At 54.0% G+C, this 279,383-nt stretch overlaps 6 protein-coding genes and 5 long non-coding RNA genes across 20 annotated transcripts; 5 read left to right on the top strand and 6 right to left on the bottom strand.

Moving 5' to 3' along the window:
* Positions 1-3,967: 3,967 nt before the first annotated feature.
* Positions 3,968-7,936, top strand: FEM1A (fem-1 homolog A). Its single transcript, XM_006206376.4, has one exon. The coding sequence runs from the start codon at positions 4,324-4,326 to the stop codon at positions 6,316-6,318; it is 1,995 nt and encodes a 664-aa protein (XP_006206438.1). The 5' UTR covers positions 3,968-4,323; the 3' UTR covers positions 6,319-7,936.
* Positions 7,937-19,011: 11,075 nt separating this feature from the next.
* On the bottom strand, positions 19,012-30,885 carry TICAM1 (TIR domain containing adaptor molecule 1). 2 transcript variants are annotated; one of them, XM_031689675.2, is made up of 2 exons: positions 30,741-30,885; positions 19,012-21,602 (listed from the first exon to the last, which is right to left on the bottom strand). In XM_031689675.2, the coding sequence occupies exon 2, from the start codon at positions 21,461-21,463 to the stop codon at positions 19,292-19,294; it is 2,172 nt and encodes a 723-aa protein (XP_031545535.2). In that variant the 5' UTR covers positions 21,464-21,602; positions 30,741-30,885; the 3' UTR covers positions 19,012-19,291. The 2 variants fall into 2 exon arrangements, with proteins under 2 accessions (XP_031545535.2, XP_072803129.1); XM_072947028.1 differs by having other exon boundaries at positions 30,745-30,885.
* Positions 30,886-39,552: 8,667 nt separating this feature from the next.
* PLIN3 (perilipin 3) lies at positions 39,553-61,361 on the bottom strand. Of its 2 annotated transcripts, none has more exons than XM_031689677.2 (8): positions 61,216-61,361; positions 58,762-58,843; positions 54,963-55,161; positions 54,682-54,764; positions 50,432-50,729; positions 45,031-45,230; positions 43,300-43,425; positions 39,553-40,413 (listed from the first exon to the last, which is right to left on the bottom strand). In XM_031689677.2, exons 2-8 carry the CDS (start codon positions 58,825-58,827, stop codon positions 39,970-39,972), a joined length of 1,416 nt encoding a protein of 471 aa, XP_031545537.2. In that variant the 5' UTR covers positions 58,828-58,843; positions 61,216-61,361; the 3' UTR covers positions 39,553-39,969. The 2 variants fall into 2 exon arrangements, with proteins under 2 accessions (XP_031545537.2, XP_006206436.2); XM_006206374.4 differs by having other exon boundaries at positions 61,242-61,314.
* A 14,402-nt stretch (positions 61,362-75,763) lies between these two features.
* On the bottom strand, positions 75,764-85,562 carry ARRDC5 (arrestin domain containing 5). The gene is made up of 3 exons (XM_006206373.3): positions 85,258-85,562; positions 83,850-84,055; positions 75,764-76,320 (listed from the first exon to the last, which is right to left on the bottom strand). Exons 1-3 carry the CDS (start codon positions 85,508-85,510, stop codon positions 75,793-75,795), a joined length of 987 nt encoding a protein of 328 aa, XP_006206435.2. The 5' UTR covers positions 85,511-85,562; the 3' UTR covers positions 75,764-75,792.
* Positions 85,563-85,655: 93 nt separating this feature from the next.
* Positions 85,656-86,096, top strand: LOC140688372 (uncharacterized). The gene is made up of 2 exons (XR_012063013.1): positions 85,656-85,753; positions 85,846-86,096. It is a non-coding gene; the product is annotated as an uncharacterized lncRNA (long non-coding RNA).
* A 2,492-nt stretch (positions 86,097-88,588) lies between these two features.
* UHRF1 (ubiquitin like with PHD and ring finger domains 1) lies at positions 88,589-118,918 on the top strand. Of its 3 annotated transcripts, XM_072947911.1 has the most exons (18): positions 89,319-89,371; positions 89,611-89,698; positions 90,031-90,197; positions 98,419-98,694; positions 99,246-99,406; positions 101,404-101,619; positions 106,015-106,115; positions 106,192-106,378; positions 107,008-107,131; positions 107,230-107,337; positions 107,625-107,729; positions 108,528-108,634; positions 110,608-110,770; positions 110,857-110,994; positions 112,310-112,463; positions 112,541-112,698; positions 114,429-114,527; positions 117,484-118,918. In XM_072947911.1, the coding sequence occupies exons 2-18, from the start codon at positions 89,641-89,643 to the stop codon at positions 117,628-117,630; spliced, it is 2,469 nt and encodes an 822-aa protein (XP_072804012.1). In that variant the 5' UTR covers positions 89,319-89,371; positions 89,611-89,640; the 3' UTR covers positions 117,631-118,918. The 3 variants fall into 3 exon arrangements, with proteins under 3 accessions (XP_072804013.1, XP_072804014.1, XP_072804012.1); XM_072947912.1 differs by lacking the exons at positions 89,319-89,371; positions 89,611-89,698 and adding an exon at positions 88,589-88,721; XM_072947913.1 differs by lacking the exon at positions 89,611-89,698 and having other exon boundaries at positions 89,263-89,371.
* On the bottom strand, positions 99,753-101,500 carry LOC140688486 (uncharacterized). The gene is made up of 2 exons (XR_012063216.1): positions 101,268-101,500; positions 99,753-99,894 (listed from the first exon to the last, which is right to left on the bottom strand). It is a non-coding gene; the product is annotated as an uncharacterized lncRNA (long non-coding RNA).
* A 221-nt stretch (positions 118,919-119,139) lies between the features above and the next one.
* On the top strand, positions 119,140-119,597 carry LOC140688376 (uncharacterized). Its single transcript, XR_012063019.1, has 2 exons — positions 119,140-119,211; positions 119,419-119,597. It is a non-coding gene; the product is annotated as an uncharacterized lncRNA (long non-coding RNA).
* A 4,807-nt stretch (positions 119,598-124,404) lies between these two features.
* On the top strand, positions 124,405-245,992 carry KDM4B (lysine demethylase 4B). 6 transcript variants are annotated; one of them, XM_072947904.1, is made up of 25 exons: positions 124,405-124,528; positions 152,941-153,039; positions 157,940-158,322; positions 160,087-160,253; positions 164,780-164,955; positions 165,819-165,933; positions 170,670-170,863; positions 192,404-192,453; positions 196,290-196,393; positions 200,676-200,813; positions 218,475-218,671; positions 225,766-225,867; positions 226,232-226,431; positions 230,703-231,157; positions 231,454-231,574; positions 233,545-233,723; positions 235,978-236,200; positions 237,749-237,825; positions 238,110-238,165; positions 238,289-238,397; positions 242,025-242,210; positions 242,291-242,455; positions 242,976-243,095; positions 243,598-243,690; positions 244,663-245,992. In XM_072947904.1, the coding sequence occupies exons 3-25, from the start codon at positions 158,295-158,297 to the stop codon at positions 244,837-244,839; spliced, it is 3,432 nt and encodes a 1,143-aa protein (XP_072804005.1). In that variant the 5' UTR covers positions 124,405-124,528; positions 152,941-153,039; positions 157,940-158,294; the 3' UTR covers positions 244,840-245,992. The 6 variants fall into 6 exon arrangements, with proteins under 6 accessions (XP_072804005.1, XP_072804007.1, XP_072804011.1 ...); XM_072947905.1 differs by lacking the exon at positions 124,405-124,528 and adding an exon at positions 151,703-151,882; XM_072947906.1 differs by lacking the exon at positions 157,940-158,322.
* On the bottom strand, positions 170,111-171,442 carry LOC140688485 (uncharacterized). Its single transcript, XR_012063215.1, has 2 exons — positions 171,374-171,442; positions 170,111-170,377 (listed from the first exon to the last, which is right to left on the bottom strand). It is a non-coding gene; the product is annotated as an uncharacterized lncRNA (long non-coding RNA).
* Positions 227,956-234,886, bottom strand: LOC140688484 (uncharacterized). The gene is made up of 3 exons (XR_012063214.1): positions 234,709-234,886; positions 229,504-229,605; positions 227,956-228,110 (listed from the first exon to the last, which is right to left on the bottom strand). It is a non-coding gene; the product is annotated as an uncharacterized lncRNA (long non-coding RNA).
* Positions 245,993-279,383: the final 33,391 nt, after the last annotated feature.

Here is a 279,383-nt window from a genome sequence, read left to right as displayed (position 1 = left end):
CTGCGGTTAAAATGCGCATCCGGGAATGACCACTTTACTTACAACACTCATTTATTGAGAACCCACTGTGTGCTGGGCGCTGCTGGAAACTGGCACACAGCAGTGAACCTGGTGGACCGAAATCCCTGCCTTTTCCGAGCTGACACGGTAGGCAGGCAGACTGAGAATAAACGTCATAGATACGTAACATGAAGGAAGTAAGGGTGCAAACTGGTATGTGCTGCGGGGGAGACAGCAAGGTCAGGGGGCCCCCGGGAGCAGGCTTGCTGAGGATGGAGATACTTCCATCAGGGACGGTTTCCAGCTACCCCGTGGAGTCATAGGGCCAGAAACTGGGAGACAGGGGGTCCAAACCATCCCATGGTATTTCCACCGCGTAGATTCACAGGCATAAGTCACCTCCCAAGCACAGAGAACAGTAACACTTAGTGAGTAATTAGGAGGTGATGAGTTTTTCAGTATGTATCACCTGTAATTTTTTTTTAATTTGTTTTGTGGGGGGGACATAATTAGGTTTATTCACTTGTTTATTTTTATTTTTTGATGGAGGTACTGGAGATTGAACCCAGGACCTGTGCTTGCTAAGCACTTGCTCTACCCCTGAGCTAGACCCTCCTCCCATCACCTTTGTTTTTATATGATTTGTTCAGTGTTAACAAATTTGCTAATCTCTGTAATTTAATGTTCACTGCTAGCTGGGTTTAATATCTGGCTGTCCAAAAATCCTGAAAATTTAGCAGTGAGCTCTTGTAAACCAGCGCACACCAGCTCCAGCAAGCCTGGGAGGGAGAAATGTGAGCGGGACAGAAGTCCTGATGTGAAGTTGGGAGCAGCGACCAGTCAAATTAGAACTTGCTGTGCACGTGTGTCCTTACTCTGTCTGCAGCTTACTCTGAGCACAGCTGGGGACGCTCTATGATGTGGGGGTCCCCAAATCTCCCCATTTCCCTCCCCACAGCCTGTTCTCAGTCTTTCCTCTGGAAGGTAGATGAATCCAAGGCGTGCCCTTCCACTTTCTGGATTCCCTTCCCAAATTCCCCTGCTATCCTGCCCTATCAATTATCTGCCCCCCAACCTCATTCTGACTCCACCTTTCCCCTCCCCAGCTCTCCTCTCCTCTCGCTTGCTTGTCTGCATTTCCTGATTTTTTTTCCCTATAGAGAGTATACAACATTCTAAGGACAGTCAACGACATAAAAGATACCATGGTTTGTCAGGACCTGCAGTGCTGTGGCACCGTGATCTGGAACTTCTAGCCTCCAGAACTCTAAGAAATAAAGGTTTGTTGTGTAAGCTACTGTGATAGTTAATGTCATGTGTCAACTCAGCGGAGCTAAGAGATGCCCAGGTAGCAGGTGAAACATTATTTCTGGGTGTTTCTGGGAGAGAATCAGTAGACTAAGTAAAGAGAATCACCCTCAGCAACGTGGGCGTCATCCAGTCCACCGAGGGCCCCAATAGAACAAAAAGATGGAGGACGGGTGACTTCTCTCTCTTCTTGAGCTGGGACATCCATATTTCCTACCCTTGGACATTGGGGCCCCTGGTTCTTGGGGCTTCAGACTTGGATTAAATTACACCACGAGCTGTGCCTGTTCTCCAGCTTGCAGATGGCAGATCACAGGGCTTCTCAGCTTCCATAACCACATGGGCTAATTCCTACTACATATGTATCTCCTACTGGGTTCTGTTTCTCTGGAGGGTCCTAACTAATATAGCCACGCAGTCTGTGGTAGTTGTTACAGCAACCTGAATTGACTAATACAGATAATTTCCTTAAGATTCAGGAAGAAGAAAGCATGGTGCCAGGGAGGGCAGCCACTAAGCAATCGGTCAAGGAATCATACATGAAGACCTGCGTCTCAGCTGAGACCTGAAGAAGGCCCAAGAGGTAGCCAGGTGAAGAAGGTATGGAACAGTGTTCCAAGCAGAGGGAATAGCACACTCAAAAGCTGGGAGGTGTAGAGAACACTACGCATTTCTTGAACATTCCTGAACTTGGCAACCTCCTTCATCTTTCCCATAATCCTCAATAACCTTGGGGCAGGTAGCAGCAAAGGAAAGGAGAGAGTGTTGGGGTAGGGGTCTGACTTTGGGGATGGGGTTCATGCTTCGCAAGGGTGGCCATAGGTGCAGTCACCCAGGACCCCACGCTCAGAAGGGCCCAACACTTGGGTTTAATGTTCTGCTGTCCTTGTTGGGAAATTCTTAATCACTTTTGGACAAGGACTACATTTTCTGTTTGCACTGGGCCCTGCAAATCACATAGCCACCTCTGCCTGGGTTCAAATCCCAACCCTGCCATTTACTTGTCCTGTGCCCTTGGGCAAGTAACTGAAATTCTCAAAGCCCCCTACCCCACAGGTTTACTCAAGGTGGTATTGGGGAAGTCCCCAAGCCAGATGACTAAGGGCTGAGGCAAATTAACTTAGATTTTGTATTGAGGTTGCTGAATACTGAAGGAAGGAAAATTAAATTTTTAACAGGGTATTAATGAGTGAGTAAATAAGTATGAGTTTGTGAATAATAAATGAATGTACAAGAAGTGAATGGGAAACCATAAAATGAAAAGACAGCCTACAGACTGGGAGAAAATATTTGCCAATAACAAGACTGAAAAGGGCTTAACTTCCAAAATATACAAACAGCTAATACAGCTTAATAACAAAAAAAACCCCAAACAACTCAATCAAAATATGGGCAGAAGACCTAAACCTTCTATAGAGAAGACATACAGATGGCCAACACGCACATCAAAAGATGCTCAATATCACTAATTATCAGAGAAACACAAATCAAAACCCAATGAGATATCATCTCACACCTGTCAAAGAATGTCCATCATTAAAAAGTCCACAAATGATAAATGCTGGAGAGGGTGTGGAGAAAAGGGAACCCTCCTACACTGCTGGTGAGAATGTAATTTGGTGCAGCCACTACGGAAACCAGTATGAAGATTCCTTTAAAAAGTGAAAACAGAGTTACCATATGATCCAGCAATCCCACTCCTGGGCATATATCCGGAAAAAAAACAACAACTCTAATTCGAAAAGATACATGCACTCCAATGCTCAAAGCAGCACTATTTACAATAGCCAGGACATGGTAGCAACCTAAATGTCCATCAGCAGATGACTGGATAAAGAAGTTGTGGTATAAGTATACAATCGAATATTAACCAGCCATGAAAAAGAATTAAATAATGCCATTTGCAGCAACACGGATGGATGTAGAGATGATCATACTAAGTGAAGTAAGTCAGAGACAGACAAATATCATATGATATCACTTATATGTGGAATCTTAAAAAATGACACAAAAGAACTTATTTACAAAACACAGGCAGACTCACAGACGTAGAAAACAAACTTATGCCTACCAAAGGGAAAGGGGGGTGGGAGGGGGAACTTACAGGCTTAGGATTTTCAGATACAAACAACTATATATAAAATAGACAAGCAAGGTCCTGTTGCATAGCACAGGGAACTACAATCAATACCTTGTAATAACCTATAATGAAAAAGAATATATACATACATATGTAACTGAATCACTATAGTGTACACCAGAAACTAGCATAACATTGTAAATCAACTATACTTCAATTAAAAAAAAAAAAAAGAGGAAGAAGAGGGAGAGGGAGAAGAGAACGAGTGCGGGCCTTTAACCCTTAGGGCCACCTGTACTCTCCGCTCCCCCAATGTCCCTGCCCCGCCCCACTTTCCTGCGTCTCTCGAGCGCCCCCTTGCCAGTGTACGACTCGGCCTCGCCAAGCCCGAATCAGACACTCGCCTGACTTCGCCTTCCTTCTGGCCCCTGACTGGCTCCAAGTCGCTTGTCATGCCCTTTGGAGAATGCAGTCCTTTGGCCCGCGCCTGAGTTTCCCGTCGGCTCAGCCACTGTGACAATACAGGAAGTACGTAACCGGGTCCCAAAAGCCATCGCGATAGCAGTGCATGACGGGAGTCGTAGTCCTTACGTGGCCAGTTTTTGCCGCAATCTACTTTAGTTGGAACTACAATTCCCACAATGCACCGTGCTCACTTTTCTCCACTACTGGCCCGCGCCCTTCTGGGAGTTGTAGTCTTAATGTCACACCGTTCCTTTTCTGCCCATGGAGTGGGCCGATTTAGAGGACTACATTTCCCTGAATGCTTCCATTCGCCAACGGCACCAGGCCGCGGCAGCCATTTTGTTCCGCCGAGAAGCCCCTAAGATGGCGGCGGGGGAGACGGTGAAGGTTGCAGCCTGCGCCTCCGGGCTCTAGTCCGCCGTCTCCCCGTCCCCCAGCGGCCGGCCCATGGCCTGGTGGAGGCCCAGACCATGGACCTCCACACCGCCGTGTACAACGCCGCCCGCGACGGCAAGCTGCAGCTGCTTCAGAAGCTGCTCAGCGGCCGGAGCCGGGAGGAGCTGGACGAGCTGACCGGCGAGGTAGCCAGCGGGGGGACGCCGCTGCTCATCGCCGCCCGTTACGGCCACTTGGACGTGGTTGAGTACCTGGTGGATCGGTGCGGCGCGAGCGTGGAGGCGGGCGGCTCGGTGCACTTCGATGGCGAGACCATCGAGGGCGCGCCGCCGCTATGGGCCGCCTCAGCCGCCGGCCACCTGGACGTGGTGCGGAGCCTGCTGCGCCGCGGGGCCTCGGTGAACCGCACCACGCGTACCAACTCGACGCCCCTGCGCGCCGCCTGCTTCGACGGGCACCTGGAGGTGGTGCGCTACTTGGTGGGCGAGCACCAGGCGGACCTGGAGGTGGCCAACCGGCACGGGCACACGTGCCTGATGATCTCCTGTTACAAGGGCCACCGCGAGATCGCCCGCTACCTGCTGGAGCAGGGCGCCCAGGTGAACCGGCGCAGCGCCAAGGGCAACACAGCCCTGCACGACTGCGCGGAGTCTGGCAGCCTGGAGATCCTGCAGCTACTGCTCGGGTGCAACGCCCGCATGGAACGTGACGGCTACGGCATGACCCCACTGCTGGCGGCCAGCGTGACGGGCCACACCAACATCGTGGAGTACCTCATCCAGGAGCAGCCTGCCGGGGAGGAGACGCGGCCAGAGCTGTCGGGAGAAGGCCCCTCCACCAGCCCAACGTGCGTGCAGCCCCAGGGGGCCCGCTGCTCCAGCTCCTCCCCGGAGGAACCACCGAGCGGTGAATCGTACGAGAGCTGCTGCCCCACCAGCCGGGAAGCTGCCGTGGAAGCCTTGGAATTGCTGGGAGCCACCTACGTAGATAAGAAGCGGGATCTGCTTGGGGCCCTGAAACACTGGAGACGGGCCATGGAGCTGCGTCACCAGGGGGGCGAGTATCTGCCTAAACCCGAGCCCCCGCAGCTGGTTCTGGCCTATGACTATTCCAGGGAGGTGAACACCGCCGAGGAATTGGAGGCGCTCATCACCGACCCGGATGAGATGCGCATGCAGGCCCTGTTGATCCGAGAACGTATCCTGGGTCCCTCTCACCCAGACACTTCCTACTATATCCGTTATCGCGGCGCTGTGTACGCCGACTCCGGCAATTTCGAGCGCTGCATCCGCTTGTGGAAGTACGCCCTGGACATGCAGCAGAACAACCTGGAGCCTCTGAGCCCCATGACTGCCAGCAGCTTCCTCTCCTTTGCCGAACTCTTCTCCTACGTGCTCCAGGACCGCTCTGCCAAGGGTAGCCTGGGCACGCAGATCGGCTTCACAGACCTCATGGGGGTGCTGTGCAAGGGGGTCCGGGAGGTGGAACGGGCCCTGCAGCTGCCCAAGGAGCCCGGGGACTCGGCCCAGTTCACCAAGGCCCTAGCCATCATCCTCCACCTCCTCTACCTGCTGGAGAAAGTCGAGTGCACACCCGACCAGGAGCATCTGAAGCACCAGACGGTCTACCGGCTGCTCAAGTGCGCCCCCCGGGGCAAGAACGGCTTCACTCCTCTACATATGGCCGTGGACGCGGAGACCACGAACGTGGGCCGCTACCCGGTGGGCCGATTCCCCTCCCTGCAGGTGGTCAAGGTGCTGCTCGACTGCGGGGCGGACCCTGACAGCCGGGACTTTGACAACAACACCCCGCTGCACATCGCGGCGCAGAACAACTGCCCAGCGATCATGAACGCCCTGATAGAAGCAGGGGCCCACATGGACGCCACCAACGCCTTCAAGAAGACGGCCTACGAGCTGCTGGACGAGAAGCTGCTGGCCAGGAGCACCCTGCAGCCCTTCAACTACGTCACCCTGCAGTGCCTTGCAGCCCGCGCCCTGGACAAGAACAAGATCCCCTACAAGGGCTTCATCCCCGAGGAGCTGGAGGCTTTCATCGAGCTGCACTGACCAGTTCCGAGAGGAGAAGCCGGGACGGGCGGGGCTCACCGCGTCCTCGACTGAGCACTTCCGGTGCGCGAAACGGGAGAAGGGCTCTCCCGCCTCCGCGGCCCTTCACTTCTGCAGGGACGGGAGAGGAGTTAGCGAGCTGTTGGTGCTAGAAGCTTCCAGGATCACGCGCTCGGAGAGCTTTCTCCAAGAGCCCTCGCGCCCATCCTTAACTGGGAGACGATGCTCAGCCTCCCACACGTCCCGTCTGCCTGGGTTTCGGAGGATTCTGCCTTCCGACCCGGAGGCAGAGGGCTTGAAGCCATCGCCTGCCTTCCTTCCCTACCAGAAACACAAGAAGGAGCCGAGAGTCGGGCCGGTCCTCAGCCCCTTCAGCGGCCGGATCGACGCAGCCTCCGGATGCAGTGTTAGGAATGGGGGCTCCGGGGCAGAAAATGGGAGACCAGCTCTGGCTTCTTCCTGCGCCCCCCACCACCTTGCCTGTGGGCAGGACCCTCTGCCCGGGGCGGCCTGCCCTTTGCGTAGCGTTTGTGGTTTGCTGTTCTGTTTCTTTACCAAGTGGGCAGGTTACAGGTGCGATGCAGGAGTCCTGGGGTTTGCTGCCATTTACCTTTTCTTTCTTTCTTTCTTTCTTTCTTTCTTTCTTTCTTTCTTTCTTTCTTTCTTTCTTTCTTTCTTTCTTTCTTTCTTTCCTTTCTTTCTTTCTTTCTTTCCTTTCTTTCTTTCTTTCTTTCTTTCTTTCTTTCTTTCTTTCTTTCTTTCTTTTTCTTTTCTTTTTAAGATTTTGGTTTGTCAAACACGATAAGTTGATTGCACCCAGCGAGGGTTTTGTCGTGCCTGAGCTGGCCACGGCGGGCAGGAGTGAGCCTCACCGTGAGAAGACTTTGACGCGGGAGGTGCCGTCCCAGATATCGGTCCCCAGTCCGAGGGTGCCTGGACCTTTCTGAAAACGTCACTCCTTTGCCTTTTCCGTGGGCCGCCCGACTTCCAGTTCTTCCTAGAAAAGAAGTGTTTTTCCTAACGAGGAGCAGACAGACCCCGGAGGAGCCGGGCCTCCCACCCAGCAGGAGCTCGCGGGTCGGCGTAGGGTTTGGTTTTCCCGGTTTCCGAGTTAAAGGCAACCGCAGGCCGCTTCCGCCTCCCAGACCGTGTCCAAGGGCCCGGGATAGGCAGCTGGCATCCCGAATGTCTGTAGCCACTTTGTCACTGCTTGAAGGCCTGGATCTAGGGGTCCCTGAGCAAATGCCAAGTGCACGGTCACCCCAGCGTGTCAGCCAGATGAGACAGTGGGTGTGGAGAACCGGTTGCGGCCGAGGTGGGACAACCTCAGGAGCCACTCTCCCTCCACCCAGCCCGGCTGGAGCAGCAGAGAGTTCTAGTCCTCTGCGGAGAGCTGCCCCCACGGCTCGGGGGAGGGGTCGCCCTCCCCGGGGCGTCACCATGGAAACCTTCAGAAGCCACAGCGGTCCCGCCCCCCTAAGGGAGCTAGGTCTCGTTTGGATTTGCAGTGTTAGTTAGGACGTTCTTTATTTACCAGACCAGGTTTTGCTTTCCGGCAAGGCGGGAAACGCCATCCCTGTCCCCTCAAAAGCCCGGAATAAAGAAATGAGGCTGTTGATTTGAGTCTCCATGCTGATGTTAAACATCGTCGTTAAAAAGACAACATGGGTGGTAGGTGTGCGAGGTCCTGGGTTCAATCCCCAGCGCCTCCATTAAAAAAAAAAAGACATTGGGAGAGAGCCGCCTGGCAGTCCTGTGTCGGGTGGGTGGGGGAGAGGGTCCCTCTGAGTGTGAAAGGTCCGCACAGGTGACCCCAGCCCCCCGCGGAGTTTCTGTTTACATCCCAGGGCTTTGTGTTACATTTCCTTAGGAAAAGATTGCTGGGGGGAAAAAATTAAAACCACTGTCAGTCAAAACCCCTGCTTTGCAGGAGGGTCACCATAGAGATGAGGACGGCTGGACCTTCAGGACAGGCTTGGAAGGATGAAAAACAGGAAGGCCCCTAACTCAGCCCTGCTTCCCCAACCCCCTGCTGGAGCCCAAGCACCCTCTGGCCCAAGAAGTCTCTGCGTGCATTTGGTGTGTCTTCTGAGGCCACTTCAGGCTTGGGAGGAAAGCCCGCCCCACCCTGCCCCGCCCCTCCCCGTTGTCCTGCCGTCTTGCTGTTGAAATTCAGGTTTTCTCCACAGTTGCATGGCCCCAGTAGCTGGTCACTGAGTATCTGCCACGGGCCCACTGTCCACCAGGCAGGGTTCAGGCCCCCTCAGGTGAGCCAGGTACACCTGAGGTCGGTCACCTGCATCCTTACCCTCCATGGCAGTGGGGAGGGCTGGGCCGTGGGGACCTTTCGCTTCAGTAGTGAATTGGGTGGCGGGTTCTCTGACTCCTGGTTTCACTGGGGGCCCAACAGCGCTTCAGAGCTAACACGCACTCAGCTACAGTGTGAGTACAGGGTCATCGCCCTGAAGGAGTGGAATCTGGATCAGCAGGCGCTCTTGGCAGCCTCTCGGGAGACGCATCCATGGTCAGCATTTACCGAGCCCGACGGTGTGGCGGGCAGCGTTCCGTGGGCCTCAGCGGGCCGCCCCGCTGCTGCTCACAGCTGCCTGCGTGCTAAATGTCACCGCTCCCCTCTTGCAGATGGAAATGAGGCTCTTGAGATTCTAGTCTCTGAGACTCGCCCGAAGAGGGAGACCGATCTGGGCCAAATGCTTTCTTCACAAGCTCACCCCTGAGAATCGTGGTTTTAGCCTGAGACCCTTGCAGGAGAGCCATCTCAAAACAAAGCTCAGCTTTCCAGAGGGGGCTGACCCAGCAGCTCAAAAAGATGTAATGAATGACCTGGTTCCTCCAGGGTCCCAATGTGCCGCCAGCTCAGTGCCTTGTGCCAGCCACAGTCCAGGTGTCCCCCAGACTGGACCAGTCACAGGAGCCCAGGAGTGGGTTGTGCTGATTGGGCTCAACCTGGGTCAGTGATGACCTGCAAGTTACCAGTGACCAGACAAGCTCAGACAGGTCAAGTGGCCTGCCCAAGGCCACACAGCCAGTATGATGGCCCACCTTGCCGACAGAGGAGCAGACGGAGATTCAGGGAGGGGTTTGCCCAAGCCTGCCCGGCTGGGAAGCACTGGGGTCAAGGCTGAGAGTCAAGGTCAAGGGTGTCACAGTGTAGCCTGCCCCACCGGTGGAAGCCACCACCCAACTCACTGTCACTTCCCGCCCCACTTCCTGCCTCCACAGAACTGACATCAGGGCGTAAAGTTCTGCTCATTGGCTTGTCTACTTGGTTAATGCCTCTCTGAGGCCTTCGGGAGCCTGGGGAGGGTCTGTGTTGGTCCCCACTGAGTGACCCATATACTGAGTGAGTCAGTGAATCCTTCTTGCCTCCAGGAATTCCAGTCCCCATCTAACAACCTGGGGCAGTAACCGGGGACACAGGGAGCAGCCCCTGATGGCTTTGCCACACGTAGAGCCCACCGCCCCCAAGGGATTCCAGGGCTGTCACCTGAGCAGTGTTTACAGGGAGCAGAGCGTCCCGGCCCGAGGTTAAAGATAGCACCGCTCGGGGAGTCACATCACAGGCCAGAAAGGCGAGATGACCAGCCCCTCAGATGGTGCCGCTTGGCTGGCGCTGCAGGGCACTGACTCTGTCCCTGAAGAAAGATTGGATGGGGGTGTGGATACTTCAGGAGATTCAGTCGGGACTGGACAAAGGGTGATTCCACCCAGTGGTTGCCACAACATGTGTTAGGCAAGACCCAGCCCACATGCCAGCAGCACCGCTCCTCCTGCAAGTGGAGAAGTGTGCCCTCCCCTGCCCCCAGCACCTGTGTTTCTTGTAGGTTGCAGAAGAGACAGTGACCCTCGGCATTGAACGGGACATTTGAGATCCCCCAGTGCAACCCTCTCCCCCTGCCCTGAGCCCTGATGTCTATTAAAAGCCCATTAAGCAATGGACTAGAGCTGGTGTCACCTCCTCCATGAAGCCCTCCCAGATCATCATCAAAAATGCAGCCCCAGACAGCCTCCACCACATCCCCCTGTGTACTTCCTTCTTAGTCCTCATAATCTTAACCCCTGTCGTTATCTTTTTTTTTTGCTTGCTGGTTTATTGTGTCCGTTCTGTAGAGTGTTAAACACACAAGCTCACTTCTTGCTGTGTCCCCAGCCCCTGGAAGAGGTCCTGACTTACAGTCATTCATTAAGACACCTGAGGCCTGTGTGACTGGATCAGAGCGAGGGAAGTGCAGGAGAAGCTGGGGGACACAGGGAGATGGTGCAGGGTCTTTAGACCCTGGAGAGCCATTTGGGTTTTATCCTTAGGGTGACAGATGGCCATGACAGAGTTTCTTGCCCAGGAGGGACATGACCTGCTTTAAGCCTTGAGATCACTCTGGCTACAACTAGAAGAACAGATTGGAGTGAGGTCGTGGGACAGAGAGAAGTGGACAGGTTTCATGTCTACTTTAGAATAGGGCTGGCAAGACTTGATCAATTGGTTTGGGGAAGGAGAGGAGCCTAAGATGGACTCTTTGGTTTTGGGCCAGAGCCAGTAAGGGATGGATGATGGGGCTGTTTAATGGGCTGGAGGAAAATGTAGCAGAATTTGTGACTCTAGGGCCTAATGGGACCCTGGTACCCAGGAAAATGCCTGGCATGTAGTAGGAGCTCAATCAGGATGTGTTGACTAAAGGAAGACTCAGTCCCTGGGTGGGTAGGCCTTTAGTTGCTGAAGTGGCTTAACACTGAAATCTAAAGGGCCTTAAACTCAGAAAGAACTCAGGGCTGGCAGGTTACAGAGGTGAGTGACCCAGCTTCAGTCAAAGAAGTCACAAAGGAAACTAGAAAATACTTGGAACTAAGCATACAATATGATATATGAAAGTATATGCAGCGCAGCTAAAGCAGGGCTTAGAGGGCAATGCATAGCTTTAAATGCTTGCACTAGCTGACAGGAGAAAAAGGATCTGCAAACTATGGCCCACAGGCCAAATCCAGCCTCATTTTTTAAACAAAGTGTTACTGACAAAGCCACACTCCTGTGCTTACATCATCCATGTGGCAGCTTTCATGCTGCAGGGGCAGAATGAAGCAGATAGAACAGAGACCATCTGGCCCCCAAAGCCTGAAATATTTACTGTTAACTCTTTACAGAAAATGTATGCCAATGCCTGATCTAAATTTTCACCTTAGGAAGCTAGAAAACTCAGCACAAATTAAACCCAAAGAATAAAGAGTGGAAATCAATCAAATAGACACAGATAAATGATAAAAAAAAAAAAACCACCAATGAAACCAAAAGCTGGTTCTTTAAAAAGTTGAATAAAATTGGGTGAAATGCATGTGCTGGTGGGCGTAAGGGTGGGGTTCTGGATTTGCCCCTGGGGCCACCACCTTGCATGCAATCAATCCTAATTTATTCCAGTTTCCTCACTCAGAGAAGGTGCATAATCACGGGGGGGGGGGGCGGGTGGAGTGGTGGTTTAGGACACAGGCCATGTGACCTTGGGAACATCACTTCCCCTCCCTAAGCCTCAGTTTCCTCATATGTGAAATGGGGTCAATGGTAACAGCTGCCTACCAGCACCGCATGGAGGATCGAATTAGTTTACCCACGGATTTATTGGAATGTGTCTCAGGGAACAAAGCACGCTAGGCTCCCTGCTCCCAACATCTGAGTTCACAGGTGTTAATACTGAAAATGACCCAAGTTTAAAAGTAAAGGCAAGTTTGTGTTTTTTTCCCAGTCTTTCACTGAGATAAATTTTACCAGTTCAGTGGCTTTTAATATCATCTCAAGGTTGTGCAACCATCACCGCTATCTAATTCCAGGAGAAAGGAAAAAGGAGTTGTTTTTAAAACCTGTTTGCGGGGGAGGGTGTAGCTCAGTGGAAGAGTGCATGCTCGCATGCATGAGGTCATGGGTTCTATTCCCAGTACCTCTGTTAAGTAAAAAAATAATCATAAGTAAACCTACCCTCCCTGCCCCAAAAATAAATAAAATAAAACCTGTTTAGTACTTTTCTTTCAAGGACTCAAGGAATAGAAAAGAAACTAAGTAAATGAGAGGGCAGATGTCCAGCAAAGATGCTGAGCACAGCAGACAGGTAAGAAAGCTTAGGAAGCAGCAGGGGGCCCCCAGAGAGCATGATGGCCTCGAAGGACGGAGGGGAACCCAGCAAGGGGTGGGGATGGACACAGCACCCATGAGGGGTCTGAGGGACCCCAGGGAGTCTCAGGGAAGACAGAGATTGTGCCAGACGCCCCAAGAGGTCAGGCAGTTCCTTTCCTTGGGAAGAGAACAATTTTTTCAAAACTTCCCTTGGAAATTGGAAACCCTGGGCGCCTCCCAGGGCTATAAAAAGGTGGTGTCCACTGACCAGGTTAAAAATAAAAGATCCCCACCCAGGGGCATTTCAGGTTGGGAGGAAACACTGTGTAAGCCAGGCAGGGGTAGGACTTGCTGTGTGACCAAAGGCAGGTGTCCGCCCTCTCTGGGCTCTTGTCCCCAACAGCATTAGACAGAACAATTTCCAAATACCCAGTTAATGGGGATGTTTATACCGCTGTTGATATTATTTACAGAGTTTGTAAGCAGCAGGAAGGGTTGCCTTTGGCAAGGCCTGGAACTTGGCACTCTCTGGGGGTCCTGCCCCTCTGGGCTCTCTTAATAAGGAGACCCTCCTTAGCCCTGTCAAGGGGAGAGGCTAGAACCGTTGTCCGACAGCGCCCCCTGGTGGCAGGGAATGCTCATCACAGCATCTTCTGGATCCTCCCAAATCAAGCAAGCATTCTTTCTCTCCAGGACCCGTAAACACAGGTCCTGTACGAGGTGGACCACACTGGCTACTCCTCACCCTTCCAAGGCGCCATGCTCCCTCCCACCACGCAGTCTTTTGCTGGGCTGTGCCCCCCACCTGGAGTACTCTTCCTCCCTGGAGTGATCCCTTCTAGGAAGCCACCCACAGCCAAGCTCCCCTCCTTCAGTACCGTCCCCCATCACACCCAGGACGACCTCGGCAGTAGCCACTTAGTGTCATGTCTCTCTCCCCAACTGATCTGTGAGCCCTATGGGGGCAGAAACACGGTCTGCTTTAATCTGCAATGTGTCCCCTAGGGGGCAGCATTGTAGCTCAAGTGGTAGAGTGCATGTTTAGCATGCACAAGGTCCTGGGTTCAATCCAGCGTCCTCTAAAAACAAATAAACAAAATTAACCCCCCCCCAAAAAAAACTAATGAAAAAAAGCACACACACGCACACAAAAACGTGTTCCCTGAAATTAAAGATGATTTAAAAAAATGGAAAGATACCCCCTTTTTTTGTTTCCCAGTGTAGATAAGTTACGTTTACACTAAACCATAGTCTATTCAGTGTGCAATAGCATTAAGTCTTTTGAAAACGTCCATACCTTCATATAAAGATACTTTCTTGCTGAAAGATGCTAATCTTCATCTGAGCCTTCAGTGAGCCCTAATCCTTCTGCTGGTGGAGGCTCCTACCTCGATGCTGGTGGCCGCTGACCCATCAGGATGCTGCTGTCACCGAATGCAAGTGTGTGTGCCTGATGCACAGTGAAGCCAAAAAACGCTGAAATGTTGGAGTTTGACGTGGAGATTGGTTCATTGCTGAGCCAAGCAAAGAGAACATTAGCTTGTGCCCAAGAAACCACGAACTCCCTGAAGAGTTTCAGCTGAGCATTTTTAAAGGCTAGCAGAGGGAGTGGTGTCCCAGGGTTGGCGATCTGTGCACAGTTCTGATTGGTTGATGGTGATCAATCCTTAGGCACCAGGAAGGTCTTGGGGCTCATAATTATTAACTAGTTCATTTCTCCCATTTGGTGTTGGGGTTTAGCACCTGAAAAACTCAAGTAATCTGCATGAGATACTGTTCTCCGGGTGCTTCAGGGCGGAGCTTCAGCAGAGGATAGGGGGGTGGGCTCTGGCCCAGGGGCTCCTGCTTGGTTACAGTGGTCGCTGAAGGTCTGGGCAGCTGCGGCAATTTCTTAAACTTAGACAGCAGAGGAATTTGCCACATCCGTTGACTCTTCCTTTCAGGAATGATTTCTGCGTAGTGGGCAATGATGTTTGATAGCATTTCACCCACAGGAGAACTTCTTTTGAAATTGAAGTCCGTCCCCTCAAACCCTGCCGCTGCTTTATCCACTAAGTTTATGTCACATCCTAAATCCTTGGTTGTCGTTTCAACCATCTCGACAGCACCTTCACCAGGAATGGATTCTATGTGTCCAGGAAACACACCCCCTCCCTGAGAGCTTCACCCTGAGATTACAGCACTTCAGTCGCATCTTCAGGCTCCATTTTGAATTCTAGGTCTTTTGCTGTTTCTACCGCATCTGCAGTGCAAGACTGAAGTCCTGAGCCCCTCAAGGCATCTGGGGGTTTGAAGTCAACTTCTTCCCAAGTCCTGCTCCTGTTGACATTCTGACCTGTTCCCAGGAATCACGGGGGGGCTTAATGGCATCGAGCTTCTAATTTAAAATGAGAGACGCGTGACTCCTCCCTTCACTCGAACACTTAGAGGCCATTGTAAGGCTACTAATTGGCCTAATTACAATATTGTTGTGTCTCAGGGAGTAGGGAGGCCAGAGAGGAACGGCCAGTTGTTGGGGCAGTCAGAACACACACACATTTATTAGTTAAGTTCACTGTCTTATAGGGTGCCCCAAACAAGTACAATAGTAACACCAAAGCTCACTGATCACAGATGATCACAACAAATAGAAGCATAATGAAAACGTCTGAAATATTGTGAGAATTACCAAAAGGTGGCACAGAAACACGAAGCGAGCAAATGTTGTTGGAAAAACGACGCTGATAGACTTGCTCGACACAGAGTTGCAACAATCTTCAATTTGTAAAATTGTGCAGCACCTCCGAAGCACAATAAAGTGAAGCAGAATATCAAGGTATGCTTGTTCACTTACTGAGCGCCTACTGTGTGCCAGGCATAGGATCCAGCCATGAAGTCAGACGGAACTTGCATCCTCAAAAAGAGGGCCAATAACAATGAGTGCAATGAATAAGTGATTTCTATTCATCCCAAAGTGCTAAGTGTTATGGAAAAATAGGGCAGAATCAGGGAGCTTGTTGCAATTGTAAATGAATTTTAAATGCGGTGCTCAGAGAGCCTCCATTGAGAGACTGACATTTGAGCAAAGATCCAGAGGAGGGGAGGAAGGGAGCTATGGAGGAATCTATGGAGGAATCTGGAGGAAAGACACACCAGGCAGCGTGCACAGCACATGCAAAGGCCCCAGGGCAGGACTGTGCCTGGTACGTTGGAAGGACAGCAAGGCGGCCTGTAAGGAAGCAGAGTGAGCGAGGGAGAGGGAAGGAGGAAGGGAGGGAGGAAGGGAGGGCAAGGAGGGGATGGGGCAGGGCCTTGTGGGCAGTGGGGAGAACTTAGGCTTTTACCCTAATGGGAAGTGGGAGCCCTGGAGGGCTGTGGACAGAAGAGGGGCGGGGCCTGACTCAGGTGCGGGGAGGACAGTCTGTGGTTGGGGGCAAGAGTGGGAGTCTGAGTCAGGGAGCAAGTGACCTCGCTGGTCCAGGTGGGGGCAGAAGAGGGGAGAGAAGTAGGTGGATTCTGGACGGATTTTTGAAAGCAGAAGCAGGAGGAGTGGCTGACAGATCAGTGGAGGGTGACTCCCAGATTCTAGCTGAGCAACTGCAAGGACGGAGCTTCCAGCAGCCAGGATGAGACGTGGGAGGAGCAGGTTTGGGGAGATGGTCAGACACAGCGTGGTGGTGTGGAGTGTGAGACCCCCGTAAGCCCCTGCTCCACGCAGAGACATCAAGGGGCAGCTGGACACCGCGCCTGGAGCTCAGGAGAGGCCTGGGCTGGAGACAGGACTGTGGGTATCATCAGGGCATAGACCAGGTTGGAGCCCTGAGAGTGGACGAGGCCGCAGGGAAGGAGCGGGGTTGGAGGAGGAGAGAGGCGCAAGGGGTCCAGGAGAGGCAGGAGGGAGGGTGGGGGCGTATGGGGCCTGGGGAACTTGTGAGGACAGTGTTTTTAGGAGGAGGGGGAGGAGGACAAAAAAGTGACCACTGGACTTAACAAGTCAAATGTACCAATGACCTTGACCAGGGTAGTTTCTGCGGGCTCGGGGGAAGGAGGTCTGATGAGATAATTAGACGGGGTTGAAAGGGTGCGTTTTCCGGAGGACTTTGTAAACCCTGGAGCAAGCCCTGCAGGAAAACCCCACCCTGGCCCCTCTCCGAGCTGACCCCCTCTTCCAGAAGGCCCTTTATTTGCATAGGCAGAAGAGTCAGGAGGTGCCGCTGGGCAGCCTGCAGAAACTTCCTCCTTCTGTGTCCACTGGACTTCCAGGTTTCTGAGAAGGCCCCGCCTGGCCAGGGTCTGGGTCATGGTAACCCTGGACTCCTACCCAGCCCAAGCTGCAGCCGCGCATGTGCTGTGTGATGCTGGGCAAAGCACTTCCCTCTCTGGGCCTTGAGAGCCAGAGAACATTTGTAAAAGATCTAAACATGTCAGAAAGACATCATTCTAAGCAAGGATAGAGCTACTGACCTCTGTAAAGAAATCATTTGTTATTTATTCAAGTTTCAGATTTTTAATTTTTCAAAAAATTTCCCCCTATTTTTCTTTACAGCTGTTTGGCCCAGAGGGGACATGGGACTTCCCCAGGAAACACCCTAGGCCCACAGGGCCACGTGAGCCAGGCTGGCCTCCCACCTGGTGGCAGCCACCAGGGGGCGCTGGGGCAGCTGAAATTGTGTCTGAGCCCCAACTCCAGAGAACGGTGGCCTGTCTGAAGGTGCCCTGCCCTACGTGGTCTCCATTCCAGGCCTTTGCCCATGCTGTGCCCATCCCCAGGGACACTTTCCCCTGCTGATGGCTCATTCCGACTTAGGCCTCAGGTGTCAGCTTACTTCCTCTTTCCAGAAGACTCTCTTAATCCCCCCAGGCTGGTCAAGGTTCCCCTTTGGGCCTCCTCAGCCCCTGTACACTTCATTACAGGCCTGATGGCCTCATAACTGTCTCTGGCATTGGACCATGAGCCCTGAGAAGCCAGAATGGGGGTGTCTCGGGTCACCTGAAGAGGCGAGCACTCGGTCATCACTGTCTCCCCAGGGCCTGCACACAGTAGGAGCTCAATAAATGTTGGTTGGCTAAATGGCTGGAGGAATCCACATCCTCTCCACTCACTGCCCAGTGAGCTCCATGAGGACAGGGACTAGGTCTGTGGGCCCAGCGCACAGCATGTAGGCGCATACAGTAGGTGCTCACTACTTGTTTGTCAAAAGGATTCACTTATCATGCTTCTTCATTTGATGACTTGTTCGCGGTTCCTTTCCCTCTGCCTCTGCCTCTGATTGGAAAGAGAGCAGGGGAACAGGTCATCTGTCTTAGAACCCCTACTGCGCCCACATCTGGGACAATCCTGGCACACAGTAGGAGCTCAATAAATGTTGGTCAGCTGAACAAATGGCCTGTTCCCCGCCACTGTCCGGTGAGTGGCAGCTGACTCAAGCCTCAGTGATCTGAAATCATGCTTCCACAACCCCACCCCTCCCCACTCCACTGCACCCCAACAGGGAATCCTACCTCCCCAGGTTTCACTTCACGGCGGGGAGGCCCAGAGCGGAGCCCTGACAAAACCTGAGTCAGCAACTGAAACAGCAAGTGATGCCCGTCGGCCTGGGTGACTCACACTCGGCCGCCCCTGCACGTCGGCCTGGGTGACTCACACTCGGCCCGCCCTTTGGGGTGGCTAATGGTGGAGGGAAGGCCATGGCAAGTCAATGTTCAAATCACATAGTTGGGTGGGAGGAGGCCTGCAGCTTCCTGGCTCCCTTGGTCCAAATATGGCCTTCCTGGGCCTGCCTTCACCCTCTCCCTTGGAAATCGGGCTACTTAATTGCAATCTTATTTCCGATCTGGGTGAGTTTGGGAACCAGAATTCACCTCTTCTGGCCTCCATTTTTCCCATCTGTAAAATGAGACCAACAATAGAAGCTTCTACTTAGGGGGTCATTTTTGAAGATTAAAATACATTTAGATATTTAAAATCTCCAGAATCGATAAATGGTGAGTGCTCAACAAATATTAATTTTATTCTTATTCTCAAAAGGCCTGTGACCCAGAGAAAGATGAATCCCCTTCGTGCTGGGCACGCACTTAATGAGCGCTTACACTGTGCCTGGTATTTCAGTGCTATCACACATGATCTGCCAGCCACCTTGAAACAATGACATCATAAACCCATTTCTCAGATGAGAAAGCAGAGTCTCAGAGAAGTGAAGGCACTTGCTCAAGGTCATGCAGAGCAATCTGAGCCCAGCCTTGGTAGGAGCATCAAGGCAGATACCCACCCCCCCAAAAAAAGGACTGCAGAAGAATCAGCTAAAATGTACCCCCAGTGTCTTTTCTCTCCACCTTCTCTGGCATTAGAACCAACACTTTTGGCAAAGCACATGGCCCATCAGAAGACTACACTTCCCAGCTTCCCTTGCAGCCAGAGATGGACCATGTGACTACATCCTGACCAATGAAACAAGAGCAAATGTGCACAACTCTGGCTTATGCTGTTCAACAGGCAGACTGGCTTCTCCCTTCCTGTTCCCTTTTTTGGGCAATAATAGCCACGTTTTTTATCTTGACAAATGGCAGGGCAGAGGCCTCCCAGAGGACAACGGCGCTGTTGAGATATTCAATAAATATTTATTAGTTAAAACACAGAACCAATACCCTTCAGCCCATTCCCCATCACCACCATCCAGAGAGAGAGACAACTTGTAAACCCACATCCAATTCTGGCCATCTCAAGGGCCAGAAAGTCAAGGGGCCCGTTTTGCACTATTTCCTGAGATCAGAAGGTCTCCCCAGCAGTAACCTTAAAGTAGATGACCCCGTGTTCCAGTGCCCTCCCCTGGAGAGGGGGGTGGGGAGGGAACATGGCCGAGGGCATCAGGCCCAGTCACTTGGTCACTCCGTTTCCGGTGTCGTGTCCTCGGGTGCCTGGGTCCCTCTCTGGTTCCACATGTGGTTGTTGAGCCCTAGTTGTACCATTTGTGCATGGTGGATGATGAGAGGTTGCAGCCCAGGGCTCTGAGGGTGCACAGGGGAGGCCTGTGGGAAGTCCGGGGGTGGCGGGAAGGCTGGGGGCTGGGGGCAACCTGAGGACTGTGAGAAGGCCGGGGGCTCGGGGAAAGCTGGGGGCTGTGAGAAGGCAGGGGGTTGCGGGAAGGCTGGTGGAGGAGTGCCTGACAGCCACGGAGGCAGGGGCGGCGGCTGATGGCCAGGCCAGGTGGGAAAGGGTGGTGGGACTCCCAGGGGTCCCTGTCCGCCAAAGGGCACCTGAGTGCCAGAGGGCAGCTGAGTCCCAAACGGCATGTAGTTCCTGAAAGCTACCTGGAGCTTCTCCATCTGCGTCTGGTAGGACAGGTAGCTATGGGCATAGGATGAGTACGCAGCACTCCACACTGAGGCCTGCTGCCGCTCACCCTCCAGGTGCTGGCTCTGCTCCCTCAGGGCCCGGATGTCCTGTTCCTTCTTCCACTTGGCCTTGCGGGCCCGCAGCTTCTGGGGCTTGAAGGTGTTGGCCACCTTCCTGGAGAAGATCTGGGAGTGCTCATCCAGCCACACCAGGCCGGTGAGCAGGCTGGATGTGCTGGGGCTGAGCTGGGCCTGGGAACTCTCCAGGGGCAGGAAGGGGATCACGCAGTCCTGCCACCCGTGCCGCGTGAGGCTGCTCATCAGAGACTGGTTCGCCTGGTGCTGGCTCAGGCGGCAGTCGAAGTTAGGGGTGAGCAGCAGGATGGTAAAGGCTGAGTGGTCTAAGGCATCCTGCAGGCAGCGTAGCTCTCCACGCCCAGGCACCTGGAAGTCCTCGCAGAAGGTGGCCCCGTCCTGCACGCCCAGGGCCTCCAGCCTCTCGCGCACGCGGAGCGCGATGTGCTCGTCCGCGCCTGCGTGCAGCACCACGAAGTTATAGAACTTCTGCTCCGACGACTCCAGCTCGGGAGGAGGGGGACCCGGGCTTGAGAAGGTCTCGTGAGCCGAAGGAGGGGTCGATGAGGAAGGAAAGGGAGGGGAGGCTTTGGGGGCTGGTGGAGTTGGTGGGCGTGGCTGGGCCGTGGGGTAAGTGGTGTCTTCTGGAAGCTGGAGTGGCGTCTGGTCTGTGATAGGGTCGCTTCTGGAGGGCGAGGGGAGAGATGTGGGGGCTTGGGCTTCGAGCTCTTCCGTGCACTCCACTGGGTAGTGGGTGCTGGTTTCCGGAGCTTCAGGGGAGTCATGCAGGATGGCGGGGCATGCGTCTTCAGCCACCTCGGGAAGCCTGGGGGCCGGGCTGCTTGGCCGCACCGGGGAGCTGGCAGCCTCCACTGACGGAGGCCAGCTCATCTCCTCGGGTTCCTGGCAGCCCACAGGGGCAGGCTTGGGCACCAGGCTGGGCTGGGGCTCATCACACAGCTTGCTGGGCCCACGTGGGCCGTGGTGCAAACTGAGGAGGGCCATGGTGGGCGACTGGCTAATTTCCAAGTTGCTGGCCAGGGAGGCTGGGCTGCCGGTGGATCTCAGGGAATGCCCTCGGCTCCAGCCTGAAAGATCCTCAATGGGCTGTGGATTGCTGCGGGTCCCGGAGGACGACGCTGAGGACCGCAGGAGGCAGCCCACATCAGCGTGGAGAGCCTGGACGCTCCCCAGGTCCCTAAGGACGTCCCACCCGCACCGGTCCCGGGCTTCTTCCTGGAGCTCCCCCAGGCGGTGGTCGTCCCTGGCGCTGAAAGCTCGGAGGGCTGCCAGGTAGGCCTCCTCCCGCACAGGGGCTGGACACAGCTGCTCCTCGGCGAGGTGGTGGTACATCCGGGCAACAGCCCAGGACGTGTCTGGGGGCTCTTCTGGGGCTTCGGTGATGTCCACACCAGCCCACTGGCGGGCTACCAGCTGGGCCACTGCGTCGGCCTTCAGGGCCTCCAGGGAGATCCTGGCCTCAGTCTCCTGGCCTAGCTTCAGAAGCACCATGGCGTGCAGGAGGTCTGCCCCGCGGCAGCCTGGCCGCAGAGTTTTCAGCTTGTGCTTAAGATATAGGAGCTTGTCCTGGCCTGCTGCGCCTAGAATGTCGAAGGCGCCAGAGAGCGAAGGACCCGTGCTGGCCATGGGCACAGGTGGGTGTGGCCTCCGGCAGGAGAAACAGTGGGTGATGGAGGCATGTTCTGCGCCGACACCTCCCTGCACTGCACGCCTGGCGTCCCTACGTGCTCACGGTACCAGGTCCCTTGGGGGCTGCAGAGCAGACCTGTGAAGCAGGAAGGACAAAGTTATCAGCAGAAAGGGGGCTCTGGGAGGCAGCCCAGACCTCTCCCCCACAACATGCCTTTAAAACCCACCAGACCTATCAAGGTGACCTTGGGCAAGACATTTCACCTCCCCCAACCTCCGTTTCCTCCCCTGCAAGAGGACAGCAGCTGACCCCTGTCTGGTTTCACCCAGCAGGTAGCCACTACTACTTCCCCCATTCACAGAAGAAGAAGGCGAGTCAGAGAGGTGAAGTCACTTGCCCACAGTCACACAGCCAGTGAGTGACAGAGCTGGCATCTGAACCCAAGCAGTCCAGCTCCAGAGGATATGTTACACGACTTCACTGCCTATTAGGATGATAAGCAGCCCATTTATGGGATTGTTTCAGGGAACTGAGTTGCGCTAATGTATGGAAGTTCTGAGCCTGATGTCAGAAAGCCAAGCAGGCACTCAATGCATGTTCTCTCAGGAACAGTCAGCCTCCTAGAAGGCCCCAGTGACCCTGGCATTCACAGCCATGGGCAGTCCTTCACCGCTGCCTGAGTTGATCTTTGGGATTGACAGTATATGGCAGGAGTGGTGGGGTGTCACTTGGGACATAAGTTTATAAAATAAAGACACCGGCTTCCTTCTTGGCCACTCTGTCACTCTGGGGGGGAGTACACCATGTTGTGAGAGGCCCTCTGGAGAGATCCAGTGGGGGAGGAATTGAGGCTTCCCACCACTGGCCACATGGGGGTGCCATCTGGGACTCCAGCCCCAGTTGAGCCTTCTTATGAGACAACCTGACTGCGATCTCATGAGAGACCCTAAGCCAAGACCACTCAGCTCATCTGCCCCCAGATTCCTGGTGTTCAGAAACTGTAAGATAATAAATGTCTGTTGCTTAGAAGCCACAAAGTTCTGGAGTAATTTGTCATGCAGCAATAGCTGACTGATACAGGTAGCATTACTAATGTGATGAGCTAACCATGACTGAGGGCTGGCTCTATGCTTAACCCTGCTGCCAAGTTTTGCAGGCTACTTCCTCTTCTCTCCATTTCTCGGAAAATGCCAAGCTGATTCCCACCTGGGTTCTTTGCAGGTGCTGTTCCCTCTGCATGGAGCACCTTATCCCCAGACCTTTGCCTGGATGACCTTAAGCTCCTCCTCAGCCCCCAGGTACGATGGCACCACCTTAGGGAGCCCTCCATGACCACCCGGTTCTCCATCCCAGTTTGTCTCTCCCACATCACCCTGTTCTCCCCACAACAGACTGGCCACTGGGTGAATTTTCCTGTGTGTTAAACGTTTTGCAGTTTCTGTCTGCCTCCGACCACCATGGGCATCAGAGGGTGCAGGCTGCCTCTCTCCCATGCACCATGGGTTCACAGAACCAGAGCAGGTACTTGACAAATCCTTGTTGAAAGAATGAATCAAAGAATGAATGAGGTCAACACTCATATCCTTCCAATATTGTTGAAAAGAAAACAGACAGATGGAGGGGGTGGGGTACAGCTCAGTGGTAGAGCACATGCTTAGCATCCACAAGGTCCTGGGTTCAATCCCCAGTATTGCCATTTAAAAAAAAAAAAAACAGGCACAGAAAGGTCTTTCCCAAGGGCACAGAACAAAGACAACAGGGAGAGTGTCCCAAATCCCAAATTTAAGTCCCCAGGTGCTCAAGGTACATAATGTTCAGACCTGGAGAAAGCATCGCCTTACTTCCATTCCAGGGGGCAGAGAACATTTTCTCTGTCCCTCAGCTAAACAGGGCTGAGTCCCACCACCTGTTCCACACTGGTGCCCACAGTGACACCCCACAGCCTAGAACAAGGCTTCTCAGCTGGGGACAACTCTATCCCCCCAGGGAACACTTGGCAACGTCTGGGGACATTTCTGGTTGTCATGAATGCAGGGAAAGATGCTCCTGGAATCCAAGGGGTGGGGACCAGGATGCTTCTGGACACCCCACAGTGCCCAGGACGGCCCCTCCCAAGAGAATGATCCGGCCCTAAATGTTGCTAAATGCTGACGTTGGGGGACCCTGGTCTAAATCAAGAGCTGACTCATCGATCAACCCCCTCTGCTGCTAAATCACAGCCATTGTTTGTCAATGACTCAGCATTTTTAAAAAAATGCATTTTGAGCAGATGTCATGTGGCTTAGGGCCAAGGTCACTGAATCCAGGAAGGTGAGATATAGAACAGGGTGAGTCTGGGGGAGTCGACGTCAGAGGGTGGAGGTGTGAGGGGGACGTGACTGAGCAGAGCAGGGCAGAGCTGAAGTGGCCCAGAAGTGGCGGAGAGAGGCGCTGCTGGCAGAGGAAGGATGAAAGAAGGCAGTCGGCTGTCTGGCTGTTTCGAAAATGGAAGCAGCCTGACATGTTGAAATCCTGATCGAGAGGAGGAACGAGCAGAGACCCCAAATGGAGCTGACTCCCTACTGTGGGAGACAATCAACGAATACAGGGGTGAAATTCACAGCACGTCACAGTAGGGATATCCAGGTACAAATGCCCCAGGGAAAACAAGGAAGGAAGGAGGGTCATGTACACCAATAACTGGGCGTGTGTGTTTGCAGTTTTAAACAGTGTGGTTTAGGAAGGCCTCGATGAGAAGAGATTTCAGCAGGACATAAACGTGGGGAGAGAGTGACCCCTGAGAACATTAGAGGGAAGAGAGATCCAGGCAGCGGGAACAGCCTGTGCAAAGGCTCTGGGGCAGGACCATGCATGGCATGTTGCAGGCACATCAGGGAGGTCCGTCTGGAGTAGACTGAGGGGGAGAGAGAGAGGAGGGGAGGACAGGGAAGGGACAAGGGCAGGTCATGCAGGGCCTTGTGGGCCAGGGATGGGGACTTGAGCTTTACCTGAAAACCTAGAGCCACCCTGACCTGTCCAAATACAGTGGCCTTGACTCATGCATGTTTCCAAGAAGAAGAGCAGGCTCAGTGGGACCACATCTGCTAATTTTTCAAGTGAAGCCAGAAATGCAAATTTTCAGGAATCTGCTCAGTTGTGCCAAGTTAGCAATCGATTCAAATTTTAAAGAGACCTTGTGAGCTTAACACAAAACAAAACAAAAAAAGCGAGCCAATGTACCATCCACAGAGGAAAAACTCTAAACATATTCGTTGCAAATAATAAAGAAGTATGTGAGGAGGAGGAAGGGATACACACATTTCATTCATTCATTCATTCATTCAAGAAGTAATTTTCCAGCACCTGCCATGTCTTGGGTACCACTGAACATACGACAGAGAGAAGACTAGATCAGAATGCTCTTCCCTCTTGGAGATGACAGTCTAGTGGGTATACAAAGTGTATATTATATATCTCTTAACTGCCACACTGGCCTTCTCACTATTCTTCAAACTTGCCAGGCACAGTCCTGCCTCAGGGCCTTTGCACTGGCTACTCCTGCTGCCTGGAACACTGTTTCCCTCAAGTAACTCTATGGCTCACTCCCTACCCTCCTTCAGATTTCCAGTTAAGTCTGCCCCATGACACTCTGCACAACTGGTAGGACAGGGGTCACGAGGACAGCCCACGGGCAGCCTTAGCAAATAAAGTTTTCCGGGAACACAGGCGCGCTCGCTCACGTGCAGTGGTCCATGGCAGCTTTCAGGCTGCAACGGCAGAGCTGAGTGGCTGCCACAGAGCCTGTGCAGCCCATAAAACTGAAAATGTTCACTCTCTGGTCCTTCCCAGAAAAAAGTTGCCAACACTTAGGCTACGAAACAGGCATATGATTTTTTTCCCCCGTTCCCTAGTGGGGCAAGCTTGACTTAGATTGCACAGCTAGCGATGGGCAGGACAGCCCTATGGCACCAATGTTTGTAACCCTAGGACCAAATGCCTGTCTCTCTAGCCCATATAGTTATTACAGGGCATAACTGGCTGTTACTGGTTGAACTGGGTCCCCTCCTACATTCAGATGTTGAAGCCCTAACCTCCAGGACCTCAGGATGTGGCTGTATTTGGGGACGGGGTCTTTACAGAGGTCATTAAAATGCGGTCATGAGTGTGACCCTGATCCAACATGACTGGTGTCCTTGTAAGAAGAGGAGATCAGGACACAGACACACACAGAGGGGACCATGTGAGGACACGGGGAGAAGATGGCTGTCCACAAGCCAAGGAGAGAGGCCCCAGAGGGCACCAGCTCCGCCGTGGACTTGACCATGGACTTCCAGCCTCCAGCGCTGGGAGACAATACACTTTTGAAGTTTGAGCCCGCAGCCTGCGGGACTTTGCCCTGGCCACCCCAGCTCCGCGCAGCCACTAAGCACTGGAAATGTGGCTACAGCTACTGAGGAGAAAGTAAACTGTAAATTTTATTCATTTTTAATTAATTAAAATGGAAAAGCTGGAGCAATGTAAAGTATTCACCACCACCCAGCCCCAGTTAAACCCAACTTTGTTTTGGTAGGATCAGATTCCATTTAAACCATTAAAAGTGTGATGTCTGAATTGAGATCTGAAAAAAAATACATACCAGATCTCGAAGAATTAGTATGAAAAAAAGGATGTAAGGGGCACAGCTGGACTGGAACTCAGGCAGCCTGGCTCTAGGTCCTCCAGGCCCCAGCGAGCCTGCGGTCTCCAAAGTGCATCGCCAGGGACTCCAGCTTCCGTGGACCTGGTTCTGTGGCCGGAGAAACAGCCTAATCTAGTTGTCACTGAGCTAACCCTCAGCAAGTGAGCTCACGGCCCGAGTACTCCTGGAAGACGCTGCCATCATGCAGGCAGGAGGGAGCAGTAAGAGAAAGGCAAAGCGTATAGTTTCTCCTGTCTCTGACATGAGCTCGCTGGAGGCTACAACATGGGGTAAAAATGACGACGATTTTCTATTCAGGTGGGACCACAAGTCAGCCAAACGTTTTGAAATTAGCAAGATAACCACTTGAAACAGTAGCCATCCCCCTCCAGAGGGACCGTTCTTCCCACCTGCAGATGGCTCCTGGGGACAGCTGGCCGTGCAGCAACTTAAAAAGAAAACAATCAAACACAGGTTGATACGTACCCTCCAATTTTTAACTGACAAAGTCTGAAGGAAGGGGCATGAGTTGGGCTAAACATCACGTTCTGTTTCACAAAGTGTTGACTCTGAAAATTCAAGCTCGTACGTAGGATCTGTGTCCCTCTTGGAATTCAGGTTATAAAATAAAATTCAGGTCAACAAAATGTTAAAAGGAAAAGAAGTTCACAAACTCCTGACTATGCCACTGGCAGCAATGGGGGAAGCAACTGAATTAGCTGCCAACGTTGAACAGAGGAGACTGTGTGAAACTCTGGGATTCCAAATGAAGACAGTCAGCTAGAACAGAGTAGCAATGGCCCTTGCCTGAGGGCCAGAGGCTGCCCCCTTGACAGGGTGTCCACTTGAGATGAGTCACCTCCAAGGCAGGAGAGAGCAGTCGGTGGGAGCATATGCCCTTGGGGTTCAAATCTCAGCTGTACCGCTTCCAGGCTGTGACCTGGGACAGGCCACATGCACGTTGGTGCCTCAGTCTCCTCCTCTGTGGGATGGGTACAAGATAAGCCCTCCGTGTGAGGGCTGCCGGAGCTGCAGTGAGCTCCAGGAATCCACGGTGAAATGTTACAGAGCAGTGCCTGGCCATCGCCTGCCCCCAGCAGACACCTGAGATGGAGGCCCCTGCGGCAGAGCTCAGGGCTGGGCTTGTGGAGAGCAAACAGAACCAGCCAGACTCAGGATCAGTGAGGCAAGACCGCCCCTGCCTGCACTCCTGGCAAGTTATCTGCAGTCACAGGTATAGCTCAGTGGTAGAGTGCCTGCTGAGCATGCACGTGGTCCTGGGTTCAACCCCCAGCACCTTCACTAAGAAAGAAATAAACCAAATTACCTAGATCCCCCCAAAAATAAAAATAAATCATAAAGTCACACAGTGTTTCTTGTCCACAACCTGCTAGAGGCCTGAGCCCTGACTTAGTGACCACACCAGCTCTGCCCCCCTTCCCTGGCGCTTCCCCTGTCCACTCAATCTGCCCTGCCCGGCAGCCACCCTAACCTTCTGGAAATCCTGCCCCACCTTCTAAGGCCGCCAGGACAAAGTCCACTCCGAACCTGACCCTGGGCGCCAGGGATGGGGCGGGGAGCACCCACAGCGGTGGGGGACCCGCTCCGCCACCTGCCAGCTTGTGGGGTCTGTTTCTCAGCCTCAGTCTCCTCGCGTGTAAAACCAGCAGGAAAGTGGTGGTCGCCATGAGCGAGAACTCAGTGTAACAGTGTAATAAAGCATAAGGATCATCAATAAATACCAGCTGACTTTTTTTTCTCTTCCTCTTTTTCGCCTGGAACATGCCCACCCCTCCTCTCCTGTTCTCGCACGGCCCTGCCCACACTCTAGGGTAGTCTCTTCCTGCACGGAGTGAATGTTTCTTGAGCACCTACTATGTGCCAAGAGCTGTCCTAGGTGCTGCTGCAGACCCCTGCCCTCTCGGAGCTCACAGTCTGGTTGGGGGAGATCAGGGATAAATAACAAAAGAATTCCTTGCAGAGAATGGAAAAAGCCAGCAAGGAAATGAGCCATGGTGGGGGAGGGAGGCGAGGACTGGGGGAAAGACTACTGAGGACTGGAGATAAAGGGAGGCCTCTGGGAGGAAATGACACTGAAGCCGAGACCTGAAGGAAGTGAGGAAGCAGATCAGGTGCAGATCTGGGGGAAGGGAGTTTCAGGTGGAGGGCACAGCACATGCAAAGGCCCTGGGGCAGGACCATGTCTGGTGTGTTTGAGGAACAACCAGGAGGCCTGTGTGTCTGAAGCAGAGTGAGTGAGGGGGAGAGGGAGGAGGGGAGGGCAGGGACGGGTCACGGAGGGCCTTGTGGGTGGCAGGGAGGAGGGAGCCCTGGAAGCTGAGGGCAGAGCTGGGAGGGGACATGACTCAGGTGCTCACAAAAGCCCTCCGGCTGCTACAGGGAGGGCACACTGTATGGGGAATGGTGAGGGTAGTGGAGGGGGTGAGGGGAGCCAAGTGGAGGTGACCAGGACCACGGCCAGACCAGGTAGTGGCCTCCAGGAGGGAGACCCAGTGGCTGGATGTGTGGATAGTTTGGAGACATCGGAGGGGAACAGGAGGCAAGGATTCCTGGGCATTTGGCCTGAATGCAAGAGATGCGGAGGATGTAAGAGGATCCGGTTTGGGGTCAGGGGGAGAAATCAAGAATTGTTTTAGGATGAGTCTTCTAATCAAGTCCTCCCTGAAGCACCCCCATCCCCTCCCTGCCCTCATCTACTCCCACTCTCTCCCTCTCCCTCCCTCTGATCCAGCCACACTGTTCCTTAAACACACCATGCTTGAGCTGGCCTCAGGGCCTTTGCACTGGCTGTTCCCTCAGTCTAGAATACTCTTCCCCAGAGACCCACACTGCTGCTCCCTTGCCTCCTTCAGATGTCTGCTCGAATGTCACCTCCTCACCAAGGTCAACCTTGGCCACCCTGCTGAAAACTGAAGCCCATCCCCCCATCACCCTGCTTTACTTTTCTCCTTTCAACTTCCCACCACCTGACATGATCGATTTTACCTATCTACTTTGTTGACTCCGCATTGCTTCCTACCAGAGGCAGCACCACTAAAACAGGGATGTTCGTCTGCCTTGTTCACAGCTGTATCACTGGGGGCCGGCACACAGTAGGTGTACTTACATAAGTAAATAAGTATACCTTATCGATAAATACTGACTGGTTGAATAAATCATTGAGTGCACAGAATAGCGCCTGGCACACAGTAGGTGTCCAATAAATGTTTCTTGCTTGAATCTTCCCTCCCCAACAAGACAGTGTCATCTGCTCCCACCAGGACTGGCACATAATAGGGGCACAATCCACTCCTTTTGGTGAATTAAGAAATGTAACAATGAGACACAGAACCCAAAGTGTATAGCAAAGCTTGTCTCTGAAAAACGTGGAGGAGACTTCAGGGGCATTTATTCAATAAGCGTTTACTGAGCCCCTGCTGTGTACCCAGCACTGTACAAAGAACAATACTACGAGTTAAGGCTATTTTGACTGACTGTCTGTTTATCACTGGGAAAGGGAGACACAGAGAGGTAGAGTGACTTGCCTGGGATCACACAGGTAGAAAGTTAAGGGGCAGGAATTTAAACCAGGCAGCCCGGCTGCAGGGCCTCATGCCTTTACTCACTGAGCACCTACTATGTGCAGCCCCCTTCCCACATCTGGGTCTGAGGAAACCTGAAGCCTGGCCAATGGGGAAAGTATCGGATCTCTGCCCTCTGCATTCGGCACACACTGCTGTGACCAGTCACACTTTTTGCTCATGGTGGCTCCATGAGGACACTATTTGGCCCTACTGTGTGCCCAGCATACTGAACAGTGTCTCCTGGCACACAGCAGGTGCTCCATAAATGTCTATTGAAGAATGAATAAATGGCCCTTATTGGGAGGAGGACGCAGAGGCCCAAGCAGGTTCTGAAGGCTGTCGTACCCAGCCACCCTCTCCCAAACTCTGGAACCCAGACTTCAGGTTGGGTCACGCTGTGGTGCCCCCTCCCCCAAACCCCTGCCTCAGCGGCAGAGAGAGGTCATTAAAGAAGGCCTGGGGCCACCTGGGCTGTGAGTGACACCAAGGGCCAGTACCGGGCGGACCTGGATGGGCTCCTGGGCGGGTACCAACCAACCGGTCCCCCCAGGGGAAGGGATGGGGAGTTGGGGGCGCCGAAGATTCCCGGAGACCCATTTCAGCTGAAGGATGGGGGAGGGAAGCGTGCTCCCACAGTGGGAGGCGGGTCCCGGAAGCCCCTGGAAAAAGTCAGATTCGGGACCCTGGAGGGTTTGTGGGGTGGAGTAATGGGGCGGTGATCAACCGCGGGGCAGGAGGATCAGGGGCTGGGGCAGAGAGAACGCCCAGTTTGGGGAAATCAGAAACTTGGAAGAGGAAAAGTGTGTTGCGGAGTAATCCGAGGTGTTGGGGAGGCGGGTAATCCGGCGTGTTGGGGAAGAGGGGTGGGGTGCAAGGACTTGGGCCAGGAAGGGGGACTGGAGCGTTGAGGGGGACACTGAACACGCGGCGCGAGGGGCCAGAAGCTCCAAGTGGGGACGGCTGGCGCCGGGTCCCCTGCAGGCGCGCGGGGCTCTCCCGCCCCTCCCGAGCCGGCCCTCGCCCCTTCCTCACCTACCAGGGATCCCAGGAGCGGCCGGCCGCGCCGCTCGAGTCCGCGGGGCTGGGGCTGGCGGCCACACGGCCCGGCGGCGGTGCCCGCGGATGCCGAGCGCCGAGGGCGCGCCGCTCGGTCCAGGCGCGCGCTCTCCGCCCGCCCCTTCCGCGTCCGGCGGGGCGGGAGGAAGGAGGTGAGATCACGCTTTCCCAGCGGGGCGGGAAAGTCCCCGGGGCGCCCCGAGGCGCCGTCCCTCCCTCCGCCCGCTGCCACATCGGGCGCGTCTGGTCACCTCCGGTGCGCCCGGGCGCTGGGGACCACGACGGGGCTGAAGAGGGACGAAGCCCTGCCCTCAGGGGCCCACAGGCTAGTGAGAAAGAACCACTATTTTCAAATTAGTTCATCTCGATTAGTAATTAACTAATTTTTCCAGGAAATCGAACAGAGGGGATGGGCTAATTGCGGGGGGAGTGGCGGGGTGGAACAGGGGCCGGAATCAGGGAGGGATCTGGGGACGCCCATAAGGTTGGACGAGGGCAAGATGGCATATCTTAAAGTTGCAAACACGACGTTTTAAAATTAAAAGGGATCAAAAAAATATATATATATATAAAATTCACAGGGGTCCTAACCTTTTAGGGATCCTGGACCATTGGGCATAGTTAAGCCGCGGTACTCCGAGGCCATCATGCTTTTAGGAGTCCAGGAAATTTTTTCATTTCTTTCAAAATCAGAAAGAAAAAAATACTATATATTAAATAAATAAAAATAAAAATAAATATAATCCAGGGGTTGTAAAGTATAATCTAGGGGAGTTTTTGGAGGGGGTGGATTAGGTTTATTTATTTATTTTTAGAGGAGGTACCGAGGATTGAACCCAGGACCTCCTGCAAGCTAAGCAGGACCTCCTACATGTGCGCTCTACTGTTTAAGCTATATCCTCCCCCGGCCCCTTTTTTTTAAATGGAGGAAGGGGCCCACAAAAATTATAATGCCTTTAGTGGGAGGGTATAGCTCAGTAGTAGAATGCGTGCCCCGTATGCATGAGATCCTGGGTTTAGTCCCTAGAACCACCGTTTTAAAAAAAGAAAAAAGTCATACTGCCTTTGACCAGGTCCCTTCCTCAGTCTGGAGAAGGCCCCAAACCTCTTGCCTAAGTACCATCTGTTTGATGCATAAAACCCAATACAGGAGGTTGTAAGGAAGTCCCTTATGTTGAAATACATTTATTAAAATGTTTTTTGATAACAACTTAGTGATCCATCCTTGGATGAATGGGTAAATAAAATGTGGTCCACCCACACGGTGGAATATTACTCAGCCTTTAAAAGGAAGGAAATTCTGGCATGCAACAACGTGAATGAACCTTGAAAACATTAAGCTCAGTGAGAAAAGCCAGACATGGAAGATCAAATACTATATAATTCCACTCGCAGGAGGTCCCTAGAGGAGTCAAATTCATAGAGAAAGAAAGTAGGATGGTGGGGGCCAGGGACTCGGGGACGGGTGGGCAGTCAGTGTTTAATGGGGACAGAGTTTCAGTTTGGGATGATGAGAAAGTCCTGGAGATGGATGGTGGGAATGGTTGCACAAAAACTTGAATGTACTAAATGCCACTGAACTGTACATGTAAGAACGATTTAAAAAGGTAAGTGTTATGTTAAGTACATTTCACTACAATAAAAAAATCTTTTTCAAAGACGTGCCAGACAATCAGTTCAAAACGACTTTTGAAATGGAGCTACACTGAAACAAACAGAGCTTAGGGTTCTCCGTCTGTGTGTAGCACCACGTTAACTAACAAGATCTAATAACCAGAGTGACTTTGCAATAATAAAGAGTGTACTGGCCGTATTTTGAGCCACCTGCAGCAGTGTGATCTGATATGGAAATGTCTGTGGTTTTCTACTGGCGACAAAGCCACAGGTCCATTCATAATTGAGGAAATGGTAAATATCAGAGTCAGTGAAAATAAGATGTGGGGGGTTTTCCCCATTGGTTCACGGACACCCTGAATTCCATCATTAGGTTTCCCAAGAGGTGCGTGGATCCTAAGTCAAAGTGAAAGGTTCTTAGGAGGGAAATGCAAATAAAAGTTATATGGATGCTAAGTTTCCCCCAACTCCCCCTACACATCACTTAGTTACTATCTCCTGTGAGGGAGAAATTTTACTGAATGCCTGTGTGTGCCAGGCATGGCAAGGCTCTGGAGATACATCAGTGAGGAAGAAAGAAGTGGTCCCTGCCTTTGGGGCCTCCTGAGCTGCAGGGGGAGAGGGCATTAAACCCATCTTCCCATGCCTCTTCCCCCAATACCCATCAACAATTTTTGAAGCATTCATTAGGTGCCTGACTCCACACCAAACACACATCTTGCTGGTCTTCTAATCCATGTCTTAAAACAACCCTTCCAGGTAGGTTTGCACGTGCCCATTTTATAGATGAGAAAACTGAGGCTCAGAGAAGGTAACACAGCTGGAGCATCCCAGCTTCCAGGGGAAACCACGGGCTGCAGGTGGATAAATCTGACCACCTGCAGACAGGTATGGTTGTACCCCCACCCTTCTTCAAGGAAAGAAAGAAAATGTTCCAGTTGAGGTCCTTGTTCGTATTCAGTTTCTCACCCTCCTGCTCTGGGGGTGGGGGCTGGACCTCCACTTGGGAGCTCATTCATTCTGCTTTCTACTTTCACACACATATACACATGTCCGTGAATATGGTATTTAGTATTCTTGGTGTGGTTTTGCTTTTTCATTCAAATTGGCCAGAAGTCAGCAAACTGTTTTTCTGTAAAGGACCAGATAGTAAATATTATCCATCTTATGGACCATAGTGTCTTTTTATTTTTTTGGCTGTACAATAACCGTGTGTTTTATTTCCTCTGCTCTGTGGTTTTCAATTTCAATAGTAGCCTCTATATGATGTAAAAATTACTCAAATACCTCAACTTTGATTTAGATGAAGATATCAAACAATTTCGGGCCATAGTGTCTTTATTACAACTACCTGATGCTCCTGTTGTAGCCCGAAAGCAGTTGCAGGTGATACGTCAACAAATGGGTGTGGCTGTGTGTCAATAAAGCTTTATTTACAAAACCAGGTGGCAGGCCAGGCAGTGGCCATAGTTTGCTGACTCCAGACCAAGTATTGATATTTAGCTTTATTCTGTGGACGATGTCTCCAATATGTTTCCAAGCCAATAGATATAGCCCAATCTTGTTCTTTTTAAATGTGTTAGGGGCTCATTACGCATGTCTGTATCACAGTTTGTTGAGTCCCCTGTCACTGGACATGCTGGTTGCTTCCACTATCCCCCCAAACAGGCATCGACACTTGATAAGTTGGTGGTTATGAACACAGTGTGAGGGGAGGTCTGAGGGCCGGGTTCAAATTCTTGCTCTGACACTGACTAGCTGTGAGGTGGGGCCATTGAGTCCTGCCTCAGTTTCCCTCCCTTGTGGGGTTGATCAAAGGATTAGGTGACAGTTGACAGCATTTCTCTAGGGTGGCCGCAGAGGAAGGAAACTTCTGGAATTTCTCAGACGTGGAGAAAATACATTCCCACTCTTACTAAACACTGCCGGCTTGTTGTCCAAAATAGTGTCTCTGTTTGCACTCTTACAGGAACTGAACAAAAAGGCTCACTTCCCCACCACCACAGCCTGTTACTTTCTCTTTCTTAATTTGTGTTGAAGTGTAATTCGTAGGCACCAAAGCAGATCAAGCTTCAGCCGACAATTCAGTGGGGTTTGCTCATGTACACGCTCCCAGTAGCCAGCGGAGGCATTTCCAGCCCCTAGAAACCCCTGTGGACCCCTTCTCTATCCCTACCCACCAGGCAACCACTCTTTTGGTTTCTCTCGTCACACTTTTGATTTTGAAACTTCATCAAAACAGAATTCTATTTTGTGTGGCTGCTTTTGCGTCTGTCTTCTTTCACTCAACATCATGTCTGTAAGTTTCAGCCACATTTTTGTGACTATCAGGAATTTATCCTTGTTCGGTGCTGCATAGTATTCCACGGTGTGAATCTACTCCCAGCTTATTTACCTGTTCTTTTCTTGATGCACACTTGGGTTGTTTCCAGTTTCGGGCTGTTAATAAACACTTGGGGGCAAGTCTTCTCACAGTCAGCTGGGGTATAAACCCAGGAGTCAGACTATCCTGGCAGCAGGTGTCCTGTGTTGCTTTTTTTTGTTTGTTTGCTTTTTTTTTTGAGGGGTGGGGAGGTATTTAGATTTGTTTGTTTATTTATTTATTTATTTATTTAATGGAGGTACCAGGGATTGAACCCAGGACCTTGTGCGTGCTAGGCACATACTCTACCACTGAGTTATACCCTCCTTCCAAAATTTCCTTGTTTTAAAAAAAACTTTACACTTTTAAATGATAATTTTTCATTACTATTTTATTATTTATTTGCTCTGTAGAGATATATAGATATAGGTATAGATTTTTTTTTTGCAGGGAGGAGGTAATTAGGTTTATTTATTTAGTTAGTTTTTTGATGGAGGTACTGAGGATTGAACCCAGGACCTCATGCATGCTAAGCATGCACTCTACCACTTGAGCTACATCCTCCCCACGATATATTTTATTTTTATTTCATTATTATTATTTTCTGATGGAGGTACTGGGAATAGAACCCAGGACCTCATGCATGCTGAGCGTGTGCTCTACCACTGAGCTGTGCCCACCTCCCTGTGTTGCCTTTTTAAATAAGACTTTGTAAATCCTTGCCCATCAGACCCAGAGTCCCCAGAAGAAGCTGACATTGCCATGCCCTTGCTAATGAGAAAGCATGAAGGGTCATTTAGCTCTCTAGTCAGGGGTTCAGGGAGACCCCAAATTCTCACTCACACCTGCACCTCTTTGGGGACAGACACCGCGCAAGTCCATCCCATACTCCAGCACCAAACGTTTGCTTCCCTGCCCCCAAACAGCAATTGTTATCCTCTGCTGGACACGTGGCTTAATAATCTCGTTTGCGGTTCTGGAAGCAAAACACATTGCATCCTCTACATACTGGGCAAAAAAATTAAGTCTAAGCAGAGAAATGTAACAGGAGGAAGTCCAGTGCAGTGGGTTCAAGCTTTTCCTGTAAATAGTAAATGTTCTCAACTTTCTGGGATACAGGAGGGTTCTGCTGTGTATCTTTGTTTGCTTTAAAACCCTTTAAAAATGTAAGCTATTCTTAGCTCACGAGCCATGCCAACAAACAAACAACTCTTTGGGTGCTCTCTGGCCCTCAGGCCACAGTTTGCAGACTTTTAGTCTAAATTATTTTAGCACAGTGCATGACACACAGCCAAGTATTCATTATTAAGTGTCGAGAAACGGGTTTTCTGTGGCATCTAATTTTGAATTTGTAGGGGAGGGTACAGCTCAGTGGAAGAGTGCATGCTTAGCATGCATGAAGTCCTAGGTTCAATCCCTGTTACCTCGACTAAAAATAATAAATAAATAAACCTAATTACCGCCCCTCCCCAAAATAAAAGTAAAATAAAATAAAATAATTTTGAATTTGTAATTGCTTGTTCTTTTTCTATTTCCCCTAAATGTTTAATCTTTTTTAACATAATTGACATATACCATAGTTTTAGGTGTACAACATAACAGTTTGATGTATGTATATATTGTGAAATGATCGTCACAATAAGTCCAGTTAATACCCATCACCTCACATAGCTAACAAATGTTTCTTTTCTTACGGTGAGAAGTTTTGAGACCTACTCTCTTAGCAACTTCCAAATACACAGCACAGTATTGTTGACTATGGTCACTATGTTGTACATTACAACCCCAGACTCGTTCATCTTATAACTGGAAATTTGTAGCTTTCCACCACCATCACCCATTTTACCCATTCCCACCCCAAATGTTTAATCTTCAAATCCAACAAAAATGGACACGCCCAATTATTTTAACCATCCACTCGATGTATGTCCAACATGTGCTATGCAACAAGTGAAAACGGGAGTCCTGAGAGCAAAAGGCAACTTGCCAGCCTTTCTATCCACCAGGCAAAGGATATACTATTTGTGCCCATTTTATAGATATGGAAACTGAGGCTCAGAGAGCCATGTCCCATGGAAAGGGGCAGAGCTGGAATTTCAGCCCGGACTGATTTCAGTTCCACACCTGCTGCCTTGTCAATCTCCCCATGCCAGGCTGGGCTCCTCCCATCTGTGATTTCTGAACAAATTTCTGGAGTGAGCTGAGCCAGTGAAAGGAGCATGCAAGGGCAATCCCAGACGGTCCAGCCCCTGACAGGGGGAGACCAGCATGAGCTTAAAGCCACTCAGAGACCTCTTGACCCCCAGGAAAAGGTCAAGGTCAAGGTATTGGCGAAACCAGTCTTGCCATCCCCTGTATCTGCCCTTCCTCCCTCCAAACCAGCAAGCTGGTTCCCCCTACCTGTGCCCCCACCACAATTAGACAAATCAAAGGTTCAGACTTTGCAAAAGAGAAGACCCTGCCTCTTCCCACCCCACTCTTTAAGACAGAGTGGATTTCCCCAGAGCTACTGATGTTATTTATTTTATTAAGTAAAGAAAAGCCTACTGTACAGCACAGGGAGCATTCATAGCTTGTAATAACCTATAATGGAAAAGAATATGAAAAAGAATGTATATATGCATAACTGAATCACTTTGCTGTACACCAGAAACTAACACAACATTGTAACTCCACTGTGTTTCAATAATTTTTTTTAATTATAAAAAAGAAAAGCCTGCACTCTCTCATCTGTCTTTAAAGGAACAGGCACAAGAGTAGACTGGGTACTACCCGTGAAGAATAAACAAATCTCTAATTACATCACAGTTGACTTTAGGAGGTAATGTCAGAAAATATGTTTACAAGCCACCAGGTTAGGGCTCACTTGTTACACAGCAATAGCTGACTAATGCACTATATTTTGCAGCTGGGAGCAATGCAGGTCCAGAGCAGGGAACCTTGGCAGCCCAGCTCCTCCAGCAAGTTGGGGTGTGTGCAGAATGCAGGGACCCTCTAGGGCTCTGGGGCCGGCCTGCCTGGGTTGAGGCCCAGGTCCACCACTTACTGGCTGGGATACTTTGAGCAAGTTATTTGACTTCTACCTGACTCAGTGCCCCCCATCTATAAAATGGGAAGATTAGTTTTATCTACCCCAGAGGGTTGAGATGAGGGGGGAGCTAACATCCACCACCTGGGTCGGGATGGTACCCAATGCAAGCTCAGCATCATTAGGGACAAAACCAGATTTGCTCCCAGACATGTTAACAGCAACCTAACACCTACTTTGGGGAACCTCTGACTTATTTAAGCACACGAGTTTGGGATGAAACCAGCTAACTCGGTGGTTCCCATCCAGGGGTGATCCTGCTCCCAGGGGACACTGGGTGATGACTGCGGGGTCCTCCTGGCATTGAGTGGGTGGAGCCAGGGATGCTGTTCCACACCTCCAGTGCCCAGGATGGACCCACCCGCAGAGAAAGGCCCAGCCTCAAATGTCCACAGCACCATGGGGAAAGACCTGGGATTCTGCATTACAACTGCACTGAGCCAGATCTCATGATAACACTGAGGGCTAGAGAGACAATGGCTCCCCCTAGGGCCACACAGGAGGGACTAGGAGATGACCAGCGGACCCACGTCCCATCACCAAGCAGGAGTTGGGCGTTGCTGGGCCAGCACAGGACGTCCGGCCCTCCGGAATGTGTAGTAAACAGGAAAAAGCGTAAAGCGGGGATTCCCAGTCTGCAGGGTTGAGATGATCAAAAGGTTTGTGTGTGAAGCGAGCGGAGCCGACCAGAGCCATGTGAATACCGTGAGAGGCTCCGGGCCGAGTGTTTCCTCTGAGTAAACACGAGCGCAGCAGTGGGAACACGGCCAGGGACAGACATGGACAGAAAGTTAGGAAACCCCGAGCTGGGTTCTGTTCAGGCAAACTTGAACTCCTTGCGCCCAGAACGAATTCCCTGCCGCTGCTGTAACAAGTGACCACCAACACAGAGGCTGCAAACACCGCACACGCATCGTCCGATCGTTCTGGAGGTCAGGAGTCTCAAGTGAGTCTTACAGGGCTAAAATCCAGGTGTGGGCAAGGGCAGGGCTGGTCTTTCCAGAGCCTTTGATGTGGGTGGGGAGTGGGCTCTGTTCCCTGCCTTTTCCAGTTTCTAAAGGCTGCTGCGTTCCCGGGCTGGCGGCCCCTTCCTCCATCCTCACAGCCAGCAGTGCAGCCTTTTCCTGTCCCAGATTCTGACTCTGCTCCCTTTCCAACCCTCCCGCTTCCCTCCCACGAGAACCCTAGTGATGAGGGTCACCCAGACAGCCCAGGACCACCTCCTCACCTCTAGATCCTTAATCAAATCCCATCTGCAAAGTCCCCTTTGCCACATGAGGGAACACAGTCACAGGGCCCAGGGACAGGTCCTGGAAGTGTCCGAGGCTCAGCCTGCCACACGGTTCCCCAGCATGTCTGGAAAGGCCCAGAACAGGAAAAGCAGCAGGCTCCTCCCCTCCGCTGGATGCCCAGGATGGGACACAGCGGGTGAGACTCCAGCACATGGGGCGGGGGGAGATGAGAGACCCCCACAGCCTGCTCCTCTCCAGGCCAAGCAAGTGTGCTGAGTGCATCGCCGACAACCCAGACGGACTTGTGCGAGGCACTGGGCGCTGACCTTCAGGCTCAGTGGCAGGTCCAGCCCTGATCCATTCACTCCCTTGGGAACCAACCAAAGAAGGGGCCAAGAAGGCCACACAGAGACCCCACAGTTGCTCAGCTGCTGGGAAAAACACAAAAATGAACGTCCCCCTCCAACACACACACACACGTGCACACATATATACATGGCCTACACTTAGCTGCAGGTAAAATTTATTAAGGCAACACTGGAGCTCTGGGCACCTACGGCTCGCAGGCCTCAGCCTCGCTCTACTCGAGAATGAACGTCAGCCCCCCACCCCAGCCCGAGGAGGCCCACCTCGAAGCCCGGAGTCCAAGCCCCTTAGCTAAACGCTGATATGCAGGGGCCTGGGTGTAGAAAAGGGAGTGAGATGTAAGAACTATATTTCTGGTTTTTAAGGAGGAAAACACATTTTTTGGAATTTTCTAGAATTTTTTTTTTTCCCTGGAAACTTCTCCCCACCAACTGATGTGAGGTTCAGAACTCACTTCCTCCAAGCTCAGAGAGGGTGAGGGACTGGTTGGTTCTGAGGACCTCACCCTCCCGAGGTGGCAGCTGAGATGAATGGCAGGAACCTTTAGGAATCTGGTTCCAAGCAAGGCTCGGGGGTAGGGAGCTCAGTGCTGCCTGCTGGCCTTTCCGGGAGGATGGAGCCCCCCGAGCTCTTCTCCTGTCTCTCCTCCTTCTCTTCTGGGCCCTTCTCCACAACTCCGGGGGCGAAGGGCCCCACGAGCCACATGATGGGTGTGTTCTGGGCCACATACTCCACCATGTGGTCCAGGGCCTCTCGGGCCCTGGCCACCTGCTCGCGGCTCTGCGTCAGGACGCTGCTGGACAGGTCCTGGAAGGAGTGGACGCCGGAGAAGGTGGCTTGGAGCTCCTCCACTTGGCGGCGAGCCTGCAGTGCCTGGTCCTTCACATGGGTGGGCAGCCCCTGGAGGCTAGAGCCCAGCGAGGCACAGGTGGTCTGCAGCTGCTGGGCGACGTCACGGAACATGGTGAGCGTCTGGGACTCGACTTGCTAAGAAGGGAATGGGGTGGGAGATGATCAGGACCCTTCGCCTTGGGGTAAGTGGACCCAAAGCTTGGGAGAAGCTGTCAGGCACAGCAGTTCAGAATACCGACTCCTTCAAATCATGTTGAGATAATCACCACTCAAACTAAAAAACAGCAGGGAGGGTGTAACTCAGTGGGAAAGCATGTGCTTAACATGCATGAGGTCCTGGGTTCAATCCCCAGTACCTCCAGTAGAAAATAAATAAATAAATACACCTAATTAATTTCCCCTCCACCCCCCCAAAAAAAATCCCACTGGGGAGGTGGGAATACCTCAGTGGTAGAGCACATGCTTAGCACGCATGAGGTCCTGGGTTCAATCCCAGTACATCCATTAAAAAAAACAAGCAAAAAATAAAATTGAAAAACAAGCACACACATTTTCCCCAGGAAGACAGCCAATAAGCATGTGAAAAGGTCTTCAGCTCCTTCACTCATTAGGGAAGTGCAGCTCAAACCCACAGGGAGACACACCTCACCCCCACTGGGGCAGCTGAAGTCAAAAGGACAGATACTGGCAGGTGTTGGCAAGGACAGGGGGAAACTGGAACCCTTGTATGTTGCCGGTGGTGCAGTCACTTTGGAAGACAGGCTGGCGGTCCCTCGAAGTGTTAAACTGTAGCTACACTATGACCGAGCAAGTCCGCTTCCAGGGGCTGGCCCAAGAGAAATGAAAGCACACGCCACGCAGAGACTGGTACATAAATGCTCAAAGGGACGTTACTCACAGGAGCCCAAAGTGGAAACAGCCTGCATGCCCGTCAGCTGGCCAATGGATGCACACAATGCGGCCCAGCCACACATCAGAATATTCCTCAGCCATAAAATGGAGAAGCCCTGACGCTCGCCAGCACATGGAAGGACCCTGAGAACACGGTGCTCAGTGAGAGAAGCAGACACAGAAGGACACACAGCGTGTGACTCCATGGATGTGAGACGTCCAGAACAGGCCAGTCCTCAGGGACAGAGAGTGGATCTGCGGTTGCCAGGGAGCGGAGGAGGGTGGGAATGGGGCGTGGCTGCTAATGGGGACACCATCTCCTTCTGGGGTGACAGAATTTTCTAAATGAATTGTGGCAATGGTTGCACAACCCATGAATATACTAAAAAACACTCAATTGTACACTTTTTTATATATTTATTTTTCTTGGGGGGGAGGTAATTAGGTTTATTTATTTAATGGAGGTACTGAGAATTGAACCCTAGTCAACTTTAGTCAATTGTGAATATGTGAATTACATCTCAATAAAAAATTTAAAAAAATTTTTAACGGAGGTACTGGGAATTGAGCCCAGGACCTCGTGCATGAGGTCTACCACTGAGTGATACACCCACCCCTGTCAAAAATTTTAAAAGTACAAAATACTGAATTATATTTCAATAAGACTGTTTCAAAAAGTTTTTTTAAAAATGAGAAGATCTGGAAGAACTTTCTAGGCAGAAGTTGTAAACAGTAGGGGAGACTGCAATTTAGATCAAAGATCAGGTCCTTGAAAATCTCCCCAGCCAGGGAGGAGACTGGAGCGGCCTGGGACGTGAGACTCTGCCCCGAGCTCCGGCAGCTGAGGGCTCTGGACTTGAACCTGGCAGGGAAGGGCCAGTGAGAGTCTCGCTCTTCCGGCTGCTGTGGTTCAGCAGCGGGCGGTGGCAGGCGGAGGGGATGGTTTTACGCAGTTTGGGTCTGAATGTTGAACAGTTTTGCATTTCTAGAGATTTTCATGGTATCTTTATGAATATCATTTTTGTAGCACTTACGACATGCCTTATATATCAGCTCATGTGTGTGTTTAAAATAACTCACATACCAGGAAACTCACCCCTTTAACTGTACAGTTCAGCGATTTAGTATATTCACAAGGTTGGGCAAACACCGTCTCTAATTCTAGAACATCCCACCACCCCAGAAGAAACCCTTCCCAGGAGCAGCCCCTCCCACCCCCCTCCCAGCTCCCCACAACCGCTGCCCACTGTCTGTGTCTGCGCTGGCCTGTTCTGGACGCCTCACATCTGCGGACTCACACGCTGCGTGTCCTTCAGTGTCTGCTTCTCCCTGAGCACCGTGCCCTCAGGGTCTGGCCCCGTTGTCCTGAGAGTCAGTTTCTCTCTCTCTCTCACGGCTGAGTCATGTTCCCTTGTGTGGAGGGACACATTTGTTTATCCATCATCTACGGATGGACATTTGGGCCATTTCCACTTTGTGGCTGTTGTGAAGCATGCTACTGTGAACGTGTATGTAAATTTAGTTCTTTTCACCTTAAAAACCCTGCAGAAGGTCCTGCAGTGCACTCACAGATGGGGAAACTGAGGCCCAGAGAGGTTAAGCTGAAAAGCTGCAGTGCTGGGACAGTCCCAAGACCGAGGGACTGCCATTTAGAATGAGGTGTCAGAATTGTTTACGGCACTCATTCAGTGAAAGCTGAGATGAGAGACAGCACAGGTGGCAAAAGTCAGGGCATGTACAGGAGGCCAACGCTTGGAAAAGCCTGGAGGGACCAGGGAACGTTAGTGAGAAGCTGTCACTAGAAGCCAGGTGGGGGAATGTGAAGGATGTGATGGGTGCTGAGATGGGGGAGAGAAGGAGTCAAGACTCAAGTAAATGGGGCACAGCTTAGAATTTAGCAGGTCAAGACATATCCCTATCAAGCGCCTCCTGGCTCAGAAGCAACACCCAGACTCAAAAGTGGAACTCCAGGAGGGCTTCCTGGAGGAGGTGTCATCGGGTCCTGAAGGCAGTTAATGGGAGGTGAGGCTAGGGAAAGTGTTCAAGGCAGGTAGGTCCATGGAGCAGAGGTGCAGAGAGGGGAGTCAGGGCCCCAAGCACCCTATGCTGCCCTCTTCTCCCTGCAGGTACCTCTGGCTTGGCCGGGTTTTCCTCTGTGCCCTGGAGTCGCTTCTGGTTCCAGCTGAGCCACATCTGGTGTAGTTTCTCTTGACCCTCCACCAGCTTCTGATCAACTCCCTGCTTGACAGTTTCCATCTGCAGCAGAGAGAGCAGTGAGAGAGGGTGAGTGCCTCGCAGCTTGACCAAAGTCAGCAGAGCCCCTGGGAATCCACAGGGATCCTGGGAGAGGCAGGATTCCAGAGGGAGCCTGGGGGCCTCCGTTCATCTGAGATGGGGAGGGGAGGGGGGGCTGTTGCTCTCACACAGGGTTACCGTGGGCTGTGGGCGTCTGGGTCACCCGCATGCTCATGCCCCATGGTGCTGGCAAAGAAGGACTCACCCAGATTCTCTGCAGCTCCTCCCATCTTGTCTGCTTCTCACCCCCTGCAGTGGGCCTGGCCACCTGGCTGCCTTTGCAATGGAATGCGAGCAGGTGGAGCGCCAGCAGAGGCTGAGAAAGCACTTGCAATGGAATACTCCTCAGCCTTCAGAAGGAAAGAAGTTCTGACACTCGCTACAGCATGGATGGACCCTGAAGGCAGGATGCTCAGTGAGAGAGCCAGACACCCAAGGACAAATACTGAGTCCACTCACAGGAGGTCCCAGAGGAGTCAAACCCACAGAGACGGCAAGTAGACAGTGGGGGAGGGGCTGGGGAGTCCGTGTTCAATGTGGACAGAGTTTCAGGTTGGGAAGATAAGAAAGTTCTGGAGATGATGGAGGGGATGGCTGCACAACAGTGTGAATGTGCTTAATGCCACTGAGCTGTGTAGCTAAATTTGGTTAAAACGGTCAATTTTGTTACGTGTATTTTGCCACAATTAAAAAATATTAAAAAAAAAACAGAGGAGATAGTACTTAGTAGAAGTTAAGCAAAGAGGAAATAAATTAGGCATTTAGCTCTTTAGAGAACTGAAAAATTAAAAACCTCAGCGGGCAGGATTTGACTGCTAAGAGGCAGGAGGGCATCCTGGGAGAGGATGGAAACGCTCCACATCTTGACTGCAGCAGGGGTCAATATGTGTAAAACTCCTCAACCGTACACTTTTTAAGGGGATGATTTTTACTATATGTAAATTATACCTCAGTAACAGTGACTTCAAATGAATACAGAAAGAGTGCTGATGCATTCTCGCTGTACCTGGGTCCCTTGGACCACAGCCCCGGTGGGGCTGGGGGGAGCCTGAGCTAGCCTGACTGAGGAGGAGCCACATCACGGGGCTCAGCCTCCAGCCGACCTGTCACGGGCTGAACTGCATCCCCTCCAATCTCACATGTTGGAGTCCTAACCCCCAGGACCTCAGGATGTGACTGCATTTGGAGGTGTTGTCTTTACAGAGGTCATTAAGTTAAAATGAGGTCACGAGGGTGGGCCCTAATCCTGCATGACTGGTGTCCTTATAAAAAGGGGAGATTAGGCCACACACACGGAGGGACGACCACTTGAGGACGTGGGGAGAAGACAGCCATCTGCACTCCAGGGAGAGAGGCCTCCAAATGAACCAGCCCTGTGACACCCCAATCTCGGACTCCCAGCCTCCAGAACCGCGAAGCAAGAAACGTGTGTTGTCTGAGCTGCGGTCCGTGGGAGCCCGCCCAGGCAGACGTGCGGAGTGCTGAGGGCTGAGGCGCCAGTCTTGGGAGGGGTTGGCGAGCGTGCCTGCTGCCGGCCGGGGCCCCCGGGTCCCCCGCAGGCCTCACCAGGCTGAGTGCCTGTGACAGATGTAGCAGGGCCTCCTGGGCCCTCTGCCTGGTGTGCTGAAGTTTGCCCAGAGAGTGAGCGTAGGCCCGCTGGCGCAGCCTCTCCGACAGGGAGCCCAGACGCACGAAGTAGCTCTGCTCCTGCCGCTGCTGGGACACTGAGGCGATGTCGAAACCCTCCAGGGACGTGGCGAGGCGGGCTGCGGTGGGGCGAAAAGGCAGACGCACCATGAGGGCCGAGGTTATGATCAGGTCTGCCACTCGCAAGTGGGAGAGGATTCCCTTTCTTGGTTTTCCCCATCTGCGAAATGGGTATGATGGGAAATGAATGTCCCAGGATCAAGAGACTGTAGACTTAGAGGGTCAGCAAACTCCAGCCCTCAGGCCACATCTGCCCACCTCCGGTTTTGTACGACCATGAATACAACCACACATATTCATTATAAGCTGTCTATGGCTGCTTTCAAACTACAACAGTGCAGTAAGTGGCCTCTTGGCCTGCAGAGATAAAAGTATACATTATCTGGTCCTTTACAGAAAAAAACCTGACTGATCCTGTATTAGAGCCCAGCAGATATTAACAGCAGTCACTCTTTCACGACGTCCTAGGTCTTTCACATGCATTCTTGTGAAATATTAACAACTCTATTCGAGAGGCACTGTTTTTACAGATGGGGCAACTGGGGCTCAGAGAGGTCAAGCGACTTGCCGAAAGTCACACAGCTGGGAAGCCACAAGTCAGGATCTGAAGCCTGGCCCCACGTTCTTAATCATGATACTTGATGGGAGAAGCCTGAGCCACAGAAGAACCATCTTCACAGCATTTAGGAAAAGTCAGGACTATCTAGTCCAGAAATGCTCGTGAAGTTACAAGACAACAGGACAGAAATCCACCTGTCTCGATAATTCGACCTTATCTTACCCTGCTCTCTTTAGACTTTAATATAGCAGTGATTTAAGTCTGAGCTTTCTAAGTAACCTGATCTGGGTTTGAATCCAGTCCCACTAGTTTGCCAACTTTCTAATGCCCTATGGCAGGGGCTGCAAATTATAGCCTCTGGGCCAAATGTCACCAGCCTTTATAAATAAAGTTTTATTGACACACAGTCACACCCATGGGTTCACCTATTGCCTAGGCTTTTGTGTTACAATGGGAGAGTTGCGTAGCTGTGAGAGTCTGTATGGCCCCAAAAGCCAAAATTATTTATGGCCTGGCCTGTGTCGGAAAATGTTTGCAACCCCCTGGTCCATGCATAAATGACTTTGCCAGTAAGCCTCAGTTTCCCCTTATGTCCAACCACCGGAGTCAGAACTGCCTGAAAGGTGAAATTTGGATTACCCTATGCTCAAAAAGGCACACAAATGAACGAACATTGAGCTACTTTTAGTATCCACTTATGGTTTGTTTCTGGTAAGTGACAATGTTTCCTGCTAAAAGAATCTGGGGACGGGGATTAAAAGAAGAATATCAAATAAGCAGAACAGGGCGTAGCAACACATGACCAAGATAACGCGAGGAAAGCGCTCTGGTCAGGCGGGAACAGCGGGCTGTGCTGGTGACTGAGCGAGCTCGCCACTTCGGCCACATAAATAAGCCTCTCCTTTGGACTGGGCACTGCTCCAGAAATGAAAGACGGTAGAAAATCAAGCAACAAAATCCCACAGCCTGCCGTTAACCCCTTGCTCAGTCAAGGTAAATCTTCCATCAGAGGAATTCTGTTGTTTCTATAACCAGTATGAAATTCTGGAAGAATATACACTAATCCAGGGATTAATAAACTTTTTTTTTTGTATGGGGCCAGCTCAGTCAACATTTTCAGCTTTGCAGGCTGGACTGTGCTTCAGTTAGTCAACTCTGCCCATGTGGTGCAGAAGCAGCCTTAGAATAAATGCAAATGAATGGGCATGGCTGTGTGCCAATAAAACTTTATTTACAAAAGCAGTCGGTGGGCTGGATGTGGCCCGGAAGTCATCTCACACAGTCACCTGGGGAAGAGGAGGTTACAGAAGAATTTCATGATGGCATTTAAAAAGACTGAACAAACTATATTCAACACCTTGTAATAGCCTATAACGAAACGGAACATGAGAAGAAATATATGTGTGTATACCCGAATTGCTACGCTGTGCTCCAGAAACTAACACCACATTGTAAACCAACTATACTTCAATCAAAGAAGCCTTAATCCAAAAAAATAATTAAACTGAAAATTAAAAACATAAAAAACTGAACAAAATACCAAACACTGGGGACATTTAGAGGCAGTAAAATTAAAATCGGCATTTTGAGGGAGGAGGGTATAGCTCAGCAATAGAGTGCATGCTTAGCACTGGGTTCCACCCCCAGCACCTCCATTTAAAAAAAAAAGAGTATGCTTCTGAAAAAAAAAAAAAAGCGACATTTTGAGAAAAACAGACTCTTCCCCAGTCTCCCACTAAAGGCAGGTTTGCAGAGACTAATTCAAAATCTGGCAACATTTTGAACTGACCCTGAGGTCCAGAACTTCTCCACGGCTTCCGGGAGCCCCGGCGCTCTGCCCTTGGAAGTGAAAACAGCTTTGTTATTTAGGCCAAGGAGGTCTGGCAGAGCCCAGGCATATCTGAGCAAGCCGGCAGGGCCCCTGGAGGGGGCGGCGCCCTTGGCACAGGAGAGGACCCGGAGAGGGGGTGGGGAGCAGGGCTGTTCTGGCCTGAGCCCACGAGCAGCATCCTAGCTCTAACTCGGCACTACAAGAGCTCATGTCTTTGCCCACAGGCCACCCCAGTACCCCGAGCACCAGTGTGCAGTGACTTCACCCTTAGTGGATGGATACAAAGGAAAAGCGCAGAAAATCAAAGCTGGTCGGACAGATCTGTCCTCCGCAGTGTCTCCCAGCAAACCCTGCCTCTTCTACTTCCAGGTGCCAAGACCCACAGCTGAGTCTTACTCGGTCTGAGCACTACGAGGAGTCAATAGGCCCTGAACTTGGGGTCCAGGATGGAAGACATCAGCCAGGGCCCTTCGCTCAAGAAGTGCAGGGTCAAGTTTTGAAAACTCAAACAAGTGACATGCTACACTCAAGACACATGCCAAGGGACTTAAGATCACCCGCCTGGAACATCACCCTGCCTGGAACAGCTAGTTTCTCCAGAAAGCAAGGGAACACTGCTTTCTGCCGAGGATTCCCAGGGAGAATCATGAGGGCTCAGGGCCAACTCAAAGAGGGTTCCAAGCAATCGAAAATGATGGGACAAATGAAGTGTCAATAAAACAAGTACCTCGGAGAGTAAGATACTGTGTTAATACATGGGTTCAAACCTATAGCATAAAAACTTGCTGTCCACCGGTGGAGGGTACTGTTGACCATGTGATGCCAAATAAAGGGGGGAAGTTGGCCACTTGTCCTGCTTTTCCTCTGTAAACTGGACCTTGGGGGAATCAAAATTGCAACACAGAACTTTGTCCAAGGAAGTTTCCAGCTGACAGAGAGAGAAGTGCTGCAACCGAGGACAGCGACACGTTGCAGTCCCAGTGGGTAGAGATTGGAGATAATGATTCTAGGAGCCGCCCACCCATTAGGGAACCACGTGATTCCATGTCTATGAAGTTCTGGAACAGGCAAAGCAGTGGTTCTCACCTGAGGGCGATCCTGCCCCAAGGGGACACTGGCTTATGTCTGGGGATGTCTGTGATTGTCACGTTGGGAGGGTTCCTGGCATCCAGTGGGTGGGGGCCAGGGAGGCTGCTCCACACCCCACAGTACTCAGGACGGCCCCCCCACAGAGGACAACCCGATCCCGATGACCACAATGGCGCATTTGGGAAACCCTGATCTACTCTGTCTTCAACTCTTTCCAGTTGTTGCAAATGTTTGGCAACTCATTCAAACAAAGCTCTGGCCACCGCTGGAGCCGAGAGACTGCTCCCTCTGAATGGAGGTGGGGTCCAGTTACACGTGGCCTTACCGGCCCTCGCTCCCTTGCTGCTGTGGGCGCTGGAGTCTGCAACGCTGGCACAGCTGGAAGTTCCCGGCACGCCCAGCTCTAGGTGGGGCCAAGACCGACCGCAAGAGCCAGGGGCATGAGACCATGACTAGGACTGGCTGCTTGATCTCAGCAGTTTCATCCCCAGTTTATCTGCTTCCCGTCATTCCTGCCACCACCGGGTCCTGCCCCATTACCACTCACCTGGACTAGAACAGTCATCTGAACCCTGACTCTGGCTCCCACCCCTGCACTCCAGCCTGTCCTCCCTGCAGCAGCCACCAGGGGGCGCCTGTGAGCATCCAAGCCAGGCCCCGCCCTCCTCTGCCCACAGCCCTCCAGGGCTCCCACCCATTTGGGGGTAAAAGCCCTCATCTCCCGAGGCCCCCAAGGCCCTGCATGACCTGACCTGTCCCCTCCCTACCCTCTCTTTCTCCCTCTCTCACTGCTCCAGGCACAAGGGCCTCCTCACTGTTCCTCCCACACACCAGGCATGGTCCTGCCCTCCTGCCCCCGGGTCTGTTTTCCACACATCTCTGCCCTGACATCTGCACAGATGGTCCCCTTCCTCTGTACACGTCTGGCAAACGTCACCTCCTCAGAAACATCTCTCCTTTAACCTGATTTCTGTATACTTTAGACTGCAGGTTCCATGAGGGCAGAACTTTGTTCACTGATGTATCTCTAGGATCTAGAAGTGGGCTTGGCATACAGTTGGTGCTCAAGAAACACCTGAACAAACAGATGCCGGTGGGGGAGGGGAGAATCAACAGAGAAGTGGTTGAGTGATTTTATTTGGGGATTTGAGCACCTGCTGAGTGCCAGGCCCCATTCCAGACATGGGACACAGCTTCTGCTTTGTGGAATTAATGACCAGTGCCAGAGAGAAAAGACAGAGCCGAGCCAGCAGGTGGGGGGCTCATGACACAATATGAACGAGGGACCGTGCAATTTTAGAGGCCTTATAGGGAAATGGCATTGGAGCACAGAGCTGGAGGTGGAAGGGAACAAGCCATCTGCGTGTTAAGGGAATAGAGTTCCTGGTAGAGAGAACAGCCAGTGCAAAGGCCCTGGGGTGGAAACACTGTCCAGGATCAGCAAAGAGGCCGAGTGTGCCTGGAGCAGAATGAATGAGGAGAGGTGGGTAAGTATAAGAGGGCCTCATGGAGGAATTGGGCATTTACCAGAGGGAGGTGGGGAGGTGGGGGCTCTGGAGGGCTGTGGGTAGAGGCAGGGCCTGACCTGAGTGCTCACAGGTTCCCTCTGGTGGCTGCTGTAGGGAGAACAGACACTGGGAACCAGGGCAGAGGAAGTGAGCCCTGGGTGGCTCAGACAGGGAGGGTGACGTTGGATGGGGAGAGGTGGCAGGGAGGAGACCATGTGATGAGAGGGACCCTTTGTCGAGAGGTCTGGGGAGGGGCCCCAGGCCCAACCTTACCGAGCTCAGCATCCGTCATGGGCAGGTGGTTGTCCACCCACTCCTCCGACTTGCCCAGCACCGTGTCCACCCCACTGAGCACCATCTGGCCCACGCGGGACCCCATGACTGAGTGGACGCCGCTGGTCACCATGGACTTGGTCATGTCCACACCACTCTGCACAGCACCCCGGGTCACATCCACTGCCTCTGTCACTCGGGAAGCCACTGTGTCCTTGGCACTGGACACCGTGTTGGACACAGCCTCTCGGGCCCCTGACACCTTAGATGACATGAGCTCCTTGGTGTCCGCCAGGACCTACAAGAAAGGCCAGCATCAGCATCTCTGTCCTCCCTTCGTACCTGGGCACCCACTCTGTACCCTAACCCCTGCTGGGCCAAAGGGGGCAGTTCCAGCTCCTGGCTGACCCTGAAGGGTGGATGCAGTTAAGATCCCATGATCTGGAGCTGGATGGCCTGGTAAGAGTCCTTGGCTTGATATGACCCAGCTGTGTGGTCTCAGGCAAGTCCCTCTACCTCTCTGTCTCCATTTCTTCCTCCCGTGGTGTTATGGGCTGAACTGTGTTGAAGCCCTAACCTCCAGGACCTCAGAATGTGACTGTACTCGGCGATGAGATCTTTACAGCAGTAGTTAAGGTAAAAGGAGGCCATTAGAGTGGGTCCTAATCCAATCTGACTGGTGTCTTTATAAGAAGAGGAGATCAAGACACAGACACGCACAGAGGGGAGACCACGTGAGGACGGAGGGAGAAGATGGCCGTCTGCAAGCCAAGGAGAGAGGCCTTGGGAGAAACTAAGCCCTGCCAACACCTTGATCTTGAACTTCCAGCCTCTACGATTGGAAGAAAATTAATGTCTGTTGTTTAAACCCCCAGCCCTCCCCCAGCTGTGGCACTTCGTTACGCAGCCCTAAGCGGCTAAGACACAACGGTGGGAACAGAGCCCGGCTCAGCCACGGGATCAGCACAACAGCGGAAATGACAGACATCCGTGGACAGGACCACTCCAGTCCCGCGCTGGGGGGGTGATCCTGTTTGGATCACTGTGCTAAGTCCCTCAAGACACTGCTTCTCATCTGGGGATTCTGCCCCCACCCAGGGGATGCTGGGCAGCATCTGGGGACATCTGTGGTCCCCACAGCTGGGAGGCTCCTGGCATCACCTGGGCAGGGAGCCAGGGAGGCTGCTCCACACCCCACAGCACCCCGGACGGCCCTGCAGAGGATGACCTGATGCCAGCGTCAGTGCTGCCGAGTGGGAGGGACCCAGCTTTAGAATGGGACGCTCAGCTACACTAAAGGAGAGACTTTAGGCACGTGCCCAAATAACCAAACATTTTATTAACTGCCAATTTAACACAGTAAACCTTAAACTCCCCGCAGCAAACGGGTGACATGCCCAAAACATCAGTGCATTCTGTGGATTCCTGAAGCTCCTATTAAAACATTAAGAGCCAACGCTCAAAAAAAAAAAAAAAAAAAAGAGCCAACACTCAGTATGAAGCAGTCAGCGTTCTGAGCCCTCAGGTGATGCCCCTTCAGCAAACCTCCAAGACGCGTACTCATTCCACAGAAGAGACATCGAGGCTGAGCAGCTTGCCTGAGGGCTGTCCAGGTGCTAAGGGGCAGAACCTGGACTTTAACCTGATATTTTGATTCTAGAGCTTTTCACTTTAACTAGTCAATAAGACAGTCAGGAAATCAGTTACTTTTTCCAGGAAGAGCAAATATTTTCAGCTTTGCAGGCCAGAGGGTCTCTGTCCCAACTACCGAACCCCGGCAGTGTAGAGCAAAAGCAGTCGTGGCCAATGTGTTAACCACTGGGTGCGGCTGGGTGCCAATAAAACTTTATTTACAAAAACAGGGGCGGGGCCAGACTTGCCCACCTCTGGAATCGCTTTTCATTGTATCCTTGGAGAGGCAGCTCCAGCACACAGCGGGTACTCATTGATCAACGCCTAGGGTTCTAAGTTTTTCAATAGATCTCTACGCCTAGAGTATGCTGGAAAGTTAAAAATCACGCTGGTTTCTGGTCCTACTCTTCTAAGCTGGCACCTGTCTCAACACCTTGACCCTCCTACTCACAGGAATTAGTTTCTTTTGGGGGAAAAAGGCGTGACTGTCAGGTGTGAACACCAGCACAAAGCTCACTGAGCACACTGTGTCCTCACACTGGCCCGGGTTCAGGTCTCAGCTCTGACAACACCAGTTTCACAGAACCAGGGAAAGCTACCTCTTCCTGGAGGGGGACCTCCTAGGGCCCACATCAAGACAGCCTCCCACACAGCCAAGAGCTCAGAGCGGCTGCCCTGTTGGACACCCTTGTAGAACACCACCCTGAGCTCAGCCCTTCTATAAATGGAAGGAATGCTGGCCAGCTGAGGCCCCAGCAGGACAGGAGGAGAGCGCGAGCATCCAGCCCTGAGGAGGTGGCTCCTGGGCCATGTTTCTCCATCCTTCTGTGGACGTGGCAGTTTTCACCTCCCATCATGCTCAGCTTATTAACAGCCTCTGGGCTAAGACGGGTTCAAGTCCTGTTCCAAAGCTCCCTAGCTCTGTCCTTTTCTGTATAAACAGGACGGGTGTGCCCCCAGGGGGACATGATGAATAGCAGTCCTTGGCCAACAGGAGGTGCTCAATAGCTAGCAGGTGAATAAGTGGCTTGACAAAGCAGGTGGTCTCAGCAAAGAGCCGCAGGGACCTGGATGAGTGGCTGGCCGGACCCAGTCTCCCCACCAGGAAACAACTATTTCTGGTGGGAGAATTCCCACGATGAACAGGTATGCCTGAGTATGGCACTTCTGTCCCACCAGGCAAAAATGGAGAGAGCACGTGAGCATTTAATAAGCACGTACTATGTGCCAGGCTGGATGAGGGGCTCTGGACAGAGCAGCAAAGCAGATGGCCTGTGCCCTCGCCCCAGCTGGGGAGGAAAATAGGCAATTAGATTCCACACTGTCTGAAGCGTTTTTTAAAAGCTAAAGCAACTCATGAATAATGCTGCAATGAGCATGCAGGTACAGCAGCCAAAAGGTGGAAATGACCCACGGGTCCATTGATGGGAGTGTGGATAAACAAATCACGTTTCCCCCAGAAATTCTGACACCTGCTACAAGATGGATGAACACTGAGGACATGATGCTCAGAGAAATAAGCCAGACACAGGACAGATACTGTCTGATTCAACTCAGGAGGTCCGGAGAGGAGTCAAATCCACAGAGACAGAAAGTAAGATGGTAGGGGCTAGTGGTTGGTGGGAAGGAGGGAAAGGGTGTGGGGTTTCTCTCTGGGGTGATGAAAATGTTCTAAAATGGATGGTGATGGCTACACCATCTGAATGTACCAAAACCACTGGATTGTACACTTTAAATGGGCAAATTGTACAGGACATGAGTCATAGCTCAGTGAAGCTGTTAAACCAAAAGGCTGCAGCAGCACCCCAGGACCATGCTGACTAAGACGGGAGCCACAAGCTGCATGTAGCTATTTCAACTTAAAACAATTAAAATTGGCTATTTAAAATTTAAAATGATGAAAATGAGTCACTGAGTTCCTCAGTCATACTAGCCACATTCTGAGGGCCCAGCAACCACATATAGCTGTTGGTTTCTGTACTGGACGAGGCAGAGAAAGAACATGTACAAAGTTCTGCTGGACAGAGATGAGCTTGAAGGACTTTCTTTAAGAGGGAAGAGAGGGCCTCTGAAGAAGTGAGATCAGAGCTGAGACCCAAATGCCTGGTCCACAAAGCGGGAACAGCACGTGCAAAGACCCTGGGGCAGCACTGAGATGGGTGTGGTCACTGTATTTGTCTCCCCGGCTTGCCGCCCCGGAATGAAAGTTCCAGGAGGGCAAGGACTCAGTTTCCACCACTGTGTCTGGTACATGTGGGCACTGATGTTACTGAACAAGAGGATGGAGGCCCTGGCGGCTGGAATGGAGCAAGTGAGGTGGGCAGGAAGGGCAGGGAGGTAGTGGGGCCAGACCAGGTAGGGCTACGTCGGCCATGAGAAGGGCTTTGGCTTTTGTTCCGTGCAAGGTGGAAGACACCAGGGGGTTTGGGGTACACCCTATTAGTATTTAGAATGTTTCTCCAGCTGCCTGTTGGGGGTGAGGGAGACAGACAGAGGAGGGGTCAGCGAGGAAGTTGCCACACTTGTCTGCTCTGGTTAAGGTGAGACTCCATACCCAGGTAGGCCCCGTCTCAGCTGAGCAACGCCCCCTCCCCACCCGCATGACAGGGGTCAGTCACCTTCTCCGGCGGCTGCTGCAGGATGGGCAGATTCTCCTCCAGCTTGTCCAGCCCCCTGTGGGCGTACTCGCTGGCAGATGTGACTGCAGGAGTAGGTGGGTAGGGGTGCGGGCAAAACAGACAGTTGATGGTTACCGCGCATGCGCATCCCCGGGGGCAGCGTTCTGCCGGCTTGGGGGAGGGGCCAGAGGTGGGCAGGCCCCGCCCCGCCCCGCCCCCCGCCCCGCCCCGCCCCTGAACAGCCAGGAGGGGAAGGTCCGCGCTCTGTCGGCTTCACTCACGCTGGGGCTCCAGCTTAGACAGGATGGGCTGGGCCCCGCTGACCGCCGCCGCCGTGAGGGTCTTCACGCCCTTCTCCGCCGCATCACAGACGGTCTTGACGTGCGGGTAGCTCTCCTTGGTGGACGCGTAAGCGGCGGACACCACGTGGCAGGTGGAGCTGATGAGGGGCATGCTGGCCACGCGGTCCACCACGCTGGGCTACGGGGAGGCGCGGCTCAGGCCGGGGAAACGGCTCGGTTCTCCACCTCGCTCTGCACCCACGCGGTGGAACCAGCCAGGAACTCGGGGTTCCGCCATGCACTTCCTTTCTCTCCGCCCTGCAGCTCATTTGTCTGAACGCGCACTTGGAGCCCACCGTCTGCCAGGTGGCGACAGGACACAAGAGCCCCACTGTCCTGGAGCTCAGGGTCTAAAACTCAGATCAGCAAACTATGGCCCTGAGGCCAAGTCCCGCCCACCACCTGTTTTTTGTTGTTGTTGTTTTTTAATTCTTGTCTGGTTTCTTCCTAACGACATTGTTGCAATCTAGTTCGCACATCATAAAATTTCACCATTTTAAAATGCACGATCCAGAGGTTTTGAGTGTATTCACAAGGTTGTGCAACCCTCATCACTGACTAATTCCGGAACTTTGTCATCACTCCAAACTCCGACCCTATTAACAGCCACTCCTTATTCTCCACTCCTTCCTGCCTCTGGCAACCACTCATCTCTGTTTCTGTGGATCTGCCTGTTCTGGAAGTTTCACATAAATGGACTCACACACCAAGGGGCTTTTTGTGTCTGGCCTCTTTCACTGAGTAATGTTTTCAAGGTTCATTCATGTAGTAGCATGGGTCAGTGCTACATTTTTTTTTTAATTGTGGAAAAAAACACATAAAATGTACCATTTAAACCAATTTTAAGTGCACAGCTCAGTGGCATTAAGTACCATTCACCCTGTTGTGTAACCATCCCACCATCCATCTCCAGGCCTTTCTCTTCTCTCCAAACCGAAACTCTGTCCCCATGAAACACTGACTCCCCATCCCCCCCCAGCCCCTGGCCCCCACCTTCTACTTTCTACCTCTTGGATTTGACTCCTCTAGGGACCTTCTATAGGTGGGATTACACAGTATTTGCCTGGCTTCTCACTGAACAAATCTGCAAGGTTCATCAATGTTGCATCGCATGTCACTACTGCATTCTTCTACGTGGCTGAATGATATCCCATTGCTGTCTGGTTTTGTAAATAAAGTTTTGTTGGCACTCGGCCACAGCCATTCCTTTACATATTGAATATGGCAGCTCTTACCCTACAAGAGCAGAACTGAGTAGTCGTGATAGCTCTTCTGAGCCTCAGTTTCCCCATCCATAAAATGGGAATTCATTCCTGTCTTGAAGGAATTGCCAAGATGACCCATGTGAAAATGAAATCAGAAGACAACTCTCACAGTATTACTTCAATTTTACAGAAGGGTAAACTGAGGCATGGAAAGGCTAAGTAAGTCACCCAAGGTCACAAAAACAGCCACTGGCGAAGCTGGACTTTGGATTCAGGCAGTCCTCCTCCAGGGTTTATCCAGGAGGTCTCTTCAGAAGCTAATCCCGAATTTACCACCCAATTCAGCAATTCTGTTCCTAGGGAATCTACCCTAGACACAGGAAAACACAGGTCCACATAAAACTGCTACATAAATGTTCATAGCAGCCTTATTCATAATGGCCAAGAAGTGGAAACCACAACCCAAATGTCCATCAATTGCTGAGTGGATAAAGAAAATGTGGAATAAGGCATGTTTTTAAAAATATATCACCTCAAAAAAAAAAATCACCTCCAAATGGCTGATAGGTACAAGAAAAGATTCTCAACATCATAATCGTTAGAGAAATGCAAGTCAAAATTACAATGAGATACAACCTCACACCCTACAATGGCTGGAATGGCTACTATCAGATAAACAGAAATTAGCAAGTGATGGTGAGGATGTGGAGAAATTGGAACCCTTGCTCACTGTTGCTGAGAATGCAAAATGGTGTGGCTACTGTGGAAAACATTGTGGTTGATTCCTTAGAAAACTAAAAACAGAATGACCATTTGATCCAGCAATTTCACTGCTGGGTATATAGACAAAAGAACTGAAAGCAGAATCTCAAAGAGATGGTTGTATTCCCAAGTTCAAAGCAGCATTATTCACAATAGCTAAAATGTGGAAGCAACGCCAAGTGTCCATCGACTGATAAATGAATAAACAAAATGTGGTTCATCCACACAATGGAATATGATTGAACCTTAAAAAGGAAGGAAATTCTGACACTCACTGCAACATGGATGAACCTTGAGGACGTGACGCTGAGTATAATAAACCAGACACAAGAGGACAAAGACTGTGTGATTCCACTTATGAGGTACGTAACACAGAAGGTTCTACATTCATAGACTGATTCTTATTCTACTTATATGAGATGTCCAGAATAGGTAAATCCACTGGCAGGAAGCAGATCAGTGGTTGTCAGGGACTGGGGGAAGAGGAGAACAAAGTGACTATTAACGGTTATGAAGTTTCCACTTGGGATGATGGAAAAGTTCTGGAATTAGGTAGTGATGATGGTAGTATACTGGGAATATACTTAATGCCACTGACCTGCACACTGCAAAATAGGTAAAATAGTGTATTTTTATGTGTATTTGACCCCAATTTTATAAAAGGAACGAAGCACTAACAAGCTACAACATGGATGAATCTCAAAAACATACAATCTTATGGTTACCAGGGAAAAGGGGTGGGAAGGGATAAATGTGGGAGTTCAAGATTTTGAAATATTAAATACTATATACAAAAAGAGATGAAAAACAAATTTCTTCTGTAGAGCACAGGGAACTATGTTCAATATCTTGTAATAACCCTTAATGAAAAAGAGTATGTGTGTGCGTGTGTGTGTGTATATATACATACATATATGACTGGGACATTGTGCTGTACACCAAAAACTGACACATTGTAACTGACTATACTTCAGTTAAAAAACCAAAACAAAAAACATTATGCTCAGGGAGAGAAGCCAGACATAAAAGGGTTTCATATCATATGTTTCCATTTATATGAAATGTCCAAAATAGGCAAATCCTGAGAGACAGAACCTAGATGAGTGGTGGCCCAGGAGGAGGGGGAACAGGGAGTTGACTGTTAATGGGTCTGGGGTCTCTTTTGGGGCAGATGAAAAATGTCTTAACTGTGTGGTGGTGATAGCTATCTAACTTGGTAGTTAACTAAAATCATTGAGTAGTACCCTTCCTGGTATGTGAATCATACCTTATTTTTAAAAAGTTGTTTATTTTTATTTGTTTCTCAGGGGGGAGGTAATTAAGTTTATTCATTTAATTATATTTTTAATGGAGTTGCTGGGGATTGAATCCAGGACCTTGTGCATGCTAAGCACATGTTCTACCACTGAGCTATACCCTCCCCCCCACAAAAAAGATATTTATTAAAGGGACCTTCATTTAAATTGGGGAGAGGAGGTGGAAAAGAGACTGACTTCCTAGGAGGAGGACCTTAAGAGAACCTGCAGAGACAGGGAAGATGTGTCTGGGGGAGTTAGGCAGCTTCAGCGTGGCACTCCTGTTCTCCCAAGAGACCTTGGCATCCCCAGTTCTCCTACCTCCATCTGCTAGTGGGGAGCCAGTTAGGGCTTGTACGATGGCTCTCTCCAGCCCACTCAGAGAGTATTGCTCGAGCTTCCTGCGCTGCCAGCAGCTCGCTGCCGCGGCACCGCCGCATGGGAAGATGCGTCCCACAGACCACAGACCTTCCTCACCTGCTGTATTGGTTCTCCTGCTGTCACCTGGGTGCTGGCGGCGGCTTCTGTCTCGTCAGCAGACATTTCTCAGACACAGGAACTGTGAACAGAAGGACTAGTCGGGGCACAGCCTGCTCCCTCCAGGGGGAAGTCCGGATTTACACTGCCCTCTGACCACCTCGTCACCACCATCTCCTAAAGCCCTGCTCACAACCCTTAACACGCCTGTTCAGAGCGGGTGCTGGCTCAGCAGGGTAGAAGTCTGCTGGTTTGACAAGCTCCCAGGTGCGGCTGCTGCAGCCGGCCACCAGGCCACACCCAGACGGGCAAGGTCTGCACACAGCCCTCCAAGGTACTCTGGGGGACACTTACGATGTGAACCCTCTGTGGACGGCAATTTGTCAATTACCACCAGGTTTCAAGAGGCATATTCCCTTTGACCCAGAAACCTCATTGCGGGGACAGCCCCACACCTGTACTGCCACGTGGACAGAGATGTATGGACCTGTGTTAGCCACAAGAAGACACTGGAAACAACCTGGTTGCCCAGCAAAAAGGGACTAAAGAAAGTAAGAGTGGCAGCCCAGGGCGGTGGCAAAACAAAGAGTAGAAACTTACATGTAATTGACAAAGTTAAGATACTGTGAGGAGACAAAAGATGTGAGTGGGGTTAAAGTTTTTGCTTGTATTTGCACAGAATCTTTAAAGAGTTAACAGTGGCCACCTTTCAGGGAGGAAGAATGGGTAGCTGGGGCCGGCCTCAGACTTTTGAGCCAGGTAGATAACATTACCTGTTCCAAAAAAACAGTTAGGCTTAAAAAAAAAAGTTAGACCATGCCTGACTACTTTGAAGACCAGTCGGGTCAGACTCAGGGATGTGGGGAGGGCGAAGGAGGCTCCCCAGTTGAATCTAATGGACACGTTTGCAGGCACCATGGCAGCCACAGGTGTGCTCCACTTTCCTGGCCAGGTGAGATGAGAGCATTTTCAGATTAGATTTCAGGAGTCCCAGCTCTAGCCATGCTGTGCTATGTTGGGCAACAAGCAACCCCTCAGCTGGCCTCACTCCTCTCATCTCTGTAAAATGGGGCTAAAGGTAGTGCCTGCCTTAAGGCTGGTTCCCTACGCAATTCTGGGGTGAGCCTGTGGAGAACCCCTGACCTTGAGTCTGAGCATTTCCTTCCAGACACCAAGTTTTGCCATCCCCGCAAGTGGGATCTGGCAAACTGATGTTTTGAGGGCACCAGTTCTGGAGTTCAAACAGGGTTCTAATCTGGGCTTTGCAATTCCTTAGCTGTGGGGGCTTGGAAAGACAGCACCTCCTCTGGGAGTGTCACTTGCCACATCTATGGGGTGGGGATAATCATTCCCAGCTCAGAGTCCCTATGGATTGGACGAGAGGCTGCACATATGTCACTTAGCTTGGTGCCTGAAACATAGTAGGTGCTCAATAAACAGATCCATTTCACACCACTCTGCCTGCCACACAGAAACAGGGGAGCCAGCCAGGAATGAGCCTCTGCTTGGTACAAAAGTCCCCCAACTGGGAAGTGGGGCCAGGAGGCACACCTACCCCTGGTGATCATCACCTTACTCCTTTCTTTCTCTCACCTTCCCTGGGCAGCTTAGAGGTCCTCCCTCCCATCTCCTTTGGCCATCAATCCCTCTGGAACCAGCTTAACCAAGGGCGGGCACTGCAGATGTCAAACACCCCCAATACAGTCCTTGGGGTCAGCAACCTGCCTGCCTCTGGCCCCAGCTGTGAGAGCAAGAGCTGGTGGGAACTGGCTGGAGTCACGTAGCCGTGCAGCTGTAGGCAGGGCTGCTAAGATCCAACTTCCAAAATTCTCCAGGCCCAGGCAGTCATTTTTCAAAGGTCCCAAGGACTCCTACAAGGGGTAGGCCTTCTCATCCGCCACTTTGTGCAATCCATTGACCACAAACCCCCAGTTAAAGGGGGCGGGGTTTGCCCAAGACCTCATCAGGGTCAGCTGCTGGGCCAAAAGGAGAGCAAGGGAGAGGCCAAGCCCCAGGCGGTCAAACCATTTGAAGGGGAGGGGGCTTTGCTAGGCAGAGGGATTGCCGCCGGATGGGGTGGGGTGGGGGTGCCGCTCTGAAGACCCGGGAGGGCAGAGTTTCTGTGCGGAAAGGAATGGGCTACGGCTTCCCTCCAAAGTGTGTTTGTAAAGCAAGAGAATGTGGTTTGGGACTGGAGACTTTGCCCCGCCTTGATAATGCCACATCGAAGAAGCCCTTTCGTGCGCCCCCCACCGAAAGTCCCAGATATTGAGAGGAAAGAGTTTGAAAGTCTGAGCCTTTTTCAGAAGTTGGAATTTTGGTGGGGGGAGGGGCGCTCAGCCCAGGTTGGAGACCCCCTCCCCTGGCCACGGAGACAATCAGAGCCCGAGGAAAGGTCCTCCCCGCCCCTTCCTCCCTTGGGGCGCACCAGGACTCAGCGGCCCCTGCCCCTACCTCAATCCGGGGACCCCGCCTCTCACCGCGGTCAGCGAGACGTCCAGGGCGTGGCAGCCACTACTTGAAGGCCAGCTCCAAAACTGTCCTAAGCCAGCGCAAAGTGGGCCTTTTATGTTTGGGGGCGGGCACCTGAGAGTGACGGAGCGAAGGGCCAATCCGGTTGGGAGTCGCGCCAGGCCACGCCTCCTCTCCGGGCCCGGGAAGTTGGAGCCACAGGCGAAGTCCGCGGATGGCCGGTCTTGGCCGGCCGCTCGCGCCCCCCCAGCCATACCCTCGGTGGGCGACCCCTGTACGACGCCGGATCCAACCAAGGGACGTCCCCTTCCCATCAGGGACCCTATGAATTCGGCCCTGGGATGTGAGTGCAATCCTGGGGTCCCCCGCCCCCTCTTTCTCCAGTGGCCAAACCGAGGCTGTGAGAACTGAGATTCTTGCGTAATGCTCCCAGCTTGTCAGGGGCCACGCACCCACCTACCCTGGGCACGAGAGTAATGGAGCCAAGCCCAACCCAGCATTATGAACAGCTTGCCCTGACCTGCATGGGGCCGCTTAATTCTCCCCATACTATGTGTCCCTTATCACCCCCATTTTACAGATTAGAAAAACTGAGGCCCAGGGACAGTGCAGGGGCTAACTCTTGGATCTCTGACCCCTGGATCAACTGCTTGTAGAAGGTGTGTCACTTGGATTTCCCTCCACCCACAATCATTTATTCTTTTGGTCTATAGACGAGGGTCTCAAACTTAGATGGCCTCAGGGGCCAGGCAGGAGGTAAATGCCTCTGCTAAAAAAGTGGCAGAATGCCCTGCCTAGAGGGAGCAGAGCCTTACCCTGGGGAGACCCCCCAGAGACTCACAGATTCATGGGGATTCCAGACTGTGAACAAAGTGTCCTGCCTCTTAGAAAACTTCTGGACCAAGTAAAACACAATGGGGCCAGATCCAGTCCATCAGCTACTAGTTTGCCACCTCTGCTAAATTATGTAGGTTTGGGTGGGACTTCTGGATAGACTGTGTGATAGACCTTTCTGAGATTTGGGGAATGTTCTAGAATTCTGCAGCATCCAATATAGTGGCCACCAGCACCATTTGTCTGTTGCACACCAAGAAACCGAATACATATATTTAAGTAGCCACATGCAGCTTGTCAGATTCCTTAGTGAGTCTGAGGCCCCAAAATTATTAAGGCAGATATATCAAATTATAACAGATAAAAAGTTTACATTTGCTGCAGGCCTTTTTTCCTACTCACTTGTTCTTTTTTCCTACTCATTCTTCATTCAACCGTTCTTACTGATCTGCTGTGCTGGGTGAGAGAAGCACAGGAGTGAGTAAAATAGATCTCAGCCTTGTGATGCTCACCACCCCGTGAGGGAATAGACAGTAAATGAGACAAGTGAAATGCAAACTGGATCAGGTAGTGGTCAGTGCTACTAAGAAAAACAAAGGGCTGGGACTGAGAATGTGGGGCCTGCCCTTTTTAATAGGGTGGTCAGGGGAGGCCTTTCAGAGTGCCATTTGATCACAGAAATTAGGGAGGAGAGATGGGAAGAGCATTCCTGATGATGGCAATAGCATGTGCAAAGGCCCTGAGGCTGGACCACACCTGGTGATTTGGAGATGCAGCCAAACCCATGTGTGACTGAAGCAGAGTGAGGAGAGGGAGAGAGCTAGAGAAGAACAGGTCTGGGATGTGTAGAGCTCAGAGAAGTTAAAGGACTTGTCAAAGGTCACAGAGCTGGGAAGTCACCCAGAGATATGCCTGGTAGCCTTCAGCCTCCGAGTGGCCATCAGTGCTGGGATATGACCAAAATATTCCTAGTCAAGGAGATGTAACTCAATTCTGAGTTGGAAAATAAAGTTCCGGTTATTTTGTCCCACATCTTCTGAACCAAAGGAGAGCAGCCATCCTCACCTTCTTCCGTGGTGTGGGGATCAACCCCACCTCCAGTCCCTTGTGAGCACAGTCAAGGGCACATGTGTGGGTGGGGAGGGGAAGGAAACATGGCCACACCATCGACCCTTAGCACTCCTTTCCAGCACCACTGCCCCTTCCTCCTGGAAGCCTTCCTGCCTGCCTCCCCAGGCTCCCCCAGGCTTAGGTTGCCAGTTAAAATACAGGATGTCCAATTATATTTGCATTTCAAATCAACAACACATACACTGGGGAGGTATAAATATATTCTGGGCAATATTTGGGATGTATTTACACTAAACATTATTCATTGCTGATATGGAATTCAAATTGAGCTGAGCATCCTGTTTATTTTTGCTGTTTTTGCTAAACCTGACAACCCTACCCCCAAACGTTTGTCCCTTTCTTTGCCCCAGGGATGTCTTCATGAAAATTCTGTCACTTCCCAGCCTTGGCAGGGGGCGGGGGTGGAGTAGGGGATCCTTGAGGGTAGCAACTATCCAGGAGGCCTGGGGTGAGAGGTAAGAAATAGTTGCTGAATACATTATTCAGAGGCCTGATTTTGATTCCCCCCGTTTTCTCGTTGAGGAAGCAAAGGATTCAAGAGGAGATGTAATTTGCGTCAGACACACAGCCAGAAATGAATGGTTGCGGGTTTTGGACTCAAGGTCTGAGTTTCTGAGATCACTGGCTGCTCCCTCCTCCTCCTCCTCCTCCCCCCCTTCCCCTTCCTCCTCTTTCTTCCCCTTCCCCTCCCTCTTCCCCTCCCCCTCTCAATCCCCTTCTAGTGGAAGGACTGAAAACTCAGATGGTTTCCACTGAAGCGTAGGAGAGGGAGAGGCAGGCAAGCATTGTGCCACAAGGTGGCGCTGCTGCTCCCAGATTATCCCGGTCAGTCGTCCGTCTGTCCGTTAATCAAGCATCCCCTGTTATATGTGAGCCAGGCCAGACCTGGCCATGAGGACCCAGCGATTCACTGGATATTCAGTCATTCGACAAACAATTATTAAGCACCTGCTGCGTTCTAGACTGCTGCTGGGCAGCCATGGGGACCCAGTCTCCACCTCTGCCTTTGTGGCTTTCATAGTGCACTGGGGAGACCCGCATGGGACCAGCAGGACCTCACGAAGACCTTCACAGGCCTGGGAAACCCGTGCCATTGCAGGCGCCTCCTTCCTTGAAAAAATATTACAGGTGATCTTTTACGACTGTGTTGGTATTATTTTATTCATTTTTTTCTTCTGCTTTAAAGATAAATTCAAATGAACCCATTTGGTGTGTTCCTAAAAGTGTTGTGGGCCCTGGGTCTCCTGTGTCTGATGACAGGGTGGCTCTGAGGACCTGGTGGATGAAATGGAGGTGGTCAGGGCTGTGAGGGGGGTGCACTGGCATGGTGGAGCCCAGAGGAGTCGCTGAACTTAGATTTGGGGGCTGGTCCTGGAAGGCTTCTAGGAGGAGGTGAAGTCTAATCTGAGGCCTGGGAGATGAGTAGGGTTCAGGCCGGTAAAGGTACTTGAGAGCTGTTCCAGGCAAAGGGAACAGAGAGGGTGAAGGTGCAGAGTGAGGCTGGAGGGTGGGGAGTGTCAGGGAGGAGAGATGGAGCTAGGCAGATTGGCAAGGGCCTGGCTGACTAGTCCTGGGGGCACTGGGGAGCCACAGAAAGTTCTGGAGTGGGGTCAGCTGGGGTCTGTTAGAACATTCCAAAGATCTCTTGGGCCACTCTTTGGATAAAGAAAACCTGGGAGAGGAAAACGAGCCCACCTGCTTCAGTCTTGGAAGGTGGAAGGGGATGGTGCAGGAGGACATTGCAGGCACAGTGATGTTTATTCATTCAGGAATTATTTATTAAGTGCCTCTTGTGTGCCCTGATCAGGATAGAGCAGTGAGCCAGACAGAAAATCCCTGCCCCTGTGGAGCTGACATCCTAGTGGGAGAGACAGACCACACACCGCACTCACCACATAGTGTATTAGAAGGTGTTGTGAGTTGTAGAGAAAAAGACAGCAGGAAAGTAGGTTGGGGAGTTGGAGTGGTTTGTATTTTGTTTTAACAATATAACATTTTTTATTGATTTATAATCATTTTACAATGTTGTGTCAACTTCCAGTGTACAGCACAATTTTTCAGTTATACAAGAACATATATATATTCATTGTCACATTTTTTTCTCTGTGTGCTACCATAAGATCTTATGTATATTTCCCTGTGCTATACAGTATAATCTTGTTTATCTATTCTATGGTTTGTAATTTTAAATAAGGTAGACCAGGGAGACCTCCCTGAGGAGGTGACAGTTGAGCTGAGACCTGGAGGAGGGGAGGCTGTTGGACTGTGTGGCTATTGGGAGGAGGTGTGCTCCAGGCAGCAGCAACAGCACATGCAAAGGCCCTGGGGCAGACCCTGTCTGGCCTGTTGGAGGAATAGTAAGGAGCCTGTGTGTCTGGAATAGACTGAGCAAAGGAGAGGAAGGGAGGAGGTGAGGGCAGGGAGGGACGGGGCAGGTTGTGCAGGACCTTGTGGGCCTCAGGGAGGATTTGGGCTTTTACCCAGAGGGAAGTGGGAGCCCTGGAGGGCTGTGGGCAGAGGAGGGTCTGGACTGACTCAGGTTGTAGTGATGAGCTGTACCTGAGAACCTGAGAGAGCAGGAAGCGTTTGGGAAACCCCAGCTCATTGGAGAAGGAGGCAGGCAGGAGCTTGTGGTTGGGATTGGTTGGAGTCCTGCTGGGGAATGGGCTTCTAACATCAAGCAGAGATTTCTGGGCCTTTATTGTGAGAGCGGTGGGGAGCAGTGGGGATTCAGAGCAGGGGATGGGCCTTGTTCAGGTCTCTGGGGACCAGGGTGTGGAGCCTTGGAGATTCAGGGAAGGGTGGAGGGATGTGGGGGGCAGGCAGGAGCTCATGGCCCCTGTCTGCTGGGAGCCGTGGGCAGATGGGAGGGAGAGTGGACTGGCTGAGGTGGAAGGTGAGGCTGACATGGGTCTCTGGCTGAGAGTCCAATCGGGGGTGGACAGTGGGGCCATCCCTAAGGCTGGGACCAGCAGAAGAGCAAATCTGGGGAGTGGGGGACGTTGGAAAGCAGTTTTGCTTCTCCCAAAGCCCCTGGCCTAGGTTTGCAGATATAGCAACTAAAAATATAGGCCATCCAGTTAAATGTGAATTTCAGATACACCGTGAATATTTTTTGGCATAAGTATGTCCCAAATATTGCAAGGGACATACTTACGCTGAGAAATTACTCATTTCCCTACTCGTCCTGCATATTTTCTGGCAACCCTGCCCCAGCCAGGACATGCCTGCCCACGTCTTCCCCGCCATCTCAGCTCCAGCCAATGCGTGGACAGCCTGACCAACTGCGGAATGATGGCCAGAAGGCAGGGTTTTGTCTCCTTGGCGTGCTCGCTGCGGGAAGCGGGGGTCTTTTAACATACAGGCCCTGGCCCATCCCCGCCCCCCCAGCCCTGGTGGCGCCAGCTGCCCGCTGCCCCCTGCGCGGCTTGGGGGAGGGGAGCTGCTCCCAGCCCCACTGGCCCCTTGTGCCGGCCCTCCTGGGCCAGGCGGGTCCCACTGGGCACCCCCAGTCCCGGAAAGCAGAGCCAGGGGTCCAGGCAGTGGGACGGCCTCCACATGGCCTTTGTCCCCGTCCATCCTGGTGGCCCATCCTGCTGTGAGTCGGACATCAGAGGCCCCTCGGTCTTTCTGTGAAGTTTTGCAGGCAGAGCGGACAGACTTCCTTGTCAGAATGTACCGGAAGGACAGAGGCCTGGGGGCAGCTGACCAGGAACCAGATCCCTCGGGGCCGCGGCCAACACCCACCCCCGCCACCCCCACACTGAGTGGCCGTGTGTGGGGTGGCCAGGCCCGGAGACTCTGGCCCAGCCCTCAGAGTGCCAGCTGCCAGGCTGTGCCAGTCACGCTGGCGGGGAAGGAACACACAGTCCTTGGCTCTCCCAGCTACCCCTTTGTTCCCAGGCGGAGGTGGGGGGCTGTTGTCCTGGTAACCAGCCCCCCCTTCCCCCTCAAACGATCCCTTGAGGTGACGAGTGGAGGCACCTGGGGTCTGGGGATTCTGGCCAGAGTGGGTCCCCTGTCACCCAGGGTGGCAGAGAAGTCCCCTCCCCCCGGGCCAGCCCTGCCTGCTCAGAGCGACTGTGTCTGACCTTGGGAGAGGCCAGGTCACCCTCTTGGGATTGGAATGCCGGAGGTGGCAGCAGCAGGGGGGGACGTTCCCTGCGGGGCAGGCGCCTCCGTGGTGGCAGCTGCTGGCCCCCTCCTGTCCCCCAGGTTGGAGGCTGCAGCTGGCGCTGGTGGCTCTGGTTCCGGGCGCATGTTATTTTGGGGGTGGGGGCAAAGGAGCATGAGAGGCGCCTCCACCCAAGGCAGGAAGTGGGGCGGCCCCAGCTGCGTTCTCCCGTTGGCCCACCTGGCCCAGCGGGCACCGGAGGCCACCACACAGGAAGTGTTCCCAACGCCCGCCTGTGTGGTCCCCGAATCTGAGGCCTGGAGGGGAGGTGGTCAGCAGGGAGGATGCAGGGGCCCTTTGTTGCGGGCCAGAATCTTCTAGAAGATGCCAGCTGGGGTAACAACGGTGCCTCTGCCATGAGCGCTTACTTTGGTGGATGTTTATAGACATTGGTTCCTTGAAACCAGTCTTCTGGAGGGAGGGGCTCTGGATGAATCCGAGTTCTACAGATGAGGAAACTGAGGCTCAGAAACGGAAATGACCCCCCCCCCACAGCTCATAAACTGCACAGCTGGGAATTATTAGCATTTACCATCAGATATACTAACGCAACGTAGGCCTCCAACCCTATAATGTGGACAGCAAGGGGGGTCCCACTCAGGGAGACCCTGGGGGTGTCTGGAGACATCTTTGGTTGTCTCATTGGGGAGCTTCTGGCGTCCAGTGGGTGGGGGCCAGGGATGCTCCTCCACGCCCCACAGGGCCCAGGATGGCCCCCTGCTGAGAACAGCCCAGTCCCAAAGGTAGAGCCTTGTGGAGGTGAAAAATAGTAATAATTATTATTAAATATAATGTCCTTTTTAAAGATGAGGAAGCTAAGGCCCAGCGAGCCTGTGCTTTGGACTCCTGGGCCTTACCAGGTACCCATTCCCCTTGGCTGCTTCCTGAGCATCCTGTCACGTTTTGCAGTAAGGGAAACTGAGGCCCAGAAAGGCAGTATAAATGAAGACTCAAACCCACAACCCCAGCCTGGGCCCCTCTGCTCCTTTTCTCAGATCAAGCCTGCAGTGGCTATGTGGGCTCAGACCTCCAGGGTCCCCATCCCAGCTCGGCCACTCACTGACCCCAAGGGACCCTGGCTGATGCTGTCAGCCCCTCAGCTCTGTGTCTCTGAGATGGGTTCCTTCCTTCTTGGATGAAGCAGTAATAGCAACCTCTGTGGTTTGTGGAGAGGCAGTATGCACAGGGGCTAGGGGGTCCAATTCTGGCTGTGAGAACTCGGCAAATCACTGCTCTTCTCTGAGCCTTAGTTATCTCATCTACAAAATGGGGTGATGATCAGTGTCTCTAACTCACAGATGATGGAGAGGATTAAGTGATGTAATACACAGCACAGTATGGGGCATGGTAGGGGTTGGATGTTTTAAAATTTTGTAATTGTGGTAAAATACACATAACAGAAAATTTACCATTTAAAGCATTCTTAAGTGCACAGCTCAGTGGCATTAAGCACATTCACACTGTCGTGCAACCATCCCCACTATCCATCTCCAGAACTCTCTCATCTTCCCAAACTGAAACTCTGTCCCCATGAAATACTAACTCACTCCCCTCCCCCAGCTTCTGGCCCCCACCGTCTATTTTCTGTCTCTATAGATTTGACCCCTCTAGGGACCTCCTGTGAATAGAATCACACAATATTTGTCTTTTTCTGTCTGGCTTATTTCACTGAGCATCATGTCCTCAAGGTTCATCCACGTTGGAATGAGTGTCAGAATGTTTCCTTTTTAAGGGTGAATAATATTCCGTTGTGTGGATGGACCACATTTGTGTATTCAGCATCTGTTTATGGACACTCAGGTTGCTGAACCAAGCTAGTGGTAAGGGAAAGGGTAACAGTCTAGAAGGATTTTGAAGGTGGATCCAATAGAATTTGCCAAGGGATTGGTTGGGGAATGTGATTTTTAAAAAAATACATTCACAATTTTGACACTTGTTTAGGAAAAAAAGGTGGAGACGACTTCTCTTCCCTGTGAGTATGGGCTGAATTTAGTGACTTGTTTCTCACAAACAAAATATGGCAGAAGTGATTATGTCAAATGCCTATGACACTTCTGAGACTAGGTCATAAAAGGCACCATAGTTTCCTTGCTCATTCTCGTGTCACTTGCCCCAGGGGTAGCCAGGTTGTGAGGACACCCAAGAAGCCCACGTAGCAAGGAACTGAGGCCTCCTGCCAATAGCCACGTGAGGGAGTCTTAGAAGCAGCTTCTCCAGCCCTAGCTGAACCTGTGATTACAACTGCATTTTGAGCTCTCTCTCTGGCTGCTATGTGGAGAATGGACTGTAGGGGGCAGGGGTAAGAGTGAAACCAGAGCCACCTGGGAGGTGGCTACCTCAATAGTCCAGGCAAGCATTGATGGTGGCAGAGAACATGGGGAGAGGTGGGTAGACGGGTTTAATAAGTAGAAAGTAAGACAAATAGAACTTGGGAGAATAAAAGGTCAGTGGTGAAAGATATGTATATGTGTATACACACACACACACACACACACACACATATATTAACCACAGAATTAGCAAATTTGAAAAAAAAGAAGTCAGTGATGACCCTCAAGTGGGGTCTTCACTGAAACAGGGAGCTGAGGGAGGAGCAGGCAGATGCAGGGATAGGGGAAGATGAGATGGCAGGTGTAGCTGGGGCCACATCAGGTCCATATCCTCAGTGTCCAAGGGCCTCCAAAAATGTGGCTACTTGTATGATTAGAGTACCCTAGAGGCTCTCAACTGGGGGTGACTCTGCCCACTCAGAGGACACTTGACAATGTCTGGAGAAATTTTTTGTTGTCACCACTAGGGGAGGAGGTGCCAGTGGCATCTAGTGGGTAAAAGATGGAGAAGCTGCTCAAGATCCTACAATGCACAGGACCGTCTGCCATAAAAAGAATTATCTGACCCCAGGCGTCAATGGTACGGAGGTGGAGAAATCCTAGGGTTAACCAATGGCTGGAATAAGAAATTCCCAACTTTAGTGGAGGTCGTTCATTCAGTAAAGTTATCTTTCTTGGGTATGCAATAATCAAGTACAGATCAAGTTTCCTGAGCAGCTCTCCTCCAAACAGTCCTCCCCAAGGAGCTGGAAAAGGGGGAAAGAATGAAGAATGGTCTCAAGGGAAATTTTTAAAGGATCAGACAGGAAGTGACTTATATCACTTCCTCTTGCACCCCATTGGCCAGATCAGTCACATGACCTCACCTAAGTGCAAGGGGTGCTGGGAAATGTAGTCCAGCCATGTGCCCAGGAGGAAGGAATGTTGGATGGAAAAGGAGCAACCTGTGCCATGGTATTATTACGATTGTCCTCATTATTTCTGTTGTTATTCAGACCTAGCAGCTTCCTGAACATATCTCTACTCTTGTGTTCTCTCTTAACTCTATTCCATCCACAGGGTCAGTAGAGTGATTTTTTCAAATCTGTTTTCTCCAATCCTAACTCTCTGGCCCATCTCCAAAGAAAAGCACTCCAGACATTCCCACCTAAGCCATAGGATCAAGCCCAATGCCATTGGACTAGCGTTTCCCAGTTCAAAATGTTGAGCAAGGAGTGAAATCTATAGAAATGAACTTTGAAGGTCATCCACGTTTCAGGACCTGGTAGAGGAGGGTGAGAAGAAAAGGCATGGGTCCTGTGGCTTTGAAGAAAGCAGAAACCCTAAATACAAAGTCCGAGAAGGTGGGAGAAGAACAAAAAGGGCGTGGCATCAGGGAAATCAAGGGAAGAGGATGTTTGAGTAAAGAGGAAATGATCAGCTATAAGGAATGCTGGAGAGAGATTAGACAGACAGGACAGGTGAGAGTGGAGCACAGAAAGGCCCTCTTTGCAGAACTGTGCAGGTGGCAAATATAGGAGTCTATAGGATTAGAAAAATCACAGTTTTGCAACCACCCACTAGTGTAGTAACTGATTCAAGCAAGGGGGGTACGGAAACCACTGCGTGAAAGGTTCTGAGATAAGTTGGTCACATAATCTTGGAATATCTTTCCCACAGATTGCTTGTCAATTACAACAGGAAAAATTCCCTTGTAATGGGGAAAGCTGGTCAATATGACTGGAACCGAGTGGTCCAAGGTTCACATCATCACCAGTATGGTGACAGATCGACATCATGACAGATGACATGGTGCCTCCTGGTACCACGCAGGGAGGGGGACTCAGTATCACGTGAAATCTCACTGCCCAAAAGGCACAACTTGAATCTCATTGTGAGGAAACATCAGATTGTGGGAGATTCTGCAAAACAACTGGCCCCTGAGAAGTGACTCTTGCAAAACACACAAAAAAAAAAACCGAGGGAACTTCTTGACGAAAAAGAAGTCCTGAGATGTGACAAGAAAATTGCATGTGTGTTTCCCGTTGAATGCCACATCTGTCAGCCACCTCCCTGCCCCCGAACCTCCCAACTATAAAATATATAATGGATGAGAGTATAAAATGATGCAGCCACTGTAGATAACAGTATAGCAAGTTCTCATAAATTAGACATAGAATTGCCATATGATCCAGCAAACCCATTTCCACATGTATACACAGAAGAATTGAAAGCAGGGTCTCAAAGAGATATGTATGTGTGCACCGTGTCCACAGCAGCATTTTTCACCATAGCCGAAAGATGGAAATGGGTGTCCACCGATGAATAAATGGATAAACAAAATGTGATATAAACATACAATGGAATATTATGCAGCCTTTAAAAAAATCTGACATGTGCTACAATGTGGATAAACTTTGACGACATAAGTCGTCATGAACAGACAAATACTATCTGATTCCACTAATTTGAGGTCCCTAGTGTGGTCAGTTCAGAGAGACAGAAAGTGGGTGCCAGGAGCCAGGGGTGAGGGGAACAGGAGTTTACTGTTTAACGGGGACAGAGTTTCAGTTTGTGAAGCTGGGAAATTCTGAATGACGGGGATGGCTGGACAACAATGAACATACTTAATGCCGTGGAACTGTACACTTAAAGTGATAATGGTGGTAAAGTTTATGTTGTGTGTGTTTTACAATAAAAAAGATATATTGGGACAGTGGGGAAATAAGAATATGGAGTGTATATAAGTGAGATGATGGAATTGCATCTATGTTAGAGCCCTGAGAGAGACGGTGTTACTATGGTTACTATGGTTATCAGATGCTTCTGATTCTCAGGGTACAGGGTAAAGTGCAAAGTGTAGGGACCAAGCATGATGATGCTACAATTTGGGAGAAAGAAATAGAAGAAAAGAGCAAATATGGCCACAATCAACAGTTGGAGGCTGGAGGTGGATGATCATCTGTTGTATCGTTCCTTCAACTCTTTTCTATAGGAACTGGAATTTTTTCCATGTGAAAATTCTGAGACAGTCAAAGGAAGATAACCACTGGTGACCACTGGTGACGTGGAGGTGACGGGGACCTTGTTGGTGAGCTGTTGGCATTTGAGAAGCCCACAGAAGGGAAACAAATACTAAAACTTATCATTGGCATCTGGCCCCTGCTTGCTGTGTGCCAGATGTTCTCCTGAAAGTGGTGCATGTTCTAGTCCTTTTAATCTTTTACAAACTCGAGGTGAACACCACTGTTATCTCCATTTTACAGATGGGAAAACTGAGGCCTAGAGAGGAGAAAACCCTTGTCTCAAACCAGAAGGAAGTGGGCTGAGTTGGGAGCAAATCCAAGGCCTCGCTCTGGTTCAAAGGTGCCCCCTCCTCCAGCCTCATGACACCTCAGCTATGGGGTCAGTCACCAGCTGGCTTTTGGTGCACTTATCACACTTTTTTTTTCAGTACTGCAGTAACACATTTTTTAATGGAGGTACTGGGGAGGTACCCCCTGTTTTAAAATTTATTTATTTATTTTTTAACTTCTGACATTCTTGAAATGCTTTATCCCACCATCCAAGAGCAGTTGCATCCTGAACAGTGCTGTCATATATTATATAACAATCACTTGTTATATGTTAAACAACCACTTGGGGACTGGAGGGGTGCTGGGGTCCTGAGGAGGACTCCATTGTGGTACCCCCAACCTAATTTTCCCCCAGCACATGGAACAGAGCTGGACAAAGGCCTGTTGCAGTGCAAGTGGTCAGAACCAGGTGGAGGAAGGGACTAGGGCTGGGGAGGACGAGAGGTATGCCTGGAAGGCTTCCTGGGGGAGGTGGCATTTGCTCTGCAGCTTTGAAGATCATAGCCCTTCTGGACCTAGTTCTGGGGATGTGGGGATGGCCCAGACCTGGCCTCCAGAGCCTCAAGGATGCTCAGGCTAAGGCTAAGGACAGAGTTGTCCGGAAGAGGGGCAGCTGAAGGACACCGCCCCAAGGTTGGATCCTTTTGTCCACTGCAAAGGGAAGACCACATAGTCAAACCAGCAGGGGTATATCCCCACCCTGGCCTAGCAACCACCCCCTCCAGGGAGCCAGGACCTCCACCCAAGCTATTTTGGAGACGTCCTAAAAACGTGGCTGAAGGTGAGAGATTGCTCCCATAAAAAATTTTTTTTCAAGAGAGAATCAGAAAATAAGTAAATCTGTGCATTTTACCTGCACTCCTTCCCCTCCAAAAGGTTTGCTCTTAAAACAGCATCTCCGAATGTTCCGGGAAGCCTCGGGTCTGCCATTTAAGTGTATATGCCTCCTGCCTGTATGGCTGACGGAGGGCCCGCGGCAGGGGTGAGGCAGGTGTGGGTATTTTGTGGCCTGCGGTGCCTGGAGAAATATTTCAGAGTCATTAGCCCGGAAGCAGCATTTCTGGCCCATTCCTTCATTCCTGTCTACATAGGACCTAGTGGGCCACAGCGAGTGCAGGGGGCACCTGATAGAGGTTTTAAAAGTTTAAGTCACCGGGTGTGGTGGCCTGATTTGTGTGGAGAGTCTTTTAGTTGCTTGGGGAATTGGATTGCCAGTTAAAAAATACAGGATGCTCAGTGAAGTTGGAACATCAGATAACCAACGAATGATTTTTTTAAAAAGCAGAAGTATATCCCAAATATGGTGGGGGAACTCATCAACAGGTGACTAGATAAAGAAGCTATGGTATATATATGCATCATACACACACACACACACACACACACACACACACACACACACACACACGAATACTACTCAGCCCTAAAAAAGAGTAAAATAATGCCATTTGCAGCAACATGGATGGACCTGGAGATTATCACTCTAAGTGAAGCCAGAAAGAGAGAACAATACCATAGGATATCACTCATATGTAGAATCTTTAAAAAAAGACATGAACTTATTTCCAAATCAGAAACAGACTCACTAACATAGAAAACAAACTTATGGTTACCAGGGAGGGAAGGAGGTAGGAATGGATAAATTGGAAGTTCGAGATTTGCAGATACTACTACATATAAAACAGATAGACAAGTTTCTACTATATAGCACAGGGAACTATATTCAATACCTTGCAGTAATCTATAATGAAAAAGAATATGAAAAGGAATATACGTATGTATATGGATGACTGAAACATGATGCTGTGCACCAGAAATTGACACAATGTTGTAAATGGCACATTGTAACTGACTGCACTTCAATTTAAAAAAGTGTATGGTGGGGGACTTATGCTAAAAAATAATCGTTCTTCTGAAATTCGAGTTTAACTGGGTGTCCTGGATTTTTATTTGCGGAAAGGACAGGATGGGGAGGTAAGGTCAGGAACCCAGAGGCCCAGATGCAGGCGACTGCACTGGTCCAGGTGATTGTTGAGGAAGCTGGGAACAGGTAGAGGCAGAGGAGGGGAGAGAAATGGGAGGGTTCCGGGGAGATTTTGGAGAAAGAGCCCCTGTGACTTGCTGATGGGTCGGACATGTGCAGATGAGCCAGGAGGGAGGACCTGGGCTTTACCCTGTGTGAAGCAGGAGAGCTCAGAGGGGCTGTGAGTGAAGGAGGCCTGTGACTTGACTTGACAGACCCAGTCCGGGGACTCAACAACCACCCGTCCCCATAAATGGCCCCAGCCCGGGTCTCTCCCGCTCAGCACTGCTGACATTTGGAGCCAGGTCGTTCTCCATGGGGGTTGTCCTGGGCACTGTGGGGTGGAGTAGCAACCCTGGATGCCAGAAGCACCCCTGCTCCCCTTAGTCGGGCCAACCAATCCAACCAGACTTTGCTAGCATCCTCTGGAGGGCAGATCACTCCCAGCTGGGGATCCCTGGTTGAGGCACTGAGAGAGCTCACAAGGAGATGGGTCTGGGGTGCCAACTGGGGCAGGGTCCTGGAAGGCCTTGTCAGTTCCCTTTGTCCTCTCCTGGCATCTAGTGCTCTTTCTTGGGATAGGACAAGTGGATGCCTGCAGGGCTGGAGCGTGGTGAGGTTCAGGCCACATGCCACCCATGCCCCGACTCATCTGAAAACCATCAGCGTCAGACCAAGGAAGGACCTGCGTTAGAGTCTGATAAAGCTTCTGCTATTTAGACGTTTGGGCATTTAATTCCGACAATCTGAGCTCATGGGCAGCACTGCTCCCTCCATCAGCCTGCGGCTGTCTGAGTCCACGGGGCCGCTGGTGATGACAATGGGCACCTTGGCCTTCACACTGGTCATGGACCAGGGCAGGTGCACAGTGCTGACCAGCTCGTAGTGGGTGTTCATGATTTCACTGTCCTGCAAGCCGCCGCTCACGGACAGCACCGGCGGGAGGTGGAAGGCGCTGACGATCTTGGTGGTGTTGAAGGGTGTGATCTGGGTGTTGGCCTCCTGCCGGAGCAGCTCACTGCTGTCCATCCGAGAGCGTCGCTCCGCCTTGGGTGTGAAGCCCTCGTACTGCACGTGGGCGTAGAGGGCGAAGATGACCGTCTTGATGCACTTGCTGGTCTGGTTGTTGATCTCCGTGGTGAAAATGACCCTTTCCCCCGGCCTGAAGGTGTTTTTTTCCATCTGGATTTGCAGGCAGATGGTGCCCTGGCTGCAGCAGTTGTAGGAGACCTTCTTCTCAGCCTCCACAAGCAGAGGATTCTATAAGTCGAGGGAGGAATAGACACTTGTGAGGTCGCCTCCACCAGATCCGCTTGCCTGCCTGACAGTCCACCACTATCGCTTCTCCAAGCCTTGAGGCTTTTCAGTCTCTCCTAGTAAAAGGCGTGGAGATAGAATCCGGAGTCTTGGGGATTTTGCAGCCAAAAGTCATCTCCCAGCTTTGCCATTTAATCAGAGGGCTTTAATCTAAGCCCTTTGCCGTTCCGAGTATCAATTTCTTTCTCTGCAAAATAAGCTTAGAAATCCACAAGACCCTGGCTTTATCTCCAGCTCCATTATTCACTTGCCGTGTGACCTTGAACCAGTGGCTTGACTTCTCTGAGCTTTAGTTTTCTGGAAGACAGGGACTTGTCTCACAGCCTAAGCCCAAGACGTAGGGCTTACCCAAGTAGTTCAGATTTAAGAAGAAAATATTACGGGCTCTGAATCATGAAAAGACAATGGTAGAGTTGAAATTAGGTAACGTATTTAAATAAAAGCCTCAAAATGCAGCCTTAAACACGTTTCTCCTGTATAGCACAAGGGACTACATTCAATATCTTGTAGTAACCTATAATGAAAAACAATATGAAAAGGAATATATATATATGTATAGGTATGACTGAAACATTATGCCATACACCAGAAATTGACACAACATTATAAACTAACTGTATTTCAATTAAAAAGAACCCCTCAAATTCCAAAAAAAAAAAATTTGATTTGATGTGATGTGGGTGGGCTTACAATGACTGGCTCTACGCTTTTACTTCCTGGGCCTTCTTCCAGAGGAACTTGATACTTTTACAGGTATGTGTGTGTGTGTGTGTGTGTGTGTGTGTGTGTGTGTGTCTGTGTGCACACTCATGTGGGTGTGTATTCCTTTTAAGTGTACAAAAAGAGAATAGTGTAATAAATACTTCCAAACGCCCTTCCCACTCCACATTAGAGACGTCCAGGTGGTATCTTGAAATTGGCCATAATGAGGGTATTTACACCATGAAAATTGGCAGAGAGTACAAATCAGGGCTGCCCTGCACCAGAGCTGGTTGTTAACCCTTTACTAGCACACCATAGCCGTGTTCCTACTACCTGTTTGATCAGCATGTAGGACTTCTTCTAATTTGCTTAGATCTTGACTCACTTAAGAAGTAGAACATCAGAGATCTAGCTGAAGCCCCCAGGGACCCCTCCCCACTGTCATTCCCTGCTCTTCCTTCTAGGAAGTAACCATTATCCTGAATTTGGGGGCTTATCCTATCTATGCATGAAAAAAACCTCTTAAATGCTATTAGGAAATACAGCACAGATACCAAAAACCCCATGGAGCAAATGTGTAACTTTGTGAATTACTGTAATAACCATCCATGTCAAGAAGTAAACACCTGCCGGTTTCCCCCCAGAGTCTCTCAGTTGTGCTAAGCCTCCCACTCTGCCCTCAAACTGCAACTATCCTGAATTTTATAGTAATCACTTTCTCGGACCTCCACATTTGTTCTTTCACTACACACACGGAGGGACCGCAACAAGATACACTGTTTTAGTAAAAAGTGTGTAAAACGTAATATAACAAGCTCACATGTGACTTCCAGCCACCGCGAGAAATCAAACATTATTAGCAGTTCATCTGAAATCTGCAGGGTTCTGTGTGCTTCGCCTCTTTGCTCCCTGCCCCCTTCTCTGCACAGGTAACCATCATCAGAATTTGACATTTGTCATTCTCAAGCAAATGTTCATATTGTTTAGGAGTATATCTACATTCGATTGAAATGCACAGTGTTGTTTTACATATTTGAATGCTTTAAATAAATCAAGCCTTATATGTTTTCCAGCAACTTGCTTTTCTAGCTCAACATTCTGTGTTCACACTGGTGCCTGCAATCCTGATTCATTTGTTTTTACAATGGCACTGGTGTGTGTAGGAAAATTATTTATTTACCTGTCCCCCATCCATGTTGGACATGTATATTGTTTCCATGTCTTTGATGTCATAAAAGAGCTAGAAGGAGCATCCGAGAGATGCTTTTTCTTGGGCTTCCATGCAAGGAAGAGTTGTTCTACCAAAGACGACGTTACAGATGGCCAATAGGCACATGAAAAAAGGCTCACCATTGCTAATCATCAGAGAAATGCAAATCAAAATCACAGTGAGACAGCACCTCACACCTGTCAGAATGGCCATCATCAAAACGCCTACAAATAACAAATGTCGGCGAGGACATGGAGAAAAGGGAACCCCTGTACACTGGTGGTGAATGTAAACTGGTGCAGCCACTGTGGAAAACAGTATGAAGGGTCCTCAAAAAACTAAAGGTAGAACTACCATATGATCCAGCAATTTGACTGCTAGGTATATATATCCAAGGAAAACAAAAACACTAATTTGAAGATACATGCACTCCAATGTTCATAGCGGTATTATTTACAATAACCAAGATATGGAAGCAACCTAAGTGTCCATCAGCAGATGAATGGATAAAGAGTATGTGGTTTGTATGCACAGTGGAATATTACTCAGTCATAAAAAGAGTGACATTCTGCCATTTGCAGCAATGTGGATGGACCTAGAGGGTATTATGCTCAGTAAAATAAATCAGGCAGAGGAAGACAAGTACTCCATACAAACACTTAAGCGTGGAATCTAAAAAATAAAACAAATGAATGTATATAACAAAACAAACAGACTCAGATACAGAGAACAAACTAGTGGTTATGAGTGGGGAGAAGGAAGAGGGAAGAGGCAAGATAGGGGTAGGGATTGAGAGACACAAACTACTATGAATAAAGTAAATGAGTAACAAGGATAAATTATACAGTACAGGAAAATATAGCCATTATTTTGTAATAACTTTAAGTGGAGTATAATCTATAAAAATATAAAGTCACTGTGTTATACACCTGAGGCTAATGTAATATTATTAATCAACTATACTACAATGATGGGGAGGAAAATTTGCTCTAGGACACGGGGTTGACAAATTTTTTTCTGTAAAGAGCCTGATAATAAATGTCTTACACTTTACAGGCCACATACAGTATTTGTCATATATTATTCTTTTTTAACCACAACTCAGAGTTAAAACATAGAGATTTTAACATCGTGGCAAAACCCAGAGATCTGTATGCCCCCTACACATAGATCTATGAAAGAGAAAGAAGTTCCATGAAATAATGCTCATCCTTGCTACGTGTCTGCTGATAATTTCCATCTTACTCTATTCTACTCAGTTTATTTGTTTAAAAAATGTTGGTTGGACCCTCTGGACTTATTTTCCTGTTATTTCTAGCCTACTTCCTCTATTCTATTCTATTATTTTGTTTTATATAAAACAAAAATGTTGTAACTCACCAAACTAATTTTTCCTGGTAATTTCTATTTTATTTTACTCATTCAATACTGTTCTATTCAGCCCTACACATCGGTTTTATAAAAACAAACTTTGTTGCAACCCACTAGATGTATATTTTCTAGCACATTCTATTCTGTTCTTTCATTTAAAACATTAACCACCAAATGGACTTTTTCTAATGGTTTCTATTTAACTTATTTTATTCTCTGTTCAATTTTCATATTTTATATTAAAAACAACATTTGCAACCCATAAAAATTGATTTTTTTCTGACTTTTTAAATTTTGGTCTTGCCTCTTCTTCCATTTTGGAAAAATATGCTTTGCAACCTACTAAATGGATTTTGAACCCCACTAATGGGTCATGACCCAAGGTTTGAAAAACATTGTTCCCGATCCAGTGCCTTTCCTCTGCAGACCTGGAGCCGACCCCTGACCCCTTTGACCTCACCTCCTGCCCTCTGCCTCTGGCCCTTGCCTATCTTCAGCATCCCTACACTTCCCTTCCTCTGTGGAAGGCTAATTGCAGGCCACTTCATTCTAAACTCCTCCAGTCTTATTCGAAAATTCGCCGCATGCGTTAGGACCCTGCAGCCTCTAAGGGACTCGCTGCCCTAACTCAAGACCGAGCCGGTAGTTCCGTCCTGGTCCTGAAGGAGGTGCCAAGAGACATTCGTGGTGGTCCAGCAGAGACCCCACGCAGGCAGGGTGGCCAAAGGGCCCTGATCTCCAGGGATGTTGGGGTACAAACTTAACATCGATTTTCTGGATCTAGGAGTTTCTTGGGACCCCCTATATTCCCTTGGCATATCCGAAACTTTGAGGGGATTCATTCAGTCAAGCAGTATTGACTTGCATCAACGTGGTGCCAAGTTCAAGGCAAAATCCATGGCAGGGGAGACCAACACAGCTCCTGCTCTGGTCAGGGAGATGGATACATTTGTAAATAGCACATTTCTGATAGAGACAGTGGTGAGGCTGTGGCGAGGGAGTAACGGGAGTAACGGGAGTCGGGGTGGGGGACTCCCTGAGACTTGATAGTTAGAAAACGTCTTTGGGACAAGTCCTCTACCCAGTGGTACTGCCTGTTAGAAGAGGCAATGGGTCATATCTTTCAAAATTATAAATGTGCAGAGGGAGAAGGGGGTGTGGAGAAGCTGGAACCCTCGTGCACGGCTGGTTGGAATGTAAAATGCGGCAGCCATGGTGGAGAGGAGTCTAGCTCTTCAACGAAATGTGAAGCCTAGAGTTACCATCTGTCCCAGCAGTTCCACTCACAGGCATCTACCCCAGAGAAATGAACAGCTATGCCTACACAGAAACCTGGACGACGTATGTTTGTAGCACCACGATTCATAATAACCAAGACGTGGAAACTAACATCCATCAAGAGATGAATAGATACACAAAGCATGCTCCATCCCTGTACTGGAATACGACTCATGCTTCAAAAGGAACGAAGCCCTGACACTACAATGTGGATGAACCTTGAAAACATGATATTCGGTGGAATAAGCCAGACCCAAACGGCCACATGGTGTATGATTCCATTTATATGAAATGTCCAGCCCAGACAAATCCACGGAGACAAAGAGTGGATGGATGAGGTGTAGCCAGGGACTAGGGGAGGGGACAGGGAGGTTTGCGGGTGACAGCTAAGGGCTTCAAGATTTCTTTGGTGAGGTATAAAAATGTTCTAAAACTGACTGTAGTGATGGCTGCACAGCTCTGTGAACACACTAAAAGCCACTGATCATTTTAAACGGGTGAATTACAAGCTATGGGAAGTGCATCTCAGTAAAGATGTTAAAAAAAAAGTAGAAAGGGAAAAGTTTTGCTCCTCCCCCGCTCTCCTCCCAAGGGGCAGTGTCTTTGTCAGTTTCTCTGGTCCCTGGAAAGAGACGTTTGTCTGCTACACCTGCAAGGAAGTGCCTGCTTTTCTTGTTTTTACCACCAACGGCGCAGGCCAGACATACTGCTCTGAACTTGGCTTTACTCATTCAACCCGGTCACTTGGAGATGCGGAGCTGCCTCAGTCTGTCTCTGTCTCTGTCTGTCTCTGCTGTGTCTATAGAGTTTACCTCTGACTGTGTACTGCTACCTTAATTCCCTTAGCAACAGAAGTTTAAGCTGTTTCCAATTTCTTGCCACTACAGACAGTGCAGTGAGATGTCATTGCACACACATGTGAAAGGATAGAAGTAGGAGAATTTTCTAGAAGGGAAGTGGCTGGGGCATAGTGGATATTCATTTTAGTTTAGCTAGATATGGCTAAACTGCCCTCCATGGGGGTTGTGGCAGGACATCAGGCCATGAGCAATGCAGGTGACTGAAGATGTGGCTCTCGAACAAAGATCTGAAGGAAGAAGGGAAAGGCTAGGAAAGTCATACACAATGTTCTGGGCAGTAGGCACAACCTGTGCAAAGGCCCTGGGGCAGGTCCATGCCTGATGTGAGCAACAGTGAGGAGGCCTGTTTGGCTGGAACAGAGTGAGCAAGGGGGACAGAAGGGGGAGGTGAAGGCAGGGAGGGGACAGGGACATGTCGTGCAGGGCCCTGTGGGCCACGAGGAGAACTTGGGCTTTTACCCCAAGGGAGGTGGGAACCCTGGAAGGCAGAGGAGGGTCATCGCCTGATTCCCTTTGGCTGCTTTGAGAAAGACAGGCTTTGGAGGTCAAGACTCTACCTCTACTTGGACCAGAGAATTACCTCTGCCCTAGTCCACCAGCTCCTGTCCTCACCCTACCCCTAATAATCTGATTAAAACAAGACTGGGTAGTTGAAAAAATACTGTATTCTGATACTCTTAAAATGTATCTGTAATAACTCCCTTTGCTGCTGTCATAGTGATTTGAGTTCTTCCCACTTATCAGGCATCTCCTGTGTGAAGACATTGTGCTGAGTGCTGTGCACTCTTCACAAGCACCCATGGAAGAAAGTGTTATTATTATTCCCATTGTACAGATGGAGACAGCTGAGGCTCTGGGAGGTGCTGTTAATTGCCCAAGGCCGTTGGCTAATGAAGTGTCTGGCCACAGAGATCTCAAGCCAGGTCTGGTCCCAACTCCTGCCCTGTGCCCCCTGTATTCTAGATTAGCTTTCAGGGGAGGGCTGGAGAAGGGAGCTTGCCTGTTCAAGGTCACACAGGAAGCAGGTGGCCAAGCAGGCTTTGGGCTCAGGTCTGTTCACTTCAGGGCTGATTCACCCCTCTAAACATCTCATCCCCTGGAACCTTGTTCCCCTGAGCTCAGCTGGGTTAGAGATGATCCTTGTTACACAGGTAAGACTACTGGAGGCGGCAGCAGCAGTGACAAGATTGGTGGAGCATAAATATTGTGGGGCCACCCCACCGCTTGTGCCAGGCACTGGGCAAGGCCCTGGAACTGTGTCAAGTCTACTCACTGCTCTTTCTGAGACCTAGGCGGCAGGTACCACCTCTATGCCCATTTGACAGGTGAGGAAATAGAGGCACAGAGAGGCAACATCGCTAGCAGAAGGTCACACAGCAGGTGGATGGGGACGCTGGGATTTTAACGTGGACCTGGAAAACTAAAATGCCAGCCCTCTCTGCCACCACACTCTGGGTCCCTGGGGAGGTGAAGTGACTTTGGCCAACAGAACTCCACCCTCCCGGACTTCCACCTCTGCAAAGCCGTCTAAAATTCTCTGCTCAGGTGACCCATGCCACTGTCCCTTCCTTCCCCTGGGACAGAGGCCACCTCTTTTCCTTTCTTTGTGGTAGGGTTCACCATTTCCATTATCAAAGTTCCCGGAGAGTCACCCAATGCCGAGGACTCTCAGCTCAGGAGGTCACAGTGGGGCCTCTGCTTGCTCTTGATTTACCATGGGGTCTAGGACATTTGAGGCCCTGGGCAGCATCCCTGGACCCTGCCCCTTCAATGCCACTGCTCTCCCTTCCCAGTTGTGACACTCACAAATGTCTCCAGACATCACCCAGTGTCCCCTGTGGGAATCACAGAATCACCCCAGTTGAGAGCCACTGGCTTTGCTCCTGCCCTAGTTTCTGATTCACCTTTCGTGAACTCTCTGGGCAGGAGGAGCAGCTCACACCTTCCCTTCTTCTGGGTCGGGGCTTTCTCTGTCCCCTGCCCACCCGCCTCCCTCTGCCTCCAGGGAGCTTTGAGGACAAGCCCTCCCCCCACTCCTCCTGCATCACTACCTGCAGTAGGTTTTCTGCGTGGAAATCTGAAGTCCCTTGAACCAACAAGTACATTCGCTTCTTGGCTAGAATGTGCTCCCGGCCCATGCAGAAGGCCTGCACGAAGTAAAAGACATGGCCGATTTTGCTGGCGAAGGTAGAAGGGAGCCTGGGAGGTAAGTTGAAATGGAAGTCAAAGGTGTGGCTGCCTGCACTTAACCAATTATCTGAAAGCAAAACACACCAATGCCATCAGAAGGTTCTAGAATCTTTTTTTTCCCTCTCTCTTTGTCTATTGTCTTGATGAGGGTTGTTCTGTATCTGGCCTGTCTGTCCTGGAGCTAGGCTGAGCTATGTGATCTTAGGGACCGATAAAGCCTAGGCCCATAAACATTAGGCCTCAGCTGGGCTGTAGAGGGCAGCCCTGGGTGGGTGATGTGTCTGGGATGGTCACCCCGGACCACCAACCTGGACTTGCTCATCCCTGCTTGGGGCCAGGGAAACTGGAGGTCCTGCCTGCATGGTTTGTTCACACATTCATTCAACAGACACATCTTGGGGCTGGATTGTGTGCCAGAGGCTGTTTTAGGCAGTGTTTACAGCAGTGAGCAAGGCAGGCAAATCTCCCTGCGCTCTCAGAGGCTTGGCCTTCGGTGCACGGCATACAGTAGGTGCTTAGTATTTGTTTGAGGCTGATGCTTCTGAGGGGCAGTGATGCTTCTCTCGGAAATGGGGAAGGGTGGTATCTGATGCTGTAGGTAGTGTTGGGCGGGGGAGTGTTTTGGTTGAAAGAACTAACACTTATCATGCACTTACTATATACCCCCTCCTATTCTAAGCGCTCTACATGCCATTAGGTTGTTATGTCTTCAAGACAATCTTAGGAGGCAGGCCTTTTTCCTATTCCCATTCTCCAGATGGGTTAACTGGGACACAGAGAGGTGGCTGAATTGCTGAGTATGAGGGCCCAGCTTAGGTATCTGCAAGGCTGGTATCTCTTGTATCACTCATATGTGAGCTCATAAGTCATCTCTTTGAAGAGACCTTCCCTGACTACCCTCTCAAAATTGAAAAAGTCTAAAATTAAACTTTGTTTAGCCAACCATTGGCCAAGTGTTCTGCTTGACTGTAGACTACCTGGAGACACCCCCAAAAACACATTTTGGAAAGGACATCTCAGGCTCCCTGATGTCTGTCCAGCCCTGAGATCTGAATGTGGCAGAGTTGGGGTCTAGTTATTCTTTCCCTTGAAGATCTCTCCTGGTCGTCCGCCTCCTATCTCTTTCCTTGTGACCACAGGAACCAAGCCTCTGCCTGTTTCTGGTATCCCTAGAGGTTTGTTGGTTTGTTGATTGACTAACAGATGTGTTTACCTTCCCAGATCCAGGTTCTTATTATGGCTAGGGTTGGCTGCCAGCCTCGTCCTTACCCTCCACTGGGAACGTCTTTGTCTTGTGCACATAGTCGGCCTTGTTGTTGCAAATAACATCCCGGCTATAATCACGGGAGGCCCCAATTTCTTCATTCCACTCCACATAACCTCTTCCCACCAGTTCCACCTTCACTATGGGATGCACCAGGGTACTGTTCAGAGTTAGAACCACCTGCCCTTTTATGCTGGAGCCAGCCAGGTAGACTGCATCCTTGGGCAGCATTAATTCGATCGACTTCACCACAGACATGGGGGGTTGGGGTGGCAGAGAACCATCCTCCCCCCTCCCCCATGTCACTGAGATCCCCGGTTCCTTGGCCGCAGTGACATCACCTGTCTGTGACATCATCCAGCCAGGGTTCTGGGAAGGGGTTCCCAATGGCCATGATGGGTGGCAAGGTTGTTGTTTGGGGGTGGGCAATAGTTTGGGCATTTTAAAATCCTCAAGGAGCCCAGAGGGGTTTTCTGCCCCATCAGTTGGCCCCCAGTCACGGTGTGTACACCCCTCAGGGCTCATATATTAATACCTGGTCTGTGATTGTGAAGACAGTCATTTTCACTTTAATGGTTCTCTATTGATACCAGGCTGTGTTAGAAGGAAAATGGTAGCTACAGCCAGGATGTGAAATCTGCTGTGTCCTCAAGCTGTTCAGAGCACTGTGTGTCCCACCGAAACACAGACAGCATTGTGAAGCCCTATCTCCATGTCCCACTGACACGTGTCTTTATGCTTGTGTCTCCTCCATCTGATGGGAAATCCCTCTAGGGCGGGACTTTGTCTGCCAGATCTGGGGCCTGGTTCAGGCAAGGGAGGCCTATAAATGTTTGTTGAATGACTTCATGACCTTCCAGTGTGAATCATTTTGCAAAAGGGAAATGGTTATTCCTGGTCCCCAGTTTGCAAGTGGGCGAGTGCCTAAGTGTGAGGGACACTGAAACAGAAGAGGCTCTACAAGTGTCTGTTCTCTAGACGCTGGTGGGCTTCACTGTCTTTGTTGTTTCTTGATTTATTTGCTGTGATGTCTTTTGTAGACACCGACATCTTGTCTTCCCAACTGGTTGGTAAGTTTCTTTTGGAGATGCTTGGTCTAGTCTCTTGTTCATGTTTGTTAATGAACCCAACCAACCCTCTGACTCTCTCAGAATGACTAGAGCAGTGGGGCCCTGCATCACCACTGCTCCAGTTCTTTCCTGCAGGGGAAACCAGATACCTCTTTCTGTGTCACTTAACCTCAGAGATCCAAGGAGCCTGGGCTGTGCCCTGCACAAAATGTCCATGAAGAAAACATGGTGTATTTCCTCTTTGGGCCAGGTTGGGTTTTTGCAACCACAGGGATAAACATAATATGCTTTCAACAGAAATAAGTCCAGTTCCTGGGGTAGGTGTCGTCAGTTCGGAAGATCTCATCTGCCTCTCAAGCTTGAGTAGGCCTGCTTGATACCTGCTGACACCTGCGGTGTAGTCTCATCATGGCTGATGGTTGAGCATCTAGAAATGCATTCAGTCGTGTTGACGGAGTCTGGCAGGTGGAGAAATTTAACAGTAGCCTCTGGACTTCACAGATTGGAGTGTGTTAGTTTCCTATGGCTGCTATAACAAATTACCACAAATTCCGTGCCTTAAAACAACACAAATTAACTTTCTTACAGTTCTGGAGGTCAGAAGTCTGAAAGGGGTTTTTAGGGGCTAAAATCAAGGTTCTGGCAGGACTGAGCTCTAGGGGTCTAGGAGAGACTCCCTTGTCTTTCCCAGCCTCTAGAGGCTTCCCCGCATTCCTTGCCTCTTGGACTCATCACTGTAACCTTCCACTGTCACTTTTCCCCTCACTGGACCCTCCCACCTCTCTCTTTCACTTATTAGGACCCTTGTGATGACATCAGGCCAGCCCAGATAATCTAGGTTAATCTCCCCATTTTACGATCTTGAGTTTAATCCCATCTGCAAAGTCCCTTTTGCCATGGAAGGTACTATATTCACAGGCTCCAGGGATGATGGTGTGGACGTCTTTAGGGGACCATTCATCTGTCTACCAACCAGGGGAAATCAAAGCAGAAGCAGTGCCAAGATAGAAGAAACTCTACATGTTGTCAGAGAACCCTTGTAAAAACATAAATTGGAGCTCACCACTTTTCTGCTCACAGCCCTCCCATGCTACCCATGGCTCTCAAAAGAAAGACCAAAGTCCCCCGGGTGGCCTGCGAGGTCTTATATGACACCCCTTTGACCTCATCCGCTCCCGCCCTCCTCTTTGCCCCGTCCGTCTGGCTACACTGGCCTCCTTGCTGCTCTTCTTACATTTCTAAGCCTTTTCCGGCCTCTAAGTTTGCTCTTCCCTCCTCGACTCCTCTGTCCTTGGTTTCTCATCTCGGATCTCAGCTCAAATGTCATCTGCTCAGAGAGGCCCACCTCTCCAGCACAACTAGAATATCCTCTCACCCCACCCCCAACATGACTGCTGGTCACTCTCCACCTATTGTCCTGTCTTCATTGCACACGTGGTATCTGAAATGATTTGCTTTATTTATTCATTTCTTGCCTGTCTCCTGGGATAAGAATTTAACCTTCGGGAGACCACTAACAGGATCAGCCTTGCCCACTGTTGGGCTCTCAGCTCAGAGTACCTTGTCCGATAACTTTGGAGATGACCAGCGAGGATCACTGTGTGCCCGCCAAGACTGGCCAGAACGGAGCAGGCAGGGCAGGGGGGCAGGGCAGCCCTGCCGGCCTGGACAGCCAGAAGGCGGGAAAACGAGGCGGGAAAAACCAGCAAACAAGCCCTGCGATGGGTAGGGTGGGGAACTCTGGCGGGCTCTGACGCTAGGAAATGGGGCTGGGGCATCAGGCCTGTCATCGGGGTGCAGGCGGTCTCCTGGGGGGCCGCCCCAAATTCTCCTGCAGAATTTAGACATTGATTCCTGCTTTCCTTGCCCTACCTGTCAATGAACGCCTGGTGAGAGGGGCTGATGGAACAGACTTAGGAGATCAGGGGGTCTCTACCCTGGGAAGGGTCCTTGCCTCGGGGTGGGGGGGTCCCTAGGGCTCCTGGAGGGCACGCTTAGTGGGGGGCCCAGGTCCCGCCACCGGCCCCGTTGCACACTGGGCGCGCCCAACAGAGCGCGCAGGGCTGGGCGGGGCCGTGGCCCGCTGGGCGGAGTGTGGGGGGGTGGACAGAGGCGGGGGCGCCCCCCACCCCCTTTCTCGCTTCCCGCCACTGAGGCGGCCAATCACCAGGCAGGCGCCCGCCCCCGGCGCGGCCTCCAGTGGCCCCGCAACTCCCAAACGCCGAGTTTTCGCGGGAAAAAAATCAGAGCAGCTGGCAGCGCGGCGGGCAGTGCTGGCCGTCCGGGCGCTCGGGATCACACGCACGTCCGCGCGGGGTCCCGACCACGCACGCGGCTACTTTGCTATTCCCAGAACGGTCGGCGCGCAGGCAGGCAAGTGGATCCGGACGGTTGGAGAGGTGAGCTGCCAGGCGGATCGGGGTGCCAGCCCTGGCTGGGGGCGTGTGTGTGTGTGGGAGAACCCGGCGCACCCGGCGTGTTAACTTTGCAAAACCTTCTGAAGAGGTCGGGTACGCTCGGTCAGCACGGGCGCACGCGTGCACTGCGCTAGGGCTGCCTTACACGCGGTCTTAGGCACTACCTCTCGCCTGGCCGGCCCTTGGCGGTCGCCCCTGGCAGTCGGGGCTCAGGCAGGGGCGAGCGGAACATCCCCCGCGCCCAGCGGGGGTCGCCCTGGCTGGGTGGGGGAGGGCCCGGCCAGCCGCGGGGGAGGATGTCAGGCTCCGCGCCTGCGCGCGGGGCGCCCCGCGATTCAATTGTCGCGCCCGAGCCTGATTTCGCGCGCCCTTAGTTCCCCGGGCGCGTCTGGGCCAATAGGGGGCGAGCAGGGCGGGGCGGCCGGACGCGGCAGAACCAGTGAGTGAAGCGGCTCAAGTGAAAGGGGGCGGGACTTGGCGCGCGGGCCCCTCGGCCGGTCCCGGCGGTGGGGGTGGGCGTGGGCTCGCTGGCGTGGCCCGCGCGGGCGGGCGGGAGGACAAGAGGGGCTCCGGGGCGGTGCGTGGGGGTCCGGGGAACGCAAGCCAGCGCGCGGGGCGGCCGTGGGGCCGAGGTGAGTAGCGCCGCGCGCTCGGGGGTGGCCGGGACGGGGCGGTCGGTTGCCATGGCCACCGCGGGGCCTACCGCGTCGCGCACGCGCGCGGGGGGGCGGCGGGGGGCAGCAGGCACCCGGGGTCGGGAGCTCCTGGGTCTTGGGTGGGGTCCTTACTCTTCAGTCACACTCATTTGAGTTCCCTGGGACTTCTGAAGTTCCAACCTGAGCCGAACTTTTGGATTTCTCTGTTGCAACAGTATTAATTCAGGGAATGAATGAATGAATGAATGAACAAACTCGGCCCCTCATCGTTTGGCTGTGTCCCCCTTCCTCCTCTGGACGTTGGTATTTTGTTTTGTTTTGTTTTCCTCTTCTCTGCAACGCAGGGTGGGCTGACTGAGTGGTCCCAGATGCCTTTTGCTCTCCCCTAGTTGCCCCTCCCTACTCAATCCTCCACCCGTGTTAGTCATTAATGCATTAACTCCTCAATTCACTGGGCCAGGCCCTGGGCCTGCTTTGGCAGTGTATGGGGATTAGGGAGCCTGGAGGGCGTTCTGGGAGTTTCCTGATACCCGCAGTCTGGACAATAGCAAGGATGTCCTGAGTATGGCTCGGCCTGGTGGTGGTGGTGGTGACCACAGAACTGACCTAGGGGTCCCGCTCTCTCCCCTTCTCAGCACCAGCAGACACCATGTGGCTCAAGGTTCGCACCATGGACGGGAAAGAGGCCCATATTGTGAGCTCCCTGTCCAGGCTGACCAAGGTGGAAGAGCTGAGGAAGAAGATTGAGGAGCTTTTCAACGTGGAGCCAGGCCTGCAGAGGCTTTTCTACAGGGGCAAGCAGGTAAACCCGCCCTGCAGGCTGCCTGCCCGCCCGCCCGCCCAGCACCTTTGTTCTTGCCTCATCCAGGCACCGCACACACACTCTTCCCGCCTTGTCCGGTCCGCTTCTCCACAGAAACCTCCAATGCCTGAGCGAGGAACAAAGGCTCGACTGGTAGACTGACACACTGGGCAGGCAGCCGGCACCCGAATCGACTGCATTTGGGGGCTTTGAAACTCCCAGCCCCCCCTCCTTTTTTTTTTGAAGCTCCCCTCAAAATAAGTTTCTAGATAAAAGAAGTTGGAGGTGGTTCATGGAGGGCTGATGAATTTCGAGGAAGAGCCTAGAATGATTACTTAGACACTAAGATGGAAGGGACTGGTTCTTTCTTTGAAACACACAGCGATGGTTCACTGTCTGCACCTTCTTAGCTTCCGACCCCCACAGGGTTTTCTAGGTATTTGGATCAGCTCCTTCAGGGTCGGAGATGGCGCTTGCTAATCAGGAATTTCCGCCACTCTGGGCCTGCTCTCTGGCGGTGGCGGTGGGGCTGCCCCTGAACAGGGGATTGAGTTTTCTGCCAGCCCTGCCTCTCTCTCTCCTTTCTTTGAGATTCCCCCGCCCCCACCTCTGTAGCAATTTAAAACGGCCACCCTTGCTTTATTGGCTGCCCACTTGGGGGATGCTTTCTCCAGTGGCATCCCCGGGCGGTTTCCATTTCTGTTGGTGTCTTGTGGTGGGGGTGGGTTATGAGCGGGATTTCCCTCAGTGGGAGAAGATGTGCCCAGAAAGTGGGGGTCCTGTCCGCCGGAGTCGTCCTGGAGTTGGGCGCGCCGTGGGGACCTCTGTGTAGAGACTACACTAGATTAAAAGTGTTCAGTCGGGCTCTCTGCCCGACTTTGTTGTTGTCGCGTTTTGAACTGGGTACTGCCGCCATCTGGTGTCTAGGTTGAAAAATAAACGCTCACCGCCTGGCCAGGATTTTTGGGGGCTGGGAGGATCCTGTGATGCCTACTGGAAATGAAACGTGATGATTAATTTCTTGGGCTCGTGGGGCCCTCGGAGACCTTTCGCTTGCTTCCTGCTAGAGATACGATGACTTGAATGTCTTAACAACATAAGTTAGCGAGCCCTGCCCGGGGAGGGGAGGCCGATCCGCGAACTCTGCAAGGCTCATGCGTGTGAAGAGGTAGGGCCTGGAGTCGAGCGTCCCTAGGGTGCTGGTTTTCTCCCCGTCCTCCGACAGGGGCTCATTTTGGTGGCATCGAAACTGACTTTGATTCGCCCCTCAGGCTTTGTGTTGAGCAGAAGTTCTTTCCACAGAGTTTCCAAGAACCTCCCTTGTGCACTTGCTAAGCCATTCATGGCATTATTCAAAGGCAGATTGGATTGAGTCCTTTTAAGTTCGAGGGAGGGAATATTTTTGAGTGCCAGGCACCAGGCATTTTAATTTTTACCTTAAAAACCATACAGGAAAGTTGAAGGAGCCCTGAGCACCTAAACACCTACCCTTGGCTTTTAGCACAGGCGTTTTACATCTGTGCTTTAGCACGCAGCTGTGGCTCTGCCTGTCACTTCCGGAAGCCCGTTTATTTTGGGGGGTGCATTTCAGAGTAAGTTGCAGGCACTGATTCACGTCACCCCTAAACCCTTCAGCATGCCTGTCCTTAACTACGGTGTTGTATTTGTTTGTGGTTCTTGTTTTTTAGATAAAATTTGTACAGTGAGATACATGTCCTGAGTGGACATTTGGGGTTTTGACAAATGTCTCCACACGTAACCAAACCCTTATCTCCCTCCATCGGTAAGGTCATACGTAATCCATACAGACGTCTTCGAAACTTCTGGTAGTAACAGCAGCCCCCCCAGTGCGGGAGACACGGCCTCATGCCTTTAACAGTCAGCATGTCAGCGATGGTGACAGCTCGTAAGTCTGCCTTCTTGAGTGCAGCTTTTGAAGTTCTCAGAAGGTTCCGTGTTCCCACACAACCTCTAACTGCTGCTCCTTCCCTTCCCCGTGCTCACTCCCCACCCCGCCACTGGAGCTGTTTCTGTCTCCCTTGTCTTCCGGGTCAGGAAGCCAGGCCTCAGCGTGATGCAATTTCCCCAAGGTTGCACGACCAGGAAGTGGCCCAGCCTTGGGGAGGTGCGGACAGTGCCAGGAGGCGGGGGACAAAGGCACCCACAGCAGCACCTCGAAGCAAGTCAAGTCTGCCAGCAGACCGGGCTCATCGCGATAGAAAGTGCCATTTCCAGCGGGGCGCAGGAGAGCTGTTGTTTTTACGGAATGTTCTAGAGTATTGGCAATCCTTTTTTTTTTCTTTTTAAAGAAACGTGGCATTGCAGTCCAAGGTCTGCGGTGAGGTCGCCTGAGCCGATAAAGCAGAACAGAGTTGAGACTTTCTTCAGGATATGGGAGGGCTCCTCCGCCAGCTTGTTGATGCTGAATAGGTTGGCGGTTATGTCGCTCGATTGACGGAAATGCAGAGAGCCGGATGGGGGAAGGGACTCTGGGCGGCAGGCCCAGCCTGGGCGAGGGTGGGAGGCATCTGGCGTCTTTTTTTTTTTTTTTTTTGGCTGCCCATAAAAATAACAGTAGCTGTCATTTGTGGTGCCTTTAATGCGCTCAGGTAGACAGCTTGGATTTTACAAAATCTTGCCAGGTGTCTGGCCAGGGGCAGTCTTGGTCTCTCTGCTTTCCCATCAGATGGGGCTAATCGTGGACCCAATATGTGCCCATGATGAGAATTCAGTGAGGTCATGGATGCAGTGGGGGGTGAGCCCCGATCTGACTCACGGTATATCATTCAGTGCAGGGCCTCCCCCAGCACAGCTGACATCCGGGCCAGATCATCCTCTGGGGCTGTCCTGGGCGCGGGAGGATGGCGTTGTGGGATGGGGAGCAGTGTCCCTAGCCCCTCCCACTTAATGCCAGGAGCCTCCCCTTCCCCTAGCTGTAACAACCACAAAGACATGGCCAAGTGCTCCCACTTGAGAACTAATTACTTAGTAGATAATTTATTTTAGGAAAACAGCAGGAGGCTGTGTTAAGGTCTGAAAGGCGAGTTGGAATGGCCTTTTGAGGGTCATGTCATAGCACCCCACCAGATGTCCCTGCTTGGTTGGCCTTTCCTGAGTGCTTGCCCCTGTTTTCCCAAAGGGTCAGGCAGCAAACAGCCCCCTCATCGAGACCAGTCTTTCAGGCTGTGTGAGGGGGGAGGTCCCCCCCCCCCCGCCTCCACCGAGCTCCCAGCTGGAGGCACACCCTCTAGGTCAGGGATTAGCAAACCCTTTCTGTTAAGGACCCGGGGTCACCGTTGCCAGCCTTGCAGTCTGTCCTGCGCCGTAAGGTAACATCTAATCCATACAAGAGTCTTTGAAAGTCTGCCCCCGAAAGCTCCGGACAGAACAGAGCGCAGACGAGTGGGCGTGGTCCGATTCAAGCCCCAGTAAAACTGTATTTATAAGACGAGCGGCCAGAACTGTCCTGCAGGCTGGAGTGTGGCACTTACATCCGAGCTTCCTCCCAGGGTGGTGTGTCCAGGTTGTACTGTCAGAGTGGGCTGCCCTGGGATATGTTGGACTGCGTCCCCAGGGCACAGGTGCTCACGTTGTTGGGTCTCAGGACCCCTTTCTACCCTCCAAAGTGATAGGGGATCCCAAAGCCTCTGGGAATGGGGATCACATCTGTCATTTTTTGTCATATCAGAAATTGGAAGCTAGGAAGAGTTAACAGTCTGAGGAAGCACGCTGGTTCCCTTGCAGCTTGTGAGCGCTGCGCTCCTGTGGGACCACGAAGCTGAAAGCGGCCAGTGACGTACATCATGACGTCCCCGCACCACAGCCTGGGGCTCCCAGGCCCCCAAAATGCTGCTCCAGGGCTTATTCTCTGCTGTGGCCCAGCGGGGTCAAAGAGCAGAGTTCACTTGTCAGGACCGATCAGTCCTTTGTCCTTGACCAGCTGGGGGGTAAAGAGAGGGGCCGAGCTTGTCCTTGAGGTGCTGTGCGCTCCACCTGCCCTGCCCCCAGCAGGACGTGTGTCCCTCCCCCATGGCCAAGATCCTGCGTCACGCCTTTTTTCTCCTGTCTGTCCATCGATCTGGCCTGCACCCCAGGTTTCTGTGGAGGCCTGGAGGCCTAGACGGGAAGGTGGGGGCTGGGGCTGCACCCTCAGGAAAGGAGGTAGCTCAGCGTCTCACTTCCTTTCTCTCCAAGCCCGGCTCTCGGGCCCTCCTCGACACCGCCTGCCCGTCCCCAGTGGGGGTGGAGGTCCTGCTATCTGATTTATGGCCCCTCCAAGCCGGAGAACCACCCCTTGCCGGCCCCAGCGGCGCTTATTTCCTGTGCTCCTGGCTCTGGGCAGCACTCTGAGAGCATCCCTGTCCCTGACGGTGTCCTGAGCGGGCAGAAGGCGGGCAGGAACTGTGGGCGGAGGAGCTCCGATTCCAGGCTTCCCGGAGCAACGAGCGGCTTTGTTGTTCTGTGGTCTGTGTTTCACTTCATGCGTGCGCGGGGCCCAGAGTCCCGAACGTCCAGGAAGCACACCCGGATCAAAAGGCAGATGTGGTCTGAGTGCCGTGGGCAGTTTTTCCTTTATACTGGAGTCACTGGGCCCCAGCCACGTGTCTGTTTTACTACAGGCAATGGGAGGAGTTTTCACCGGGAATTTTGGTTACATGGGATTTTTGCTGCAAGTTTAATTTTAACATACGAACTGCCAACCTGAGGCATAGCTCGCCTGTTGTTCAGTTTGTATAGCTTTTTTTTTTTTTACTAGAGGTACTGGGGATTGAACCCAGGACCTTGAGCGTGCTAAACATGTGCTCTACCACTGAGTTACATCTCCACCCCACCAGTTTGTATAGCTTTTATTAATGCCACTAAGCCTCAGTTGGAATTTTAGGAGGAAAGGGCCCAGAATCAGCATGTCCCGTCCTTTCACCTGGGCCCTGTCCTCTACCCGCCCCCCCCGCCCCGCTTCCTGACCATGTAAGCACAGCTCTGGGCGAGCAGGGCTGGGGATAGCGCGCGGTTGTGCAAGCTTCTTCCTGCCAGCCGCGAGGCCCCTCTGAAACGTTCCTGAAGTGGCCTTAGGAAGCAGCCAGACCAACCTGTGCATTCTGTCCTGGAGATGCAGCCCAGGGCCAGCCTGGCCCAGCCCAAGCCCCCTTCCCTGCCTGGTGCACCCCGCTTGCATTCCATCTGTGTCTTTGCACCTGGAGGGGAGCCTGTCAGCCTGGCTTCCTGACCCAGCACAGACTGTGAGAGGACCGTTCAGGCCCAGCATCGTGGGTGGAAAATACCAGAAGGGCGGAGCGGGGTGGGTGTGCAGCTGCTGCCTTCAGTGCTGGCCTGTCCTGACCCTTTCTTTCTCGCACCTGCACACCCCCAGCTGCCATTCTGGTGCCTCCTCCCTTAGCTCTGCTGCCCTGTCTCCCATCTCCCTCTGTCCCAGTGCTCTTTGTAAAGCAGAAGTCCGACCGCTTGCTCCCTCCTGACTGCGGCTCTCTCCCACTGCCTGTCCTCGCTCCAGTGGCTTGGTTTATTCCCACCTGAAGTCACCCTCACTTCCCTTGACATGTGTGGGAGACACATCTACTTGCCTGCGTTTAGCTGTCACGTGCAGCTGTGCAGTGTGCCTTTGTAGGAACAGGCCACAGGTTCTGCTTGCAGATAACACAGCTGGGAGCCCACTGTGAGCGCCTGTGTAGCTGTCCCTCAGGTACACGGAAGGTCCCCGGCTTAGTGGTTCTCACTGGGGGCGGTTCAGCCCCCCTGGGGACACCGAGGATACCTGCGGTTGTCATGACCCGGGATTGGGGGTGCTCCTGGCATCGAGTGAGTAGGGCCAGGGAGGCTGCTCCACACCCTGCTGGCTGTGGAGGTGCTGGGCACCAGGTGCCAGGGTCTTGGTCATCCTTTTTAATAACACTCGGCCTGCTCTCTGCTGGTTTCCTCGTCATAGGGATGCTGGGGACACTTTCCTTTCTCCTTTTTTTTTTTTTTTGTTAAATGCTCTAAAAGATAAAGTTTATTAGGTTCACAGCAAAATGAGGAGGGAGGTGTAGAGAGTTCCCGCACGCCCCCTGCCCCCAGCCCCAGCCCCGCTGTTCACACCCGTCCCCACCAGGTAGTGCACTTGGTGCAACTTAGAAACTTGCCTTGACATGCTGTCGTCACCCAGAACCCGTGGGGTGCACCTGGGCTCGCTCTTGGTGGTGTACGTCCTGTGGGACTGGACGGACGTCTGATGACGCGTCTCCACCATTACAGCGTCACACAGAATTGTGTCACTGCCCTAAAGTCCTCGGTGCTCTGCCTGCTCATCCCGCCCTGCCTCTCTCCGCTTCCTGGCAGCCACTGGTCTGTTTACTGTCTCCGTAGTTTTGTCTTTTCCAGAACATCCTATAGTCAGAATCATACAGTGTGTAGCCTTTTTGTATCGGCTTTTTTAAAAAAAAAATCAGTATTGAGATAGAATGCACATACCACACAATTTACCCATTTAAAGTGTGCAGTTCACTGGTTTTTGGTATTTTCTTGGAGATGTGCAACTGTCACCACCGTCAATTTGGGGACATTTTCATCACCTCCCAAGGAAACCCCACACCTTTTGTCTATCACTCCCCTACTCCCCTCCTCCATCACAGGTGCACTTCCTGTCTCTGTGGATGTGACTCCTCTAGGGACCATCTGTGAGTGGAATCAGACAATATTTGTCCTTTTGTATCTGGTTCTCTCACTGAGCATCATGTCCTCAAGGTCCACCCATGTGCGAGCGAGTGTCAGTGCTTCTCTCCTTTTTGGGGATGAGTAACATCCCAGTGTGAGGAGGACCACGTGGGGCCGATCCACTCATCCATCAGTGGTCCCTGGGTTGTCTGCCCTTGGGCTGCTGGGCCTCATGCAGCTGTGACCACGGGTGTCACATCCCCCTGCTGTCATGCCTGTCCTGGGTCTGCCCCATGTTGGAGGGCTGGTGCTGCCTCACTCCCTGGGCCCCTGTGGCACCTGGGCAGTGCTGGGCACATCGGAGGCTCGCTGTCCAGGGTGGATTTCGGAGGGGCCCTGCAGTTGCAAGCAAGTGTTGATGTGTTCAGATGTGCGTTTCAGGGGAGTGGGGTCCCCAGCCATCAGATGCCCAGGTTTGTGATGAATAAAGATGAACAAAACCCACTGCACCGAAAGGACCTCATCTGGAACTTCCCTCACTGAGACCCCTGGTGCTGTTTGCATGTTAATGGTAATCAGACCTTTGAACCGCCAGCTTTTGGTTAAAAGTTGGGACTGGAGGGAAAGTTGATCTTTTGTGTATCCTTTTGTTTAGGAGCTGCTTCTGAATCAGATAGTTCTGCCCCGGGGACACTGGGCGAGGTCTGAGGATAGGGTTTGTTGTTACCACTAGGGGTGTTCCCAGCATGTGGAGGGTGGGGGCAGGGATGCTGCTCACCCCATGCCTGCAGTGTTTACGATCCCCCCCGCCCCAGTGACGAGTGATCCCCAGACATCCCAGTGCAGGGCAGAGCCTGCCTTAGGGGCATTTGGATGGTGCAGAATTCCAGGAGGGTCCTAGTTGGATGTTGGCAGAGTGCCCTGGGGCAGTTTCTAATAAAAGGTAACTTCCCAGTGCCTTTTGTGCCAAAGGGAATGTGGCTTAGAAGACAGACTCCTTCACAAGTCAGATGAGTCAGCCTGGGCACAGATTGTAGAGCCCTGCCAGCTCCCGGGTCCTTGCCTGGGTGGAATTAGGATAAAGAAGTTAATGGAGAGGGGTGGAGTTCTGGATCGGAGGAGCCTCCAAAGGATGAGGTGTGAGCTGGAGCCTTACAAGGAACCCGAGGCAGGTGAGGGTGCACGCGTCCTTCCGTTCATGCGGGCCAGGGCTTCTGGCACTTTGGACATCGGGCTGGGTCATTCTCTGTGGGGGCCATCCCTAGCACCCTTACCCTGTCTTGACAAAAAAAAAAAAAAAAAAGAACCACTGAGGCACGTTTACTGTGACAAAAGTGTCAAAATACATGAAGTATTAAAATTTCCCCGGATGTGGTGTGTGACAGCAGGAGTCCTCACTGAGAAGGCCTCGGGACCCTGAGGAAGGGGTGACTGGGCACCCCCAGGAGTGGGCGGGTCTGTTCCAGGCCAGCCTCCACGAGGGCAGATTCGCTCCTTTGCCCCCGGCCTGTGCCCTGCACTTGGCAGGTGTGTGCCCTGTGTCTGGTGACCTTGTCCCGTGTCCCTACAGATGGAGGACGGCCACACTCTGTTTGACTATGACGTTCGCATCAATGACACCATCCAGCTCCTGGTCCGGCAGAGCCTGGTGCTGCCCCCCGGCAGCTGCAGCAGCAGCAGCAGCAGCAGCAAGGAGCGGGACTCGGAGCTCTCGGACACGGACTCCGGCTGCTGCCTGGGCCAGGGCGAGTCCGACAAGTCCTCCAACAGCGGCGAGGCCGCCAACGAGGCAGAAGGGAAGGCGGATGAAGACGTGTGGGACGAGACGGAGCTGGGCCTGTACAAGGTGGGGCTCTGCCGGCCACTGTCCGCGCCCGCCGGCCCTGTGGCTGGGCACCCCCCGCCCCGCTGTGACTATCTCCGAGGGGTTCCTTGGCTGTAGCATAAGCACTCAGCGATTCTGTCCTGACCCCTCTGAAGCAGGATCCTGTGTCTGGGCCTGCAGGCATCTTCACAGGGGTGATCAGAGTTCTGATCTGCTGCCAGCCTCCCTCTAAGATCATGAAATGTCCCAGAAAGATCTGGATTCCCCTCTCTGGAAAAATGGGCAGTTCTGGCCTCCCTGGGCCACGTGACAGGGGAGGTTCTGCCCCCAGGGAACACTGGGTGGTGTCTGGGGACATCTAGTTCTCATGACTTGGCGGGGGGGCGCCTGACATCGAGGGGATGGGGACCAGGGATGCTGCTCAAACCCCACAGTGCCCTGGATGGCCCCGGTGTCCTCAGTGCCGCGGCAGAAGCATCCCAGCCCCGAAGCATCCGGGCCCAGGAGCCAAGGCGGTCTCTCGGCGGTCCTGCTCCTTCCCTGGGCCAAGTGAGAGCTTGCTTTCCCTGCAGGTCGGCGAGTATGTGGATGCGCGGGACACAAACTCAGGCGCGTGGTTCGAGGCCCAGGTGGTCAGGGTGACGAGGAAGGTGCCGTCCGAGGACGAACCCTGCAGCTCCACCTCCAGCTTGCTGCCCAAGGACGACGTTGTCTATCACGTGAAATATGACGAGTGAGTCTCACTGGGGTGGGCGGGCCTAGGGACTGGTCTCTGTAGACGTAGGGACTGGAGTTTGGAACTGCCTTGGGGGTGATGACCAGGATTCGAGGTCCCACCCTCCTGGTCCCAACCCACATGGAGGCCAGTCCCCTGGGGGCCTCCTGGGAGAACTCTGCCCTGGTCATCCAGTCGGGATTGCAGGCCCCCCACTTCTTGTCCCATCTTAATCACAGCACCGTGTGAAAGCATCTCGTGTGCCCTCTCTCCCTCCCTGGATACACTGACTGCCAGGAGTTCCTGTCTGAACACGGAGGGTGTCTCAGCAGGACCCACAACAACATACCACGGGCTGGGTGGCTTCAGCATTAGACATTTATTTTCTCACAATTCTGGAGGCTAGAAGTCCAAGATCAAGGTGCCAGCAGGGTTAGCTTCTGGTGAGGTCTCTTCCTGGCTTGTCAACGGCCGTCTTCTCACCCTGTCCTTACGTAGCCTTTCCTCTGTGCACAGAGAGAGGGAGAGAGAGCGCTCTGGTGTCTCTTCCTCCTCTGATAAGGACACCGACCCCATCAGAGTAGGGCCTGCCTTTATGACCTCATTTAATCTTAATTACCCCCTAAAGGCCCCATCTCCAAGTAGTCACATTGGGTGTTGAGGCTTCAGTCTTTGAATTTAGGGGGATACAGTTCAGTCCATAACAGGGCTAGCACACCTGCCCACAGGGAGCTCAGTTCCCTGGAGCACTGGGGCTTCATCTGGTTCTCTGCTGGGTCCCTACTGCCTCCACCAGCTTCTGGCACATCCTGAACTTAGCTCTGTAAAAGTCACTGGAGTCGTCGGATGAGTGAATCACAGTAGGTGCCAGATTCCCATTCTCCTGGGTCAAGGGTTGCAGACTCTGGCCCTCTGGCCATATCTAGCCCCAGCCTGTTTTTGTAAATAAAGCTTTATTTACACACAACACATCAACACCCATTCTCCTACATCTGTCTGACTGCTGTCTGTGGTAGTAGCAGAGTTTAAGGACTCAAAACAGACCTTCCAGCTCACAAAGCTGACAATAAGAAAAATATCGACTATCCGATCCTTTACAGGGAAAGTTTGGCAACCCTTGTTCTTGGTGGTTTATTAGCAAAAATAATGAGCCCTGGGGGATACAGCTGGTCACGTTAGACTTGGGGTTGGCCCCTCACGGTGGAGCCTTAGCTTTGTTCCTGATAGAGTGTTTCCTTTAGCCCAGTTATTTTATGCTTTTTTTGAGGCTGCTTATCCAGAATGTTGAGTTTCTACTGTACCCTAGCCGCCGGTGGGTGTATTTACATGAATGGGATGCTGTATATCCCTCTACCCAAGTCACTTGTAACACGTGTGTGTGGAAAGAGTGAAGTTTTTCCCTCCCCAAGGTTCTGTCTCAGTCACCTAGGGCTGCTGTAACAAAACCCCATAGACTGGGTTCCTCGAGCAGTTTATTCTCACGGTTCTGGAGGCCAGATGTCCAAAACGAAGGTGGTGGCAGGGCTGTGACCTTTCTGAAACCTGGAGGGGAGAGTCCCCCTGTCTCCTCCAGCTTGCGCTGGGGCTGGACTGGGGCCGGCAGTCCTTGGCTTGTGGCCACAGCACTCCAGCCTCTGCCTCCGCCCTGTCATTCTCCTCCATCTGCATCTCATCCCCTCCTCTTATAAGGACACCAGTCACTGGATTTAGGGCCTCCCCACTCTAGTTTGACCTCATGGTAACTCACTGCATCTGGAAGAACCCTGTTTCCAAATAAGCTCCCACCTCCAGGTACCAGGGCTTAGGACTCCGCCATATCTTTTTTAGAGGATACACTTCAACCCATAGCACCTTCTGTAATTGGAACATGTCTCTATACCTGTGTTTTCGACACCAGCACATGAGATCACTGGGGAGGGCTGCTGTGATGGGGCCCTCCCTGCCCAGCTTTTATCCCTGGCTGAGGGCAGGAGGCCAGCCAGCACCCGGATCTGAGCGCAGGGCTTTCCCTCCAGCTACCCGGAGGACGGCGTGGTCCAGATGAGCTCGCGGGACGTCCGGGCTCGCGCCCGACACATCCTCAAGTGGCAGGAGCTGGAGGTGGGCCAGGTGGTGATGCTCAACTACAACCCCGACAACCCCAAGGACCGCGGCTTCTGGTACGACGCGGAGATCCTGCGCAAGCGCGAGACGCGGACGGTGCGGGAGCTGCACGCCAACGTCAGGATGGGGTGAGCCGGCCTCGCGCGCTCCCCACGCCCTGCTGGGCGCCGCTCGGCGCTCCCCCGTCCCCGGGCGGAGATCCCAGGCCGCCTCGTTCTCTTTTCTTTGTTTCGAATTTGGCCAGCAGGTGAGAAGTCCAGACGCGGCAAAATCTAGGAAGTACCAGAGGCCACACAGTTAATATTCTCCCTTCTCCTCCGGCCCCCCGGTCCTCCTTCCCGGGGAAGTCGCTGCTCCCCGGCCTGCACGCGCCCCACGTGGCGGTGCGCTCCGCATCGGTGAAGGCGGGCGGCGGCGGCCCCGCCTGTTTGATGGGTAAAGTTTTATTGGCGCAGAGCCACGCCCATCTCTTTACTGATTCTCAGGGGTGGCGTCGTGTTAGGAGGGCACCAGAGGCGAGCTGGGGGGCTGGGAGAAGGACCGTGTGGCCCGGAAACTGGAAATATTTACTGTCTGGCCCCTTGGAGAAGATGTTTGCCAAGCCCTGTTCTACCTTGTGTCTGCGTATGTGCTTGTAGGTAGAAAACTTACCATCTTAATCTTTTCTAAGTGCACAGCTCAGTGGCATTAAGCACATTCACATTGTTGTGCCACCCTCCCCACCATCATCTCCAGAACTTTCTCATCTTCCCAAACTGCAACTCTTTCCCCATGAAACACTCACTCCCCAGCCCCTCCCCCATCGTCTACTTCCTGTGTCTATGGATTTGAAAACCCTAGGGACCTCCTGAGTGGGGTCACGGGAGATTTGTCCTTTTGTGTCTGGCTTCTTTCACTCAGCGTCATGTCCTCAAGGTCCATCCATGTTGCAGGACGAACCTTTTTTTGTGGCTGAGTGATACTCATGTGTGTATTGTGTATGGAAACGGGTATCTGGCAAGAGCAGAGGCCCTGGGGCAGGACCATTCTTGGCGCATTTGTGGCCTAGGGAGGAGGCCAGTGGGGGAGGAGGCTCAAGACTGGAAGCCTCCCCCTGGCTGGGCGTTCAGGGCGGAAGGGGTGCGTATTCTCCGTGGCTGGCAGCCACCAGAGCCTGTGGGCATGGGAGCCCTTCACCTATGATTTGGAATCATCACCCTGGCAGCCGAGCAGGGAATTGACTGCAGGGGGCAGTGTGGCAGCAGGGAGACAGGAGGAGGGTGATGTGGGCATTGAGGGGTGAGATCCGGGGCCTCGGGCCAAGGTGCTGTGATGTTATTGTTGAAAAATAATCTGCTTTTTTTCCCTTGCTTTTCTATATTGCTTTCTTGTTTTCTGTGTCATTGGCTTCTGCTCTCATCTTTACAGTTTCCTCCCTTTTCATTTCCTTGGGTTGATTTTGCTCTTTTCCTAGTTTTTTTGAGGTAGCAACTTAGACTCTTGATCTGAGACCTTTCTTCTTTTTTAACAGGAGCATTTAGTGCTGTAAATTTCCCTCTCAGCACTACCTTCACTGCTTTCCACATATTTTGCTGTGTTATATTTTTCTCTTTATTCAGTTCTCTCAATTTTTAAAAATTTTTTTGAGGGTTTGTCTTTGGCTCTTGGCTTCCTGAGAAAGGCGTTTAACTCCCAAGTGTTTCCTGAGGTTTGCATTGTCTTTCTGCTGTTGATTTCCAGTTTGACTTCCTTGTGGTCAAAGAACATACTCTGTATGATTACAGTCCTTGTCAAGGTTTGTTTTATTGGCCCTGAATGGGGTCTGTCTTGGTGAATATTTCACAGTTGCTTGGAAAAAAAGAAAAGTATTCTATTGTTGAGTGGATTGTTCTGTTTATATCATTTAGACCGAGTTGGCTGGTTGTGTTGTTCACATCTTCTAACTGGTGCTGATGTTCTGTCTAGTACTTCTGTCAGTTGCTGAGGGGGTGTTGCAGTACCCAGCTGTAACTGTGGGTTTGTCTGTTTCTCCTTTCAGCCTCCTAATTGTGAGGGTCTGTTGTTTGGTGCTTACACACTTAGGATGGTTGTCTCCTGGTCCTAACATAATGTCCCTCTTCGTCTCCAGTAAATTTCTTTCTTTTTTTTTTTCTCCAGTAAATTTCTTTGTTGTGAAGTCTACTTTGTCTGAGACGCATGTGTGTGTATTGACATACCTGCTTTTACCTGCTTTTTAAAAATTTTTTAAGACCTGTTTTATCACCTAGATTCTATTTTTATTTCCTGGGAATCATTTGTTTTTTGAGGGGAGGTAATTAGGTTTATTTATTTATTTATTTATTTTGATGGAGGGCCTGGGAATTGAACCCAGGACCTGGTGCATGCTAGGCATGTACCCTACTACAGAGCTGTACCCGAGCTGTACCCTCCCCATTGCCTTTTTTTTTTTTTGAAAAAAGTAAATGTTTACACAGTGTATATCTTTTTTTATCCGTTTACTTTGAATCTCTGTGGTTGAATTTGGAATTCTTGTAAACAGGATATCAATGAATCATTTTTAAAAAATCCACTCTGCCAGTCTGCCTTTTAACTGGCATACATTATTGCTACTTGAACAACTTGGGGATTAGAGGCACCAACGCCCTACACAGTCAAGAATCTGAGTGTAACTTAGAGTCAGCCCTCCATGTCTGAGGGTCCCTGTATCTGTGTGTCCCCGTCCGAGGATGCAGCCAACTGGGGATTGTGTGGTCCTTGAGTATTTCCTAATGAAAAAAATCAGCCTATAGGTGGACTCATGCAGCTCAACTTCATGTTGTTCCAGGGACAAGCGTATTCAGAGCCCTCCCATTGAAGGTGGTGACTGGTGTGTTAGGACGTGAGCCTGCCTCCTTGTGATCTGCTTTCTGTTTGTTTCCTCTCTTCCTTCTTCCTTTTCCTCTTTCTGTCCTCCTTGTGGGTTGTGTAGACGTTTTTTAGGATTCTGTCTTGATTTATTCAGTCTTTTGGGGTGTGCTGCTGTCTAGTTTTCTTAGCGGTTTCTCTGGATTTTATCATGGAGACCTACTACAGACCGCTGTCTCTTTTACCACTTAGACTGATGTGCGGGCCTCTCCCTGCCATTTACATCCCTTTACACTCTCTTACTGTCTTCAGTATCAGATGATATCATGATTTTTATTTCAGTCACTGTATATGATTTAGAAAACGCTTAAGGAGCATAATCTATTGTATGTACCCATATTTCTGCTCGCTTTGTTTTTCTTCCTTTTGCTCCCAAGATTCCTTCCTTTATAATTTCCCATCTCTTTGAAGAACTCCCTTCCTTATTCTTTAAAGGTGTGTCTGCTAGCAAAGAATTCTTTTAATTTTCCTTTAACTGAGACTGCGACCATCTCTCCCACCTCCCTACCCCATCTGTTGAAGTAACTCCCAAGCGTGGAATTGTTGTATCTGTTAATATTTTAGACTGTATTTCTTATTTTTAAAATGACTCTTTTAAAAGAAACATAGTTTGCCCTTATTACAGTATAAAGATTAACTGTAATGCCTTAATTTGTATCTAGTCATTGTTCAGTGTTCCAATTATCTCTCTTTTTTTTAACCATTTGTTTAAGATCTAAGCAGTGCCTGCAGATCTCAGGTTGATAGGTCTCTTACAAACCCCTTTTATCTTTAGGTTTCCTGTCCTTTCCTTTCTTCCCCCCTTTCCTTAACAGCTGGCTTGTTGGAGAAGCCTGATCACTTGTCCCATAGAATCTCCAGTCTGGGCTTTGCCACCTGCATCCTCGTGGTGTCATTTCCTCTGTTCCCCGTCCCCATGTTTCCCATGAACTGGTGGGCGGGGCTGGACCTGTGCCGTTTAGTCCTGTAGCCATGAGCCACACATGCTGCGGAGAGCTTGAAATGTGGCCAGGACATGTTCAGATGTGCCGTGAGTGTCAAATACACACTGGATTTCAAAGACTTAGTGCCGAAAAAGAATGTAAAATAGCTTGTTAATAATTCCTTAGTGTACATTGCATGTCGAAATGGTATTTTGTATACGTTGGGTTACATAAAACATTCGAATTGATTACATCTGCTTTTACTTTTTGAACGTGGTTCTTAGAAAATGTAAAATTATACACGACTCGAACGTGATTTCTCTAGGGTGTTGCTGCTGTAGGTGGCAAGTTGATCTGAAGAGATAGTAGGGTGATCTGATGGAGGTGGTGGGTTGGTCCCTGGGGTCATTTTAACTTGAAGGAGTTTTTCTACTTTGATCAGACTTTACCTTTATGGTTTTTGCCTGCTAGCAGGTTAGAAATTATTCTCTGAAATGCATCTGGTGATGAAACCCTGGTTTTAGTTCCTGGTTTAGTAGGACTTGAACTTGCCCGGGGAGTAGCCGAGCGAGCGCACAGGCCCTGCAGGCCTCCCCTCGGGCGTGATTGGAGCGGAAGTGTTCTGTGCTCCGAGTGTGTGTTGAGGCAGGTGGCAGCGCCTTCTCGGCGCCTCGGCGGGTGGCCTGCTTGGAGGTCTTAATGGCTCATCCCCCACAGGGATCACTCTATCGATGACTGTCGGATCGCCTTTGTGGACGAAATTTTCAAGATTGAGCGCCCAGGCGAGGGGAGCCCCGTGGTGGAAAACCCGATGAGAAGTGAGTTCCTGCCCCTCGGTGTCGGGCGGCGCGGGGGGCCCTGCCTGAGCTGACCCCGGCCTCCCCACCCGCACAGGGAAGAGCGGGCCCTCCTGCAAGCATTGCAAGGACGACGAGAAGAAGCCGTGCCGCATGTGCGCCTGCCACCTGTGCGGGGGCAAGCAGGACCCTGACAAGCAGCTCCTGTGCGACGAGTGCGACATGGCCTTCCACACGTACTGCCTGTGCCCGCCCTTGTCCAGCGTCCCCAGCGAGGAGGAGTGGTGAGTGGGGCCTGGGGACGGGGCTCACGGGTCTGCCACCTGGTGGCCCTGTGACCATGGGGAGTGGGGAGGGAACTGTCCCAAGTGGCTCCCGTGGCCTGGGCCCCAGGGTGACCCCAGGGAAGGAGGCTCCATGGGCAGGAGCTGGCCTCTGGGCCACCGTGCCATCTGTGCTCGTCCTGGTGACTGCCACCAGGGGGCAGGAAGGATTGTGATGCGCTCAGCTCTGGTCTAAGGACCCTCACCTGCTAACGGAGGTGGCTGCTGTTTGCACTGCCCCTGGCCTTGTGGACATGGGGAAACCGAGTCACTGGCAGCGAGGAGGTGCCATCGACCGTCCCATGTGTCTGTCCCATCTGGGCTGGGCCTCCACTCCCCATTGGGAAGCTCTGCAGTTCCCCGGAGAGGGGTCAGGGTCTGCTGTCCACCTCGGCCACCGCTCGCCAGACCCGGCTTCTGAGCACATCAGATGTGGCACACGTGACCGAGGAACTGGGTTTCTTATCTGATGTCAACCCCAGCTGGGATGTGCAGGACCCCAGGGAGCTGGAAGGAGCTGGCTGTGTCTGCAGCATGGGGCCGGCAGGAGTGCATGGCCAAGGCCAGAGGTGATGTCCCTGTTGTCACAGGTACTGCCCCGAGTGCCGGATCGACTCCAGTGAGGTGGTGCAGGCAGGGGAGAAGCTGAAGGAGAGTAAGAAGAAGGCAAAGATGGCGTCGGCCACATCGTCCTCGCAGCGGGACTGGGGCAAGGTGAAGGGTCCCGGGTCCTGGGCCCCGGCCGCCCTCCCCGCCCTCCCTGCCCTCCTGCAGGCGCTCACGCGGCCCTCCCCTCTGTTTTGGAACGGCAGGGCATGGCGTGCGTGGGCCGCACTAAGGAGTGCACCATCGTGCCATCCAACCACTACGGACCCATCCCAGGCATCCCCGTGGGCACCATGTGGAGGTTCAGAGTCCAGGTACCTGAGACATCTGGACCCTGGGGCTCGGCTGATGGGAGCTGCCTTTCCAGAAGCCCCTCCGCTGGGAGGGCCACCCTGAGGGTAGGAGGCAGGGGTGGAACTCAAGCCAGGCCCTGCCATGGTGCGGCTCGGACTTGGGCTGTCGGGGTACAGGTTCTCGTGACAGGCCGGATGCATCCGGTGGGAAGTCAGCACTGGCGCCGAAGGCAGGAGTAAGGAGGGCTCGGGCTCTTCCGTTGCGGCTGGTCCGGGAGGTGCCACGTGTTTCTCGGTGGCTTTCGCAGGTCAGTGAGTCGGGGGTCCATCGACCTCACGTGGCAGGCATCCACGGCCGGAGCAACGACGGGGCATACTCTCTGGTCCTGGCTGGGGGCTATGAGGATGACGTGGTGAGTGTGGGGAGGTGGTTTTGTTTTTGCTTAATTGTGGCAGACAACACTTAACATAACGCTCACCATCTTAACCATTCCAAGTGCACAGCTCAGTGGCATCAGGGACGTTCATATGGTTGTGCAACCATCCCCACCGTCCATTCTCAGAGCTCTTCCATCTTTTAAACTGAAACCGTGTCCCCGTTAAATACTGACGCCTCATCTCCCACCCCCCATCCTACTTTGTGTCTCTGGATTTAATGTATAAGTGAAATCATATATTTGTCTTTTTCTGTCTGTCTGATTTATTTCGCTCAGTGTCATGTTCTCATGTTGCAGGGAGTGTCAGAACTCCTTCCCTTTGTAGGCTGAATCATAGCCAGTGTATGGACGGGACCACGTTTTGTTTTTCCATTCATCCCTTAGCGGATACTTCCGTTGTTTTGGCATTCTAGCTACCGTGCATAATGCTGCTGTGAACATGGTTATAAAAAACAAACAAACAAAACCTCTTTGAACCCCTGTTTTCAGTTCTTTTTTGGTATAAACCCAGGAGTGGGATTGTTGGATTATGATGTGATTCTGTTTTTAACTTTTTGAGGAACCTCCGCGCCGTTTTTCACCGCGGCTGCACCATTTCACATTCCCACTGGCCGTGCACAGGCTTCCAGGTTCTCCATATTCTCCCCATTGCTTGTTATTTTCTGTTTCTTTGACAGTTGATGTCCTGATGGGGGTGTGTGTGTGTGTGTGTTTTCGCTGGCGTGTGTCCTCTGCCTTGTGGAGGGTTCAGCCTGCCCTTTGTGTCTGTTTCAGGACCACGGGAACTCGTTCACGTACACAGGCAGCGGTGGGCGAGATCTTTCCGGCAACAAGAGGACTGCAGAACAGTCTTGTGATCAAAAACTCACCAACACCAACAGGTTTGCAGAACCAGGTGTTCTGACTTCCCCAGCGCCACACGCCTGCCTCAGCCTCCAGCACCTACTCAGGGGAGGGCATCGGTCCCATGCGGGGGTGTCATCTGCAGGAAGTTAGAGCCCAGTGAAGAGTGTGGTGGGACGTAGGGGTGATGGACATCAGCTCTTTCCTGCTCTGTCCACTAAACACTCGTGAGTCAGATGCATTAAAGCAAACTTCCCCCTAGAAGGCCAGATAATAAATATTTTTGGCTTTGCAGGCGGCATGGTCTCTGTTGCCGCTCTGCCGTCCTAGCACAAAGCACCTGCAGAGCACATGTGAGAGCGTGTGCACGGCACTGTTGGCAATAAAACTTTATTTGCAAAACCAGGAGGTGGGCAGGCATTTGCTGAGCACCGATTACAGGATGGGATAAAGCAGAAAAAGTATAAAGCCCAAAGGAAAAGACAGATCTGATGAGCTAAATATTATAAATTACAGCATTAAAACCCCTAAGTAAAGTGGGAAAAAAAGGGCAAATAACTATCTTGGGGAAAAGTCTGCCACTAACATGACACCTGATGGTTATGTCCTTATATGTAAAGAGCTGGTGCAAATCAGTAAGAAAAACTAATAGGACAACAGCAAAGTATGTGCATATCATACAGCAAAGAAAAGCAAAGCTCCAAAGACCATGAAACTTTGTTCCATTTTAGTGATCAAAGAAATACACATGGAAGCAACGATGAGATACTGTTTATTTACCACGCGATGTTGGCCCCAGATGCTAAAATGTTGAGAAATGCCAAGGCGTAGACTAGCATTCCACTATTGGTAGAAACACAAGTTAATACCATCTTTCTAGAAAGCTCTTTGCCTGTGTGTATGAAGAGCCTTGGGAGTGTTCTTACTCACGACCCTGTAACTCTCCTTTGCAAGTGTGTTTATGAGACTCGGGGAGATGTTATGTGTGGGGATAGTCATTGTGCCATTATCCAAAACAGCCAAATATCAATAACTAAGTATCTGTTTTAAAAATGATGGAAGGGTTTGTTTTTGTACTTTTGTCTAGTGGAATATTTAAATTTCAGTGGCTATTAAAAAAAATCCCATTTTTGGAGATCTAATGGTGTGAGGAACTGCTTGGAAGCTAACATCATGTTGTAAAATCTGGACATGAGACTCTTAAGAAATCTGGTTTTTAACAAGCGCTGTCCGCCCAGGAGGACAGCTGCGTAGCTGCCACTCCTCCTTCTCGCCCGGTGAGACGGCCTCGTTGCATCAGACGCTGAGCTGACCTCTGGTCCACTTGACCCAGGCCTCCGTGCCCTTTGTCGAGACAGACCTGCCGGCCCAGCCCGTGTTTGTGCGCCTCCTCGGGGCTTTTTTGATGTTTGGGGTTTTTTTTTTATATAGGGGGAGTGTAATAGGTTTATTTATTTTTAAAGGAGGCACTGGGGTTGAACCCAGGACCTCATGCATGCTAAGCACGTGTTCTACCACTGAGTTATACCCTCCCTGCTCCTCATTTTCCTTGATGGCATTTTCCCCACATCTTGTTAGTGTCCTGTGGCTCCAGTAACAAAATACCACAAACTGAGGTGGTTTAAAGCAACAGGAATTTATTCTTGCCTAAGTCTGGAGGCCCAGAGTCTGAAATCAGGGTGTCGCAGGGCCATGCTCCCTCTGAAACCTCTAGGGGTGGGCCCTTCCTGGATGTCCCTTGGCTTGTAGATGCAACACTCCAGCCTCTGTGCTGGCACCTTCTCGGGCCCTGCCCCCGTGTCCGTCTCAGTTTCCCTTTTCTTAGAAGGACAGCAGACATTGGACTTAGAGCCCCCCTAATCCACCGTGACTGCCTCTGAATCTGACTCCATCCATAAGCACCCTCTTCCCAAAGAAGGTCCCAGTCATGGGATCTAGAGGCGGAGACTCAGCCCTGTGTCGCTTGGGGATGCAGTCCCGCCCACAGCGCTGGGCCTGGCTCTCCCTGCAGGGCGCTGGCTCTGAACTGCAGTGCTCCCATCAACGACCGCAAAGGGGCCGAGGCCAAGGACTGGAGGGCGGGGAAGCCGGTCCGGGTGGTGCGCAACGTCAAGGGCCGCAAGCACAGCAAGTACGCCCCAGCTGAGGGCAACCGATACGACGGCATCTACAAGGTCAGCAGCTCCCCATCCCTCCTCGCCTGCCCGCCCACCCCCCAGGCCCCCAGGTCCCCAGGTCACTGTCAGCCACGCTCCTGCAGGTGGTGCGGTACTGGCCCGAGAAGGGGAAGTCCGGCTTCCTGGTGTGGCGCTTCCTCCTGCGCAGGGACGATGTCGAGCCTGGACCCTGGACCAAGGAGGGCAAGGACCGGATCAAGAAGCTGGGGCTGACCATGCAGGTGCGTCCTGGCCGGCCGCGCAGCTCCCCCGGCCCAGCCAGCAGATCGTGGCTGGAGCCAGCCCTGGGCCTGCCTTCTCGACACCTGCTTGGGGTTTTCCTGTCTTGAAAGATTTCCAGGCTCTGGGCAGGTGGCACCTTGCTGGCTGTACCATCCACATTTTCAGTCAATGAATACCAGGGAGTGGCAGCTCATCTTTGCATCTGCGGTTTTAGAGCTGAGAGCCACTTTCTTATCAGAGCCGTGTTAGAGGAGCTTATCTGAAATCTGGAGTCCACTGTCCTCTCTCGGCCAGTCCCCCTCCCTTTCTCTCCCGTCTCTCTCCCCTCTCTGCTCCTCACCCCTCCCGCTCCAAAAACAGCAGAAACCAATAAAACTGGTCTAGATATAGACTTCAGGGAGGTCTAAAAGTGAACGTAAGGTGGCAGGATCTCCCGGGGCAGTCACTCACTGCCGAGAGCTACGGAATCCTCCATCTCCCAGAGTTCCCCCAGTGCACGCGGAGTGCGGCTCTTTGGCACCATAATTACGGTGTTTGCTGTTCATTTTGGTGAGCTGCTCTATAGTGATAAGCCGTGGTGGGACTATTTAAGGAATCTTAATTGCTGTTGAGAGTCAGATCGCACCTACCCCCTGGGGAGGGCCACAGCCAGTTGTCTTTCGAACCCATTGTTGGTCCTACAAGGAATTTCAGAAGCCGAGGAACTGGGGAGAGAACCAGCCACGGGTCGTGGGGACTGTCAGTGTTTGGTGGGAAAAGGGTTTTTATTTAGGACTTAAGCCTTCATTGCAAGTTAGTGTTGGTAGAAAAGCTTGAAGGTTTCCTGAGGAGAAACACTGGAGAGTTAGATGGGATTGTAGGTGCCTTGGAAATGGGGTTCTAATCAGGTCATGCCTGTTGGGACGTGGAGGAGCCCAGGATCCATCAAAATCTGGTTGGCGAGCCAAGGCCTGGGGCCAGTTGTTGGTCAGTGAAGTTTTCTGGGGGCCCAGCCATGGCCACTCATTCCCACAGGGGCTGGGCCTGCTTTTGTCCCCACAGAGCCCGAAATTTTTAGTGCCTGGCCTCTGGCTGGAGAAGTATGCCTACTTCTCCCAGAAATAGAAAAGACAATAAGAGCATCTTACTTGCTGGCTCTGACGCGGAGCATCCGATGTGTGTCATCTCATGCCGGGCAGGCTGACCATCCGCTTTCCTGCAGGGGTCCAGCGTTGAGTCTGGAGGCTCTGAGCCGAGGCTGAGTGAGGCCGGAGCCTAGGTCTCTGGGGCCAGGCGGGGGCCGGGGAGGGTGACGTCCTGTCTTCTCCCCCGCAGTACCCAGAAGGCTACCTGGAGGCCCTTGCCCGGAGGCAGAAGGAAAAGGAGAACAACAAGAAGGCTGCCCCGGAGGAGGAGGAGGAGGAGGCGGAGGAGGAGGAGGAAGGCTTCACGTCCCCCAGGAAGGGCAAGCGGAAGAGCAAGTCGGCCGGTGGGTGTCTCCTCGAGCTGGGGGGCCGTCCTCGCCGGGACCCCCACCCCCACCCTCACCTGCTCCACTCTTCCCAGGAGGCAGCCGGGCCAGCAGCGGGTCCCTGCGAGAGACGCCCAAGAAGACCAGGGTGGAGCCCTACAGCCTCACCAGCCAGCAGAGCAGCCTCATCAAGGAGGACAAGAGCAACACGAAGCTGTGGACCGAGATCCTGAAGTCGCTCAAGGACGGGCCGGTGAGCCCCCGCCCCGCCGGGCCGCCTCCTTTCTGGGGTGACAGGCCTGCCCCTCTGCGTTTAGAGCACGCAGCTCAGGGCACGAAGCACGTGTGCACTGTTCTGTGCCATCCGTCCCCAGAGCATTCCATCTTCCCAAACTGAAACTCCGTCCCCGCCCCCGCCATCTCCTTTTCTCTTTTCGAATCTGATTCCTCTAGGGACCTCCTGTGAGTGGAATCACACAGTGTTTGCCCTTCTGTGACTGGCTTCTTTCACTGAACGCCGTGTCCTCAGAGTTTGTGCACGTTGTAGCAGGTGTCAGAATCTCCTTTTTTAAAGCTGAGCGATACTCCACCACGTGGATGGACGACGTTTGTTCGTCTGTCATCTGTCGTGGATACTTGGGTTGCTTCCACCCTTTGGCTGCTGTGAATGGTGCTGCTCTGAACACAGGGGTGCAGTTATCTCTTTGTGACCCCGCTTTCAGTTCTCTTGGGTATCAACCCAGAACTGGGATTGCTGGGTCACAGGGTCATTCTGGGTTCAAATCTTTGAGGAACTGCCAAACCAGGGGTGTCTTTTTCAACCCTCCTGCCTTAGTGGGGTGAGTGACGTTGATGGGTTCCTGCAGGTGAATGGCTTGGTGTCCTCTGGCCACTGCCCCTGCCTGGTGGGGACCAGCTCTCCTGGGCTCACTGTCAAGGTCAAACCCAAACTGTATGAGCTGTGGACAAGGTGTCCGTCACTGCTAACGTCCTTCTGGACTTTACCTCCTGATCACCCCATTGCAGGGCCTCTGCCCTTATATGTATCTCTGCCTCGAGCACCTTCCCCTGCAGCCCTCCGGGCTCAGTCTTCCTGCATCAAATCACCGTGGCTGCCCTAACAAGTGAGCCTTTAGGGGCTAAAATCCAGGTGTGAGCAGGGCTGGTCCCTCCTGAGTCTCCGGGGAGAATCAGGTCCTGCCTTTTCCAGCTTCTAGAGGCGCCCTATCCCTGGCTCGCGGCCCCTCCCTCCATCCTCACTGCCAGCAGCGCAGCATCTCATTTCCCGTCTCTCTCTGACTCTGACCTCCTGCCTCCCTCTGATAAGGACTCTGTGAGGACACTGGGTCCCCCAGGTGGCCCAGGGTCACCCCCATCCCAGGGGCCTTAACTGAATCCCACTTGCAGAGATCCCCCTTCCCCATGAAGGTGAGGCATTCACAGGTCCCAGGGTTTGGATGAGGGTGTCTTGGGAGGCTGGTTCTGGTCCCCACGTCCTTTTGTTCTGTTAATGGGCCACCTGCCCCGTGGAGCCCTCTGGCCGTCTGCCTTCTGGGGCAGCCGCTCCCCGGCTCGCTGCTGTCTCGCCCCCAGCGCTGCGGCGACGTTGGTCTTTTGCTTGCTTGCTCTTTGGCCTCCCGCACTGGGCCTCGCGCTCCATGAGGGCAGCCTTTCTCTGTCTCATCCAGCGTTGGACCCCGGGGACTGAGTGGCAGGCAGGCGGCACCGTGTTGCGGGGCTGAGCTCCGCGCCCGAGAGACTCGCTGATAGAGCGCGGTCCTGAACTGGACCCTGGCTGCGCTCCACTGGCGCCAGGGCCTAAGATGGGGTCACAGCCGCTCCTGCCTCCTGGGGTGGGGGTGGGAGGATGAGACTCGGGCCCTGGGTGGGGGCTGGACAGGGGATCTGGGGATTCCAGCCTGGCTGTTCGTTCCAGGGAACTGAGCCTTCGCTGGTCTCACGCACCCTCTCCTCTGGTTCCAGAAATTCCTGAGCAAAGTGGAAGAAACGTTCCTGTGTATTTGCTGCCAGGAGCTGGTGTTCCGCCCTATTACGACCGTATGTCAGCATAACGTGTGCAAGGTGAGGGGAGCAGCCCGGGGGTGGGGGGGAGGGCGGTCCTGGGAAGGGGCTCTGCCTCTGCCGCTGCTGTGGGTCCCTCTCCCCCTGGCCCTCCGAGGGGCCCAGGGTCTGTTTCTGGGCGGCCTCGTCTACAGTTGCCTCCCAGCCTTTATCACAGGCTCCCATAACCCCACTCCCCTCCCTCCCTGTGCTCTGGAATCGACCACAAACTCCATGCCCAGCCCCTGCCCTGAACTTCCAGCCACACCAGCCCTCTGCTGTGCCCTCAGTAGGCTAGTGCCTGCCTTCTTTGGGTGCCGCTTGCTGGCCCTCCCTTCCCTCTGGAATGCGTGCCCCAGCCTCTTATATATGCGTGAGCCCAGGTGAGAGAAAACGGCTGTTGTCCTGACCTGGGATCTGATCACAATAAATGAAGCAGACTGTGGGCTGGGCTGGAGAGCTGTGAGGCGTTTATCCCCTAGAGGAGTAGGGAGGTGGGCTTCCTGGTGGAGGTGGCAATTAACCTGCTCCCTGAGGGGGGCCTGGGGCAGCCTACCAGGCAGGCAGAATGGCATGTGCAGAAGCCCGGATGGGTGGGCACCTCGGGTGATGGAGCTGGAACAGTATGATTACATCTGATGCTTTTGAAAGTGGGATTGGGAGGGTCTCAGACTGGGCCATATGTGGTCTGCCCTGAGTGGTGCCGATGGGGGCCGGATCATTCCGTTGTGGGGGTGCCCTGGACGCTGAGGTTCTGAGCAGCGAGCGTCCTTGGCCCCACATACTTGGTCCCAGGGGTCCCTCCAGTTGGGAAGCGTGTCTGGGTGCATGATTTCTTTCTGGTCTTCTGGCCAGAGTCGGTCAGTAGGAACTTACGGGTTGGCAGGCAGGCCGTTTAGAAGGGACTGTCTCTGCCTCCCAGTCACCCTGGATCTCTGAGCTGTTCTCTCTCCTTGCGGCTATCTCAGTCCAGGATGTCAGGCCAGTTGTCAGACCAGAGAACATGAAGACCTGGGTGGCCACGGTCAGGCCCTTCACTCTACTGCCATGTGGTCTGACTGAGGCCTGTGTGTCCGGGAGAGATGCCCCTGTGTGCCTGAGGCTGTGTGGGGTCCGAGGGGGGCCCAGATGTGGCGGAGCAGGGGGAGGGCATGTCAGCGGTCTGGGTTTAACTTCCCTTCTGCCCTTTCTGGCCTTGAGACCTTGGGAAGCCACATAGCCATGCTAAACCCTGTGGCCCCAGTGGAAGGGGGCATCACGGCACCTTTCTGGCCCGTGTCTGGCTCCAGGCGACGGCTGAGGCACTCCAGGCTGGTGGAGGCAGAGCTGCGGGGCGCACAGGAAGTCAGGCCCGCGGGCTCTGGATGTGGGCCAGGTGGCCCAGGGAGCCACTCGTACCTGTCGCTGGGGTGCTGATGCTGTGCTGGAGGGAGAGGCCACTGGCACGAGCGCGTCTGTGCCGCCTGTCCTCACGGCTGCTGTGCCCGCTCCGACAGGCTCAGTGTCGGGCTGTGGGGAAACGGCTTTGGCCCTCCACCCTGATGTCCCAGCACTCGATTTTGTTTTTACTCTGTGAGAGTATTTTTATTGTGGTAAGATCCACAGCATACGGTTTACTGTTCTGTTTGTAAAAATGCAGCTCAGTGGCATTAAGCACATTCACACTGCTGTGCAACCATCCCCACCATCATCTCCAGAACTTAGAACTTCCATGTTCCCAAACTGAAACTCTGTCCCCATGAAACACTGACTCCCCATCCCCTCCCCCAGCCCTGGCCCCACCGTCTGCTTCCTGTCTGTGGATTTGACTCCTGCAGGGAACTCCTGTGAGTGGACTCAGACAGTATTTGTCCTTCTGTGTCTGACTTCTCTCCCTGAGCGTCATATTCAGGGTTCATCTGCGTTGTAGCGTGTATCGGAATCCCCTTCCTTTGGAAGGCTCAGTCACCTTGCAGCCTGTGGGTGGACCCCACTGTGCTTACCCGTCATCTGTGGGTGGCCTCTTTGGGCGTTTCCTCCCACCTTTTGCCCATTGTGAAGCAGGCAGCTGTCCAGAGCCTGATTTGGAACCTGAATCTTGGTGTGTTGTGCAGAGAGAACTACCTTTCGTCTCTGGAATCAAGCTATAGACTTTATATTGGAAAAAGAATGCAGGAGTTTTTAAAAACAGGAAATAGAAGCTGCAGCCCGGCGGCGGTGGCGGCGGCAACGTGCCGTGGCATCAGCAGGTGTTCGCCGACTTGGCGTTGTCTCTCGCAGGTCGCCTGGCGCCGTCTTTCAGGTGTGCTCGTGTGTGCAGGTGCCCGCGACCTGTGTGCGTTGTTTCCGGCCACGTGGCTGGCGTCTTCCCTGCTGCTCTGGCTGGGGAGTCGGCTCTCCTGGGCCGTCCACCTTGAAGCTTTGAAGCTCTGTCTCCACCTGGCTCTCTTCCCCCGGCATTACTCAGTTGAGAACCGGGTTTGAACCCAGAATCTGGCTCAGCATCAGAACTCCCTCCTGCCTTTCCCCCCATCTTGTCATGGACACATCTGTACAGAGCATCTAAGCTTGGTGCCGGGAGAGCCAGCTAGACAGCCCCTGATCGCAGGGCACACCTGGCCTATCACACACAAGTACCTTAGTCCACAGGGTGATTCCAGAAGGCAGACAGGGTGCAGTGAGAAGAGTGGCTGCAGCGGGGCCATCTGATATTCCAGGGGTGCCGGGGAAGGGTCCTCTGAGCAGGGAACTTGAGCCAAAGCATGAGTGACAAGAGCCAGGGGACAGACCTGTCGGGTGTTGTGACCTGCAAGTATGGACACCTGGCGGCCAGGATCAGCCTGGGGCAGCTGGGCTGGGGGTGGGCGGCAAGTGGTCAAAAGGAAGACTGAGGGTCAGAAGGGACCTCTGGACCCCGTGAGCAGTCAGTCATCACGCCCGACTCCGTCCCGGGGGCAGTGTGGGGCAGGAGCACTTATCACCTGCCCGCTTTCTGCAGGATTGCCTGGACAGATCCTTCAAGGCCCAGGTGTTCAGCTGCCCGGCCTGCCGCTATGACCTTGGCCGGAGCTACGCCATGCAGGTGAACCAGCCGCTGCAGGCGGCCCTCAACGCGCTCTTCCCGGGCTACGGCAACGGACGGTGATGCTCAAGCACTTCTCGCCGGGCGTTTTTAAAAAAACGTATCAGAGGGGTCTTTGGCCCCTGTTTTGTTTTTAGTGGGCTTAACTTAAACATGTAGTTTTTCCTCCACTCCCTAAAAAGCCTCGTCTTCCCGGTTTTGTTTTGTTTCGTTTTGTTTTAATCTATAAATTTTCAGGAATTTGTATTATGCCTCAAAGGAAGAAAGTTGGACTTCTCAATGTTTTTATCTTGGTTTTATAAAAAGTACAAAGCCTGCAATTTTATCAGCCAAAAAGGAAAACAAAGAACTCATATTTTTTTCTTCTGAGGATGGAATTAGAAACGACTTGGCGTGAAGGCTGCTGAAGTTGCCAGTGTCAAGGTCTTAGACGTTCCTGCCCCGCTGCTGCCTAGAACAATCTTCCCAAGGTTGGTGGGTTTGGCCCCGAAGGTGAAATTTCGTCGCCTAGAACCCAGCAAGGTGGTATCTGGCGGTGGCCCTGGGGGTGGTGTGGCCCCGCCAGGAAACTGGAAAAGCAGAGAAGGCCAGTCGGGACCCAGTTGAAACTCCCCTCCAAGCCATCCCCCGGCGCTCTGCTCCTGCGTCCCGGTCCCTACCGAGCGCACAGGCCCCCGGCCACCCGGGCTGAGAGTCGGGGCCACACCGAAGCTACCTCCACTAGACTCTCTGCTCCTCCATCTGGACGCCACGGAAGCAAACGCACGGGGCCACATTCAAGTGCCTTTGGTTCCTCCTTACTTTTCAGACGCGGGGCTCTTTTTCTTAGCACTGAATCGTCGACAATGCCAACCAGATTCTAAAACTGTGGTCCGCCAGCACCTCCCTGGGGGCCCTGGGGGTGTGAGTGGGGACCGTCTGAGTTTTGTCGATCCTTGAAATTGAATTTTCAACCCACCAATTGGGAATTACAAGAGGGACTTTTTTTTTTAATAAACACTTTTTTGAAATGAAATTTTTTTGTAGTTACTGTATATGTACCAAGAAATCTAATAACTTAGGGTTTGGTTGTATTTTTGAGGGGGGGAGTTTTGTATTTTTTGGAATTTGTTAATTTTCTTAACTTTACCAAAGTTTGCAGCTTATACCTCAACAGAACAGGGATATTTTAAATCACACAACTGCAGGCAGACAGGAACAATACTGTTTTAAAGGTGTCTCTTTCCCCTCGTTCTTAGGTTGTTAATGTATTAGGAAGAAACCGCAAAATCCTGTGTAGGCTTTTTCTAAGAAGTTCAATATTTTCTGTCCAGATTTTAGATTCTCAGAATAAATGCCTTTTACAGATGGATTTGGTTGTGTCTTCTGTTTGCAAATCGCTCTGTAACCTACTCTATTACTAGTAGGCTGCTGCTGCTACTGGCCGTTTCTACAGCTATTCATTCATTTTCTCTTCACAAAAACTGTAGGAAACAGGCTAGGCAGGTAGCATCATCCCCAGTTTGCAGATGAGAAAACTGAGGCCCAAGAGGTCAAAGTGACATGCGGGGGGTCTAACCTTTGTCCTTTCCCAGGGTCAGCGACCTACAGCAGAGGGGCTGAACCGGACCTTCCAGCTTGGAACCAGAGGTCACTGTCACCAAGGTGGGCGGCACTGTTCCCATTAACATTTGAAAAAAGTCAGGCTGTGGTGGTCCCCCACCGGGAGACTGGCTCTGCCACCAGTGGGCATCAGCAGCCTGTCTCATCATCCAGGGAGCTGCTTGACCCTGGGGGGCTCCCTGCAGGGGGGTGGGGATGGGGGTACATGGGGGTATGGGGACTGATGACCTGAAATGCTATTTCCAGTAGCAGTCAGAGGCCAAGGATGAGGCAAGTTGGAAAATAAACTCCAGGGAAGGTAATCATGCCGAATTCTGCAGACGCAATTCTTTACCCCTGGTTACTGGTGCCTTTTATTGATGGTTAGGTAATGATGTGGGCAGATCTGATTTAATAAACAACAAAGTTCGGTGTGTTTTGGACCTTCAGATGTGTCAGGTGTATCCTTGAAAACATTATGCTAAGGGGAAGAGGGCAGTCACAAAGGATCATATATTATGTGACCTCATGAAATGCCACACACAGGTATCTCTAGGGACAAAGATCAGTAATGCTTAGGGCTGGGGAGGGGGAGGGGAGTGAGCTAAAGGGTGCAGGGTTCCTTTTGGGGGTGATGAAAACGTTTGAAATTTGGTGGTGGTTGGTGATTGTACACTTCGGGGGAATTGTACAATAGACTATATACCTCAAAAAAAATACTGAGTTTGAACATGGAATAAAAATGGGGATAATTGCATAGATGCCCAGCTATGAGGAGCAATCTCCATAAATGTCCCCAGGCAGGCCCTACACAGGGGCAGGACACATGAGGGGTCTTCATTGTTGAGATAGTGGAGTTTAACTTTTCACATAAAAGTTAAGAGTGATGTCATTGTTAAACATTAGCCAAACCCAGAAAAATATGTGTATGTGACCCTGTTATGCAGAAATAATCACAATATAACTATATTAATTTCCTGGTAGACTTGGTAGCTTTTTTTATAACACTTATTGAGGTATATTGCACATGCTGTAACACCCATTTAAAGTATACAGTTCGGGACAGGAGGGTATATAGCTCAGAGGTGGAGTGAGTGTTTAGCATGCACAAAGTGCTGGGTTCAATCTCCAATACCTCCATCAAAAAGAAATAGGAATTATATAAAAATAAAATATATAAAAGATACATGAAAAAGTGTACAGTTCAGTGGTTTTTACTACATTAACACAGTTGTGCAATCATCAATTATCTAGTTCCAGAATTTAATCATCTCCAAAATAAGCCTGGTCCCCATTAGTAGTCACTTCTCACCTCTCCTTCAGCCCCTGGCAACCATTCATCCACTTTCTGTCTCTGGATTTGCCTGTTCCTAGCCATTTCATATAAATAAATTCATATAGCACATGGTCTTTTGTGTCTGGTTCTCTAACTGATCATGAAGCTTTCAAGGTTCATCCGCGTTGTAGGGAGTGTCAGGTCTTCACTCCTTTTCTTGGCTGAGTAATATTCCACAGGGTGGATGGACTACCTTTTCAAACCTACCTGCTTGATTTTTTTTTAATATAAAACTTTTTTCCTTCTCTCCTTCCACCCCATGTTATAAAATGGATCCATAATCTCTTTAGAACATCTGGAGGCTGGAAAGAAAAAGCCAAAACAAATAATCCTGTCCCCCAGAGGAGCAACATTTTCAGGCTTTATTTGTACATGTGTGTTGATACTGCAGTATTCAACCTCAGAACAACACTGTGATAGAGGTTTTATTTATTTTTATTTATAGTGTATAATCAGTTTATAGTGTGTCAATTTCTGGTATGTAGTATCATGTTTCAGTCATACACATACATATATTCCTTTTCACATTTGTTTTCATTATAGGTTACTACAAGATACTTAATATAGTTCCTTGTGCTGTACAGTAGATTTTTGTTGTTTATTTTATATACAGTAGTTAGTATATCTGCAAAGTTCAAACTCCCAATTTATCCCTTCCCACCCTGGTAACCGTAAGTTTGTTTTGTATATGAGTCTTTCTATCTTGTAAGTAAGTTCCTTTGTGTCTTTTTAGATTAAACATCTAAGTGATATCATATGGTATCTTTTTTTCTCGTTCTGGCTTCACTTAGAATGACGATCTCCAGGCCCATCCATGTTGCAGCAAATGCCATTATTTTATTCTTTTTTTTCTGGCTGAGTAATATATATCTCACAACTTCTTTACTGTGATAGAGTTTTGACTCACAGCCATTTGCAGTTGAGAAACTGAGGCATTAGACACACTCAGTGGCTTAACTTGAGGACATGCCAAAGCCAGGGTAAATCTACATTTATGTACACTTTTCCATATGTTTATTTCATATGCAAATTTAAAGAACATTAGGATAGTGGTGTCTTTACTGTCCTGGGCCTGTTTTTCTTCATTTATGGGGTAGTTGCTTTGTCTACCATCTTGGTAAACAACCACCTGAGCTGTGGGCCGGTATACGCATATTTACATGTCTGTGCTCATAAAAGTGAATATATTGCACTTGTGTATCTAGCCATATATGCTTGGCGTGAGATGGAGTATTAGAATTCTTCTCCCAAATATATTTCTAAAAATTTTATTTTTAGGGACTTTTCCCTCCCTCACTCTCTTATGCATCAGACTAGCCCATCAGCGGGAGCTGGAGGGAGGTTTTTGTCAAGCAGGGGATGTTTCTCAGCTCCACACCTTGCCCATCCTGGGAAGGTAAAGGCCAGTTAGAAATGAGCCGGCCTTGGGTCATCTGAAGGCCAGTGCCAGAGGTCCTCCTGGCCTTATTTAGGGAGAGATGCCGGTGATTCCCAGCCCCAGCCCTTTGTGAAGTCTGCACCTGTCTGCAGAGACTTGAAAACCAGGACGATTAAGGGAGTTTTTCCCAAGAGAATTTGTCCATTTAAAAGTTCTGAGAATGTGTCCTTCCTGCTTTGCATAGGACACCTTTTAATTAAATGACAGTGATTATAATTTTTCTCTCTTTTTTTCCCCCTCTTTTTAAAATTTTCATTTTCTTATTTTGGTGGGGGGAGGTAATCAGGTTGATTGATTGATTTTTAATGGAGGTACTGGGGACTGAACCCTGGACCTCTTCTGTGTGTGCTAGGCACACACTGTACCAGGCCCTCCCCCTAGTTTTGTTTTCTGACATTTTATTATGAAGACTTTCAAACAGAAACGTTGAAAGAACTGTATGGTGAACCCTTATATATCCTTACCGTCTGGATTCTACAATTGTTAAGTTTCTTAAAGCCAGCATTTAAAAAAGTCCCCCACTAAGCAAACTTGGAAAGCTGACAACCTATTTAGGTCCCCCAGTTAAAAAAAAATTTTCCCCCCATAGTCTGTGAAATCCAAATACCTGGAATTCACTGTTTTACAGGGTAAACTAGGGAGTAGGAAAAAAAGGCTCGGGGTGGGAAGATCCTTCATGATTGCACTCCTAACGCTGCATTCCTGCTCCCAGATTACATTTCTGTCTTTCCCACTGGTCAGGGAGTTCCTTGGGAGCAGATGCTGTTTCCTATTTTTTAAGTCAAATTTTAATTGCACGAGGACTATCTGAATATGGCCCATGAGGATGTAAAACAGCCTAGAACAAATTCAAGTCTTTACCAACTACCCTTTTTACCAACGTGGATCTCTCCCCCATCACCTCAGAGATTTAGCTTTCTCCGTTTGGGGATTGCCACAGGTGCGAGCTCTTAGAAACCACACCACATCCGGTGCTGTGTGTTCGGTTCCATAACATATTCAGAATTCTGGAGCATTCTGGAGTTCTCCACGTGACTTGTAGAGGATCATTCCATAACAGTACATGTAGATCCACCTCCTTTGTAATTGCTACATAGTTAAAAGTATTCTAGAGTATCCCGCTGCTACAAGCTACTAATCTAATCTATCCATGGATATTTAGAGCTAAACATTGGACACAATTGTGTACAGCAGCTCCGGAGACTTTCTCCTGCAGGTAACCTCCAGGAACAGCAGATGTACAGTGTAGATACACTTACCACGTCGTTAGAAAACGTCCAATGGCCCGATTTACACACTTGCCCTCGAATTGGGTGTGTGCCCACCCTACTGCCTGAAGTGCAGTGTGGCGGGCAATTAATAATCTTTTTGTTGATAATGGTAAACCTTAATTAAATGCTCACTTGGCGAAGTCACAGGGGCAAACGCTTTATGGACCTCCTCCCACTTGATTCCTGCAAACTTCCCAGGAGAGGGGCAGACAATGAGGGGTTGTATCATCGTCAAATCCACTTCACGGGGAAACTGAGGCCCAGCGAGGTTACTTTCCTGGAGGCCAACCACAGTGAGGCGTGTGGGCCCAGCTGAGCTTCGAACCTATGTCAGGAGGCACCAACTCCTCGCCTCCCTTACGTTTTACGGAACTCGGAGGTCACCTAACTTTATCCGAAAGACTTTATGCCTTTGCAAAGTTTTGTCGATTGTGATGGAAATGAACTTGGTTTTTTTGGGGGGGGAGGCAGGGATGCTTGCTGCTTGATTTTAATTTCTTTTTATTTTTTAACATTTTTTATTGATTTATAATCATTTTACAATGTTGTGTCAAATTCCAGTGTGCTTGATTTTAATTTCTTCAGTTCTCAGTCCTCCTCCTTTGCAAATTAAGTTTTGTTGGAAACCTATTTCCTAACACTGGACTTCGCAAATTGGAGAACGCTGCGCCCCAATTCCGGCTCTGGGTCTCGAACTCCTTCTTCGCTCCTCCCCGGCGCGATGCTGAAGTTGTGCTGGGTCTCACGTACTCAGAAGCCGCCTGATAACCGGGGCGGGGCCCGGGCCGTGATTGGCATCCGCCCCAGCCAGTCCGCTCCTGGGGCTGACCCCGTGAGCCAATAGTCTCTTGCCCCCTTGCGGTCGTTGGGCGGTCCCCGAGGCGCCCTTGTCAATCCGAGACCCAGCGCCGTCGGGTTGGTGGAGGACTCTTGGCTGGCGTGCTTAGCCTGCAATGAGAACTGAGCCGGTCACCAGGCACGTGGGTGGGCACCGGCGTGTCCCGGCCCGCCGGCCAATGGCGAAGCGAGGCCGTCCCCTGCGCCCGCCCAATCGAGGAGCGCGGGGGGCGGGCCGTGAGGTGTTGATGGGGCCGGCGGAGGGGAGGGGCGGAGCTGTCAGCGGCAGCCAATGGGTGCACGGGCGTGGGCTCGGGGGCCAATGGCAGCCGGGGCGGAGCTGGCGCGCAGCCTTATAAGCCCCGCCCGGGGCGCTCGCGGAGGGCTCGGCCGCCAGCGACCGAGCGGGGCCCGGCCCGAGCGGGGCCTCGGGGTGCGACGCCGAGGGCGGGGGAGCGCGCGCCGCTGCTTCGGACCGGGCCGCGCGCGCCGCCTCAGGTGAGCCCGCGGGGAGACGGCTGCCGCGTCCGAGCGCGGGCCCCGCCGCCGCCGCCGCCGCCGCCGCCGCCCCCGCGCCGCGCCCGGGGCTTCGGGCGGCGGGCGCCCGGGACTCGAGGCCCAGGCCTCTGGCGCGGCCTGCTCGGGCCGCGGCCGCAGCGCTTTGTCCCGGCCAGCGAGGCGGTTGGGGGCGTTAACCGCCCGGCCCCGGGCTCCCGCCGGGCCTCGGGCGGGGGCGGCGCGGCCGGACAATGGCGGGGCCGGGGGCGGGAGGCGGGGGCGGCCTGCCCGGGCCAGGGGCGCGCGGGGGCTGGGTCGGGGCGTCCCCGCCGGCTCCGCACAAAAGATGACAGCGTGGGTGGCCCGGCCCGGCTGGCCCTGCCTGGCGGGGCCCTCCTCTTCTACTGTTCATAACAATCCTAATAATTAAAAAAAATAATAGAGAGAGATCCCAGGCCCTGGATGAAACCCGCCTGCATTTTCGGCCCTTTGGGCACCGGTGGGGTTAACGGGGCGCTTCCCAGTGGTGTCTCCCGAAATGCCCGTCATTGCATCCCCCCTGCTCCAGTCAACCTGCCTGGCCATCTCGGCTTCCAAACTCTCCCCCAATTTCCCTGAGTCCCCCTAGAATAATCACGCAGTCTGGATTTTTTATTTTAAAAAATGTATCCAGTTGCTTGCACATCGCAGCCTCCAGACGTGTACCCCCGTACCTTCCCCTCCATCCGATCGCCATCTCGAAACTCCCCTTCTCTGTAGAAATAAATCGTGGAGTTGCTCCCGCAGAGCCCCCTGGGACTGTCCCATCGGACCTTGTAGGAGCTGGGGGACAGATTCATTCTGAAAGGGACCTGCCCCAGATCTATAAGGGCCTGGGTCTCCACCCAGTGGGCGCAATGACACCAGGTGGAAGGGGTTGCAGGTCCACTGGGCCACGGTGGAGGGTTTTACAGGGGATTTTTTTCCCCCTGGGGGCGAGGGAGACCTGGACTGCACCTTAGTGTGTCCCATCTGTTTGGTTGGAGGAGGATGGTTTTGTTTTAATAATTCAGGTGCACCTGGGGAACTGTTTCCTGAGTTATGAAACTAGTGAGAAGGTGGTTCTGTTCAGTGGAGCCCAACGATCCCGTAATATGCAGACTGCCTTTTTCCATGTGTTTCTGTTAGTGGTAGTTACTCCGCCAGCTCCTTTGAGTCCCAGTGGGTGCTGGCACTGTCTTAGGGTCTGAGGATAACTGCCCCACCCCTCTTCCTCCACAGCCATTTGTGTGGCTGTCCCATGGCTGGAGAAAGCCCCTAAAATGGGCTCATTACATGATTCCTGTGGGCTTTCCTTGCTGCCGTGCAAGGGCTGATGATTCCCTTAATTCTCAAATAATAGCTGCCTTATGAGGCATTGGGGTTTGTCAACTCACCGGTCAGCCTTTTCTCGCCACTCTTGCAAAAGCAGTGGGCAGCCCCTGTCATCTTTGCCGTTTGCTTTTTGAAACCCCGAAGGACTGAGCGTAGAAAGTCTGAAGTCAACTTGTGATTATCTGGGTGGAGGGTTTCTGAAACTCGCTGGCCCTCTTTCCGTGTTTCTGATTGGATGCTTGGCAAATCTCGGTGCTCCCCATTTGTGCCGGGGGCACCGCCACGGTCAGATTGCCCTGCCCTGAGGGAGGTCACCACTGGGAGCAGAGCGGAGGTGCAGTTGCATAAATGCCCCCAGGTTTTGCAGTGATTCTAGCAGATACCGGGTCACGCGCCGCATATGCATGTGTGCATGTGCACGTGTGCCCGTGTGTGCCCGTGTGTGTGTGTGTGTGTGTGTGTGTGTGGTTTTTGAGAGGAAATGTATGCAGGTCTTAGTAGCAATTGATCTTACATTTTCTAATCCTTGGCACTTTGGGGAGTGGGCTACTAAGGAGATGTTAAATACTAGAGCTTAAATGTATGATCGGTCATGCACGACCCCGCCCCGCCTTTGTTGTATTTTTCTGTCTTCTAGAAGAGACCCTTCCCCTGTCCCTTTGGGGCACTGGGGCCCTCCATGCCCCCTCCCACCCTGGCCGTTCAGCTATACTTGACCCCTTATTTCTCCGCCTCCTCTGCGGGTTTCTGGCCCCTGCTCTCCTGTGCCCCGCCTCTTCCCCTGCGGGCTGGTGCCTCAGCCCTGGGGAGCCCATCTGTTCCTTGGTTCCATCTGACACTCACCTGGCCTGGGAACGTGGGGTTTTGAGCCCTGGGGCATGTTGTGGGGAGTCCCTAACTTCAGGGGGCTTTGGGTCTAGTGGGGGAAGGGGAGAGACGGATGTCCCGAGGTGTGGGCACGGTGGTGAGGAGCCCACAGCCCTCGGGGGCCCAGCTCAGGGAGTGGGCAGGACTGGCTGAGAGTGGTGACCAAGGCGTGGGCAGACTCAGCTCTCTTCCTGGGATCTGGAAGTCTGGTGGCCAGGTTCAGGGCTGTGTGACCTTGGGCCAGTCACTTGCTGAAGAGCAAAGCCAAGGAAGGGGGGTGGTGTCACTAAACCTTCCCAAGCCTGCTGGGCAGCGGTGGGGGGGAGAAGAGAAAATGAAATGCTGGCAGACTACACAACTGCCAGGGCCCTGCAGAGCCGTGAGGTCAGGAGCCAGCCTCTCAATCAGCAGTGGCGTGGCAGCGGGACTCCTGGCTGTGCTCCAAAGACCTGCCCCCGGGCTTCTTGATTGGGCCTCCCTGCCCTGGCTCTTACCCTTGCCCCTCCCTGGTGCCTCCGCTTCTGGCTGAGGACACTGGACGGCAGAGGAGGGGGCTGCATCTGACCCTGGATTTCATTCTGACCAGTGTTCTTGGCGGTGGCCCTGGACTCCTGTCCTCTCCGTTCCCCACAGTCTGAAAGGCCTGGGTTCAAATACCTTGTCTGGGGCAGGTCCCTTCATGATTCTGGGCCTCCCTTTCTTGTCTGTAAAATGGGTATAATAAGAGCCACCCTCGGTCATTGAGGGGATCAAAGGGGATGGAAGTCACTGAAGTGCTTCAGGTGGCGCCAGGGTGGCCTGCTCCCAGGGCTGACTTGTTCCTGCTGGGAAGCTGCCTGCCTCTGGCCGGGCCCCTCCCGGCTCTGTCCCCTCCACATTCAGGGCTGGGTCTTTCTCTAGGGGTGGCTGTCCCAGGCAGGTTAGGGTATTGAGCAGCATCCCTGGCCCCACCCCCTTGATGCCAGGAGCATCTCCCCCAGCTGTGACAATTGTAGTGTCCCCAGTCATCGCCCACTATCCCCTGAGGTGTGACGGTTGCCCCCAGGTGACACTCTCTTACTTCACCTTTATCCCCACAGCAGCCTGATATTTGGCCATGACCCTGATCCACCTCAAGTTCTGGGTTCCTTTGTCCCCTTCCTCCCCGCCCCCGCATTGAAAAGGGAGGGGCTCGCATTTGCAGACTGTGTCGGGCCTGACTGTCCAGGTCCTTCTGACTCTCCCTGTCCCCTGGAGGAGAGGGGCTTGCCTGCAGACACACTCACTAAAGGCCGGCCAGGCGTGGGGTCTTCCCCAGCCCCCGCAGGGTCCCCATCCAGGCTTTGACACCTTCCTGGGATCTGAAAGTGTGGTGGGCAGGTGTGGGGCCATGTGACCTTGGCCTGTCAGTTGGCTTTAAGAATCCTCTTCAAGTCGACTCCGAGGTGACTCATTCCTGGGATCTTCACCTCCTCCAGAACAATGATGTCCCCTTCACGCGACTGCTAATATGCTAGCTGCCCCGCGTTTACATAGTAAAGTCAGTTTACAGTCTTAAGCAAGTTTTGTACCATCTCAAGACTAAGGCCTGAGCAGATCCATGACTCGGTTTTGTGGCTGGCTGGATGGTTTCTGAGTTCAGTCCCTCCTTTGACTTGGCCTGTGCTCAGAGCAGCTCGTTGCTTTGATAAGGTGTACTGGCTAGTCTGTCACTTTTCACTCCTGCTCCCTAAGGGGCTTTTAAAAAAACGGTTTTCCTTTGCTCATGACCTTCCAGTGGCTTCCCAGTATCCTTGGGAAAAGTTGCAGACCCTTCCCGTGGCCTGGGCCTCCCTGTTTTGTCCTCTGAGGCACTCTCCCCTCCCCCTGCCCTACCTCTCCCTTCTTCTGTTCCTGCTCCTTTCAGTTGAAACCATTTTACCTGCCTACTCATCCCCATCTCAGGGCCTTTGCACATGCTGTTCTCTCTGCCAGAATGCCTTCAGGTTCCCTACCCAGTTGTCTGCTTGTCATTCAGGTCTTGGCTCAGAGAGGCCATCCCTGAACATGTTGCTAAATTCACCCTTCCATCCACTCTCTCTACCCACCTTGCCTTTTCTTCTGCGTTCTTCAGTACCAGAAATGTATATTAATCTGTTTATGTATTTTTTGTCTGTCTCATCCACTAGGGCAGAAGCTTTTCCTATAAAGGCTTTAGAGAGGAACTGTTTTTGGCTTCGCACGCCAGAGGGTCTCTGTCCCAGCCACTCTGCTCTGCTGTTGTAATACAGAAGTACAGAAACAAACGAGTGTGCCTGTGTTCCGATAAAACTTTATTTATGGGCGCAGAAATGTAAATTTCACAAACTGATGAACTATCTTCCTTCTTTTGATTTTTTTTTCCCCACGCAACCATTACAAATCGTCAAAACCATTTTGAGCTTGTGGGACATACAAAAACAGGTGGCCGGCTGAATTTGACCTGTGGGCCATAGTTTGGGGACACCCACCCTGGGGTACAAGGTCCCCACTGTGGGAATGACGCCTGTGTTGGTTGATGCGTGTATCCCAGCACCTGGGGCAGTTCTGCACCCAGTGGTTGTTCACTAAGCATTCACGTGGTGAATGAATAAACTTTCATCTTTCCTACCTGAAAGCATGTAGAATCATACTCTTTATTTTAAAAAACAGGTCTTGGGTTGTTTTGAGGAAATTTCAAGTGCAGGGAATAGAAGAAAATGTTATGATCCCATCCACCAAAACAGTCTGAAAACTGAGAAGAAAAAAGTCAGGGTCAACAGGGGCAGATGCTTCATGGTTGGCGATGCCCAACCTTTCGTGACTCCCTCTTTGTGTCACACCCCGCCAGGCATCAGGAGATTGGGAAGGAGTGTTCTGGGGCCAAAGAGTCTGTTTTGACCCAGCAGAAGCTGAGGTTTCAAAGGAAGACACTATTTCCTAATCGTTGTGTTTTGTAAGCATCCACCCCATCCTCTTTACCAATACCAGAGCCCCTCAGGAGGGACTGCGTCACCCTGGGAGGAGCTTTCTGCATTCACCCAGCCGCTGGCCTGCACGGGAACCTCATGACAGGGTGGCTTCCGTGGGTGTGAGAGTCGAGCTTGCAGGGCGAGTGGACTGTGGGACGGCCTGTGTGGCGTTGGGGATGCTGCCGGCAGCCTGTCCTTGGCCTTGCTTCCCCGATGTGACTTCTGGGAGGGGAGACTGATGAGTGGTTTCCGAGTCCAGCAGATCTTTAGCGTCTTAGGTTTGGGTCTGTCCCAGGAACGTTCTGACTTGTCAGGGAAGCATCCTGTTAATTTATGGTCCTGCCTGCTCCGGCTGATTGAAGTAAACAATCTGGAGAGTGTTACTCAGAGCTTCGTGGCTTTCCAAAGTGACTGTCCTTTTTCTTTCTTTCTTTCTTTTTGGTATGTTCCTGTCTTTCTTTGCCTCTCATCTCTCCCTTCCTTCTTCCTTCCTTCCCCATTTTTCGTTTCTCATCCCACCTCCGTGGCTTCTGTGGGCTTGAGGGCACTGATGATAAGTTTGCATTGCCGCCTTTGCCCCATGGGCGGCCCAGGGCTCTGGCAGTGGTCGTTGGAGCCATGAAGAGCTCTGGACCTCGAGTGTTTGTTCAGCGGACAAATAATAAGACTCAGAAGGTGAAGCCCCAAGAGCCGTCGCACCCTAGTGGGTCCCTGGGTGCAGAGTAGAACCGTAGCTAATGTCAGTTTGACCCCAGGTGCCGGCACTAGAGATCACGGTTCCTTTTCTCAGACAAGTCTGCCCGGCCAGCCATGAAGAGGTGACCTGGGGGTGGGCTCGCAGGACATGTCCCAGACCCACTTCTGTCCCATGTTTGTGGTGGGACCCAAGCAATGGCACCTTCTGGGCAGATCGGGCAGAGGTGGGCTGGCTTTGGTGGTTTTGTGGCTGCTTGCCCCGGTCTTGGGGAAGAGACCACGGAGAGAGATGATTTGTGGAAGATGAGTTGGCAGTGGATTGAGAATTGCGCTTTGTGCACGGATCCTGGAGGCCTCCTTTGAGCTGGAGCCAGCCCTGAGGCCACCAGCAGGTGCAGTGACAGCCGGCAGCAGGGCCATGCCGGGGGTCCCCTGGACCACAAGTCAGGTGGAGAGGGGGCTGCGTGCTCAGCTGGAGTGCGGGACCCCGGCTGGGTGGCCGGACTGGCTGCTCTTCCCTGCTCTCTCCTTGAAAACCCCATCCGTTGGAAAGGTTGGCCTGCGCGGGTGGGCTCCCTGTCTCGGGTCGGGAATTGCATGGATCTGATTCTCTTGGTCACGAGTCTGGAGAGAGCGTCTCCATCTCACAGGCGAGTGAAGCCCCTGGGATTTAAAGTCCCGATTTACAGCTTCATTCCAGCTCCTTCCTGCAAGGAAGAGGAGGGAGTCAGTGGAGAAAGCGCATTCTCTGACACCCTTTTGGGAAAGAAGGCGCCTGGTTTCTCTGCCTCTGGGGCGCAGAGTGTGGAAGCCATAGGGTGGTCCTGGCTGCCTGGGCCTGGCCGAGCCGAGCCTGTTCTGACCTGGAGGCTAAGGGGCAGAGTCCTCATCGGCAGGTGGGCACGGTCAGCTCCAGGCTGACCAGGGTAGGGAACGTGGGCAGAGTGGCCTCTGCGGATGCCCAAGCTGTGCCAGCCTGAGGCGAAGATACAAAATCGAAAACCAAGGCAGGCTTTCATGAGGCTCTTAGCCTGGTAGTCAGTGGCTTGTAGTCGCCGCTGGGCCTGGCTTTACAGCCCTGGTCTGTCGAGCATGTCTGCTGTTACCCAGCTGGGAATGATGGTCACTATGCAGCCTGGGTGTGTGTGGCCAGGCGCTCAGGGGTCTAGGGAGCCACGTCTCCTGCCCGCGGGGCTCATGGGCCACGGTGGAGCACGGAGCAGGGCTCCTGAGAGCAGCAGGGACGGCAGAGGCCGGGGGAGCAGAACCACCGAGACAGAGGCAAACCCAGCTTATGTGTGTCCAGGGCTGGGCAGTGCTTGCTGGCTCAGGTGGTGGCCAGAAGGCGACAGAACTGTTGTCACGGGTGAGGTGAGCAGCAGGCAGAGGAAGGAGGATATTTAGGGGACACTCGGAGCCCTGGCCTGGGAGACCCACCCGGAGGAGGCAAGGGAAGCCAGGGGAAGCCCCCACCTGTGTCTTGGGCATCTTTGGGCACCTTCCCCCTGCCACACCTGGCTCCGAGGGGTTAAGGGGAGGGGGCAGCAACTCTGCCCTCGAGGAGCGTAGCGTCTGGTCAGCAAGGAAAGACCGGACTTGCTGAAGTTGCGGGGGAGCCACGGGCAGCTGCCTAGTGATTGGCTGTGGTCAGACCCCGGGTTTCTTAGGGCAGCCCCTCTTAGAACACTCTGTCCTGCCTTTTAAGAGTATATTTTTAATTGAAATATTTACACCATAAAATTTATCCTTTTCAAGGGGACAATTCAGTGGTTTTTAGAACATTTACCGAGTCATGCAACTAGCACCTCTGAAAATTCCAGAACATTTCCATCACCCCAAAAGGAGGCCCCATAACGTGTTAAACAGTCACTCCCCATCCCCTCGCCTCCTCGGCAACCATGAGTCCACTCTCTGTCTCTGTGGGTTTGCCTGTTTTGGACGTTTTGCAGGATGGAGTCACACACTGTGTGGCCTTCTGTGTCTGGCTTCCCTCACTGAGCACCGTGCTCTCAGGGTCCATCCCTGAGGTAGCGAGTGTCAGCACACCGCTCCTCTTCGTGGCTGACTCACAGCCCCATGTGTGGATGGACATGTTGTGTGCCCACTTCCTGCTGTGGGCTCCTAGTAGTCTCCTCCTTTTCCTGCCCCTTCTCTTCCCAGGCTGTCTCAGAGTTCCAGAACTCCAGGGCTGCGGCGTGCAGAATGCTCACCCAGCTGGCCCCCGTGGCAGAGGTAGCACAAAAACCCTTTTTGGGGCTACGTCTTGAGGGCTGGGGGTGGAGGGGTCAGAGTCAGGGATGATCAGCCTGTCGGGCGCACTGCCCTGGCTCAGCTGCAGGAGGTGCTCAGGCTGCCCTTTAGGTGCGCAGGTTCTGGACGCCAGCGTTCAGTGGTGAGCCTCCCCTCTCCTCTCTCTTCCCCCAGCTGGAGCTGGGCAGGGTCCACGCCGGGTAGGCGGTGCAGGCCCAGCCTCGCCTAGCGGGTCCCTTGCGGGACCTTCCTGTGCAGGCTCGGGGCTTGTGCGCGACCGCTCCATGGAGCAGCGTGGCCCCGGCCCTGCCACTCTGGCTCGTCTGTTTCCATGTGTTCTCCTCCTGGGGGGCAGACTGGGGCCTCCTTGCCCCAGAGTCCACCACGGCCTGGGCCAAAAGGGGTGTCCTGGTTCCTGCCTGCCTCCCTAATGGGCTGGGCCTGGCCCATCCCGAGCAGGCTCCCGAGAGCTTCACGTGGATTGGGATTAGAGCACACGTGCCCCCTTTTCCAAGACCCCCCCGCCCTGCGTGTCCGGCTGGCAGGTTTGAACATGAGCTGCCTCTTGGGCCACTTCCCTTCATAGGTCTGCCTGGCCCCAGCCCCGATAGTGTTGTGGGTTGTGTCTTAGAAGGCAGCCATGTAGTTCCCCAGACCCCGTGAAGCCCACCAGCCACTGAGCAGAGTCCCGCAGGTACGCTGTGGGTCCTGCCCAAGTACCCCTACCCCCTCAGTGGATAAAGAGGTGCTCCCTTGCCCACCAGGGGAGGTGCCATCACCACGGCGCTGTCCGGGGACGGTGAACGGGTGGGTGGGGGGTGGCTTCGTAGCAGCGCACAGCTTAGCCGTGCTGCTGGTGTCTTCCTTGTGGGGACAGTGACATATGTAAGAGACTTGCTGTCCCTCCTGGCAGAAGATATGGGAGACCCGGGGGGTCCCAAGTGCCAGGGAGAGGTCTGTGGGAGACACATGTGGACACTAATGAAATGTCACCTGGTGAGACGTCGGGTTCTGTTCAGCGCCCCATGCTGGGCACCAAAATGAACTTCAGCAGATCCAGGACCTGAATGTGAGACTGAAAGGTCAAACCTGCAGAAGGAAACAGGTCAAAGTGTAAACTGCCAGCTTTCCTGAGGCAGCGCTACCCATTAAGGATGCAGAGCAAGCCCCGCATGTCCATTAATGTTTTCTAGAAGGTAAAAAGAAACAGGTGAAGGTAATTTGAATAATATATTTTATTGAACCCAATATTTCCTAAATGTTACCGTTTCAACATGTAACAATTACAAAAACTGTCAGTGAGATATTTTCCACTTCTATGGTGACATCCTGTGTACATTTCACACCTGGCGCCGGCCCTGGGTGGGGTGAGCTGAGCACTGTGATGGGGTCGGGGGTGCTGTAAATGGGGGTGCTTGGTGCTCAGGAAGGCTGCCCCCCCCATTCCCACCTGCCTGCCCAGCCCAGGAGAATGTCAGATCTGTTAGCCTCTAGCTGGGGAGATGAGACAGACCCGCATAAACCATCTGGGGCCACGCTGAGGGCAAGTAAGGAGGACGAGGTCCATCTTGTTGGGATGCAGCTGATGGAGAGCCACTGGGGGCCCTGGGGAGGCCCCAAGGCTTTTGTGGAGGTGGTGGGAGTTGAGCTGGTAGGTGGCAGGGGAGGAGGCTATGAGTTGGCTCAGACAGGACAGGACAGCTGACAGGTCCTGAAGGGCCCTGTGTTTGAGGTGCTGTGGGGAAGTGGGAACAGATTGACGGCTCCACCCGTGAGCTTCTGTGGCTGAGCCAGCCTGGCCTGCAGGGCTGCCGCTGGCTCAGGGCTGTTGGCTGGAGGGCCAACCCCAGCGGGTTGGGAGGCAGTGACCGTGGCCCTTATCCTTCCTGTGGACCCATGTCTGCACGTCTCTCATCTTTAGTAGGAGCTCGGAACCTTGTCCTGGCCATGAGGGCTAATCGATCCTGTGGCTGAACCCAGGGTGGTGCATTTGTGGCATGGATGCTGGCCGTCCGGTGGCGCTCTGAACACGGAACTTGAGATGTTTCCGTGAAGGGAGTGGCAGGAACTTGGAGTGCTTCTTTGGCCATAGGAAAGCCCAGGAGAGACTCGCATACAAACATGGTTTAGAAATAACATCCCACAGCGACAGACGGTCTTAAATGGCCTGAGGGCTCCAGGTGGGCTGGCCGGGGGCTTGGCCAGTGGAGACTGGTACCCACACACTTGGCCTGTCTGGGTTCAGGTCCCGCCTCTGCTGGGTGTGTGTCCTTATCTCCAAAATGGGGATGACAGCGGTGGTCTCTGCTTCAAGGATGGGTAAGATTAACTGAGTCAATCCGTGAAGGTCCCTTAGTGAAACAGTCCCCACCCTGGGGCAGCTCTGTCCCCAAGGGACACTGAGCAGTACCTCAGGTGCCTGTGGTGGTCACGACTGGAGGTGCTCCTGGCATCAAGTGGGTGGGGCGGGGGTGCCGCGACTTCTCCCGTGCCCTGCGGCCGGGGAGAGCTTTCAGAGGTGACAGGGGCAGCCTTCCTCTAGGCTTCTGTCTTTCCTTGACTGTGAAGGAAGGTGTTGCAACAGGAGTTTCTAAAATCACTTTCCATTCCCGGATAGCCCACGGTTTTGACGCTGCTGTTCCACATTTGTGCTGGGAAAGAGGTTAAGGAACAATCGAGGTTGTTAGAAGGCACCTTGTTCTCCTGCTCCTGGAGCCTCTTTATTTTAAAGGGGTGGGTCAGAGGGTTTGGCTAGGGTTTTATGGACCGGGAAGCCGGTGGTGGGGCGTTTCTGGGGACAACTGGACTGGAGGTGGCCAGGCCAGAGCTCAGAGCCCCACGGCCTGTTCCACATGCCTCATCTGGGATCCTCCAGGGACTTGGGGTTTTCTGTGAGCCACCTGCCCAAGGACTGTGGTCCTGGGGTGAGCGGTGCCCCAGACCCTCACCAGGGCTCTGGTGGGTCAGTGGAGTTTGCATATCGACTCCAGGTTGGGGAGAAGGACTGGGTTGGCACCTTTGGTGTGGGACCAGGCACTGCTGCCTTGGTTCCGGCACCTGCTTTCGGCCCAGGTCTCCCTTATTCATTAATTTGGCCTTTAGCCAAAAGAAAGTCTGAAAACTTTGGATTGACCAAGCCGCAGTGGCTGTTTTCCTAAGAAGCCTCCTAGAGGGATATTCACTGTAAAAATAATTTATCTTCCTGGAGTAAAACTCAGCAGTTACTGCAAGGCAAAACCACAACAGCGGAGGCTGCCCGTGGCCCGTGGCGAGGTGCTGACGTGTCTGCGGCAGCGTGGGGCCTGTGGGGGTCTGTGTCCCCCGGGGTCCAGCGATCGACTTGGGGGTGGTGGGACGTCCTCCTGTCCATGAGAGGCTGATGTGGTAGTTAGGGAGTCAAGGACCCCATGGGGACTGGCGATGTGGCCCCGTGACTGACAGGCAGCGGTCCTGTCACACAGCTGGGCACCCGGGAGGGTGGGATCTCAGTGTGGTAAGGATCAGTCAAGGGCGAGGGAGTGCACTGCTAAGTGACTTGTCCCCCATGCCTTGCCCGGGGGAGAGCCTGAACCCCACCCTCCCCTTCGTCTGTCTGTACCGTCTGCTGAGAGTGTTCGTCCCCCAGACCCTTGGTTCTGTCTGAGCCTCACCGGGCTCGGGGCACAGCCTGTGATCTTGGATCTAAGTTTTTTAAAATGTATATTTGTATTTATTTATTTATTTTTTGTGGAGATAATTAGGTTTACTTATTTATTTGTTTGTTTTTGACGGAGGTGCTGGGGATTGAACCCAGGACCTCACACGTGCTGGGCAGGTGCTCCACCACTGAGCTCTACCCTCCCGCTCAGATGCTGTTTTTAACACTGTCACTCTTCAAGGCGGAGCTTGGACAGACCCATGCCTCTTGATGGTCTGTGTTGTGAAAACACTTGGGCAGCTCTGGCTGCCCCTCTGGCTGTTGTGTCGGGAAGGACGTCAGATGAGGTGTGCGTTGTCCTGCCGGTGGACCGTCCTGAAAAATACCTGCACAGTGGGGTGGGGAAGGCACTTGTTAGCGGCCTCCGTTGTACTGGTTCCCTTTGTTTCGTTTTGAAACCTTTATTTATTAAGGGAATTTGAACACACACACAAAGGTAGACAGAATAGGATAAAGAACCCCATGTACTCATCACCCAGTCCCAAATCATCAACCCAAATGGCAGTCTGCCCTCCAGTCCATGATGAAATATCCCCCATGTTGTTTTCAAAAACGTTTTGTTTGGGGGTGAGGGTAGAGCTCAGTGGTGGAGTGTGTACTTGGCATGCATGAGGTCCTAGGTTCAATCCCCAGCACCTCCATTAAAATAAATAAATAAATAAATAAACCTAATTAACTCCCCCCCAAAACCCCCACAAAAACAAACAAACAAACAAAAAGTTAGCAAAAACATTTTGTTTTTAAGCAATTGCAGACTACTAAGAAGTGGCAAAAATAGTACAGACAGATGCCACGTACTCTTGCCTCAATGGTGACATTTGACATAACCAGAGTCCACTGTCAAAACTAGGAAACTGACGTTGACACGATACATTACAGGCCTTAACTCACATTTCACTGGTTTTAGCACACACTCATTTTTTGGTGTGTCTGTGTGACATCCCCTGCATAGATTTGTGTAAGCACCATCACAGTCAGGATACAGAGCTGTCCTGCCAACTCAAATGAACTCCCTCTTGCTCTGCCTTTAGAGTGCCCCCTACCTCCCCCACCTCAGCCCCAGGCGCCTGCTAATCTGTTCTCATCTCTATAAACTCGTCATTTTGAGAGTGTTTAGGGAACCATATATAACCACTTGGGGATTGATTTTTTCACTTTTTGGGATTGGATTTTTTTTTGAAAATATCCATCTGAGCTGTTGTGTGGATCAACAGTTTATACCTTTTTGTTGCCTTTTGTTTTTAGTACTTTAATTATCTGATATTATTTTCTAATCCTTTTTATTTCTGGAAGGTGGATAGTAGTAGTTTTGTCCCATCTGACATTCCTGATTTTAGCAATTTGAGTCTTTTCTCTTATTTTCTTGATCATTCTATCTGAAGGTTTGTCAGTCTCTTCAAAGAGCCAGCTTTGGTTTAGTTGATTTTCTCTATTTTATATTTTTATTTGGTTGATTTGTGCTCTAATCTTTATTATTTCCTTCCTTCTGCTTGCGTTAGGTTCAGTTTGCTCTTCTCTCTCCAGTGCCTTAAGGTAGAAGTTTAGATTATTGATGTGAGATCTTTCATCTTTTTTGAAATATAAAGGCAGCTATAAATTTTCCTCTGAGTTCTGCTTTAGCTGCGTTGTTTAAATTTTGGTTTGTTGTATCATCATTTTCATTTACCTCAAAGTATTTTCTAGTTTCATTTGTGATTACTTCTTAGACCTATTCATTGGTTATTTAGGGATGTGTTGTTTAATTGCTACATATTTGTGAATCCCCAAATGGCTTTCTGTTACTGATTTATAATTTCCATTGTGGTCAAAGAACCTGCTGTGTATGATATGAATTCTTGTTAATTTAATGAGGCTTGTTTTATAGCCTAATGTATATTCTCTCCTGGAGAATGTTCCATGTGTGCTGAGAAGAAAGGAAGTTTTTCTGCTGTTGGGTTTCTGTGGATGTCTGTTCGTTTGTAGTGTTGTTCAAGTCTTTTGTTTCTTTGTTGATCTTTTGCCTTGTTTTATTCATTATTGAAAGTGGGGTATTGCTGTCTCCAACTGTTACTGTTAAATTGTCTGTTTTCTCCTTCATTTCTGTTAGTTTTTTCTTCATGTATTTTCAGGTTCTGTTATTAGGTGCCTATATGTTTATGATTGTTACATCTTCCTGATAGAGTGGCCCTTTTATTATTATAAAATGGCTGTGTTTATCTCTGCTAACACTCAAAGTCTGTTTTGTGTGGCGTTAGTATAACCGCTCCAGTTTTCTGTGGTTGCTGTTTGCGTGCTATATCCTTTTTCATCCATTTACTTTCTGTCTATTTATATCTGAATCTAAAGAGTGTGGACAACATACAGCACCATCCTGTTTCTCCCTCCAGTCTGAGAATCTCCGTCTTTTGATCAGATTGTTTAATCCATTCACATTTAAGTCATTTAAAATTTTGTTTTATTGTTTGCTTTTGGAATCGTCGACATAGTTGGATTTATGTCTGCCATTTTCCCTTTTCTTTTTGGTGTGATGTCTTTTGCCCCTCTCTTTCTCCTTCACTGCTTTCTTTTGCATTCAGTGACTATTTTCTAGTGTAACATTTTAAATTCCTTTAGTGACTTTTTCACTGTGTTTTTTGGAGTGTATTCTTAGTGGCTGCTCTAAGTCTTGTCATATACATCTTAACTTATCAGAATCTACTTCTGATTCCCAGTATTATCATTATTATTATTTTTAGCGGGGAGGTAATTAGGTTCATTTATTTAGTTATTTATTTAATGGACTTACTGGGGATGGAACACAGGACTGGGTGCATGCTAAGTTTGTTCTCTAACCACTGAGCTCTACCCCCCCTCCCCCGTCCCTATTCCCAGTATTATGTAAAACAAGTCTATAATGGTTCCAACTGAACTGTGATTAATCAGGATTAAACTCACATGATCAATTAAATGGCTTGGGGGGGTTGGGGTTTTCAACAGTGCTGACATGTCTGTCCACCAGAATGGTGCCCTACTTTTGTTCATTTCTCTTCACATTCGGGAGAATGAACCTCTCAAAGCTCTCTTTGGACCTGTCAGAACCAGATGTATTTGCTAGGCTCTGCCTTCCCAGGGTCAGGCTTAGGGAGGCCCTGACTCCTGTGTCATCACTCTCCTTGTGGTATTGGCCTCTTTTCTTCCTCCTTGCCCCATCTGAGCTGACTGATTTGTGGCCCTGATCCTGCCTCAGGATTCCAGATCTGGGTCAGTGTGTCACGCCCACTTGGAGGCAGGACTTTGGGCTTCAAGGAGTGCCCGCTGCCAGGAAGCTTCAGGTTAGCCTCGAGATACGTCTGCGGAAGGCCAGCCGGACGGTTGGATTGTGACTTGGTTGTTAACTGTGAGTCTTTTGGTGACAGCCTAGGTAGGCAGCCTGAGCGGTGGTGGTCAGGGTGGCACTGGGCAGAGAACCAGGGGTGACAGTGTGGGCGCCTCTGGTCACCGACAACGTGGGTAGCCACAATACTCTGGATACATTTAGTTGAAGCTTCAAAGCAGCATAGAAGTTTTGATCAGAACATGGGGGATTTCTTGTGCCTTTGTTTTCTTGCTTGGTATTTTTTTTTTAATAGCAGCTTTATTAAGTATAGTTCACATGCATACAATTCACCTTTTGCAAGTGTACAGTTCAGGGGTTATTAGGATGTTTACAGGGCTGTGCAGTCATCACCGCCATCGAATCCTAGAACGTTGTCATCACTCCAGATGGAAACCCCGTACTAGTTAAACAATCACTCCCTGTTTCCCAGCCCCTGACAGCCCTAATTTGTTCTGTCTCTGTGGACTTGCCTGTTCCGGGTGTTCTATGTAAACAGTGTCACACACTTTGTGACTTTCTGTGTCTGGCCTCTCTCACTGGCCATCGTGTCCTCAGAGGACATGTATGTCAGCGCCTCGCTTTTTAGGGCTGAGTAATGTTCCACTGTACGGGTGGACCTTGTTTTCTGTTTATCCATTATCTGTCAGTGGAAATTTGGCCTGTTTCCACTTTTTTGGCTATTATGAATGATGCCTAAAATGCATAACGTGAGCATTCACATACAGGTTTTTGTGTGGAAACACGTTTCAAGGCTCTTGGGTTGAGTAGACACCTGGGAGTGGAATTGCTGGGTCAGGTGGAACCCTGTGTTTGACGCTTTAAGAAACTGCCAAATTGTCTTCCAAAGTGGCTGCACTGTGGTACAATCCCACCAGCAGTGTATGAGGGTTCTAATTTGGCTGGGAATCTTATTTATTTATTTGTTTGTTCATTCATTCATTCATTCATTCATTCATATATATTGATGCATAGTCGATTTACAATGTGTGTAGTGTTAATTTCTGGTATACAGTGTAGTGATTTATTTATACATATATATATTTCTTATCATATTCTTTTTCCTTATAGGCCTTTACAAGGTATTGAATATAGTTCTCTGTGCTAGACAGTAGCACCTTGTGTTTATCTATTTGATATATGGTAGTGTATATCTGCAAATCCCAAACTCCCAATGTATCCCCCCAACACCCGGGCTGGGTATTTTAAATTTGACTTAGGTAGAGAGTGGGGACCATATCATTCTGGTGATGGTTTGATTCCAGGATATGTTGCCTCTATCCCCAGAGATCAGCTCTTGTCCACCTGGGTGGACCAGCCAGGGAGCGGCTGGAGAGATGGGACCACGGGGTCCCAGGCGCAGCTCCAGGGGAGGCTCTGAGTCCTCTGTTTTTCTAAAAGTGATACGTAAGTGTTGTCAGTAAAGACAGACGTCCCTAGATCCTGCCACCCAGAGAAAGCCCTTCTTGCATCATGGTGGCTGCTGTCAGGTCATTGTCATCTGTCAGGGAGACGTCTTTCTAGTTTGTTGACTGCACGCTCCTTCGTTTGGTGTGGGTGGGTGTGATGTTCTTGCCTGAGCTCCTCTTAACCAGCACTGAGGGGATTTGAATTTTTCCTCTTTGAACAATGCTGCAGCAAACATCCCGGCTGCTGTTGCCTTGAGGTGGACTTCATGAGCGTGATTGCTCAGTTGTCCCCAGACAGGTGGTCTGAATGGACTCTCCTAGGATGGCTGGAGGCTTGCATTATACTGGTGACAGCCCCAGCTTTTGTCCCTCCTTCTAATCTGTCACGTCCTAGTCGCTGCTTTTTTGAACTGCCAGTTCATAGCCATCACTCACTTGTTAAATTGGGGCATTTATTTTTTTCTTGACTTATAACAGGATTTCTCCACCCCAGCACCACTGACACCTCTGAACTGGATCCTTCTGGGGTAGGGGGCTGCCCTGCGCACTGTATAGGGTGGAGCAGTATCCCTGGCCCCCGCCCCCTCGATGCTTGGAGTCCCCTCCCGCCCCCAGTTGTGACAATCACAGATGTCCCCAGACATCGCCAAGTGTCCCCTGGGGGACAGACTTGCCTCTGGTTGAAAACCAGTGTTTTATAATAACCCTTTCTATATTAGGGCTCTTAGCATCTTTTGTGTTACACATTTTTTCTGTTTCTCGTTTATCTTTCAGCTTTATTTTTGATGTGTTGTTACATAGAATATTTTAAAGTTTATTGACAAATTTGTCATTTCCTTTGAAGCACCTGGTCTTGTGACCTGCCCAGAGATGTCTTCCCTTCCTGAAGATTACCAAAACATTGGCCCACTTTTTTTTCCTCTTTGCGCTTTTATGGGTTTTAGGAGGATCTGCAGTCTGAACCCACTGGGCTGAGACAGAGATGTGTGTTTTCCATCTGGCTCCTGGCTAGTCTGCATGGGCTGGTAAGGCTAGTGGTTAGAACCCAGCTCTCCAGTTGGGCTCCCCCCCACCGTTGCTAGCTGTGTGATCGCTGCCCTGTGCCTCAGTTTTCTCATCTGTGAAATGGGCTGTGATTGCATAACCTACTTCCTACGGTTTGGGGGTGTGATCAGACATGCCAGGTACTTAGGGCTGGGCCCACATGTGGGTTACCTATGCCCCCATCATTGGCCTGTTTATCCACATTGCTCATCCCTGATCCTCACTCTAGTTCTCAGGGAAGCCCCAGGTAAGCTCTGGGAGGAGGATGCTCTTTGGGGAGGTCAGGGAACCTGTCCAGAGACCCCAGGACTGTGGGTGAGGGGTAGGATCCCCTGAGGGCCCAGAACGAGTGTACCTCTGTGTCGTCTGGCCCTGCCTGCGCAGGCATCCCACAAAATTACGAGGCACATTTGCAGAGAAGTAGGAAGCTGATTGTGTTAATGATTATGGTTTTAAACGGTTTGTTATGGCACATCTAGGGGCTGTGCGATCGAGTGAAGTCTGCACTGGTGTCTTGCGTGTCTGCTGGGGTGGCCTCCTGGCTGGGTGGGGGTAGGCAGTGAGCTTGCTGGGCGCCCCTCCAAGGCCCTGGCACCTGCCCCCATCTCCATGTGGCTCCAGCCCCTTGCTCTGGGCTGGGGGCCAGAGGGACAGGTGGCCTTCACCCAGGCTGCTTCCCTGACCCTGCCAAGCCTTGTAAAGATGTAAGTGGGCTGGCAGGCCCTGGTCTTGTCCACGACGCTCCGAAGGCAGGTGCTGGCAGCCTCCTGGGCTCCCTGGCCTTTCACCCAAGTGCTTCCTTTTATTTTTATCTTTCCAGTCCGAAAGCTTCCTTTCTATTTCTTTTTCTTTAATAAAACTTCTTGGAGACGTACTTTGAGATGTACGAAAGAGTGGCAGGAATGGCAGGAAGAATTCCCAACCACGATTCAGCCAGTTCCCGAGGAATCAGCCTCTCGCCGCGCCTGCTTTGACCCCCTCCCTGTGCTTGTCCTCTGCCTGCGCGGCGCGCTTTCTCCTGGCAGGGTCCTGACAGGTGCTCCTTGACCTCTGGGCGCTTCAGTGTTCGTTCTTCCCGAACTTGGGATTCTCTTACCAAATTATCAAAATCAGGAAGTTATTTCTTAAAATTCTCAGAGGGGAATCCAGGCTCACCCGTTGTGTTCAGTCATCATGTTGCTTTAGTTTCTTTTAATCTGGATCAGTTCCCAAGTCAGGACCCCTTCGAGCTCATGACCTGGATGCTGGAAGAGGACAGGCCCGTTATTCTGTGGGGCGTTGCCCAGTGTGGCTTTGTCCGATGGTCCTCACACGTCCGGCAGGAACATCCCCGAAGCCATCTCATGTCTTTCTGGGTGCATCCTACCTGGAGCCCATTTCCGGTGACGTCAGCCTCGCCTGCTTGGTTAAGCGGGTGTCTGCCAGGTTTCTCCACCACGGAGTTACAGTTTTACCATTGCAATTGGTAAGCGTCTTATGGGAGGGGCTCAGAGACCGTGTAAACACCCTGTTGCTCCTCCAACATTCAGTGTTTGTTTGAATGGCCATTGCTGATTCTTGCCAAGTGGTGATTGTCTAATTCCGTCATTCCTGCTACATTTATTGGTTGGCTCTTTACCATGAGAAATAGCTGTCTCTCCTTCCCTGTTTGTTTACATCAGGGAGGCTGCACGGATCCTGACCTGATTCAGCAGGTTGTAATCCACTGCTCCGATGGTCCCAGACTCATCTAGAGGTACAGCTCCATCACGCTGGCTCCTTGTGTCCCTTTGGCACTTCCCTACTTTTGGGCACAGTGAGGCGTTCCAGGCCTGTCCCGCACCTCCCGCCCCAGCTCTGGGGTTGACCACTTCTCCAAGGAGCCCTGGTTCTGCTTGTGGACAGTGTCATTTAGAAACCAAGAACTGGGAGTTCAGTGTGCTCACTGCCCAGGGGGCGCCTTTGCTCCCATCCCCTCTTGTCTGGGAAGTAGGTGTGTAAATGAATATACATGTTTATACATTAGTATGTCTGTGTCTACATAAATCAGACAGACACACAGACATCTGTGTCCATTTCTGCTGCCCACGAGTGCCCATGAGCTCACATTGACACCTGCGCTTCCAGCCCCTCAACTGGGTTCCTTGCCGGCCTCACCTTTTCTTTTCTGTACCTCCTCTCTGCGAGGGAGAACCCTGCATCACCTACAGTAAAGGAAGCCTCTGGAGTAAGTCAGTATTGTTGTGTTTTATCTCAAAGGTGTATAGTTCCAAAGCTATGTTTAAAAGTGACATGGTTTGTGGGGAATAGTCATTGATAGAGTGTGTGCTTAGCATGCACGAGGTCCTGGGTTCAATCCCCAGTACCTCTATTTAAACAAACAAACAAACTTTCCCCCCTCAAAAAAAAAGTTAAAAAAATTAAAGTTAAAAAAAGTGACATGGATTAATTCTTCCTTTTCTTTTCCTCTTTATTGTGGTTATATTATTGACTTGAAATATGGTTTGCTTTGTTTCCGTTTGTATTTCATGGTAAGATTCCCCTCCCAACTCTTGCGAGTTTCACTCATCCCCGCATTCATTCAGTGCGTGGGACATTAGCCCCGTTCCAGGGTCAGAAAGGTGTCTGGAGAGGAGTGTGATCAGCCCCCCTTCCCATTCCCACCGCGTCCTGCAGGGAGCCATCTCGCTCTGTGTCTCAGAAGAGCAGACATGCGAATTTTCTTATGTCCACACCTCACATGACAGGTGGCGCAGCCGGGATCACTCTTGCACTTAGCTCTTGTCCCTGCGCAGCGCGTCCTGGAAACTGCTTCATCCACCCTTCTGCACAGCTGGGTGGCGTGCACTGAGGGGCGCAGCACACTTAACTCACCCTCTTCTCCCAGCGGGCATTGCGGTTGTTCCCAGCATCCTGCAGGTACGTGCGGTGCTGCCATGAGTATCCTGGTGGAGAGGTGCCTTCATATTCTTGGAAGACCATCTTCAAGGTCGATTTCCAGAGGTGGGATCGCTGAGTCAGAAGATAAGTGCAAAATGTGTTCTGTTAGTTTTTGCCACGTCGGTCCAGGAGGTGGAATAGGTTTGCTTCCAGCAAAGCAAGAGGGCCTGGGCTCCCATTCTCACCAGCAGGGGGCGCTGTTCTAGTAAACCATTTCCTGGGGGATGCGTGAGAACTGGGATCTCAGTGTAGTGTTTATTTTTGTCCCCCGGCTTTATTTATTTATATGTTTATTTTGTGGGGGAGGTAATTAGGTTTATTTAGTTATTATTTTTAGTGGAAGTACTGGGGATTGAACCCAGGACCTCGTGCATACTAAGCACCCACTCTACCATTGAGCTACACCCTCCTCCCCCTCAGTGTAGTTTTAATGAATGTTTCTGAAAGTTTGAGCGTGGCTGAGCATCATTTCATAGGTGAAGGGCCAGCTTTATAGCTTTTCTGTGAATTGTTCATGCTTTTTACCCTCTTTTCAGTTGGATTTTTGACCTTTCCCTCTAGTTTTTCAAACTTTAATGTGTATTAGGGAAATGAGCCCTCTGTAGCATGTATTACAAATATTTCCTCTCGGTTTCCTGGCTGCATTTTGACTTTTTTAATGGTATTTTTTAAAATTGATAAAGTCAAATTTATGAATCTTTTCTTCTATTGCCTCTGGATTTTGAGCCATGGTCGGAAAGCCGTTTCCTACACGAGGTTTCCCACATGTTTGCTGCCAGTGCCCCAGTGGTTGCGTCCTCACGTGTAGACCCCTTGTTCATTTGTAGCTCGTTCTTGGGAGTGGTGGGAGGTATGGACCTGACTTTACCTTTGCCCAAATGGCAGCACACCTGTCCCAGCCCCACGGATGAAATTCCACCCTTACCCCGTGCTTGAGATGCTGCCTTTGTCTCCCCACCCCAATCTGTGGTCCCCCAGCCCCTGTAAGAGGTCACCCTCTGGAAAGACACTTGCACGCACCTTCCTTTCCAGTGTGGCAAGTGTGTGCCATGTGCCCTGCAGGACTTGGCATGTGGCTTTGGGGCGGCTCAGGTTCATGAGATCTAGCTGGAACCTTCCCGTCCCTGCGCTCCCTCAGAAGTCTGTTTAGCCTCCACCCCTGCCGCCTGCCTTTCCTACTCCCGACCCTGCAGCGGCTGGTCCTATAGAGAAGTCGGAGTAGGTGGGTGGGCTGTGTCCGGGCATAAAGGGCTAGGAGAGGCTGGCTGGAAGAGGGCGAGTGGTGTTTTAAAGTTGCCCTTGGGAGAGGTCCTGCATGGCCCCTGCATCATCGGATCCGCCTTCCTTGCCTGGTGAGGCTCTTAAACGAGGAGCCCTGACGGCTGCCGTTTGTGAGGGTTTACCGGGTGCCAGGGCCCCCTTCGCTCGCTTCCGTCTGTTGCCTGGTTTAACCTCCCACCCCCATGAGCAGGGCGTTAATACGCGATCCCCACTTGACAGATAGGGGACCTGAGACCCAGAGATGAGGGACTTGCCCCAGGTCACGTGGCTGGGCTGGGACCAGGCCTCCCGGGGCCTCCAGAGGGCAGAGAAGGGCGTGCCCGGCGCGGCAGAGTCACCGGGGCCATTGGTGAGGCTCTTCTACCTCTGGAGTGGGCTCGGAGGCCGCTCTGGGGCTTGTCCTCTTCTGCCCCTTGCCCCGCCGCTGGGACGTCGAGCACCTCCTCGGGGGCTTGCTGACCGCTTGGCTATCTCCTTCCAGGAAATGTCCCCCAGACCCTTCAGCCGCGTGTGAATGAGGTTATTCGTCTTTCTGTTGTTAAATTGTGAAAGGCCTTTGTATATTCTGGTACAAGCCCCTTAGGGGGTCTGAGGTTTGTAACCCCCCGATCCTGTGGGTAGTCTTCACTTTCTTGATCACGTCCTTTGTGCTTATAGTGGCGTATCTAGAAACCGTGCCTAATCCCAGGTTACAAAGATGGATTCATGTGTTTTCTTCTCAGAGTTTTTGAGTATTATCTGTAACATTTAGACCTATGATCCATTTTGAATTCATTTCAGTCTGTGGTGTGAGGCAGGGGTCCAGCTTCATTCTTTTTGCACGTGGACATCCAGTTGTCCCTGCACAGTTTGTTGAAAAGACTTGGCAACCTTGTTGAAAATTAGCCGACTTTTTGGGGCTGAAATGATCTCAACCTATTCTCAAACTCTCTGGGTAAGAAGCCCGGCTCGCTGGCTTGGAGCCGGGCCGTGATGCAGTTTTATCCGGTCAAGTGAATAATTAGAGAGGTCTTGGGGCCAAAAATCAGCCAACTTTAAACGTACAGATTAACTTCTGGACTGTCCACTCTCTTCCGTTGAACTCTCTGTCCATCCTTCGGCCAGGACCACACTGTCTTGATTACTGTAGCTCTGTCACCCTGAGTTATTTTATATCCAGTCTCTGGGCTGGAGGTTAAGGAAAAATGATGCGGTTCTTACGTATCTGTGTAACAAGATCAGAGCCTTCTTAGCTGACAAGACCAGACAACCCCGGGGCACCCGCCACCCTCTTAGCTGAGCCATCGCCACTTTAGTAGTTAGATTTTGGTGTCCATGAGGATGTGGAGGATTTGGTGAGATATTTGTAAATGAGAGACTCTTTTTCCAGTATGGAAAGCCTGATGAAAATGTCAGCTTTTCAGTTCTTTCAGACTTGAATTGAAGCCTCTGAAACTTGCATTCAGCTGATTGGGTCTTTAATCGGCCTGAAAGTGGAGTGCAGGGTGGCATCAACTTGCTTTTTCTTTTCTTGTCCGTTTGGCTCTTTTGACAACCAGACTCCCCTCTTCCAGCCAAAACCCACTGTGGAGTGCTTCAGAGGACGGAGCTAGAGGGTTTTTTTTGTTTTGTTTTGTTTTAGTTTTAGTTTTTCGCTTTTAATATTTTATTTTGAAATAATTTTAGAGGCATTGAAATCTTATAAAGGCAGGACAGAGAGTCCCTGTGTACCTTTCGGCCACCATCCCCTGGCGTTAGCACCTACTATAGCTGCAGAAGCGGGAGCCAGAGTCGGTGAGGAAAGTGGAGTAATAATAGTTGCAGGTTTTAGTAGGGTTCCACCAGTTGTCCCCCTCACGTCCTGTTGCTGCCTCAGGACCCCATCCCGGACCCCACAGTGAGGTTAGGCATCAGGCTCCATAGACTTCTCGGGGAGTGGGTTCGGTAGTGAGGCCATTTCTCAGTCTTTCTTGCCTGTCATGACCTTGACACTCTGGGGAACGCTGGTCGCTGGTCAGGGACTTTGTAGCATCCTTCACCTGGGCTTTGTGTCTCACGGTTACACGAAGGTGATGCACTTGGGAGATGTGTCCTCTGTACAGACAGCTGCCAAGCGGTCTCTTCACCGGTGGGGTCAGCCTTCACCCTGGGTTTAAGGTGGTGCCGGCCAGGAGTCTCCGCTGGAAGGTTACAGCTCCCCCCCCCTGCCCAGGACCTTGAGACAGTGCACCCAGTGCCTCCTCCAGCGTCTCCCGTGGGTTTCAGCGTCCGCCCTGCAGTTTTCCTGCAGCAGCGGTTGATTACTGTGGCGTTCTTACAGTGCATTCATGTTTTTCATTTAATTAATTAACTGATTAATGGTACTGGGGGTTGAACCCAGGATCTCATGTGTGCATGTGCTGTCTCGGAGCTAGACCCGCCCCCATGGTGCATTAATGTTGCCTTCACTCCTCCTGCGTTTGTGAATTAGAATTCCTTCATAGAAGATAGTGATCCCTTCTCCCCCGTTTATAGTACCTTTTGAATTTCATGCCAGTAAAGACTGCTCGGCCAGTGGGTGCATGTTTACTGTATTCTATGGGTTTACTGTGTTCAGTAATCTGGGACTGTCACTGTTGGTCTTGTTGCCCAAGCTGTCCCCGCTTTGTTTGTCAGGCGCCCCTTCCCTGGGCTCCTGTCCCTCCTGGGTGTCCCTGTCTTCTCTGAGTGGTTCCTTCTTCCCCGCTCCCACGAGGGGCTCCTGCTCACCTGTGTGCTCCCTGCCCTGGCCCTGCAACTGACTGCTTCTCCAGGGAGCCCTGGTTCCTGGGGTTGGAGAAAGATGTTTAAAAGCCAAGATCTGCAAGCCGATGTGTTCAGGGCAGGGGTGCCTGACTTCCCTGGCCTGTTGGTCAACCCAACCTGGAACCGGGAATGCCAGTCTGTGCACACAGAACATCTGTATTTATTCATGTACCTTTCTGTCTGTATTTTTCAAAAACCCATGCATTCATGCTGATGGGATGATGGAGGCTCTGGGTGGCCTCCCTGCTCCACGAGGGGGCACACAGAGCCCCTGCAGGCTGGGCTGGGCGGCAGGAAGCACCGGGCCCATTTTTAGAGCCTCTTGGGGCTTGTGGCCGAGGGAGGACCAGGCCAGGTGGGGCGCTGAGCCCTCCTGGGTCAGGTCAGGCACGTGCCTTGAGGGCTCCCCTCCTTTTTGGGTAGACCGCAGGCCGAGCTCCAGGACCACCATGGGCAGTGTGGGTGGTGTGGGTGGACCCATCCTGAGGGCCAGCCTGGGGTGGGGAAGCCACACCACGGGGTCTCCAGAGATGCCAGCAGCCGGTGGCGGTTCCTGGTGCCTCAGTGTGTAGGGACAGCTGGCTCATCCCCTGTTCCTACTGTTTCTTCCTGGTCCCACCTGCCTGCCCTTTGCAGACGGGAGGAGGAGGAGGAGGTGGAGGAGCTGGGGTAATGACACCATCAGAGCGTCAGATGGCGCCTTTTTAAAGGAGACACATTTGGACTGTGCCTTTGGGGGTGGCTGTGTCTGAGGCCCTGGGTCGCCTTTCACCTGCTGCTGCATCTGGTTTCCCCTCTCAAGTTCTGTTCTCAGTGCCCGGCTTTCCCAGGACCCACAGCCAGGCCAGCCCTGGGCCCTGCCAGCCTGGGCAGCGGGAGGCACCAGCCCCAGCCTGCCTGGGCCTTTCTGTTTTGTTTTCCTTTTTAAAATTACTTAGACTGTATCTGTCTTTGTAATTTTTAAAATGGAAGTGTAGTGGATTTACAGTGTCTCAGTTATACATGTATGTGTACGTCTGTTCTTTTTCAGGTATTTTCCCATTACCGGTTGTTACAAGATGTTGACTGTAGGTCCCTGTGCTGTGCAGTCGGTCTTTGTTGTTTATCTATTTACATATAGCAGTGTGTAGACTTCCTTTTTAAACAGTTTTAGGTTTGTGGAGAAATTGAGGCTAGGAGGGAGAGTTCCCTGGACCCTCCACATGACACCCAGTCTCTCGTTGCTACAGTTCACACGAGGCTGGAACGTTTGTTGCAGTTAATGAGCCAGTGTGGAAGCGTTCTTGTCAGCTGGAGTCCTGCTTCATTCAGTTTGCCTTGTTTTTCCCCGGTGTCCTCTTCTGTCCCAGGACCCCGTCCAGGACCTGCGTGACATCCAGGCGTCACGTCTCCTCAGGCCCCTCTGGGCTGTGACAGGTTCTCAGACGTTCCTTGTTCCTGATGCCCTTGACGGCTCTGAGCAGGACTGAGGTCAGGGCTTCCGTAGCATTTCCCTCTGTGGGAATTTGTCTGGTGCTTTTCTCATGGCTGGACTGGGCGCTGGGTGCCGGGCGCTGGGCGCTGGGAGGAGGAGCACACGTGAGGGGCCGTCCCATCCATTGTATTGGGGTGCCTGCTGCCAACATGCCGCGTCACTGCTGACGTTGACCTTGGTCCCCTGGCTGAGGTTGTTGTTGGTCAGGTGTCTCTACCATAAAGTCCCGCCTCCCCTCTTCCCACGCTGTCCCCTTTGGGAGGAAGTCACTGTGCCCAACCCACACTTTAGGGCCCTCTGATCCCTCAGCCCTGGCTGCCCTGGGCTGAGTGTGTTGTGGCCAGGAAGGAGGCCAGGCCCCCAATCTCTCAGGGCCTCCAAGGTGGTGACAGGTGGCCATGGGGAGTCCTCAGCCCTTGTAGGAGCAGGGGCGGCAGGCAAGCCTAGCCCCATGTGGCCATAGGCCTTGCCTTGGGCTGTAACCTGTGAACTGGGCCTTGACCTCAGCCTGAGCTTCCCGCCTCCTATCTTGGGGGTCGGTGCTGTCACCCACAGAGCAGGAGGGCGGGAGGACCCACGGTCTTGGTGGCCCTGCAGTTATGGGCAGCAGCAGACTGGGGTCTGTCTGGCTGAGGACCAGAGGCTTGGGTGGTCTCTGCCTTACAGACCATGTGCCACGAGGTAGTCCATCATCCATCTGGGGAGACAGCGTGCAGAGGGGCCATTACCAGTGACAAGGGAGCCACGTGAGTGAAAGACGGACTGGCAGTTCTCTGCAGAGAGGCCCGCGGGTGGTGGGGCGAGAAGACCTGTCTTCTCCCATCAGGGAGGCACACATTGAAGCCGCTGTGTCAGTCTCCCTTTGCTGCTGTGACAAATAACCCCAGATGTAATGACTTCAAACAGTGAGCGTTTATCATCTCACTGCTCTGGAGGCCAGGAGTCCTCCCCGGGTCTCACTGGGCTGGAGTCAGGGCGTGGGCAGGGCTGGTCCCTCTGGAGTCTCCAGGGAGAATGTTCCTGCCTTTTCCTGCTTCTAGAGGTGCCGCATCCCTGGCTGGTGGCCCTTCCTACCTCTTCAGAGAGCTTCGCTCTGACCTCGGCCTCTGTCATCCGCTCTCCTCTGACCGTCCCGCCTCCCTCTTAAGAGAACCCTTGTGATGACACTGGACCCCTGATAACCCAGGATCATCTTCCGTCTCAAGCGCCTCAACTTAGTCCTACCTGCAGTCTCTCTTGCACAGAAGAGCGCGAAGTCACAGCGTCCGGGGATTGGGACAGGGGCCGTCATGCCACCAGCCGCAGCTCTGGGAGCCATGCCGGTAGTCACATCCCAGGCTTCAGCTCTCGTTGCTGTCCGGTGCTGGCGGGGCTGGGCGGGGCTGAGGCGCTCTTGGGGTCCACATTGCCATGGGCGGCTTAGCCAGTCCAGAGGGCAAGGCCAGTGCCTGCGGTCCAGAAATCCCACAACTCGGTGTGGCCTTTCAGCCCATGGATTGTGACCCATTGGAAGACAGTGAAATCAACCTAATGGGTCGTCCCCAGCAGTGAAAAAAAAAAAAAGGTTAAAATAAGATAGAACATGTCAGCACATCATGCCTGTTGAAAGGGTATTTGTGAAAACTGTGCTATTCTGAGCTCCTGGTGAGTTGGAGAGAGAAAGTGTGTGAGACCAGGTTCCACACCCCCAGGGCCAAGCTGCCCTGCCCAGAAGGTCGGCGCCCCATGACCAGGCCAGCCTCAGACGGCACGCGCGAAGGCACAGAGGCGGGGAGGGCCCGGCAGACCCCGAGCCATCGGGAGCTTAGGAATCTGGGAGGTGGGGGTGGGGAAGGCAGGTGCCCAGGTGGTCAGGGGCCCTGGGGCCACATCAGCTTTCGAGTTTTGTCCTGCATCCATTCAGCAAGTGTTCCCGAGCCCAGCTGTGAAGGCCGTGGTCAGGGCCCTGCCCTCCATGGGGTCCCGGCCGCACGGTGCCTGCCGGGCCCTGCCCTGTGCTCCCTGCCCTCTGGGGGCCTAGGTGGCGGTCACTGGACGGCTGTCCTCCTTGGAGGGACACCTTCCCTGCCTGCTGGTTAGGAGGAGGCAGAACTTCTTGTAAACCTCCCGGTAGTGCCTGTCCCTGAAGGTTTCCAAAAGCTCCTTTGGTCTAACGTGATTGTTCACGGAGGCTCTTGCTTCCTCAGCCCCTGATTTTTAGGAGCCGAGCTGGAAGTGGACTATCATGGGAAAGCTTCGGTGGGGAAGGCGCTCACGTTCCTGGAAAGTGGTGAAGGTCTGAAGGGTCTGAACAGAGGCAAGATGCCAGGAGCGTAATTCGGAGTTAAGCTGAAGCACCCAGTCCGTTTAGTTCATCATGCTTTTATTTTGCGCATTTTAGGAACCATTGCCATTGCTGGAGCCCGACAGAAAGCCCAGCCAGTTAGCAGAGCGTCTGTCTCCGCAGCCTCGCTACCCACTACGCACCAGGAACCTTGAAGTAAGTGTGTGCACGAGCCCCTGGCCCCAGGTAGATGTGGCCTCTGGGGCTGCTGGAGAAGGTGGCCCCGTCGGTTCTAAGTTCCTGGGGTATCCGGTAGCCAGATGCCCCTAGAGGAGCTTGGACCCCTCTAGGTGGTTCTGCTGGACGTGCCTTCTTGGTGCATAGCTCTGTGTCTGCACTCTGGCCATCCCTTCCAGAAGCCCTGAGAAGCGTCGTGCGTCTTGGGGGACACCTGGATCGCCCAAGATGAGCTGCCATGTCTGGCTCATGGCTTGGGCCCTGGGCAGGCCTCCATTCTGGTTTCACCAAAGGACGTATCCACCCACAGCACGCCTCGCAGGAAGTGATGATGGGTCCCGGGAGGGAGGGAGGGTCTCTAAAGTTGAAGGATTATTTTCCAAATGCTCTAAGAATCCCATTGCCCAGCTGCTCCGGGTTTTTAGCTCCAGGGTATTGGCTGCCCCCGGTGGCCTGTGGAGGGCTGGCCGAGGGGAGAGGCTTGTGCTTAGGGCTGCCCTTGTTCGAAGCCTCCTCCCAAGGGCATGTAGCTAATGGGGCTGAGTCGGGTCTGGAATGTGGCCTTCCTTGTTCTGCCATGACTTGGGCGCCCAGGAAATGAGCAGTGGAGCTCAGGTTACCCTTGAGAAGGGGTGGAGTGAAGGTTTAGCTCCTTAAAAGGTAGACTTCAGACATCTGGATCTGGGGCCGGCAGACAGTGGCCCTTGGACCAGTTGGTCCACAGCCAAGGCCATTCATCTCAGCCTCCCACCTCACTGGTGGAATCCAGTGGTTGCAATAGAGGCCACGTGGCCTGCAAAGCTGACAACATGTGTTGTGTAGTCCTGCACAGAAGAGGGGGGTGGCCCTAGGCCCTGCTAGCTCATCATGATCTGGGGCTGGTGGACCTGGCCCTTGTCGACTGGTTTGGAAATGGTCACTGGTGACTGTGCATCCCAAAGCGTGGCTTCCCCCTTGCAGCTCATGCTTCCTTACAAGACCATCAATTCCTGAAAACTTGGTTGTTCCCTTCGTACCCAGTCAGCAAGACCTACCCTGCGTACGGAGCCCGCCCCTCATGTTTCACTTTTTAGTAAACCTCGCAAGAGTGCCTGCTGTCTCCTGTGGTCAACCCATTTTATAGCTGGAGAGACTGCGCACCGGCTCTGCAAGGTGTGAGAATGTTCTCTGGGGGGAGTGTGGGAGACAGAAGTGAATGAGATCACAGGCTCCTCCTCCAAAGTCCTCGGGCGTTCATGGAGATCAGAGCGCGCATGACAAGCCGGGCGGGTTTACTGCGGCCTGGCAGGTCCTAAACAGGCTGTCCTGGACTTCATAAAAATTAATTTTTAGAGAGATATCATCCGTGTCCCATAATAGTCACACTTGATATAATTCGCTGGTTTTTAGTATGTTCACAGAGCTGTGCGCCATCACCATTAATTCCAGAACGTTGTTATCACCCCCGAAAGAACAGTGTACATTAAGCAGTCACCCCCCCTCCCCAGCCCCTTACAAACAGGAACCCAACCCACTCTCTGTCTCTGGGGACTGGCCTGTTCTGGGCGTTTCACATCCATGGAGTCACACACTGTGTGTCCTTCGGTGTCTGCTTCTCTCACTGAGCACCATGCTCTCAGGGTCTGTCCACATGGCAGCAGGTGTCAGGGCTGTTCTCCTTCCCTGGCCGAGTGATGCTCCTGTGTGTGGAGGGATACGGTGGCTGTATCCATCCACCTGTTGATGGCTCCTTGGCCGGTTTCCACTTCTGGGTTTTATGAATGGTGCTGCTGTGAACACTTGAGTATAAGTATCTCTGTGGACGTGTGTTTTGTCTGTCTTGGGCCGACACGTAGGGATGGAATTGCTGGGTCAGATGGTAACTCCATGCTTGCCTTTCCCGGCCCCGCCCACCCTGGGAAGGCTCCTGGGGTTGGAGGAAGTGTCTCCACTTGTCCTCCTCCTCGGGGCAGGGCCTGCGCTGGCAGCGTGCGGCCCAGCTCTGAGCAGAACGGCCCCCCTGCCTTCTCCCCGCGCCCTGTCTCTTTCTTACTCGCTCATTTACTTAATTGTCAGGATTTCTTCCTCCTCAGTATATTGCTTGGTTTGTTTCTCCAGATCTGGGAGCTTCTTCCCACTCTAAAGGCACACTCTAGCACACCCGTTTTTGTATCTGTGGGCACAGACGGGTGACGTCTGCAGGTTAATGAAAGATGTGCCTGCTGTGGGACTGTGGGGGCCGCCGTGACGGCACAGGCTGCGCGCACTTCCTCCTGGAGAGTTGGGACCAGGAGAGCTTTTTGTTTAATTAGATTAAACCATGCACCGAAGATCAGAGAAGAAAGTTGCCTTGGCCCACGTTGTAGGTGGGGAGGCTTGATACACTGTCTCGTTTGCCTCTGTCTGTTTTGACAAAGCCCGGACCATGGGAGTCCCGTGGCTGGTGATTTGTTTGTTCTCTGGGGCTTGTGGGGTACTTAGGTGGACGGATTGGGTGCTGAACTAGGACACCCTCCTTTTAGTCTCCCAAGATTGTGGCTCATGCCACCATGTTCACGGGGATTTTGCCCCACGTGGCTTATTGAGGCTTCCGTGGCTGGCACCCTGAGCCACTGGCACCTCCTGAGAGTGTGGCCCTGATCATCGTGGTCCCCAGGGATCGCACACTTGCTCTGGGGCCAGCGAAGGGGCTCTGGGAACGTGGGAGGACGTTGCCGAGCTTGGTCCCCAGTGATCCCCAGGGCCTGTCCTTCCCACACTCAGGTCTCCTGGGGCCGAGGCTCCGGAGGCAGGACCTCTGCCCCAGGGCCGTCAGGCAGCTTGCGGTTCATACCTCCCGGCTGCCCCCGTAGCTCAGTGCAAGTACGACGAGGTGTCAGCATCACACTCAGACTCAGCCTGTTGGATTGCTGCTCCACCGAGAAGATTCAGGCCAAGGTCGTTCGGGGAGGGGTGAGCGACCAGAAACGGCTCCGTTGGCATTGCTGGGGCTCCCGGCTGTGCCCGTGAGTCAGCCCTGCGACCAGAGGATGGCTCCGGGCTCTGTGCCGCAGGGCTCTGCCCACTGCTAAGCTGCGGGGAGGACGGGGGGTTGCAGACCACTGCCTGTCACTTGGTTCCATTTCTGATTTTGTAGAAACTGCTTTCGTCTGAGTGAACGCAGGCAGACGCACTCACAGCAGCAGTGCCAGGTTGGAGGGACTTTGTGACTGTTACTTATTTCTTTGCGTGGTGGCTGCGCAGTGGGTTTTTTACGTGGCATTTGCAGTGCCTGAATAGCGCCCGCCACCCCACCCCCCTGTGCCCACACCCTAACCTTGGAAACTGGGAAGATGCTCCCTTACCTGGTGAGAGGGCCTCTGTAGGTGGGATTAAATTAAAAATCTTGAGATGGGCAATCACTCTGGATTATCTGGATGGTCTGATGTCATCACAAGGGTCCTTGTAAGAGGGAGGTAGGAGGGTCTGGATCAGGCAAGGAGACGTAGTGATGGAAGCAGAGGTCAGAGAAGAGAGTCAGAGGGAGACAGGAGATGCTGCACTGCTGGCGGTGAGGATGGAGGGGGGGACGCGAGTCCGGAATGTGGCGCCTCTAGAAGCTGGAAAAGGCAGGAGACCCACAGAGGAACCTCCAGAAGGAGCACAGCCCACAGGAGAGCTGGGTCGCACTTCTGGCCTCCAGAGCTCCAGGGTAAACTTGTGCTGACTCAGCCGCTAGGTTTGTGGGGCTTTGTCTCAGCCGTGGGAAACAAGGGCACAGGGCTATGGGCCATCTTTGTGCCTTCGGACTCGGGGCGTCGCTCAGATAAACGTTAGGATGGTCCCTGCGCTCGAGGCTGCCCCACCTCCCTGGTGCCCGCACAAGCCCCGTCCAGCCATGCTACCTCCCTCCTGGCTCTTGTCCATGCATTTCTACGTGGGCCCGTCTGACCTTGGCCTCCTGCCTTCTTGCCTCTGCCCCTCTTGTCCGTGTGGCCGCTTCAGTCTGTCCAGTTCTGTGGGGTCGTGTTGTCTGTGGGCTGCTCCTGGCTCGCCATCTCTCTGGCCTGTGCTCCCACAGCCTGGACTCTCCGATGACGTCCCCGTGGGAGCGAGTGTCAGGGCTTCCTCCCTTTCACGGCTGAGTGGCGTTCCCGTGCGTGGAGGGACCACAGTTTGTGTATCCGCTCAGTGTTGATGGACTCTTGGGTTGTTTCCACCTTTGGGCTGTTGTGGATCATGCCGCTGTGAACATTTGTGTACAAGGTTCCACTTCTTTTGGGTGTAGACCTGGGAGTGGAATTGCTGGATTGGGTGGTAAATTCCACATTTAACTTTTGGGGGACTGTGGACTGCCTTCCATTTTATGTTCCCACCATCTGTGAGTCAGGGTTCTGATTTCCCCACATCCTCACCAACACTTGTGATTATCTGCCTTTTTATCCTAGCCATCCCCGTGGGGGTGAGGTGTGTCTCACTGGGGCTTAGATTTGCGTTTCCTGGATGCTAATCACGTTGAGCGTCTATCTCTTCATGTGCTTGTTGGCCATTTGTGTATCTTCTTTGGAGAAATGTCTTCATGTCCTTTGCCCTCTTTTTAGCTGTGCTATTTGTTTTTTACGACTGAGTTGTCAGAGCCCTGCTCTTTCAGTGTGGCTCTGTCTGGTGAAGAGCGCATCTCTCTTTCTGGACTGTTCCGCCAGTTCCCTCATGGGGGTTCCTCTGTCCCCCTGTGTTGCCAGGAAACCTGAAGATTCACCTGGGCTGGATCTCAGTCAGATTGCTTTTGTTATTTTTAAGTATGTGCACATATGATTTTTATTTGCCCTCCTTCAAGAAATGTGTCAAGGGTTATAGATTAGGATTATAAAGGGTTTTAATTATCTTCTTTATATTTACATTCTGAAAACTTCATTGCAAGGGCACGCATAGGAGAGAAGAAAGCCCACACACAGTCCGCTGCCGAGCTGAGCTGGATGGCGGTGGTGGATGGAGGAAGGCGGCGATTCTTGCCTGCTGGACGCGCAGAAAACTCTCCCTGCTGTCTCATCACCTGCTTCCCCCACCCCCTCATGGACAGTGTGTCTCCGCAGCGATATTTGATGAGAGAGCCATGCGGGCAGGACCCCGGGGCCGTCCCAGCTCTGCCCGAGACAAGCTGGTCTTGGGGAGAAGCCCGTGTCCCCGTCCCCTGTAGGCTCACGTGAACCAGTCCTGGAGGAGAGGCAGTCGGCTGGGACTGGACTGGGACCAGGACCGGGACCGGCTGAGCCAAGATGAGAGCTGCTGGCGTGGGTGGTCCTGGTACCTGTCACCCAGCGGGTGGGAGCGAGTGGGAGTCGCAGGCAGGGTCAGCGCAAGGCTGAGCCAGTGGATGCGGAAGATCTTGGACTGGGGTGGTGGGAGCACGAGGAAGGCTGGCGATCAGTGACTGTGGCTGGCCCTCTGTCCTGTTCCTGCTCTGTCTTGTCCCAGGTCCCCCCACTGCAGGAGGCCTCCCGCCCCTCCCTGCCCCCTGCCCCCCACCCAGTGGCCCCTCCACACCCAGCTCGGTTCCATCCCGATGTTCCCCGGAGTATCGGGGTCAGGCCTTCCCCCTACTCCTGGGCCTCCAGCTCCCACAGGATGGGGGAGGCCTTGTCTGGGTGGGAGGGGACAGGGTGGCTGGGCTGGGGTTCTGGTGGGTTGAGTGGGGGGTGACAGACGGAGACTCAGGTCCTGGGCCCTGGATGTGGGCGAGGGGCTGGCTGTGGGTGGCCTGGTGGTCCGTCTCAAGGGCAGGTCATCCTGGCCATAGCCCGAGCCCTCTGGTGCCTGCTACTCTGGAGAGGGTTGGTGATGACCCAGCCTCTTGATAAGCCCGTGCTTTCTTGGTGGTTCCCAGTGATCCCGCCTTGGCTGCCGTACCCCTGGGAGCTGCCCTGCGCGTCCTGGGCTTGGGGTGGCCGGGGGCAGGGCCCGAACGGGGTGCCTGGGTCTGTCCCCGGTAACTGCTCACCCCAGTGGCCGTTCCTGGGCTTATGCTGCCCTCTAGTGCCCGCCGCGGGGAGCACCTTTGGGGAGCTGGCCACTTCTCAGCAACGTGGACCCGCAACTCCCCACTCCGGGACTGGAGGCTTCCTGCCTTCCTCACTCCCCAGCTCACTTTGGTATAGAGGGAGGTGGACTTGGTTAACTTGTCCTCCACGTTCTCAGGTCCGTGTGCGCTTGGGTTCTGACCTTTCCCAAATCCTGGAGGGAGTCTGGTCTTCTTGCGTCTTTTTGGAAAATCAAATCTGCCAACAGGGACCCATCCCCAGGGTCTGTCCCCCAAGCCCCTTCCTGATTGAGGTAGGCTGCCAGCCACCCTGCTGGGTCCCCGTAAGCCTTGGGACAGGAGGAGCCGCTCCAGCCTGCAGCCTTAGCGGTGGGAGGAGCCCGATTCCCCCGCCCTTCTGGTGCTGGCAGTGATTGGTGGGCCGGGCAGACCCACCATGCCTTCCCTTCTGTGCAGAAACATCCAGACATGGTTTTGTCCCAGGGCGACTTGGTGGGAAACAAGCCATTCTGGCCGGGCCTTCTGCTGCCTTGGTTTCAGATTCTGGTCTCGGGCTGCCCATGGCTCACGGGGGTCTGGGCTCGCTCACAGCAGCCGGGCCGGGACTGGAGCAACCCACGAGCTGCTCAGCTGCTCACGAGGCCCTGCCCGAGTAGGGGCTCGCACACGGCCTCACTTCCCTTCCCAGCCCGTCCTGCGCTGCTGCCTCTGGGTCCCTGCTCCAAGGTAGAGGCGTCGACCTGAAGCTGATGCTGGCAAATCTGGATGAGGCCCTGAAAGGAAAACTTTCATTTCTGAGGCCCCTTGTTTGAAGTGAGGGTCTGGCTTCCAGCATCCGTGGGCTCATAGAACGGGGCCACCTCTGTTTGTAATTGGTTGAAGTAATTTGGTCCTCTTTGCAAGCGCTGAAGTGGGCCTCAGGCTCCCCTCTCCCCTCTCAGCTACGCGGCCTCTGGGTATCTCCAGGGGAGAAGGGAGCGGGCCCGTGGAGGCGGTGCAGACACGCTCATTCTCTCTTGTCTCCCTTGCAGGTGTGGCCCGTCCCTCAGCTGCAGCCATGGGGTCTGAGGATCACGGGGCCCAGAACCCGAGTTGTAAAATCATGACCTTCCGCCCAACCATGGAGGAGTTTAAGGACTTCAACAAATACGTGGCCTACATCGAGTCCCAGGGAGCCCACCGGGCGGGCCTGGCCAAGGTGGGTGACGCCCTGGGGGAGTGGATGCCAGGGAGGGCTTACATTTTGTGTTTATGTTCCTAGTTAAAACATTTTTGAGACTGTAAAGCCTGTGTGGGGCAAATTCAAACAGCGCGATGGGGCAGAGAGGGAAACCCCAGCCCCTCTGCCTGAGCAGCACCGCGCCAAGCCCTTGGTCTCCTCCCATGGCACATCACGTGGACGAGTGCACGCGTGTGTGCGTGTGTGAATGCAGACAGCTCGCCTGTGTCGCTTTTACCAGGGGTGCTCCTGTGCACGGAGCAGGTCCTGGAGACAGGCGCCGAGTTTCTTTGCATTTCCGTGAACGTGTGTGTGAGGCTTTGCTCAGCAGATAACCTGGAGATTTGGAACCTGTTTTGGGTTCTTCTGGTGGCTTCCTGTGTGACTGTCACTTATCTGAGACACCCAGTTCTCTGTTATTTAAGCTGGGCATCTGTAAACTTTTTCTGCCAAGAGCCAGATAATCAATCTTTTCAGCCTCTTGGGCTGGATGGTCTGTCGCCACCACTCAGCTCTGAGGCTGTAGACGGCCCAACACCCCACAGGCGTGGCTGTGTGCCGTGAACTTGACTTATAGGCACCAAAATGTGCATTTCATGGAATTTTCACTTGTCCTGAAATAGCCTGTTATTTCCCTCCAACCATTTGAAAACGAAAAAAAGAAAAAGAACACTGGCTTTAGCTCTTGGGCTGGACGAAAGCAGGAGGCCGGTGGCCTTGCTCTGTCCCCCACAGTGACCGCCTATGTCCGGGAGTGGGAGGCCAAGGCTGCTGGCCTTCCTCCCTAACCTGCCCTGCCCAGTGGGGCTGCTTGTGTGATGTCCGTGCCTCTAATCTAAGCCGCGCAGATGAGGAGAGCCTGGGCCCGTGGCATCTTCCGTCCCCTCCCCTTGGTTTTGGTCCCTTGTGCCCGTGACAGCACAGACCCAGCAGAACATTCCATCGGGGTCTGGAGTTGTGGCTCTGGACCCCCAGGTCTGGGGTTCTTGCAGGTTCAGAGCCCCTGTTTGGGGCTTGATCGATTGGCTGGTGTCAGTCTTTGGGTGACCCTTTCCTGCCGCCCCTGCCCGTCGCAGGTGCCCCAGCTGGTGAGGGGAGACTCAGGCCAGATGCGTTGGTGGGGGCGGCTCCTGTGACTGGAAGGTCTCCTGTCTCTGACCTACTTCCGTGTTTGCCAGCGTGCAGCTGCTGTTCTGTGTTGGAATCTTGTTACCATAATGGAGTGCCCCATCAGCTGCACCTGTGAATTCCCGGCACCCTCCCCTCCTTCCTCCTCCGTCATCTCCGGCTCCGGCATCTTCTTTGGGTGCAGCCTCGCATGTGTTGTGACCGCGGCACCCCTGCCATCCACACCTCTACTCTGCCGCTGCCCTTTTCCTTCTCCTGTGCCGCCTCCTGCCCCTCCCATGAGCCCCGCGTCTCCGCTGTGAGCTCTGAGTGCCCGAGGACCACTTTCCTGCTTGCTTTGGTGGGAAACAAGCCATTCTGGCCGGGCCTTCTGCTGTCTTGGTTTCAGACTTGCATTGTTAGGAACCCGTTGGGACTGGATGTTTCTGTGAGGCAGATGTTTTCAGGGCATATTTTCTTTCTGTCCTTAGTTTGCATGTTCCTTTTCAGTCTTCTCAAGTGGTGTTTTATTTGCTGTTTTCTCTTTGATGTGGGAAATTCTCTCTGGAAGGGCTGGGTTGGAGTGGGCACAGGCTTCTGGGTGATGGCAGGCAGGAGCAGCTCCCCCGCCATTGCCAAGAAAGAGATGCTGCGGTGCAGTCGCACAGTCGACACACGCATGGGCATGCACTCTGCTCCCGCCTGGCAGGACAGGGTGCCGGTGCCACTAGTCCCTCAGCCACCTCCCTGCCACTGTGGGGACAGACAGGTCCAGGGAGACACGTACCACGGCCTTCAGCACCCCCACTTCGTTTCGACAAGGGCCCTAGGCCCTCAGGGCTGCCAGCCTCTTTGGATAAGGGACGCAGGGCCTGGAGCAAGTTCTATAGCCTGGGCGTCCCCTTCACCCTGGTCTCTCGGCCTTGACTGCCCTTCTGCTGTGTGTGTGGGGGTATGGTGTTAGGGTTTCTTTTTCCATCAAAGCTGCATTTGATGCCCCCGCAATGAAAGCTCTGTCAGGCCCTAGGCAGCTGGGTAGGGGTGGGCGCTTGGCAGGGGCGGGCGGGCCAGGGCCCGGAGCTAGACACGACTCTGGGCGTGTGGGGTCCCCACGGGCGCCGTTGGGGCGGCTGGTCATGTTTCTTGGCGGCTTTGCGTGTGCTCTGGGAGCCTGTTCCCAGGTGGGTCTCTGGCCCCTGCAGGCCAGGGCTGGGCCTCGCAGGCTGCTTGGGAGGTGCTGAGGTGGGGGGGAGCCAGGGAGGGGCATGGCGTGGGGGAATGGTGGGCCGATGGGCCATGGGGGGTCCTGGGGGAGTGGTCACGGGGCTTTGTGCCCTCAGTGCCTGTGGACGGTCCCTGTAGCCAGGCGATGCCCTGGCGCCTCTCAGCAGCCGGGTCTGCCACCTGCAGAACGGCTTTGAGTCCCTGACCAGCTGGACGTGGCCCTCCGTTCCCATGGCCTTTCCAGAATCTGCTTAGCATGTGCCCCGGAAGGTGCGGTTCCCACATGTGAACCAGGCATCCAGTGTGTCTGCGGGCTCCTCCCTGGTCTCCAGATGTCACACAGCAGAGCCTGTGGGAATGTGAATGGGCCCAGCGCTCTACCTGGAGAGCAGGGGCTGGGCAGCGTCCTGTTCATCCTGCAGTCCGGGATTGTGAGGGCCCTTCTCCAGCAGACCTGGGGTGGGCCAGCCCCTGGGGTGCCAGAGCCGGTCCGGGGTCTATGCACTTTCTCCCAGGAGGAGTCTCAGGCTTTTCGGTGAAGAGGAGACATCAGCCACGTGGTGGAAAAGCAGCTCAGGGCCACGAATCCCTCCACATACAACCCGTTTTCCTGCAAGAACATCCCATATCCTGGAGGTTCAGGCTCTCTTTCTTTGATTTTTTGCATTTCCAGCCATGAGTATTTTCGTTCATCATCTGACTCTTTTTTTCGCTGGGAATCTAAGAAAACCATCGACCGTCAGGCTGACCCCAGCACTCTGTTGTCACCCCGGGCACCCATGGTGTGACTGAATAGCTGTATCCTCCGGGAGGGACTCATCCCCATTTAACTCTAAATGAGGGTCCCCCTGGGCTCTGCTGACAGTGGGGGCTGATCATTCTCTGTGGGGGCATCCTGGGCACTGGAGGGTGTGGAGCAGCATCCTTGGCCCTACCCACTCGATGCCAGGAGATCCCCCCTTCGTGATGACCACGTATGTCCCCAGGTACCACCTGGTGTCCCCTGGGGGGCAGGACTGCCCTGGTGAGGAGCCCCATGGCTGCCACTGATGTTACTTCTGTATGTAAATGGGGTGGAGCCCCAGGCGTGCTGGCAGCGGGCAGTGCCCACTGTCTGCAGGCTCCTGGAGAGTAAGTGTTTTGGTTGCCAAGCGAAACGTTTCCTTGTACCAGTGTGACAGTGGGGTCCTTGGGAGGGCAAGTGAACTTCAGCTGCCCTGGAAGCCGTTGGCAAAATCAGCACCGTGTTCGTCCCTCATGGCCCTGAGCTGTGTGAGGGTTCAGCTACCCCAGGGTGCTTGGCTGATGCACCAGAAATGGTTCCTTTTCCCAGAGCTGTGGGGTGGCCCCGCTGGGTGCCCTAGAAAGTGGTTTGGGGCTTGCAAACACCCACCCAGGCCCTGTGGGGCCTGCACAGAGGTCGCCTCCTACTGGTGGAGAGGAAACTGGATGGGTTAAGTCCATTCCCAAGGGTCCAGCCTTCCTGGGGCGGGGGCGGGTTGGGGCAGGGCTGCTGTGGGGCAGGGGTGTGGGGAGCTGCAGAGGGACCTTCTCAGGCCTCCTCCCACTTGAAATTGTCACCCTCTGGCCTCTGGACAGCTCACTCAGCCCTGCTTTGTCCTTTATCCTTAGGACTTGGAACCTGTTACCTTCCTGCAGTTTCCGCAGCTCTTGCCAAGATTTATGTAATGCTCCCTCCAGTCAGGACTTGGGCCCTCAGGGACCTTTGTCTTCCCAGCACCTAGAGCTGTGATCAGCCCCAGCCGGTGTCAACCGAATGGGGCTCCTGGAGCGAGTGTGCACCGCAGTGCTTGTCTCTGCTCTGGGGCCTCCTCCGCATGGGGTCCTGAGCCAGGCACGTGGTGACCAGACGGAGTGGTGGCAGAGCCCGAGCCCCAGGCACCATTGCCCACAGCCCATCCCACTTCTGTCTGCCCACTTAGTGACCACGCAGAGACCTGTCGGGTCGGCCTCTGGTTCTGGGGGCTGCTTCCAGCTTTCCAGGCCCTGGCCCTACGCAGAGGTGGGCCCAGCCCTGCACAAGCAGGTGGTGCCAAGGTCAGCCTGGCCCCGGACCTCCTGAGAGCATGGTGTAGTGGACACATGCTGCCGGGCGCCTGGTCCTGAGCAGCTGACCCCATGGCGGTGCAGCTGACCTCCTCTTGGTCTCGCAGGTCATCCCCCCGAAGGAGTGGAAGCCACGGCAGACCTACGACGACATTGACGACGTAGTTATCCCGGCCCCCATCCAGCAGGTGGTGACTGGCCAGTCGGGCCTCTTCACGCAGTACAACATCCAGAAGAAGGCCATGACGGTCGGGGAGTACCGCCGCCTGGCCAACAGCGAGAAGTACGCGGGCCCGGGCGCGCGGGAGCGAAGCCACACCTGCAGGGGGAAGCCCAGTCCCCGGGGCCTGGGAAACAGGGCGGGGCCCCCACAGCCCCCACAAAGCCTGCTCTGTGCAGCGGCTGGGTCTCAGCACCCCGTGCTCACTGTCCCTCGGTTCTCAAGGGACAAAATCCGGACCCTCACCTGACCCGGGGCCACAACGTCCACCTCGCGCTGCTCTCAGCGCTGACTGCGAGGCCCACGCTCCAGGACTCGTCCTCGTCCCCTTCCCTGGGGTGCCCCCCACCCCCCAGTGTCTGCTCTGACGGCATCTCCTCATAGAAGGGCTCTCTGGCGCGTCACCCCGAGTGCCGCTTCCTGATTCAGTACGGCGCACGTGGGCACACACGGGGACACACCACCGTTCACTCCCTGCTGTCTGTCGCTCCCAGCCTCCCTTGCTCACTGGGATCATCTGTGCGTGTCTGGGAGTCTCTGCTCTCACACAAACGTCCTGGGACAGCAGGCTCGTCTGCCCCTCACACGCTGTCCCCGGCCCGCATGGTGCGCTGCCCGCGGTCGGTGCTGTGGGCGTCTGCGGAGCCGCGGAAGGACAAGAACTGTCAGAACCCGCTGCCCTCCTCCTGCTCCCAGTCCCTGGCTTGTGGTCCGATCTGGGCACCCCAGGCCGGGTAGCTGGTGTGCTGGGACGAGTGGGCCCCCTCCCCACCCGTGCCCTCCCCTCCTGGCAGTTATCACAGCGCACCCGCCTTCTCCTGGGCTGTGCCCTCGCCAGGGCAGCGGGTGTCTGAGCAGAGCCCCACCCTGGGGGATCCAGCAGGCACCCTGAGCCCGGCCATGCTCAGTGAGCTGTTTGTCCCCAGGTACTGCACCCCCCGGCACCAGGACTTCGACGACCTGGAGCGCAAGTACTGGAAGAACCTCACCTTCGTGTCCCCCATCTATGGGGCCGACATCAGCGGCTCCTTGTACGACGACGTAAGTCCCCGAGGCCGAGGGGCTGGGGGACAGAGCTGGTGCCCTGGAGGAGGGTGGAGGCGAGCAGTGCGAGCCCAGAGCCCGCTGCGTCCTGACGCTGGAGGCTAGGGTGACGGGAAAGCTCAGCTGGGCCTCTGTGTGGGACCTGGTTACAGCCGTGGGCCAAGCTTAGGAGGCAAGGAAGGAACCCGGTGGTTTGCAGAGTCTTTGCTGCCTGATCGCAGCGCGGCCCCTGCCCTGGTCCGGCGTCCCTCGCTCGGCAGCGGGCCTAGCAGCCTGGCCACAGAGCGGTTTTCAGAAGATGGCATTCCCTCCCTTCTCCCAGGGGCCTTCGAATTCTCGGTTGTCCCAGTGCTTTTCTTCTTGAGTTTCTTTCACTCCATCTTCCTGGAGACCTGGGAGCCCGAGTTCTCAGCTGGCTGGACTGCCCCTGGGTCCTCCACGTCCAGTCCCTGTGCTGTGCTGGGGGGGCCCTGGAGACACCTGGGAGAGCAGGACGGGGTGCCTGACCCCTCGGCCTGCAGGCCTGTGCTGTCTGTGGCCTGTCCAAAGGCGAGTCCGGCCCTGCTCGAGGCTTGATGCCGAGGCCCCGGAAGGTGCTGGTGTTAAGCAGAGGGAGGTCTGAGCGGGGCCGTGTTTTCAAGGGATGGTTTAACATTGGGGGACCTCTGATAACCTCCAGTGGATCTACTGGGGTTAATTTCCAACCTCCGAAGCCTACCTCTGTCCTGGGTGTGTTCTGCATGGGAAGCGTCTGGGCTGAGATCTGGCCTCTCCACTCCCCGGGGGGCCCCTCTGCCTCCTGGCACCCCCACACCAAGGCCCTGTGAAGGTGGTCTCTGGTCGGAACACTTATCGACTCAACCCTGCTCTCTCGTGCTCTGGGCGCCATGTGGTCTCGAGTGGGTGGGCAATAAAGCTGCTCATCCCAGCTTGTGGCTCTGCTGCCCGGTTTATGAATTGTGACTTCTAAGAAGGGAATTTGACCCCAACAGCCTGACGGGGTGGGAGAACTGAAGTTCACGTGCTCTTGTGTGGGATGGGTTTGAAGTCAGATGCCTGATTATCATTTTCCATGGAGAGTTTTGGAAAGTTTGAGCTAGTTGGATTGGTTTGTTCATTTGTTGATTCTCTGACTTACTGTTTGTTTTTTTAAGCATCATTGAGTTATAATTCACACAATTCACCCATTTAAAGTGCACAGTTCAGTGCTTTTTGGTGTAGTCACAGAGTTGGACAGCCATCACCACAGTCAGTTTTAGAACTTTTTCATCACCCCAGAAAAGAAGCCCCATCCCCGTGAGCAGGCATGCCCCGTCTCCTCCCCGGCCCCTGGCAGCCAGGAGCCCCTCCCTGTGTCTGCGGACTGGCCTGTTCTGGACGCCTCACGTCCGTGGACTCACGCACTGTCGTCCTGTGTCTCCTTCTCTCGCTGGGCATCGAGTCCTCAGGGTCTGTCCACGTGGTGGCGAGTGTCAGTCCTTCTCTCCTTTTCGTGGCCGAGTAATGCTTCGTTGTGTGGATGGACCATATTTTCTTATCCATTCACCAGCTGATGGACACTTGAGTTGTTCCCCTGTTTAGCTTTCATGAGTAATGTTGCTGTGAATGTTCATGTTCAAGTCTGTGAGCAGACACGTTTTCATTTCTCTTGGGCTCATACCTGGGTGTGGAGTTTCAGGTCACATAGTAACTCCGTGTTTAACTTTCCGAGGAACTCTGATTGCTTTTGCCAAAGCAGCCGTCGTGCGTGAGGGTTCTGGTTTCTCCGCACTTGGCCCACACTTGTTACGGTGTCTTTTTAACTTCAGCCATCCTGATGGGTGTGAAGTAGGGTCTCCTTGTGGCTTTGGTTTGCATTCCTGGTGGTAATGATGTTGAGCAGCTTTTCACGTGCTTGTTGACCATTTGTATTTCTTCTTTGGAGAAATATCTATTCGGGTGTGTTACCCATTTCTAAGTGGGTTGTTTGTCTTTCTATTATTGAGTTGTGAGAGTTCTCCATGCACTCAGGATACAAGTCCCTTACCTGACAGGTAATTTTTTAATGTTTTCTCCCATCCTGTGGGTTGTCCTTTCACTTTCGTGGTTGTGTCCTTTGGAGCACAGGAGCTTTTAACTCGATGAAGGCCAGTTTATCTGTTGTTTTCTCCTCTATTGCTTGTGCTTTGGGTCTCTTATTTAAAAATCCTTTGCCAGTTCCAAGGTCGTGAAGATTTGCCCTTATGTTTTCTTCTAAGAATTTTACAATTTTAATTCTTACCTCTAGGTCTGTGATCCATTTTGAGTTAACTTTTATATATGGGATGAGGAAGGAGTCCAAATTCATTCTTTTTCATGTGGACGTCCAGTAGTTCTAGCAGTGTTTGTGGAGAAGGCTATTCTCTCTATTATAATAATAATAATAATAATTATTATTATTATATTATTATTATTATTATTTTTAATAGACTTTACGTTTTGGAGCAGTTTTAGGTTCACAGCAGAGCAAGGGACGGAGGGTTCCCGTATGCTCGCTGCCCGCCACACCCACAGCCTCCCCCGCGGTCAGCATCCCCCACCAGAGCCATGCGTGTGTTACCTGGATGCCTGGGTTCACACAGGTCCATGGTTCAGTCTTGGTTGTGTGCTTTCTGGGGGTCTAGACAAATGTGTAAGGACTTCCACTCAGCATTGTGGGGTCATACACGGTAGTCCCTGCCCTGAAACTCCTCTGTGCTCTCCTGTCTGTCGCTCCACCTCCTCCAGTCTGTGATCTTTTTAGTGTCTCCATAATTTTGTCTTTTCCAGAATGTCCTGTATTTGGAATCATGTAGTATATAGCATTTAAAATTCCTCCTTGTCCTCTCATGGCTTGATAGCTTGTTTCTTCTTAGAGCTGAAAACCAATCCATGGCCTGCATGTATCACGGTGTATTCACCTACTCAAGGACATCTTGGTTGCTTCCAGGTTTGGGCAGTTATGAATAAAGCTGCTATAAACAGCTGTTGCAGGTTTTTGTGTGGACATAAGTTCTTGGCTCCTTCATGTAAATACCAAAGAGTGCAATTGCTGGGCCGCACGGTGGGAGTTTAGTTTTGTAGCCTGTCCTCCAGCGTGGCTGGAGCCCCACCAGTGGTGCCGGCGTTCCTGCGCTCCACGTCCTCGCCGGTGTCGCATGCTCTCAGGCCTCTGCAGTCGGGCCGTTCTCGTCGGTGTGTGGCGGTGCCTCACTGTGGGTTTAACACACGTTTCCTTGATGACGTGGGACGTGGAGCCTCTTTTCACGTGCTGAGCTGCCCTCTGTCTTCCCTGGTGAGCTGTCTCCTCAGGTCTTTGGCTCAGGTTTGAGTAGGTTTTCTCACTGTTGAGTTTGAAGAGGTCTTCCTATATTTTGGGTGCCTGTCCTTTACCAGATGTGTGTTTTCCAAATAGTTTCTTTGAGTCTGTGCCTTAACTTGTCATTCTCTCAAGGACCCAAAATTACTGTTTTTAAATAAAAATTCAGAAATTGGAGCCTCATCCCATGAGAACGTCTGGGTTTGCTCTTTTTTTTTTTCTTTTTTCTGGGGTCGTAGGGAGGTAATTAGGCTTATTTGTTTTTTAATGGAAGTATCGGGATTGAACCCAGGGCCCTGTGCATGTTAAGCACGTGCTCTACCCCTGAGCTAGACCCTCCCTTCCCGGGTTTGCTCTTATGTGCCGCCTATAGGTGGCCACAGCGATGGCCTCACAGAGGGTTTGGCTGCCAAGTGCAGGCTCAGCGGGGCCAAGGCTGAGCTCAGCGGGTGAGCCTGCCATAGGTTCTAGAAGAGAATTCAGGGCTTTGGTGCATGCGTTTGCCGTGCCTGACCTGGAGCAGCAGTCTCCTTTTTCAGATGGGGAACCTGAGGCCCAGAGCAGAAAGCTACTTGCCCCAGTCACAGATGCATTATCACCAGCTTGGTCTAGACCGCAGGTCCCCTGCCTGGAGCCACGCTGTGGCCACGTGGGCTGGACGGCAGGGCGAGTGACAGGGCTTTGGTGTGGCGACTGGTTGCTGGTGCTCCCTGACCTTGGGCAGCTTCTGTTCGAGGTGACCCTGGGTTTCTCATGCTCATGCAGTGAGGGTCTGATCGCCAGCCCCCTCCCCCACCTGTGGGACAAGAAGGACACTCCGCATCTCAACCGCCCCGAGGGTTCTCTGGGGACTGGAAGTCTATGAAAGCGGATTTTTATGAGCTCTTATGACCAGGCGGGGTTTCTTTGCTTGTGGCATTGGGAACAGATGAGCCTGGGGGTGGGGGTCCCAGCCTCGTTTGCCTGGTCCTGAGCGCCGTCTCCTCCCGCTGTGGGAAGGCGTGGTGGGGGGGGCTGTCTGGCCCTGTTGCTGGGGAGCCCCCACCTCGGCATCGCCTTCCTCCTTGGGTGTCACTGAGTTCAAGGCACGTTAATCATTCGCAGCCAAACCATGGCCTTCATTGCCTGCAATTAAGGTACAGCTTACCGTGGGATCCAGAGAAAATCACGCCTGGCTGCCAGGCACAGGGCAGGGGGCTGAGTTCTGCGGGATGTGAGCAGCCCAGGGTGGGCTTTGGTTGCTGGGTGGGCAAGGCTCTGAAGTGGGCAGGTCTGGGGCTGACTGCTGGCTCTTGGGCCCTTGGCGGGGTTCACGCTGTGGCCCGGGACACGGAGGGAACGGTCTGGGTGTCTTACATTCTCCGGCTTGTGTCTGGGTGCCTGGGGCCGGCTGACCGTGTGCTCGCCACCCTTGCAGGACGTGGCGCAGTGGAACATTGGGAACCTGCGGACCATCCTGGACATGGTGGAGCGTGAGTGCGGCACCATCATCGAGGGCGTCAACACCCCCTACCTGTACTTCGGCATGTGGAAGACCACCTTTGCCTGGCACACAGAGGACATGGACCTGTACAGCATCAACTACCTGCACTTCGGGGAGCCCAAGTCCTGGTGAGGGTGGGCCGCAGCCCCGCCGGCCGCTTCTGAGGTGGGAGGGCGCAAGGGTGGGTGGCCGGGTGGGCTGGAGGATGGCTTTCATGCGGCGCCCTGGGGGTGCAGCCGGGACTGTCGGGTGGGGGAGGCAACAGCTAGGAGGCTCTGGTAGCTCTAGAGGAATGCATGTCCCCCAGAAATGAGCGACCTGACCCCCGAGCCTGTGGTTTGCCCCTGCAGTGCCTCCCCCTGGACGGTGGCTCGTGCCTGGCTTCCTGTAGCTCCTCCTGGGCACCGCGCCACGTGGAGGCTCTGGGGCCGCGGGCAGGGGCCAGGGGGCCGTGCGCACTTAGCCTCCCCTCACTTCCCTCTTGGCTTCCCGTTCCAGGGTGGGCTTAGCAGCAGGCCCCCTGCTGTTTGCAAGCTGGAGGGTGGTGGTGGGCGTGCCAGGCCCTGACGGCCGCTCTGTCAGCAGTGAGCCCTGCAGGCTGGATCGGACATTCTGGAGTCTCTGAGCTGAGTGCTCACCTCACACGCGTGCAGCTTCTGCTGGCAGGACGGCTGGAGCCGCTCTGCTCACTGTCGTCTCTGGCAGAGACTTCTGAGCTGGGGCCTTGGCAGCTCCCAGCCTCTCCCCACTGTTGGAAGGTTCTGTTGTCACAATGATCATTCTGGCTCCCAGGGGGGCGGAGGAAGCAGGAGCCTGGGAGCAGATTGTGGGGCTTGGGAGCTCAGCTGGTGAGCCCTCTTCTTTCTATACAAGGTGTGGGGGACATGGCACAACAGGGACCCAGGTGGACCCTGGCCAAGCCTCCCCTACCTTGCTGTCCCAGTGGAGAGCTGAGCCCCGAGTGGCTGAGCCTGTGCCCTCTGGCCCAAGGGAGGCCCTGCCCCCTTAAGTCACCAGGACACCCTGGAGCCCTTGGCTGGAGGGGTAGGAGCAGGCCCTCTGAGTGGAGGGCTTGGAAGCGAGGAGGCGGCCTGGGTGGGACACAGTCTGTGTGACCACCCTCTCCTCGCCTCTGATGTGGACAGAGCGGAGCCCCCACTCTGCTGGCTGGCAGTGGTTCCCACTCAGATGGCTAGGGAAGTTGGGCAGCAGTGTGGTTGGCTCTGTGGGTTTCCCAGGGCTGCTGTAAGAAAGGACCGCAGATCTGGTGGCTTAACTCAGTGTCCGTTTGTTCCCTGATGGTCCTGGAGTAAGGAGTCGGACCCAGTCTCACGGGGCTGAACCCAGGCATGGGCAGGGCTCGTTCCTATGCGGGCTCCGGGGGTTGGAGGGGGATCCATTTCCTGCCTTTTCCAGCTTCTACAGGCGCCACATCCCTGGCTCGCGGCCCCGTCCTCCATCCTCCCCACCAGCAGTGCAGCATCTCCCACTTCTGACTCTTACCTCCCGCCTCCCTCTGATAAGGATCCTGAGATCAGGGTCTTTGGGGCCATTACCCTGCTGCCCGCAGGCCTCTGGCCTTTGAGTTGTGCTGCTTTGTGCGTTGGCTGGTATCCTGTTCCAGTTCCATGGGCTTCCTGTTTTTAGTCCACCTCTCTCCTCTCGTGGCCTCCTGTGGCTTTGCATCAGCCCCTGATCATCAGAACCTCCAGCCCGGGAGGTATTTGCCTTTTGGGGAAAATCTGGGGAGAGATTGATGGGATGGCTGATAATGGTTGAACAAAGGTCTGAATCTCATGCCCACCAAGTGTGGTCTGGCACACCAGAGTGGAAGTGTCTCCTGGTCAGTGATGCCGTCCCAGAGCTGCCCAGGTGGCCCCAGGGGCTGTGCAGCCACCCTGTCCCTCCCCTCCTCCCTCCACGGCGAGGCTGGGCTGGGACTGCATGGAGGCCCCTGAGTTCTGCTGCAGGCCCACACCTGTGGGGTGAGGAGGATCTGCCCCTTCCTGGGGGGCTCTGCCTCCCCCACCTCCCCTAGCTCACAGCAGGCAGTGTCCTCCCCACGGGCCTGGTGGGTTGAATGCAGGCTCCTTGTCCAGATGGATCCACAGACTGGGGCCGCGTCCATGTGTGCTTGTGTGTGTGAGTGTGTGTTTGTGTATGTGTTTCTGTGTTTCTGTGTGAGTGTATGTATATATTTATGAGTGTGTTTGTGAGTGGTTGTACACGTGGTGTGTGAGAGTATGTGTATGTGTATGTATATGTGTGTATCAGGTATCTGTGAGTGTGTGTGCGTATGCGTGTATATGTGTATCAAGTATATGTGTGTGTGCGTGTATCTATCACACATCTATTGTGTGTGTGAGCGTGTGCATGCATGTATCAGGTATCTATGTGTATGTGTGTGAGAGTATGCGTATACGTGTGTATCAGGTACCTATGTGTGTGTGTGTGTGTGTGAGTGTGTGTACTGCTGGGCCCAGCTCGCTGGCCTGGGGGGTGCCCTGCAGTGGGGGCGGTGGCAAGAAGGGCAGTTGCCTGCCTGGGTCTGAGTATCCTCCTCCCAGTCCTGCCCCGGCGCAGCTCCCCTGGGGGCCACTAGATGGCGCTCCCGCCCTTCCCACTGGCGCTGTGGTGGAAATTTCCCAGGTTCTTTCGTCTTTTTTATAGACTCCTCCACCCAACCCGGCTGTGATCTTTCCGGAGGCCTCCTGGGAACAGCAGCGGAAGGAGAGGGAGCCTCTGCCGGGCGGGTGGTGGGAACACTCAGCTCCACTTAGCCCTGGGCTTGGCTGGGGTCTCCCAGACACAGGGGTCCTAAGGGGAGAAAACCCACCTTTTCCTTGAAGAAGAAAGAAAGAAGCCACTGCTGGGTCCCGGCACGTGCTGGCTGAGGCGATCAGTGGCCAAGTGTGTTCTGGGAGAGTTGGGGAACATGTGGCCCCAGGCAGCAGGGAAGGCACCCCGGGGGAGGAGAGAGCAGGTGGGGGTGGCAGAGAAGCAGCTGGGGTCGAGTGCGATTGGAAGACAGTGGGACTGGGTTTGTGAAGGTCCCTGAGAGGGGAGATACTGGGAACGTGAGGGACAGCAGCCCCCAGGTGACGCAGCTGGGCTGATGCTCTGCTCATCCGCCTCCTGTCGCCTGTGTCCCCCAGGACAGCCCCCCGCACACCTGCCCCCTGACGCTGTACCCCTGGTTTGCCGGGGATGGCCCCTGGTGTCCACCCACCACCCACCTTTATCTTCCCCGCAGCCCAGTTCCCGAGAGTGCTGGGGATGCAGGGGGGACAGCGCTGAGCACAGAGAGGGAACACTCCAAAAGGCATTTGACCTGGAGCTTGGTTTCTGGTCCTGTGGGATGGGATTGAATGAGGGTGTCCCTCTCCCTGGCTGAGTGTGGCTGGTGTCCAGGGCCTCTGTGCCGCCCGCCCTGTCCCCCTATCCAGTCAGCCAGCTCAGCCATCGTGCGGGAGCTCTTCCTGCCCTCTCCCCGGGACTAGGGTGGGGACCCCAGATGTTGGCACGGCACCCCATGCTCAACCTTCAGAGTGACCCACCTACTGGCCGTGTCTGATGTTGGTGTCAGTCTTCCCCTGCCAGGCAGGGCCCTCAGTTCCCCTCTTCCCCATGTTGCCATCCCCAGCAGGGACCTGGCACAGAGCAGGGGCTCGGTGACTATCAGGAGACCTGGGTGCTGGGACCACAGTGACCCCGTTGCCTCTCAGAGCCCCGCTGCACTGAGGTCTACATTGTGTGGAGCCGGTCTCCCGTCTGCAGTGCCTCTTGGACCTATGAGGACATCAGCCTGGGTCTGGGGCAGGTGAGGTGTCCTTTTGTCCCAGGGCCAGGAGCTCAGGGAGCCACTAAGGGTCTCTGGGAGAGTGGTGGCCCCACGTCCTGCCCTTCCCCGGGCCCTGGGGACTTGTTCTGCACAGGCTGTGCTCACACGTCTGTCTCCCTAATTACACCGCTGTGCTCTTCTGGCGTCTGCAGAGTTTAATTACAAACATCTCGGAGTATTTCGGCAGCACTTTTTTTTTTTTAAGTGTCAACTTACCCAGGTTTACAGCATCTTATGGAGCCTTTCTGGGTCTGTTGCTACTTTGGTTGTGTGATTTGTGTGTCAGAGTGATGTGAACAGCCTGGTGTTGATAAGAGCAAGGAATTTGCTCCGAAAGAGCAGCATTACGTGGTGCTTGTGCTCAGGCAGCGAGGCTAAGAATATCTGAAGCATTTCAGAGCTTGAAAATCCCTTTAGGGATGGGGATTTAAAATAGACCTGGCCCTCTGCCGCCCAGACGGTCGGGCAGCGAGGCCAGGAGGTCGTGGCCATCGGGAGGAAGGCAGAGGGGTCCTTCCTGAGGTTCTGTCTGATTCAGAGGATTCCTCCTGCAGGGCCGTGCCAGGCCAGACGCCTGCACCACACTGCCCCCCATCAAGGTCCTCCTGGAGCCCGTGTGTGCTGGTTCAGCTGTCCCAGGACCAGTCCGCCTGCCCGCCTCCCTCATGCCTGCAGGAACTGTGGATGAGCGCTGTCCTATCCACACAGCACCTGGCACTGCCCAGCATGCCCACGGGGGTGTGGGTGGAGGGCATGCCGTGGGAGGGCCCCAGGGTGGGATAGACAGTGTTCCCCCCGGGAGTGGTCTGGGCCATGACCGTGGCCTTCAGGCAGGCCCTTGACTCTGCAGTTGGTTTTCTCTCGGCTTCCCCAGCTCCTCCCGTTCTTTGGCTTCTGTTTGCCTGGGCATCCAGCTCCCCAGGTCAGGGCCAGAGGAGAGGGTCTCTGGGATTGTGCCCCCACAAAGGAAGCCCCACTCTCGCTTGGACGGTCCTGGGGTGTGATGGGCGGACCCCTCCTGGCAGTAGGTGGAGGGGATGCTTTGCTCCCTCCCTAACCTGTAAGAAGCCTGAGTGCGTGGCACCAGGGCACGTTGTTGAGAAGTTCTCCTTTTGATTCAGTTGCACCTACAGTTTTTCTCTGGCGCTTTCACTCAGGGGAGTTTCACAGGAGAGGATTGGGCAGCCTTTCTTTTGCTGCTGGGAAACTTGACACTCAGCAGGCCCAGTCATCTCTGCCTGCACTTCGTACCTGGAGGTGGGCTGTGTGCGCGCATGTGGGAGCGTGTGTATACACACGTGTGCATGTGTGCACCTGTGCACATGTGAGGGGGTGTGCAGGTGCTGGCCTGCTTCAGAGCGAGGCTGGATGTACTGGACTCAGGGTTCAGGGGCCCGCAGCCTAAGGAGGCAGAGCAGGGATCTTTGTGGGGAGGCGGCTGCTGGGCTGCTCTCTTGTCCCTTGGCCCCCCCCGCCCCCCCCCGCCTCCTGGCCCCTCCTCCTGGCCCCTCGGCCCCTCCCTGCAGACCCACCCACTTCCCAGCTGCACCTTCTGCGGTGTTGATTCATTCCTGCCTGTGAACCTTGGGGGACGGCGCCTCCCTCCCGCCTCCCCAGCCGCACACAGCAGGCTCCCCGGGTCTGGCTGCAGGTGGCGCTGCTGGACCACAGTGCTGCCGCTGTCCCCTGCAAGGGCCTCTGCTTTGTCCCCAGCCACAGAATGGGGAAGTCTGGGGGTGACAGAGCCAAGCAAAGCCAGCCCAGGCAGCAGCCCCAAAGGCCGGTGCTGGAGAGTGCTGGGCCTGGAGGAGGTCCCTGTGTGACCTCAGGGCTTCCGAGAGCTGGCCACCGGGGGGACGGGGGGCCTTCCCTGACTCAGGCATAGCCCCTCCTCCAGCGACGTGGGTGGCTCCTCCCCACCGCCTTTGCCCCGTGGTGACAGGGAGGGCTGGCGGGGCGTCCATCTGGACTGGAGATTGGTGCGAGTCTGACAGCTTCACAGACTGGCCTCAATAACTCAGCTTCCCAGCACTGAACCCTGTCACCAGTACAAGATGCGGGGGAGGTAGATGCCCTTCCTCCTCCCCTCACTCGCAGGCCTGCTGGGCTCTGGGGACGGAGCTCGGGTGGAAGAGACCTGCCAGGACGAGGGCGGCCTGTAAACAGGTGTGGGAACCAGCCAGGCTCCCCGTCCTCAGCCCCAGCTCCTGAGCCAAGGTGACAGAAACACAGCAACAGAAACAGTATTTTCGGCAGAAAACTCCCCAGGAGATCAGACTGCCAGTGAGTAGAGAGGTGTTGGGACCCCTGTTTGTTATAAGGTAACAAGGATGGTGGCAGTGTCCTCCTGTCCAAGGCCCGGCCCCTGCTCCCCTGCCCTCTGCCCAGCAGCCTTGCCCGAAGCTGGTCGTTGGGGTTTTTACGAACGGGGGCTGGGGGGGTCCCCTTTCTGCAGACAGGCCCTCCTTCTACAAGAGTATAGCTGTTGTCCCAAATGGCCAAGTGTGGCCCTGAGAGTGGCGAGCAGGACTCACCAAGGCCATCTCCCCGGCCCGTGGGTCCTGGGTCTGAGGCTCTGCAGTGTGTTGTTGGGCCCGCTGTGCACTCAGCTTCCCTGTTTGAGGTACAGGGCCACGAGCAGCAGGGAGCACCTTCTCGGTCATCTCTTTTGATGATGGCTGTGGCCACAGCGGCAGCCTGGTCATCCTTTATTCCCTGTGTGCCTGACCCACGTACTCACTGCCTCCTTCCAGGGCACAGGGTGACTTTGGTGTAGGGTGACCAGTGTGACTACCTTGGCTATGGAGCTGGAGTCTTGTGTCCTGGACGCTTTCAGACCCTGGCAAACCATGGCTCTTGGGCACCCTGGAGCATGCATGCGTGTCGTGTGCTCACACGTGCACTCAGTGCACGGGTGTGCAGGACGTGTGCGTGCATCTCAGGGAAAGGAGAGTCCCCACACAGGCAGTTTGTGAGTCTGGTCCCCAGGCACCCCTCCCCTGCCCCACCCCGGGGACTATGCCCAGAAGACAGGAGACCTGGTGAGGTGACTCAGCTGCGGGGCCACGAGAACCTGGGCCAGGAGCTTTCAGGTGGGCTTTGCAGCTGCGAGCCCTGGAGTTTGGCGTCACATCCCTGGGGCAGCACTGGGTTAAGTGGTTTAACACAGGGCCAGGAGGGCCTGAACACATGGGGGCTCACGGGCAGGACAGCCGTGGTACCTCTGGCCTGGGTCCCTCCCCATCCTCCCTAGAGAGCCCGTGGCCCGCTTTTGTCGGGACCACGATGTCATCCTTGCTGCCACCAGCCGAGCCTTTCTGCTTATCAGGATCGCTTCATAAATCTAACACCAGCGGCTGGTTTGGGCATTCGAAAATTAACTCCTGATGCTGGAGAGAACTTCGAGCCTCGGAGTGGGGCACCACGTGCCGTTGGGCTGTGAGAAGAGGACCATGTCTTTCACCCCCCGTGGGAATGACAGTGAGTGATTTTAGAGAATTTTGTGCAGCCTGGCATGGCTTGGTTGGAGTCACAGATCAGCCCAGTCGTCTGACTGCCACTTGCCAGACTATACTCTTAGTAGCCTGGAGCTGCCCCAGCAAAGCCGGACAGTTATGTATGTGACAGCCCGTGCCGTGTGCACCTTGGGGGGATGGGGGGATGGGGGCCTGGGAAACCCGACGTTTAGGGGCGCTTACCTGGGGGCTCCCGCTCAGCAGCGGGGTCCGTCCCCGCAGGCTGGCTCCTTGAATCTGGCACTGGCGGGGACAGACACAGTTGGTGTTTGTTCAGGGAATGCAAAGCGATTTTAGCATCACGCTCAGCAGAGGAAGGTCAGCCTTCTGCTAAGGAAAAATCTCACCATATGCTCTCCTCCAGAGCCAGTGAGGCTGGGTGGGGGATTTGCTGATACTCCAGATAATTCGATGAGTCTGGACAGCCGAGTGTCACCGCAGCCGATGGCTTTGCTTCCTGCGGGTGGGGTGGGCTGTGGGAGGGCTCACGACGAGACTGCCCAGTGCAGACGGTCCACTGTGAGCTCTTCCTGGGTCCTTCTGTTTGTCACAGCCGTGTCTGTTTATCCAGTTCTGTGGCATACTCCCTCTCTCTCTTTCTTGGAAGCGTTTATGTTTTAGAACGGCGGAAAAACTGAGAAGATAGTACAGAGAGTTCCTGTGCACCCCACTCCTGCCTCCTGGTTAGTTCACACGAGGCTGGAACGTTTGTTGCAGTTAATGAGCCAGTGTGGAAGCGTTCTTGTCAGCTGGAGTCCTGCTTCATTCAGTTTGCCTTGTTTTTCCCCGGTGTCCTCTTCTGTCCCAGGACCCCGTCCAGGACCTGCGTGACATCCAGGCGTCACGTCTCCTCAGGCCCCTCTGGGCTGTGACAGGTTCTCAGACGTTCCTTGTTCCTGATGCCCTTGATGGCTCTGAGCAGGACTGAGGTCAGGGCTTCCGTAGGTCGGAATTTGTCTGGTTCCTTTCTCATGGCTGGACTGGGCGCTGGGTGCTGGGTGCCGGGTGCTGGGAGGAGGGACCACACGTGAGGGGCCGTCTCATCCATCGTATTGGGGTGCCTGCCGTCAACATGCCTCGTCACTGCTGACGTTGACCTTGTTCCTCTGGCTGAGGTCATGTTGGTCAGGTGTCTCTACCATAAAGTCCCGCCTGCCCCCTTCCCATACTGTTCCCTTTGAAATGTACCTTTTTAAAAAATATATATATATATATATATATTTGAAATGTCAAGAAGAAGAAGAGAATAATGAGCAGAGCCTCCTGGTGCCCAGCAGCCCACTGGACAGATGTGGGCACCCCGGTGTCCTTCCGTCAGGTAACTCCGATCTCTTTCTTTCCTCCCTCCCGAGCCGGCCAGCCTTGGTTTCCTGTTGCTGCATAGTTGACTCCGCGGACTGACGGCTCACAGCACCCGGCGGGGCCAGCGGGCGCCTCGCGTCAGGACTCAGAGGCAGAGCCGAGTGTCGGCAGGCTCTGGGGCAGGCCCCCCAGCACTGGGGTACCCACCCACGTGGCCCCTCTGACCTAGGGAGGGCCTGGCCCCTTTCCAGGACTCATCTTATTAACTCAGACCCACCCGGGGCAACCTGCCTATTCGAGGGTCTGCTAATTGGGGGCCTTAATTCTAATAGAAATCTCTCATGCAGCCCTGAGAGGGATGTAGGAAGGACCAAGAGCAGGTATGTGAGCCCCAGGGGCACCTGAGAACTGTGCCCATCACAGTGTGTTTCCATTGTGACACCTGACATGATACTGAAAAGTATGCGAGACGTGGACTTGCCAGAGAGATAGATACTTACACAGTGTCCCGAGTGACCCCCAGTCAGCCCCCGTGCAGCCCAGCGTGCACAGCATGGGGAGGTGAGCCCCACCCCCCATCCTGGACCCCTTCCTTCGTGCCTCCTGCCACACACAGCCAAGCCGAGACCGTCCTCCTAGCTTTCATGTCACGGGGGTCACTGCTTCTCTGGACTGTTTCCTACATATGTCTGTGTCCCCAGGAGACACAGCGGCGTGCTGGCTGGGTTGGAGCCACCCCCACGCGGATTGATTTTATCTTTCGTTTCTGCTCAGAGTCTGTGAGGAGGGTTCATCCTCGTCGCATGTTGTGATGGTGTACTCACTTGTGCAGCTGTAGCGTTTTCTGTTGTCTGATTGTACCTCCCTCTGTTTCTCTGCTCTCCTGTTGGTGGACACAGGGTTGCTCCCAGTTTGGGGCTTTTGCAAGCATCGTATCATTCTTTACCTGCCGCTTGTGTGAGAAGTGCATTACCATACGTGACAATGCAACAGGATGGAGCGACAGCATTGGCCACGTCTGATGCTTCCTGTGTGCCAGGCTGTGCTTGGAGTGACTCGTGGTCTTGCCTGTGGCCCCTCGCTGTCCTCCTTCACAGCTGGGGCGCAGGCTGGCTGGACCGTGGCTTGGGACCGCAGAGCTCGAAAGTGGTGGGGCTGGGGCTTGGCCAAGGCTGTGGGCTGAGCCTGTGTTCCTAACCACGGCCCTGCCCGGCCCCTTGGCGCATCACCCAGCAAATCAGAAGGGGTAGGGGGTTCTTGGAGCATGTGCTAGTCAGGAGCTCAGCCTTGGGGACAGGCTGCATCCCAGTTGGCAAAGGCAGCCTGAACTTGAAGGCATGGGAGAGAGTGGACCTTTTACTTGCAGAGTCCCTGAAACATCACCGAATCAAGCCTTGCTGAGCTGGAATCAAGCTGGCAGTTTCTTATGGGAGAGGGAGGAGATGCTGCAGGAATCCAGGGACCCAGGCCAGCAGAGGTGCTGCCACCTTCAATGCATGCCTTCCAAGGTCACCCTGGGCAGAGGCGTCCTAGCTGGCATGAGGGAGTGTTCCTGAAACTTTGGTGGGCAGGCCAGGGAGGCAGCGCCCAGGACTTCTGCCCATATCTCACTGGCCAGTGCCTGTCACGTGGCCGCGCCTTCCTGCACGGGGTCCTGGGAAATGTAGTCCGCCTGCCTGCGCAGAAGGCGAAGGGAAAGGGGTGGATGAACCATAGCTTTGCCACCGTGTGGTGAGTGCTGAATGGAGGTGATTTTGAGGTTGTAGGAGGAGGTGGGTCATCTCAAGCCCTGACTGAGTGCTCACTCCGGGCCCAGCATGAACCACACCAGGACAGGCGCCATCTGTCAGCGCAGGAGTTTACCGTGTGTCCCCCTCCTTCCCCCCACTCCCTTCCCCAGTGGGCTAGGGGGGCCAGGTGTGCGGCATAGGGCAGCTGAGACTCCTGAGACGGAGGCAGGGAGGCTGCAGGGCTGAGGCTGTGGGAGGAGAGGCGGCAGGTCAGCCCGTGGAGGTGCCCTGTGGGAGCAGGGAGACCTCCACGGGCTGGGAGCAGGCCCGGAGCAGGGAGACCGGAGGCTCCCGAGCTAGGGACTTACTCCCCTGGAGGCCCAGTTCCAGGAAGAGCCCTCTGGCCAGGAGGATGTTAGCCACTGCAGGGAGGGGCTGGGGTCTGGGCGGGGGCTGGGCAGCCCGGCCCGCCTCTGTGGGTGCAGTCATCTCTTGTCTGTCTGCCACTCGTGGCCGCAGGTGTCGCTGGCCTGTCGCACAGCCCGCTGGCTTGGTCTGGCAGGAGCAGATGGCCCTTCATCTTGGAGTCTTTTGTTCAAAGTGGGCGCTTTGGAGTTGGAACAGTGAAGCACTGCGCTGGCTTACACTGCTTGCAGGACCTCAGGACTCTTGCTTTTGGGCAGCAGGAGCCAAACCAGCCTGCCCGGTGGCCCGTGTTCCTAGCTCCAGGCAGGAGTGCCAGTCCAGTTATGGGAATCCTGTCCTTGCTCCCTGCCAACCACTCTGAGAAACTATTGGTTCTTCTGAGAAGTGTCATCGCTGGGCGTTGTCCCCATCCCGAACTCCTCCCACTGGTGGTGTTGGGTTAGGGGTTGAGCGTAGTCGTGCGGCCCCCCTTGGGGTTGCTCCCACAGCAGTCGCTCACCATCCCGCCTGTCCTGTGGGCGAGCCGTCAGAGATTCCAGCTCTGCATGCCTGGTTTCCATGGCAAACTTGTGTTAGTGAGGTTGCTGTCGGCAGATTTCAGTTCCCTGGAAGGGCGATCCCCGCAGCTCTGTGGGTAGAGGGGTCTGTGTTAGCTTGGCTTCTACATCTGACCTATGATGAGCTTCTCCCTTGCGTGGGCACTGCAGGAGGGGTGGGGAGCGGGCCGGCAGGGGCCAGCATCTGCCAGCAGCTGCATCCCCAGGACCACATCCCCTGTGTGCTTTCTGGGACTTGACCCTGCGGGAGCTTAAGCCTTCCCAAAGCACCGGGGCCCAGAGCGACCCCCAGGAGTGGCCCCGAGCACCCTGTGCGCGTCACCTGCTGGGCATCAGCTGAGACCCCAGTGCTCTTACGTGTGGGAGCTGGAACTGCTGGTGGTAATGGGACCTGCTTGTAAAGACCCTGCCATCTGAAAGCTCTCCAGAGCCAGTCCTATAGTTAAGGGGCAAGTCCAGGACACCAGGGCCACCTCTGGGTCGTCAGGGACCTCTGCTGTCTGTGTGTGTCCACACCAGGTTCAGTAGACCTTGGGAGTCTGGGGCATGCGGGGTGATGAATGAAAACACATGGAGGACGCAGGAAGTGAGCTAACAGGCTAGGAGCCTCCCTGCGTTGAGGATGCCCTGGCTCTCTCAGCCCCAGGACGGGCCTGGACTCCCAGCCACCCTCTCCGGCTGCACCCAGCTCATCCCCATGTCCTGGCCCGAGCTGTCTGCCTCCTGCCCCCGCAGATGCTTGTGCACCCAGCAGGCCCCTCTCTGCTCTTTCCTGTTTAAACCTCCTGTGCGTTTCAGCAGAAGTAAACCTGGGGCGGCGTCCCCTACTTGGCGCAAGCCCTGCTGCAGGGGGAGTTCTCTGGCTGTGGGCCCCGGGCAGCAGCGTGGGAGGGTGGCTCCCCCCGCCCCCCCATTGTTTTAGGAGCAGAAATTCAGGCCCGTTCCGCGAGGGGGAGGTTGCGGGTGCTGTTGCTGTAGGAACTGAGTGCTCACCGGCACTGCGTCCCTGAAAACTGAGCCCCTGTTGCGGCAGCACGAGGCCCTTTCCCAGCTCTGCCTTTTAAAACCCCACCCGAGAAGCGCCCCGCCCCCACCAGCTGCAAAAGCAGCGTCAAAAACCAGCGCACACGTGACTTGGCACTTTCGGTGCTGTCACATGACAGAAATAATTCGTGGGTCTGAGGCACACCGGGGCTGGGGATCAGAAGCCTCCAAGTCAGTGTTTAATTGCAGCGCACACCGCTCGTCTTGTAAAGTCCGTTCCTTAATTAAAGTGGGCTGGCTGTGTGTGCAGTCTGCTCCCAGCTCCTGTGAACCGGGCCCTGGAGCTGGGGACCTTCGGGATGCTGACCCACCCCCAGTCCCCCTGGGAACCTGGTGAGGTGGGGACAGCCCGCAGAGAGAGCACCTGGTCCTGCCAGCAGGCTGGGGTTGGACATCCCCCGTCAGACGTCACCCCCATCTGAGACTCCCCATTTTCTCTGAGCAGATACTCACAGGACTCTGTTTATCTTGTGCATGTTGCAATCAAAATGTCATTATTTGAAATCGTTGGCACTGCTGGTGTGAGATACCGAATTCCGTCGTCTATTGTCCTGTAAAACGATCCATTAGCCATAAAGCCCCCACAGCTCAATGAGGTTCTATCCTGGGAACTAGGCACCCTGGTCCCGGGCTGATCCTGCCTTCCCAGCGAGTGCTCACATCTGCGCTTAAAGGGCCCTGGTGCCGGGACAAATGAGGGAGGCTGCCTCCTGTGAGTGGGCTTTCCTGATAAAAGGAGTCCCGGAGTCCTTTCACTGTCAGACAATTTCAGTTGCTCTCAGGGAGGGAGCCGTGCAGCCCAGGCTGAGTGTGGTGGCCAAGTGGGGTGCAGGGGGCCCCACCTAACCAGAGTGGAGCCTCGGGTGTGGCCCACCTGCTCAGGGACTTGGAGACGCACTTCCCTCACTCTCCTGAGGGTTTAGGAAAGGCGCTCAGTCCCCCCTTTCCTCCCCAGGGCCAGGTGCCCTGCAGTCTCCCCTTCCAGGTGGGCTGGGTTGGTGACAATTTCTTCCTCCCCTCCCAGTGGGTCATGGGGACCCCGGGGGTGTCTCGATGGTCCCAGGGCTGGCCAGCTGCTTGGCCTTCGGACCTGCTCCCTCATGTTTCGAGAGCGAACCTGTCTGCTTTTTCTAACGTTTTTTATTTCTCCAGCCTGGTGCCGGGTGGCCACTTGTCCCCCTTTAACCGTGCTGCCGGTGTGCTGTTAGTATCACGTCTTTCACGCGTGGACTGTCATGATGCGGCCACCCTGCTCGTATGTGACAAACCAGCCCTGACATGCGTGTGGTCTGGATCACCCAGCGCTGTGGTCGCGATCACACCCGTTGCCTCCTTTGCTGAATGACGTGGTTGCGGCCCGGGGCTGTTTTGCTGTACAGGCACACCTCGCTTTATTGTGCTTCATAAATACTGCGTTGTTTTTTTTAATAAATTGAAGGTCTGTGGCAACCCTGCATGTCAGATGATGGTTGGTATTCTTCAGCAGTAAAGCATTTATTTAATTCATTTTTAAATTTTTTCAGCAGTGAAGCATTACAATTTTTTTTGGTTTTTATTTTGGGGAGGAGGTTAGGTTTATTTATTTGTCTGTTTATCAGTGGAGGCACTTCGAATTGAACCCAGGACCTCGTGCACGCTACCACTGAGCTGTACTCTCCCCAAACCCGCAAAGCATTTCCAAATTCAACTATGGACATTATTTTTAGACATGATGCTATTAGTGTGCACTTAGTAGACTGCAGTATAGTGTAAACATAACTTCTATCTGCACGGGGAAACCGGAGCGTTCATGTGACTTGCTGTATTGCGGTGTTCGCTTATTGCGGTGGTCTGGAGCCGAGCCCGCGATATCGCCGAGGTCTGCCTGTGTGCTTGCTGCTGTGTCCCCCAGCAGTGTCAGCCTCTCAGAGGGTGCGTCGGTCTCCTGGACCGAACTCCGTGGCCCTGTCGGTGGCCAGCACATGCCCAGGTTCATGTTTGTGGTGAGGAAGTCCTGCCTCTGGACCCCAGACGGGGGAGAGAGTTTACCGTGGTGGGTTTTATAGTCTTCTGTGAACATCTTTCTGGTGCAGAGGAAGCCTGACTGTTCACACACTGATTTTTTTTTAAGAGATTGTTTTTCTTCTCTCTTTTTTTATATCGAAGTATAGTCAGTGTACAATGTTGTGGCGATTTTTGGTGGGCAGCATAATGTTTCAGTCACACGTATACGTACATATATTCCTTTCCATGTTCTTTTTCATTATAGGGTACTACAAGATACTGAATATAGTCCCTGTGCTGTACAGTAGAAATTTACTGTTTATCTTATATGTAGTAGTCAGTATCTGCAAATCTCGAACTCCCGATTTATCCCTTCCCACCCCATTTCCTCCTAGGTAACCTTAAGTTTGTTTTCTATGTGAGTCTTTTTCTGTTGTATGAATAAGTTCATTTGTATCTTTTTTTTTAGCTTCCACATATGAATGATATCATATGGTACTGTTCTTTTTCTGGTCTACTTCACTTAGTATGATGATCTCCAGGTCCATCCATGTTGCTGCAAGAGGCATTATTTTATTCTTGTTTATGGCTGAGTACTATTCCATTTATATATATAGCACACCTTCTTTATCCAGTCATCTGGTGATGAGCATTTAGGTTGCTTCCATGTCTTGACTATTGTAAATAGTGCTGCTGTGAACATTGGGGTGCACGTATCTTTTCGATTTAGAGCTTCCTCTGATATATTGCCAAGATGCGCACTGATTTTTCATTCTGTCCCCTTGCTGAACTGTTTAATTCTTAGTTTACCAGCTCACTCTTTTAGTTTTCTCAGGTAGAAGGTTGTGTTTCTTTGCATGAAGAAGTTTGTCTCTTCTCTCTTGCTACTCTCCTCATGTCTTTTCCTTGACTTAGTGCATTGGCTGGGGTCTCAGTGCTGTGCTGAGGCGTGCCTACCCCAGTTTTCCCGAGTGCTCCTCTGGCCTCACCATGGATTTTTATATTGATTGGTTTGGAACCTTTTATAAATACCATACAAAGAAGTCACCTGAAGTGCTTGGACATGTCAGTGGACCATGTTGACGTGGCTCATCTCTGTGGAAATTAAATTAGGGGTGGCCGCTTGTGTCTCCCTCTCTGAGCCCTTTCACTCCGCTCTGTGCAGGGGTGCGAGGCTGCTCTGGCCCAGCTCGTCTCTAACCAGCTCGGAGACGGCACCTGAGCAGCCGGGGGCATCGAGGGGAAGCCCACGCTGTGACCAGGTCGTTCTGCTCGGCCTGCCCAGACCACGGGGCAGCATGCTGGAATTGTCCTGCAGACGCGTGGCTGGAGAGGCTGTGGGCCGTGAGCAGCAATGGGCTTTGCATTTGAGGACCACGGTAATACTGTCATTTCCGCGGCACACGGGGCACTGGGGGCTGCTGGCACTTGGAGCCTTCCTGGCCTCCTGGCCGTATTTGTGGGCGGCTTGCTTGTGCCAGGTGGCTTCTGGTGTGACAAGTGGTCCCGGCACTTCCTGGGGACTCGCCTTCTTGTCCTGGTTTCTGTAATTATAGCACGTTAAACGGCGAGGGGCCTGTCTGCCCGGCCTTGTGCAGACACTGTGAAATTAACTTCCTCGCCCTCCAGCATGCGTCGGGCTGAACTGACATTTCCAGAGGGTTCCTGGCTGGACCCCTGCCCCTGGCACGCGTTCCTTGGCAGAGAGGAAGGGCGGGGAGCTGGGCCTCGTGCAGTGGGAGCTGTCAGGCTGGGCGGCAGAAGCAGCCCTGAGGGCCATCGTCGCCCCTTGGAGAGTCCCACGTGTGCTGAGAAACAGCACTTCACCCCTGACTCCGAGCAAGACGGTCTGGGCAGGGCCCTGGCAGGGGCTCGGGGGGCCTCTCGGAGATGGGAGCTGAGGGGTTGAGAGGCAGGCCCCTGCCAAGTCTTGGTGCCCTTGCAGCTGGCAGGAGCATGCACAGATTACCTCGTTGCCATGACAGTGCCCCCTTCTCACTGGGGAACTGTGGCCCAGTGTGGGGTGGCGACGACTTCCATTGGAGTTTCGTGTTCTTTGTCTTGAGAATTTGCCCCAGGACCGCAGGTTTTCTTGCTGGCCTGAGAGGTGGCAGCCCGTCTGCCATCGCCTGTCAAGGGCCCAGGAGAGAAGGAGCAGAGGCCAGCCCCCCCCTTGCTCCCCGCCTTCCCAGCTCCTGTGTGGCTGTCCCAGGGCGATGGCACACGGGGTCCCTGCAGATTCTTGGGGTCACACCAGGCTTCCCAGTGCAGCCCTCCCCATGGTGGTCCCAGGCACCCACTCCCTGGGCCAGAGGGCACTGGGCAGCGGGAGTCCACAGAGGCCCCAGCGCCCTTGTGCCTGGAAGCCCCGTTGCTGCATTGTTGGAACCGATGGCTTCTGAGCAGCCCCCCGCTCCCCACGACGGCCTGTGTTCCTCCTCCTGACACACTCATTTAATTTTTAACTCACAAGGCATTTGCTTATTTATTTTCATTGTTCTTGATAATAATTCTAAGCCATTAGAGGGGAAAATTATATTCAAAAATGCTGTTTCACACTTTATTTGTTTGATGATTTAGAGCGATAGAAAATAGCACATTTGTTGGCTTTTATAGTCTGATAATTATTCACATCCATCAAGCCATTCCAGGGGAATAAACAAAACACCAAGAAAATGACACTATTAATAGCATCTCCGCCACGGACAGGAAGACTTTCCCGGGCCACTGTCCCGGGAGGATGGAGGCGGCCCAACCCCAGCCGGAGGCAAGAGCCTGCCCATAGAGGGCGCGCTCCCTGTCACCTACCCTCTCTGTCTGGGCCCAGGAGCCACCCTCCTGCGGGGCTGAGGCTTCTGCCCACCCAGCACCACGAAACTTCACCAGCTTCTTTATCGGACTCAAACGGGGCCGATGGGATGCCCACCTCCAGCCTAGCATTAAAACAAAGACATTGGTCTGGCGGTGCAACTCTCAGTGTCCAGCCTCGTTGTGTTCCAGGCCGCCAGTAGACACATCCGACCCCCTCACGTGTGTCAGGCGCAGGTTGTGGTCACAATTGCTGGCTGCTCTGGCCCCAGGCCTCCCTCTTGCCCTGTGCCAGCTTGCCACATTTCTGCTTTGCCTTTTTGGGGTGGCCGTGATTGGAGGGGGTGCATTCACTATTCCAAACACCTCAAGTGTAAAAGAAGAAACCTGGAAAGGGAGAGAGGCTGGGGGACACCCAACTTCTGGGCCCAGCCCGTTTGTCTCTCCCCAGACCAGGGGGTTGCTTCCTTCTGGAATGTGGCACTGGAACTCTGGTCCAGCAGCTCACTGTTGTCCCCTGAGGTGTGTTTCCTTCTGATTGGCCAGTAATTTGCAAGGTGAAACCATTAGACTGGGACTGTTTATTTTCTTTTAAAAAAAATTTGTGGGGGGTGGTGTTAGGTTTGTTTATTTATTTACTAATGGAGGGACTGAAGGTTGAAGCCAGGAACTCATGCATGCTAAACATGCACTCTACCGCTGAGCTGTACCCTCCTACCATGGGATTGTTTCTTAACCATTGTGTGGCTTTGCACACGTTTTGTGTCCTCACCCAGGGGCCGGTTCCTGGCCCTGGTCTCTCCCGTCACCTCCCTGGCCACATACCGGTCTAAAAATGTTTTATTTCTTTGCCAAAGCCCCTGACGTTTGCAGACGACTGCCCTCCTGAAAAAGGCATCTGGCACACGATGCCCGAATTTGTCTCTCTCGGCCTCCTCGGCGATTCCACAGCATTAAGCCTGGGGTTATGGAGCCTGTCTGGTCCTGCTGCAGCCTCCGCTGGGCCACCTGGAGTGGTTGCCAGGGATACTGTGCCAATGGCGCTGAATTTTCCACGACTTTCTGGTTTAGAGCCATCCAGAAGTACTCCGTGTAAAACGTTCACAAGCGGAGAAAAAGGGCAGGGGGAGGGGTGCACAGGAAGGGCTGGTAAAACACGAGACACCAAGTAGGATGGCCGTGGAGAAGGCCCGGCAACTCCTGCCTGGCCGACCTCAGGGCCGAGTCGCCATGTCCCCTAGAGGCACCTGCTGTCCCTGCCGTTGGCCGCTGTCAGAGCCAGGCTCCTACAGGCAAGGCCCGGGCTGCAGCTGGAGGGACCCGAGTGGCCCCGCATGGACGCCTGTCCCTCTCGCCACCTCCCCTGTAGGGCTTCCCCGTTCGCAGCTCTGCCCCTCGAAGCCCTTGGTCTTTTCTTCCTCCCAGGGCTCCCCAGGTTCTGGAAGTCGCTTCACCCATTCCTTCATCCCAGCATGTCCAGACTCTTCTGCCATGACTTGCATCCTGGCCTGAGTGCGTTGACAGCCCGGCCAGTTGCAGCCCAGTCCTGTGGGAGGAGCATGTTGACTGGAGCTGTCTGGGGGAGGGATGTGCCCAGCCCGGAAGGACGCTGGTGGACCAAGGAGATGGTGGGGGGGCCAGTGTGTAGCAGGGCGTGAGGAAAACCAGCCTTGCTCGAGGGGGACATTCGTGCTGGTGGAGAGCGGGGAGGGGAGCCAGGGGAGGCTCTGAGTTGGCTCCCGCAGGGCCCAGCCGGCCGGGAGACTTTGCACTATCCCAGTCATGAGATTCACATGGAGGCCGTCTGTCTAAGGGAATAGATAAGCATCCTTAGCCACCTAGACACCCAGGGCTGCATGTCCAGAGGGCTGCATGTCCAGAGAGCGGCCGCCCAGGGTCGCAGGCGGGCATGGTGGATTGATTTTGGCTGTGAGGTTTGACCTTGTGACGGGGACGGAGACAAACTGCCCCCATGTTGGTGACCAATAAAACCGACTCTGTTTTACGGCCCCGGGACTCGCTCCCTAACGGCCAGATGGATGCTTGCCTGTGTCGGGGGTTAGCAAGCAGCCCTGCTCAACCTGAAGAGCGGCTTCTCCATCTTTCTTTCCTTTTCTTCCTCCCAGAGACAAGCCGGAGATTCAGGGATGCCCCGACCTGGTGGCGTGATGCCAGGTGGGGCTATGACGAGGAGACGTGCCCTGGGCCCTGGATGGAGACCCCACAAGGCTCTGCCGTGGGGGCCCCTCAGTCTGGGGACTTTTCTTTAGTGCTGGATGTCAGCCCTGCCGGGAAGCCAGCTCTGTAGCCGGATCAGCTGGGCCTCTGTCTCCTTGTGCTTGCCCGGGGCACCAGAAGGCTGTAGCAGGGACAGGGGCTCAGTGGGAGCCTGCAGCCCTATTCCTCCTGGCTGTTGGAAGGCTGATGAGCCTTAATAGCCGTGCAGATGGAGCCTTCAACGCCCGTCCTTCCTCCTCTGAACGGACAGCCCATGCCTGGCACTTTATGTTGCTAAGGACTGACACCCCAGTTTTGCCTGTCTCCCTTGAAGACTGGGCAAGGTTTTCATCTTGCCCAGTCACTGGTGGTGGGCTGGGGTAGCGCGACGGCGCCTCAGCACCCCCGAGGCTGCCTCTGGGCCCTTCCAAGCAGTGGGAGGCCCAGCTTGCTCTTGGCCATCGGAGTCCAGATGTCTCCCGTGGCTGCCGCTTCCCGTCCACGAGTCCCTTCTAATCTCTCCAGGGGCCGCTCTTCTGAACACTCAGCCCAGCGTCCTGCAGTCTGTACTTTCCGATAACAGAGGAGCCACGTTCCAACGTATTAAACTTTTAACATCCACCAGATTCAATTAATCTTATCTTTACAACTCCCAATTACAGGCGGTAATTAAGTGAAAGCAGCATTGTAGACGGGGATATTCATTCATCATCACAGCCTTGGAGCCGTAAATTAGTTCCTTCCCGTCCTCCAGCATCTTCCCAGAAGGGACAGAATGTTTCATTTCCCTGTTTTGGGGAACATTAATCCCACAGAGGTGCTTTGGATTGGGATTAACTTTTATCATATTTATGTAAGTGATAAAAGGCTATTTAAGAGAGAGTCACCTCATCTTTGTCCAGATAACGGGAAATTCTCTGACGACAGCAGAATTAAAGGCGCTGTGGCCACCTCCTCCGGGGCCCTGGAGCATGCCCAGAAATTAATTATTTTTATCCTGTGAGATTAGAAACAACACAACGTTCACCTTATCTCCTACCCTTGCCCCCTTTCATTTTGTTAACAAGAGGTAAACCCCTCAACTGGCGTGGACTCGGCTGAGCCCGGGGCATCTCGCCTGTTCCGGTCGCTCCACATCTCGCTGCCTGCCCTGTGAGAGACGGGCGCGGTGCGCGATGCATCCTCACAGGGACTGTTCCAGAATTTGCTACTTTGTCATGATTCTGTAGCCCAGTCTGTCCCCAGGACTGCTGACATCGGACGGTCACTCTCTGTGGGGCCGTTCTGGGCACTGTGGGGTGTGGAGCAGCCTCCCGGCCCCCACGCCCTCAGTGCCAGGAGCCCCCCATTGTGACAACTAGCAATGTCCCAGGTACTGCCCCGCGTCCCCTAGGGGCGGGGCCGCCGGGCCCGGACCGCTGACTTAGAGTCTCTCCTGCAGCGGGGTCAGACGTGCTCCTTTCCCGCCGTCCCTCCTCTCCTCCTTCGGACGACAGCCCTCCTGTGCCCCTGTTCTGCCCACCTTTGCTTGAAAATGGAGGTTTTCATCTTGCTCGAGTCCCCTGGCAGGGGAGGTGCTGGGGATGGCACGTCAGTTGGGTTGGGGCTTCAAGACCCCTTCCCGGCCTGTCCCTCCCTGCGCTGCTCTGCCGGGAAGGCGTCCCAGGCACCCCGCCTCCCAGCTCTGCCCGCGGCATTAGTGGCTGTCACTCTCACTTCATCGGTTTGCAGCTCTTCACCTTACATCTTTTCTATTTATGACAGAGTCTCAGTAATCTTTCAAATGTAAAATGTGTAAAAATAAAACTGATGAAGTGGTTGACAAATGAAATCTCTAGTTCTGGAGCTGCTTTTCCCGTTGGCCCCTTGGGCCGGGAGGACGGGCTGGCACCGCCGCAAGCTGGGATGCTTCCCGCCCTCCTCCGCAGTTCCAATCCAGTGCTTTTTATTTTATTTTTTGCTTTTTAAGCCTCATCAAGGTTTAGTGCCACTTAACTGGGGATGTCTCCACTCCTGGCATTCCATGAGTGCGTCACAACCCACTGAGTCCCTGGTCCAGGGCCTCTGCCTCCCCCCTCCTCCCTTCCTTGTGGCATCTCTCCCCCAGCCCCTCATGTGGAATGCAGCCCAGCTCTGCCCTGGGCTGAGCCTGCGTGTCTCCAAGTCCCCAGCCACGTCCCCAGGGACCCTCAACTATGCTGCGGCCACACGCTCTTACCTCTGATGTGCCTCCCTTCTCTCGTAGGTACGCCATCCCGCCGGAACATGGCAAGCGCCTGGAGCGGCTGGCAATCGGTAGGTGTCTGGGGTCGGGGTGGGCGGTGGGCTGGCAGCCTCACCCTCCCTCGCTTCACTCTGCTGCCTGGGGGTCGGTTTCTGGGAGGGTGATGTGCTCTAGAGGTCCTGGGCTGTGTTCCACTGCCCTCGCGTTCAGGTCGTGGTACCCCTGCTGGGTCTGTGGCTTCACGAGAATTGCACAGATACCTTTGCTCCAGCACTCTTGTTTCCAGCCTCTCGCTTGGAGTTCGGGATGTGATCACAGGCTCTGCGGGCTAGAGCAGCCCATGTCCTTGTCCCCCTCGGTGTTTGCCGCTGTGGCACACTCTTTTCTGTCTTGATGACATCTTTGTTCAGACTCGAACACGAGGAGTCGTTGGGAGGTCCTCACCTGTGCAGTGTATCCCCGTGGTGACCGCAGGCCTGTCTGCTGTCCTGGGCAGGGTCAGGTTGCTTGGGCCCCCTCAGCAAACATCCCACTGCCTGGATTCAGACCCTCACTGGAGACTCTTAGGCCGAAGGGGTTTGACAGAGAGGGTCTCAGGCTGTGTCCGAAGGGTGCACTGACCACTTGGCAAAGACAGGCTCTCAGGGCATGGTACCCTTAGAGACAAGCCAGACACCTGGGGTGGACGGGCCTCTGGCCATCCTGACTGAGGGCCAGGCCGCAGTCCTACATTGCTCCCCGCCACGCCCACCCTGTGTCCCAGCAGAAGCCCTTGGGTCCCGCAGGGGGACGGTGCAGCCGAGAGCAGCCCCTGCACTGCAGGCAGCACCTGGGGTGGCAGTGAGGTTCTGCCATTCAGACAGCACAGGGCCTCTGGCCACCCTGACCTCCTGAGGCAGCAGCAGGTGGTTGGTCCCTCCGGGTTGCCATGGAATCTCCCGAAACCGTGGCTCGGCGTTGGCCCATCTCCTTGGCTGCTGGACGCATGCTCTTCCCCGTCTGCACTTGACTTTGTGCCCTGCAGTTTCCTGCTGTGTGAGCGACAAGGCCCCAGATGGGAGGGAGGCTGTCGGGTGAGTGGGGCAGGTGTCCCCGTGCCCGGCTTCTAAGAGGAGGCCCTCGTCATGTCGCCTTTTCTGCTGGAAAAACAGGGCTGGACCCGCCCTCGGAAACATGCTTCTCCCGGTAGAAGTTCTTGTTGGAGGAGGTCCTGGCAAAGGCCAGTTTCACTGACTGATTAAGTGTAAAAATGAAAACCAAATTAAATTTTTTCCTATTGTGTTTTTAAAAGTACAAATTAAAAATGCCTTTTCCTGTTGTACTAGTTTCCTGTTGATGTCACAGATTACTGTAAGCTCAGTGGCTTAAAACAACACAGAGTCCCTCAATTTTGCACTGAACCTTAAACTGCTCTTTAAAAAAAGTCCTAATTAAAAAATCCCACAGATTTATTTCTGGAGGTCAGAAGTCTGCAGTGAGCCTTTAGGGGCTAAAATCAAGGTGTCAGCAGGGCTCGCTTCCTGGAGGGTCCCTGGGGGATCTAATTCCTGTCTTTCCAGCTTCTGGAGGTGCCACATTCTGGGCTCAGAGCACTGTTACTCGTCTCTCTGTCTCCCTGGCCCGTGGCCTTCCCCTCCGTCTCTGTGCTCCAGTCTCCCTCTGCCTTCCTCTTATAAGGACCCTCAGAGGACACCCCCAACCCCGTGATCCAGGCCCACCCCCATCCCAGGGGCCTGAACTCAGTCCTAGCTGCAGAGTCCCTCTTACCCTGGAGGGCAGTGTACACAGATTGCGGGGATCAGGACGTGGACGTCTGGGGGGCCACGATTCAGCCTCCCACACCCGCAGAGCCACGGGGGTCGGCATGGGCACTCCCTGGGGCCCACGTCACTGGCATCCCGGGGCCTTGCCCATAGCTTCTCTGCTCTTCCTATTTAGAGGGGGATGTGCAGTTAGCCACATCCAGTCTGTTCTCCCTCTGTATGCTTTTTTTACGGACACCGAATCCTGTGGGGCGGGGCCCCGCTGACCCTGGCAGGTGTCAAGGCCGCTCTCCTTTGAGCTTGGCCTGTGCTCCCCGCCGTTCCCGCGGCCGGGCCTGCTGCTGTGTCCTTTCTGATGCCCGGACCCGGGTGGACCTGGACGCTGGCTTGCTTCCTGGGCATCTGTGGGAGGCTCAGTAGCTGGGCTGGGAGAGGAAGGGGGAAAGTGGGAGGCTGCCTCACCCTTGCTTCTTGAAAACTACAGACTCATTAAGCCCAGTCATTCCTGGGATTCCGGAAACAGGGTGTCAGCTCTGGATGAGGGTCAGGGGCCTCATCCTTCCCCTGCAGCCCCTCACCCAGGCCTGCTTTCCCCCTCCTTGGAGGAAGGACGAGGGAGGCTCCTGGGCAAATGACTCACTCCCCTCCTAGGTGTCCCTTCCCAACTTTTTGGGGGCGTATGTCCCAGACTCCATTATTGAGATGGGTGGAATGAGTTTGCGATTAATATGGAAAATGAATAGCTGTGCTCCGAATGGGCTCTCTGGGAGAGTTGTGCAGCCCACGGGGAGAGCATTAATGTGTTGGCGCGTTATTGGTGCTAATCACTTAAAATGTGTGCCTTTATTAGAGCTTTAATGAGAGCCACTTAAACTGTGCATTAAAAAGAGGAACTGCAGAGAGGCCGGCGGGCCGGGCGGCAGGCAGCCATAACTCTAACTGAAATGCTTTTAGTGCAGAGGGAAGTTGCTAGATTCAGTCATCCCTGCACTTTCCAGAACCTCCCATGGTCTCCTTGTGTCAGGAGCCTCCTCCGGCGTGGGCGTGTCGGGGGGGCCGTGCACTCTCCAGCTCGTGCACGCATACACGCACACAGCTGAGTGCGCCCTCTTTAACCCGTGACCCGTTGAGGGTGTCACCTTGCTGGAGGCCGGGACCGCCCTGAGTTGGCTTCTGGAAGGGTCCTGAGACCAGCCGTGCCGGGGGTGAGTCCTGGAGGGAGGTGGGTGCCGGGAGCACGTGCTGCAGCCGTGGGGACACAGCCCACACCCAGCGGGACCGCGCGGCCGCCCCCCCTCCTGTGCAGACTCTGTGCAGGTTCAGGGTGAGGAGCCCGGCCACCGAGGGCAGAACCCAGGACTGGCTTTTCCTTAACCACCAGTCACGCAGGTTGTTGATTTGAATTTCAGCCACAAGTGATTGGGGAAAATCCCTGCACTGTGTTAGTTAAGCATGGTTTCCGAGCAGGTAGAGCTGGTGGGGGGACTTCCGTGGGCTCACGGACACTGTTCTAAATTAGTTACGTGGCGTGCTGTAGGGCGGAGAGCCTACAGGCTGGGAACTCAGGCACAAGGTCCGGGGTGGGAGCCGTGGGCACAGGCCTGTATCGGGCCACCCTGCAGTTGCCCCGAGGGTCTGGGGCAGGGGCTGGTGGGTTGTTGGCCCAATCCCCCACGTCCTCCCTTGCCTGGTGGCCGGGGACCATGTGGGTAGAGAGCAGGGCAGAGCCGGTGCCTACTCAGGTGGCCTCCTTCTTTGGTGCGGTCAGTTTAGGGCCCGGGTGGGCCCCACTCCTCACTGGTGATGACTTGCCTGCCTCCAGAGTGGCAGCTCCCGTGTCCTGTCTCCGGCTGTGCTCTCATGTGGCCGAGTGACCGTGTAGATGAGGTGCAGTGGGTTTGGTTTTGGGGGAGCTCGGGGGTGGCCTGGGCTCTGGGCAGCCGTGCCCCTACCTCGTGCCCTGTCTGTGACCGTGAGTGTGTGCCGTGGGTGTGCACCTCGTTACACAGGCAGCCCCGGCCTGTCCTCTGCTCCAGTGCGCTGAACAAAGGCCGGAGGGCGTCGCCATCATCCGCTGCCAGCAGAGCGCCCTGGCCTCCGTCCTGCCCTGCTCACCGGGCTGACGCTCGTCTTCTCTGCTCTAGGCTTCTTCCCCGGGAGCTCCCAGGGCTGTGACGCCTTTCTGCGACACAAGATGACCCTCATCTCGCCCATCATCCTCAAGAAGTATGGGATCCCGTTCAGCCGGGTATGTGGGGCTGGGCTCAGACTAGCTGCTCCTGTAGGGGCTTCTGGGGCCTGGGCCCAAGTGACCATGAGCGTCCCAGGACCCTGGCATCTCAACCCTGGAGAAGGTTCAAGAATGCCGGCAGGTTAGGGCAGGGCCCCACTGATTGGCTGTTAGCCTCCAGCTTGTCCACGGTGGAGGGTGAGGTGAGAGAGGGGCATTCAGGAGGGGCCTTGACTTTCCTTCCCACCCCCTCCCAAACCCAGATGTCTGTGGGTCCTGTGGATCGGGGTGGAGAGTGGACGGTGGGGGCAGCTCCTGCCGACCTCGCAGGAAGTACTGAGGAGCCAGGGTACCCCTCCTGGGAGCCCCTTCCCGCCCCCCATTCCCGGGGCCCACGGCCTTGGAGAGAATAGATGGATACCTGCCTAGAAAGGAGCCACCTGGCTCTCCCGCCGTGTGAAGGCGGTAAACTCATGCAGTTTCCTGCTCCAGAGGCTGCTCCTCTGGTCCTCAAGGGGCTGAGGAGTGAGGCCAAGCCAGGAGCCTCTCCACCTGCGAGGGCGGTGGGCAGGTGGGCGGTGGGCAGGCTGGTGGTGGCAGGTGGGCAGGTGGACGGTGGGTGGTGGGCAGGCGGGCGGTGGGCACCAAGCCCCAGGGCCCAGCTGTTGTTCACTCCAGGCCAGTCCTTCCATGCGGACAAGCCTCCTGGACAGAGAGTCTAGGCCTGGGTCCCCAGGTGGGTCCACGTGAGAGGCACATGCCTGGAACTTTCTGAAAAGGCGTGTGCACCGTGTCACAGAGGGCAGGCGGGCTGAGGGGACCCTCCAGGAACTGGGCTTCTGCAGGTTTCCCCCGAGAGCGAATCGTCAGGCTCAGGAGCGAGTCCTGCCCACCAACCTTCATGCCTCCCTCTTGCCGAGCGTGTCAGCAAGTCGGAAATTGCTTCTGACATTTCAATCACACCGCCCGCAGCGTTAGCACGCAGACTGGGGATACAGCCTTTCTGCTCGGGCTGCGGCCGGGAGGCCACTGCCCCGCCGTCCCTCGCCTTCATTAGTCAGTGGCGTGTTTTGCTGTGAGAAACACAGCTTTCCCATTTTCCTTCGTCTCTCCTCTCTTCTGGCTGGAACATCATTCGTTAGCAGGCACCTTGCAGACAGATTGCAGTGTTGCTCACGGAAGTGAGAAGTACTTGCTCTCCCATGGGTTTGTCAGGGCCTTTCTCCAGAGTGGTCCTTCTTCCAGAGAGGGCCTCTGTCTGGAGGGCTTCTCCCAGGTTAGTGCCAGTGTGGCCCTGCAGTTTGGATGCAACTTGCCTGAGTGTGACTGACGGCCGTGGCCTCCTGCCCGGAGGGGCTGCTGGCTATTTGAGAGGCCAGGCCCGGCAGTGGGCAGCCACACCCCTCACACCAGGGTTGGCCCAGGCGTGGCCTCCTGGCTGGACAGAGCTTTACCCAGAGGCCTGGCCCTCCGTGTGCCGCTGGCCTCGGGACCTGGGCTCCCGCAGCGTCAGGCCCCAGGTGCGTACCCCTTTCTGGATTCCACGTGGAGCCCCTCATCTGAATTCCTGGCAGCCTTCAAAGAGTGACTCCTTGCGCTCCACTTATAAATCTTTGTAATGGTATTTACTTCTAGGAGAAAAAGCAGATCAATAGCAGAGCTTTTTAATAATTAAAAGTGTGCGTTTCTGTGATCTACATTGACTTCCTCATTTGTTCTTCGAGAGCTCGCAGGAGCAGCCGACTTCTGCGCTTCCCCCGTGACTGGCGTCTGGGCTGGCGCTGCCTCCACTCTATTACTCTGCCTCACTGTCCATCCGTCATCCCAGGCGCCTCCTAATTTATTGTCAGGATAACGTTGACGGCGGTGACATGGAGAACAGCCACTGTGGGCTCGGAATGAAGCCACCGGGATGTAGATTTTCTGACAGGAACATAATCTTCTTGTCATTCTAAGTGAGCGCTTCTTCTGTTCAGGGCCTTGATTCATGGGAAGGGTGGGGCAGGGGACCAGCGTGGAGCGTCCTCTCCATGTGGGGCCTCCGCTCAGCGTCGGGACCCTGCTGCATCCCTGAGGCTCCCTGGGCTCCAGCAGGCCAACCCGTGCTCCAGCGGAGAGAAGCAGCGTGTGCCCAGTGGTGCTGGAGGAGGAACAAGACAGCGCTTTCCAGGATCAGCTCAAATAGGATAAGCAGATCAGTAACTGCACCCAGAACAGCCCCAGCCCTGAAGGTTATTAGCCCGTTTCACTAGGCTGGGAGGCCTACGGCAGAAGCCAGCCCAGGGAACCCTCCCCGAGGACCGAGACTGGTGGCTTCCAGGCCCTGGGGACACCGCATGTCCCCTCCTCCATCTCCTGCCGTCGCTTCATCCTCGGAAGCAGCTGTTACTTGGACAGGAATTTAAAAATATAACTTAATGCACAGTGACTTTCCTTGATTGGTGCAATTCATTATTTGAAAAGAAAAATATCTCCACGTTCTTACGGACTGGCTTTTCTCCAGGCTATGTCAGTTTTGATTGATTTTTGACTCGGTGGTTGGCTTCTGGAAGTCTCCCCCAGCTTCCCCCACCTCCAGCTGCCCACTGTCCCCTGCCAGGGTCTGACTCCTCGTTGGTTACTTAGATGAATCCAGCGATTTCTACTCATCTCCCTGGGGTTATTAGCAGGCCCGAGAACTACAAATCAACGCCAAAGCAGTGAACCACCTCTGAGTAGGGGCAGGAGGCTTGGACAGACACACTTTGCAGAAGGCAGTGTGTGCAGGCACCAGCGGGATGCAGTGGGTGGCATCTGCAGACCTCGGGGAAGGCGCTGGCCAAATGGGCAGCCAGTGTGGAAGATCGCTAGACAGTTTCCTGAGGCTCCACTGTGCGCTGTGTCTGTTTACTCCAGAGAAATGCAAACACCTCCTGGAGAACACGGGCCCCCAGGACCCCACAGCTCTGTTCACAGGTCCCCAGACCCCGAACAGCCCGCAGGCCTGTCGCCAGGAGGTTGGGTGCGCACGTAACATACGTCCACATGGCAGGAGACCTTTCAGGAAGGAAAAGGAGCAGACGGCCGACATGCACAGCAGGACGGATGAACCCCGAGGATGTGCCAAGCCAAAGAGGCCAGAGGCAGGAGTCCGGACGGTCCTGTCTGTGTCTGGAAAGCCCTGGAAAGACACGTAATCGGTGGTTGGAGAGTGCTGGAGGGGGAGCGTTTGGGGCCATGGTCCTCAGAACTGTGTTCCACCCAGCGTTCAGTCCAGGAAAGGACTGGCCCACCTGACTCCAGAGAGTCACTCCCGCACCACAGCTTCCATCCTACATCTGTGGATTGGCCCATAGCCCACCTTGCGTCCTGGGACACAGCAAGTGGGGACGGTGGCCGCTGTTCTTTATCATCCGTCTTCGAAACAGCCGTCTGTTGGAGTCCTTGTTGGTGGACGTTGTCGTCGGGTGGCTGGGGCGGTCAGTGTGGAGTCGGCGGGGACCGGGTATGAGGCTGCAGCCCCACCTTCTCCAGGCCTCGAGGCCGCAGTTCTGGAAGCCTCAGTCTGGTGTCGTGGTCTCCACCTTGGTCATTCATGCCCAGCTCCTTGGTTTGGGGTCTCTGCTGCAGGGGCTGGACCAGAGTCTGGCCGTCCAGACCATTTTGAATAGGTCTAGAAGCAGCAGATCGTTCTACAGGCTTCTGACTTTGCACATGTCCTTCGGCGCACTGTTGGCCTCTTTGCCCTCACACGGAAGGACCCACTTCTTAGGATGTAGTGGACAGGCTCTGTGCTTGCAGCAGCGGAGGCACGTACGTTTTGTGCGTGGGACTGGTTGTTCTCTCTCGCGTGAGGGCAGGCTCGCCCCTGCCCTGTGCTCTGTGGGCTCTGCAGCCTGGCCAGCGCTGACTGCCCCGCCCCGTCTGCCCCGCCGCTGCCCCCAAAGCAGGAGACCCTCTCTAGCCTAACAAGAAGTGCCTCGAGCCCTAGCCTGGAGCAGCCCCTCTGCCCTTGCAGCTCACCCCCCTGGAAAGCGCAGCCCGTCTGTCACCTCGGGCCGTTGCCTCGAGCTGCGGGCCCGGCTGTAGCCTGTGGGGTTCCGGAGCTCCCTTTCACTTGCTGGATCCCGTTGGCTGCCAGAGTCAGGCTCCCTGGTGCTTGCTGGGGAATCCTCAAGCCCATGGCCCCTGCTGTGCCCCTTGGTGGCGTCCTGTGGCTTTGTCGCCAGCCAGTGACTCCCCGTGTCTGGCGTTGCTTCCACACACAAGTCCCGTTGGTCCTCACTCTGGGCCTCACCCTCACCTGTTGGCCTCTCCCCAGATCACGCAGGAGGCGGGGGAGTTTATGATCACGTTTCCCTACGGCTACCACGCCGGCTTCAATCATGGATTCAACTGTGCCGAATCTACCAATTTCGCCACCCTGCGGTGGATCGACTATGGCAAGGTGGCCACGCAGGTAAGTGCCCACAGACCCCATGACAGGGTGGAAATGGGGCACGGCCCCCCGCCGGCTCCTTCAGCCCAGGGCCTGGGTGGCAGCCGGACTCTCCCTCGGGGTCTGTTTCTGGATCCTCAGCAAACTTGTCCCCAAAATGTTCCTGACCTGGAGGCACAGGGTGGGGGCGTGGGCAGGTTGGGCCTGGGGCTGCTGCTCCCTTCTGGTGGGATCGGGGAAGACTTGTTCCTTGTTAGTTGACACTTCTGTTTAGGGGCTGCCTGGTCAGGCTTGGGGTCTGCTCAGGCCCCAGTGCCCACCTTCGCCCCCTCCAGCTTCCCAGAGGGGCGGGGCACCCTGCAGCTCAGACCTGCTCAAGCCTGAGGGCTGTCTGCTGTGTTCCTGTCGCCAGAGGTCAGTGGAAGCCCAGGAGACTCCTTCGATTTTCCTCAGTAATTTGCTGTTCTGGTCCCAGAGGGCTGTTACCGGCCAGCAGATTTGACATCTGAAGCAAGTGCTTGTTCTCTAATTCCTTTACCCCCGCACGCACTCATCTGTGGGTTTGATGGACAGCAGGGGTCATGAGGCCCTGTGATGGCGAGTCCGGGGAGCAGCTGCGCGGGCCCTGGAGGGAAGGAACAGGAGGGCTGTCGGGCGGGTTGCCGGGACCGGCGCCTTCCTCCCAAGACTGGCACTGCGGCTGCCCTGGAGGAAGCTGCCCTCTCTGCCTGTCAGGCTGGGCCCAGGCCATGTGGTCCCAGCTCACAGGTTTCCCCCCTTCAGCCGTCTGGCTTCACGGCTGTAAGGCTCCTGGCCGTCAGCAGCGTCTCTCACTGGTGCCGGGCTTATGGAGTGGGAGCAGGCCCTCCTGCTGGGCCCAGACAGCTGAAAATGGGGTGCTTCCTGCAGCCTCCCGAGCCGGAGCCTTGGGGTTCCTCCACAGAATCGCTCAGCCTGTTCTGAGTCAGGGCCCAGGGTTAGGGCAAATGGTGGGCTTCTCCCAGACCCAGGAGTGGGAGCCATGTGAACGGGAGGCCCTAGAGCCCAGATCCAGATTCGTTCAGCATTGTCCAGACTGCAGACCTTTGCAAAAGAGGGTCTAGGCCACGATCGGGTGTCGTGGCCTGGAGATGTGGCCCAGGGGAGGGGCTGGGAGCGTGAAGCACCCTAGTCCAAGACGCAGCTCGTGGCGAAGAGCAGGAGAGCCCGCACCAGGGCTGTTCAGGGCGGTGGCAGACTGATGCTTTTGAGGATTGGGTTAAACAAGTTAGATCCTTCAAGTGACTGTTGCCTGTTTCTTCTCACATTTGAATGGGGTGAAAAATTAAGATTAAGAAAGCTCAGATCCCACAAGTGACTTTATGTCAGGTCTCCACTGGGCAGTGGGGTCTAGATGGGTTGGCTGGTCTCTGTCTTTCTGATGATCTGTTTCTCTATTTTTGCTTTGTCAGCGCAGTTTGGAAAAGGAAATGGCTTTGTAGCCAGGGCGACCGGGGACGTAAAGTGCTGTGCTTTTTATACTTAATTCAGAAAATTGTGGTGGGATTGTCTTTGGTAGAGGCTCTGGCTTCGCTCAAAGAGGAGACGCTGGGACGTCAGGATTTGATCTGAAGGAGTAATTATTACGCAGCCCAGGGCGTGTTTGCATTACTGCTGAGAGTCCCCGGGCTGCACGTGTTGTGACCACCCTGACGCCGCGGGGGCTGCGATGGCGTCGTTGGCCCGGCCCGGGGCTTGTCCTGGAGGTGATGGAGGAGCTGACACTGCGGCTGGGCTGGCGGGACCACCCGGATGTTGAAAGCAGTTCTGAGTTCAGCCGTGTGTTCACAGACAAGTGACATTTGGGAAGTGCAGCCCTAGATTGGGCCTCCACGCTTACATTGCTGGGCGGCGTAGCGTGAAATTACTGAGCAAGTGACGTGCGGTGCTCCCAGCCAGCCTGGGCTCTGGTGGGGATGTCAGGCGCCATGTGGCCCCCTCACAGAGCCACTCCAGCTGCCCGGGCATGGCAGCTGGAGGCATGGGGTTCTGCCAGGAGTGGCCACTGGCCACGGGGTGCCCGTCCATGGCCATCCTGATGTCAGCTTCCAGGGTTTTTGGTGGTGAAACGGGACAGCAGGTCCCGGCTCTCCAAGCTCCCCTGCCCAGTAACTAGTTCAGGCTGGAGAGGCCGCCGAGGCACCTGGCCTTACAGATAACAAGCTCAGGGTATTGGAGGCAGGGGACCATTCTGTGCAGTGGTTCTGGGGCCTGCGGATTTAAGGGGTGGGAGTGATGCAGGTAGGAACCCAGGGCTCCCTTCCTGCTAAGCAGGGGCTTCTCTCTGCAGCCTATGCCCCACCTCGTCCACGTTTAGGGGCTGGTTCCTCCAGCACACTCATCTGAACACAGCCAAGGGGGAGAATTTCCATATCAGTAGGAGGGGCACCCTGTCCCTAGCGGGCCTTGAGCATCCTCGGGCCTGGGCAAGCGTCCACACTCACACCCACACCAGCACCCAGCAGCTCCTGGGAAAGCCCATCCTGATGACAGGGCTGCCTGCTTCTTCATCCTGGACTCCTGCCGGGAGTGCCGGACCACCCGGCACCGTGGGGGAAGACCCTTGCTTCCTGGGCTTTCAGACATGTGGTGGGGCCGGAGGCGCGGCCAGGGCTGGGACTCCACCCAGAGGGGAGGTCTGTGGAAGGAACTTGCCCCCATTGCCATACCTGCGCTGCAGCACCAGCAGGGAATAGCAAGGGCGTTTCTGTGGATGATTAGAACCCCAGCCCCGGGTCAGGGCCGGCGAAGTCCCCACCCGAGGCTGCAGGGCTGGACAGGGCCCCAGAGGAGGAGGCAGTGACTAGAGGACAGAGTGGCAGAGGAAGTGCTTTCACAGCCTCCGGGAGGGGCGGGCGACTCACTGCTGGCTTCGTCCTCCGCCGAGGAGACGGGGAAGGAAGAACACGCACTGTCAGAAATCAGATGAAAGAAAGGGAAGTAGACTTTCCATTCCCACCCCTGACGCAGCCAGGAACAGGGCTGCACCGCCGATGGACCTCAGATACGCGATGCTCAGTAAGAAAACCAGACACAGAAGGACTCACTATGTGTGACTCTATGGATGTGAAACGTCCAGAACAGGCCAGTCCACAGACACAGAGAGTGGGTTCCTGGCAGTCAGGGGCTGGGGGAGGGATGTTAAGCGGTACAGGGCTTGTTTTGAGGGTAATAGAAATACTTTAAAATTGACGGTGGTGATGGCTACATGACTCTGTGAACATAAGTGGATTGCGGGGCATGTGAATTACATCTCAATGAAGCTGTTAAAAAAAAAAACCCTACCACCCAGATTAGTTCCACCAGTTAGAACCACCAGCTCGAGAAAAACAACGCAGTAGAAAAAAGTGGGCAGAAGAGGGTCTACAGCAGCTGACAGAGATCACCGTGCAGGGGTGTGGGTGGGTCCACGGAGGACGCCGTGCTCACCAAGCAGACCTCCCTGCCTTGGTCCACAGCCACGAGGGAGCCTGTGACATAGGAGGCAGCCAGCACGCCAGTGGGGTCATTTCTTTTCAGCCATGCAGTTGGGAAAGGGGTTTTTGGAACTGGGAAACCCCTTTGTGCGCCGCTGGGGGGACCTCACAGGGGCAGCTCCCAGAGGGCGTCTGCTGTCATTGGGCCCTGTGCATCTCCGTTCATCTGTGGTCCGGCCTTCACAAAGGTAGTCACCACGTTGTTGGCTTTAACAGTGGAAAACTTATACTTGAGACCAGCGGGAGGGGGGTTAGGTGAGCTGTGGAATATTATGCAGCCCCCAAAATGGGCTCACTGTTTATTGGCATGGAAAGATGGGCATGGCATTTTGAGTAGAAAACTAGATTTTGGGTCATGAATATGTAATCTCACTGCGTGTCTCTGTGTGTGTGTGTTGGGGGATTTGCCCAAATGTTGGCCAATGTTACCCCTGTAGGGTGCAATTTGGGATGCTTTAAAAACATACTCTGACTTGATACGTTTCTACTTTTACAACTTTGCTTCTACGCCCAGCGTAGCTTTGGAGGGTGTGCAGCCTTGGCCCTCCCGGGGCTTCCTCTGTGAGCCCCGCAGCCCCGGAGGGGAAGCTTTGCCTGTTGCTGTCTATGTCGCCAGTGGTAGTTCTGTGGGCTTCTTTTTAAAATAGGAATTAACCAAACAGGCTGAAACTGTGAGGACCTCTTGGCAAGGCCAGCCTTTGGGCTCCCAGCTGGCTTGCTGCTTTTTCTGCCGAGAGGCGGGCCTGGAGGCAGGGCCAGGAGCAGAGGTCGCACAGAGACCTGGCCCACTGAGCACTGCTGAGCACCTACTGTTTGCTTAGGAGGGGCCGTGGCTGGCCGGGAGAGGGTGGGAGTGCAGAGCTGGTGGGCCTGGGAGGCCTACAGGCCTGAGGTCAGAGCGGGCAGCAGGTGTGTCCCCTGCCAGCCACACATTGTCAGGCCTGCCTCTGGTCACGCACGTGCTGCTGTTTTCTTTTGAGCAGTCCCTCTCCTCAGCAGTGGCATTCTTCCTCTACCCTACCCCCCAAGTCAGGCTTCCCCCTCTACCCTGTTTCTGTCTCTCTCTCCAGCTTTACTGATGGTACTTACTTGCATCAAACTCTGGGCCTCGCGACCTTGTGGGGACCAGAGAGAGGTAAAGTGCTCCCACTAGGGGTTCCAGGAGACGCCCTCCCTGCCCCAAATGTTTCCCAGGCTGGTGGCTTCCTCCAGGTGGGTGTCTGTGGGGGCTGGGGCTGCGGGTGAGGGGGCCTCCAGAGGCTTGTGCTCCGTTTCCAAGAACAGAATTCCCTAGACGTGCGCTCAGCCAGGCGGCTTTGTAGTGGAATTACTAACCAGGGAGATCAAAGGGATGCGCCAGCTTCGCTGGAGAAAATAAAGTGTGCACGCACCAGCCTTTTTGGGCCTGAGCTCGAATGAGTCCTACAAGGCTGCACGCCACGTTGGATTAGCTCGTGTGGCCCTCCTGCTCCCGCGGTGGGTGGCACCGGGAGGAGCTGACAAGGGCCTCTTTCCTCCATGAAGGGTGCGTTGGCGTCCCACCGCCCTGCAAGGCGCAGGAGTTAACTGCGGATTAAACAGAGCAAGAGAGATTTAGAACCCAGTTTGAACTGCTGGGAGCCCGCGCACTTGGCTGGTTTTCCGCCAGCTGTCTGGGCTGCTGCCCGCAGGCACTCAGCCTCTGAGAAGGTTGGCTTCTCCGGGGGCACCAAGCAAGGAGGCTCGGGCTGAGCTCGGGAGTGGGGAGAGGCCGTCTTCTGGTGCACCGCCTCCAGGGGCGGCCCCCATGTGCCGCTACTCCCGCATCCAGGGTGGGGACCTCTCCTGAACTGCCCCCCAGCCTGGGCTACCTCGAGCTTTGCTGCTGTGAAATGTGAACCAAATTGTTTCCACTGCCTCCGGGAACTGTGTGTTCTGTTTACTCTGGCCATTGATCTAGAGCCTGAGCGGAAGGTGACAGAAGGTGGGGTGAGGGTAGAGGCAGCGGAGGAGGACCCGGCATAGAGCATCCCCTACCCTCCACCTGGCTTCCCTGGTCCTCTTGCATCCAAGGTGCCGGCCGAGCCTGTGCACTGCCGTGCCTCCCTGGCTCTCTGATTTATGGTGCTGGTGGTGGCGGCAGGTGTGCGAGGTTTGCAGTCAATTGCTGTATAAAATATGCTTTCCCCTTGCGCCTCCCCCAGAGCTTCCTGTCATTCTGGACCCGGCAGCGGCCTTAAGCCCGTTCCTGCGTGGAAGGGAGCTTAGAGTGTCATAATGCACGCAGTAGTGGGGGGGGGGGGCAGAGCCCAGAGCACGGGTGACCGGGCCAGCCTTAGGGCCGTCGCTCTGCCTTCCTGTATTCTGGAGCGACCGTCTAGAACAGGTGCGATCCTATCTGCAAAGACGGATCCCAGCAGGGTCTCCTTGTGGCACTGGGACGCTGGGCAGCCCGGGCGCGTGGGGGTGGAGCAGTACCCCTGCCCCCACCAGTGCTGAGAGCCCCCCCCCCCGTCGTGACAACCATGGACTTCCCCAGACGTGGCCCAGCGCCCCCGGGGCAGGTCCCAGAGAGCCTGGTCTGGAGGGTGGGTGGCAGGCAGTTCCTAGCCTTCTTTTCCGTTGTCGCCAAGGACACTTCCACACTGTTTCCCTAACTGCCTGGCCGTGGGATTCTGACGCAGTGGATATGCCAGGAGTCTCCTCGCCTGTTCTCCTATTCCCTCGCTTCACAGGCAAGAGTGAGGCTTTCTTGCCTTAAGAAGGAGTCTTCACCCCCTTGGGGGCAGCGTTGCCCCAGTGAGAAGGGCCTGAAGACGGGTCTAAGGGAGCGACCTTGGAGGCAGAGGGGGGCGCCTCCACCAGCTCAGACACATGTTTCGTGGGTGGATGGGACTTGATGCGACTTGAGTGCTTGGTGGCCCCTCCGCTCCCTGCTGCTGAGGCTGGGAGGGCGGGGGCGGGGGTGCATGTGGCCCAAGGCCCTCCAATACAGCTTTGTGCGTTAGTTAAGCTTTCCGTTGTCTTCTGGGGGAACCGTTGCAAAGCATCGTGAGTGTCGTCGCAGCCCCCTCGCCTCAGTGACACGCCAGCCTGTCGAGTCTTCCGTGCTCCCCTCGCTTCTGTTAATTCCCTTCCCGGGGCTCTGAGTGCATCGTAAGAGCGCTGTGCCTGCTGCGGTTTCCCAAGAGCTGAGAGCCGACAGCTCAGCACCGCAGCTTCTGCTCCGCTCCTCGCCCTCACCAGGGCGCCTGCCGGTCTCCGAGGTGGGCGATGGTGGGCCTCCCAACCTCCTGTCAAAGCCAAGCCCTTCTCTCTTGGCTTCCTTCCGCTCTGGTCCCTGAGCCTCGGTAACAGGCAGCTGTGTTTAGGCCTGCCGCCCAGATGGTGGGCTCTAGAAATACACACGTGTGCCCGCACCGGAGCCTCTCCCACGTGGGGTGCTGCCCTCTCGTCACGGTCTGCCGCTCCTGCCGGCCACGCAGCTCTGGGAGAAGGTGCTGGCCGCTGGGGGCTCTCTTGCACTGACGGGCCTGCTGTCCCTTGTCCTTGGGGCTTTCTTTGCTGCTTTTCCTGGTAGAACTGGGTAGATTAGCGTTTCTCCCCCTCGGCACTGTAGACACAGGCTGAACCATCTCTGCAGGGCTATCCTGGGTGCTGTGGGGTGTGGAGTAGCCTCCCTGGCCCTACCCACTTGATGCCAGGAGCCTCCTGGTGTGACAACCACAGATGTCCACACACTGCCAGCGTCCCTGGCGGATCCCCCGGAGTGAGAGCCCTGGGCTAGCGGGGTTCCTCGACGGGACGCTCATGCTGCCAGCGTCTCCAGCCCGTGCCATCCGGTGACACTGCCTGCAGGTTCCCTCTGGATGAAAGAGTGGCCTGGGTCAGGGACTTCACGGGCAGAGTAGAATCTGGGCTTTTCTGCTGTCCTGCTGTGGATGAAATTTGCTTCCTGGTCACGGTAAATGCTGTGCGGCATCGCGTGGTGAGCTTTTTACAGAGGTCAGGCGGGCTTGCGCCCCTCAAGGTGATGGTGACGGAGCCTGGAGAATGGCGGGGGCAGGGTGAGACCGAATCCTGGTCAGCAGGAGGGGCTGGTGTGGGGACTTCAGACAGAGCGCTCAGGGGCCGTGGGAGGTGCCCTAGGGAAGCGCCTGGCACAGAGCGCCTGGGTTTCTTTTTACCCGCAAAAAGCGGGGTGGGAGGGCCCCGTCGCAGCAGGCAGAAGGACCGGTTAGGCTGCCCGGCTACAGCTAGGTCCCCTGGCCAGAGCGAGAGAGGAGGAAGACCAGCAGGTCCTGGTGGACCCAGGCCATGCACACTCAGATCCCGGAGAGACTGACAGTGACACAGAGGTGGGCCTTCCTTTATGTAGAGACAGAAAGAGGTGACGATGGAGCCCTGGCTGGGGCAGGGCACAGAGAGGGGCGGCACTGTGCAGGTCGAGGGCCTGTGACCTTGCCAACCGGCAAGAGGGTGGGAAGGGTGGGAAGCAGCCCCCACCTCAGCCAAGGACTGAGGGAGCCCTGGGAGCCCTGCACCTAATTGTTTTGTTTACGAAGTGCTTCCGAGGGCTTCCAGTGGATTTCCTAATGAACTGGTTTGTTATCGCATCCGGCTGCAGCACTGGTAATTACATCAGAAACAGGGGGCCAGCATCTGTGAGCCGTCACCAGCAGACGCGGGCCCCCTGGCGGGGTCTCTGCCCCAGTCTCTGGGTGTTTAACGTTTTGAGGGCTGAAGTGCCCCCAGCCCCAGGATTCTTCCCGAGGAAGCATGTATTGGCCTTTGCTTAGCTGCAGTCATCCTGCAAGTTGCTGGGAGATGCAGAATGAGCCAGCAAGGTGTAGTGGAGGACACAGATGAGGGACAGGAGGCTGGGGAGCTCTCCAACCCTGGAAGACCTGGAAGGCACACAAGGTGGGCCAGGCAGCTTTGGCCAGCCGGGGCTTCTTGGAGAAGGTGGGGGTTCAGGACCCTGGTGTATTCGGGCCACAAAATGCCATCAACAGGGGAGGACAGCTGAAGGCAATAGGAAAGTATCCCTGCCCTGTCCTGGAGGCCACAAGTCTGAGATGATGGTGTGGCAGGGCTGCGCTCCTTCCGAGGCTGCAGGGGAGGGTCCCACCTGCCTCTTCCCGCTTCTGGCATGGCCAGTAGTCCTTGGTGTCCCTGGTGTGTAGACATGCTACTGCAGTCCCTGTCTGTCTTCGTGTGGCTCTGTCCCCCATGTCTGTGTCCCACTTTCCCTCTTCTAATAAGGACACCAGTCATTGGATTTAGAACCCACCCTTCTGCCGTGCGACCTCTCCTTAATCAACTACATCTGCAAAGCCCCTGTTTCCAAATAAGGTCCCGTTCTGAGGTCCCTGGCAGACATGAATCTGGGGGACACGTCCACCCCGTCCCCTGGGGAAGCACTGGAGCAGGAGTGTTAGGCCACGTGGAGGAGCAGAAAGTGCAAAGTCCCCTGGGTTAGGGGGTGGAGCAGAGGGACAGTTTAGTGTAGGTTTTAGGCGAGGTGCCTGCGGGGCTGGGAGTAGAAGGGGTTTGGGGGCGCTGGGGCAGAGGGGCCGGACATCTGGACACATGGCAGGCCGGTTAGCACGCAGATACAGGAGGGAGGATGGTGCCTGGCCTCACTGTCCGGCACGAAGCCAGTGGCCCCCACCACCCTTTAACTGTAAGTTAATTAAAATGAAGTAATTACGTATTGTGTGCCTCCATCACACCAGCCAGTGCTAGTTAATAGCCACTTGGGCCAGTGGTGATCTTGGGGACGTAGGACATTTCCGCCATCCTGGAGAGGTCCCCTGCGGAGATGCCTCTGGCAGCGAACGTTCATGGTTCTGCAGCTCGGGAGGCTCGGCCACAGTGAGCTGTGGGCTGGAAGGCAGGCCCGCTGCTGGCCTGACCTCCTCACATGGGGTCTGTGCTCCAAGGGCACCTGGGCCCCCATCACCCCGTACCTGCAGGGCAGGCACCAGCTGCTGGCCGGGTCCGCACAGGGCCCTATGGGCTTGGCCCTGGCCCCTGACTGAGGGTGCTGCGGCCTTGCAGACCACAGAGCAGGGTGGGCCCTGTGGCAGGTGCTAATGGGCGTGATTGCTGTGAACCACATTTAATAATTTCCCCTTAGACTGTTTGCTGTGCCTCCTGCCTCCCACATCGCTGTCTGACACAAGCAAACACTGACGTCTGTTCGGTCTTTTGGGGAGAGAGGTGGCCTCTGATGAGAGCTCAGTACTGTCTAAGTCAGAGACACTCGGCACCAGCCGCCTGCGCGTGCTGCACGGCCCGGGGCAGACCTCTGCCTGCGGGTCAGAGCGCAGCCCGCAGGAGGGAGCGCGCCTGCTCCTGGCGTTGCCCTTGGTCCCGTGTCGCTGTGACGCTTCCACCCTCGCTGGGGCGACCAGCCATCAGTGCCCTGTGCCTCAGTGCTGCGCACGGCACAGCTCAGATCAAAGGACGAGGGGCCCACTGGGCGTGGCAGAGCCCTGCGGGGATGTGACTTGGGCACTCACAGGATGCTGCGGGCCCTGCTCAGCCTGGACCAGGACTTTTTGACCCGAGGACCCCTAGGGGGCTGAGTGCCCCCAACAGATGTGCTATAGCGTGTGCTTTTCCCTGGAAGTCCGATCCTAGCGGGGCCTCCTGACGTACAGCCGCTGGCCCCAGGTGGAAGGGGGCAGTGTGGGCTCCCTTTCAGGCTGGGTGGAGTGGTCCAGCGAGCTTTTTTTAGCCCGACTTCCAGCTGCACAGAGTGGTCCCACCATCCATGGGGTATCTGGGGGTGCCTGGGGGGTGCCAGCTTCGTGCTTCTGCTGTAGTCCCAGACCTCAGTTCTCCATCTCTGTGAAATGGGGCATTTCTGTCCCCCATGGGTGACGGAGTGATGCCATCACCGCGGGTGAAATGCCTCTGCCTTCCGCAGTTGCTCGTGTTGCTGAGAGGCCGAGGGAAGCCAGAGCCGTGTTTAAATATCCCCTGCAGGGAGGGCCGAAGGGAGACTCAGGGGTTCTCTTAGAATCAGTAACTTCAAGACTGTGGACTCAACACCCGTGGTGTAAAGAAAGCAGAATGAAAAAGAAAAAGCAGGTCACATCCATCAGGAAACGTGGAGACAGTTGCTGTGAGCGGAGTCAGCTGAGGGAAGTGAAGTTGGTAGTACCCGACGCTAGGATTATATTAATGTAGTTCGCATGGGTTCTTGCGCGTGTAGCAGGAGATGGGGGACAAGCTGAGCAGCCGCCCGCGCGACGGGCCGTCCGGGCGGGCCCTGGAACGCTGCGCACCCGCCAGGAGGACGCGGGGCTCCTCAGCTCTCCGTCCCCGAGGAAAAGGCCGGTGTCATCGGTGACTGCAGAGTGTCTTCTCTAGAAAGGAGAGGACGTCTGTTTCATCTGTTTCGTGTGCTGGAATGCAGAGTATGCCCGGAAGGAGGCTGGGAAAAGTGGGAACAGCGGGTGCCTGGCGGAGGCCGGTGGGGGCGCGGAGGGCGCACTGAGAAGCTGCCTGCTGCGCCCTTGTCCTCTGGACACCTGCACCCTGTGAAGTGCTGGCTGTTCCCACAGCCTGTCCTGAGCTCTGCCTCTGTGCAGCTCGGGGCTCTCCAGGCAGGGGGCTGAACAGCTGCTGGGAGATGGGAGCCCCCACTCTCCTCTGGTGAGGCTCCACCTGGACCCTGGGGGTCCCCAGGTTCTCTAGATCCCAGGCATTTGGGGGCCCAGGTGTCAGTTTGGAGGCTGTTTGTCACTTTGCTCCCCATAGACTGCCCCCCAGCCTGAAACACATAACACCCCACAGTGGCTTCCAGGGGGCGGGGGGTCTTGTCTGAAGTCTAGCCCAGGAAGACCTGCCGAGCGAGGCCTCCTCGGGGTCACCAGGAACGGGTGGCTGGGGGTGTGACGGGGTGAGGGAGTGCTCCTTTCATGGCTGCGGGGGGCTCAGCATGGTGGGGGCACCGTTTTCCCTTTGTGATAAGCTGGTAAAGGAAGGTCCGGCTTCCAACAGCTTTCATTTTATTGTTCAGTACACTTTCTAAAAGCGCCCCATTTTACATGGGATACTTAGGGTTTGTAAAGCATAGGTTTTTAGATGTTGAGAACGGAGTGACAGGCTGGGGAATCAGACACAGAGAACAGTCTGATGCCTTTCAGTGTCCAGATGAGTGCGGGGAGGGGGCCAGAGAAATAGGAGGGGGGTCTTGTCCTAGGATAGGGACCCTCCAGTGCTGGGCGCTTTGCTTGCTTTATCACATGTAAAACCCTGGTGGCGTGAGGCTGGTCCCCTTCCCCTAGAAAGGTGTGTTGCAGTGACTCCCTCCCGTCCTGCCCTACCCCTGCCTAAGTGGGCAGGACATTGCCAGCCTCCCAAGGATATTCAGCCAGTGCTTGCAGAGGGTCCCCAGATCCAGTGGGACCCCTCCTGGGATGTGGTGAGGGGATGGGGGGTGCTGGCTTATCTTCCTCCTAGAAGCTTCTTGCATTTTCTTTGTGTCCTGAACCTTCCTTATTATGTACTCGGTGTGAGTCTGACTTTAGCCGCCTGACCCTCCTTTCAGTCTGGAAACTAACAGTTCCAGGAAGTTTCCTTTAATTACTTCACTGATGACTTTGCCCTCAGTCTGCTCTCTGTTTCAGACTTCTGCCATCCAGGTGGATTCTCAGGTCTTGTGATCTAGTTTCTCTTTCCCCTACTGTTTTCTATGTCATTTTATTTTTTTCAATCTATTTCCTAAGGGAGTTCCTTGACTTCCTCACTCAAACTTTCTATCAGTGCTTTCCTTGTTGCTTTTAATTTCTGCCCCTTTTTTGTCTCTGAGCTGCGTGCAGAACGTCACTGCTGGGGCTACAGCACGTCGGGACTGACTCAGTAAGAAAAGGGGCCCCCCTCGCACACTCACCGCCACCAAAAATGGAGGTAAAACCTGCCTCCAGGGCTGCCTGGTTTTCATCTTCTGTCAAAGGTCCTGGCGAGGTGACTGAGGGTCTGCCCCTTTCATTCCTTAGGGGCTGTTCCAGGAGCCTTGAGTCCTGTGCTCCTCCACTGATGAGCATCTGAGGTCATTAAAACCGAACGCCTAGGGCAGCCCCAGGCAGAGCATTTGAGATCCGGGGCTTGGGATTAGGAGCTGGCGCCCTTGCTAAGAAGGAAATCTGTGCCTTCCGGACAGCATGAGGCCATTCCGTTGGGCCCTCTGGTCCCCTCTGAGCTGGGGTCCGGGCCTGGCTGTGGGTGTGTGCAGCTGGCCCAGGCCCCCCGAGGTCCCGATGGGCTCCAGGGAATGCGTTCCTCTGAGAGTGGCCGGCAGGGGCTGCAGGTGTGGAGGGCAGGTGGCCCAAAGGAGGTGCAGCCTGAGGCCAGGCCAGGGTTAGGTGCTTCCTGGCACCTGGTGAGAGTCGGATTCAGGTCGCAGGTGGTGGGGAGTGTGCGGCTCGCTACACTCAGGAATAAACGGGACTGCAGGGCGTTTCCACGCAGACAGCTGTCTTTGTCAGCTCAGCTGCTGCATCAAAGCACCAGAGTCGTTTATTTCTCACACTTTTGGAAGCCGGGAGCCTCAGATCAGGCTGCAGCTGGGGCTGGGTTCCTGGTGAGGACTCTAGTCCTGGTAGATGACTGCCAGCTTCCTGCTGTGTCCTCATGTGGGGGTGGGGACAGGCCTTTCTCTTGTTACAAAGATGCTAGGCCTGTAGGATTAGGGCCCATCCTTATGACCTCATTTAACCTCCATTACCTTCCAGTTCCTTCTCTGCAGTAGATACGGACACGTTGGGGGTCAGGGCTTCAAGATATCTTGTAGAAACGATTCTGTGACTTAAGTCAAGGTTTGGCAGATTTTCTGTAAAGGATGCGTTAGTGGATGTTTGCAGAGATGTGGGCTGTCCAGTCTCCCAGTGACTGCTCGGCTCCGCAGGAGCCGCACCAGGGCGGCCGTGGGCAGGGCTGGGTGCCGGTAAAACTTTATTTACGAAAACAGGTGGTGAGCCTTACTGGGCCCAGGTCCCGCAGTCTGCTCCCCTCCCCCGCCCAACCAGCGCAAACGATGCAGTTGCTCAGTAAAGAGATGTAGAAAAACAGACACTGCGAAAGTTGTTTGATCCTCTTCCCCAGTTGGTGTTTGATGAATGTCCTTGGCTTTTTCTGAAGATTTTTCCTTGTAACTGGGCTTTGCGTGTGCTCGACTGCGCACTTTGTGTTCCTTCCGACAACGCAGCCATCCCAAGCGCAGTGCTGTGGTTTCAGCAGCTGATGCTCAGGACTGAGGCTCACCAGCCCGGCGCGGCGCCCTTGGGCGTCTCTGCCACCCCTCCCGTCCATGCAGGTCATTGAACAGTGCGGTGAGAGTTTTCCTGATGCCTGTGTGTGCGTGTGGCGTGTGCGTTTCTCTCCCTGTGATGAAGCAGAGGCGGACTTTGTCTGGGTTCTTCACGGGGAAGATCCCTGGGAGGGGAAGGAAGGGGCCTCGCTAGCAACATCGGGGGCTGTGGGGCTGGGCGGTGGTGGCCGAGCCGACCTGTCCTTCCTCCTCTGGGGGGCTGCAGGGGCAGAGCTGTCACATCTCCTCCCCTCCCGCTGTCACTTTAAACAGCACTGTTCCTCTCGCGTTCTGCTGCTTAATTAACTTGGCACAGCAGCTCCATCAAGAGCTCTTTGAAGCGCACTTTGCAGGGCTGTCAGGCCTCTCCTGAATGGGAGGCTCCTCAGGGAGCCGGTTCTGCTCTGAGTGTGTTGGGGGTGGGGGTGCCTAGAGGGGTCCCACCCTCTGTTCGCATCACCAGAGAGGCCACAGATCTGGGTCCAGGATCTTGGGGTGGGGGCAGGCAGATGGGGACTGATACCCCTCACTGGACAGGCCTACCCAGTGGACGGGAGGCCGACCCCCAGGCAGGCAGGTAGGCCCGGGTGGAGACCCACAGATAACGCAGCCTGTCTCAAAACAGACCATCTATGGAGGCTGGCAGTGGGACCCAGACCACGCACAGTGTTTCTTGCCCCCCCCCCACTGCCTCTTTCTTTACTCCTTCTCTGTCCTCAGATGGCCCCTCAGCACCAGTGGGGTCACCAGCTGCCCTGCCTCGGCTGATTTGAGTAGGACGCCCGGCGTCCTCATTAGCTAGTTGCTCTCAGAGCGGCAGCCCCATCCTACGCAGTCCTGGTGGCTGAGTCTTTAAGGTACAGAGGACCCTGGGGCATGCTCAGGCCTGCAGGGGGCCCTCAGCCCTCCTACTCGCTTTGAATCTGATTTCTCCATCAGAACTAATGGCCACCAGCTCCCCGGGAGAGCGCACTCCATCCCCGGCTTGGTGCCAATACTGCTGATGGGGCTGCGAAGCTGAGGAGCAGAATCTGTCCACTTTAGTGACGCCAGCAGGTCCTTAGGAAGGTCTGGGAGCCAGATCAGGGATGGGGGAGGCGGGGGGGCACGACGCCATCTATTGGGGGGAGGGGCTCAGTTCCTTCCCTGAGCACTGCGGGATGGCTGCCCTGATGGTTGTGCCCCAGGCCTCTGGCCTCCCGCCCTCCTGCCCTGAGCCCCCTTTCCAGGACGGCCCTGCAGCTCGGAGCCCCCATGCTTACTTGCAGGCCTGAAGTGAAATGGCTGTGCAGCCAGTTCCTCTGTGCGCGGCACCAAATCAGGGGGGCAGGAGGGTGAGGGTCCATGGGGGTGTCCGGTCCGCTCAGTCCCGGGAAGTTGCTTTTAAGAAGCTGGAGCTTTTGGCTGGTCTTAGCAGATTCCTCTGCCAGACTATGAGCTGAAACATCTGTGCCACCCTAGCTCCGCTGCTCAGCCCTTGGGAGTGACTGTTACCGTGTCCTAAACCGGGGTCCATGCCTCCTCTCCCCCAGGACCTGCATTTACGGGACCTTGCCTCCTTCCCTATTTCCTCCCTGGTGCCCATGCTCCCCACACCTCTGTCTCCACCAGTGACGAACCCCACCACAGCCGCAACAGGCAAGGAGACGTAAGGGTGGCTGTTCCCAGCGCTTCGCCCTGGCTGGGCGAGGGATGTGGGCCGGCTCCGGACCCCAGGCGAGCCACCCCATGTCCCCTCCACGGTGCACACAGGTGCTTTTTGTAATTACTTAAGGAAAAGCAATTGCAAAGCCGCTCGATACAAATCCCTTAAGCTGCTGGGGGTGGTGACGCCTGGGAGGCCACGGCTGGCCAGGAATCTGAAACACGGGTGCCATCTGTGCTCCTGCTGCTCCACAGCCAAGTTACATCGCCAGCCTTTCTCTCCTGCACAGTTTTTCATTAAATGAATTGAGTTTGCTGGGAATCGCTTGGCCATAAATATTCCCTCCTGCTTGGCGTGGTCAGGTTATTGCTGTCCCGTGTTGGGCTCCTGGATCTGGCCTGGGCGCAGGCAGGTTGGGGGCGCTGGGGCTGCAGGAAGTGTCGTGGGACCCGCCACCCATCCCCAGCAGCCTCAGATTCTGGGTCATAAATATCTCACTGTTGCCCCAGCCAACTGAGGGAAGTTGGGAAGGGCTAGTCAGGGCAAGGTGCATAATCACTGCATTCAGTTAAGCCTTTTCTGTCCCTTTCCCTCACTTCCATTGAGACAGTGGCAGTGACGGAGACGAGGCGTGCATTTAAAAGGGAAGCGCTTTCATAGTGTCCTTTGAAATTGTGTGGGATGAAAAATAAATACAGGCGGGTGGGTATAGTCAGTGGTAGAGCGCATGCTTAGCATGCGCAGGGTCCTGGGTTCAATCCCCAGCACCTCCATTAAAAGAAAAAATTCACCCCAAATTAAGTGCACATGCAGTTTTAAATACACACAGATACACAAACATATACGTACGAACATAAACATACACACACGCACGCAGCCTGGGGGAAAAAAGCAGAGGCTTTTTAAGTCATGGTTTTGGGAACAGCGGTCTTCTAAGTCTGTTTATCTGACAGGCAGGCATTTGGAGTTAGAGGCAGGGGCCACGGTGCAGGTGTCCCTGAGCATCCCTGCCTAGGGAAGTGAGTGCAGCCCTCTGGGGGTCCCATGTCCTGTGTGCACCCTCTCCCCAAGCCCCAACAGTGTCAGCCATGCCTGTGGAAGCTCCTCTCCCAAAGGGGTGCCCACTTCCAGCTGCTGCTTTATCCTCTCGAGTCTAGACCAGGAGCTGGCAAACCCTGGCTGGTGTATGGGGTCCTCTGCCTTCTTTGTAAATAAAGTTTTATCAGCACTCACCCACGTCCATTTGTTTACAAACTGGTCTTTCTGCTTCCGAGTGACAACGGAGCCTAGAGGTTGTAACAGAGATAGGTGACCCACAGAGCTGAAAACATCTACTCTTTGGCCTTTTGTGGGCAGTTCGCCAGTCCTGCCCTAGACCGGTGGTCCCCTCCCTTCCTCCCATCCTCTTGCAGTAGAATGGATGTCTTCCCACTCAGGCTTGGCCTCAGCCCACAGGTGACTAGGAGACCAGGGTCACCACCCTGAGCCCAGCTTCTGTGATCCTAGGCTGGCTTCTCTAGTCCACAGCTCCCCTGAGACATCTACAGTGCCTCCTGCACGGTGCCCAGTCCTGGGGACCGCTGTGATGCTGTGACATAGAGGGAGAGGCTCCCAGAACATGCGGTCTGTGGGGGGGGTGTTCAGGATCTAGACAGTGGAGGAGGGGGAGGCAGGACCCCATTTCAGTCCTAATCCTGTTTGCCCCTCGCTTAAAGCTCTCAGACATAAGGGACTCTACTGGCCAGGCCAGAGCCTGCTTGAGGCGAGTTCTGCCCAGGGACAAGGTGCCGAGCCTCTGTTCCTGAAGCCTGAGGCAGGGACACAGGGGTGTGTGAGCATCTTCTCCAGATCATGTTCGTTTCCCTGTTTGCTCTTTGGGGACTGGCAGCTTTCCCTCTCTTCCTAACCTTTGGAATTGCTGCTGTTATAAAACATTCCATGTGCATTTTACCTAGCTGGGGGCTTGCATGTCTGATGGGAGGCAGTGCGTGGTCTTTGGGCTCCCGAATGGGTCGGGGTGCTGTGTTGGACCATGTGCAGGTAAGGGTGCGATTAGGTTGGGTGGACCAGAGGCTCTCAGTGAGGGGATGTAGCAGCCTCCCCCCAGCCCGCACTGGATGAGAAGACACCATTTCCTGTCCTGGGAGAGAAGTTCTAGGGAGTGCAGGGTGGGCTTACTGGCCCACTGGGTCAGCAGTCTCTCTCCTGCCCCCGCGCAGTGCACGTGCAGGAAGGACATGGTCAAGATCTCCATGGATGTCTTCGTGCGCATCCTGCAGCCGGAGCGCTACGAGCTGTGGAAGCAGGGCAAGGACCTCACGGTGCTGGACCACACCCGGCCCACGGCCCTGAGCAGCCCCGAGCTGAGCACCTGGAGCGCCTCCCGGGCCTCGCTCAAGGCCAAGCTCCTCCGCAGGTGAGTCACCTGGCGACCCCTGCCCCTTGCCGGCTGCTCCTCTGCTGGCAGGGGCTGCAGGCTGTCCCCATCCCCCACTTCCTTTCCTTCCTCCTCTTTCTTCTCCTCCATTCCTCTCTGCTTCAGAGTCAAAATGCATTTCTCAGGCCCAGCTTCCTCCTTGGGCAGTTGGGGCCTCATGGCCAGCACTCTTTGCTGTCAGGGACTCGGGATCCTTCCAACTCCTCGTCTATCCTCCAGCTCCTGGGAGGTGGGCCCTCTGGCCCTCTCAGGATGACACACACTGTCCCTCTCATGCTTCCAGCTTGCGATCTTGGGTGGGAGAGCCCCTCTGTGTCAGGGCTGCTCGGCCCTGGCCCCTTCTTGGCTCCGAGTGATGGCAGGAGGTGCAAGGCTCAGGCCCAGAGCTCACTCTTATGGGCTGCACCCCTGCCGTTTCACACCTGTGGTTTCTTGTTCTGGTGCCTCTGATAACGTCGTTGCTTGGATCTGCAGTCACGGAGGTGACCACAGCGACCTGTCCCCTAGACACCCTCTGCCACCCCATTCCACTTTGTGGACCCCTCCCAGCCTGCCTTCCAGTGAGAGTGGTTGATGCCTGGTCACTGCCTGGTGTCAGGCGGGGAAGGAGAGGGCAAAAGTGGTTGTACCCTCTTGGCTTCAGCACTGAGGCTGTGGGGATGCGGGTGGTGGGCCTGAACTGGGGAGCGAGAGGCCATGCCGTGCACCCTCGGGAGGGTCAGTCTCCGTCGTGCTCTTGTTCTGGGAAACGTCCGGGCTCTCAGGGCCTGAGCTGCTCATGGACAGAGTCCAAACAGATGCCCTTTTGGTGCCCGAGGAAGGTCAGCAGGTCCTCACCAGCCCTGGGGTGTGGCTGGAGCAGCGGGGCGGCCCAGAGCAGGCTGGCCAGCGTCCTGAGGGTCAGTGTTACAGCTTCGAGGCCTGGCGGACTCTCGCGTGGCCACTCAGCTCCAGGGGGGCCGCCCAAGGCGGGATGGTCCATAAACAATGAGTGTGGCGTGTCCCAGTAAAACTTTATTTATGGAGACTGGAGTGGGAATTTCATAGCGTTTTCACATGCTACAGAATGTTATTACTCTTTTAAGTCTTGAACCATTTAAAAGAATAAACGTCGTTCCTAGCTTGTGGGAAGCACTGAAACAGGCAGCGGGTGGATCTGGGCCTCAGGTGAGGTTTTCCATCTGAGCTGGTCGCTGCGGGCCGGTCTGGTCCCCTGACCATGGACAGCACCTCCCCAGGGCCTGGGCCCTGAGGGATCGGGGGCTCAGCCAATTCCTTCCTTGGGCGCCACCTCCTTGGCGGAGCTCCCACACTGCAGCCTGGCCCAGAACCTTCTCCCTGGGGGCACTATTCACCTTTCATTGCACCGTCATCCGTGTGTCTCTCCCAGCCCTGGCCCCTCTCTGCTTTCATCTGCTCCTGACAGCTTGTGTGAAGGTGAGTCTCTCTTCTGATTTCTCTTGTTGTGGCTCCTTGTGGTTTTTGGCACTCCTGTGTGTTCCTCATGGAAAGCGCCTTCTCGGCGAGGCCTATCCAGGCAGTTCCTGACCTCTCCGCACGCAGTGCGCAGGCTGACCGGCCGGCAGCGCCCGGCTCCCCAGCCAGACTGGTATTTGCATGATGGTTAATTGGTTGTGGCTCAGGCTAATTTCAGCAGAGAGGCTGCTGGGAAATGGGGCCTCACTCCAGGATGGAATTGGATTAGAGGCTGTCAGAGGAGCCTGTCAGGAGGACGAGGACCCAGCCGCCGGGCCTTAGCTGGCACCTAGTGTGCACAGAGGGTGAGCCCCAGGCCCCCTGCTGCCCCCCTCGGCACATCATGTGCTACTCCTTACTAGAGCGGCCTTTCTCCCGCCCCGCCTCCCTGTGTGCCAGCCTGGGGCTGAATGACAAATTTAGTCATGTTCCCAAAGATGTAATTTTCTTTAAAGCCGTTAGTATATAAGATAAGGTTGATTCCCCCTCTCTTTTTAAAAGTCACTGGCAAGGGGTGGGGGTTTTTGAAGAGGCTGACTGGGGACTCACATTTGAAAGCCCAAGGCCAAGTTGGATGTCATGGCTCCTCTGCCCCACCCCCAGTGCCTGAGCAGTGTTGGCCCTTAGAAGTCCCTTGTGAATTTCTCTCCTGGCCACGTGGCCACCCTGTCCTCGCCCGGCTGTGTCTGGTCTCCAGGGCCACCAACACCCCTGAGCCTCCCTTGTTGGAGGATTGGTTTAGGAGGAGGTATGGCATCACCTGAAAATCCTTGGTTTGGGCCAGATGGGTCCTGGGGCGAGGGGCGAATCTGGCTCTGGCCCGAGACCAAGATCTCCCCTTGGCACTGCTGGTCATTCTCTAGGAGGGCCGTCCGGAGCACTGGGGGGTATGGATCAACATCCCTGGCCCCACCCACTCGATACCAGGACCCCCCCCCAGTGTGACAACCACAGATTCCCCAGACGCAGCCCGGTGTCCCTGCCCGAGGGCTCAGCATTGGGGTGGGCTCCTTGCCCACCCTGTGTATCTCCCTCCACCACGCCCCTGCAGCCTGGCCTTCTCCTTGGGGATACTACAGTGGCTCTCTGGGCCTTGCCTCGCCACCCCTCGAGGTGCCTTCCTGACAGCCCCCGCACCGTGCCCCAGATGTCATCTCAGAGCAGACAGGTGTTGGCCCTTCCGGGAGAAAATGATGGCCTCCCGTGGATTTACCTTCCACATCTAAATCTTGTCGGGTGAATTGACCCCTCACGTGACAGGCAGGGCCTGTAACCTGTGACTTCCTTATCCTTGCTGTGCGGCGCCTTCACCGTTGCCACCAGGCAGGACCCCAGCCTGGCACTCAGGCCGCGTGGAGCCTGGTGCTCTGCCCAGGCTGGCGTCTTGGCCATACTCCCACTCTGCCCACCCGCACGAACAGCCCTTCTCCATATGCAGATTGTCTTTTCCTCTCGGCTCCTGATTACTTCCATCAAGAGCTTCAAGGAACACTCTGCATCACCCACATGTTCCAGCAGGTGTGCATTCTGCACAGAGCATCTGAGTGGCCACTGCGGCCACCTTGCTCAGAGGGGAAGCGGGAGGGGAGGGGATGTGTGCTCCTCTCTGGACCCATGGGGCCCCATCCTCCCCGGCTTCTGCTAGCTCCCACATGGGAGCCCACCAGCCCTGCTCGCCTACCCCTGAAGCTGCCACCTGCCACCTCTCCACCTACCGTCCTCCATCACTATGGAAACAAGGAGCTGGGGGCAGATCCCAGCCCCCTCTGCCACCCCTAGACCCACGAGGGGCTAGCCTCGTCTCCCCTCTCTTCCCTGCGCCTCACGTCCTGGCCAGGCTGGACAGCAGTGAGTCTCTGACCTGGCTCTTGCTGGGACTCTGATCCTGCCGCGCACGAGCCCTTTGCCCCACACAGAGCTCCTGGCCACTGGGAAGGGGCCAGGACCCCTGGAGCTTGTTGGGACTGTGACTTCCCCAGAAAACACTCTGCAGTTTCTCCAAGGTGAAACCCACTAAACGCTGCACCTCCTCACCCCTGGGGCTGGGATGCTGGGAGGAAGAGGATGTGACTCTAGGCCAGGAAACCCTGAGTCCCCCTGGGGAGTCAGAAGTCCTGGGTGGCAGTCTCGCCTTGGGGAGCCTGAGGGGCTGTGTGCCCTGGCCCCTCAGTGAGGGCCCCTCTCTGCCTTTCCTGCCACCTGTGGCCCAAGGCCACCTGCTGCCATCTTGGAAATATGAGTGTAGGTATTTGGACTCACCGTTGATATGTGGTTCTTACCATCTTAACCAAGTAATGTGTAGCTGAGCCTGGCAGGTAAAGTGCATGTCTCCCTCCACCCTCCCCTGAAACACCATGGAAATGACTGTGAAGGAGGGACAGAGAAGTGGAGGGGGGACAAGCAGCCCAACAGACTTTGAAGGGAGGAAAGGGTGGGCAGGTGATACCTGACTTTGTAGCACAGAGAAAACACGGTTTGTGGGTCTGCAGATGGTGAGTGGGCCAGTCATGCCGCGGAATTCCAGAAGGGCCTAGGACTCCACCATGGGCACCTGCTGGGGCGGGGACCACGGTGGGCTGGAGGCAGGCATGAGAGGAATTGCTGAACTCAGGGCCCTCTCCCATCATCCCATTTCCCAGCAGAAGGTGGTGGCCCTGCTGCCTGGTGAGGTCAAACCTGCCAGCATCACGTATCCCCAGTCCTGGGGCTGGGTCAGAGGGGCCCAGCGGGACAAAGCCCCAGATCTGAAATCAGGTGTCCCCCAGGAAGTGACAGGGTTCCCGTCCTCCTGCTCCCCTCCAATGAGCCCTGCTCGCACACAGCTGCCAGCGAGTGTCTTGGTCCCTCACACATTACAGTCCCTAAACCTCTGAGGAAACTCAGTGTGAAAACATCTCACACAAAAAAGAAAAGGAGGACCCCATGGAAGAGGCTGTGCAGCAAGCAGAAGAAAACTTATTTCTCTTACAAAAGAGAGGGTGACTTGGCATTTATGGAAGAACACCCTGTTGTATAGAAAAAAAGACATTTACGAAAGTCTTGCACATTTAAAAGAGTAAAGAAACATAAGAGGTGGGTTGGGAGATGGCTTGAGAAAATTGAGAGTGAAGATATTTCACAGCTTGGGTTAAACAGAAGATCCCTAAGCTTCTGGAATGAACAAACAGGTCAACGTAAAGAACACAGGGCCTGAACGGCATTAGACTTGGCAGTTGTGATGCTACAAGCTAATAGACAAAGGACAAGGACCTCAAAGGTCAGAAGAGCAGTCATATCAGCCCAGAAGTGTGCACCCAGCTAAATACCAACTCCATGTGGGAGAGCAATAAAGATCATTTTAGACATGCAAATTCTCAGATTTTCTCTCCTTTCTGAGAAAGCTGCTGGAGGATGTGCTCCAGCTAAACAAGGGCAGCAACCAAGAAAGACATGGAATCAAGAAAAATGGATCCAACCCAGGAGGGCCCAAGGCAGTCTCAAGATAAGAGGGAGGTCCCTGGGGTGTCACTGAGGCACATGTGGCCCCTGCCTGAGAGGCCACATCGAGAGCTTGGAGATGACCAAAAAAGCTAAGCATCTAGGAGAGGGAACCAGTTAACTCTAGGAAGAGCAAGCAAAGAATGCAGCGCGAGTAGCCCTGTTGCTTGTGGATGAACTATTCTTACAGGGTCAAAAACATATAATACGGAATTTTGCCACAACCAGAGACAGTGGCAGATGTGGGGAGAGAAGCCAGGAAGGGTAGAGGAGTGCAGGACAGCCACACCCTAAGTGTGCTGGCAACTCGGCAGAGAAGCCAGAAACAAAAAGTGAAACAGCAGCAGTGTGAGGAGAAATATGGAAGACAATACGAGAAGAAATGGCTAAGAGTGGGGGTGTTGTTTCGGCCAGACTGTGATGAGGATGTGCGAGGCGGATGCCCCCCGCCCAGCTGGCAGCAGGTCAACTGTAGATTCTCCCAGCGTCATTTCCCAGCTCGTGTTCTCCTGAAGCAGGTTCTCCTCTGCATGCTGATGTTCAGCTGGCTGTCCTTGCTGCAGTAGGGCCTGGCCCTTCGCCTGCGTCTTTGCACCTGGTTTCCCCTGTTTTGGGGGGTCTCTGCATTAGCGAGGCCCAGGGGCTGCTGGGGGTTTGGTGCTGGGGCTGGGGGCCCAGCTCTGAGCCCAGTGGTGTGTTGGGGGCCGAAGAAGGCCTGGACTCTCGGGACCCTGGGGGTGGGTGGGGCAGGGTCAGAAGGGGCCCCCAGGGTTGGTTCCACGGTCGGAGGCGGGGAGGGCAAGGGAGGAGGTGAGGAGCCGGGCAGCCAGGTGAGTTGGCTGCAGGAGGGCACCCTTCTGCTGGGTGCTGTCCCGGGCCAGTAGTAGGGGGTTTGCTCGTGGGCGCCTGGCCCTGCAGCATTCCCAGAGCTGGAGAGAAGCCTCCGCGGGACAGCTGGTGAAAAGCCCGGGGCCCCCCACCTGTCTCCGAGTGGGGGCTGCCCCTGGTGTTCCCTAGAGCCATGTCCCCGGGGAGGCCTGAGTCTCTAGTCTCTCGTGCCCCCTTCCTCCCACATCTGTCCCCCACCCACCTGTCCCCCCGCACCCTCCTCCTGCAGCAAGCCCTTGCACGCCATGCTGTGTGTGACGCCATGCCTCTGCCCATGCGCTCTCCCTGGAATGCTCCTTGCTTTCTGCCTCTGATCATCAGGGTGGTTCATGGTGCAAACATCAAGTAGGGCTTGTCATGCGCTGGGCATGGCCTGGGCTCAGGGCACAGAGCAGCCACCAGCCAGGGGCCCTGGAGTTAGGCAGCCGAGCAGCAAGCAGCGAGGGACCCAGGGTGGTTAGTAGTTAGCCTTAGAGGAAGGTTAGAAGGAAGCCCCCGGGGCCAGCAGGGGCCAGTAGGGAGGCAGCAAGGACGCTGTCAGGTCCCAGCATCCTGCAGGGAGGGCAGGGCTGCTGCAGATGCCCCTGGGGGAACATGAGAGTCCCGGTACCTGGAGACCTCGGGGCTTCCCTGGCCCACCCGGCCTCAGTCAGCCAGCCCTGCTCCTCCTTCGTGAGAGCTTGGTCACATGAGGTGCAGCTGCCAGGCAGCTCTTTAGGGTCCCCTGTAAGGTCTTGGCGTCTGACCCCCTAGGACCACATGCGGAGCTCCCCATGGGAGGGAAGCCACAGCCTGGAGCCAACAGCTCTCTGAGCCTCAGTGAGGCCTGGAGCATGAGGCTGTTACAGCATCCTGGTCAACGCCGAGCTCCCCCTGGCCACTGCCCCGATCCTGGGGCCATCATATACATCCTAAGTCCAAAAAGCTCTCCCCTCCCTGGAGAACAGGCAGGGACGTGCCCTGGCCACTAACCTGAAGCCCCAACACCCTTTGTTGCTTTCCTTTCTTCCTTTTAACCCTGATTCCCCCTTGTTTGCACTAAGAAGCTGCCACTCAGCCTCAGCTGGGATTCTCACTTGGGGCCCAAGGGCCGCCTCTGTCCCCAGACTGTTCCATCTTCCGAGTCCAGGCCCTGCCCTGGACGCCTTCGTTGGGGAGGGGGCCCTAGGGGCCGCTTAGAGAGGGAGCCGGGCGGGTGGCTAGAGAAAAACCCCCTGACGTTTACATTCTAGACAAATTAGTCTGAAAGAAAACAGACACTGGAAAAAGGCTGAGGAGGAGAGGAAACCAAATCTAGAGAGGAAGAAAGAGCAGACCAGGAGGCCGGGGCTGGCGTAAGTGCACCTTTTGTCTCATCCAGGCGTTTTCCACGAGCTGCTGTTTCCATCCAGTCCGCGCTCCCATCTCCCCCCACCTCCCCCACCAGGCTCCTGGAGCCGGTCCCTCCCGCCATCCCATCTCAGCTGCCATCAGCACCCGCTTAACACCGCCCATCATTGCCATCACCCTCCCCTCCCCCAGGCCTCTCTCCCCTCACCGCTCCTGCCCTCGGGAGCAGCCCCACCCGGGCCTGCTCCCCCTGCCCTCCTGTGGGGCACTCTTCTGGGGTGCTCTGTCTGCGGGAAGAACGGGATACACCATCCAGGGGCTTCTCCCCTCTGTTGTTTTGTCCTCAGTCTGATAAACCTCCCTCCCCAGGTCTCACCGGAAACGGAGCCAACCCAAGAAGCCCAAGCCGGATGACCCCAAGTCTCCTGGCGAGGGGGCAGCCGGGGCGGCCCTCCCAGAGGAGGCCGGTGGCGGCGGGAAGGAAGAGGCTGCACCAGAGGCCGACCTCGAGGAGGACGAGGAGGAACCCCAGCTGTTGCCGCAGGGCCGGGAGGCTGAGGGCTCTGAAGGTCAGTCCCGCTCGGTGCTGGCACCTTCCTGACCCCCAGCTTGCCTGGCCAGAGTCCCTGTCCTTTCAGAATCCAGTTCATGTGCTTTGTTGACAGGGAGGGCGTTGTATAAAAAGGGCCTTTCTAGGGTGCTGCGAGGAGTCCCTCTTCTCCAGGGAACTGAGGAGAGGCTGTCCCCGTCTGGCCAGCTGCTCTAACAACATCCACAGGCGGGCAGCTGGAGTCAAGGGGCTCCACTCCTCGCAGTGTGGCCGAGTTCCCTTGAGGGCTGGCCTCCTGGTTTGCTCGTGACCCTCTCACTGTGTCCTCACAGGACAGGGAGGGCCAGCGAGCCCCCAGCCTCTATTACAAGGTCGCCGATCCTCCACGAGGGCCCTGCCCTCGTGCTGCAGTCACCTCCCAACTGTCACATGGAGGGGCAGGATCCAGCATGTATTTGGGGGAACATGGACATCGAGTCCATTTGGGTGTTAACCTGCTCAGAGGTGAAAGAAGGTGGCCCTCTGTTTGTGGCCAGACTCTGGACGTGCCTGCCGTGGGGACGTCCCGACTGCCGGCTGACGTCAAAGACAAGAGTGAACCTGGGGTCTGTGGTGGTGTGTCTCAGAAACTCTTTACACTTGCTGGGGCCTGTTAGCCGTGGACTAGCACTCTGTGTGTGTTCTGAGGTCCTCCACTCCTACGGCGGATGGTGGTTCTTTACCCTAATTTGCACCTTCAGCTGCTCACGTTTGCACATGACAGCTGCTCCCCACGTGTAAAGGGCGTGCCAGCAGGGCTGGGAGGCTGGTGACATATTGCTCAGCAGTGATGCCTCAGGCCCCTGTCACAGGCCATGGGTCGCTGGAGGGTTCCACTTGGGTCCTCAGTCTCCTCTTCGGGCCTGTGTCTTGGAGTGTGTGAGCCCAGCATGACTGTCTGGCTTGGGGTCATGCCCTCCCTGGGGTGCTGTGCCCGTGGCTGGTGTCACAGATGATGGGGCATTCAAAGAGACTGTCTGTGTGGGCCAGGCGTGTGCTCCCGCCGTTCCCACAGGCTGGAAGGGTGAATGTCCTTGAGGGGACCCCAGGAGACTGAGACAGGGGAGAGTGGGGTGTTTCCTGGGTAAATCGCATGCTGGTGTGTCCATGCCACTCGCCTGGTGAGCATCTTGAAATGACCCAGCACCACACAGGAGGGTCTGGACAGCCCAGGGAGGCAAGACATGGAGAGGCAGGGCGGCCGGGTAGGAGAGAAGAGCGCGTGGCACTGTCTGGGTGCAGGCGCAGTTACCCCTGTAGAAACAGTCCCCAAGACTAAGCCCTAGTTACTAGGGGGCCCACCCGGAATGCTGGCCCCTCTAGAAAGGAAGTAGTCCGGTTGGGGCATCGAGGGGGGCTGCCACAGCCCAGGGAGCCGTGTGCCCGACAGGAGCTAGCCCTCGAGCACTGGAAGGGAAGGTCACTCTGAATGCCTCAAAACAGTAAGTGCTCACAGTTGGGGGAGACAGCAAACACGTCCAGGGAATGAGTGGAAGATTTTAAAGCGGCTTCTAGACTTCCTTTAATGCCAGCTTAACATCCCGCGAAGCTGTGTGTGTACCGATGGCGTCGGACGCTTTGGTTTCCTGTTGGTGGAGGGGGAATCCTGCTGCTCCAGGAGGCGCTCTGACTAGGGAGAGGGTGGGAGGTGCCTGGGCTCTGCAGGGACGGGGAGGGGCGAGAGGGGCCAGGGCTGGTGAATGTGTCACTTGGCCTGGGGAGGGGGCTGCCGTCCCACCTGGCTGCCAGGGTTCCCACTCTGCTCCCACACCGAGGGTCTGCGAGAGCTGCTGTCTGGGGCCTGGCCCTGGGATGGCCTGGCAGCCTCCCCCGCACCCAGCCCTGAGCCTGGGCGGGCCCCAAGCAGAATGCAGGAAGGCAGCTCTGGAGCTGGGGGACAGCGGGGCAGCGCCAGGCCCCATGAGGGTGGTTCCAGAGCATGTGGTCCCATCACAGTGCTGTCCTGCTTCCCGGGCCCAGCAGACAGCCGGCAGGACCTTGCCTGAGGGCCGGGGAGGGCGCCTGCAGCAGGCTGCTGTCACTCCCCTTCCCTCACCCGGGAGCGACCCTGCAGCCTGTGAGGCCTTGGGATGGGACAGCAAGGCCGCTGCGCCCAGCAGCGAGCGGTGGGGCGGACTGGGCTGGTGTTTACTCTCAGACCGAGTATGTCCCCGGGCCGGGCCGGGGCTCTGCTCGGGAGGGACTTGGTGCTGGTGGGAGTGGCCCAGACCATAGGGGCCAGGACAGTCTAGCTCAGGCCGGGTGGGACGGGGTCCCTAAGCCAGGCAGCGGTCCTGCGCCCAGTGCTCTCCCCTGGGAGAACTTTGGGGGGAGAGGAGTATGGGGGCCCTGGGCGCTGGCAGGGCAGTGACACGTGTCCATGAAGAGACTCTTGGCTATGACTCCCTGCAAAAAAAGTGCCAGAAAGGGCCTCGGCTCGTCTGCGGGGCGGGGGGGGTCTCTGTCATTCTGCCTGCCCCACCCCTCAGGAGGCAAGAGGCCCTGTGAGCTGGGGAAGGACCCGGCTCAGACCCTCAGCCCTTTCTGAGCCACTGCCCTGGGTTCCGTCTTGAGGCCCCTTCTGGCAGGCCAGCTGAGGGGTTTTCCAGGTGTGACCCTGCCCTGGGTCTGTGGTGGTTCCCACGGCACAAGCACAGAGCCCGGGCACCCTGCTGGCCGGCCTGGCCTTGGGCTGGTCCCCTCAAAGGGCCCTCTGGCTGTGCCCCTCCCTTCCAGAGCCTGGGAGACGTGAGCAAGGGGCCAGGGGCAGCGCACGGGATCTGCGGTCCTGAGGCTGTGAAGCCCACCGGTTAGACTTCCATTTGTGTGTTCGTGCCGGCAAGGAGGGGGGAGTATTGAACTTCCTTAGAGAATAAGGCTGTTTATCCGAAAGTGTCTCTTATACAAGGAGGACAGGGCTCTGGGCAGCGCAATTTCTATAAATAGGTGGAAGTGGCAGGGAAGGGCCTGACCCCTCACGCCCTCGGTCACCTCCCGGGACTGGCTGCTGCTACCAGGCATTGTGTGAAGTGTTCCCCCCACATCTCCTTACCCCCATCTCTCCTCCCAGGTCTCTCCCCGCCATGTCTCTCCCCGCCACATCTCCTGGGACAGGGAGGTGACTTTTTGTCCTGGGACCATCCAAATCCAGCATCTGTAAGGGAGAAGCAGCTTGGTCTATGGAGTGTCTGTCTACTTTCCTTGGCCCAGTACCTGCTGATGAGGTGCTGGCAGGAGGGGGTCCTGGGGAGTGGGCCAGGCTCCTCCCCAGTGGCTGTAAGTGACACTCTTGTTCTCTGACAATTTTGGGGGGTCAGGAGTCTGGCAGGGGTCCCACTGGGTGCAAACCCAGGTGTGGGCAGGGCTGGTCCCTCCGGAGGCTCCAGGGAGTCAGTTCTTGGCTTTTCCGGCTTCTAGAGGCACCGCATCCCTTGCTCGCGGCCCCTCCCTCCATCCTCACCACGCGCATCTCTGCCTTCTTCTGTTGTCTTGGCTCCCCCCAGCCACAGCTGAGAATGATCCTCTGCTCATAAGGATCCCTGTTGGTACATGAGGTCCGGCCCCAGGACCCTTGCTCAATCCCACCTGCCGGGTCCCTGCTTCCATGCCAGGCTCCGTGTCCACGGGTCCAGGGGCTACAGTGCGGGCGTCTTTGGCGACCAGAACTCCACCGACCACACCACTGGTCTGTTTATTGGCTGAGCTGCACATCCATCGTATGCAAATTAAAATGCTGCAGAAGACACTCTCTGCCCACCTTCCTCTCCAACCCAGTCACCTGTCAGGAAGCCCCCCTCCAGCTCCGGCCCCGGGGACAGAAGGGTGTTCCCAGCCCTGCAGGCCCATCTGACACTTCTGTTGCACTCAAGTGGAACCGCTCATCTTTGAACTTGTAGAAACAGACAAAACTCAGATACATGAACAGAAAACAAATCCTGCCTCTGCCTGCCACCCCTTGGGAAGGATGTTCAGAACGGGTTTCTTCCCAGCTGCTTCTGAAGGTGCTTTGAGCACGTGGCAGATCTCCAAGGCAAGGCACTGTGCCCACGGCTTGGCTGCCTGGCAGGGGGACCTGGCGGTGGTTAGAACTGCCCGGAGCCCGTGTTCCTAGGGGGAAGGACTGTCTGGGCCAGAGGGGGCCCTCGACCACCCCAGCAGGCTTCCGCTCAGGCTAGAGGGCTTGAAGGGGGCCACTGGCCCCTCGGGTGTCCCGGCCCCCACCTCTAACCGTCCTCTGCTCTCTCCCTGCAGAGGATGGGAGGAACAAGCTGCGGCCCACCAAGGCCAAGAGTGACCGGAGGAAGAAGAGTTACGGCCTCCCACACCCCCACCACCCGCTCCTGCCCCAGCTGCCACCACCCCTGCCTGCCCAATTCCCCACCGAGGAGGTGCCGCGGCCGCCACCCCTGCTGGAGCCCCTGGTGCCAGCCCCCGGCCCTGAGGCCACTGAGGAGAGCCCCCTGCCACCGCCCCTCAATGTGGTGCCCCCTGAGGTGCCTGGTGAGGAGCCAGAGGTGAAGCCGCGCCCCATCATCCCCATGCTGTACGTGGTGCCGCGGCCCGGCCCGGCGGCGGGTGACAAGGGCCGCGTGTCCTGCCAGCAGGCCTCTGAGCACTTTGCCCAGAAGGGCCCCATCTGGAAGGAGCAGGCAGCCCCCATGGAGCTGACAGGGCCCGAGGAGGAGAGCGGAGCTGGCGAGGTGCAGGTAGGGCTGCAGCAGGTGCCGGCCAGGGTCCCTGAGGTAGGGGTCCCCCTGCTGCCACGTGCTGGTCGAAGCCCTACTTGTCCTAAATGGCCCCTATGGCTCCCGTCCCAGAGGCCAGCGGCACATACATGGTTTAGAAACCACAGTGGCTCCCAGCTGCCCCTTCCTGGGGCCTTGCATCGCCCACCCCCTCACTGAGGGCACTGAGGTCCCTCTGAGCCCGCCTCCGCCCCAAGGACCAGGCTCTGCCTCCAGCCCCAGAGCCCCCACCACAGAGGCTTCCTGTGCTGTTTTAGGCTCCGTCGCCCTTTTCCAAGTTGAAGATGGAGATCAAGAAGAGCCGGCGCCACCCTCTGGGCCGGCCGCCCACCCGGTCCCCGCTGTCCGTAGTCAAGCAGGAGGCCTCAAGTGACGAGGGTGAGTGGGGATGTCCGTTGACTGCTGGGTCCCGGGCTGCGCCCCCTCCTCTCACACCCACCCCCACCCCCTTCACTCCCGCCACCGCCGGCTGAGGGCCGGAGCAGACCCAGCCCCCCCACATAGCCTCAGACCCTCTCCCCAAATGCCTCGGGACTAAGCTGCCCCCAGGACTGCCCCCAGCCTCTGCCCCGCGCTCGTTTGCTCTGTCTCCCCTGGGGGTGCTTGCTCTGCCGAGCGCCCAGGGCCTGGAATGTCCAACGGGGCCCCTGAGGGGCCGGGGCAGCCGCCTGGGCTCAAACCCTAACCCACCGCCCGGAGCTTGGGACCGTGGTGCCATTTGTCTTTCTGAGACATGGTTTCCCCATCTGTAAAATGGGGTCTGCTGGCCCCGAGAGAGGTCCTGCCAGGGAGCTGCAGGGAGCTGAGGCCTGGAAAGCCTGTGGCCTGGTGCTGGGTACATAGCAGGGCCAAGAATGCCAGAAATGCTGAGGCCAATGGTCACCCGGGCCTCCTGGTGTGACGCTCTCGTGCTCTCCTTGTAACCTATGTCCCCGCCTCCTCCTGTGAGAGCTGAGAAGATGCTGCCGGCAGAGTCTTGCCTGAGAACCCCCAGCATAGCCACCGTGGCCCTGGTGCATTCCTGTCCCCTCCTGGCCTCCCAGGTGGGTGAGGACTGTGCCTCATCCTCTCAGCCTCGGGATCTGTTCAGATGCCTGGGCTTCCAGGACGTTCGCAGAGCAGGCAGAGGCGCAGAGGTGATGGTGAGCAGGATGCTCCTCATACATCTGGGGCGCCTGGGGCGCCCGGCCGTGTGTGACACCGGAGGTGCCGGCACACCCACTGGGATGAGGTTTGAGAACCGGATTGAGGGCGAGAGCAGCACAAGGCTGCCTGGGCCTGAGGGCTCGCCCGTTTCCAAGTCCACTTCCGGCAGACATCCTGGCCCTGCACCCCCGTGCCTGTCCTTGGAGACAGCACTGCGTGGCCTCAGGGTGGTGGGAAGCTGCTTGTGCGGCTGGAGGAAACCTCCCGGTCCCCGGCCGTCACCCCATAGATGCTCCCCCTCTGTGGGAGGTTCTTGCCCAGCTGGGGAGCGGCCGGTCCCAGCAGGAGTTATTCTTCTGCCTGAGCCCGTGGGCTGGAAGAAGCTGAAATAAGAGCTGTGGCATCTGAAGTTGAAGGGGCAGAGACAGAGAAGTTTCTGTTGAACACTCAGTGAGAGTCAGAGTCGCTGTCTCGCGTGCAGAAGTCCTGCTGAGCCAGTTTTTCATCTTCTGCTTTAGTCTTCAGTTGATGATGCACATGGAATTCGAAAACCGTCTGAATGGCTTCTTTCATTCAGAATCTAATTTGAGGGCAAGGATGAGGCAGGTTCTAGAGGCGCCACAGAGATCTGACCGGCGCTCCTGGTGCGGGACGGACCGTGCGGAAAATGAGACGCGGTCCCTCCATGATGAGGCGGCTTCGCCTTCCAGCTAGGAGGGCTGTGGTACCAGCCATGCTGGCCCAGCCACGGTGAAGGTCGGAGCCGCAGGAATGAGCGCCTTGCAGGTTCCTGGGGGACCGCTGATGCTCATACCATGGGAGACAGCACCCCTGTGTCAGGAAAGGCAGGAATGGGACGTGGAGGGATCGAGGGGAGCTGGCTGGGAACTGAGGCCGGCATAGGCCAGGCTGGTGACTGGTGGGCAGAGTGAGAGGGACATCTCTCAGTGGCTTCCATTTTACAGGATGTTGGGGTGGTGGTGCCGCTGCCCAGCTCCCATGGGAGTCTGTGCCTGACCTGCAGAGGCCTGACCACCCCATTTCCTGTCCCTGGAAAGGACCGGCCCTAAGCTGGGGTGACCAAGGCACCTCCCTGCGGAGGGGCTCAGGGGCCATAAAGTGGGGACCCACCCCGTGAGCTCTCACTGGGTGGGGTGGCTTCCTCGTTGCTAAAGCTTCTCCCCACTCCTGCTTTGCTGCAGAAGCCTTCCCTTTCTCTGGGGACGAGGACTTGGGCGACCCTGAGGCCTTGAGGTCTTTGCTGTCCCTGCAGTGGAAGAACAAGGCGGCCAGCTTCCAGGCCGAGAGGAAGTTCAATGCGGCGGCTGCCCTGACAGAGCCCTACTGCGCCATCTGCACCCTCTTCTACCCGTATAGCCAGGTGAGCCGGCCGCCAGGGTCCCTGCTCCCGCCCATGCCAGGCTCACTCTGCCTGAAGGGAACCCTTCCCTCCTGAACCCACTGGCCATCGGGGCCGCAGTGGGCTCAGTGCAGAGCTGGGCTGCGGGGCTGAGGGCCCTGTGAGTGCTGCAGGGACAGAGCCCAGGTCTGAGTTTCACTGGAAGGTAACTTGACATGCATACAAATGGGGCCATGAAAGGGGATGGGGGATCTCAAGGAGGCATCACAGAGGGCTGTCCTCTGAAAGTCCCTCAGCCCAGCCTGGGGGGCAGTGTGGGCGGGAAAGGGCCTGTGTCTTAAACAGGGGTCTAGAAGCCTGAGCAGGGTGGGGCTGGCAACGGCGGGCTGGGGATGGGCAGAGAGCCCCGTGTGGCCTGGCCCGGACGCAACCCCCTAATCTGACCCAAGTTGTGAGCCTGGCCTCTTCCCGCACTCTGCCCTGTGCCATCCACCACCAGATCTTCCCGGTTTCCTTCTTAACCTGTTTCCTCCTCATCCCCCTCTCCCGGCCCTGACCGCTGCCTGCTTTCCAGCCCTTTCTTCCTGCCTGCCTTCTGCCCTTCCTGTTAGCACCCACCACAGCTGTGCATAGCCCGGCTGGAAACCCCGCCCGGCTCATCACAGCCCCTGGCCTCGACACGTGCCCCATGGCCATCCTCTCCTGTGATACCTGTGTGATATCTGCCCCCCACACATAGCACGCTCCGTGCTGCCGCCCCGCAGCATCTCCCACACACCCACTCAGCCCCATGCTGTGCCAGGTGGATTTCTGTTCATTCTTTGTGTCCACTCAGCTGCCACCTCTTCCAGGAAGTCTTCTTGGACCACTGTCCTAATCTGACTCTGGCCTGCCCCCGGGGCTCCTCTGCCCACCTCTGCTCTCACTCCTGCCCTCTGCTTATCAGCCCCTGGAGGATAGGGCCAGGTCTCACTTGCTTTGGGGTCCTCAGGTCCTAGCCTAGTACCTGGCGTTTTCCATGCATTTGCTGAGCTGTTCCAGGTCTGTGCCCCGTATGTCAAGGACCTTGCCTCTCAGAGCTGCCTGGACTTGCTGTCCAGCAATTCAGCATGTGGTCACAGAAGCAAATGAGACATAACATCCAGACGTCTTCTCCAGGCACCACCATCCTCAGTGCTGCTGGGATTCAGTGCTGGGAATGCCAGTTTAGGAGGCGAATCTCATTAATCCCAGTTGCTAAGTGAAGCATTGTGACGCAATTAAATCATGCCCATGGTACCAGTGGGCCTCTTGGGGCTGCTGCTTCTGCCGTCCGGAGTCCCCGGAGTCAGGAACCAGGCCTCACTTATCACACATCGTGGGGAGGGCTGTGGCTGAACATTCTGCCTGTTAGGAAACCAGCCAGTCCCCTAATCCAAGGTGCCCCTCCCCCACAGTGCACCAGGCTGATGGTCCCCAGTAAGCTCTTTCCTTCTGCCAGGAGCAGGGCAGAGCCCTCGCATAACTCTGGGTACTGGGGAGGCACGTCTGGGAGCCCCACCATCCTGTGACAGGTCCAGGGTTGCTGGATCCTGGTGATGTGGGCAGGGCGTTTTCATCAGTCTTTTCATGTGATCAGATCTGAGGGTCTTGGGGAGGACTAGGGTACAGCCAGCATGAGGTGCACATCAGAGGTGGCGAGATGCCCCACAACGATACACAGATAACATGGCGTCAGGTGATGGTCAGGACCGCAAGGACAGACAGGAGAGGTGAAGGCCTGGAGGCACTGTTCATTTGGGCTGGGCGGTGTTCAGAGCACACCTGAGCAGAGATCTGAGCACCCCAGGCAGCAGGAACAGGTGTGCAAAGGCCCTGGGGCAGGACCAGGCCTGGCATCTGGGATGTTAGAGGAACCACGAGGAGGTTTGTGTGGCTGGAGCTGGGCGAGCCAGGGGCAGTGCGACAAGAGGGACGAGGACAGCAGGGTGATGTCTGTGCTGCGTCTGGACGTAACCCTAAGTGGGAGGGATTGGGGGGCTGATGGAACAGGATCTGTCTTTGGGGAGGATCTCTGGGGCTTCCAAAGCAGGGTTAGGGGCTGGGAGTGTGCATCCGGGAGACCCGTTGTGGAGCAGCTGCAGGTGTCCTGGTTGGAGTGCTAGTCCGGCGAGGAGCAGGCCAGGAGTGTGCTTGGGGATGGCGGCTGCTGAGGGGCAGGCAGGGGACAGAGAAGGATGCCCACCCCCGATCCGACCCTGGGCTCTCCCCTGAAGGTGGCCCCCCCTTCCTGCAGTCCCTACAGACAGAGAAGGAGACTCCCCAGGCCTCACTCGGGGAGGGTCCCTCGGCCACACCGCCTTCCAAAAGCGGCCAGAAGACGCGGCCGCTGATCCCGGAGATGTGCTTCACCTCCAGTGGCGAGAACACAGAGCCGCTCCCCGCCAACTCCTACATCGGGGACGATGGAACCAGCCCGCTGATCGCCTGTGCCAAGTGCTGCCTGCAGGTCCACGCCAGTGAGTGCCTGGCTTGCGGGGGGCTGTGGCAGGAGGGGAGCTGTGAGGTCTGCAGCCCTGCTTCACTGCCTGAGTCCAGGAAGCACCTTCCTCTGGCTGCTGGCTGGTGCCTACAGCAGGACCTGGCGTCATGGGGTGGGGGTCTTGACCTTTGGGGGTAGACATCTTGCCCCTCCCCCTGGCCAGGGTGGGCCCGCCTGGTCGACCTCCTTCTGGATGGTTCTGCCGACGCCTGCCCTCCCTGCAAGGGCCGAGATGCTTTTGAACCCTGCTCTGGGTCCGGGCTTGGAATTTATGGTAAAGCTGAGATTCTAGAGTGGTCAAGGGGTCTGATTTATCTCTGCCATTGGCGACTACCCTCCCCCAAATCCTGAAGGCCTGACCATAGCCTGAGACAGAGATGGATGTCTGTCCCTTTCTTGGGCCTGGGTGGGGCTGGGCAGCATTTGGGAGACTGAGTTCCCAGGATGAGAAGGAAGCTTTCTGGGGCCACTTTAATTTCATGTGCAGCCCGTGGAAGAAGCTGCCGTAGATCTGTCTGGTGTCCACCCCCGCGGAGGACTGCCCAGAGCTCACTTTGTCTCCTGGCTGGAGCCTGTGTGCTCTGCCCGGCTGGGCCTGGCTATGAGACACGCTCCCAGGGTGAGGGGGGATGGCAGCGGCTGAGCCTACCACCCCGCTGCTCTCAGGGCACCTGAGGTCCAGCCACGCAGGGGGAGAGGAGCTGCCCTCACTGCCCTTGGGAGGCAGAAGGCTGGGCACAGGTGTCTTCCCTAAGACCTGGTGCTGGAAAGAAGGGGGAGCCTTCAGGAACCAGGGGCCCCGAGGCCCAACTCTGGCTGAGTGCCCCAGGGGACAGAGCAGGGGGCCAGTCATGGCACCTTGCTGTCCCCCAGGGCCTCTGTGGGGACACAGAGCCCCTTTCTGGTGCCCTGCTTTCTCCCTGTGCTTCCACTGGGGACCCCTGGGCACTGGCCGATGCCCACTCCAGCTTGCAGAGCTTGTTTGTTGGGGGATGAGTCCTGGCTGGCTGAGGGGCCCTGCAGCGCTGCAACCCCGGGTGAGACAGAGCTGTGGAGTGGGTGGTGCCTTCTGTGCTGGCTCAGGGGTGTGGCGCTCTACCCTCCTCCCTGCCCTCTTCCCATTTGTAAGCTGGGACCACGTCCCAGAGCCAGCCGCCTTGGTAACCCAGAACCTCCGACTGTGTGTCCAGAAGTAGTGCTGCCACCCACCCAGCTCCGCTGCCCTCCACTTGATCCAGGCTCCCCGTGGCCCTCTTTGCACTTCACACAACCTGCCGGCCACCTTCCCCCGCTCTCAGCTCAGCAGGCCTCCCCGGCCAGGGTTGGGGTGTGGACTCCTGCATGGGGGGCCTACTCTCCTTCCCCGCGTCTGTTTCCACGTTCCCTGCAGCTCTGTGTGCAGTGGCCTGGATTAAGGTAGAGCGGCTGGTGAGAGCAGTTACCCTCAGTACCGCAGCCGCACCCTGGGGCCCCGTCAGCCCGCATGCAGCCGCGGTGACTGAGGTCATCTGCCCCTGTCTTCCAGGTTGCTACGGCATCCGCCCTGAGCTGGTCAACGAGGGCTGGACGTGTTCCCGGTGCGCGGCCCACGCCTGGACTGCGGTAACTCGCCCCTGCAGCTGGGGTGGTGCTCTGAAAGTCGTCGCGGCCCCTGGGGGAGCCGGGCCTGGGCCCTGGGCTCGCCCGATCCCGCAGGGTGACCTTGGGCTGGTGGCCTCTCCTCCCTGGGTCTCGGGTGGAGCCCGACGCACTCCCGGCCCATCACTTCCATGGCCGCTAGTTTGAAATGTAAGGACTGCGGGCAGGGGACGGACCAGGTCCCGGAGCAGCAGGCGGGCGGCCCCGGCCTGCACGCCCCTCACCACGCGGCTGTCTGGTTCCCGCAGGAGTGCTGCCTGTGTAACCTCCGGGGAGGAGCCCTGCAGATGACGACTGACCGGAGGTGGGTGGAGGGCCTCTCCTGGGGGTGACCAGACGGGTGATTCAGATGAGGTCCCGTGGGCCTGACCCTGGGGTGGGGACAGGGTGTACACGTGACTCCCTGACCCCACTCGCTTGACCCCAGGTGGATCCATGTGATCTGCGCCATTGCGGTCCCTGAAGTGCGGTTCCTGAACGTGATGGAGCGCCACCCCGTGGACATCAGCGCCATCCCTGAGCAGCGGTGGAAGCTGGTAGGGGCCCTGGAGTCCCGCCCCAGGGGTGCAGGGTCGCTGTCAGGGAGTGAGCTGATGACTTGGAATAGGCACGGGGGTGCCTGGGGGAAAGCAAGGCGCTCTCCTGGTCTCTGTTTCCACCTTTTCACACAGTGGAAGCCGCCGCCCACACTCTGTCCTGTTCTTTCATGCTTAACCTGAACTCTAATGCCAAACAAAATGTTAAATACACAATACAGTCACAGCGCTCATACAGCAGGGCCTTAGAACATCTTCGATGTGCATACCTGAAAGTTCATACATGTTAAATAGCAACTGTTTCCCCTCCCCCCAGCCCCTGCAACCACCCCTCTTCTCCCTGCTTCTGTGAGTTTGTTTTAAATTCCTCGTGGAAGTGGAATCACGCACCACATGGCCTTCTGTGTTTCGCTTATTTCTCTGGGCATAATATCCTCAGCGTCCATTCATATTGTTGCAAATGGCAGGATCTCCTTTTTCATGGCTGAATAATATTCCACTATTTCTACACCATATCTTCTTTATCCCTTCATCTGCCAACAGATCTTTAGGTTGTTTCCAGGTCTTAGCTATTTTGTAAACGATGCTGCAGTGAACATAGGGGTACAGATATCTTTTCAAGACAGTGGTTTTGTTTCCTTCAGATAAACATCTAGGAGTAGGATTGCCAGATCATAGGGCAGTTCCATTTTTAATTTTTTGAGGAACCTCCACGCACTGTTCTCCACAGCGGCTGCACCAGTTGACATTCCCACCAACAGTGCAGGAGGGGTCCCTTTTCTCCACATCCTCACCAACGCTTGTTGTCTCTTGTCTTCGTGATGATAGCAGTTCTAACAGGTGGTTTTGATTTGCACTTTCCAGATGATTCGTGATACTGAGCATCTGTTCTTGTACCTGTTGGCCATTTGTATGTTTTCCTCAGAGAAATGGCTGTTTAAGTCCTTTGCCCAGCTTTTAACTGGGCTGTTGGTGTATTTGCTCCTGAGTTGTTAGAGTTCCGTAACTGGTGCCTCTTGCTGCAGGCTGCACTTGCCATCTAAGGAGCACAGCCATCCTTGAGCAGGTGTGGCCTTGCAAGGCTCACGCCTCCTGCTTTTGCTGGTAACATTCATTTTGCTGTGGCCTTTGGAGCAGTGGACAGTTGGCAGATGGTGAATAAGCGCTGGCTTCTATTCCCGGTTTGGCCACTGGCTGGCTGTGTGATTTCGGACAGGTTACTTGCCCTCTCTGTACCCCAGCCTTCCCTTCCATAAAATGGAGCTGCTGATGGTCCCCTGCGTAGTGAACTGGGCCAACCAGGAAAGCGCTGATCATGCCGTCTGAGCACCAGCACCTGTTCTCAGGTCATCATTGTCTATGAGTTTGCAAATGACCTTGCTGGGGATATGGGGGTGACATGGGGGAGACAGGATGTGTCTTGTGGCCTCTGGGAGCTGGGTACTTGTCCAGGGGGACAGTACAGCATCTTGGCTGCTTTTCCTGCCGGGCTGATTTCCCAGCTGCCGGGGGCAGTACGGCAGTACTGGTGTTCCCCTCCAGTGAGCAGGAGGTAGAGAAACGGGGCTGTGGGCAGTGAGCCTGGTGGGGCGTCCCCATGAAGGAGCAGAGACACCCACCACGGAGCCCACAGGTGTGGGGCCCCTGGGCAGGGCTGAGTGGGCAGCATGGGAGGGGAGGGGGCCTCGGTCAGGGAGCGGAGTGATTCCTCCAGGAGCGCGGGTGTGAAAGGCCTCATTATTCAGGTGGAGTGATGGCATGTGGCACTGGGATAGATCCTCCCTCCCAGACGCTTTATGGATCATCTGACATTTCCAGCTTGCAGCCTCTTCATTACCGGCACTTGTAACGATGAATTAAAAATCCTTTTACACGAGGCTCACTTGTACTGACTAATGGAGCCGCGCAAGGAAGCCAGTGGTTAACTCCTGCTTGCCCGGCCACCTGCCTGCCTGCCTGCGGCCACGCGCAGGCCACAGGCTCCAGACGGTCACTCCTGGGCATCCGCCCATCCATTTGTCCCCGTGACTCCCTGGCTGCCGGCTCTGGGTGCCTGGGGGTCCTGGTGAGTGGGGGCTGACCCAGGCCGCCTTGAACCTGTTCTGCCTGTCTCATCGGCCCCGGGGCCCGTTTCAGGCCCTGATAGGGGGAAAGGTGGGCTTTTGCCACAGCGGGTGGGCAGGCGGGCAGAGGGCACAGGATGGGGGCAGGCCCGAGACGTCGGACTCCATGCCTCATTAGCATCTGCATGCAGGGGTGGCCTCCATGGCCAACGGCATGCCCACTGTGGCCCTCAGCCTCCTCCTGGCCGCTGCTCTCTACAGACACCCTGCACCCCGTCCTCAAACTCACAGCCTCCAGTGAGGGAGACCCAGACACAGGACGCACCCTTAAGGCAGCCCTGCACTCGGCCGCTGACAGATGGTGGCCGGGGTGGCGCCCACGTCCTCACAACAGGGAAAGAGGATAGTGAGCCGCCACACGGGCTGGGGTGAACCTTCGGTCTTCTCCTGGGCCTCAGCCGTGGGGTCGCGGCCCTGTCTCTAGACGCCTGTTCTCCGCCTTCCGCTCCCTGTGGAGCCACGCAGAGGCCCAGTCCTCGAGGGCCATGTTGTGTGTCTGCGCCTGTCTCTGTGGGTGGGCAGATCAGGCATCGACAGTTTAATAATGAGCTCTCACTGCCATCGATCCTGGGTCCTCATTCCTGCAGTGCCTTTGCTGTGGGGCTTGCCTGGCTTTTGAACATGGTTAACAGTGATAAGGGCAGCTTATTAAATGCCCAGAGGGACAGGCTGGTGGCTGCCTAGCGGCGGCTGGGCCTGGGCCTGGGAGCTGATGCCTAGCAGAGCAGGTGGGCCTGGGCAGGGCGTTCCCACCTGGTGGGCCCTCTGCCCTTTCGTAGGAAGGGGCTACGCTGCAGCACCTTCTTTTCAGAATTAAGATAAAGTCTCCCATTTCAGAGGGAACGTTTCAGTGGCCTTTAGTTTATTCACAATAAGGCAACCATTGCCTCCATCTAGTTCCGGAACATTTGCATCAGCCCAGAAGAAACCCCAGCCCATTGCAGCTACCCCGCCCCCAGCCCCTCTCCCAGCCCCTGACAACCACTAACCCCCTCCCTGTGTCTGTGGACTGGCCTGTTCTGGACGTTTCACATCCACGAAATCACGCACTGCGTGTCCTTCTGTATCTGCTTGCTCACTGAGCATCATGCCCTCAGGGTCCGTCCATGTGGCCGTGGGCGGCAGTGCTGCTCTCCTGTTCACGGCTGAGTCGTGTTCCCATGTGTGATTTTTATTTATTTGCTTACTTACTTTTTGGTGCCTGTTCCAGGCAGCTCTGTGGAGGAATGGGTGGAAAAGCATACAGGAAGTGCTCCTGAGTTGGGGGGCCTGGCGGGGGCTTGGGGGGCTCTAAACAGTGGTCAAGACTCCCGGCCAAGGGGACCTCTGTGGGGTTCTCCCAGGGTGCCCCCATCCAGGGCTTGCCGCCCGGCCTCCATATTCCCACCCTGGGTCTGGGAGTCATTCCCAGAGGACAGACCTGGGCACCCAATAAGGAGGCTTCTGGCCCCAGAGGCCAGAGGTGCTGGCTGGAGCCCCATTTCCATGGCCCATGTTCCCCTAGAAATGTGTGTACTGCCGGAAGAGGATGAAGAAGGTGTCTGGTGCCTGCATCCAGTGCTCCTGCGAGCATTGCTCCACCTCCTTCCACGTAACCTGCGCCCACGCCGCCGGGGTCCTCATGGAGCCAGACGACTGGCCCTACGTTGTCTCCATCACCTGCTTCAAGCACAAGTCGGGGGGCCACAATGTGAGTGCCCACCCGCCCCCTGTCCTGCCCTCCGGCCCGCCTATCTGCCACCCATGCTCTGACACCCCCTTTACCCCCAGGTCCAGGTCCTGAGGGCCGTGTCCTTAGGCCAGGTTGTCATCACCAAGAACCGAAACGGGCTCTACTACCGGTGTCGCGTCATTGGCGCCACCACGCAGACCTTCTACGAAGTGAACTTTGACGACGGGTCCTACAGCGACAACCTGTACCCAGAGAGCATCACTGTGAGCCGCTGGGGGCGGGGTGGGGGTGGGGGCGGGGGCGGGGCCAGGGTCAGAGGGCAGGGTGGGGCTGGGGGGGTGATGGGTGGGGACGAGGCGTGGTGGGTGGGGGTGGGGCGTGATGGGCGGGGGCGGGGGCAGGGGCGAGGCAGGGGTGGAGTGGGCACAGGGCAGGCGCTGCCCTTAGGAAGCCCAGAGGTGGCCGGATCCTTCACACAGGGTCCCCTGCTGTCAGGGTCACCTGTGTCCCTGCTGGACAGGCCCAGGCTGTAGGTCTGTCCCTGGAAAATACCACCTGCTTGTGCAGAAACAGCAGAGAGCGTGGCCCGTCTAGATACGCCTGCAGAAGGGCTGGGGTGGCTGCGATCCCCGGGCACCGGCCCGCAGCTTGCCTTGTTGGTCCAAGCAGAGCATGCTGCTGTCCTCCTGGCTGCAAAATCTACCAAGTGGACCTTAGCGCCGGCGAGCATGGGAACAGAGCCCTAGGGTGCCCCTCACCTCCAGCCTGTCCTTCCCTCTACAGAGTAGAGACTGTGCCCGGCTGGGACCCCCGCCCGAGGGGGAGTTTGTCGAGCTCCGGTGGACTGACGGCAATATCTACAGGGCCAAGTTCATTTCATCCGTGACCAGTCACATCTACCAGGTGAGGGTCCTGTTTCCCAGGGACAGGGACAGGGCTGGGGCAGGGCCCTAGAGAGGCCCCACTGGGGATGGTAGCCTTGGCCTGCTGGCTGAGATGGTCAGCACAAGCTGGGTGGCCTCCGACAGTCTGCTGTTTTACCCTTTAGAGGTGTCTCCCCACGGAATTTGTGTGTGTGTGTGTGTGTGTGTGTGTGTGTGTGTGTGTTAGGACATACGTAACAGAAACTTTACTGTTTTAGCCGTTTTTAAATGGACAGTCCAGTGCCCCTGATTTTTAAAAACTCAAGTCGGCTGTGAGTTTCTTCCCATGACTGTGGAAGAGAGATTATTGAAAAATGTGGACTCTTAGAAGAAACTCCCCGTATCCCAGTAATGAGACGGTGGCTCTGACCCTGTGCTGCTTCCTGAGGCCCCCTGCTGGGTGGGGCCGGTGGGTGGCGGGCGAGCAGGGACACCCGCAGGGCGGGTGCAGAGTCTCCGGCTGAGCGGCGTCCCCTTGGCAGGTGGAGTTCGAAGACGGGTCTCAGCTGACGGTGAAGCGTGGGGACATCTTCACCCTGGACGAGGAGCTGCCCAAGAGGGTCCGGTCGCGGCTGGTGAGTGGCTGAGTGGGGGGCTGCCCATGCAGGTGGCCTCGACCTCCCACCTCTGCTTTTGCCTGTTCTGGGGTGGGAGGGGCGGTGAGCGGGGAGGAGACGGCAGGGACTGAACAGGGATCTGAGCTGCAGGTTGGCGGTACCAAGAGGAACGGGCTTGTCTCTCCACCTTTCACTGTGTTCTTTCTCTCATGTTTAATCCAAAGGCAAGGTTTTGAGGGGCAGGGGCTGCGGCCATGGGTGGAAGAGCTGAGTCAAGCGGGTGGGGGTCTCGGACATGAGGTTTACTTGGAGACGGCAGGGCGCAGCCGGCAGATGGACAGCCTTGTGCGCGCCTGGCCTCCTGCCCTCTGTGGACGCACGGCTGTCAGTGGGACAGGCCAGCCCGGGCACCCGTTCTGCTAGGGGCCAGTGACTGGGAGGTTAGGGCCCCTTCTCCACCTGCTGGGGGGCTCCCTCACAGGATAAGATGGGGGTTCGTGCCAGGGCAGGAGGAGCTGTCCCAGTGAGACCTATCTCTCAGAAGGTCAGAAGGTCGGCGGCTGAGGGACGGTGGCCCGGGGCCATTGTCTCCAGCAGGGCTGGCACATTCTCCAGCAAAGCCCTCAGCGAGCAGAGCCCCCATTTGTCTGTTCTGGCTGCTGTAACCAAATACTGCAGACTGGGCGGCTTAAACAACAAACACTATTTCCCACAGTCCTAGAGGCTGGAAGTCCAGGATCAAGGCACCGGCAGAGGCTGGCCGGGTGCTGATCTGCAGACAGCCATCTTGTGTCCTCACGCGGTGGGGAGAGAGAGAGAGCAAGAAAGGGTCCCTTTATAAGGTCACTGACCTCACTCACAAGGGCCCCATGCTCATGACCTAATCACCTTCCAGAGGCCCGGCTCCTAATGCCATCACACGGGGGTGGGGGGCTTCAGTCCACAGCACCCCCCCCTGCACTAACCCCTGTGCTGTCTGGTCTCCTGCAGTCGGTCAGCACTGGGGCTCCGCAGGAAAGCGTCTTCTCGGGAGAGGAGGTGAAGGCCGCCAAGCGCCCGCGGGTGGGTACCCCTCGCGCTGCGGAGGACTCGGGGCGGAACCCGGACTACCTGGCCTTCATGGAGAGCCTCCTGCAGGCGCAGTGCCGGCCCGGAGCCCCCTTCTAGGACAGCCGGCTGCCTGGCCACCCCTCGGCCCAGCAAGGCAGGCGCGGTGGGCCCTGGCGTTTGCTTGCTGTGAATCCCTGTCCTCGCCTCCCCGGCCTGAGAGGCTACCTCGGTGACAGGAGCAAGCAGGACGCCGCACACGCCCCCGGACTCAGGGAGCAGGGCCACGCGGGCTCTGGGGGCCTGCGGGGGCACGCGCCACCCCCACGACCCAGATTCGTAAACCACGTAAGCTCTTCTTCTCGAAAAGGTGCTACTGCATTGCCTGCCTCCTGAGCAGCCTTTGAGATTGTGACTTCTGTACATAAATCACCTTTGTGACGTTCTTTCTATAAATACCTATTGTTTTAAAAAAATGCAAGAAAAAAAGGAAAGAAAAGGAAAAAAATCCCCAAAGTTGTTTTCTAGATTTGTGGCTTTCGAAACAAAACAAATCAAAACAAAACAAAATGTCCTTTTTCTCAGAACCGGCATAACTGCGGGAGATGGAAGCAGCTCGTCTTTTTGTTTGTGGTGCTTTCCGGCCTCCCTGGTCTGTGAGCGGTGGGGATGCGCTGCGGGCCTGGGGCCACAGGGAGGCGAGGGCCAGACGCCTGGGGACCCAGGACGGTGGCGCCGGGGGTCACTAGCTCTCCCGGTTGATCAAGAGATTGAGAAGGTCTGGGCGGCTGGCATGGCCTCTTCGGCCGCCTGCGCCCAGTGGGAGGAGGCCGGCAGCTCCCTGGGTGGCCTCCCGGTCTGCCGGGGGGGCCTTTCCAAAATAAATGGTGGCTCCATCTTCTGTTTCTTCCCCTCGGAGGACCATTCCTAGCTGAGGCCTTGGGTGGGAGGCCCTTGGGGGTCTAGCTGTGGCCCTGTGTGCAGGGGCTCTTCCCTGACCCCGAGGGGCTGGCAGCATTCTGGGTCCCCTCTGCGATGCGTGGATTCGTGTGTCCAGGAGAGAGCATGAGAAGGTGTTGCTGCTTTCAGCTCAAAGGAAAGTTGCCTCTTACGAGGTGTGGGCTGAATTTCCGGGTGAAAATGTGCAACTTGGCCCTGGGCCTGGGAACGAGGGAGCTGGCTCAGCCCACCCCCCTGTTCCCTGCAGAGGGATTGAGAACATAATTTGCATTAAAAAAAAAAAACCAAAAAATTTGAAAAAGAGGCTCTACCGGTTGCCAGGCCAGAGAGAACTGTGTAAGGAAAGTGGCGAGACCCTTCCTTGGTGGGGGGAGGGGCAGGTGCCCTGGACGGGCGGGCGGGGCGGGGGGGGGTGCGAGGGAAGTCGGTGAAATGTGGGGGTTCCCTCTGCATGCAGCAGCCCCCCCCAGCGCTGTCACTATGTTCATATGTAGTTTGAAAATGCTATTTATATTGTAAAGAGAATAAAAAGAAGCGGGCAGCCGCTCTGCAGCCCGGGTGGGGTGGGAGGGCCAGCCCCATGGCCGGTCCCTCTGGGCGGCACCCCGTCCGCTGGTCATGGGTTCCCGGACAACTTGTGCAGACGGGGGGCGGCCTGGTGAAGGGAAGCGCACACTCTCCCCACCAAGCTGTATCTGTGTCTATGTTCGAAAATGAAAAACAATGAAACCCCACCCATCCTGATTTTTTTTCCCGCCCGAGATTAAGGATGCGCTGTATTTTTGCCTAATTCTCCTGCCTCTAGGTTCATAATGAATTAAAGGCTCGTGAGCACTGCGAGTTACAGCTCCAGGTCGTTGCAGCGTCTTCATTTCTGGCGGCAGGTGGTCCCCGGGCAGGGGGTGGGCTCGCATCGCCCCTCCAGGACGGAACAGGCGTGGGGCCTCCCCAGAGGAGGAGCTGGGCCTGGCCCTGCAGCCTCTGCTCCCAGCCTCCAGGGAGGAGGAAGCGTTCTTTGGAGCTGGACATCTGAAGCTTGTGTCCACACAGACCCTCCCCAGAGGCTGTCGGGTCCCCATCTCAGGCGGGCCTTGGCAGAGGTGGCTGTGGCAAGCAAGTCCCCTCTGCAAGACAGCTGGGCGGGACTCTGCCTGACCCCTTGCTTGTCAAGGGCTAGCGGCCACCCTCTCCCCTTGCCCTCCCAGCCTCAACCCAGCCTTGTGACATCTGAGCTTTTTGTGGTGGGCAGCCACTGGGCATGCGAGACAGTGGGGTGTCGCCATGGAATGAAGCTAGCCCCTGTATTCATGACCCTGTCACTCGTCCAGCCAGGACTGGGAATACAGGACCATCGAAGTAGGTCTGACCCCCGCCCGCCCGGAGCTGACACCAGTGGGAAAGGTAAACAGTAGGTAAAACACATGGAATGTCAACTGTGATACAGAGAACAGGGAGCCCTGAAGAAGATGAGGGGGTGAGCCCTGGGACATCTTGAGGCACCGCTTGTGCAAAGGTCCTGGGGCAGGACTGTGCCTGGTGTGCTGGAGGAACAGCAAGGAGGCCTGTGTGGCTGGAGCAGAGTGACTAGAAGAGGAAGAGGAGGTGAGGGCAGGGAGGGGACAGGAGCAGGTTGTGTGGGGCCTTGTGGGCTGTGGGGAGGACTCTGGCTTCTACCTTAAGGGAGGTGGGAGCCCTGGAGGGCTGTGGGCAGAGGTTAGCAGGACCTGATGCAGGTGCTCTTAGATGCCCTCTGGCTACTGAGGGGAGAACAGACTGTGGGGCAAGGTGCGACCTGGGGGCCCAGGGCAGAGGGGCCTGCCCTGAGCACTTCAAAAGATGACTTTGCCATGACCTGGGAGGGGCAGGCTGGGGTGAGGAGAGGCCAGCAGCTCAGATGTGAGCACAGCCCCCCCACATGAAGGTACCCGGCTGGATGCGGGGCCTCGGGTCAGGGGAGGACCTTGACAAGAGGTACTTACTGGACAGGTGGGCCTGGGCTGTCCACGCAGTGCAGCGACATGGGGAAGCCAGGAGCATGGGATGTGGGCTGTGGACCTGGGGTGCCCCTTCTGGGCCTGTTTTCCTTCTTGAAGAATGGGCATCCTTGCAGGGTGCTGTGTCCTGAGCAGATTTTCTCTGATGAAATCTCCATCCAGCCTCTGCCACCCTCGCCCCACCTCTCAGACCCCCTTTCAGGGAGATGCTGCCTGCAGTGCCCTCACAGACCCAGTTCCCCCGTCTGCCAAGGGGAGGCGGGGAGGGGGCCCTGCAGCACCGACTGGGCCGGCCAGCATCCTCTGAGCCTGGCTGGGGCCTGGTAGATATGGTCAGTCCTTGGTCCCAAGGAGGGGGCTGCAGACAGCAGCGCATGAGCAACTGACCCAGGTGGTCCCGGCCCGGCTGCAGACAGCCCGCTGTTCCCAGCACTCTCTGGAAACGTCGCAAAATGGGAAGGCAGTCTGGGACGGGCCGTCGTGGTCTGAGGCCAGGGCTGAGACACCAGACTGGATCCCCAGCTGTGCAGCCAGGTGGAGCTGATGGGCCCTGCGGTACCCTGGGCGCCGGCCCTGTGCCCAGCAGCCATGGAGTTGGATTCGTTCATTCAGGTGGCAGATATGAACTGCCCTGTGCCAGGATCCAGGGAAGTGGCTGAGGAAGAGGGAGGCACAGCTTGTCCGGAGCTTAGAGTTCAGCCAAGCAGGTGAACGGTGGAAACGTAAGGCACTGCAAGCACAACTTTGACATGTGTCCTGAAGGACCGAAGCAGAGACAGAGGGTGAGCCGTGGCCCCAGGGATCCTGCAAGAGTGTCAGAGAGGCTTCTAAAGAGGCGATGTTTGGATCTGACCCGCATCGCTACCCTGGCCTCCTAGCCCGAGGCCCCACGGCCTGCAGCCCTCAGTCCACATCTGGCCTGCTTGTTTCTGTAAATAAAGCTGCATTGGCACGCAGCCACGCCCGTTCACTTAGTACCACCTATGGTGGCTTTTGCCCTTTGAGGGAGGGCTGAGCGGTAGCAGCTGGACCACCTGGCCCCCAAAACCAGACATACTTGGTATCTGGCCCTTTATAGAAAAAACTGCTCACTTGAGACCTAAAATGAGAGGTGGCAGCCCCCACACCCGCTCCATGCCTCCAGCAAATCATCCTCCCACGGGGCATTCCTTCCGTGCCCAGACCCGCCTGGTCTCCCGAAGGCTCCCGATCAGACCCACTGTGCATCCGGCCGCCCCTCTCGCAGACTGTGGTGGAAAGTGAGACTTAAGCTGCAGCCCCTCCATCCGTCATCCAGCCACTGAGGGCTCTGCCCTCCACACCTGGAGTATCTCTGCTCATCCTGCCGACTGCTGGTGGGAGGACAAAACACACCCTATGTCCAACCCCTCAGGCTGGCTCCCACCCCTCAGGTCAGCCCCTCTGGCCAGCGCGGAGCACGACAGCAGGTTAGGGTCTCTGTTCGCCTCTGCAGTCTTCAAGTCCTGGCTCGAACCCCCTCTGTCACAATTCACAGCTTTTATGATGGTGCTGAAATCGTTCTGTGCCTGCTCCCCCTCCTCTCCTGGTCACCCCATCTGGGCTGCCCCCCACCCCATGAGGCTCCTGGGGGACACAGTCACAGCCATGCGATCACTACCAGGGAGAGGAGCTCCCAAAGATCCCAAGACCAGAAGCCAAGTGCAGGGAGCCCTGTGGCTCTCGGCCGGGCTGAGGGACACGCCGGGGAGTGTCATTTATGAATTGGATTTACTTGGTGCTTTTGCTCCCTTAATGGAGAGAATAAGAATTATTTGCTGCCATGGGCAGCCTGAGGGGGTGATACACAGGCAGCGGCGGAGGCAAGGCTGGGAGTAGTGAGTGCCTGGGTACCTAGCATCTCCTTAATACAGCATCCATCCAGCCGCTCACCAGGTGGCAGGGACAGATGGCTCCCCTCCCAGCAGCTTCCTGGAGTGGTGGGGAGGGGCCTCTCAGGCCAAGGCCACCTCCCTTCCCCCTCACCCAGTGACCCCAGCAGCCGCCTTACTTTAGAAACACAAAACCCAAGACGTGGGTGCAAAACAAAACCTTTGGAAAGAGTTTGTGTGGCCCTGGCCCTTCCGAGCGGCCCTGCTGGCCCCGAACACTTACTGCTCCATTGTCCCTGTATTAGTTTCAAAGGACCATTAACTGGTGGCTTAAAACAGCTGACATCTATTCTTTCCCTGTCCAGGAGGCCAGAAGTCTGAGACCAAGGTGTTACAGGGCCATCTCTTCAGATGCTCCAGGGAAGATTCTTCCTGCCTCTTCCAGCTCCTGTGGGACAGTGAGGAGGCCCGTGTGGCTGGAGCAGAGGGGGTGAGGGGGAGAGAGGGAGGAGGGGAGGACAGGGAGGGGATGGAGGCAGGTTGTGCAGGTTGTGCATTGTGGGTCATCGGGGAGGACTTGGGTTTTTACCCCAAGGGAGGTGTGAGCCCTGGAAGGATGTGGGCAGAGGAGGGACCGGACCTTATTCAGGTGTCCACAGGCGCCCTCTGGTGGCTGTGGTGGTGAGCACAGCCTGTGGGTGGCCAGGGCAGGAGCGGGGAACCTGGGCAGAAGCGACTGAGCTGGTCCAGGCGGGCAGTGATGGGATCCAGACCAGGCAGAAGCAGCGGAGTGATGGTTCTCTGAGTGTAGCAGCGTGGAGGTCCCTGCTGACCCTGAAAAGGGCAGTTAGAGCAGAGCAGGGGCGGGAATGCCTGGTTGGAGAAGGGTCCCCATTTTCCCACACAGAACTGCCTTGCTCTTCGGTTTAGAAATCATATTCCCTTGTCCAGCTGACCGTAATTTGTCTACTCAGTCCCCTGCTGATGGGAACAGACTTTGCTTCCAGTTTTTCCCAGCTGTGAACGATGCTGCAGCGAAGCAGTGCGTGCTTCTCTTCTTTAGAAGAAATTCCTAAAAGGAAGAGCATTGCTGGTGGAAGCTTCTCGTCATTTCATTTCTAATTCCTGCAGCCAGGTGACCCCCAAATACCTCATGCGCTGCCCCCCGTGTGATGGAGGAGGACCCTGCAGGACAAGTGCTCTCACCCAGGCTGTGGTCGCCGTTTACTGGGAGGTGAAAAGCTGTATCTGCTCGTGGCCTAAACATTCATTCCTCTTATAATGAGCCAGGCTGAGCATCCTTTCAGATGATTAAAAGCCTTGTGTCAGAACTGCCTTGAAACATACTATTTAAAAATTCCCTGATGACCATTTCCCGTCAGCAATAGGGTTGATTTGATGTTCAATCATTTGCCACACGGATCCATCCAGCTCAGCCTCACTGGCTGGGCTGTGGGGCAGGGGCCACATCCAGACTCTTATTTGATTCTGTGAAATTAGAAAAGCCAAGCGCATAATTACTGAGTAGTGAGATCAGTGGTAAGCGGCTGGGAGCTGGGCACCAGCTCACATGAGGATGGCAAAAATGCAGTCGTGTCGTATTCAAGGGCTTTCGCCTCTGTCCCACTGCAGGCGGGAAAATTGGTCCTTGCATTTGGAGAAGGACCATACACTCTACATCCCAACTTTTGTTCCATTAACGCTGCAAAGACACATCTGTGTCTATTGAAGCATTTGCATATAGTTTTAAAATATACCCCACAATGAATCATCCATCCCTTTCTCCAACGGGAAAAGAAAAATCATCATGAATCACTGAAGGGTCAGACCTCTGGTGGCAGAGCCGTTTGTAGGTTTTCTTAAGAAACCCCAGTTTGTTCTCAGAGTTAGGAATGTTGGCCCCGAAGGGATGGCCCCAGGGCTCCCAAGTGGCTGAACACCTCCTGGTGACTCGCCCCGCGAGCAGCTGTCTGAAATAACAGGACGTGGGCAGCATGATCGGTATCACGAAGAAATTGTTATCTCAAACACGCATGTTTCAAAAATGCATGCGAGCACCTTTTCCCCAGGAATGCTTGCATCCTGCAGCAGGCAGTCTTGTCACTGCTGGACAGCTGGAAGAGGCTGGTGGGGCTGTTGTCTAACATTCATCACTTTCTTCATTACTGTGTCCTTGTGAGGAGGCAAATCCCTGACACTGGCCACGTGGAATTTGTAGTTTACGAGCAACCTTGTATTTCTGTAGCAATGGCTCCTCCTGCTTGTCCGCCAGGCTGGTGGCCCTTCAGCACCAACCCCACTTCACTTTCCGCGAGCTAACCTGTGGTTCACGAAGACATGCTTAACTATAAGGAACCTCTTCCTTGGAGAAAAAAATTTCAGTGATTAAATGGGGCAGGGGCAATTGGTGGAAAGACCCAAAAGACATCCCCAACTACTTCTCCCTGTTTTACCTTAAAGGCTGAGAAATCAAAGTCCTTGCCTTCCCAGTCTCCCATGGAGCAATGACATGGTTCTGGGCAATGGGGAATTCTAGGGAAGTCTTTTTATTTCCTCATGAAAGGGATAGTCAGGGTCGGTGCTGCCCTTTTTTTCCCATTCCTCTTACCTCTTCCTCCCATATGGAATGTAGGCATGATGGCTGGAGCCACAGCAGCCATTTTACAATCACGAGAGAGGCTGAGCAATGTCCTTAACTTCATTTACCCATTAGACTGGTAGCGGTTGCCTATATATAGGGTTTAAATACTCTCACCATGGCTGATTTCAAGCTACCAACATGATGTCACTGCAGAATTGGAAAAAGAAGTGCGGTAACTTACCATTCATGTTTCCACCAAACAGATACAGTAGATATAAGAAACCCTCAAGAGCTTAGATGACAGCAGCACGTAGCAAAATAAGTAGCAAGTGATGAGTTTTGAATACTTATTGCTTTGGTTTTCATACAATTTATTTCTCTGGAAGTTTCTATAATTTTATTTTTCATAATGGCTAGATTTTAACAACCAGTTCACAACAATAATTGCATTATTTTGCTGAAGTTCGGGAGTGGGATAAAAACATTTGGTTGAGCCCAGAGGTCATTGTGTTTTGTTCAAGAAGTGTTTCGTCGGGTCCTGTTCTGTTTTTTTTTTTTTTGCAGCTCAGATCAGTAGTGGTCCCACAGCACCTTTCAGGCACATTTCCTCTCTGTTGACTCGTCAGGACCAGGGCTTGAGCGGCAACAGATCCGATAAACTCCAGCTGATTGCTAACCTTTTTAGTCCCACTCTTTCTAGTGCTTGTGAGAATTCCTCACACTTGCAGCTTGCCAGGTTCTGGCACACACAGATTCTGTTTCCTATCTAGGCTGACCTGTTGCTGCCGCTCACGCCTACAGCACATTTCTCCATATTTACCTTATGATTTTAGCACAGCTTTTATGCCTCAATGAACCACTTCCAGGCCACTGATCCAAGATTCAAAAACTTTTTATGGAAGTACAACACACATACAGAGAAGTACACGTAAGTGACTAACTTGGTGAATTTCCACAACTTGATCACCTGCACAGTCAGCCAACGATCAAGACGTCGAACTCGCCCAGGGCTCCCAGGCTGCCCCGACGGGCCCCTCCTGGTCACTGCCCTCCCAGGGTCTCCCGTATCCTGCCCTCATCTGTCATCATAGCTGGGTTTTACCTGTTTTGTTTTGCATTTTTCTAGAAATGGAATCATACAGTATAATATCTTGGTGTCTTGCTCCTTTCACTCAAAATTATACCTGTAAGAGTCATCCATGGTGTTTATATCTGTAATTCATTCCTTTTAAATTTTCCATAAAAATGTGCACTTATTGCATATTCTAATATATGAATAAATCACAGCGTATTTATCCATTCTACAGCTGATGGCTGGCCGGGCTGTTTCCATTTGGGGTGTTATGAATGTTGCTGCTACAAACCTTCACAAACAGGTCTTCGGTCAACAGTTGCAAGCATTTCTGCTGGGTACATACCTAGGAAGGGAATGGCTGGGCCATGCCCTTAATCTGTTTTATGCAGCAAAACTAACCATGAGAAATAGTAATCTAGCCAATGTGAATGACCAGAAGCAAGAGAGCAGCGGAAGGCGTTCACGGACGTGCCCTGGCCCACGCTGTCGCTGAGGCGCACGCGCAGTCTTTAAGGAAGCGCCTCACGAGGTTTCTGAGAAATTGATGTTGTTTCCTCCATGTCTATTTAGTGAACCAAATGCAAATAAATTTGTTTTGTTGCTTCGTCTCCTGAAGCAACGCATCCACCTGGCGCCCACAGTCTGAGTGATCTGACCTGAGTCAGCGCTGTCAGCCTGGCGTGGCCATTCAGATGGACCATAATCATCTCCCTGTTTTCCGTGCAGCATGGATTGCCTCGGCCTAATGCCCCAGCGCCACCTCACCTTTGGACCTTTGCCCAGCCGTGCCCTTCGCTTGTAGTGCCTTCCTCACCAAAGTCTACCTCTTACCACCCCGATGGAGACTAGGGCAGACCTGAATGTCCCTCCTATAGGGACCTTCGGTCAGAACTAAGCCCTTCCTATCTGTGTTCCCATGCCAACTTTGGACAGCGGTTGTTGCATCTTCAGCTCCCTGGTGAGACGCGCCAGAGGGCGGCTCAGGGCCTGCCTGCGGCCAGTGCCAGAGGCTAATTAAGTTAGCATTCGACAACGCAGAGAGCTCTCACCTGTTGAAGATTTACTGCATGAAAGCCACGGGCTCTTTATGTGTCTTTGTGTCCCTGCTCTCCACAACCATCCTACAAGGCGTGCTCCCATCTTATAGCTGGGGAGTGGAAGCACAGTGAAGTGGAGTCATTTGCCCGAGGTCACACAGCAAGCAAGTGGCAGAGCTGGGAAGTGACCAGGGCGCCGGGGCCCAGGGCCCCCATTTTACGCCCCTTTGACGTGATGTAAGATGGAGTCTGATGGAGATGGCGCAGGTGGGAGGACAGCACAGGGGTCTCTCTGAGTCCTTGTGGGCTGCTGTAACAAAGTACACAGACTGAGTGGCTTCTAAACAACAGACATTTATTTCTCACACTTCTGGAGGCTGGGAGTCCAAGCAAGATCAAGGCGCCGGCAGACTCTGTCTGGTGAGAGCCCTCTTCCCCGTCCCGAGATTGTCTTCTCACAGTGTCTTCATGAAGCAGAAGGAGTGGGGGGCTCCCCATGCAAGGGCACTGATCCCAGTCATGGGGCCCCACCCTCATGACCAAGCACTTCCCAAAGGCCCGCCTCCTAGTCCCAGCCCTGGTGGAGGGGTAGGGTCCCCACATAGGACTTCTGTGGTGGAGGACACATTCAGTCCATACCAGGGAGTGTCTGGAAAGTCAGACTCCAGGACTAAGTGCTCGATGCCCAGTTGTTACCAGTTGAATTGTGTGCCCTCAAGATCCACATGTTGTCCCAACCCTGGTACCTGAGAATGTGACCTCATTTGGGACTGGGCCATTGCAGATGCAGTGAGTTAAGATGAGGTCACACTGGAGCAGGGTGGGGCCCCAGTCCAGTGTGACTGGTGTCCTTACAGAAAAAGGAATTTTGACACAGACCCACACACAGGGAGCACGTCACAGGCGCGTGAAGGCGGAGATCCGGGTGACGCTCCTCCAGTCAAGGTGGCCAAGGATTCCCAGCACCCACCAGAAGCTGAAACAAATTCTCCCTTGTGGCCTCACACAGAACCAGCCCTGCCGACACCTCAGCTTTGGACTCCTGGCCTCAGAACTGGGAGAGAATAAATTCTGTTGTCTGAGACCCCCAGTATGTGGTGGGTCTTTACGGCAGCCCAGCTAACTCGTATACTTGACCTCGTTGCATAGCTGGTCCCATCAGGAGACTGTAGGTGACCCCCGCCTAACCTGACTGAGGCCTTTCAGAGGAACGTGTCACCCCAAGTCTCAGTGATTCAGATCAAAGAGCCTGTCTGTGCCAGCAGCCTGGTCTCTCAGCAATTTTGAGTGATTGTACCGGGCGTGAGGAACCATTGAGCCAGGGCCAGCCTCAAGCTGTGGCTGCTTTGAGCTGCCCTCTCCCCGGGCCCCTCAGCCTGTGCTCCTCTTGGCTCCTGTGGCCCTGCGGGTCTGCACTGGGTGGGGTGCGTCCCTCCCTTTGTTCTGAGGGAGGGAGAAGGGGGTGTCGGGGTCTTGACTCAACATATAGGGTGAAGTGGGTGCTGGGACCCAACTTCACGGAGACATGGTCCCTGGGTGTCTTTCAGGGACTGAGAGTGTGGACCAGCTGGGAGGCACTTCTGCACCACATTGGAGCTCAATAAATGCCATGTGCTGCCCCACCCCCCAAACAACTATTTTGATAGATTGTTACCTATTCTAGAACTTCATGTAAATGAAATTAGGCAGAACATAGCCATTTGTGGCTGGCTTCTTTCCCTCAGCACAATGCATTTGAGCTTTGCCCACGTTGCAGGTTTCAGCAGGGAGTTCCTTTTTCAGAGCTGTATAGTATTCCACCACATGGCTGGACCACTGTTCATTTTGTCCACTCACCAGTCAGTGGATATCTGTGATCGCAAGTGAAGCCACGTGAATTCATTCTTACACATGGCTGCTGGTGGATATTTCACGAGATTTTTATTCTCAGCTTTCACTCCCTCTTGCTACACCCTCTCCAGCTGGAATTTCCAGCATGGTGCTCTTCTAAAGAAAGTTGCAATGATCAGATCATCCTTGTATCTAATTGTAAAGCAGAGGCAGGGGACAATGTACAGGTGGGTCGGGGGGATTCGCGGCCACCAGTGGGGCTGGAGCAGAGGCTGCGATGGGGGAGTGGGAGGCGATGGAGGGAGGCTGCCCCAGGGAGGAGCCTGGCTTTTGTGCATTTTTCTGGAAGAGCCCTGGGAGCTCTGGGAGGGTTCTGAGCGGGGACCAGCACAGGGCTGGCTGGGGAGTGAGGGGATGCTGTGAGTCTCTTGAAGGACTGTGACAATAGACCCAGGTAGGGCTGAGGCGCCAGCCCCCCATCCCCCAGAACAGGGGCTGAGGGCAGGCCTCGAACCCCTGCCTCAGCTGAATTAAATATGTTGACATAAGCCGTGACCATCTGATAGGAGAATCTGCTCGGAACAGCTGCCTGGTGACAAGTATAATAAAGTGTATTAATGAGACCATTATTACTCCCTAATTAAAAGCTAATAACGAAGAGTTAATTGCCTTTAAAAAATGAAGCAAGCCTGGGCTGGGATTTATCTCTGTTTGTCTTTGCTTGCCTGGATGGGCTGATATTTGGGAACTAATTAATTGAATCAAATCTTACAGAAAACGAGTCATCTCCTCGTGCCATTTGGGCCATGGAATTAAAAGGTGTTGGCTGTGTGTCCGGGTGTTTTCATTTTGAGGTGTCGCGGGCCCTCTGTTCCTGTGGGGGGCTGGGGGAAGGCTGGTGGGGGGTTGGCGAGGTGAGGGGGGTCTGGGAGCCATGGGATAGCGGCCACACGTCAGCAAGTTCGGCCTTTTCAGGAGTACCGTGCAGCAGCTTCTATTGTATTGACGAGGTTGTGCAACCATCACCTCTAATTCCAGAACATTCGCATCATCCCAGAAGGAAACCCCGTGCCCACTGGCACTGCCCCCTTTCTCCCTGCCCCCTGCACTCTCCATCTCTGTGGACTGGCCTGTTCTGGACGTTTCACATAGACGGAATGGCGCACGGCGTGGCCTTTTGTGTCTGACTCCCTCACTGAGCGCCGTGTTTTCAAGGTTCGTCCACGTGGTAGCGAGTGTCAGTGCTTCTCTCCCTTCTGTGCACGAGCTTTTGAGTGGATGTATGTTTTCAGTTCTCTTGGGTCTGTACTCATTTTTAATTGCAGGGTTTTTGTTTAATTGCACGAATCAAATGCAAATATGCTACTGAACACTAGGCATAAGCTACATGTTTCTCCACCTCCTGCCTCTTCCCTCAGCCCGGACCCTCCTCTCGGGGAAGATCCACTGCTCGGGGGCCTTCGACCCACCGTTCTCCGTGTGTGCAGACGTCTGCGCGGCCCCAGGGGAAAGTGTCCATTATCTTGTGATTGTTTTCACGAAGATGAAATCTCCATCTTAATGACATTTTGGCTGTGTTCCTTGTTTGTTTTTCTACAAAATCCCCGTAGAATTACCTGCTTTTATTTTTTCCTTTCGCTCGAACAAATCAAGTAATAACTTTACAAAATAGTGCTCCAACCTTGAGTACAACACAATGGTTTTGTATTTATATACAGACACCCGGGTTACCACCACGCAGCAAAGCAGGACGGAGCTGGGCAAGCCCTGGTCCAAGGGCCAGATGCCGCCCCTGCCTGTGTTGTGTGGCCTACAGTCTAAGAATGTTTTTACATTTTTCAATAAACTTTTAAAAACCCAAAGAAGACTAATCTCTTAGCACAATGACAGTTGTGTGGGATGCCCATTTCTGTGCCATGAATAAGATTTTATTGGAACACAGCCGCGCTCATTCTTTTGCGTATTGGACGGCAGTGACATTGCTGCACGGCTGTGACAGACCCACAAAGCACAGAGTATTGGTTCCCTGGCTCACAGAGCTGGTAGCGCCCCTCCGCTCACTCATCACCTTCCATGGCTCCCCAGTGCCCCCGGGATAAAGTCCAGACTATTACGAGTGTGGCTATGAGAGCCTTCCGCAGCTGGTCCCTACTCATCTTTCCCTCCTGACTCTCTGCTTTTAATCCATTCACGTTTAAAATCATGATTGACAGGTAGAGACTTACGACCGCCGTTTTGTTTATTGTTTTCTAGCTGTGTTTTAGATCTTGCTGCTTCGCCTGCTGTCTTTGTGTGTGTGTGTGTGTGTGTGAGAGAGTCTCTGGTGCACAGCACAATGTCCAGCCACGCATGTACATGCATACATTCATTTTCATATTCTTTGTGTGTGTTTAGGTGCCTTGGTATCATCAATCTGCCTTGCTTTCTCTACCCTGGTCTTCGGTGTAATTAGCACAGGTTTTCCCCCTTTAACCACCACGAGGCTGACATGAAATGCCTTAAAGTTGTAACGTCCGCCTCAAACTGACAACCGCTGAACGCTGGTTCAGCAGCCCGGAAGCTACACCTTTACTTCTCTTCCACGTACTTTTTTATATTGTGTATCCAATAATAGACTATTATAGTTGTGGTTCCTTTTACCACCTTTGCTTTGCTTTTTATTTTTTAATATTTATTTATTGTTTGGTGGAGGTGCTGGGGCTTGAATGCAGGACCCCGCGCCTGCTCAGCCTGTGCTCTGCCACTGAGCTACTTCCCTCCCTGCTACCATGTCTGCTTTTTAACTTTTAAGCTTCAGTTGCATGTGAATCACGCACCAGCATCACCCAGTCAGGGAATCTGACTTCGGCCATGTATTTGCCGCCACCAGTGAGTTGTGTGCGGCTGTCTCAGGTTTTAAGGATGTTAATTAGCACCCTTTCGCTGCCACTCAGCTCCCTTTAACGTTTCTTGTAAGGCAGGTCTAGTGGCGAGAACTCCCTCGGGTTTCGTTCATTGGGAAAGTGTTTCCCCTTCATTCCGAAGGGCAGCTTTGCCGGATACGGAAGTCTTGGTTGACAATTTTTTTGGTTTCACTATCTTGAATATATCACCGCATTCTCCCCTGGCCTGGAAGGTTCTGCTGAGTTTCCCGCCTCGAGCTTCGCGGGTGGCGGGGCTCCCCGTGTGCGCACGCACAGGGCCGCTGGCTTTGCTCGCAGCCCGCGGGCTCTGCCCGCCCCGCCGGGCCCGCCGCTCCGCCGGCCGCTCCTGCGCAGGCCCTCTGGGCGGGAGGGGCCCGGGCTTCGAGCAGCAGCGGGCGGGGCTGTAAAGCAGCTCCCGCCTGGGCAGCAGGCGGGCAGCGGCGGGCCGTGCTCAAGGCCCAAGGCCGCGGGGCCGCACCCCGCCGCGTCCCGCGCTCGCCCGAGGCGCGTCGGGGCCCTGCCGCGGGGCAGCGCTGCCCGCCGGGCGCCGCTCGGCCGTTGCAGGTAGGAAGCCCCCGGCCAAGGCCCCGGGCTGGTTGCCGCCAGCCCCTCCCCTCTTCTCCGCCACAACCCTGTTTCTGGTGCTCAAGCCCCGGAGAGTCCCCCGCACTCCCTGTGGGCGAGGCCTGAGGGGGCTTCCCCAGAAGTGGCCCACGACGCTGGGGGGCGCCCGCCCTGGGCCCCGTGCCCCCCAGAGGGGCCCCCCGCTTGTGCGGTGCGCTGCTGGCCGGGGGAGGGCGGCGCGGTCAGCTTGTCGCGGCCTCTCTTCCCGTCCCACGCAGGCTTGTCTCGGGCTCTGTGGTACAGGGATGCTCAGCCACCCCTCATGTTCTAGGCTGTTCTCAGTGGCGTCTTGTCCATGGATAGTTGTTGTTCTTGGGAGGGGGAGGGAAATCGGGAATAACCTACGTCACCAGCTGGGTCGCATCACCTCCCAGTTCTCTGCTCTCCAGGTGAGACTTCCAGGCCCCCAGACTCACCTCCTCCAGACCGATACACTCGCTGTGGGATGCTGGGCCCCTCGCCTTTCCCTAGCTCTCCCTTGTTTATCCTTTGGCGCTCAGTTGGAGGTCACCTCCTCCAGGAAGCCCTCCCTGCCCTGGATTTTGCTGGGTCATGTACCCTTCTCTCTGAGTCCTGGTTGCCAAGGACAGCTATGTTTGCTGCTTGGATCTTGACCTGTGGGTATGTTGTTTGAGTATCCAAGGGTCATCGGAAATCCTTAGAGAACTTGCGGGGAGGGGAAGATGCTTTTGTAAACTGGGATGAAAGCCAGAAAGGGCTTGGCGGGACAGGAGAAGGGCTCTTAGGCAGGAGGACCAGCCCGAGCCAAGCTCTGGAGGCAGGACTTGCCCGAGTGGGTTTGCAGGGCAGCGGTCCCTGCTGTCCGGGTATCTGGCCCAGCACAGGTGGAGCATTAGAGGTGTCCATTATGCTGACTCCACATCGTGCACCTGTGCCTTGTGGCCGCCTACCAGGGCCCTGAGCCCGGCAAGAACCATAAGCAAGTGAGAGATTGTGCTCCCGCTCACCCTGTGGTTGGTTACGGCTGATTATTTCGATAAAGCTTCTGCCAGGGTTGTGGGCAATGCAGGAGACGTGAGTTCCTCACTCTTGGCTCCACGAAGTCCTGCACGCCTCTCATAGGCAGGGGGGGAAGTGGCCTCTGCAGAGGTCCCTGCACTGGCTCACTTGGAGTGCCAGGGGCTCCCAGGGAGTCTCACAATCTCTGAGTCTTTGCCGCAGGGACGGTTTGTCGCATATAAGACTCCAGACCTCAGCCCACCCCCCTCCCTTTTTTTTAAAGTGGAGTTGATTTGCAATATTAGGTGTGCAGCAAAGTAATTCAGTTATGCAAATTGAACCTTAAATTCTTTTTTTAAGCTTTCTTGGGGGGGTAGGTAATTAAGTTTTATTAGTTTGTTTGATGGAGGTAGTGGGGATTGAACCTAGAAATCCGTGTGTGCTAAGCAAGCGCTCTAACACCGAGCTGTATCCTCCCCCTTCTCTCTCTCTCGCTTTTTTTTTTTTAACTTTTTCTTCTGAAATGACTCTAGATCCACAGGAAGTTGCCAAGATAGTACAGAGAGAAACTATGTAATTATATGTATGTGCTGTTATGTATCTTGCATCACCCGCCCGTTAGCGTAGTATCAAAACCAGGACACTGACGCGGGTACAGTGTATCTCAACGCTGTGCCATTTCATCACACGCATGTCGACTCCTGACTCTCGCAACCGCCAGCGTCATCTGGATGCAGCAGATGCATATCTGTTCCGTCCCCACAAAGCTCTCCTTACAGCGCCTCCGGTGTAGTGACGTCGTTCCTAAACCCTCTCAACCACCCGCCTCTCCTCCACCTCCATAACTGGTTATTTCAAGAATGTTGTGTACAGGGAATGGTACAGTAGGTTGTGCTTCGCGGTTGGCCTTTTTCACTCCAAGTAATGCCTTTGAGATTCATCTAAGTGTTGTGTGATCAGCGGTCTGTGCTTGTCTGTTACCGAATTGTGTTCTATCGTGGATGGACCATGGTTTGCATGATGGGTCAGTGCACGCTGCAGGATGCTGGAGTCGTTTCCAGTTTTTGTCTGTTATGAATAAGGCTGCTACAAACACTCATGTCCAGGTTTTTGCAAGGACATAAGTTTCCACTTCTCTGGGATAAATGCCCAGGAGTACAATTGCTGGATCGTGTGGTAAGTGCTCAGTGTTTTAAGAAACTGTTAAGCTATGTCCCTAAGGGGCTGTACCATTTTACATTCCCACCAGCAGAGCATGAGATGTAGTTTCTCTGTACTCAGAGCATCTTTTATCTCCATCCAGGCTTGTCCTGAAAGTCCCACATCCCAGGGGTTTTTGGGGGTAGGGGGTGGTTTCCTGGGCCCCAGGGGCAGCCCTTGGAAGAGGGGGAATGTGGGCTTTTGATTCTGTTTGAGGGAATTACCTCACACTTCTTTCTCCCTGGAGTCCTGCCAGGGACTGACTTGCTCCCCCCGTCCCCAGAATCCATATGTTGAAGCCTTAACTCCCAGCGTCATAGTGTTTGGAGGTGAGGCCCTTGGGAGGTAACTGGGTTTGGATAAGGTCATGAGGGTGGGGTGCCCTTGTAAGAGGATGAAGGAGCAGAGCTGGCTTGCGGTCTCTCTCAGTGCCGCGTGAGGACAGCCACAGAGGACGTCTGCAAGCCGGGGACAGGGCTCTCTCCGGACCCCAGCTGTGCTGGCACCCTGATCTCGGGCTTCCAGACTTGAGAAGAGTGAGGAATAAATTCCTGCTGTTTCAGCCGCCCAGTCAGTGGTGTTTTGTTACGGCAGCTGAAGCCAACCAAGACCAGTCGAAAAGCTCTCAGTCCCCTGAGCTCTGAGCCTTCCTAAACTTATGGGATCCAAGATGCTACCAACCACCAGACAGAAAATCCACACAAATCAGGCGTCAGAATTTGAAGCATATAGTTGGAGGAGCGCACTGAGGATTTAATCTTTAAAAACGCAATATGAGATCGGCTTTATTTTTATCCTGTGGTCCGTACAGTTTAATTTACTCTCGCAACTACGTGCAAACCCTCGAATGAACAAAAGAAACCGTCGAGTGTTTGGGACAATTTTGGCGTATTTTTCTCCCAACAAATTGCACTCTGGAATGACACACGCCTTTCTCTGCCCCCTTGATGTTGCAGTGCTAATAGTCACAGGGGCTTCTTTGTGTGCACACGTGTACACACAGACACACACAAGTTAGTTTTGCCAAAAGCCTCTCTTAATCCGTTGCTAATCAGATCTTTCTCTTTTAATTAAAATTTTTTTTTAGTTTGAAATAATTATAGACATCTAGGAAGCTGCAAAAACAATGCAGAGTCTCATTTACCCTTCATCCAGCTTCCCCCAGTGGTGACAGCTTTTAAGGCTGTAGGGAAATAGCAAAGCCAGGAAATTGACATTGAAATTGTCCTGTTAATTAGGTGACAGTATTCATATTTCATCTTTTTTTTAAACCAGCATCTGTGTGTACGTGTGTTTCTATGAGTTTCTATTAGTCCATGGATAAACTTGTGTACTCACTACCATAGTCAAAATCCAGGACTGCTCCATCCCCACAAAGCAATTTTCTCCTGCTATTTCTTCATATTAACCACACTGCCAGTCCCCCGTCCCCAGGAAACCGTTAACCCGCTCTCCATCTCTTTAGTTTTGTCATTTCGAGAATATTGTATAAATGAAGTCAGATAGCACGTAACCTTCCGAAGTCAACTGTCTCCGCTCTGCGTAAGCTGTGTGTATCAGTTTTTCTTTTTTCTGGCTGAGTAATATTCCAGGTATTGGCTTGCCAGTGTTTGTTCACTTATTCAATCAGTGAAGGACGTTTGGTTTCCAGTATTTTGCTATTGTGAACAGAGCTGTTATGAATATTTGTGTACACTTTTTTACATGAACATATGTTTTCATTTCTCTGGGATAAATGCCCAGGAATCCGTTTGCTGAGCTGTATGGCAGCGACATGTTTGGTTTTTAAAGAAACTGACACTCTGTGTTCCAAAGTGGCTCTACCATTTTGTATTGCACTGGCAACGCACGAGAGATCAGGTTTCTCCACAGCCTCTCCAGCATCTGGTGTTGTCACTTTTTTAAAAATCTGAGCTCTTCTAATAGGCGTGGTGGTACCTCACTGTGGTTTTAGTTTGCATTTTCCTACTGGCTTATGACGTGGAGTGTCTCTTCATGTGCTGCTTTGGTGTTATTCTTTTTCCAAAAACATATTGAGCCTTTCCATAGAGTAAAGGGTGCATATCTTTGAGGGAGGGTGTAGCTCAGTGGTAGAGCACATGCTTAGCATGCCCGAGGTCCTGGGTTCAATCCCCAGCACCTGCATTAAAAAAAAAGAGCCCGGTGTCTTCAGTATCTTGATGAATTTTTACATTTGCACAGAGTGTTGTAACCACCACCCAGATCAAGACACAAAACATGACCAAACCATAACCAGAAGTGTCCCTCGTGTCCTCTGCCAGCTTCTGTCCCTTCCAGCAGCAACCAGTGAGCTGATTTGGATGACAGTGGTATGCAAAATGAGGGCCCCCAAAGATGGCTACATCCGAGTCTCCAGAACCTGCAAACTGTTCGATTACAAAAGGAGATTACATTTGCAGATCGAATGAAGGTGACTAGTCAGCAGACCTTAAAATAGAGACTGTCATGGTGTGAACAGGTAGGCTCAAGGTACTCAAGATTCTGAAAAGTAGAGAAGGAAGACAGAGGTGATTTAAGCAATGCTTGACCCGCCATCGGTGGTGGTGAGGATGGAGGGAGGGGCCGTGAGCCAGGGATGCGGCGCCTCTAGAAGCTGGAAGAGGCAGGAGCCGGTTCTCCCTGGAGCCTCCGGAGGGACCAGCCCTGCTCACGCCTGGGTTTTAGTCCCTTGTGAAAACCTCTAACCTCTAGAATGATAAGAGAATGAATTTGTGTTGTTTTAAGCCATGGAGGTTTTTCTAGTACGTTGCAGCAGCGAGGCGTGCTAGAGATGAATTTGTTCCGCTCTTGAACTTCATGTAAATGGAACATGAAGGTTGTGACCTTTTGCATGTAGCTTCTTCCACGTGATGTGATGTTTTTGAAATTCACCCATGCTGGCTGTGTGAATATCATATTCCTTTGTACTGATAAACGTTTCATTTTATCCATTTTATTCCACTATTTTTGCTTCTACACTGTTCACGTGTTGATGGACAACTGTGTTGTTTCTAGTTGGAGGCTATTATTAATAAGGTCCCTGTAAGTATCTGTAGTAGGTTCTTATGTAAACGTGTTGTCGTTTCTCTTGGGTAAATACCCGGGGGTGAGATGTCTGGGTCCTAACTTAGCAAATCATCAACTTTATAAAAATCTGCTAAGCAAGTCACTTCCCAAAGTGGTTTTGCCGCGTTTTGCATCCCCACCAGCAACGTCTGAGAATTTCAATGGTCCCACAGCCTCACCGAAATTGACACTGTCAGGCTTGTAAAAATTTTGACGTTTTAAAGCCACATTGTCCAACGCAGTATCCATTAGCCATATGTGACTATTTATTTATAGTTTTTAACGTGTATTTTTAATTGAAATATGGTTAACTTGCAATATTACATTGGTTTCAGCTGTACAACATGGTAATTTGATTTTTTTTTTTACTTTTTAATATATATTTTTTAAATTGAAGTACAGTCATTTACAACGTGTCAGTCTCTGGTGTACACACAGTGTCCCAGTCGTGCGCATACATACGTATATCCGTTTCCATATTCTTTTTCATTAAAGGTTACGTAATTTGACGTTTTTGTACATTGTGTCCCATACAAAGTTATTGCAAACTATTGACCCTATTCCCTGTGCTGCCCACGTGACTACTCAAATGCAAACGAATTCAAATGAGAAAAAAGGAAAATCCAGCTTTTCGGCCACACGGGTCTCATTTCCCGCGCTCCGCAGCCGCGCGTGGCTGGAGGCCGCCGCCCTGAGCAGCGCGGCCGGAGCCCGTTGCCCTCGGCACGGGGCGCCCTGCTGGCGCGTGCTCTCCTAGCGAGTAGAAGGCACTGCCTCGTGGTTTTAACTTTTATTTCTCAGTATGACTTTGTAAACCCCCCTTTTAATTTTTTTTCATTTATTTTTTATTTTTGTTTTTTGGAGAGTTGTTTTTGGTTCTTTTTCACTTTATTTATTTTTGGTTTTTTGGTTTTCTGGTCTCTGTGTGTGTGTTTTCTTCAGTAACTCTCTTTTATTCTTAAAACTATCCAGTGTGGGATTCAAAGAACCCTGGCTGACAGCCTTTTCCACAGTGAACAGGGACCAGAGTTGGTCATCTTCCCAGAAGGTCTTCACAGAGCACCAGCCCACTGTGCTTGGCTGCAGTGTAGGGAAGGGGGCAGTGGAGCGGGGGGCAGCTTCTTGGGCATCACCCCACTTCCCTGCCTCCTCTTTGGGCCCTGATCAGGACCCTCATCTCTCTTGCCACCTCCATAACCAGTCCTTCACCACATCCTTCATCCCATGACTCTCCATACCCACTCCTCCCTGGTAACCACCCCAGCTCCCTGCTCCCAGCCCACACACCCCCTTCGGTATTTTTCTCCATGCAAATGCCGGAATGATCTTTGTAAAACATACATCTGATTCTATATCTCTGTTGCTAGAATGTCAGCTTCAGGAGGGTAAGAATCTTGCTCTGATTTGATCAGTGCTGGATGGCAAGTCCCTGGTATACAGTAGGTGCTCGATAAATGTTAACTGACTGAATGGCTTATAGCCATTACAACAGAGATTGTGGGTGGCCTACCCAATGGCCATTCTCCTCCTTTTCTTTGGTCACAGGATCTTGGTATTATTTAGGGCACCAGACCATCAATTAAAAATTACCTTTCCTAGACTCCTTTATAATTACGTGTAATCTTGTGACTATATTCTGGCCAATGAGATCCTAGCAGAAGTTTGTGTGGGGTTTCTGGCACCTTTAAAAGAAGCTGATTCCAATGGAAGCTACATCATTTTACTCACCCCCCCATCCCTTTCTCCTTCCTGCTGTCTGGAATGTAGGACTGATGGCTGGATCTCTGGCAGCCACTTTGGATCCTGAGGTGACTCTGAGAACGGTAAAGAGAGAAGAGGGAGGAAGCCTGGGATGCTGATGGCCATAGAAGTGCCAACCAGCCCAGAACTGCTCACTTGCAGATACCAGGGCCACATTTCACTCCCTTGGCAGAGGAGGGTCTGCCCTTGTGAGTTTCCCTGAAGATACTGAGCATCTGCTGGGTGCCCCAGATACAGTGAGGCACCTTTTGCTCCCCAAAAGGTGCCTCACTGTATCTGGGGCACCTTCTTTATCTTGTTTGAGCCATTATTACTTTTCCACTTACTCTTTATCTTGGTTTTGGCTCCCCAGAAGGAGACCCTAGGAATCAGGGGTTTGGGAGCAAGTAGTTTATGTGGGAGGTGATCCCCAGGACACCCTGGGAGGAGGGGAGGAGAATTAGACAGGAAAGGAGTGGCGCCAATACAGAATGCATGCCTAAGTAGGTGACAGCTATGGGTAACCTGGACTCAGTCCCACTGCGACCCCTGGAGGCAGAGTAGAGCACAACCTGACTTGTCCTACCGGAAGGAGGAGGGAGCTGGGGAATTGATCTACCAAATCCTGCTGTCCTTGGGAGTCAGGGGTGAATGAGAGGTGAGCTTCAGGTGGGGGCTAGTAAATCCCCGACACCTCAGCTCACCCTGCACAGGGTTGGGCTTGTTCCCAGAGGAAACTCCCACAGCAGAGCTGGGGGTTGCAGTCAGCAGCCTTCGGTGTGTTGAGGTGAGCACAAGGCTGTGGCAGGGTGTGGGCGTCTTCTGGGGCTCCCCATTCTTCTCGGGGACAGACTCCTCCGTGTGGGTCTCCAAGTCCTGCATCCCTTACCTCCACCTCTTGGAACTTGCTCCAAGCTACACTCTCCACCCCCAAATTCCTCTGAGGCACTCAGCCCCTTCCACCCCATAGGCCTTACCCCCAAGCTGCTCCTTGGAGCACCCTCTACCTCTCCCCTTTCTCCTGGTCAATCCCTGTACATCCTTTGGGGCTCAACTTAAATGACACCTCCTCCAGGAAGCCTCTCTTGATACCCCCATCCAGTTTGAGCCCCCTGTTCCTGCTTCCCTCACCTTCCTGTTTGCCTTTGGAGAAATCCTCATAGCTGCGTTTGTGCAATTATTTGTACATGATTTAGGGTTTATCTCATCCACCTGCTCCCCAAAAGGTGCCTCACTGTATCTAGGGCACCCAGCAGATGCTCAGTATCTTCAGGGAAACTCACGAGAGCAGACCCTCCTCTGCCAAGGGAGTGAAATGTGGCCCGGATCACACAGCAGGGCCCGCTGGCATCCTTTCTGCTGCTTCCACAGTCCCTCTGGGGACCCCTCTGGCCCTTTACTCCAGAACTCCTGTAATTGAAAGCAAATGTTCCCTCCAGAAGTTTACCATATCTGTGTTCATCTTCTGCGCGGGCTAATTTTATTAAAGCTCCCCAAAGAGAGAATTGTAAATTCATTAGCGTGCATCTTGGACCAGACCCTCCTGTATGCCGGGTAAAAAAAGATTAGAAGTCAGCTGGGCCCGATGATAATGAAACAGAAGATGCTCAAACATAATTCTTAATTAAACCGTAATGAGATAAGAAGTTGTCGCCGTCTTGCGGGCCTGGCCTGAGTTGCCCGTGTTCTCCTCGTAACTCGTGATTTATGAGTCTCCTCCTTCAAAGATGTAATTAGTTTTTTCTACCTGCTTTCAAAAAAAAAATCCTAAACATTATTTAGATTATTGAAAAAAACAAACCCTGGAATGCAATTGGGGGTTGTTTTTATCCTGGTGGAATATTAACTTCAATTTAGAAAAAAATAAATGGAGGAGGAGGGTTCCAGACGAGAAGATGCAGGGTGACAGCAGGATGCTGCGGCCGGTTCTGTCCGGAGCCAGCCTCTTGGACTTGGGACCGGCTGGTGCTGCCTCCAGGGATGTCCTTTCTTCTCTGCAGACCATGGTCATTTAGGAACACCCCCCACCTCCCCCAGGGTCTTGAAACTGACCCTGATTCGAGGAGAGTGTATTGTGGCAGCCCCAGGTGCAGGCATATTTGGGGTCCTGCTGGGTTCTGTCTCCTGGTCACTGAGCCCTGTGATGAGGATGGGCTTGTACCTCGTGGGATTTTTTTGGTGGCAAGTGACAGAAACCACTTCCAACTGTCTTGGAGGGGACGGGACTGAGTGGTGGGACATGATGGGGGACTTACAGAAGGGATGTAGGGGGCCAGTCAGGTGTGATGCATGGCCTCATGTCGTCTCCCTCCCCTCCTGTCACCTGTTCCAGTTTCTAAGCCCCACAAGAGGGTGACCCAGCCTTAACCCAGGACTGCCCCTCACACATCTTTGCATGGGGCTGGGGGGAGGGCCAGGCCCTTCTGAAAGAGGGCGTCATGACACCCCAAAGCCGCATACAGTGAGAGCCTCCCTGAGACAGAAGCCAGATGTGACTAATCATGCCCGCTTAGGTCCCCAGTGCTGCCTCTCTGCTGTGGGACTTACTGCAGGAAGAGCCCACGCTGTGCTTTCGTTCATCACAATCCAGTGTCAGCAGACTGGCTTTGCCGTGCGGTGGGCTGACGTGCCCGAGGCCAGTGCGGTAACATGATGCAGGCAAGTACAGCGTTCATTGCAGGCACCAAGCAAGGAGAATGGGCAGCTCGTGCTCAAATAGCCTGAACTCCTCGGTGGTTTCCAGGGAAGAGCTTTTAAAGGCAACATTACGGGTGAGGATCGCGGGATGCGTGATCGACTCGTGGACTTTCTCCTGATTGGTCGGTGATGAGGTAACAGGGTGATGTTTCCAGAATCTCAATCATTAGCCTTCTGGTTCCAACCGGCCTGGGTCTAGAGCTTGTGCTCTGCACGTAAGTCACCATTCTCCACCTGGTGTGAGTCTTATTTACAGCAGAACGACTCAAGGATCATGTGTTGAATTGTTATGTCTACCCCTTGAACTATGGTTTAAGGTGTTATTACTTTTCTAGCTTGACTGTTTTCCCTTTGTTTCTGCCTTCCCTCACTTCCCTATTAAATAACTGTGCCTGTTCTTTGGAACTCAAGGAAGGCCCAGGACACTAGAGCTTTCCCTACAAACAAGAAGCAGGGGACACAGAGATGCTTTTGTACCTGGGAGGGCCCCGCAGAGTCCCGCTCAGTGTCGACCACAACCCAGCAGGCTGGCTTTGCTGCACCTGGGTGGGCGGCCCCCAGGTTGGTTCAGTAACAGTTGATTCGTCTATTCAACCAATACTTCTTGAGCAACTACAAGGTGCCAGGCCTCTGCTGGGTGCTGGGGACCTGGCAGTGACCAAGAGAGACCGAATCCCTGACTTTAGGGACCTCACAATCTTGGGGGAGACCAGGGGTCAATAAATAACCACACACCAAATGATAAAATCACAACTGTGATCAACACTGGGAAGGAACAGGGAACTAGGAAGATAGTTGAAGGGGGATTGACCTGGTCTGGGGGGTCCGTGAAGACTTCGGGAAGAAGTTTGAACTGAGACCTAAAGGATGGGTGGGAGATACGGGGCCCTGGGCAGGGCAGGGAGGGGTGCTCCAGGCAGAGGGAACAGCCTGGGAAAGGGGTTGTGGGGGCGACAGGAGGAGGGCCTGGAGGGAGGCTGAGAGTGAGGAGTGTGCCTCAGGAAGCCCTGAAGATTAAAAAAAAAAGTTTTATGCTGTGTAATTAACAAAACTCGCAACTTTAAAGTATACGATTCAGTGGTTTTTAATATATTCACAGAGTTGTGCAAACATTACCACCAGCATCTAATTTCAGAACATTCCCATCACCCCTAAAGGAAACTCCGCCCCCATTCCCTCTCCCCCGGCCCCTGACAACCACGAATCCACTCTGTCTCTGTGGATCTGCCTGTCCTGGACGTTTCATGTAAATGGAATCACACACTGTGTGGCCCCTTGTGTCTGGCTTCTCTCACTGAGCATCGTGTTTTCAAGGTCCGTCCACATTGTAGTGAGTGTCAGTGCTTCTCTGTCTCATGGCTGCATAATACTGTAGTGTATGCATGGACCATTTTTTGTTTATCCATTTGGCATGGATGGACATTTGGGTTATTTCTACATTTTGGTTCTTGTGACTCATACTGCTATCAACATTTCCATACAAGTTTTTGTGCAAACGTATGTTTTCAGTTCTTAGGTAGATAGCTAGGAGAGGAATTGCTAGATTATTGATAATTCTGAGACAGGAGGGAAGGGGGTGGGGCACAAACATTAAAAGAATGACATGGCCATTGAGAAAAACAGGAGAGGGCATAAACTGGTTAGAATCAACTCAGCCCAAGATGGCGCAAGAGTCGACCTCCGGTTGACCTTGAGCCTCATTAAGCGCTCACTGTAACCCGTTAGCTGCTAAGTGGCACACCCACCGGCACTGGGATAGTTTCGAGTCTAACCTTAAAAGGCCAAAAAGTAGGCAGTGGCCCAGTTCCTGGAAATCCCCGCCCCTTCCCCAACATAGTTGGAAAAACCCTCCCATTTGCTAGCACAGGAAATCACCCAGCCCCTGAAAACCTGCCAGCCCTGCACCCTGGGGCGGCCCTCCCTCCTGAGATGGACCACACTCCGTCTTGGAAAGTGCGTGTCTCTAAATAAGCTTGCCTTCACTTGACTACAGCTCGCTTTTAAATTTTTTCCTGCTTGAAGCCGACGACCCTGAGACATGACCACCCTCTCCTGCCTCATCCTCCTGCAACAGTTCTGTTTCACCTTTTGAGGGATTTCCAAACTGTTCTCCTAAGTGGCTGTGCCTTTTTAGATCGCCCCAGTGGTGTGTGAAGGCTCCAGTTTCTCCCCATCCCCGCCCGTTACTGTATTTATTTATTTTTTAAGTTAGCCACCCTAGCGTATGGCGTGTGGGGTTTCTCGCTGTGGTTCTCATGGGTTATAAGCCTGGAAGGACAATGGTTGTAGGAAGTCCCTGCAGAGAGTTCAGCCCTGGTTTGTAAAGCCCGCGTGCTCTGAGATGGGATGAAACTTACAAGTGGCCCCGGCTCGCTGGTGCTTTTCTGCCCAGTGTCCATTCTGAGGCCTCCGAGGGTGGGAGCAAAGGGGTTAAGCCACCGCCGTCATCCCAGGACCCGAGCCGTCAGCGGGGCCCCTAGATAGCGAGGCTGGCTATTCAGCAGATTCATTCAGCCGGAGCCCCTTTTCTAAAGGGCGAGAGGGCGGAGGCCAGGCCGCTGCTCACACACAGAGCTCAGAGTCTCAAGCTTTCCTTTGTAGGGTCCAGCACGGCTCTCTGTGTTGGAGGGACCCTGTGGCGGGGGGGAGGCTCCTGGAGCCCTCTGGCTGCGGATGGACGCCCATTGTTTGCCCTGATTGAAATGCAAAGAGAAAATTAGAATTCACCAGCCTCCTTTCCCCTTTTTCTTCTGGATTTTAATGAATTCAGCACTTACAGGCCGAGCAGGTGAAGAAAATGGCTTTTGAGATATTTTTCAAAAGAACAGTTTTCCTTTCAAGCTTGGTCCTCATGTCCAACCTCATCCGGCAGAACGTTCCCCCGAAAGTTAGGGATTCTGGGCAGCGCTTTCCTGATTCGTCAACTCACTTCTTCCGATTCACAAGCTGGCTTTATAGAGCCACGAGCGGTGTCACCTGTGTCTGAGACAGAATGTCAGAAAAATAAATATATGGGAGGATATAGTTGCAAAAGGCACTACTAATAAAGGACTGTTGTCTAGAATATACAAAGAACTCTTAAAACTCAAAAAGAAGCTCACATCAGACTCAATGTTGTTGACTGAAAAAAAAAAAAAGGAAAAAAAGCACAATGTGAAAGTGGCGAGTTAAGTTTAATTTGGGGGCAAAATGAGGACCACAGCCCAGAGACAGCATCTCAGCGCCGAGGGACTTGGGGGAAGGTCCGTATCACGTATGATTTGGGGGGCGGTACCTGCAGTCAAGTGTGCATTTTAGCTGTGGCTTGCCGCTAGCCACGAGGAGCAGATGTCACCATTAATGACATTAGTGCTCTTCTAGATAGGAGGAGATACAAGACTTTGGGCTCATAAAATCTTCTCCTGAAAATACCTATCTGAAGGCCTGTTCTGCCGGGTTTTCCCAGAGCAGGGCAGCTCATTCCTGAGCTCCGTCCTGAATTCCTCTCAGGGAGTGTTGAAGGGCAGAGCCTGCAGCGGCCAGAAACTTAATCCTTGTCCAGGCAGTTGGCAAGCGCCCGTTTTTAGTTGGCAGTGCTGAAAAGCTGAAAGCTTTTCCTCCAAGATCGAGAACAAAACAAAGGTGCCCACTCTTGCCAACTTGGTTCAACATAGCCCAGGAAGTCCTAGTCAGAGCAATTGGGCAAGAAAAAGAAATAATCTATGAACATTCAAACTGTCCTTTGGAGGGGAGGGCGCGTTGTCGGCCCTCCATGTGACCTGGGCCCCTCACATCAATACAGATGAGCTGAATGAGGGGCCGGTGAGCCTGCATCTGCCAGGCTGTCCTCACAGGCCGTGCTCGCTCACTGGTCCTCACGCGAGCTGTCTTATTCCAGGAGAATCCTTTCTCCATCACGGTGAAGAAATTAAAATCCTACTCACCTTGACCGCTGGGAGGGTTTTCCTGGCCGCCCTCTCACCTGCGTGCCAATGGCCCGTTGTGTGCCCCTCAGCAGGGAAGGACGGAAATGTCCTGCTGATGGGTCTGTGTCCCCAGCTCGGCAACAAACCCAGGAAGGCACGGGCTGTGTCTCGTGCACCCTTAAAGAGTTCCTGGCACAAGCTTTGTTCAGACTGTGAACACGCGGGCTGGAAGGCACAAGTTCAATCCTGGCTCTGCCATTTTTCAGGCTGTGTGACCTTGGGCAAGTTGCTTAACCTCTCTGTGCCTCACTTTTCTCATCTGCAAAATGAGGGTGCTAAGAGCACTTTATCACAGCAGTGTAAAAACACCATAATCACCGCACAATAAACAGGAGCCAATTTTCATTATTGTGACAGGGCCCCCAGGGCAGATGGCATGGTTAACCAGATTTACCTGTGCCCTCATGCTAGTGTGCCCTGCTGCCTGCCCACAATGACCTAAGTCAATACTACCTGATAGTGGAGGGAAGGGCCTTATTTTATTTTTTCATTGACGTATAGTTGATTTATAATGTTGTATTAGCTTCTGGTTTACACCATAGTGATTCAATTATACATATATATAGTCTTTTAAATATTCTTTTTCTTTCTGGGTTATTACAAAATATTGAATATAGTTCCCTGTGCTAGACAGTGGGACCTTGTTTATCTATTTTATGTATAGTAGTGTGTATCTGCAATTCCCAAATGAATTTATCCCTCCCCGCCCTTTCCCCTATGGCAACCATACGTTTGTTTTCTGAGTCTCTTTCTATTTTGTACATAAGTTCATTTGTATCATTTTTTAGATTCTACATATGAGTGATATCATATGATATTTGTCTTTCTCTGTCTGACTTACTTCACTTAGTATGATCATCTCTAGGTCCATCCATGTTGCTGCAAGTGGCATTATTCCATTCTTTTTTATGGCTGAGTAATATTCCATTGTGTGTATATAACACCACATTTTCTTTATCCAGTCATCTGCTGATGGACGTTTAGGCTGCTTCCGTGTCCTGGCTGTTATAAATGGTGCTGCTGTGAACACTAGGGTGCATGTGTCTGTTTGAGCTAGAGCTTCCTATGGTTATATGGAAGGGCTTTATTTTTTAAAATTAATCTTTAGTCATAATTACTATATAAATACATTTTTCATCATAAAAACAGAAATACTGCTTTAAGAACTAAAGTCCTCGTTTCCTCGTCTCTCATCCTGACCTCGTCGTTGCCTCTGTCCTAGTCTAAGTGGCTGTACAACCTCCCTCCCAGCCCTCGTGCTGTCGGCACCGATCATCTTGCTGTGCTCGCAGGTCAGGCACTTGGACCAAGTGTGGTGGGGATGACTTGTTTCTGCGACATGATGTCTGGGGCTCAGCTAGGAAGCTGGGGCTGCAGACCAGGGCGCCCGTGTGTGGCCTCTCTGTGCATCCTGGGCGTCCTCACCATGTGGAGGAGACCCAAGGGAGCATCCTGAGAGGCAGCACCCAAGAAGCGAGTGTCTCAAGGGAAACAGGTGGAAGCTGACAGCCATTTATGACCCCGCCTTGGGGACCGCCCAGCCCCACTTCCCCTCTGCGCTATGGGTCCAGTCACAAGCAGATTCAAGGGGAGAGGACATGGACCCCAGCTCTCCATGAGAGGAGTGTCATACTTCACCAGTTCAGATGTGTAGCTCTTCCATCTCCCTTTCCTATGTATTTACAATCACATTTGTGTCCCCAAGAGATCTAGTGTCTTTTCTTTTCAGGGGGTGGGTACATTTATAATCTTCCTTTTTTTATTGTGTTAAAATAACATAAAATTTATTGCAACCATCTGTAAGTGTATGGCTCAAAAAAAAAGAGGCATAGCTCAGGGGCAATAAACACATTCCCAGTGCTGCGCAACCATCAGCACCATCCGTCCCCGTAACTCTTTCCATCTTGTCCATCTGAAATTCTCCCCACCTCCCAGCCCCCGGCAACCACCGTGATGACGTAGCATCTTTTTTTATTTACAGTGTCTGATTGGTTATTGCCGATAGTCCAACTAGTTGACTGAAAAAAAATATTGTAACTTTTTACTTTGAAATAATTTTAAGACAAGTTGCCGAAATAGTACAGAGAGGTCCTGTGCATCCTTTGCCCAGCCTCTCCTAACGTCAACCCTGACATGACCGTAGCACAGGTACTGAAACCAGGAAATCAGCATCAGTACACTGCTGGTAACTGACTTACAGAGCTTACCCAGATTTAAGTAGTTTTGCCTCTCAAGTCCTCTTCCTGGTCCAGAACCCGATCCAGGACCTCATGTTGCATTTAGTCATTGCATTTCCTAAGTGTCCTCTGGTCTGTGATAGATTCTCATTCTTTGTCTTCTATGGTCTTGGGCATGTGAAAGGCCACTGTTGAGTCATTTTGTAGAAAGTCCTTCAAGCTGAGTTTGTCTGATGTTTACTCGTGATTCAATTAAGGTTGGGCATTTTGGGGCAAGAATATCACAAAAGTGACATTGTGTTCTTCTCTATCAGGAGACCCAGGATGTCAGTGTTGTCTCATCGCCGGAGACCTTGACCTTGAATCACTTGGCTAAGGTCCTGTTGGCCAAGTTTCTCTACAGTAAGGTTACTAATTTTCCCCTTTGTAATTAAAAAGTATCTTGTGTGAAGATGCTTTGAGACTATACAAATATCCTGTTTTTCATCCATTTTTTTTCACCCATTAATTTTATCATCAGTATTCCTTCCTTCCTTGCTTGCTTGTTTTCTGAGACGTACATTTTATAGCTAACTTATGCCAGGTAATACATGTGCATATCCTGGTGATACAAAGAATGACTCTAAAAAATTCCCTTCCCTCAAACAAGTAATTGTAACCCAGAGAGAGAAGTCTAACTCTGGCTTTGCAAAAGGTAGAGGAAAAAAAAAAAAAGAACTCTGCCCGCCGAACTTTGCACTTTGCCAAAGGTAAAGGGAGGGGAGAGTCGGGTTCCAGTGCAGAGTGTGGGAGGTGGGGAACCTCTTTATGTAGACGGTTACCTCTTCTGGCCTGTGAGTATATGGTCGCAGCGGTTTAAATACGAGAGTGTTAAGCAGTTGGTAAGAAATTGGATCAGAACTACTCGTGGCTAAAAATGTTTTCAGTTGAGCTGCACCCACTTCAGAAATTGGCCAATGACGTTTATGGCGGCTTTGTAACTGGGATTTTGTTGGATTTTCTTACTACTTATGGTACAATTGAAGACGATTCTTTCAAGCTGTCTAGTAGGCAGTCACCTCTCTTGTGATAATGAAATCTGTCCCTTCTTCCCACCATGCTTGTGCCTCACTTCTTGTCCTGCTGCGTTGGCTGGGGCCCCTAGCATCACATGAAATGATTGTTATAATGGACTTTCCTTGCCTCAGTTCTGAATTCAGTGGATATGTTTCTAGATCAGAGACTGGCTAACTATGGCCAAATCCGGTTCACTACCTGTTTTCGTAAGTGAAGTTTTACTGGGACACGGCCATGCCCATTTGTTTTGTCTCTGTCCGCTCGCATGCCGTAGAAGCCCAGTTGAATGGTTGCAACAAAGACCTTCTGATCCGCAAAACTGAAAAATTTTTTTTGCCAACTTCCGCTCTAAATTTTCAGCATTGTCAAGTTCATTTTCCCAAATTATGGAACGGTTTTTTTTTTAATCAAATGCTTTGGGGTGATATTTCGTCCTTTTTCTGTGGATCGACTTTATTATTTCATTTATACAAAAGTGACATAATGATATAATGGACACCATAACCTTAACACCCAAGTTAAAAAGTATAACAAAACACACACGTGAGTTGAATGTCCCCGTGTTCCCTGTGGTGAATGCATTCCCCTCGCTCCTGCCCAGAGGGAGCGGTTACTCTGAGTTGGCTTATAGATGAGTTTTTGTTAAGAGTTTTATAGCCTTAGCTCTTATGATTGTCTTTGCTCCATTCTGAGTTAATTTTCATATGTGGTGTGAGATGGGGGTTCGGCTTCATTCTTTCGCATGTAGCCATCCCGTTGTCCCAGCACCCTTTGTTGAAGACTTGTTCTGCCTTCGTTGTATGACTGGTCTTGGCACCCGTGTCAAAAGCCATAGATGTGTGGGTGTACTTCTGGATTCTCATTTCTGTTCCGTTGACCCATGCGTCTGTTCTTACGCTGTTAGCACGGTGTTTTGGTCACCGTAGCTTCGTAGTAAGGTTTGAAGTTGGGAAGTGTGAGTCTTCCAACTTCTTTGTTCATTTTCAAGATTGTTTCGACGACTCAGATTCCTCTGCAATTCCATAGGAATATGAGAATTAGCTTTGCCATTTCTGAAAAAAAAAAGGTACTTGGGATTTTGATAGAGAGTGCATTAAATCCGGAGTATTGTCATCTATATGAGTTTTTATATCTTTGCCACTTATGTATTTATCCCTAGCTAATATGTATTTGCTTTATGTGTCTTTAAAATGTTCTATAAAGCAGTTGCACTAACTTTTCTTCCTCAGGTCTGCTTGTTTTGCTCAGTGCCTTTGAGGTCCATTTATATTTCGGTGCAGAGTTCCGGTGGCTTCGCATTCACTGCTGGACACTACTTTGTTGTATGACCACACAGACTCCTCCTGCCGGTGTCTATTTAAGTTGGTTCCATTTTTTAATAAAATACTGTTTCTAGGCTTTAAATTTATTTTTTGGTCTATAATAGAAAGCTATTGTACATTTTTGTTTAAGCAAATAACCCCACTGTGGACACACCTGTACATGTCCCCTGGGGCACACCTGCCCACGACAGGTAAGGTGTGTAGGAGTGGAATTATTGAGTCAAAGTGTGTGTGTATCTTCACCTTCCTTCCTAGCTACAGCTGTCAGGTTGCTCTCCAAGGTAGCACCTCATTCTCACTTTGAGTAGATTTTCTAACAGGAAACCGTCTTTGCATTCCACAGCTCCTTCCCCACTGAGTCATAACGTCCTGTTCTTTTAAGGAGATGCTGGATTTGCATTCCTGATGTTCTCTTAGCCTTTTTGAATCTAGGCACATAAGTGGGATGTGTTTGTTTTTTCCCCTTGGGTTATCTTTGTATAGTTTGAGTACACCCTCTTTCTCCCCCTTGTAAGCTGACATAGTTTATAAAGGATGCAAGTCATCTCTTTCTTGAAGGTCTAGCAGAACTCACCTGAAAAACCATCTGGGAAGCTGCCTTGTTTGGGGGAAGAGAACTTTGACCATCATTTCAATGTTTTCGAAGATTATTCACTTTTTTAAACGCTTTGGTTGGTTTTGATATATTTTCTGGTTTTCCCCCCTATTTTTTATCATCTTAAACATTTAGCAGTGAAAGTTGTAAATATGTAGTCTATGTTCATCCTTTAAAGTATCTCCTTTGTGAGTTATTCGCTCCTCTGTCGTCCCTAATGTTTATTTGTGCCTTCTGTCTTCTTGCCAGAGATTTGCATCTTTCATGGGTGTTTCCCAAGATCTAGCTGTAGTTTCCCAGTTCATTAAATTCTCAACGTCTTAATAATGTTTTCCCTTGACTTTCCTTGGGTTTATTTATTCCTTTTGTGGATGTTTGACTTGAAAGCTTAACTGCTTTATTTTCAGTCATTTTCCTTATAAATTCACTTAATGCTACAGATTTCCCTGGGTACTGCTTTGGCTGCTTGTTTTATATATATGCTTTATATATATGCTTATGTTCAGTGATCTTACTCCCCCCATAAATGCACTCACCATTTTAAATTTACCCGAGTACATTTTTGGTTACATCCCAGAGGCTTTCATTTGCAGTGGTCTTATCATTCAGTTCTAAATATTTTGTAATTTACGTATTCTTTCGCTCATTAACACTTCCACCGTGTGAATTTGAGGAGCTACGTGCCATCACTGATTTATCGTTTTTATTGCATTGTGGCTAGCGAGTGTGAATGCTAAGTTTTTCCTTATGGTCTAATTTATGGTTATTTTTGGCGACAGGCTCTAAGTGTTTGGACAGAATGTATGTTCTTTATGTGTTTGGTGCAAAGTTCTGCACAAGTACATTTGCTCAAGTCTGTTATTGCATTATTTATCTCAAGATCCTTATTATTTTGTCAGTTTAGTCGTTTCATTCCTGAGTTAGTTTCAGCCTCCAGCATCACTGTAGTTCTGTTTCTCCTCATGGATATTTTAGCTTTAAACAATTTAAAGTGATGTTGTTAGGGTCAGAGTGTGTCCTTAGGGGATCTGC

This window comes from Vicugna pacos, chromosome 22 (genome assembly GCF_048564905.1).
Source record: "Vicugna pacos chromosome 22, VicPac4, whole genome shotgun sequence".
Classification (NCBI taxonomy): Eukaryota; Metazoa; Chordata; class Mammalia; order Artiodactyla; family Camelidae; genus Vicugna; species Vicugna pacos.
Note: the sequence above shows the minus strand (reverse complement) of the source record. Positions and strands in the feature narration are given on the sequence as shown.

Coding starts and splice junctions, on each gene's coding strand:
- TICAM1 (XM_031689675.2), bottom strand. CDS start 21,463: ATGGCCAGCACGGGTCCTTCGCTCTCTGGCGCCTTCGACATTCTAGGC.
- KDM4B (XM_072947904.1), top strand. CDS start 158,295: ATGAGAGCTGCTGGCGTGGGTGGTCCTG. Junction 200,814..218,474: donor ATGGCAAGGTGGCCACGCAG/GTAAGTGCCCAC, acceptor GCCCCCGCGCAG/TGCACGTGCAGGAAGGACAT. Junction 242,211..242,290: donor ACAAGTCGGGGGGCCACAAT/GTGAGTGCCCAC, acceptor CTTTACCCCCAG/GTCCAGGTCCTGAGGGCCGT.
- FEM1A (XM_006206376.4), top strand. CDS start 4,324: ATGGACCTCCACACCGCCGTGTACAACGCCGCCCGCGACGGCAAGCTG.
- ARRDC5 (XM_006206373.3), bottom strand. CDS start 85,510: ATGTCTGTGGTGAAGTCGATCGAATTAATGCTGCCCAAGGATGCAGTC. Junction 84,056..85,257: donor AAAGACGTTCCCAGTGGAGG/GTAAGGACGAGG, acceptor TTTTGCTTTCAG/ATAATTGGTTAAGTGCAGGC. Junction 76,321..83,849: donor ACGCAGAAAACCTACTGCAG/GTAGTGATGCAG, acceptor CTCGACTTATAG/AATCCTCTGCTTGTGGAGGC.
- UHRF1 (XM_072947911.1), top strand. CDS start 89,641: ATGAACAAACTCGGCCCCTCATCGTTTGGCTGTGTCCCCCTTCCTCCT. Junction 107,132..107,229: donor CGCAGCGGGACTGGGGCAAG/GTGAAGGGTCCC, acceptor TTGGAACGGCAG/GGCATGGCGTGCGTGGGCCG. Junction 110,771..110,856: donor GATACGACGGCATCTACAAG/GTCAGCAGCTCC, acceptor ACGCTCCTGCAG/GTGGTGCGGTACTGGCCCGA.
- PLIN3 (XM_031689677.2), bottom strand. CDS start 58,827: ATGTCTGCTGACGAGACAGAAGCCGCCGCCAGCACCCAGGTGACAGCA. Junction 55,162..58,761: donor CAGGAGAACCAATACAGCAG/GTGAGGAAGGTC, acceptor GCCTCCCCGTAG/CCCAGCGTGGTGGACCGCGT. Junction 50,730..54,681: donor TGCAGCAGCCGCCGGAGAAG/GTGACTGACCCC, acceptor CCTTTCTTGTAG/GTCCTGGCGGACACCAAGGA.